The sequence below is a fragment of the Fundulus heteroclitus genome, chromosome 9 (assembly GCF_011125445.2).
Source record: "Fundulus heteroclitus isolate FHET01 chromosome 9, MU-UCD_Fhet_4.1, whole genome shotgun sequence".
Taxonomy (NCBI): domain Eukaryota; kingdom Metazoa; phylum Chordata; class Actinopteri; order Cyprinodontiformes; family Fundulidae; genus Fundulus; species Fundulus heteroclitus.
The window spans coordinates 2914114-3202471 of NC_046369.1; the positions used below are offsets into that span (position 1 = coordinate 2914114).

The 288358-nt window shown below is 39.7% G+C and overlaps 6 protein-coding genes and 1 long non-coding RNA gene across 15 annotated transcripts; 3 read left to right on the forward strand and 4 right to left on the reverse strand.

The window, feature by feature from the left end:
- The first annotated feature begins 102244 nt into the window (after positions 1 to 102244).
- atp11b (ATPase phospholipid transporting 11B (putative)) lies at positions 102245 to 170057 on the forward strand. Of its 6 annotated transcripts, XR_004931649.1 has the most exons (32): positions 102246 to 102646; positions 114698 to 114814; positions 115791 to 115880; positions 119935 to 120015; positions 120250 to 120357; positions 121335 to 121463; positions 122206 to 122309; positions 125265 to 125312; positions 125846 to 125910; positions 126224 to 126305; positions 126392 to 126542; positions 127639 to 127836; positions 128543 to 128701; positions 132760 to 132944; positions 136649 to 136717; positions 137304 to 137377; positions 137483 to 137586; positions 138495 to 138676; positions 143539 to 143742; positions 144765 to 144918; positions 145695 to 145797; positions 145890 to 146035; positions 146182 to 146241; positions 146904 to 147031; positions 148503 to 148641; positions 149056 to 149079; positions 152075 to 152140; positions 153142 to 153245; positions 154182 to 154347; positions 154746 to 154831; positions 163096 to 163262; positions 168824 to 170057. XR_004931649.1 is itself a non-coding variant. In XM_036140842.1 (31 exons), the coding sequence occupies exons 1-31, from the start codon at positions 102620 to 102622 to the stop codon at positions 163202 to 163204; spliced, it is 3462 nt and encodes a 1153-aa protein (XP_035996735.1). In that variant the 5' UTR covers positions 102245 to 102619; the 3' UTR covers positions 163205 to 163332. The 6 variants fall into 6 exon arrangements, 5 of the variants coding, with proteins under 5 accessions (XP_035996735.1, XP_035996736.1, XP_035996731.1 ...); XM_036140842.1 differs by lacking the exon at positions 168824 to 170057 and having other exon boundaries at positions 102245 to 102646; positions 163096 to 163332; XM_036140843.1 differs by lacking the exons at positions 163096 to 163262; positions 168824 to 170057 and adding an exon at positions 157759 to 157958 and having other exon boundaries at positions 102245 to 102646.
- LOC118564116 lies at positions 144997 to 155474 on the reverse strand. The gene is made up of 3 exons (XR_004931650.1): positions 155276 to 155474; positions 154720 to 154817; positions 144997 to 145108 (listed from the first exon to the last, which is right to left on the reverse strand). It is a non-coding gene; the product is annotated as an uncharacterized LOC118564116 (long non-coding RNA).
- Positions 170058 to 174379: 4322 nt separating the features above from the next.
- On the reverse strand, positions 174380 to 192414 carry mccc1 (methylcrotonoyl-CoA carboxylase 1 (alpha)). Of its 2 annotated transcripts, XM_036140844.1 has the most exons (19): positions 192120 to 192414; positions 191601 to 191644; positions 190046 to 190185; positions 189860 to 189955; positions 189671 to 189792; positions 189448 to 189595; positions 189249 to 189370; positions 189035 to 189146; positions 188517 to 188598; positions 188305 to 188432; positions 188043 to 188226; positions 186224 to 186333; positions 185047 to 185263; positions 184876 to 184962; positions 183605 to 183654; positions 181159 to 181296; positions 179564 to 179671; positions 177112 to 177183; positions 175748 to 175894 (listed from the first exon to the last, which is right to left on the reverse strand). In XM_036140844.1, the coding sequence occupies exons 1-19, from the start codon at positions 192173 to 192175 to the stop codon at positions 175748 to 175750; spliced, it is 2163 nt and encodes a 720-aa protein (XP_035996737.1). In that variant the 5' UTR covers positions 192176 to 192414. The 2 variants fall into 2 exon arrangements, with proteins under 2 accessions (XP_035996738.1, XP_035996737.1); XM_036140845.1 differs by lacking the exon at positions 192120 to 192414 and having other exon boundaries at positions 174380 to 175894.
- A 191-nt stretch (positions 192415 to 192605) lies between these two features.
- LOC105936910 (lysosome-associated membrane glycoprotein 3) lies at positions 192606 to 202208 on the reverse strand. Its single transcript, XM_021324313.2, has 7 exons — positions 201996 to 202208; positions 197198 to 197296; positions 196208 to 196290; positions 195618 to 195743; positions 195421 to 195493; positions 195170 to 195340; positions 192606 to 194079 (listed from the first exon to the last, which is right to left on the reverse strand). The coding sequence occupies exons 1-7, from the start codon at positions 202054 to 202056 to the stop codon at positions 193940 to 193942; spliced, it is 753 nt and encodes a 250-aa protein (XP_021179988.2). The 5' UTR covers positions 202057 to 202208; the 3' UTR covers positions 192606 to 193939.
- A 4336-nt stretch (positions 202209 to 206544) lies between these two features.
- Positions 206545 to 222725, forward strand: kng1 (kininogen 1). 2 transcript variants are annotated; one of them, XM_021324275.2, is made up of 10 exons: positions 206545 to 206966; positions 207065 to 207155; positions 211074 to 211220; positions 215413 to 215529; positions 215609 to 215684; positions 220012 to 220181; positions 220282 to 220392; positions 220493 to 220591; positions 221926 to 222292; positions 222385 to 222725. In XM_021324275.2, exons 1-9 carry the CDS (start codon positions 206809 to 206811, stop codon positions 222265 to 222267), a joined length of 1311 nt encoding a protein of 436 aa, XP_021179950.2. In that variant the 5' UTR covers positions 206545 to 206808; the 3' UTR covers positions 222268 to 222292; positions 222385 to 222725. The 2 variants fall into 2 exon arrangements, with proteins under 2 accessions (XP_021179950.2, XP_021179951.2); XM_021324276.2 differs by having other exon boundaries at positions 206810 to 206950.
- Positions 222726 to 228444: 5719 nt separating this feature from the next.
- Positions 228445 to 264433, reverse strand: LOC105936911 (phosphatidylinositol 4,5-bisphosphate 3-kinase catalytic subunit alpha isoform). 2 transcript variants are annotated; one of them, XM_036140847.1, is made up of 26 exons: positions 264004 to 264433; positions 263484 to 263575; positions 254838 to 254944; positions 254543 to 254711; positions 253698 to 253824; positions 253329 to 253538; positions 252132 to 252226; positions 251041 to 251196; positions 250712 to 250957; positions 250273 to 250358; positions 247767 to 247872; positions 243206 to 243358; positions 243011 to 243112; positions 237740 to 237864; positions 237582 to 237663; positions 236541 to 236705; positions 236195 to 236298; positions 235905 to 236076; positions 235254 to 235360; positions 234996 to 235117; positions 234252 to 234330; positions 234001 to 234171; positions 233677 to 233794; positions 233331 to 233482; positions 229000 to 229162; positions 228445 to 228900 (listed from the first exon to the last, which is right to left on the reverse strand). In XM_036140847.1, the coding sequence occupies exons 3-26, from the start codon at positions 254891 to 254893 to the stop codon at positions 228796 to 228798; spliced, it is 3171 nt and encodes a 1056-aa protein (XP_035996740.1). In that variant the 5' UTR covers positions 254894 to 254944; positions 263484 to 263575; positions 264004 to 264433; the 3' UTR covers positions 228445 to 228795. The 2 variants fall into 2 exon arrangements, with proteins under 2 accessions (XP_035996740.1, XP_035996739.1); XM_036140846.1 differs by having other exon boundaries at positions 242999 to 243112.
- A 4302-nt stretch (positions 264434 to 268735) lies between these two features.
- On the forward strand, positions 268736 to 286320 carry zmat3 (zinc finger, matrin-type 3). Its single transcript, XM_012877959.3, has 6 exons — positions 268736 to 269089; positions 276904 to 277646; positions 279253 to 279390; positions 279840 to 280006; positions 280107 to 280210; positions 285951 to 286320. The coding sequence occupies exons 1-6, from the start codon at positions 268966 to 268968 to the stop codon at positions 286157 to 286159; spliced, it is 1485 nt and encodes a 494-aa protein (XP_012733413.2). The 5' UTR covers positions 268736 to 268965; the 3' UTR covers positions 286160 to 286320.
- The last annotated feature ends 2038 nt before the right edge of the window (positions 286321 to 288358 follow it).

A 288358-nucleotide genomic window follows, 5' to 3' on the forward strand; every position in this document is an offset into this window, starting at 1 on the left:
ACATGCAAATATGACAAAGTGCTTCACAGTATAGTATAAAATACCTAAAGTAGAAGCGTACATAAAATGTTGAAAACGTTTTGAAAATGCAAATTGTTCAGTTTAAGTTTGATGAGCCTATATATTGTGATTTGCAAGCTTCTCACAATCAAAGATGATCTAAAAGCTAAAAGAAGAGTAGAGGTTATGTAAGCCTCAGGTTTTGGTTTTAGCACATCTCCATGCGGAGGAGAACGCAGCAGTCCGGGCCTGACCGGCCGATTTGAAAGATTTCAACCAGAGATGATCAAATGCACTCTAGAAAAAAAAAAAAATTGCGCTTTAATTTACTGTTGAAATGAGGCTGTTTGGGTTGCATACACGTATTTTCCTGCAGTGTTTAGACTCGACACCGGCAGAAGGATGGGAGGCCGCATCACCCAAATCAAGAGCGCCGCTGATTATGTATTACTTCCTTACGCTGAATAACCTCAGGATATTTAGGGAGTCCGTGTTCCTGCAGGTTACTGTTCCCGTTCCAAACCTAGATGTTCCCAGGCCAAGTGGCGCATCTAAAGAAGCTAAATTTAACATTCTGGTTTGTATTGCAAAGCTGACGCAAACTGCTGCTCAAATTGCCATTTTTTTTGTCATTTCATTTCTAAACGTTATTTTGGTCGCATTTGGGATTTTTTTTTTCGTTTCTCCCCCCTCTGTGATGTGTTTCTATTACAGCCTTTGACATCTTGGTAGGAAAAGATTACAGGCATGGCGCAAGAATAACAGATCGCCGCCGGTCGCCTCTGATAGGCTGATAAGTCCAGCTGCTACAAAAGCAAAACTTGATGGAGGAAAAAAAAAAAAAAAAAAGATGCTTCCAGCAAGCTAAAATAAATAATAAACCATGAACACACACACACACACACACACACACACATACACACCCTCACAAATGAAACCCACTTCCATTCATATTCAAATGAAAAAAAAAAAAATCTTATCTTTGAAATTGTGGCTCTTCCCTTCATTTGGGTTTTAATGCATGTCGGAAAGATTGAAAAGTAGGTGAGAGGAGGGAGGAAGAGGCAGAGAGGGAGAGCGATGCAGACGGGGAGAATTTGGGTGAGTCCGATGCATCTTCACACCCTCTTCCCCCGACAATTTATCAGCCTAAAATTTGACAAACAGACAGACGGTCTGATGGACAGACAAATTTCTTTAGCTGGCATTTTTTGCCACGCCCACAATAGCTGTCAAAACAGCAGTTAGGAGGAGAGAGAGGGGGGGAGAGAGAGATAAAGAGAACATTGAGAACCAAAATAAGAGACGGGGGAGATGTGTGCTCCTGCCTCTGACTGCCTTTCTTTTATGGGAGCAGTGCTGTGTGCCTTGGGAGACAGTTGAAGCTGACAGAAGCACTCAAGTTCTGGCTAAGAGGTCTCACACACACACCCTCACACACACTCGCGTGCGCACAAATCATTTTGGGAAGGATGTCATGTAGCGAACAAGTAAGGCTTCTCTTCGTCTGGGAGATACACTGGGTTCTTTGACATCTCCTCCTATGTGTGTGTGTGTGTGTGTGTGTGTGTGTGTGTGTGTGTGTGTGTGTGTGTGTGTGTGTGTGTGTGTGTGTGTGTGTGTGTGTGTGTGTGTGTGTGTGTGTGTGTGAACATGGCGGCCTAAGGCTAGACCATCAAGCCCTTCTCCAACTTGGCAAAGGTCACCAGAATTCCTGTCCGGCCTCTGCGTTCCAGTTTTAGCTCTGCCAATTATAAGTAAGTCTGGTTTAAAAAATGATTTCTGCCGTTTGCGAAATGCAACGAGATGGAAAGCAGCGCTTAATTCAGTTGGCGAGGCGCACCTCATGCTGACTGTTAGCTATGGAGGACTTGTGATGCTGTGGGCCTCTGTTGAAGGTCCTGAGAAAAATAAGGAAAACCATCAGCCCACTCCTCCCAGCAGGAGTGCTTATACTTCAGCTGAGAAATGTAATTTAATTTACTTTAATTTAACTTAAAACTTTAGTCACTGTTCTGTGTTTGTGAATTTCATTTGTTTTAAACATTGAATATAATTCATTATTTCCACAGGCTTTTATTCATCACTATTTTGTATGTCACAGTTTTGCAGATTTTTCTCTCTTATTTTGAAATTTCTTGCAGTATTTTAAATGGGGTTTCAATTTTAAAGGCTTGCAAGCGGTTTGAAGCAATTGCATTTGAAACGTGCTGAAAAATAATCCTCACGCCGTCTCATGAGAAGAAAGGTTCGAATCTGATCCGGCGCCGACGCCCCAGAGTCGCCCCGACACCTGGACCTCCTCCTCGTCCCTTGAATCCATTCGGGGTATCAGAGGCCGGATAACTTCTCCTTCGTCGGTGGGAGATTCTGTTCGTTGACCCCAAATGTGGTCGGAAAATCAAATATCCTAGACATTCATCATCCTGCACAGTAAATACACACGCATCGGCCTTAGCAATCAGCGGATAGCAGAGGTGATGTGCTGTTCTCGTGTCTCACATGTTTGAAGTGGCGTTAGGTCATAGTGACTTTAGGAGACAAGCCATAATAATCCAATAACAGTATCTTACTTAAAAAATCCACAGTTCTCTGGCAAAAATAAATAAATAATTGTCATCAAGCTACAGGATGTTCAGAGCTTGGCCTGTTGCTTTAACTCTCCTCAACTTTATCCCTAACCTGTCTGCTGTCAGGTTTTTCTTAGGTTCCTCTCTTTTGTATTTAGAGAAAGAAAACCAAAAAAAGGAATAGGAACACCTCTTTTATGCATTTTTTCTCCCTGAAACATATCTAGCGGAGGGTTGGATGTTCCTCTGTGGATGGTGATCTGCATCTTTTAGAAGGCTCCCTTGAACCAAACGAATGGTTCATCCCCGACTGGCTGTCTGCTGTCATCATGTCTTTCTTCACTAAAGTTTTCCAATAAATAAATAATGTCAAAATAAATAAATAAATATACACTTTTTAAATGCTTATCTGTAAAAAGAAAAAAAAAATACACAGAAATAGAATTTTTTGTTCACTTCATGCTTATGACATTGTGGAATCTGTTGAGAGGTTGTTGTTGTTGTTTTAAGGAATGTTTTAAATCTTTTTTGAACACAAATAACCAGAAAGACCTGTTCATGTTCCGACACATAAAACCCTAAACAGCCCAAACAGAACAAGCGACAAATCCTCTCGATTTGCACCAACTTAATGTCCAAAAAGTGAAAACTTGAGTCTTGCATTTGAAAATATTCACTTTCATTCATTTGCAAAGAGGGATTTCGGAGATGCAGGACAGATTAAGCATATTTTTGCAAACTTTAAACCTCGGTACAAACTAACTTGCTTCTGCTTTGCACATTTATCTCCAGCCATCTTTGTTTCTCTTGACCTATTTTTTCCCCTTTCCTTTCCTTTATTTCTCCTCCTGTTCTCAGTCACGGACCTTTTTATTGTTTCCCGACGCAAATTTGAATCCAAATCACAAATGTCTTCAACAATGCAATTGTGTTCATAAATGAATCGTTCACACTCAAAGTGAAAAAAATGTTTGATTTTATGGAAACACAATGGCTCTTTGGCAGCTTTTGTCCCCTCGCAGCTTCCCACCTTATACCAAGCATGAAAAAAAAAAAAAAAACTCTGAAAAAGTACATCCCAAAAATGTTCAAGAACTCTCATTATCATTAATCGTCATGCGGAGGCGACTCCTTCCATGTGCATCATGGGAAATGAGGGAGGTGTCATGAGAGGCAACCTCTGTCTTGTTCTGTGTGAGTGAGTGGATAAGTGCTACATGTCAGCTTCATGTTTAAAGACGCTCTGCATGATATCTTTGTCATCAGAGCCGACAGAAATCACGGCTGGAGACGAGCGGTGAGCTCGCCTGTCACAACAAACCACTGCAAGCAGGGCTTGCAGCGCGATGGAAAGCTGTAATTTAGAATCAAATGAATTATCTATGACTACAGTAAGTTTGTCAGAGAGAGACAGAAAATGTGACGGCTCGGGACAGAAAATGCCAATGCGCAGTAAATTAATGCATCTCCCAAAAATTATTTCCGTTGTTTGTGAAATGCAGCGAGATGGAAAGCGGGGCTTAATTAAATTTGTGAGGCACATGTGAAGATAAAAAGCTGGGAAGCAGCCGATAAGTTAATGAAGACGCTTTAATGCAAATTGCAATGATTAAGATACAAAAATGTTCTCAGATAATGAAGAGTTAGTATCATGTGGTGCTATAGGTTTTAGTGGAGGCATTGTTGGATTGATCAGGAGGATGAGGCAGGAGTCAGCGAGTTTTAACAAAACTTTCACCATAGTAATTATTATTTGTAAATACTCTATTAAAACGTCCAGAAACAGAAAACTCGTGTCAGCCGAGTGTGAAGCGGCCAGGATGAGGATCTGTGCCTCCAAATCCAAGGCCATGTTAGAGGCCATGTTCTCCGGGTTGGGGAGGATGTGCTGCCCCTAGTGGAGGAGTTCAAGTATCTTGGGGTCTTGTTCACAAATGAGGGGAAGATGGAGCGGGAGATCGACAGGCGGATTGGTGCAGTGTCTGCTGTGAAGCGGGCGCTGTACCGATCCGTTGTGGTGAAGAGAGAGCTGAGCCAAAAGGCGAAGCTCTCGATTTACCGGTCAATCTACGTTCCTACCCTCATCTATGGTCACGAGCTTTGGGTCGTGACCGAAAGAACGAGATCCCGGATACAAGCGGCTGAAATGAGTTTTCTCTGTAGTGTGTCTGGGCTCTCCCTTAGAGATAGGGTGAGGAGCTCAGTCATCCGGGGAGGACTCAGAGTAGAGCCACTGCTCCTCCACGTCGAGAGGAGCCAGTTGAGGTGGCTCGGGCATCTGGTCAGGATGCCTCCTGGACGCCTCCCTGGTGAGGTGTTCCGGGCACGTCTCACTGGGAGGAGACCCAGAGGGAGACCCAAGACCCAGAACAACAGTTCATATCACTGCACAAACTTCTTCAGTGTTCTTTACACCACTGCACATTCAAAATAACACTTTACATCTTTTTTCTTTCAAAATGTGTATATGCTTGAGTCTCATATTTCAGAACCATGTTGTCACAGATTCCATTTTAATAATTAAGCTAAGTCTTATTCAAGAAATATGGCAACTCTAAAACCCAGATACAAACTAAGGCCACTGTGATGGGGGAGGGGGTGGAAACTGCTCGTTGATGGAACTGTTGGAGGGACAGGCAGACGATGGCTGATACCCGAGGATGCCAGCGGAACAAGACGAGCGACGGAGGCCAGGAGGACCAGGAAGGCTCTTCGGACTTGGAACACCACACCAAACAGTCTGTGTACAGAACTACAAACCTGATAACAACTTCAACTCTTCTAGGATATAACTTAGAATATCTAATTATCCTTCCAGGAAAGCATTTGTGAGGTCAGACACTGATGCTGGACAAGACAGACTAGCTTGCAGTCTCAACTCTAATTCTCCAAGGATCTCTCTGAAAGTCAAGGCTCTGTGCAGACAAGTCAGGTTTTTCTGCACTAAACTCATCATACTGGAACTGAAGCCCCTTTTTCCAAAAGTTAAGGGGTGGTAAATGAACCAAAATGAAGCCCTAATTGTTCTTCTTACTGGAATCATGTGCTCTTGATAACAGCACAACACTATAAAATCCTCTGCAGCAAACTTTGCTATTTACCCAGTGAACCCTCAGACAAGTGCCGTTCTTCTGGTAACTGCCACAGCCTGGCTGATCCATTGCATGTCCGGGATATTCGGCTTGGATGCAGTTGCTCGGTCATAAGAACTCATGACACGAAGCAACATACACGCCGTTCTGGAGCAAATCGGAAAGGCCCTGTGAAGTTTGGAGGTCTGCCGATAATGACTTTGCAGAAAGCTGGTGCACCATTCTGGAGTTCTGCACACCATTTGCATCACAATGCGCCGTCCCCCTCCTGTAATTTTACCTGCCTGACTACTTTATGGTTGAGTTGCCATTGATCTCCGTCGCTTCCACGTTGCTTTAGCACCGCTGACTGTCCGCTGTGGAATATTTAGTAGCAAGGAAAGTTTCATGACTTGTGACACAGGTGGCATCCTGTCATGTCGCCACACTGGAAGTCATTTAGCTCCTGAGAGGGACCAGTTCTTTTTAGAAATGTTTGTAGATGCAGTCCTCATGTCCAGGAGTAAGATTGTCTGCCGCTGTGGCCAGGAAAGTGATCAGAACACCTGAACTCAGATGCTTGGATGGGTGAGTGAGAGTGTTTTGGCATTATGTGCATACTGAAGTTATCTAAAATAACCAAAGTACAATGACCTTTGCTTTAGAGATTCTAGAACCTAAACAAGTACGATAAATTTTGATACACATATGATCTATTTATGACGTTTAAAGAAATAACCAACCCTTGTCTCAACTTCCGAATCTGTTCTTCTGCAAATGCTGGGATGCCTGTGGGAACATGTTTTGTTTCTCTGCATTTTAGGGCATTTTCGTATTCACAAAAGATCTGTACATGCACAGATTTTGACAACTATTTTCTGAAAAAAGAGATAATTCATTGTCTGTGATGTTTAAAAAAAAAGGCAATTAAATGTTGCCATAATCTTCTGCTAAAACTTTTACAGTGACAGTTTTTCAAAATATTTACATTGCCAAAGTTTATCCTGCTAATGGTGGACGATTTGAGGACATTGTGGGCACATATGATTTATCTTGCAACAGAATAACAAGCTCTCAGCTGTAATTTAGTACTTATTCCTGAACATCCACGGGCAACTCGCTGAACAGAAGTTCATGCTGCTGCACCATGAATATTAAGAGAAAATCCCTCACATGCAGGTGGATTGCAACATGTGCCCACAAACTCTAGTGTTTAGCATAAAGCTCCCCCTGTTGTGTTGCCCCTATAAGGGACATCTCAGGTGGAAAAGTAGAATAAAAATTAAAAAAAAACTGGTTTTCAATTCAGAGAGAGGCTCAAGCTTGAGTGAAGATTGTCTGAAAGAGAGCGAGATGGAGAGGGTTAGATGGGGGGGGGGGGGATGAAGAGAAAAGGAGGGATAGAAGGACAAAAAAAAAGAAAGAACGAGAGGCAGAGCAAGAGAGATTTGGAGGAGGTTTTAATTGTTTTCCCATGATGCTTTGAGGAAGGCTCAGGGCTCAAAGCGTCGGAGCAGAAAGCTGTTGGAGTGCATATCGTCCTGGCAACCAAGGCTGACCCTGTCTCACACGCGAACACGCACACGCGTGTGCGTTGTGGTTCGTTTAGAGTCTGACATCAGCAGGGAGGAATGCAGAGTGCGGGGGGGGGGGGGGGGGGGGGTCAGATCAGGAGGCATTGAGTTTTGGGGAAGTGATGATGAGGACGGGACGAAAGAGGGGGAAAAAGGATGAAGAAGAGACGTGGGGGGAAATTTATGAGTGACGCGACGTGACAAAAGCAAGATAAGAATCTAAAATATAAAGTTTTATGAAGTTTGCTCCAATGTAGCTGTGGAGGTACAGCTGAATGACAATAAAGTTTTAAGTCTTAAAAAGTTTTACATTTTGGAGTTTGTTTCTTCGGAATGATTATTCTGTAATGATGCGCTTGTAGCATTGGTTCACAATGTTCCTGTGCCCTGAGATTTAAAAAAAAATGCATCGTGGAATTTAAGATTCTGGGTTATTTTTTTTTGTTATTCTCAGAAGCGTAATGAGTAAATCAAATCGACATTTTCCTCTCTTAGTGTAGTGTAGGAAGAAGATGACTAATCCTGTTAAAAAAAAAAAAAACAAGACAGACTGATGGACGTGGGAAGACATTTGTGGAAATTGAAACTTCAGTCACTCACATAGTGACAGTACAACAAAGATAACAACTTCCACTGTAATTTGAAATAGCTGTTATTAGTGCCACTGGAGTAATGATTTTTTTTTTTTTTTTTTTGGGGGGGGGGGGGGGGTTCTCATTGTTGGAAAAATTTGGTATTGTCAAAGAAAAAAAAAACGAGTTATTCACAGCAAACATTAAATATATAAATGTATTGGAGCAGTAAGTAAGTAAGAAAGAACCGTGGCAAACAAAGTGGCTTACAAATGTATTTATGCAGCTTGAACGTTATCACAAATTTAAAGGTAGTTTACAGGGATTTGAGGCGATAGACCAACACTAAGTGGACAAACCATTACCTTTTATTTAGTTAAATGTATTGTACAAATAAATCTGCGGAACAAAAGTATTCCCACATCATGATCCTGCCACAACAGGGAATGATATTTTCGGTCTGGTGTGTAGTGTTTGTTTTCAGCCACACATAACATTTTTACATGTAGGGCATAAAAATTCAAATTTTTAAAATCTCAATTTTCACCAATTCACCTTATTTTATATCTTTGACGTGTCCCCTACGCGGCGTGAGGCAAATTTTAAACATGACACGGATTTCTTTTTTTATATATATGCATAGTTTTCTTGCCTTGTTTTAATAAAGACCAGATTTGTGGAGTGCATTATCCTGTTAATAGATTTTATCACCTAAACAGTGAAGCTCTGCAGCTCCTCCAGAGTTACGATGAGTCTTCTCCACCTGTTTCTCTCAGTAATTCTCTTTTTACATTGCTTTTAAGTCTAAGACAGCAGTCATGACCCAGCATGACATGACGCTTTTACTGGTATGTTACATACAATTTCAATTAAATACATTGAGGTTTGGGTTTTTAATGTGGCAAAATGTAGAAAAGTTCGATTTTATGGGTATTTATGCCAATCACTGTTACCAAGCCTTCGAAAGGGGCATAAAGCATTATCCTGGTAATATTTTTACCACTATGGGCTTCAGCAAGTCAGCTAAAAACAAAATAATGCAACAGGTGGTCTTTTTCCAGTCAAATGTGAGTGTCTAAAGTAAATTTGTGGTGACTGTTTTTACAGCTTTTACCTTGCTTTGACATCCTGTATCATCTCCCATGCAGAAAGCTAGCAATGTCAAATAAACCACCTGACTTCTTTTGTCTGCAGATTCTTTAGAATAAAATTTCTGCATTACAGATTTTTATCTTCTTAATACTGCTTTGAAAGATATGCAACAAACTTTTTTTTTTTTACATGCAGTTTAATAAACCTTCTAAAAAAAAAAAAGGCCTTCATAAATAATTGGTTGCTTTTATGGAACGTAGAGTTTCAAACGCACAAATGTTTTGAGTTGATATAATTCCAGCGATGATTTCAGGAGAATTTAACTTTTTATCAGAAGCCTCCACTTTTATGTGGCTCAAGGTGTTGCACGACTTTTATTTAAAAGACCATCAAGAAAGGAAAAAGTGTGGAAACATTAGAGTATCATCCAGACTCTTAGAGTGAGTCTGTGCATTTCAATCTTATGTCTGTACGTATGCATCCTTTCAGCAGTTCAAAAAGGCAAACTCAATAAATTAATCGCTAAGTTTGTATATCAACTAAACGTTTTTGAATCAACAGATACTAAAGAAAGCCCTTAAGCTACTTTAAGCCAATAAAATTGAAAGTAGTTTAAAGTAAAGTTGATATTTTAAGTATGTTATACCTATGGAAACCAAGGCTATACCAATAACAACTTCTTTTTCCTTACCACCTCTGCCTTTTCAGATGCTCATTTAAAGTGATCAGCTAGAAGCTAACCTCTTTAAGGTTACTTCTTGGTAAAGGTCTGAATGTTGCTGGGTTGAATGGTGTCGTTTATCTTTTCAAGACACTTTTAATGGAATTGTCAGAAATTCAGGGTTTTCAACATCCTTTTCTTAAATAATATGAAGCCTTCCTCAAATTGTATGTACATGTATAGTTTTTTTTTAATTCTTCCTTTTTTCTTTATCATTGATCCACTATATATGAAGATTCACTGTATATAACCGATGCACCTTTCCTGCTTTGCACCTTCTCTTATGAGCCGATGTGGCAAGTGAGTTTCTCCAATGTGAGATCAATAAAGCCTATCTTATCTTATCTTATCTTATCTTATCTTATCTTATCTTATATCATTATATAATGTTTCCCACAAGAAGCTTCCCAGCATCAGGAACCAGACGTAAAACAGATGTAAACACTTCAGTGTTCTGACCCAAACCGGAGCTAATGTCACCTGAGGAAAACATTTAAACTGGGGGAAAAAAAGTTCCTCCTCCAGTTGGAGGAGAGTCCTATGTTTGTTGGGGATGGAGGGATGGCTGGAGGACAGAAAAAGAGAGAAAGTTTGGGCTTCTTTGTTTCCGGGCCTTGATGTGAGACCAACAGCCCTCCTTCCCTCCTGCTTCCCTCTTTTCCAGCCTCCATCGTTCATTCGACGTACGGCCCAACTTCTCTGCTCGTTCCCCCCCCCTCTCTCTTCCTTTCTCTCACTCTTTCAATCACCTGTTCTTTCACTTTCAAGATTTCCTGTCCGCTCCACATCGCTCCTCTTTTTCTTTCTCTTCTTTCCCTCCTCCACCGTTTTCCGTCTCTTCCTCCTCTTCACCTCCTCCACCTTCTCCTCCTTACTGCCCACCCATACTGTCTCCGCAGGGAGCCGCTTCACTCTGGGAACGAATCAAAAGGCAAAGGGGAGAAATATCCTTTCAACGTGCACGCACACGCACACACACATACGCACGCACACGCATGCACTCACACACGCACATGCGCGTACGCACGCACACGCATGCACTCACACACGCAAACACGCCAGTGGACTGTGTGGGAATGAACCAAGGGGCCTCGCTCAAATCCCTGTCTCCAGGCAACGAGTAGGGATATGCTGAGGGAATAGCATTAAAGTTGTAGAAAAACACACAAAGACAGACACAGACACACACTTTCAGGCTTACTCGCTTTCTCTCGGTATTTGTGAAACCAATCAGAAATGCTGAATGATACTGAGAGAGAGAGAGAGAGAGAGAGAGACAGAGAGAGAGAGAGAGAATAAAAAAAGGGGAGTGATGCACGTTCACCATGATGTGTTTAAAGGACTCGCTGAGCGTCAAACCAGTCCTGGATGTAGAGGTGAGCCACGGCGCTGAGGATGTGCATGCGTGCAAATTTCATCACAACAAATAGTCACTTGTGCTTATTTTAGGCGTGTGTGTGTGTGTGTGTGTGTGTGTGTGTGTGTGTGTGTGTGTGTGTGTGTGTGTGTGTGTGTGTGTGTGTGCGTCTGCCACCTCTGCAGCTGGCCCTCCATCAGCAGATTAATAAGCTTTGTTGCCACGCCGACCGGAACCCACTGACAACCATCCAGGCCCAAGGCACTCTGGGTAACGGTCTGACTGGCCGCAAGCTGGTCCTGTTTTTACAGCTCTGTTTTATCCCACACCATGCTCCTCTATGTGTGTGTGTGTGTGTGTGTGTGTGTGTATGTGAGATGGTTAATTGCTCTTCTTTTGCCAATGACATCACTGTAGGCACAGATGTTTTTCTTTTTTTTGTTTGTTGGTTTGTGTGTGTGTGTGTGTGTGTTTTTTTGTTGTAGGACCCCGGAACGGTCACACGACACAAACCTTCATTTAAAAGCTCAGGAAACACTATCCGGCTTTTGACTCGTGTCTCTGTTCCTTGTTCGGGCTCGTTTTACGTTCTCCCCCTCTTTCTTGAACTTCTTTATAAAAAAGCATGTGTGCTGTAAGAATATGGGACAATCTTGCCTTGTCAGTCATAGTTACCCCACAATCTCGTTTTATTTTATTTTATTTTATTGTTAACCTTCGTATCACAGCTCAGACCTTCCTAACCACTCTAATTTAGACTTTCTGTTACAGCAATCTTACTTGGACATCTTTCAAAAAAAATTTATAGTGCGACTGAAGAGTCATGTTGCTTTTTGGCAAAGTTAAGTTGGAAAATAAGTTCTGAACACAATGTTTTTGCAAGTAAATATGTTTTCCATGGGACTTATGAGGTGAAATACACACCAGATATTAGTAAAAAACAAATTTACTATTATAAATAAATCCAATACAATCAGTTCGTTGATATAGTGCCAATTCACAGCTAATGTCATCTCACTGCACTTTAAAAGATAAAAAACAACCAGTTTACTTAGAAAACATACACCTATGTAATTAGATTATTCCCATAATATGGACAGAAACAAATTCAGCTACATAAATGTAGCTGAAATGTAGCTTTCAATCCAGGATTGTATAGTATGTCGTTTGGGAGACAGGTTTTCTTTCCAGCTGACAGCAATCCTTCATACAGAGCAAGCATGGGGCGACAGTAGAAAGGACCGACTCCCTTTTAACGGGAAGAACTCTCTAGAAGGAACCTAACTCAGAGTTATCGGCCAATTTGCTCCAACCGACCGGGAGTGTGAGAAGACACAAGCAACACTTTCCATTCATTAAACATCTGACACAGGGAATAAGCACTGAACACAGAGAAGTCAAGAAATGTGATTACGTAAAATTCACCCCTGCTACATATTACAGCAAATAGACATCTGCTGATTTATACCAAATTGATGGCCTACTGAAAAGAAAAACGTTATCGTTAGGTATCGCGCAAGAATCATTTCCTTAGCACTCGTATTGACAGAGACAGACTTAAGACATCGACTGCAGAGGTCTGTTCACTCCATGTTCCGGTGTGAGGAACTGTCAGGGCACAAAGTCAGAAAGTGGGTAGAACATAACTTCGTCATGAATTACACATGACCAGATCAATAATCCACTGATGATTCAAAAGAATAATCTGAAGAGTTGTCCAACAACGAAGGACAACACACGTGAAGTTCCAGAAAGACCTGAACTAAGCAATCAATTTCACCTCAACAGCATCTATACTCAGCACACAACAACTGCTCAACAAAACAAAGGCCAAACTCATCTAGAGTTTACTGCAGAACCTTTTGGGTAAAGCAATGGAATAAAAAAACTGTCTGGTCAGACGGGACCAAAATAAAGCTCTTCAGATACCGGCGCACACACCATTTTTGGAGGATGAATAACTGTGATTGCAAATAAACCCCTAAAACTACAGACCAACAGTGAAGTTTGGTGGTGTGTGATTGGTTTTCAGCATTATGGTACAAGTTTATATAACTGAAGGAAGGATGAAGGGACAAATGGACCAAGGCATTCATGATTTGAGTCAGGAGATGAAATGACACAAAATGCACCCAAAGAAAGTCTCAGTCGGGTTAAGAGAAAGATATTAAAGCTGATAGAATGGCCACTGAATCATCCAACATCAATCACACTGAAAACCTACAGAAGGAACTGAGTCAGAGTAAATACAAAAAGGCCCTCAGACCTTCATGACTTGTAAACCGTTTGTTTGAAAGAAAGGGTCAAAATCCCCTCTGAGAAAGGCATGATTATTGTTTTTTAATGAGATCAATAGCCCCATTAGAATAGTATATATTTAGAAAACATTGCCATGTTTAGTATTTTACTATATATTTTCTACTGTGTAAAATGAAAATGAATAGGTCCTCCCTTAAATTGGGTAAAACAGTCTCATTAGGTTTAGAAAAGCCTTTAATTACCATATGATTACTAAGCAACTTTTTTCTATTTGCTATATTTTGTATTAAGTTCTCTTCCTAACTTTTCCTGAGCTCTTCTTCTTTTCTCTCATGTTTACTTTCAGACTTTTAAGGTCATTTCCACCTCATTTTGGACAGTTTTTAACTTTTTATTCATACATTTTAAATCCCACAGCAAACTGTTGACTTTTCTGTTTTTCCCCCCCCCCCCCCCTCCCCCCTTTGGGCTTTGTGTTTCTGACCTCTGACCTCCCGTGCTGTGGGCCACAAAGTTGATGTTCTCGCTTTTTCAGCTCATTGTGCAGTCTTACCCATTGTGAGTCATTGTTGCTGCAGCAGCGGGCTGTTTTTCGCTCCTACATGACCGCGGCGGTTACTCAGACGGCGCTGAGAAAGCAACTTACAGGTCAAGTCCAAGGTAAAAATCCAGAGAAACCCATCATTCATGTAAAAAAAAAAAAAAAATACATTATACATTAGATGAAAATAAAAGAAACTTTGTCTCATTGGAGACAACTTTTTTTGCACTTTAAACTGATATTTGGAAGAAATATGAAAATGTATTATTGCCATGCAGCTTGTTACCCCCCTGAAAAAATTGTGGATTAAAGGCAAAAATACAAGTATGTGTTCGGGGCAAACAGAGTCATATAAAAAACTGGTCTCCATGTTTAGTTTAGAGTTCTTTGGGCCAGTTGGCATGTTGTTTGCAGACCTTGCATCTGTTCTTTACAGCTCACTCTTTTCTTCTTCTCACACTTTTGTTTCCTGTCAATCATAGTTTTTGTTTTTAGATCAGAAACTGTCTCCATACTCGGTCCTTTTTTTTTTTTCGTTTTTTTTTTCTTTTGCAGTCTGCACTAAAGGCGCATGAAGTAGCAGTGCCCCCTGGTGGCGGACCAGCACTACAGCAGAGGTTTGAAAGCAGCAACTTGCAAATGCCTTTTTCATCTTTCAATGGCACCTTATTAGTTGTGTCAAAAAAAACAGAGAGGACTCCCAGTTTGTACAGAAAGCAGAGGAAATTTCCTCGTATCTGAATTGGAGTTTTGCTTCTGAAAATCACGGATAACTAAGAAATACGGAGGGGGGAAAAAATTATTGTTTTTACTTCTTAAACAAAGCTGATGGGCTTAAATAAATGTCTCATAAGGAAGGAAATTACTTTTGAGTGAACTAATATGATTAATCTTAGACAGAAATGACACTCATTTTAAAACCCCTTCAGTCTGCTTTAATGTCCTGCCAGACTGGGAAACCACATTAAAGCAGCCGCACCAACAGAAAATACCAATTTCTGTCAAGTCATGAGGCGTGTTTCTGTCAGATCATTTCCCTCGGCTCTAAGTTCTGACGTCCCTCGGAGCGGCTCTTGTCTTCAAGCCGCCTCTCCTCAGGTGTAATGGAGTCAAGAGAAACCGCTTGCGTAGCAGCGTTCAGGGCTCAGATGTTATTTCCACAAACAGACAAGATGACTGACGTTGGCAGCCAGATTGGAGAGCAAGTCCCTGTCAGCACGTTTGCTCTCTAACTGTGTCATATTTGTGTGATAATCGTTCGCTTTCTGGAAACGAGTGGAAACAGAATGATATGAGGCGGAGAAAGAATAGCCCAGAATCAAAGTTAAAGTTGAAAATGACTTGACATTTGGCCCGGGTTAAATTAAGCATGACCGAAGGCCGCAGACTGCAGACCTCAGTGAAAGCTACTTTGTCTGACCGAGCTCCGTCTGCCTTAATGAAGCAAAAAGAGTCTTAAACAGCTTAACGCGGCGTTCAGGTTTCTACCTGTGTAAGGCTATACAATGAGTGTAATGATGCACAGAGCAATGATGTGTGCGCAGGACAGAAAAAACTCTGTGCACAGAACCTTACTGTATGCATGTGTACGTGAGGGTGGGTGGGAGGGGGGGGTGTCGGTGGGGGAAAAAGAGACGACATCAGAGTCCGTATTAGAGGATAATTACAACTAAACAACGAGGGCCTGTTCCCATGAAGAATCCTGGAGGATTATCACCGCTTATTGCTCCTTTACGTTGTCCGTTGTGTTTTTTTTTCTGAGTATGGACCTGTGCCCAGTTGCTTAGCTCGCCTTAAATGGCCTCTGCGTAGTCTGGCTGGGCCTGTCTGTGTTTGTTTTTTTGCTAAAATTGGCTGATTTCTAGTTGTTTTTCTGTTTCTTTGACAAACATGTTGAATTTTTTATTTTTTTTAAACACGCTGAGACAGTGCAGAACCTGAACCCAAATCATCTTCATTCGTTCGTTGTAAAAGCTTTTCACTTTGAATCTTCAGCAAAACTCTCCCCAGCTTTAACCGGACTACCTACAGGTGAAACCAGATATTTACTTACGCTGGATTAAAACACCGCAAACCCCTTTTTTCTTCAGTCTGAACAATAAATCAGATAAAACCTTTAATGTTTTATGAAAGTAAGGAATTATTTCTAGAATAGCCCTTTGAGATGCATCATCACATTTTCAAAGGAGACGTAAGGGTTACCAGAATATTATATATGCATTATGATTGAAAAACAGACATTTTTTGGACTATTATAACTACACCTAAACAATTTGGGATTGTATTCAACAGAGGTACCCCTGTTGATGTAACACCATGGGAAAATGAAATTTCCAGATGTCTGAACGCACCATGTTCATCGGTTCAAACAACGCTGAGTGAGTTTAAACCCCATGGGCCATTCTGCCATCATCCTGCTTGGCAGGCATGCAGATTCTGTGTCATAGAAATGAAAACGCTGTTGTGCAACATGTGTGGAACAATTTCAGAACAAAAGCTGTTGTAAAAAAAGAGTGAGAGTGTCATTAATCACACTGAAACGGCTCCATGGGCTGAAAAGCCACTCAGAGAGGAAGAAGTCATTTATCCAAAAGCAAAATAAAAATGCTTTTGGATAAATGTTTGTAAATGCACTCGGGGACACAGACCTTAATATTTGAAGACGTGTCCTGTGGTGTGATGAAACTAAAATCAAGGGGATTTTCCATATTGACCGGGGGGGAAAAAACATTTAAGGAGAAAAGCTGGAAGCTTCAAAGCCAGAGAACACCATCCCACCTGTGAGGTAGATGGTGGCAGCATCACATTGTTTGTTTGTTTTTTCTTTCAGTGAAACGGTATTCATCACAAAATAGATGACATCATGAAAATTACACACTATGAGGAAGAATAACGTGTTGGCAGCAAATTATTGTTCCAAGTGTACAGCACAATACCGAATTAGTCACACATTGGTTTAAGACAAAGCAAGGTAAATTTATTTTTATAGCACATTTCAGTACAGAGACAATGCAAAGTGCATAAAAGCACGTTGGAATAAAATGTAGAAACAAAAAAGAACATTGGAGAATAGAAACTAAAAGCAAACATTAAAAACAGTCGGACTACAAAGTTGAACTAATGGTGTTGGTCTTGATTTAAAAGAACTCAGGCTTTCCGCACTTTTACAGTTTTCTGGAAGTTTGTTCCAGATCAGTGGAGCAAAAGGCGGGGGTGTTCGAACCTTTGGTCACGTGGACCGCAATTAGTACTCAAGAGTCCATAATAATAATAATAATAATAATAATAATAATAATAATAATAATAATAATAATGTAAAGCAACTAAAAGTACCAAAAATCTCTCTATATTTTTATTATTATATGAAGATTCTGATGGTTCTAGTCTGTTCCTGCCTTAAAAGCTGCCCTGTTCAGTGCCGTGACGTCACTCCCTGATCTCTGTGCTGCAATCAAGGTCTGAGCAGGTACACCTGTGGCGCCTCCAGTTACTGGGAGTTGCTGCGCCTGAGAGGAACACTATTTATTTCTGGCCCTCACAAGTTTCTCCTGCCAGATTCTGGAGTAGACCATCCAACGGTCCTTGTATTGACCGCCTGTGTGTCTCGTTCCTGTTAGCGTTCGACCCAACCTGGACCTCGGACCCGTCTCCTGTGTTTCAGCCCCGCTTGGAAACCTCTGGCCTGGTGTGTGTGTGTGCGCGCCTCTGCCCTGTGGACTCTCTCCCTGTGCAAGAACCCTGAACTGGCTATGACTTCCCTGCCAGCCTTCGCCCCCGTCTAGCCACGCTGTGATTCGGGTCAGTCAGTCAGTGATCCGGATCATCCAGACAGAGCGGCTGGGATCGAATTTCAGAGACAGTGCAACCTCCCGGCATCTGAGAAGGAAGGTTAGTGGCTTTCATTCAGTGCACAATCGCCATCAGTGCTCTTCTCCCTACAGTGATTCCAGTACGAGTTCAGGTCAGTTCCTGTTCCGGCAACACCAGTTCATCATCAATAAACTCTTTTAAACATTAATTACCTGTGTCGGCTGAATTATGGGGTCCCCTGATTCTGTATATACAGATTATATTGTATATACAGAATGTTATATAAACGTAATGTTCATAAAACAATGTAGTCATGTGTAAATATTGTAGATCCAAAACATTAAAAGGCGCTTTGCCTTTTTGAAAGATGGTCCTCCAGTTTGCAAATACTCTATTGGGGGGGCATTATTATGTTTTGCCTGTTTTAGGAATATGAATTGGATTTGGGTTGTTCTTTCTTTTTAAACACTTGCTCATCATGACAGTCATTCTGATTTGGGGCCTTTTTTTAATAACTTTTCTTTGTGGAGTGGAACAATAAAGGACATCTTTAATGATTCACTTTTCTGAAGCCATGGTTTCACAGGTAGCAAAACTAAACCTCAGTCTGCTTTGTTCCATTAATGTGTTTAAAATATGATTCAGTGTGAAAACATGAACTTAACTCTAATCATTATTCTCGAAATTAAGGTCAAATTCTAACTTTCCTCCAGAAGATATTTGGCTCCTCCATATGGGTAACTGCAAATTTCAGGTCAGATTAGAAGCAGGTTATTTATTGCTTGACAATCTCAGTCCACATTGATGAGGACAACAATTTGACCCATTTTTTAAAAAAAATCTGTGCAAAACCTTGCCGCAACAGGACACTGATCTTCAACACAGACTAACACTGCTTTGGAATATCTAATTAAAGATAACATTGGGCTGCAGGCCTCAGTCCTATTGTAAATGTATTAAGTATGTTTGTCCATGTTGGAAATCCAACCAATTCAAATTAAAGCAACCATTTTTTTTAATAAGAAAAGTGATGAGCTATGCAGTCTGAGAGATGCATAGACATTGTTAATGGGGCGACAGTGGTGCAGGAGTTGGGGAGTTCATCCTGAAATTGGTGGGTTGCTGGTTCCATCCCCTGCTCCTCAGTCATCCCCTCAGATTGGGTCAGATTATACAGATTGGTCAAAAAAATGTCTAAGGAAAAACCCAGCAGATTGCATCAAGTCTTGACAAGCAGCATTCACTCCTCCTGAAGAAGTGTAGAGCCACAGTAATATCTATACAGTAATTTGTTTATGAAATAAATCTGCTTTAACATCCTCCTGAACCCAGTTTATTTTTTATTTTTTTTTGTAAATTAAAGTTGCATATTGTATCACAATTCCACTTTGGGAAATAAATAGCTTAATTACATCATTTAAAGGCCAGAATCAACATGACATTCTAGCAGACGCTGCAGTAGTGATGCTACAAAGAACAAAGTACTGCAACAAGTACCGCTTTCATTTCCAGCCATCTCTGCACTTTCTCTACCCAGCAGAGGCAAAAAGACCAGAAGTTTCCCAGTGAGTGACAGCGCGTTATCTTATTATCTTCAGTGGTTCCCCTGCCTTGGGGGCGCAGTGTTAAAGGATTACTAAATGTCAGCAAACACACAGAAGTTAAAAAGTAAAGATGGAAAGAAAACATTTCACAGAATGTTTCATTTCAATGAAATTTTTCCCTCTCTCTGTATAGCACATCATATAAAAATAAAAATAGCTAAATTTAGAGGTTCTAGATGCAAAGTTGCTTTGGATGACTGTCTTAAAAAATGTTTAAACAGTTCAAATGACGATTAAATAGGTAACACCTCCAGGCTGTATTAAAGTACCTCTATAAAAATCACTCATTACTGCCTTTGATCACTGCCTCCATGTTAGGGGTGATTAATTTATCCTAAACAGATATGTACCACAGGCTCGGCTGTAATTAAACCTTTACTTAAAAACTCCTCTTGATCAAGTCACATGACTTAATAAATAGCAGACCAATGTCTAATCTTAGAAAAATTGTTTGAGAAAATAGCAACATTTACACAGTAATGACCTGCTAGAAGACTTTTAGTCAGGCTTCAGAGCTCATCATAGCACTGAAACCTCTCCAGTGGAGGTCACTAATGATATTCTCATGGCCTCAGATAATGGGCTTCTATCTGTACTTGTCCTGTTAGATCTTAATGCTGCATTTGATGCAGTTGATCACAACATTCACAAGACTTGAACGTGCTCTGGGGATTAAGTAAACACCAAACGGCTGGTTTAAATCGGATTAGTCTGACAGATTCCTGTTTGTTTATGTAAATTACAAATCATCTTCAAACTCCAGGGTTAACTGTGGAGTTCCACAGGGTCTGGTGCTTGGGCCAGTTCTCTTTACCATCTATAAGCTTCAAATTGATAAGCTTAGAAATAAGCATTTATGGAGGTCACTTTTCCCTTCTATCTTCATTCTTTGATAAACATGAAATAAATCATGACATTTAGAGTCACATATTGTAACAACATCTGTAACATATATATTAAATATGCACTATTTTTGACTTGAAAAACATGAATAAAGATTGGCTTCATCATTGCTGTTTAGAAGGAACATGTTTTCCTGTTTTTACACATGCTTTTTAAATGTCCTTGGGGGATTGTTCTTACAAAAGTATTGCAAAAAACAAGAGTCCCAATGAGCCATGCAGCGACCCAAAAGCCCAGCTCCGAGTCCAGTCACTTTCCACCTCATGTGGTGCCGGTTACAATACTAATTAACAGGATTAGAGTCACACAGCATCACATTGTTTACCAAAAAAAATCAGGATACTGGCCGGAGTCTGTTTTTTGAGCAATGGGAGCTGACCGAATCATATAACAAGTAAGGTAAAATGAAAACAGCACCGCTTTTTACAATGATTTTTTTTTATTTTTTTTGTGGAGCCATGACTCTTACTGCCATAAAGAAGTCTGTGTGGATGTGTATTGCTATTCAGGACAGTAATGTGGATGCATGTGCTGTTGTGAACCTTATTGTACTTTCAGTTATTGAAACCCAATAAAAATCGATAACAACCTGTCCGCAAACAATTTCTAATTTTAGCTTGAGTGATGATGTGATTTGTGAAAAATTTAGCCCTGCAATTATCTATTTATCTATACAGAAACACTACAAGTGCACATGCGCAGCTAGAAGCTAGCGAGGAACATGAACGCACATGGGCATTATGTGAGTGTGTCACAATGATTGGCATGTGGGACAACTAATAGATAAGATGACCCCCCCCCCCTCCAGAACTCCAAGCCAAAAAAGATTGTCCACTGTACCTTTTAATCTGGAAGGCATTGAACTGGCCTCTAGTTATAAAGTAAATACACCTTGGTGTTGTTTGTGACCAGAACATGTCATTTAAATCTCATATTAAACAGGTTTCCAGAGTTTCCTTTTTTCACCTCCGGAATATTGCCAAAGTCAGAAATATTCTGCCAAGGAATAACGCTGAAAAACTAGTCCATGCATTTGTTACTTCAAGGCTGGACTATTGTAATTCTTTACTATCAGGAAGTCCACAAAATTCAGTTCAAAGTCTTCAGCTGATCCAAAATGCTGCAGCAAGAGTTCTGATGAAAATCAACAAGAGGGATCATATTTCTCCAATTTTAGCTTCCCTTCATTGGCTTCCTGTTAAATCAAGAACAGAAATTAAAATTCTTATTCTAACGTATAAAGCCCTTAATAATCAAACTCCATCATATATCAGAGCTCTGATTACCCCGTATGTTCCTAACAGAGCACTTCGCTCTCAGACTGCAGGTCTGCTGGTGGTTCCTAGAGTCTCTAAAAGTAGAATGGGAGGCAGATCCTTTAGCTATCAGGCTCCTCTCCTGTGGAACCAGCTCCCAGTTAACTTAATTTTCTCATATAGATGATACATTATTTGTCAAGTGAAGTCTGCCTACAGCTTAAGTTATAGTCAAATTTCTCTATACTTGGTGTTAATTTGATGTCTTAACATAAACCCCCATTTTGGAAGTTAGCCTCTGTATACATGCAGACAGTTATTTTCTCCCAGTAAAAGAAGGCGCCGTAAAATCAGCTGACAAGGTTTGGTGTGTGCATTGAATTATTACAGTAATCTCTTAACCTACTCCATGACACTTTGCTTTGATTAATTTTTACACTTAGGGACATTGAACTGTTTTGGTTTCAATATCCTGCACTTATGCATCAACGGTACAGTTTTCCCATATGACCGGCTGAAATATGATATACATCAGGCGTATTTGTAAGAGGCCTAAACTCAGTCACCAAACTCGCGGCTGGACCACTGAAATCTCGAAAAGTTATCGATCCCTCAGAGTTGCCGCTCCTGGCCTGAGCCCTCCCTGCAAGACAAAAGAGGGCGTCCCAGCAGAAAATTAGCGCATTTAGCTGTCATCGCTCAGCTCACTTTACAGTTCTAACCAGCGTTCACACAGAGGGCCCTTGCCTCTTTTCTCTACTTCCATCCTCCCAACTTCCCACCCCTACCTTCGATTACGCGCTCGCTTTTCTTTTTCTTTTTTCTTTTTTTGACAGAAAGCTGATCCCTGTATACCTCAGAGATCAAGACAGGAAGGTGTAAACTGCAGATAAATGTGATCAAGTGTCTCTGCTATCACAAGCCCTCATGTTGGAGTGGCTGGCCAGCTGGGTTTACCTCCCACCCCCCCACCCTCCATTCTCACAGACATGGATTAGTTGCCCTCTCTTTGTGCCTTTCAGTGAAAACAGAGAGTAGAGATGAGATGTTGTCTCCATTTGAAGTTGTTTCATCGTCGTGATCACAAACAGAGCTGACTGCCCATGCATATGTGTGTCTTCAAGAGGATACACGGTGCAGACTGTTTATTTTACTGGATGATGGGAGTCCAAACTTGACTCAAATGGAAAAAAAATAGCGTAATCTGTATCTGTGTATGGAATAGAATTGGAGACAATAAATTGGAATTTTATGAGGTTCTCTTTGAAATCCGTAGGACAAATGTCTTTTTTTTTTCTGTGGTTACTGTTTTACTCTGACCACTGAAGACCAAGATGCAGAGGAAGGTCAAAAATATAGGCCATAGATTGTATAAAACAGCATTGTTTCCACATATATTAAACACACTGTTAGTCATTTGAAGCCAAGTGAGCGGAAAGTGTAAAACGAGATTTGAGCAGATTTAAATGGAGAATTATCTAGAGACTGTGTAGAATTATCAGACAAGTCATTTTTTGGAGGATTATTTTTATTTATCACCTATTACAGAGCTCTCAGTTAATTCAAAATGTTAATGAACCTAAATTCAGGAATGATTTGGGAAGTACATTTAATTCAGTTAGTTATAAACAAACAACTCTAAATTTTTAAATAAAAATTTCTGGCATTTAAATAAAATAAAAAAACAGTGACCAATACAACCACCCTTCTTTTCAATAACCTAAATAATAATTTTAATAACATTTCATGGAATCTGTCAGTTTTTTGATCTGTTGACAATCAACTTATTGTGCAGCAGCAACCACAGCCTCCTAGACAGTGTCTAGCAACACAGAGGAGTGCTTTAATTCAATTCAATAAAATTTTATTTATATGGCGCCAATTGATGACACACGTCATCTCAAGGTACTTTCCAAAGTCAAATTCAATCAGATCCTCCAGGTTGGTGAGAAAGTTTCCTCTCTAAGGAAACCCAGCAGGTTGCATCAAGTCTCTCCAAGCAGCATTCACTCCTCCTGAAAGAGCGTAGAGCCACAGTGGACAGTCGTCTGCATTGTTGATGGCTTTGCAGCAATCCCTCATACTGAGCATGCATGAAGCGACAGTGGAGAGGAAAACTCCCCTTTAACAGGGAGGAGAACCTCCAGCAGAACCAGAACCAGGCTCAGTGTGAACGCTCATCTGCCTCCACCCACTGGGGCTTAGAGAAGACAGAGCAGAGACACAGAAAGCTCAGAAGCTCACATTGACCCAGGAGTACTTTCTATGTTAGATGGTAATAGAGGATGATCTGCCTCCCATGATGATGTCACAGCTAACAGAACGCCAGACCAGGTGTACCTTCTATGGAGAGAAAAATGACAGAACAAAAAGTTAAAATCTGAAATTACAAGAAACAAATTGGAGAACAGTAGGAGAACTCAGCAGAGTGAGTAAAGCAAACCCTAATGTCCTCCAGTAGACTAAGCCTATAGCAGCATAACTATAGAGATAGCTCAGGGTAACCTAAGCCACTCTAACTAGAAGCTTTGTCCAAAAGGAAAGTTTTAACCCTACTTTAAGTCTTAAAAGTAGACGGGGTGTCTGCGTCACAGACCAAAACTGGGAGTTGGTTCCACAGGAGAGGAGCCTGATAGCTAAAGGATCTGCCTCCCATTGTATGTGATGGAGCATTGCCTTGCATAACAATCGTTGTCTTTTTGAAAGATGCAGATTTATTCCTGCACAAGTGCTTGAAAAAACATCTTCTAAAACTGGCAATAGGTTTAGGAGCCCATCTTCAACCCAAAAAGTTCCAGCCAGCTCCTCTTGAATAATACCGGCCCATTTTCTCAACATGTTTCTTGCGACCCTGTTGACTATTTAGATGGTTCTGTGATCACAACCCAATATCTTAGCAATTTCAAGAGTGCTGAATCTCTTTGAGAGACCTTTGGTATTTTTTTGACTTTTCAGAGTCAGTTATATCTCTTTCTTGGCCAAATTTATCACCTTAATATAATGTTTTGACCTCCTTATGCCACAACCTTCTTCATTATGCAAATACACATAAACCGCTATGTTTAAATCTATTAAGCATTCAAGTGTATCCAGACTGGAGTGCCTAAAAATTGTGACAGTGTAGTCTGACAAAAAAAATCAGTCAGTGTACCTAAATTTACTGTGATTTTTCAAGCTGTATGCAAACGAAATTTTGTTCTGTACGCACTTTGTGCATACAAAATGACAAATAAAGTTGTCTAAGTCGATGTGGTATCTCCCACAGGCTGGTGCTGAAGCATGATGGACAGCCCTCCTCCGTCGACAGTCAGAAAAACGCATCAAGCTGACATTTCAATGATGGAAACCAGATGAGCAAGACAGGAAGTCAGATGATGAGATGAGTGAAGCAGATCAGGAACATTTCAAAATAAGAGGGATTCACGGATGCATGAAAAGATCTTACACAAATTTAGTGTGGATTGCTGCAAGGTATATTTTGTATTGGACAATGGAGTCTCCTCTCCTCGCTCTGGCTGCTATTCACTCTGTTGATTGTACTCAGCTGGTTTCCAAATCACAACCACACCTCCACAGTATTTAAGCTCTCCGGTTTCTTTGGTTAACTACTGGATTCTATTGTTGTTCTCACGCTGCTCCCCACCTCCTGAGTTTCCCAAAATGTTCTTCTTTAATTTCCTAAATCTTTTCCCTCAATAAATCCTTTAACCGAAGCCACATCATGCGTCTAAATCTGTCCAGTTGCCAGCTGGATCCTCAACAACTCTTAGGTCAGGTCAGGTAAGTTATTAACTGCTCATAACCTAAGCAACCCTCACCAAAATACAGTCTCTCTTAACCATAGAGTCCAATTTTTTTTAAAACTTAATTACAGATGTTAATCTAAAAGCTTGAAGAAAATGTTTGCAGTTGTCTGAAGACACAATGCTTACATTGTCCAGAGTCATGCCACAAACATGTTTCTGATAGTAAATATATAGCTTAGAGATGTTAAGATGGAACAAGTAGATGAATGTATTCAGTAATTTTATATGTTGGTTATTTCTTCAGCTCAAGAGATTATATATTGGATTTAAGTTGTTTGAAAGCTTATCCAAATATTATAAAAAGAAAGAGTTTGCAGCAAGATACACACATTTGTTTGTTCTATGTATCTAGGGATCTACTCAATGCTTGAATGGGATCATAGTCTCCTGCTGATATTGTAATGTACAGCTGTGTGTCGTCTGCATAGTTATGGTAACTTATTTTGTTTTTATAATCTGAGCTAGTGTTAGCATGTAGCTACAGAATAGAAGGGAACCCAAGATGGAACCTTAAGGAACTCCAAAGGTGACTTTTGTAAACTCTGATGTAACTATTAACACAAATAAGGCCCTGTCCTTCAAGTAAGACTCAAACCATTCCAGCACTATACCAGAAACATGGACCCAGTTCCCCAGCAGCTCCGGTCATATACCATGATCAACAGTGTTGAATGTTGAGCTGAGGTCCAATAATACCAGCAATGAGGTTGTTCCACAGTTTGCATAATGAAAATCAGCCTAAATTAAGAACATTTTCAATAACTCAGGGGAAAAAAACATGATTCCAATATTATTTTTATTTGCTTATTGTGATGTCCAAGACAATCCAGACCTTACCTCCATTTAAGGTCTAGTAGAATCAGATTTGATGGAGAAAGTTTTAAATAAAATCACTCTAAGCATTGATTTGATTATGCCATTTTCCTCCATTATTTATGAATAACTCAAATAATTTAAAAATCTATTCTTTATGAATTACTCTAACAAGCATCCAACTTTTCTTTGATGTCCATAACTTTTGCACAGCACTGTACATCTGAGTAGAACGTGCTATATTTACACCTCTTTTCTTCTTCTTTTCTTCATGTTTTTTTTTCCTCCATTTCTCGAGCTCTCCTTTTCAGCAGTTCACACATGTGATAAACCATTTATCCCTCCAAGGACGTTTTTTTTTTTTCCTCCTCCCATCCACACGTCCATCCAGTCAAATTACACACTCATCGCATAATGGAGTCTGTTCCTATCGTCTCGGCACAGAGAGACCCAGAACTTACATCTGCTCTGGAATACCCCAGACAATAAACAATTCACCACTCATGCTCAAATCTAATTTTTCGGACAAAGTCTCGACAATAAGAGGAAATAAATTACAGTGCAGCAGAAGGGGGGGGCTGCCTTGGCCGTTCTGGAGATGCAGGAGAAAGTTTTTCTCAGAGTTTCTTCTTTTGGCAACGAGCAGATTCCTCTGAGCTAGCCATTATCTCAGGCAGGAAGTTAATTAAAGTGGCCCAGTCTGAATCAATGGAGAGAATTTGCAGCCACACAACGGACAGATCGGCGGACTGCCGGGAAGAGCGGAGTAACGGCCATGACACCACTTCAGAGGAGAAGATTAGCCCAAAGACAAAACTCTCGGCTCTGATCAGTCCCTACAGCGCGGCTCCCCTCCTGGATTATTCCTCCCCCCCGCTTTTATTTTCTATCTCTCCCTTTCTATCCATCCTTCCACGCCTTCCCCATTTTTCCAGCCCCACAAGAACTAGAGGGGGAGCTTGTCTTCAAAGCCCGATCCCTCCTTCCGTCCCTGTAATTCCTCACATCATTACCAAGTTTCCAAAACTTAATTTTAGCAATTACACATGCAATTAATTAATAAATGTGCTGTCATTACAGCCCCCTGTGTGATCTGAGCCCCACGAATGGGGAGGTTCGAATAAAGTGATCAAATGAACTGTGAGGGGCTTCAGAAAAAGACACAAGGAGGGAGGGATGGAGGGAGGGAGATTGTTAATAAGGGATTGCAGAGTTAATAGTTTGAGGGGCTGCTGCCCTATCAGAGGCAGAAGTCTGCAGGGAGCGAGAATGAGAAACAGACCGCGGAAAAGATAGGTGACAGGCTGAGACGGAGAGCAAGAAACGAGGAGCAGCGACAGAAAGACGGGATGATGATGAGGAGGAGGAGGAGGAGGAGGAGGATGGAGAGCTAAGAAATGGCTCACAAAAAAAGAACAAAAGAAAAGAAGAAACGGAAGAGACTGACAAGAAGACGATAAGAGAAAGGGAGATGAGGAGAGAGAAAGAGAGAAAGGAGCGCGCTCAGTTCAATCAGCCGGATTATTAATGAGATCAGAGACTTCTTGGGTCATGGAAGCAGAAAGGCAAAGACAAAACAGTTTATTCAGTTTACGCAAAAATAAAAAATGGGGGCTGCTGATGATAAGGTGTAATTGTTACAAAAAAAAGTTTGGGAGAGAGCTTGAATGATTTCCAACGATTAATCATTTTTAACCTGTTGTTTTTTTTTTTTTGTTTTTTTTTTTACAGTTTAAATATAGGATCAAACAGGCCTCAGATATGTTTTAGAAATGTATACATGAAGATGTAAAAAGAAATATCTTAATGTCCTTTCCATGTTTCCATGTCTCTGTTGTTGCATCGGGATCCAATCTTGGAGGTGGCACACAGTTAGAAAAACAGGCCCCTGACTCATTTATGTCAACGCAGGAAGAAGAACAAAGTAGTTCTCCAAAGTATTTTTTAAGAACATCTGAAAAGTTTTTCTTTGTGCATTTGTGCTCGACTCCTTAGGGGAATCAGACGTTTACTCTGATTCCCCTAAATTCAACCCAGTTTAACCATTTTCCTTCAGATCTGACCTAGATCGAGTCCACTTGTGGGAAAATTTAATTTTAATGTACATTTTTTTCAGAGAACATCAGCAGGAAAAGAAAAACGCATCATGAAGACCACAGAACACAGCAAGGAGCTGGGAGAAAGTTTGGGAGAAGTTTAAAGCAGAGTTAGGTTATGAAACAACGTTCAAGTCCTTGAATGGAGCATTGTTCAAAACATCAAACCTGAAATAGAAAATATAAGGCAAAACTGTTACCTTGGCAGTACATTGCAATCCATTTAAACCGACAGGCTGGGAAAGGAGCAGGAATCAGAGATGCAGTCAGGAAAACCTTGGTCTCTCTGGAGGAGCTGCAGAGATCCATTCTTCAACCAGCTTCAAAAGGTTCAAGTTTTCCAGGTATTTGTAGCATTTGAATGCAGTAAGTTTCAAACTATATTACAGTAGTATAAACTATGTTGTTGCTGCTGTGGGCTTGGTCCTGGTCTGGACAAAAGAAACAATTTAGTAATACAATCTGTGACTCGACTTCAGTCTCTACTTGTGCCAACCTGGCAGAAACATGGAAGAAAAGTCCTGCAACTGAAGCAAAAGGTGGTCCTTCACACTATTGATGCAGGGGGACATAATACAAATGCCAAGTACTCTGTCTAGGATTTTACTGGTTAAAAATATGTAATCTAAAAATCTAATAATTATGCTCTACTTCCTGTGATCTATCACCTGAAATCCTAACACACAATCCTGACAACTCTTTGAATCGTCTCGTTGCTGAAAAGTGCTTTTTAAATAACCGTGCCTTGCTTTGCCTGATAAAAATTAACAGAAGTTTGTGGTTGTGACGTAACAAAAGTTATAGAGATATGAAATCGTTTACTCAGCACTTTACAGGAAACAGCCAAAGGATTTCATTATTTACCTTATAAGTGAAAGGAAAGCTCTAGAGCACCATGTGCTTTAACAAGGTTAATACATTTACAATAACAATCAATAACATTTATATTTAATAGTCAATAACATATAAATCAAAGCGTAATCAATGGTAAATGGGTGAATGGTGATCTCTAAGGGAGGTAAACATGAGGTAAACACTCTTAAATATCTTATTTCTTCTTTTTATGGGTTGTTTGTTTCTCGAAAGACAGAGTCCACAATTAAAGTTGTGTTTTGGGTATTGTGAGTCGCCTATTAGGTTACCAGCTGAACATATTTGTTCTATTGTCATACGTGGGGGGGGCATGTCTTTGCAATGGGAAAGCGTGTTTTCATCTGTGAAAAATGTATGGTCACTGTCTACACCGTGAATTCCATCCAGAACACACTCGCCTGTCAAAACAACAACTCTCCCACTTTTTCTTTTTTCTTTAAGGGGGAAAAAAAAGAGAGAAAAAGGGTAATTCTGTGAATTAAAATGCTTAAAGAACAGTCAATCAGGCTTGTAATTCCGTCTCGTATAATTAGAGGCTGGGAAAACTAATTACAGCGGAGAAACCTAACTCTCCTCTCGCTACTACGGCAGCCCCTCATCACCGAGATCAGGTGACAGCCATCAAACTCGTTAGGCCGCCATGCATCGCCACACACACCCGTGTATATGCGGGCACGCACGCACGCGCACACGCACGCAAGCAACGTGTGGTTGAGCAAGCAGCCAGGCCGAGAAGAGATGGAGATGAAGTGCAGAAGGGAGGGAAAAAATAGCAGGTAATCAAGAAAGAGGTGCAACAACAACAGGTTGTGTTCTTAATCAGCAGCAGAGAGACGGAGAGAGAGAATGTGGAGGTATGAGGCGAAACAGGTGAAAAAGAGAGAAGCCCAACTGTACGCGACACAAAAAGATGAACGGGGTGAGGATATAGGCGGTAATGTAAATTACTTGAAATGCATCAGGTTGATCTCCGCTTGATTGCTGCCAGGAAAAGATGTTTGCGGAAGAGGGGGGAAAAAAAAAGTGCTCCTGATTTGCATGTTCGACTCACTTTGAGTTTATCCCGGTGCCGGTACTGCCAGTTGATAATTAGTTGTGAGTATGATTAATGCAGAAAAACTTAATTTCACTCAGAGTGCTGAAGGAGGAGGCCTTATGAGTGTCACAACACTGGGAAAGTGCTTCGGGGCGAGTCGCGTCAAGCAGCTGAGGAGAGGAAATGAGCGCTTGTGGTGTTGGCGCAGGAAACCTGGAGCCAAAAATGCACGGGAAAGCAGCAAACCGGGAGTTTATTAAACGCTCTGCAAAAATCTGATAAGATTTTGAGCCGCATTTATGGAAAATATATATTATTAAGATCCTTTTCATTGACGCTGACTCATTTCAAGTTAAATCTGTTTGCATGGAACAATAAAGATCAGCGGATGTTGGCAAAGGCAGACTTTAGTGCATTAAAATACAGTAAAAATGTTATGAATGTTAGGTTAATAACCTAATATTCATGTTAGACATCCTGTCTGTAAAAAGGAGCGCTACCGCAGGTCATTCATTCCTGCTGCTACCAGATTATACAATGCTACACTGTAACTGTAACCATAACTGTAACAACTAATGTGCAATAATCTATTTAATACACTGTACTACAACCCGTGCTATAATCCTGAAAGAAGTGACTTCTGCTGCTATCACCACCAGAACATATGTCAGTACACATGTATGTATGTATGTATGTATGTATGTACAAATGTATTCACGCATGTATATGCACATATATACGCGTAGGTATGTATGTATGAAGATATTCGTCTTATTTATATATATATATATATATATATATATATATATATATATATATATATATATATATATATATATGAATATATATGAATATATATGAATATGAATGTAAATAAGACATCATATGCCCATTCCCAACCCCTTTTGGAATTATTGGTATTCTTTTTGATCCATTGTATATATGAAGATTCACTGTATATAATTGAGTGCACCTTCCCTACTCTGCACCTTCTTGTATGAGCCGATGTGACGAGTGAATTTCTCCATTGTGAGATCAATAAAGACTATCTTATCTTATCTTCTATCTTATGTTTTTGGAGTGTGGGAGGAAGCAGGAGTACCCGGAGAGAACCCACGCATGCACGAGGAGAACGTGCAAACTCCATGCAGAAAGACCCCGGACCGGGATTCGAACCCAGGAACATCTTTTTGCTGCACGGCAGCAGTGATCCACCATGGTGCCCTGTTTCTCTTGTGATGGAGATAAAAAAAAAAAAGTTTGAAGGGCGTAAATATGAATAAATAAGTAAGTCTGGTGAAAAACGTGCAAAAGTAGAATAAGATTACCATAAAGAGGTTGTCAGTGGAGATAACATTACATAATAAATATTTAGGGTCCAAGAGGTCCAAAGGTCAAGCTGATGATTTCACATTATTCATGACGTGCGATGATAAGATCTGTGCATCTTAACCAGCTTACTTTGTAAGGAATACATATGTACCTGCAGGTTCCTGTGTTTGGTAACCGGATACCTGTCAGTTGGCAGAAACCCGCTACCCGTTAACGCATTTAGCTGCCTTTTAGGCCGGCGCCGAGACACGGTAATGGCCGCCGCTCACAGTGGAGACTAACCTATTACACCAAAACTAACTGCCCTTTGTGTGCCCTTGAAGAACTTTGTGGAAGTACTTATCGACACCCAGAGATGGGCCTAAATCCTGATTCTGCGACGCTCACGTTTAAATGAAAACGCTAAGAAAACCGAGAGCCACCGTGGAAAATAAACAAAAGGGAAGAGCATCGTTCTTGTACTTCATCAAAGCCAATCCTGAACCAGGTTTGTGTGCTAAGCTGCTCTTCTGCGCAGTTTGCTGTCAGTCTGCTCTCAAAAAACCGGCTAAATGTCACCGTGTGCTTCCTCCGAAGCGCGCCGTGAAAGTGGGTGGGTGGGTGGTGAGGGGTGGGGGACCCGTTTCCAAGGCAACAGGGGTCTCATTTTTCGCCAGCGGCCCATTCCCAACCTGTTACCAAATGAGCCGGAGCAGCACCGGCGAGGCTTCAAAGAGCGGCAGCCTCACAGCCGCCACAGGGTCTGCTAATGTCAGGAAACCAAATACCGCAGCCAGAGCTGGAAGATTTTAGCCCGAGCGATGCAGACAGATGGTGAGGCTGACAACTTGTTTTTAGTCCTGGATTTAGAAGAGAAGACAGTAAAATAAGTCGAAGTTGCTTTCTAATATCCCTCCTCAGCCCCAAACAACAACTCACTCCCGTCGACGTCCACTTTCACCGATGGAAGCGTGCCCAATTTCTGTTTCACTTCCTGAGACTTTTCTAAAGTTTGCGTAAAATTCACTTGATAAGTTGGAGGGAAAACCTCGAGTAACAAGTCTCCCTCTTCTTCATTCGCTCTTCATCTACCTGCATTTCTTGCTGTCCTTCCATGGCGCCTGGAGGTTGCAAGGCTTCAAAGTTGATTTCCCTTCATGTTAACTTCTGGACGGATGCTTGAAATAAGGAGAGGAGAAGAGAAGGTAAGAGAAGAGAGGGATTCAGAAGCTATGAGCAGATGAGAAAGAAAAAGGTCAGAATATATATATATATATATATATATATATATATATATATATATATATATATATATATAAAAACAAAGGTAGGGATCTGAATCCTGAGTTCAGCTGGTGAGGCCGGTTAAGTAGATGAAGATGGGGTTAAACAGGTTATACAAAGTGAATTTATTATAATTTTTCAGAAAAAAAGATTTGCCTCAGCATTAAAGATTGGAACATTTACCCAAATTGCCTTTTCTTTTTTTTTCTTTTTTATGTAGTTTTGTGCATGTGTGTGTATGTTCTTGTACTTGTAACTGGCCAAGAACACTTTTTGGTGATTTTACTAGTAAAGTGAGGACTTTGATGTAAAGTGAGGACCTTTTGTCGGTCCTCACTTTTATTCTGGGCTACAGGTTAGGTTTAGGACTACGGTGTCAATTACGACTAGCTATAAACCCATAAAAGTTAGGCATAGGGTTAGGGTTAGGCCACAGAAACACTTGAAAATGAATGGAAGTCTGTGGAAGACGAGGCACGGTCCTCACTACGCATTGTAAACAAGGATGGGTGTGTGTTTGTGTGCGTTCTTGTACTTGCAGCTGAGTGAGAACATTTGTGGCTCATTTTACTTGTAAAGTGAGGACCTTTTGTTGGTTCTCACTTTTATGCTGGGCTAGGTGTTGGGTTCGGCACTAAGGTGTCTGTTAGGTTTAGGTTAGGGTTATGGTTTGGTAAAGTTTAGGGTCAGGCCGTGGAAAGGCTTTGAAAATGAATCAAAGTCTATGGAAGTCAGGGCATGGTCCTCACTTTGTATTTTAAACAAGAATGTGTGTGTGTAGGTGTTCAATGAAACAACAGCTGGTAAACAGAAAGTCTCCTATTCCCCTCCTTTCTCCTCCCACAGCCTTGTTTTGTACCAGATTTCTGGTTTATGGTGAAAAAACAAACAAAAAAAACACCGGTTTTGATTAACTTTTGGGAATTTGCAAAACCAGCATCCCTCAGGAAACCTGACAAACTTCCCACTTCTATTCATGATGGTCTGTCCCCGTGGACGCCTCCTTGTTCTCTGTGCTTGGCCTGGATGCGTCCGCGGATCCACTCCTCACGTATCCACCCGACTGTCTGTGGATCCATCTATCTGTCTGGCCGTCCAGGTATGTGTTCTCTCACCAGGGTTTGATTTCAGGCTGAATCGACGCCCTGTAAGACGAGTCGAAGCCAGCAGCTCCTTGGAGGCTCCAGGGAGGGGAGAGGAGGCGTGCGGCCGGGTTTCATCCCATGGAGGGTGCAGTGTTCTGGGGTTAGGAGTGGCCCTGGGGGCCCCTGGCCGCGATGGGAGGATGGATGGGTGGATCCATTGACTGATGATTGTATTTCCCCTGAGGCAGAGTGACATAGATCACAGCAAGCAAGACAGACTTTAACTATTTCCTGCTTCCCAGAGACTGAATTTGATGCTCTGAATCATGTGTGCTCCTTTATTAATATCAACATTTAAACCAAGTGAAATGAAACAGCAAATATCTGTTCACATTGACTTTTAAGTATTTCCAGTTTTAAACTTTTCCAGTCTATTTTGCAAACACGTTGCCTTGCAAGATTATTCATACCCTTAAACCTTTTCACCTTATTATTACTAAAAACAAACAACTGTTTGTTTTACTGGGATATTACTGGCGCATCGCAATAAATCTAATTATTACTGAAAAGTTTATTTACATCGGTAACTCTGTTGTGAAGAAAGACCTGAGCCAGACTCAGCCTCAGAGATAGGATGAGGAGCAATCTGGAGGGAGCTCAAAGTAGCACCGCTGTTTTTTCGTATGGAAAGAAGTCAGTTTAAAAAATTTCCAAGCATGTTCCACTGGAAGGAGACCTCATAGAAGACTCAGAACTCGCTAGAGGGACTACACTGCAATAATGGATCTAAAAATAAGTAAAATGTTGTTAAAGTTAGTGTATTAATCCTTGATTTGAGCAGGTAAATATGATTATCTGTCAATGGAATAAGTATTTTGACCCCTAAAATAAGATAATTAGACATCCTGCATTTGAAATAAGATGACGGAGATGAATTGTTCCCATTTTAAGTGCAAAAATCTTATTCCATTGGCAAATAGTCTTATCTACCTGCTCAAATCAAGGACAAATACACTCGTTTTAAGAACATTTTACTTATTTCTAGTTCAGTTTTTGCAGTGCATATATCCCGTGTGGCCGGGAATGCCTCGGTATCCACCAAGGGAGAGGGATGTCTGGGGTTTCTTCCTGAACCTGATGACCTCACAGCCTGATCTCAGATGAGCAGAAGACAGTGGATGGATCAAACTTTGTAATTTAAGCTAAATTTTCTACTCATCGAGTTCCCTCCACTGTCTGCTCAACATTAAAGACTTTGTGATATACCTATAAATTCTGCTCTGTCTTCTCTAACCCCAGTGGGTCGAGGCAGATGACCGTTCATACTGAGCCCTGTTCTGGTTCTGCTGAAACTTTTCCTTCCAGTTAATGGGGAGTTTTTCTTTCCGCTGTCGCTTCATGCTTGCTCAGTATGAGGGATTGCTGCAAAGCCATCAACAATGCAGATGACTCTCCCTGTAGCGCTACACTTCTCCAGGAGTGAATGCTGCTTGTCGGGACTTTGAAGCAATCAACTGGTTCCCTAATATAGGAGATTTTTTACCAATCTGTATAATATGATTGAATTTGACTTTGTAAAGTGCCTTGAGATGACATGTTTCATGAATTGGCGCTATATAAATAAAATTTAATTGAATTGAAAAAATGAATCGGTACAAAACACTATTGCCAAGGTGCAAATGGAATCAAGTCAAGGGGTAAAAACATGGCAACACTCATTTGCAGAAATGCCCTAAGCCAGAGCTCAAAAATCTGTTTTAACCATTATTCTTTCAATTCTGTCATTTTAAGGTGCTTGAAAAAAATCTATATATGTATTGCATCCAATAAAAATGCATAAGGGGTATTGAAATAAAACAATCAGGTACATACTGGAAACTTTGGACCTCTTCTACTGCCCGCTACTAAAACAAATGGTGGGCAGAACCCTGCCCAGCACCACCCAAGGATGCAAAGTCAAAAGCCAGATTAATACAAGGAGTTCTAGACAATACAGATATCCTGATGGCTGCTTATCAACTGAATTTAACATGTTAGCCTCTCACAAAATACAAATACTGTTATAGATACATCTTCATCGTCCTACAAAGCACATATCAGTTCAAACTTATTTTATCTATTGCAGATACATGCAAATATTTGTTATATGTGTTATATATATAAAGACTATGTTTATATCATTACCATGCCATTACATTCTGTATATATGACTATAGTGCTTATGTGCCTTCATTAGGAATGACCCGGTCACAGGTTTAAAAGTTAACAACTTAAAAGACATTGTTAGCACTAATCTGACTGTTTTCCAAACTTCCCTGACTTCTAGGCGTTAGTAGAAAGTAGTCATAATGTGGATCAGACAACTGCCAAATATGGTGTTGGCTTCCGCTTTAACGAGGCTGTTGTTGCAATCCAACTTGTCAAAATACCATCAAAGATTTGGCTCCTCACACAGGAGGAAGGAAGAGCAGTTCCGACAGGAGGAAATATTCTCTGTTATTGTAAGAACGTCTGACAAAGAACTTGGGCAACAGTTTAAACCAATAATTAATGACTCTCTTAATTTTTCCTGAAACCTTTTGGCACAAACTCTGTGTCTATGTTCTACTGTACTTCAGAAATGTCTGTCAATAGTTGTCCGCTGAGTGCTTTCATGTTTGATACCCTTTTGATGTGCTTCCATCCTGCTTCGTTTCAAATGATCAGTAAAAACAAAGAATAGGACGTTACGTATTGCAACATTCGAACCCAACGGTGAGAAAAGCTTCTGTGAATCACAACATGTTTGAATCTTAACTGAGCTGCGGTGATCTAAAGGAACCACAAAGGAAGTCACCATGTTCATTCACTCACATTCTGTGAGGGGCAGATGGACATTTGACTTTTGAATTTCAAGAGTGGGAAGCATTGTTCTTTTACGTGGGCTTTGTTGTCTTAAGATAAACTTGTGTGACATTGTCTTCAAGACTCTTATCTGTGAGCTCTGAAACCGATTAAGCATACAGGTGCATTTTGTCACGATAGAATATAATTAAAAAACTGATTTATTTTATTAATTCAGCTTGAAAAGCAAAACATGAATTATATAGGTTCATTACACACAGTAATATTCTTAAACTGTTGATTTTGTTCACTTTGACGCAAATAAAAAAAAACAAGAGTTGGCTCCAAATGGGTTTTTAGCACGTTGTAGCATGTTACTCAACATGGGAAAGACTGTTGATTTGACAGTGACACCCAGTCCAAGCATATACTGGAAAAGTAATTGATAAAGAAGCCTGTTGCTACTAATGAAAGGTTAAGATAAGATAAGATGGTCTTTATTGATCTCACAATGGAGAAATTCACTCCAAGGTTGAGTGGAAGGAAAAAATGTGGCAAGAAAGATTAATAAATTCCAGGAATTACACCCTGCTCCCATGCTTATACATTGTGTTTTGAAAAAATCAAACATGCTGGCATTGTTAATGCATTGGATTTGAGTTAATGCCCGGTCCTATAGTCCAATACAAGTCCAAACAGTTTGTGTCCAGGATGTGTGGGGTCTGCAGAAATTCGACCAGCAGTTCCTGTGGAAGGTTTCACTACTTACGTTGCAGCAGGAATTGCAGTCTTAGCTGGGCTTTCGTCTGAACAGTGTCTGTGTTAGGACCACCACAGTTTCAGAGAAAGGGTGGTTCCTAGGAACCGGGAAGTGATCCACTGACAGATGGAGGCCGTCAATGTGAGCATGTGAAGCTTCTAGTGGAGGATGTCTGGGTTGGTGGCGTTGAAGGCTGATGTCTACAAACGTCCCTGGGTGGTTGAGGTTGTGCAACATGCAGTCAACATCTGCCGACCTCTTTGGTGGATAAGAGAACTGCAGGGGGTCCAACAGGGGGACTGTGATGCCCTTCAGATGCTTCACAACCAGGCTTTCAAAGGATTTCATGACGCCAGACATCAGAGTAACAGGCCTGTGGTCTTTTAACTCTATTGGTGTGATTCTTGAGGATCGGGATGAGTGTGGAGCATTTGAAGTACAAGAGAAATTCACCCAGAGACTCATTGAGGATATGAGTGGCAGCACACACTCTCATTAGGGAGAGATACATCTATTCCTGGAGCTTTCTTAGGTCTTCTGACAATGAAAGAGTCCATGTACATCTTTGTCAGAGAACTGAAATCCAGGTAGGCTGTTTGAGGAGAGGAGGGTGGATGGTGCAAGGGGAGCTATTGTGACAGAGTGAGATGGGGTTGAGTACAGTAGAAGTTGTTAAGGTCATCTGGCAGACCAGTATTTTGCTCAGGGTCCAGGTAGGAAGCCCTGTGGTTAGTGAGTTGTTTTTTTCCCAGATCATTCCAAACTGTTGCTAGGTTAGCTGAGAAACAGTTGTTTATCTTCTCATTTTAACTTCTCTTAGGTCCCCTAATCTCCTTGGTCAGTTTGTTCTTGGCTTGCTTATATAGGGCCCGGTCCCCACTATGGTAATCTTCTTTCTTGTTCCTACACAGCTTCCTCAAATCAATAGTGAACAATGGTTTATTGTTTTCATGTGCAAAAGGTCTTGGTCTGCTCTCACATCTTTACAAAAACTGATGCAAGAAATAAGAATTTAAAGTCAGAGTAACCCCACTGTTGTTCTAGCCTGTATGGGGCAGAGGTCCCACACCTCACCCTGGCATGTTAGCATTTAGCTCTGAGATTCTCTGCAACATTAGGATATAGGTTTGGCATTAATAAAACTGTGCAAATAGTGCTTAGCATTTCATAAGGTTTAAATGTTCAAGTCAAAAAGACATCCAGTAGTCCCTTTAAAGTACGATGGGGAATGATATAGGAATACAGAAGTCTCCTTTTACCCTAGCTGTTGGCTGTACTCTCCAGTAACAACTTTTCAGCCCGTTTATTCATGCTTAGACAACTCTGAGTCCCTCCTGCTGTGGGTAAGATATTGACTGCCGGGTACACATCCATGGAAGCCCACTTCCAAAAATCCAAATCATACACCAAAAGGTCCATATAATAAAAATGTGGGGAAATTGTAAGCCAGAATTCTGATTTCAAACAATTTTTCAATTCTTCTGACAATCAAAGACTGTCTGGCTTTGTCACTGAAGGGAGAACAGTTCGAGTCTAAGACCGATGTGCGTGTAGAGGGAGACAGAGGCCAGGGGGTGGTTTGCTTCAGCTTTGAAGCAGGTTCAGGTATCTTTAGACGTGGAGCCCTCAGCCTATAGCCAAGGATAACCTCCTCATATATAGAAATGTGTGTCTTTGTGTGTGTGTGTTTAATGGTAAGTCTCAGGGGAGGTCTGTGTTGGTCACAGAGCTCTGTCTGATACATGAAGGATGGACATATCTCCCTCCCTGGCAGCTCTATTTACCCTTCTCTACTTTCATTCACTTCATTTTGTAATATTTTCATTCTTTTTACTCAAAACACTCCCATTGATGAGTAAAATCATTTTTTACAGAAAACTAAGATTCAGCATGCACAATCTGTTCTTTTTGTATTTATTTTGCACTAATGTAAAGTCCTTTGCATAGATTTGGCATCATAAATTTCCCTGAATATGTATTCCTATCCCTTGAACCTTTTCACGTTGTGTCATATTACAACCATAAACATGGCCTATCACATACATTTTTTGTGATATGCCATCATATTGTGCAATATAATTGAGAAATGGAAAATGATGCATGTTTTTACACATTAAAAAAATCTGGAAAATGTAGCAAACATTAGGTCCCTTACTTTCTATGCAGTACATAGAAGTACAACTCAGTAAGTATATTAAAACTGAAGTCATGCACTCCACAAATTTGGCCTGTCTGGACTAAAGGCAAAAAGAACGCAACTGTTAGGGGAACGCTAGAAAAACTCCCTTTTACTTCTAGAATATCAAAATACTACATTTTTAAAAAACTGAATAATTTTTATTATCCCTTTTAAATACCTTGTTAAGTTTTGTTCATCTGACAATTTGTGTTTAGCTTCTTTAAATCTTTAAAAGAATAATTAGTAACACTGCAATGCAAAAAAATATATAATTACATCTTAATATTTGTCTTGAACAAGGAATATTTGCTCTATATAAACTAAAAAGGCCAGAGAGATAATATTACCAACAGTTTCGCTGCACAAATGGTGAGGTAGCCAAATGTTGACATTCTTAATGGCAGGAGAGACCGTTACGACTAAATTATGCAAAAGGGAATTTCTGGTTTAAGCCTGGCAACTGTCGTCTTTTACAGCTGTTTAGCCTGGCGGCTTTCCTAACTGATTGCATAGATAGAAACAATAAAAGCATCGTGTCTTAATATAAAAGGACTACATTTAAAAAATAGTGATAGAAAATAAAAGTTTTTATTTTCTTTCACAAACATTCGAGCTGATAGAAGCGAAGTGAAACAGCATGCAACTCATACCAAAAGGGGGAGACAGCCTGAAGCAAGTCATTCAGCTTAGCAGGAGTAGCAGTCAGTATTGCACCATATTGGGAATAACAATATCTGCCAAAAACATTTGTTTTCTACATTAAAGATTCCTTACACAGATTTCAATGACATCCAGTGGCAAAGCAGTAGATTGCAATCATATAAAAACACCGATTTATTTTGTCCTTCAAATGTTTAAATCTATAGCAGTTTTTATATATATATATATATATATATATATATATATATATATATATATATATATATATATATATATATATATCAGCTCCCTTCATATATCCCTCCCTTAGCGTGATGAGGACAGTTGAGACCCATACTTTCTTTTCCGGGTGCGCTTTGGTTAAACTTCGAAAAGTAGTGCTGTCCAACACATGGCCTCTTGTTCGATAAGTGCAATACTTTCTGCACTTACGCCTCAGTCAGTGACGTCAGTCTGTGGGTCTGTCGGGAAATGAGAGAGGTTTCGTCTCCTCTCTCCGTTTCTGTCGCTCTACGTTTTCTTGCTCATGGTTTTTCACGTGCTTCTATAAATTTGTGTTTCCACTGAATTTAACTGGCTTTTTACAAACCATGCAGCTTGTCGTTGTTTCATTGACAGTATTAAAACATAGCCGAACGGCGCTATATATGCAAATGTACATATATAAATGTCAGCTTTTGGGATGATATTGATTTTTTTGTCGTGGGGCCCATAATTCTTGCAGGCCATAATTCATGGGCTCCAAGTCTTTGAGGTTGGAAGGCCTCCATTGCCATCACCCTAATCTGTAGCTCCCTGCACAGATTCACTTTCAGATTAACTCAAAAATATCAATATTACTTCTGGATTGGAATCACTTTGATAAAGTTATGAGATTACTTTAAACCTAAATCTGTTAGGAGTCAAATCAATGTTGGGTTTACAGTTAATTGAGCAAGAGAAAAGACTATAGAACTTGATTAAGGAAAAAAAAAAACAAGACATAATTTTAGAAAATGAACACTGCGGCGATTGTCAGTCTTACATCGGTAGTTTTGGTATAGTTCATTGCAACTTGGTGCGATATTTAGTTTCCAGTTGGACAAGATCCCAACCCATATGTTTGCTGTTTGTGATATAAAGATGACAGCAAAGAGTGTGTGGCACTCTCCTCCCTTCATCCTCGCCTTCTACGCTGCGTCGGCGTGTAATAAACCTCCTCTCTGTACCTCCACCTCGGTCTCGCTGCCCTGTCAGTGTGTTTGTTGCCATGAATGGGACTTAGTGTCAGACGCAGAGAACCAAGGCTTCTTACAGCATGTTCTCACACACCCCTTTTCCCTCCCAAACCCAGCCGTACGTGTGTGTTTACGCCAGTGCGTGTCAGGTAAGTTAACGCGCCTCTGTCATCAAAAGCCTTATCACAGTTGGACAGGATTCAGCCCTCCACCTCAGTGTCAACTTAACACACAGGCGCGCGCACACTTAAAGTAACACGACTTGGCACCTCATTACTGTTTCCCCCCGAAGGTTGAGGTGGAGGCGAACATCAGCGAGCCTTATTTGGATGCTCGTCAAACACGTCTGCGTGATTTTCAGGCAAACTGCTTGGGCTGCGGATTAAACCGGCATGGAGTTCGGGAAAATGAACGGCTAAAATATTTTCCGGACAGAAACAAGAGACGTGATCCTGTTACTCCAGGAGCAGCTGGATTAAATCTGAGCAGCGAGTGCAGTTCGTGGTTTCCATACGTCAATAAAACAAGAAGAAAACCAAAAAAAAAGCCTTCTTGTGTTGTCATTATGTTACAATGATCACTTATAATGATTTAGGAGGATTTTCTAGACACCTCACTATTCTCAAGAACAACTCTGTGTTTATTGTGGATCACTTCCGGTTCCTAGGAACCACCCGCTCTCTGGACCTGGGATGGTCCTCAAACCTTTTTTATTTATTTATTTTTTTAACCAGTCTATGGCTTCAAGAACACAAGATATAAACTGAAAACAGTGTAGTTGGAACTGGAAGCTAAGCTTTTAATACTTTCACTTTTTGTGACAGTGAATGTCATATGCTGTCAGAAAGTCAAACGGAGAGACTCACATATGTGCTGACATAAAATGTGACATTTTATAGATATTTGAAATTTTTGGTATCTCTGCCAACTGAATTACAAAAATGTCCCCAATAAACCTTTTTATGGCCCTTTTTAACAGTTCTGTCAACAAGAGCTTGTAACCTTTCATATTAAATATATTCTGAGAGTTCTGATTTTTCTTTAACAATCTAAAAGCTTAATATCAATATTTTATTAAAAAGTCACAATTGTTTGTCCACTAGTAATATTTTTTTCTTACATTTACTTGTTTTGTTTAGTTTTTTTGCTGTGGATTGATTGTCGTGTTGCACCTAAAATGGCTTTACAGATCTAAACATTTAAATAATCAAGATCCAAGTCGATATTAATCTCTTGCATTTCTTCCTGACTAATTATTTTTTATTTATTTATTTTTATTTTTATTTTTTGGTCAGTCGAGTGTTGCAATCCGGAGTCAAATTCCTTGTTTGAGCCTTGTTCCTTGTTAGGTAAATAAACTTGATTATAATTCTGATAAATTTGTCCAAGCTTGCACTGCAAAAACGGATCTAAAAGTAAGTAAAATGTTCTTAAAGTTTGTGTATTTGTCCTTGATTTGAGCAGGTAAATAAGATTATTTGCCAATGGAATGAGTATTTTGACCCCTAATATCAGATAATTAGACATCCTGCACTTGAAATAAGATGATGGAGATGAGTTGTTCCTATTTTAAGTGCAAAAATCTTGTTCCAATGGCAAATCATTTTATTTACCTGCTCAAATCAAGGAGAAATACACACATTTTAAGAACATTTTACTTATTTTAAGTTCTGTTTTTGCAGTGTGAACATATAAATGTCACATTAAAGCTGGAAAAACGTCTCCGTTGTTAAAGTCACAGACCTTGCATGTGCACATCCGGGATGCCTACGCCGTTGCACATCATGTGAAGGCTACAATTTTACGCTCCATCCATCTTTTGTTTTGCTTTAACATGACAGTTGACATAAGCTAACTTATCTAGAACATGGGGATTACTGCAGCCTCTTATTTGACAAACAGAAAGCACTATCTGTTTTAGCCTTTTACTGGAGGGAGGGGGGGGAGAACACCCAACAGTATCCCACCTCGATCACAACTATAACGTGTACCAAAGCAAGCCATGCAGAGCAATTAGAGTCACGTCAATGTTTGGCGGCTTATCGCCGAGCCTCTCCAGTCAAAGACAATTGGCATTATCTGTAAAACAAGTTATTACAGGGACTTTTAACTTAAAGAGGAGGAGAGGCAGAGCACACAGTCATGTACAAACACTTTCATACACACCAGTTTATCTGTCAGGTCAAACCTATTATTAACCCCAAGGGCCTTGGTATTAAAGCCTTCCTCCTGCCGAACAAAACATCCTCCAGGAGAGAATAACTACTGAAGACGGAGGCTGATAGCTTCTTAAAAAGAAAAAGCCACATGAAAAAGATAAGTAAGCTATGATTGCCTCCTCCTACTCCTCCTCCTTCCCGACGAAGGCGCGCACACCCCGGGGCACATGAGCAAAGGTTTGGTATCAGGTAAAGCCTGATTTTGGGCCTCCGTTCCTATTGTCAGCCTTCTTTTATGCGTCATATTAGTTACAGCGAGACAAAAGGAAGGATCGGACCAGCGGAAACCACGCACAGCCAGGTGGAGAGGAAGGAAGGTGAAGAGCGAGTGGGACTAGGGGAAAGCGAGAACAGTCCTGTTAATATCATGTTATTTTCCTTTGGGGTCAGTGGGGCAGGAACCCCTGGTGGCAAAGACACAAAGAAAGATCGCGCATCACTCAGGGGGAAATGCTCATAAACGCTTGGGCTCCTGTCCTGTCCCAGAAAAATACAAACAATACTAGATACGTTTATGTGATAATCTATGCTTTCATAGCTTAATTCATTTGAATTGTACACATTTCTTAATTTTCAATTTCAATTCAATTTTATTTATATAGCGCCAGTTCATGAAACATGTCATTTCGAGGCACTTTACAAAGTCAAAATCAATCAGATTATACAGATTGGGTCAGATTATACAGATTGGTCAAAAAATTTCCTATATAAGGAAACCAGTTGATTGCATCAAAGTCCTGACAAGCAGCATTCACTCCTGAAGAAGCGTAAAGCCACAGTGGACAGTCGTCTGCATTGTTGATGGCTTTGCAGCAATCCCTCATACTGAGCATGCATGAAGCGACAGTGGAGAGGAAAACTCCCCTTTAACAGGGAGGAGAACCTCCAGCAGAACCAGAACCAGGCTCAGTGTGAACGCTCATCTGCCTCGACCCACTGGGAGTTAGAGAAGACAGAGCAGAGACACAGAAAGCACAGAAGCTCACATTGAACCAGGAGTACTTTCTATGTTAGATGGTAATAGAGGATGATCTGCCTCCCCTGGATGATGTCACAGCTAACAGAACACCAGACCAGGTGTACCTTCTATGAAGAAAAAAATGACAGAGAACAAAAAGTTAAAAGATAAAATAACAATCAAGCAATGCAAAATGGAGAACAGTAGGAGAACTCAGCAGAGTGAGAGAAATAGACCCTGATGTCCTCCAGCAGCCTAAGCCTATAGCAGCATAACTATAGAGGTAGCTCAGGGTAACATGAGCCACTCTGACTAGAAGCTTTGTCAAAAAGGTAAGTTTTGAGATTAGTCCTAAAAGTAGACGGGGTGTCTGCCTCACCGACCAAAACTGGGAGTTGGTTCCACAGGAGAGGAGCCTGATAGCTAAAGGATCTGCCTCCCATTCTACTTTTAGAGACTCTAGGAACCACCAGCAGACCTGCAGTCTGAGAGCGAAGTGCTCTGTTAGGAACATACGGGGTAATCAGAGCTCTGATATATGGAGTTTGATTATTAAGGGCTTTATACATGAGAAGGAGAATTTTAAATTCTATTGTTGATTTCTCTTTTATTCACCACCCTTCTAGATGTGGAGGGCAGGAAACAGTTCGTTTCTCTAAAATAAGTTCGTATTTCAAGCCTTTTCACAGGAAAAACTGATCAAATATCCAAAAGCAGGATCAAACAGGTCCCGATTCTGTTCAAATCTTCCATCTATCCATTATCTCCGCCTGTTTGGGGTCACGGGGGCTGCTGCCCATCTATAGCGGCCATTGTGTGAGTGGCTGGGTAAATACTGGACAGGTCGGCAGTCCCTCACTGGACAACACAGAGACACAGGACAAACAATGTAATCTAATCTAATTCACTCCAGATCAATAAGGTCACACAGTCAGATCCTCTTTCTGTCAATCTCTATTGATTATAGAAAGCTAATTCCTAAAAAAAGGCTTCAAGTTGTTGATTATTTTTAACAAGGCTCTCAGGATGCTTTGGACCCACAACATCACAGCTCCTTCTCCACACCTAACAGACGCCTTTTGGTGCTTTTTCACATTCTCTAATAACCCTCAATGTTTCATTCAATCAAAAACATGCAGTTCTAGTTAAGGTTTAACTGGCAAATATCCATGTTTGTGATCTGTATAATCTGACCCAATCTGTGTAATATGATTGAACTTCACTTTGCAAAGTGCCATGAGATGACATGTTTCATGATTTGGCGCAATATAAATAAAATTGAATTGAATTGAAATGATGGAACAGAAAAGCTTTGCTCGCGGTATCTCTTCAAATCAGCTGGTTTATAGCTGGTGTCTGTCAATCGGTTGTTGTGGAAATCTGGCGAACCCCGAGATGCAGCTCTTTGCAGACTTTAGTAATCGTTTGTCATCGTCTTTTTCACTGTGCTTCCTGGTCAGATAATATGGTTCCTCGTCCAGCCTGTTGGCCAGTGACTGAGAAAAATGGGTAGCTGTGTGGTGTTGTTTCTAAATCCCAGAACCAGATGTCATGGATTACTAATAAAAAGTTCTTAGACCCTCTATTTAACTTTGAAAAATACAAATATTACCATTACCATTGCAAAAAAAAACAAAAAAAAAACAGTGATGTGTACTGATCAATCATCACAAGTTAAGGGATTAATATAGTTCTATCAGATAAATCAGATAACTTATTTTTATTGCATTTTTTTCAGCCAGTGCAGTATGTTTAAGTTGGACTCGTATACTTCAGCATAACTTCGTGGCCCTGTGGCTCAACATGTAGTGCAGTGACGGGCTCATCTCTTGTCAGGAGGCTCTATATGAACATCTCCGGCCTCAGAGGCAAAGAGGGGCTTCTGGGGGGATGAAGGAACTGAAGAAAACCAAGCAGAACCTGGCAGCAACAGCAACCCACAGGCAGGAGGCCCTGCATGAAATGAGTCCAGCAGAGTGCGCTTACCTCCCAAATTCTTCACCGAGGAGTGATAATAAGTCTCCAAATGCAATGAACATTAACTTTGTGCATGTGGTAAACTTACTTTTTTTTTCCTCCTGCATTATATGTTTGCAAAATGAGCGTATAGTTGCTGCTTAGTGCATTGTATTGAATACAAAACTATACAAAAAAATTGGATATTAATTGGATGAAAGCTGATCTGGAACTGGAAAAGGAGAGGAGATGTCCGTCCACCTAACCTCAGGAGAATGAAACGGGAACAGAGATGGTTTGTGCCTCTGCTGCCCGTTTATGCTCGACGGGGGAACTCAAATATTTTTGACAGGAAGCGTCACACTGCAAAAACTGAACAAAAAAATAGTAAAATGTTCTTAAAATCAGTATACTTGTTCTTGATTTGAGCAGGTAAATAAGATGATCTGCCAATGGAATACGATTTTTGCACCTAAAATAGGAACAACTCATCTCCGTCGTCTTATTTCAAGTGCAGGATGTCTAATTATCTTATTTTAGGGGTCAAAATACTCATTCCATTGGCAAATAATATCATTTACCTGCTCAAATCAAGGATAACAAGCCAAATTTTAAGAACATTTTACTTATTTTAAGGTCTGATTTTGCAGTGCACCAACACTCTGACACTGTTCCTGCACTGCAAAAAGAGAACTAAAAATAAGTACAATTTTCTTGAAATGAATGTATTTGCCCTTGATTTGAGCAGGTAAATAAGACTATTTGCCAATGGAATGAGTTTTTTTAACCCTAAAATAAGATAAATAGATAAACTGCACTTGAAATAAGACAATGGAGATGAATTGTTCCTATTTTAAGAGCAAAAATCTTATTCCATTGGCAAATAATCCTATTTACCTGCTCAAATCAAGGAAAAATACCTTAATTTCAAGAAAAAAATGTCTTATTTTTAGGTATATTTTTGCAGTGTGTCTCACACTGCAAAAACGGATCTAAAAATAAGCAAATCTTCTTAAAATTTGTGTTTTTGTCCTAGATTTGAGCAGGTAAATGATATTATCTGCCAATGGAATGAGTATTTTGACCCCTAAAATAAAATAATTAGACATCCTGCGGTTGAAATAAGATGAAGGAGATGAATTGTTCCTATTTTAAGTGCAAAACTCTTAATCCATTGGCAGATTATCTCATTTACCTGCTCAAATCAGGGACAGATTCACTCATTTTAAGAAAACATCATTTATTTTTAGTTCCGTTTTTCCAGTGTGCACTTCCGGCTGTCTCAGCTCCACTTTTTCTATAGAGTTCAAGCCATAAAGACGCTCATTACAAACAGGTCATCAACATGTGTGCGTCCCTACGGCCGAGACGATCAATTTATTCAGCTAATAAACGGGATGAGGCCGGTGCACGCGTGAACCGCACTGAAAGCCGCGCGGTAGTTCCCCCACATGACATTGAAACGTGCATCACATAAAAAGAGCCTCCTCATCCGTCATTACCTGTGTGAGATTCAGGTTTTTTTTGTGAGAAATATGCGTGATTCATTCTTCTCTAATTAAAATGCAGATGCACTGCCCGACCCGACTGAGAGGCAGACATCCTTGTCGAACCGCCGGTCGCTCGCTCGCTCACGTACGTAAACAAGGCCGGATTGAGCAGCTTGGTCCTTGGTGACTCTGAGAGGCGAATCTTCCATCTCCCGCTGGCAGCCTCAGCGAGCGTCAAGGTTACTCGTACATTCAGAGCCACCCGGCATGTTTTGATAAACACCCAGGGTAAGCGACCTTGATTGGCCGTCATTTTTTCCTCCCTCTATCTCACGCACTGAGGCGAACACAAAAGTTGTATTTATCTATTTAATTAATTCTTTCAGCCCCCTGAGGAAGAAAAAAAAAATAAAAAATAGTGTGCGTCTGTTTGTTTCTGACTCTTCCTGGCGCCACCAATATCTGCATTTGAAGCTAGCACACAAAAAAAAAATTCAACAGAAAATTGCTCAAATTGCTCGGTGCAAAACGGACATTTTTCAAACGAGCGTTTTAATTTTTTGGTGGAGGGCGAGCTGTTTATGATGACCCAAGCTGACATCCAGGTGCTCCAGTAGAAAGCAGGAGGGCCTTTTTGTCAAGTTAAAATCATTTTATTTCCTTTTGTTCGGTTAGGAATTACAGCTAAACCAAATCTACCCGTTCTACTTGTTCTCTAAAGCACAGACTTGTCCCGAAAAAGCGATCTCACCTGCAGGGGATATTTGGTTATGGTCTCACAAGGTCAATCCTGGGCGATTGAAGGGACAATGTGAATTGTTGCTAAGGGGCTCCCAATTACCAGACCAACACATGAGCTGCATGGAATGTGAATAAGTTGGTAAAAAAAATATCTATTTTTCTAACACAAACCAGTTCTGATATGCAGTGTTACTGTGTGGCTGCTGATAGTGATGAGAGTTAAAAAGAAAAACAGCACTCCTGGTATCTGGATGTTTTATAGTAATACTAATTAACTGTGAAATACATCTAAGCCCCAAAAGATTCGTTGTTCAAGCTGACTGAGCTTGAGTCACCAGGAACGTCCCAAAGCAGATGTCTAGAGTAAAAAACGAAAGTAAACTGAGTGAAATCAGGAATGAGTGCCGGAGGCTACTTGTGCTGTATTCCATAACTCTGAAGTCAGATCAGGGATTGAGTTTAGACCCAACTTGCCCCAGCTCCAAATTCAAAAACTTTTAGAATGGGCCAGAAGTTTGTGAAATATGTCCTGCTTTTTCATTTGGAGCTATGACTTTCTGGGAAACTTTCCCAGCTTGAAACTTGTAAATGTCAACTTCGAAGTATCAATGAAAAGCAAAAATTAAATGGGAGCCTTCAAACATTCATGCCGTGCCATCTTATTTTCCTGTTTCCCTCCCTTTGGTTTTACATGATAAGACAAATTATAGAAACTCTGAGTCCTGTTGTATTACTGTTACATAATCTCTGGTTGTTTAGTGTTACATGGAAAACCTGCCAAAAGCTGCTGTGGTATAACTGCTGTATTGTCCTGCGACGGACTGGTGACCTGCACTGCAAAAAGGGAACTAAAAGTAAGTCAAATTTTCTTGAAATTAATGTATTTTTCCTTGATTTAAGCAGGTAAATAAGACTATTTGCCAATGGAATAAGATTTATGACCTTAAAACAGGAACATTTCGTCTCTATCATCTAATTTCAAGTGCAGGATATCTAATTATCTTATTTTAGGGGTAAAAATACTCACTCCATTGGCAAATAGTCTTGTTTACCTGCTTAAATCAAGGAAAAATAAATAAATTTAAACAATATTTGACTTACTTCTAGTTCCCTTTTTGCAGTGTGTCCAGGGTGCACACCCTGTGAGAACAAGCAGGTATAGGTGATAAATGGATGAATGGTTGGACAACTGGACTAGAAACTTGAGGTTTTGAATGTTTATTTTGGCAGAATCAATCTCAGATTGTGATATATGCTACACTACAGCTCAGCTCTTTCATGTAACCGTTTTCATTACACAATCAATGGAAAGGGTAGAGCGTATAGTCGGTTAATCACGTGTCCTTAATGACCCTGGAAGTGACGTTTGAAATGGGAGTGAAACATTTTCACCAAACAAGAGGAGTCTGGTTTGATTCCTCTGAATTGCTTTCATCCAGGCCCTTCAAAATGTTCTTGCATGATTGTTGGTTTGGAAACAATATATTCCTCCTAAACACTCCAAGTCAAATAAAATCCGGATTTCTGCCCATGAAACTCTTGTTTTGAACCCCTGAGAGGGAGGCAACTTTTTGATAAATATTAAACCTTTCATCAGTTCAAGTAATATTGTAAAAAAAAATGTTTTAGTAAAAAATAAAACACTTCTTAGCTGTAGTTGTAGTAGTGGAATTGTGTGTTGTTTGGGTTCTTTAATTAGTCAAATTATTAGGAAATAAACATTTGTAGGCAATATTCCAAATATATTGTACCATGATTTTCTTTAATGTAAAATCAGAATCACAATCTTAATTTGATTCCTCTACGAAAAAAGACTAAGGAGCATTTCTTAACCAATTTAGCCAGTTTTGCCTAATTGTGTCAAACACAACTTACATTAATTATGTTGGCATACTCAAGAAGTTCATCATGTCCCAGTTTATATTCCCTAATTGTGAAAAATGTATCTTAATAAAAAATAAAAAAAAACACTACTCAGGTAAAGTTATCACCATTTTATTAATTGGTAAATATGATTTTATTGTTTGCTAGAGCTGGCAAGGGTATTTGTGTCTTTTATTCGTTTTTATGCAGCACTTTCGTCAACGGTGTTGCTATTAAGGTGCCTTATAAATAAAGTTGTAATGTATTGCATTGTATGAAGTCTAAAACCGACTTGGCTTATGTAAACAGGAAGATGCTACATCATCATTACTGTTTGCACATTCATTAAAGTCATAATTCAAACTTCACCATAAACATGAATAGAATGATGAGGAAAAGTAGTTGTAACATTTCTCATGAATTCATAACTCTCACCAACACACTCATGGAGGCATCAGCCTAAACACACAACACGGATTTTTATGGATTATGAGACGATAATAACAGTTTAAAGCAGCTTTTCAACAGCAACGTGATAAAACTTCACTGGAGTCGGATGAAGGAGACCCTTTTCCAGCCACAGATCTCCCTTTAACTATATCTAAACTCTCACTTCAATGATGAACAGGAGAAAAAAAAAAAGAAAAGTTTAATTACGCCTGGATTTAAGCGTTTGATGCAGGCTCACTTCCTCTCCCCCACGGCGCTCTCTGGTTTCAGCGCAGGTTAAGGTGGCATGAGAATGACCCGGCAGGTGGAGTCAGAGGTCTCAGGGTCAGGGCCGCGCTCGGCTACTGGAGTCCTGTTACACATAAGGAGACAGGAGAGGAGTCTTGTCACTCACTGTCAGCGGATCACAGCGCTGATCCACAACCTTCACCTCTGTGACAAATCTCTCAGCGCTGCAGACTGCGCCTCCACCGACCAGGAAACCTGCAGCAGTATGGATCAATATTGGGTTACTGACCTTGAGATGATGACAGTAGAGATTCTGTGGCTTTAAGGGCGCATGGGGAGGAGAAGAACAGGCTAGGCCTTTAATTCGCAGGAAACATCTTCTTATACAGCAAGTCTAGACAGCTTTACCTGCTCATGAATGTCAGATGTTTATAACAAAACTATTTACAGAACATTCCTCTGCTGGAAACCAAGCTGGTTAAAGGTTCATTTACAGGCAAATGTTTCATTTTTCAGTAGTTTCTCCTCACCTCTGTGAGCTGACAAGCTATTAGCGTCCAACATGGCGGCCATGCTGGATGCGCCGAGCTCCCAAAAAGTAAATCGAGTTAGGCTGAACGTTCTGCTGCACTGCAAAAATAGACCTAAAAATAAGAATTTTTTTCTTTAAATTAAAGTATTTTTCCTTGATTTGAGTAGATAAATAGGACTATTTGCCAATGGAATAAGATTCTTGCACTTAAAACAGGAACAATTCATCTCCATCACCTTATTTCAAGTGCAGTATTTCTAATTATCTTATTTTAGGGGTAAAAATAGTCATTCCATTGGCAAATAATCTTATTTACCTGCTCAAATCAAGGGCAAATACATTAATTTCAAGAAAATTGTACTTATTTTTGGTTCTCTTTTTGCAGTGTGTCCTGGTGTATTATAGCCATTAACCCACAGAGAAACACACATAAACACGTTTGTACTTAATTTATTATAGCAGCAGTACACAAAAAAATCTCATTTCCTTTTTTTGATGAGGTTCTGCAATGAAAATTAGCGACATATAAAATCGTTGTATTTCTTTTTCTGGGGCATTATTATATCATGTTGGGGAAACGTAACACTTTCCACCGTGTTGGTGAGAAGCAGTGGCGCCTCCAGAAACCTTTCATAGGGAGGGGGCAGATGGAGCCACTTAAACTAAAAGCCGTAATTTCAGGATTTTATTCCACTGTTGTAGTAAAGCTGCCTGTAGAAAACTATCAGAAAGACTTAAGTAAACGCCTACTAATTAATTTTGGTTTTTAATGTTTTTTTGGATGATCTAATGTGCATAGACCAATAACGGTACAGTTAACATTTTGAGTTGAACAACTATTCCTTTTTATTGTTAATTATATTTAGAATAAGATGTACATTTATTAATTTATTGGAAAACAAAACAGTTACTAGGGGAAAGTAGATACTGGCAGATACAAATAAAAACTCGATAGAAGCTCAGGAAGAGCGGCAGCCTACAATTTACACTGGCCAGTGGGGGTGGCCAGGACATGGCACTGGGGTGGGGGGGCATGGCCACCCCACTGGTGTCCTGGCCTGTGGATCAGTTAACCGGCAGACGTCCACATGCAGGTCTGTACGTCAGGGTGACCGATCGGCGACGTCTGGACCGCTCCATCCCCTTTCTCTCTCTCCACATGTCAAAGTCAACGTAATTTATACAGCACTTATAAATAAACACTTATAAATAAAGCAAACAGGTGTAAGACTGTACCACAGCGCAGTACAAGAATGACAATAACACAAATTGATAAAAACAGAGTATCAAAACATTACTTCAAATAAATGCCAAAGAATAACAGTGAGTTTTGAGAAGCGATTTAAACTGATCCAGGCTGTGGGCAGATCTAATTTGGAAAGGTAAATTGTTCCATACAATAGGAGCAACAACAAAAAAAGCTCGATCTCCTTTCCTCTTTAGTCGGGTCCGAGGAACTGTCAATAATAGCTGATTATTTGATCGTAGGGTTCTGGACACAGACTGAAATTTTAAAAGGCCCCAAAGATAAGGAGGAGCTAACCCATTTAAAACTTTATAAGTTAATAAAAGAATCTTAAAATCTATTCAATAAAAGATGGCCAGTGTAAAGAGGCCAGTATAGGCCTTATATGGTCATGCTTCCTGGTTCCTGTAAGAAGCAGTGTCGCTGCATCTGTGATTTATCCATGCCTCTATATAATGAATTGCAGTAATCCAAGCGAGATGTAATGAAGGCATGGATAAGTCCTTCAAAGTCCTTAAAACAAAAATAAGATTTAACTTTTGCTAAAAATCCGCAGGTGATAAAAACTTGATTTAACGACAGAGCTAACTTGTTTTATCTAGCTTTAAACAGCTGTCAAAGGTAAAACCAAGATTCCTAGCAGAGGTCTGACAAAACCGAGCTAAAGAACCAAGAATCATGACTGATTTCAGCTCCAGCAGAGACCTGAGGCGACTAAAGTCTGTTGAATGATCTGCAGATGTTCTTTGAGTCTGTGGTGGCTAGCACCATCCAGTGTGGAGGAGTAGTTGGAGGGTGAAGGACACCAGAAGCCTTCACTACAAAAAGAGAACTAAAAATAAGTGATATTTTCTTGAAATGTATGTATTTGTCCTTGATTTGAGCAGGTAAATAAGATGATCTGCCAATGGAATGAGTATTTTGACCCCTAAAATAAGATAATTAGATAAATTACACTTGAAATAAGATAATCGAGATGAGTTGTTCCTATTTTAGGTGCAAAAATATTATTCCATTGGCAGATCATCTTATTAACCTGCTCAAATCAAGGAAAAGACACACTGATTTTAAGAAAATCTTGCTTATTTTTAGTTCAGTTTTTGCAGTGTTGTAGTAAGTGGGAAATGGACTGTCTGACAATAGTGTTGGAGAAGAGGACATTGTCCAAAATGAAGACAATCTTGGACAGTCCTTCCCTGTCTCTGCATCAGGAGCGTGCTCAGTACACGGCTCATACTTCCAAGATGCCCAACAGAGAGACGCAGGAAGTGAGTCAAGCTGTGCAATGCCACTGCACCACTAATTCACCATTAAGACCATTTATTTTGTGATTAAAGGCAAACTGGACGTATCTAACAGTCACATTAATGGCTTATTAGTGTTTATTGTTGACATATTTTACTCTATCTCTTCTTAATTTTATTCTGTTTCACTGCGTTTTTCTATTATACTTTCGGACACGTTATTTTCCTCTTGATTGTGGAGCATTGTGGCAAAGGCTGAGTTTTCCGGTGGGCGATAATAATGTAATTTCTGATTTTATTATGCGAATAAAATGACCCCAAACTGTTACCGTTGCAAAGCACATTATTTCTTGCAAGGTTTAAAGTGCTCCTTTTCCTGATCTCATCCTCTGTCTCCCTCTAGTGCTAACCGACCCCTGACTGATGGAAAACTTTTGATATGCTCATCATTTTTGTTATGCAATGATTCTCATTAGGACTTTCCTCTATACTTGACCTGATGTGGGCAAAATAAGCCAATTTCAATCTAGCATCCTAAAAATGCCAACAAACCAAAGACTGATGTGGAAACTGTAAACAGTCTTAATTAAACATTTACAAAAATATATAAATCTAAAATAGATCTGCTGCTGTCTGGTTTTCTGTTACCTGGGTCTCCTCGCCACAGTTCCTACAGCATTATAAACCAAATCAGAAGGCGTCGCTTTTCTGCCACTATTGCCATCCAATCATTAAATGGATCCACAGGAACTCGCTAACGAGCTGAAGGTTCGCGAAGAAGACGCAGACCCAGAAAAAGCGAAACTTAGCAAACTCTGTCCCCATGGAAAGAACCTTTATGCCTTTATTGAAGAATCTGTAGCCGTGCTCGGTCAGATAGTCCTCTGGAAATAAAAGACATAATAAAAGTCACAAATAAGTCAGTCAGATAGGACACAATTACACAAAATTAGACCTGCAATACAAATGAAATGTAGTAAATTCCAGGGTTATGTCTAAAAAAAAGTCTGTTTTAGGAAAACAGCGAAAATTGGTATACCAACTACTAGTGGACTCTTTTAATGCTCAATTAATACTTAAATGTATTACTTGAATACATTAAGTTTAATCACATAGAATTTGGTATTTTCTTTCTGCTGGAAAAGTTTTCATTTATGCATGATGTGAACAATTAAGCAACTTTTAAGTTTTAAAAAAATGCTCGTGTTGTTATAGATGTTCAATTCAGAAGAATAAAAATTTTAATAAGTAAATTTTGAAGCAAAACGAAATGGATGCATTTAGTTTTTTACCTGCAGTCATTGCAATATGCTTCCAAACCCATCCAGGGAAGAATTAAAAAAGGTCCTTAATTGACAATAATTGTAGAGGTGATATGTTTGTTGATGGAGGTCATTTCAATTTCCTATCAAAGATGTCAGTGTTCAGTTCAGGTAAAGAGATTGTTGCATTGTCACCTATCTGTCAAAAAGCCTTCTTATCATATTATTTGTCCATTAAATGTTGTGTATAAAATTGCTTAAAATGAACCAATATGATCACCGTTTGGAAACAAAACGTTGCCCATTCTGATCAGACGGCGTTGATTTGATTTTTTTCTGCACGCCAAGCTTTAATTTGTCCGTCTGAGATTAACGTTCAGTCTAAGAAAGTCCGAGACGAATACGGCACAAACTGTTGTTGTTGTTGGCTGTTTGCACATGTCAAAGTGTTTAACCCGAGAGCGGCAAACTCACACACACACTAACACACACACACACACAGAGGCGCGCTCACATATTCATCAGGCTTTGGGATCCAACAGCTTAGCATGAAAGCAAAGGTGAAACTGAATCTGTAAATTGCAGAGCAGGGGAAAGGAAAAGGAGGGCGAGAGGGATAGACAGAGAGTTGTTATCAGAGCAGGGCCGAGTGTAACCCCATCCCGCCGCTAGAGTTTCCTGATCGGGTCACCTGACTGAAGCCTGGCGCTCTGATTGGCTGATTGGCTCCTGCAGCCAGGTAATGATGTAAGGTGAGTTGGTGGGAACGAGTGAGGGTGATAACCCTGTGTGTGTGTGTGTGTGTGTGTGTGTGTATGTGTGTGTGTGTGTGTGTGTGTGTGTGGGAACCGGGGAGGCTGATAACAGCTTTTTCCCACTGCTGCCATATGACCCTCTCACCTGCCCACCTAACACTAGTTATCACCAAATCCTACACTGCAGGAGGTCTGTGTGCGCACCCGTGTGCTCACATACGTGTCTGTTTGCCAAAGGGGGCCGATACGTGTGTGTGTGTGTGTGTGTGTGTCCGACTGAGTGCGTGTGTGTCCGTATGTGCTTCTGAGTGTTTGAACAGCCCGAGCGACGCAGAAGATTCGACACAGTAAAAAGGAAACGTTTCACAACCGACAAAAGGGAAAAATGGGAATCAGACTTTCACAAGGACGGAAAAAAGGCCGAGCAAGGAGCGGGCGCGAGGTTGCTCCAGACCGTGATTGCTACACCGCGCGTTTAAACTACATGCTTCGCAACCGAGTGCAAGGCATGAACTGAGTCGCTTCAGAAGGCTTTAAACTGGAATGAGTCGACAGATTTTAAGTAGGGTGGACAAGCAGCAACAGGAAAATTATGTTTCTAAATAATTTAGATTTCATGCGCGTGACGTCATTGTGTGCAGCTCAAATTTGCGTTAGGTTTGCAGAAAACACCACTGAGTGGCATAAACATCCCTGGCACAGATCATGAAGGGTATAAATAGCTTAAAATACAACAAATCAAATCAACCAATCAGCTGTAGCTAGGCAGGCTGAACAAAGCAATCCCACAAATGGATCAATGTGTGCTTCTGTGCTTTCTGTGTCTCTGCTCTGTCTTCTCTAAGCCCCAGTGGGTGGAGGCAGATGAGCGTTCATACTGAGCCTGGTTCTGGTTCTGCTGGAGGTTCTCCTCCCTGTTAAAGGGGAGTTTTCCTCTCCACTGTCGCTTCATGCATGCTCAGTATGAGGGATTGCTGCAAAGCCATCAACAATGCAGACGACTGTCCACTGTGGCTCTACGCTCTTTCAGGAGGAGTGAATGCTGCTTGGAGAGGCTTGATGCAACCTGCTGGGTTTCCTTAGAGAGGAAACTTTCTCACCAACCTGGAGGATCTGATGGAGTCTGACTTTGGAAAGAGCCTTGAGATGACGTGCTGTGAATTGGTGCTATACAAATATATTTAACTGGATTGAATTGAACAAATGTTCAACGGAAGACAATAAAAATTATCTTCAGTCATAAATAAAACATTACAATTAATTTGTTTAGTGCATGCATTTGATTAAGATGGTGGGAGCGCTAAGTGAGATTGCGTAGCTTGCTAACTCCCTTTATTGGACTGTCAATAAATTTCCATTTAAAATCTGTCCAACTGTAATATTTTTGGCTCACATGTTGTTTTTTATTATTATTCTTTGTTTTTGATTTTTTTTTAAGTCATGGACAAACATGAAATCAAGAATCTTTATCGTCATTATGTAACCATGATGAAACTTTGGTCAGACGCCGGCTCAGAATTCACACGTACACAAACAAGAGACGATGTTCAAATCGCTGAATGCACCAACAAGACTTCCTGAGAAGCTAAAAACGTGAAAATAATCCTTAGGATCTGACAAATTTAAAAGTTTGAGTCAGAAAAGACAGCAGCCACTTTACAGAGACTGTAAATTACTGTGCAATTGCATGAATGTATCAGACAAGAAACTCCATGGGAGATTAAAAAGTGTGCAAAAAATTAATATTCGAGTTAATTGATGCTCAAGTTAAACAGACAGGTAGATGATGTAAAAACGCATCTCTGAGTAATGCTTGTATATTATGCATTTAAAGCATTTACAGGCAGTGACCCTTCTTTAGTACTGAGCTTATAGGTTACCTTAGGCTGCGCCATGAAAAAACATCTCTTCCATGCAATAAAATGTTTGTACAAACCTATTTGCTTAAAGACACATTGTCCACTCAAGTTCTCAGTACCTAGACTCTGCTTTTGATGGCAACCGGGGGTTTCCAATGCATTGATGTGATTTAATTTAATGTTGCCTGGTGCAGAAACAAGTGCCTCTGCAGTTGAAATGTCCTTTGGTAGGTTGCATCAAGGTTTGTTGAGAAAAACATAATTAAGTAATGATGAAATTCTCCTGTTATACAATAGATCCAACAATTAATGGGGAAAAGATTTGAAATCTTTATTTCATTTCAGACCAAGAAACTCACTAACGAGTTTTAGCTAAACAATTTTTAGCAGCAAACCCAATATTGGTGGTTCTTACAGCGTGTTACTTCCAGAAATACGGAGCAGCCGAGAAGATATTTTGACGAGTTCAAACACGTGCGATTATGGAGACAAAGTCAACAAATACAGTTCATTGTTTATACAACTGTCAGATTTAGTTTTAGCTTTTAAAATTTAATCACGGAGATAAGACAATGTGAGAAGGGTTTTTTTTTTTGGTAAAGAACAAAACAATTTCTCTGGTTTTATTGACATTTCTACTGAAAGTTGCATGTCAAAACTTACTTAAACTCTTCTCAGTTTTTACACTTGGCTTGCCCTAATAAAGCAGACTGGAGTAAAATAAAAATCAACAAAACATTTATAAGGTTACGGTCGCTGATTGCGCAGCATCTGGTTGTCTCTGCTGTCTAAACTCCTCCGTGGTTTACAAGCTGAAAGCTGCCTAACACCTGAGTATTCAGCCCTGTTTTAACAAACAAATCAACCCTGAAGGTTGATTTGTTTGATTCGTAAAAAGCCACTGATGCCTTTCCTTGTTTAAACTAAAGTCAACCTTGGCTGTCGCAGCAGATCACATGACAGCCACTGTATACACGGCAGAACTACAAAGGTAATACCGGGGCTCTAAAAATCAGTTGGGATTAATGGATAAACTAAACTCAGGCAGAGGAGACAAAAGTGAAATTTATATAAACTGAAGTGCCAATAGTCCCTCCCTGAACTTTACCTTTAAACTTTTAAAAAATATGATTATTATATGTGATGTGGACATCACAGCACTGCAAAAAAGAAACTAAAAGTGAGTAAAATGTTCTTAAAATTTGTATATTTTTCCTTGATTTGAGCATGTAAATAAGACTATTTGCCAGTGGGATGAGTATATTTTACCCCTAAAATAAGATAATTAGATACCCTGCACTTGAAATAAGATGATGGAGATGAATTGTTCTTATTTTAAGTGCATAAATCTTATTCCAATGGCAAATAGTCTTACATACCTGCTCAAATCAAGGAAAAATATACTCATTTCAAGAAATATTTACCTACTTTTAGTTTCCGTTTTGCAGTGAAGGGGAACCAGAGAGAGGGCTTTTGGGACAAAATCACAATTACACTAAATCTAGGGAAACATTTTTACTTTCAATTCCTGTTTTCTGTTTCTTGATGTCATTTTGGCTATTAGTCAAAGGTTTTATCACATTTAAAATTTGTTGATATGTTTAAGGATTAAAAAAATACTTGACACCTGTAGTTATGTACATGAGGGCCATAACTTTTACACCGAAAAAAGGAACTAAAAGTGAGTAAAGTTTTCTTGAAATTAGTTAATTTGACCTTGATTTAAGCAGGTAAACAAGATGATCTGCCAATAGAATAAGATTTTTGCTCTTAATATACACTGCAAAAACGGATCTAAATATAAGTAAAATGTTCTTAAAATTAGTGTTTTTGTCCTAGATTTGAGCAGGTAAATAAGATGATCTGCCAATGGAATGAGTATATTTACCCCTAAAATAAAATAGATATCCTGCGCTTGAAACAAGATGATGGAGATGAATTGTACCTATTTTAAGTGTAAAAATATTATTCCACTGGTGAATCAGCTTATCTACCTGCTCAAATCAAGGACAGATTCATTAATGTTAAGAAAACATCACTTATTTTTAGTTCTGTTTTTGCAGTGTAGGAAGAACTCATCTCCATCATCTTATTCCAAGTACAGTATATCTAATTATCTTATTTTAGGGGTCAAAATACTAATTCCATTGGCAGATAATCTTATTTACCTGCTCAAATCAAGGACAAATACACTAATTTCAGGAAAATGTTACTTAGTTTTTCTTCTCTTTTTGCAGTGCACCTTCACATGACCTCTGAAAGAGACAAAAATAAGTTAGACGAACAAAGAAACACTGAACGTCTTACAGGGGCACAAAAAAAAAATCCCAATTTGTAACCATCAGTAAATGTTTTTGCTCCCATTTCTTGTTGCGTTGTAAGATTCGGTCGACTAAAAACGTGCGAACCCCAGCTTCAACACCCGCATTCAGAGGCAAACATTATCGCCAACAACAGCTCGCCGCTCCCCTGCTACGAACCGGCGGCTCCTTCCAGCGCCGTTCCCATCCTGGTTGGCCAAAAACTTAATTGATTTTGGCCTTGGGTTCAGCTTGTGTGTATGTGTGGTTCCCTGACAGAGGGAGAGTCAGAGGGAGCGACAGCCAGTGGGAATAGATTTTCTGGGAACCGGGAGCCCCCCCCCGCCCCCGCCCCCCCCTCCCCTCTTGAACACACCATCACATTAACGCACCCTCCTTCCCCCCTTGGCCCCCTTTGCACTGGAAGGAGCTGGCTGCTTCTCAGGCACCTGGTCATTACCATTGCTAATTAGGTACCATTAATCAGGCCTGTACAAGTGTCTGAGTGCATGTGAAAGTGCACGTGTCTGTGTTTTTATGCAGGCGAGTTTGGGTGAGACAAAGCAGAGACGTGTAAGAGGAGCTTTTTTTAGTAGCGGCTATGAAAGTTGAAACCGTTACCGAAACATAAAAAGGCATCTGTCTGTGCCCCCTTAGGCTGTGTTTTTTTCTTAATTAAGTATAAAACAGCTGAGACCATTTTAAAAGTATCTATCTGTATTTACAGCATGAGGACGGAGATTTAAATTTCTGATTACCTCAGTTCATCGTTTTGTCGATTACGTAAATAAATAAATAAATAAATAAATAAAAAGTCTGGACAAACTTTGTAGACCTTGAACCAAAATCCACTTTCACGCTGCAATCAGGGTTGTAGAGGTGACGCTCCTAAAACTATGAGAGTCTGGCAAATCTCTGTGTGTGTTCTTGTACTTTTAGCTGGTTAAGAAGATTTTTTGCTCAGCTTACCAGTAAAGTGAGGACCTTTTTTGGGGCTACACTGCAAAAATGTACCTAAAAATTTGTAAAATGTTCTTAAAATTTGTGTTTTTGTCCTAGATTTGAGCTGGTAAATAAGATTATCTGCCAATGGAGTGAGTACTTTGACCCCTAAAATAAGATAATTAGACATACTGCACTTGAAATAAGACGATGGAGATGAGTTGTTCCTATTTTAAGTGCAAAACTCTTATTCCATTGGCAGATCATCTCATTTACCTGCTCAAATCTAGGACAGAACCATGAATTTTAAGAAAATTGTACTTATTTTTTGTTCCGTTTTTGCAGTGTAGGGGTTAGGTTTAGGACTAAATGAGAATATTTTTCCTTGATTTGAGCAGCTAAATAAGACTATTTGAGTATTTTTACCCCTAAAATAAGATAATTAGATATCCTGCACTTAAAATGAAATGATGGAGATGAATTATTCTTATTTTAAGTGCAAAAATCTTATTTAGCTGCTCAAATCAAGGGAAAATACACACATTTTAAGAAGATTTTACTTACTTTGAGTTCCCTTTTTGCAGTGTGTGTGTGTGTGTGTGTGTGTGTGTGTGTGTGTGTGTGTGTGTGTGTGTGTGTGTGTGTGTGTTAGGTTTAGGTTAGGGCAGGTTAGGGTCAGGCCATAGAAAAGCTGGAAAATGAATGGAAGTAAATGGAAATCAAGGCACGGTCCTCACTTTGTATTGTAAACAATGATGTGTGTGTGTGTGTGTGTGTGTGTGTGTGTGTGTGTGTGTGTGTGTGTGTGTGTGTGTGTGTGTGTGTGTGTGTGTGTGTGTGTGTGTGTGTGTGTGTGTGTGTGTGTTATGATGACGATAATGAGCGAGACGCATCAGTGAGCTGTGTGATGGGCGTTAAGGAGGGGCGTGCTTTAAAAGCCCCAAACACACAACTCCCACTTGTGTCCATCACATTCCTCCGGTGTTAGCCGAGGCTACGCTCCCTCGAGCCGCTCACTCACCCCAAAACAATTTAAAAAAGGGACCAAAACATCCTGAAGCTTGACATGGTCAGAATCATCTGACGGGAATCCTGTGAAGCAGGTTAAATTACTTGAAAACCAGCTCAACGGTGAAGACACTAAAACAAATGTTGGCTAATTTTAGTTGTTTGACAGATGTGGGTAGAGTACCCAAAATGTTGCTCTCAACAGGAGTAGCACTGCTTTAATATATTTTTATTATAAGTATTCAGCAACACTGTTTAATCTGGTTTAATTTGCAAAAGGTATACTGACAAAATATAAAACCATGTGCAAGTTCTTGTAGTCAGAAAAATTAAATAAAAATTTGTAAAAAAAAATAATTACATCCTTACAAAATAACAAATTCGTACAGATAAAACATGTTTCCAAATCTCGTTTCTTTCACACCATAAAACCTTTGATGCCACTTATACTACTATAAAGTACTTCTAGTGACAATATCTACTCTTTAGTGTACGTTCACTTGCTCTTCAAATGGCACAACAGGCTCAGCAGGGAGGAAATAACAGAACGATTAAAAAACGTCTCACCAGATGGACATCTGTGTCTGTGTCCGGTGCATTTTTGGTTAAAATGTATTTATTTGCTATTCAGTGACGTAACTAGAGGTGGGTAGAGCCAGAAATGGTACTCAAGTAAGAGTAGTTTCACTTCAAAAATAAGTAGAAGTCAAAAGTATGGTGCCGTAAAACTACTCACAGGAAAACTTTTTCTTTAGAAAGTTAGTTAAAGGAGCAATAAGCAAGATATTTACTGAAAAATCAACATAAATCATTGACATTTGCCACCTGGGATGGAAGTAACGTTCCCTTTAAGCAATCTGTCCTCTCCATCAACAATGTCTGAGTCACTTTTTTCTCCTTTTTAACCCAGAGCTACCTCCAACAACTAGAAAAAGAGAAGGTAATTAACCGTTCATCTTATTATAAATTATATCCAGGGAAAAACATTCCATTCTTAGACAGGCTCCCAAAAATTCACAAAGGAGGAATACCACTCAGACCCATTGTCAGCAGCATTAACTCAGTAACACATCCTCTGGATGGGATGCGAAACGTCTTCAAATGTCGAGAAAAAAAAAAAAAGTCCAGTTGTTTTGTTTTTTAACTTTTTTGGAAATAAATGCAAAATTACTGCACATTGCTGATGTATAATTCATGGTAAAACCAATCCATCCAACATAGACAGCATTGGTCTAAGAGGGCCATTACCTTCTCAACAGTAACAGCTGCTTTATTTATTGTTGCTCCAGGTTGAAAATAACAGATCCTACATACAGGTACATTAAAAGAAAATTACAATATTGTGAAAAGTTCAATCATTTTTGACACACATTGCAGAAAGTGAAACTCATGTTACATAGATTCATTTAAACTAGAGTGAAACATTTCAGGCTTTCTAAAATTTTGATGATTAGGGCTTACAGATAATGAAAACCTTCATTCAGTGTCTCAGAAAATTAGAGTATTGCACAAGAGCAACATAAAATTATATTTTAAACAGAATTTTCAGGCATAAAAAAGTCTGTTTACTTTTATTTCCTCATGAATCGGTCTGGGCTCCTTTTGCCTGAATTACTGCATCAGTGTGGCGTGGCATGGAGGCCATGAGCCTGCGGCTCAGCTGAGGTGGTCAAGAAGGTCAGGTATTCTTCATCGATGGTTCTGTTGTCTCTCATCTTCCTCCTGACAACAGCCAATAGATTTTCTACGGAGTTCAGGTCAGATCAGTTTGCTGGCCAACCAATCACAGCAACACCATGGTCACGAACCTGCGTACCTGCAGCAGTGAGGGTAGGTACCAAGACCTGCTGGAAAATAAAATCAGCATCCTGGTGAAGCTGCTGCAGATTTCTGAATGGATTTTACTGGACAGTCCTGGAGGCTGCAGTCATCCCTGTTGCTGCACTGCAAAAAGGGAACTGAAAGCAAGTAAAATTTTCTTGACATTTTTGTATTTTTCCTTGATTTGAGCAGCTAAATAAGACTATATGCCAATGGAATTAGTATTTTTACCCCTAAAATAAGATAATTAGGAATTCTGCTCTTGAAATAAGATGATGGAGATGAATTGTTCCTATTTTAAGTGCAAAAATCTTATTCCATTGGCAAATAGTGTTATTTACCTGCTCAAATCAAGGAAAAATACACTAATTTCAAGAAATTTTGACTTATTTTTAGTTCCCTTTTGCTTCCACTCAGCTTTCTATGGCTAGATTTGGTTACAGCTGGTCGTGAATAACCAGCTTCTTCAGCAATGACCTTTTTGTGGCTTGCCCTCCTTGTGGAGGGGGTCAATGACTGTCCTCTGGACGCCTGTCCAGTCTGCAGTCTTCCATGTCGCCTACCGACCCAGACTGAGACTCGGTTAGGGGCTCGGCAAACGTTTGCAGGTGTTTGGAGTTAATTAGCTGATTATAGTCTGACGCCATGAGTTTTTAGTACTCTAATCTTTGGAGAGTTTCTGAATGTCGGGTTTTCATTGTCTGTAAGCCGCATTCATCAAAATTAAAATTAAAACAATGCTTGAAATATTTCCCTCCATGTCCATTGAATCCATAAAATATGAGTTTTACTTTCTGGAATCAGGGAAAAATCTTAAAATCTTCTGTTTCTTTGTGTCACACTTAAATGTCTCAAATCTTTAAACTAATTTTCTCTATCAGACAAGGAAAATCAGACTAAAATAGACAATTTAACTACAATTAACCGCATAAGTGTGCTTCAGGTCATAAGCCATGCTAAGGCTCAAATTACTGCCTGAGAATCATTACCACACTAATGGAGAATGTGAGCAGTGGTGAACCCCTCCAGGAGTGGTCAGCCTGACAAAATTACTTCATAAAGGCATCAATGTCTCATCTAGGAGTTAATAAAATAACCCAGAAGAACATCTGAACCACTGCGGGCCTTACTTGCCACAGTTAAGGTCAGAGATAAATTCAATCATGAGAAAAAAGGGCCTATAAAGGCAAAACCAATGCTGACCCACAGAAAGAAAATCTTGATTATATATTATATAATCTGCACAGCCCTAATTTAGAGTAAATTTAAATAGATTTTTTATTTTAAAAAAAACAACAACTTTCAAAACATTTAATGATTTGTGTGTTATTGGTGCTTTACAGCTGGATCCACAGCAGCTAGTCGTAGGCAGCTGTAGTCTTTGAAAAAAAAAAGTTCTGAGTTTCCCACATAAATGAGTTTTTCATTTTCAGCTCAAGGTTCTTCATACGTTCAGGTCGATTAAGGTCATTTATCACACATACTGATTGAAGCTTTCAGGCCCCTTGGAATGCTTCGCACACATGTGGAAGAAAAAGCTGGAGGTGGCTGAAATGCCGGGTATTTCCTTTCACACACTCCGCTGCCCTTAATCTGCAAGAAATGTGGTCGTGCAAAAGTGAAATTTGCTGAATTCCACTTCGAAAAAGATTAAGTTAACTGTTAAGCGGTAATAGTCTCTTTTTCCTTTTATTAATTGCTCAGAAGCAGAAATCCTAAACACTTAAAACACGGTTATGTGACCTTATGTTCCTAATGTGGACAGAAAGAATAATAAGAGAGACGCTGCAGGAGTCGGAAACTTCGCGTTATTGTTGTTAAAGAGGTTTCACCTAATGTGCTCTGGCTATAAAGGTAGTTTTCTTCCTCTCATACGTTAAAACAATATTTTAACTGGAGAAAGTTTTGTCCATGGCTGTGGGGGAAGAAAAAAATATTCCTTAATTTTGATTTTTAGAGGATGTTCACTAAAAACACCGCTTCAGCACAGCGTTAAAATTAATTCAAGGTTTTTGACTTCCACTTGCTTTCAAAGTCTGTATGATAAGTTTTCTCACCTTGATGCCTAATAATGTTCCTCCGGTTCCACCGAAGCCAAACATCATGAGGTTATCAGCTAAATGCAAGTCTGGGTAAATTTTTTTTAATTTAAAAACAATTATCAGGAAACATAATCACAAAAAGTAATTCTCTGAAGATATAAACAGCAAAGAATGTAGTACTGGATTATGGAAAAATGTGTCATAAGTAGGTTTTCTGCTGGAACTGCAAAAGAATCGTGATTAAAAACCGAATCCGTCATCATTTCTGATCATTACATTTTGTTTTTTTCCACAAACACAAGAGGTTTGATATCCTTGTAATGCAGTGACAGCTTTCCTGGAGTAGCTACCAGATCTATAGACTAAAGATTTGTTTTTGAAACTCTTTAAATATAGGAAAGATTTTTTTTTCCCCCATTAAAGACAAGAGGCAGTTAATAAAATACACATTTTTCCCTGTTTATTAATGATTGTTTCAAAGTTAAGGCAAAGACCCAAAGCTTTAAGGAAAGGCCCAGACGGCCAATCAAACATAAGTGCTTTTCATTCAAACAGGAAGACGACGTCTCTCTTGATTTTAAGCAACATTTCATCCGAGCCAACAAACTACAGTGGATGACAGTAAACTTCCACTTTCTTATGTTGGGTTTTAGACACTTTTTCTGTTTCATACAACTCTTTTGTTTGTACAAAAATAAATAATTTTTAAATCTCAGGAAGAATAAAATGCCAGATTATTAAAGGAGCACTGGACCGGTCGTTTTTTGTTGCTTTTAAACACAACAGAGGTGGTTTGAGACCAACCCCAGCTTATTTAGAGCAGGGAATCCCTGATGGGTGTAAACTGTTTACCGCAGTCGCACATTCATCAGGAACATGCCTGTATAAACTAAAATCTACTATACTAGTCACCTGTCAGCTCTCTGAAGCTACAGAAACATCCCAAACAGGCGCTTTTTTTTTCTGTGACAGTGGGTTTAATATTGTTTTACAGATTGTGGACGCATTTTCATGAACTCTTGTCAAGTAATAAAGAACTAGAATTCACACCACACGTTATTTAATTCTTCACTAGATATGTCCAGTGTTTCATTAGCTCCACTAGTGGCATAAATACCCCACTTTGCTTAAAGGCATACTATGCAACATTTTTCAGTTAAATAATGTGTTCCATACCGTTTTGGATGATTAAATGAGTCATTTCAGGTCAAACTAAGGTTTTCTTGGCCGCCCTGGTGGTCTGTGGGGGAAATACCGCACTTGCAATTGCAGGAGCATTCGGCCCGCAGTCACAGGCTCAGAAGTCTCGTGCAAGACCGCGAGAGTCAGTGTTGCTTTACGGCGAGAACTGCTACACGCCCCCAGTGAAAGGCATGCTCGTTGGTAGCTCAGTGGCGATATTTGTGCAGTTATCATGGCGGAACCAGCGAGAAAACAGCGAAAGCCCATTTTGGAGCAGGCAAGAAAGAGGAAAAGGGCTCTGGACAGAGAGAGGAGTCGTACACGGGTGAACATCGGGCAAGCTTTTTCTGAATGGCAAGAACTAAAAGAAAAAGAAGGCTGCAAGGCTGACGCGGACCTCGCGTTTCTGCTGATGCGATTGTAAGTAACATTGGAATGGTTTCTCTCTCTCTGTGTGCATGTTCATACTTTCACTGTGTTAGTCATTGTTTGTACTGCTGTTTTTTCCACTTTTCGTTGCGTTCGCCTGTCTGCTAAGCTCAAAACAACCGCGCCTGGCTTGATGGAGAAACCAGAACAGCTGAGCATCTTTACGACAGTGCACTTTTACTTTCGCCCTCTGGGGGGAGCCTCACTGGAAAATCAACCCCGGTTGCATAGTATACCTTTAATGTAATGCACACACGAACTTTAATGGCATCGACGGGCTGGGCTGAGAGGCAGTATCAGGCATTTTTTACCTGGCCTGCAACAACTCCGCTATCATTCCTCATCACTTCCACTTTGCCAAAAAGCAGCTGCTGGTGGCACATTTAGTCCGACCCGAACCTGGCGCCATACCACCCGGAGACCCAAACCGGACCTCTGTGAGCTCCTGAGAATGACCCTTGCTTTTACAATTGATGTCGGAGCTTTGGGCACGCCTAGGCGCTGCATCTCATTCCCCCCCAGTGACCCAAGTTGTCAGGCCCCAGAGGGAAACTGAGACGGACGCCGTTCGCTTGCAGAACAACAGGAGACAACATCGCAAGCCAAGCAAAACCTCTGCCGCTACAAGATAACATTAAAACCGTGGGACGACACGAGGTTCTTTGTATTCGTTGGTTCATTAAAAGTAAATTTTTAGCAGCAGCCTCATAGCAATATTCATTATCGCTGACAGTGGCTCAACAAACTGGATATATCAGACGCGGGTTGTGCGAGGCCCGTAAAAAAGGCCACTTAGATCTCAAAGGCAGCGCGGCCCATTAAGTCATTTATGTGAAACTGTAACCTAGTTAGCGATCCATCTGTGTGTGACCAGAAAAGGGCTTATCCATCTTATCCTCTCAAAGGTTGCTTGTTTCATTTGAATGAATGAAAAAAAAAAAGGAGAAACCTGTTTTGAGCCATTTGCCTTTTGTGGAGTTAAATTTTTCGCAAATGAATGAACCTAAAGGGAAATAATAAACAGTTGAGACTACATGTATTTTCTAAAAGTAAACCTCAGAAGTCTGTTCATTTCCATCTGTGGACACGTATGCAACTTTATCTGTAAGGCTGCCTCACGCTGCTTGGTGCACGTCACCAGAAATACTCACATTCAAACATTTTGTACATAGTTTACGTCTGCAGTCTGTTTCCCTCCTAACTGGCTGCATGCAGCTCAGCATTAGAGCCAAATTGAAGCGTGATAAATAAAAAAAAAAAAAAACCTCAGCAGATCCAAGGCATGTGGGAGCCAGATTACCAAACGCTCCACACTGCATTAGTTCCATATTACAGCGAAATCACAGCACTTTGGGTGTCGTTTCAAAACACGCGCAGAAATTAAAACATTAATTACTGTAATGATGGTAATCGGAGAAAAATGTGACACCGCGTTAAAGCGTGACGGATTTAGAGTATTTCTGAACGGGGCTAATTTTAAAAATGCTTCATTTCTCGCGGAGGGTTTGAGTGTGCCGGGTATCTGGCTCCCCCGCCGCGAACGCCTGTCCCGTCCCGTCCACGCCGAGACGTTTCTCTCGCCGCTTCACGTCTGACCAGATGAAGCGATGTGAGACAAACTTTAATTGGAAAGGTGTGCTGCCGTCACAAACCTCCATCTATTCATTGGTCCTCTCCATCCAGCTGGCTGCTGATGTCTGTCTGCAGTAATAAGAGGCGATGCATCCTGGACAGGTTGCCGGTTTGGCAAACAATGGTGGAGAAAACAGGAGTTGCAAAGTGAAACTATTCTATTTCTTAACTCTAGTACATTTTCCTCTGGGTTGGGTTTGATACTGGTTTTTTCACCACTTCCACCCTTTTGTGCCTTTTGCAGTTTTGGTAATTTTGCTGCTGGCCACTTTTTTGGATGCAATAGCTCTTCAGTCAGTCTGCAACGCTAACTTCTTCTTCTTTGCTTTGTTTGGGCTTTTCTCTTTCAGGGGAGGCCACAGTCAGTCGTCTGCCCTCTGCCTCTTCTTCTCTCATACCAGCTACCTACATGTCCTCTTTCACTCCACCCATAAATCTCTTTATTGGTCTTCCTCTAGGCCTCCTGCCTGCTGGTTCCAGCATCAGCGTCGTTCTTTCGGTGTTCTCTCCATCCCTTCTCTGCCCATGTCAAAACCCTCTGAGTCTGTATCTCCTGATCCGATCCGTCCTCGTCTCTCTAAAAGAGAACCTCGTCATCGTTCCTCTCGTTCCTCTCTGACGCTTTTATCACACTCATTCCAGCCTTCTCGGACACGTTTCCTCACCTCTCCTCCACCCTCACCTCTGAACTGTCGACCCCAGGTACTTCAAATCCCCCACCTTCTTTATCTCTGCGCCCTGTGACCTCATGGCGCCTCCTGCGTAGCCTCTGCAGCGCTGCCAAACTTTAACAAATACAGTCGATCAGACTGAGAATACTGAGGCTCAACATCTGAACTCTGGCACCACTAACAATTGCTATAACGTAAATAACGCAAGACAATCATTTTGTTTTGTATTCATGCTTTATTTTTTATAGATTTTGTATTTTGTGTGTCCTGTCTGGCAATGTAGCATTAAGTATTGTTGTCTTAATGCCAAAAAGAGCCCAACAGATTTTACTTCCACAAGTGGAGCCTTACTGCTTTTGCCATAGTGCTCCGCTTGATTTATATATGCAACACTGCAAAATCTAAAAACAAGTAAAATGTTCTCAAAGTTAGTCTATTTGTCCTTGATTTGAGCCAGTAAATAAGATTATGTGCCAATGGAATAAGTATCTTTACCCCTAAAATAAGATAATTAGATGTCCTGCACTTGAATTAAAATGATGGAGATGAATTGTTCCTATTTTAAGTAGAAAAATCTTATTCCATTGGCAAATACTCTTATTTACCTGCTCAAATCAAGGACAAATGCACTCAGTTAACAAAATGTTTACTTATTTTTAGTTCCGTTTTTGCAGTGAAGAAGCTTTATTATAATTTATGCTGGGACTGTTTCATGTTCAATCGACACAGAAACAGGAAGGTAGAAGAGGAAAAAAGGAGAGAAAGATGAGACAAAATGCCTAAAATGGAGAAAAGGTGAAAGAGAAAGAGGAGAGAAAGAGGAGAGAGCAAGATAACATCCTCAGAGTCTGTTTCTACACCTGCAAAGAGAGAAAGAAAAAGAACAACAGAACTAGCTGATAAAGTATTACAGGTACAAACAACCAACGTCTCGATACCATCACTGAATAATATACGGTATTATTTAATACAAAATGTATACAGTTACAGCTGAAGATAATATTACGGGTTTTCTGTACCGAACTGAATCTGTCAGCACCTAAATCCAAGCACCTGTATTTGTGTATGAATTTATGTCTTTTTTTTAATTAGTGACTTCCTACTTTCTTTGGCTATTCCATAAAGACCTATTTCTCTGTAGCTTTTCTCTTGTAAGACATTTTTTGCGTTCTCATTGACCGACAAATTGCGCAAATTGTATTTACGAAAATAAGTTTGCTTAATGGAAACATGGTCATTTCGAGAGAAAAAAATTATATTTCTCGATAAAAAAGTTTCTGCGCTAGAATAAGGTGGTTTTTTTCAGCTATATCAAAATTGGTGTATTTCGTAAAACTGCAATGGAAACAGTTTTTTTCTTAACAGACGAGTCACGTGATCAACAACCGGACATTACTACTGGTGAAATGGACGAAGTAGAAGACAGGAAGTAGCAGCAGGACGATGGCGCGGCATGTCTGGATTCATGTCTGCATGTTTTTTTTACATTTAGTTCGTGATGGGGGTATTACCAACATACTAGATTGAAAACAGCAAAGAAATGTGAGCATTTACCAAAATCTAGAAGCGGCCATGAAGGAAGCGGGGCTCCACAAGCTGTGGAAAATCTAAGGTTTAAAATGGAAAACTGAAACAGAAACACCTGGTGGAGAAGAGAAAGTTTGTGGAAAAGATCAAATTTGTTTCAAATAATTCTCCCTTGTGGATGAGATACTCGTGTGAATAAACGTATTAACATGTGATTTTAATTACATTTCTTATTTAAGGGAAACAACGCAATCATGAAAATGTGTTTTATCGAAACTAGCAGAATGTCGACAGTGTTTTGCGCACATCTTATGACAAAAAGGTTCTTCGTTTATTTACCTAATGTTGGATGAGAGAAATCTTGCTGCTTATATGTAACGTCGATGTATAAAAGCAAAAAGATTAGTTTTGTTTCACTTTTCAGACGTTTCGCGTCTCTCAGCAAAGAGAATCGCTTGAAGATGAATCCCGAACTGGAATCAGACGCAGATGGGAATCAGCTAGCAGACGTCATGGCAGGTCATTCCTGCTGGAGAGGAAAAGCCCCCGGAGGGCATGATCTGACTGGACTTGGCGTGGATCCGCTCGGCTCCGGGGCCCCCCGTCAGCGCCGGCCAGGGATCACACATGTTGGTTAAAAGGATTAATTGGAAAGGCTTCTCGATTTCATTCAGAGCCTGTGAACAGTAACAGACTGTAAAGCACCAGAGTCAAGCTTTGGTTGGCCCCGTGCTTTGCGTGTCTCAGTCGGTGTGTGTTGGGGGATCAGAACCAGAGGTAGCACCAATTCGCTAAGTAGTCCAGTTGAAGTGGCAGAATGACTAAATGGTCCAAAACGGCCAAACAAAGATCCATATGCCCACGCTGCGTGCATGCCAGCTCGCCCTCTCCGCAGGCCAAGGCAAAGCTTGTTGCTAGGCTTTACACGCTGGCAGCCGTCCAAACCACTCATACATCGGAGTGAACTGTTGGACCCGCTTAGTCCCACAAACACACACACACAACCATCATATTCATCATGAGAGGCAAAGCGAACGCTGCCCCCCCCTGACTGAGACTGAGACGGCGGTGAGACAGGCGAAGAGCGAGCGGGAGACATTTCTCTCTGCTTAACAACCATTACCTTTAATCACCAGCTCTAATTTCTCCTCCTGTCGCCTGCTTCAGGCCCGCAGGTTCAGCTCTTCATCCGCGCCATCAGCGTTTTTGGAAAGTGAGACAAAGTTCGGTTTGGAGGAATGGTCCTGTGGATAATTAACGGACGAGAAGCCGTTCACGCGCTCTGGCAGAAAATACCTAGACTCTGCATGATTTATGTTAAATGAATCGTTTTTTTTATATGACGGAGCAACTTTTAAACAATCACTGTAGCTCCCAGTTTTCTAATTTAACTGGATATGAACGTCTATTTTATTCAACAAAACTGAGATTGGTGGAATGTCAGAAAACAGGATTAAAGGTGTCCAATAAACAACAGAATAACAGAATGAATGTAATTTCACCACTTCTGTTTAGAATCTGAAATGTGAGATATTTGTTACATCGAGCACATTTAATAAATATATTCCACATTTAACCATAATCAGCGTGACAAGTTGTGTATTTATTAGCTTATATTAATAAATATTATCAGTTGGGGAATGCATATTTCTATACTTATAACTAACAATAGCTAACTGACATGACCTAAATCTCAAATAGTTGAGATTGGTTGAGATTTTTTAGTTGAGAGTTCAGAGTAAAACATGTTTTTTGACTTAAAAGAGGAAAAAAGTTGCAGGTTTAACAAGTTGACAATGTTCACCGCATTATTTTTTTGTTATGAATGTTTAAGGGTGTCCTCTAATGAACAAATGTGTCACATATTTCTCCTTTTGTGAGGCAAAGGAGGGCTGCATTATATTGGAAAAACCTTTGATTGTAATATTACTATCAAATTTGATGATGTTGCAACAAAGGTTTTCCTCAGTCAACGGAAAACTCTTCATCACTCTGTGAGGTTTCCCATATCTGCTGTTATCATCTGAAAAAGGAATGCACGGCACTTCATATGTATGATCCTTCCAAATATTACAGCCGAACAATCACTTTTGATATTGATATAGTGAAACGTGATGCAATAAAACAACTTGTGTACAGTGCAGCCCGGATAAGCGGAGCTTCTAAAAGCCGATTAGCATCGTTGTTGGTTTGGACGACGCTGGACCAACGTCTTCAGGTGATAAAAGGGATTCTTACTTTAAAAAAAATATGTTTTTGTTCCGTCAATGTCTGCATTTTATTCCATTGATGACTCGTATTTCATCTAAATCACTGATTTAGATGTAATCGCTTTTTGTGACAGAACATTATTCCCAGCGATGACCTCCTGACTCCACATCTATAAATAAGCTCTATTTGGTTTTCAGACATTTAAGAAACAGCCAATGCAGATCCATTAATGTGGCTTAATTTATAAAGACACGGAGCAGACATTTTTTAGTAGTTACCACTCAAATGAGTTTAAGTACACTTATGTAATTAATCAGTTTATCATGAGTTGGATAACTTTGATGAACTTTGATCTGTTCTGTGTAAAATGTTCCACCATCATACCACGAAAAAAAAAATTGTAAACTAATACAAAAACACAATAAATGTGACAGTTTGTCATTTTTATGACAGAAAAACTTAAGTAAGTTAATTAAACTGAACAGCATTGAAGGTACGTAAGTCCATTGAGATTTGCTTGGACTGTTTCACAATTAAAGTTCTGATTTCTCACAGATGTAGAATATTTCCCTAACTAGTTGAATATAAAGATGTTAAGAACTTGCTCCAGTTATTAAATATATTTAAGGCCAAGTGTGAGTATGAAAGTAGTAAAATGTACCTTTTAGAGACAAAAACAAGCTTTAATGCAGGTACTCCTCCATTTTGGAAAAGGTTATAACTCTAATAATGTCAGGACTGCAGCGGAAGGACAAAAGGAGCTAACTTAAAATTATTGACAATAAAGCTGAATGAGAAATTTTCCAAACCATTTCTTATGGGTAAAGCTATCTAGCTCTACAATATAAGTGCAACTGCTTGCTTTTCCTTTTCTTGGTTTCTTCCTACTCTGCGTTCTCCTGTGAATAATCCTCTACCAGCACTTTTTGTTAAGTGTTTTATCTTCTTTTTTTTTGTTTTTGTTTCAAATCAGGTGACTCCTCAGTGATTACAGCACCTTGAAGAGCGGTGGATCCAACCACAAAGAAAGAAAACTTTTCACAAAGTTTCAAAGTCAGCCAAGGAGAAAAAAAACACGCTCGGATGGGATTTGGTGGCAGAACGGGTGTGAAATAAAAACCAGTTCCATCCATCAAAATGTCCAAAACAAGACTGCCCTTTAACCAGCCCTCTTTGCTTTTCTTCTGTCTTCTTTTTCCAACAGAGAGAGAGAAAAAAAATACTTCAAGCTGTTCTGTACAAACAGCTTAGAGCTGTAATAGTAAAAACTAAAAGCAGCAATGATCTTTAAAGCTTTTAAAAAGCAAATATTTGCTTGGTTTGATAGATCAAGGTGCTGCTGTATGCATCTAATGTGTGTGTGTGTGTGGGTTTTCACTTTCAGCCTGGGATTAACGTCCTCACAAAGAAACAGCAGCTGCTCCAGAATAACAACAAGAACATTTTTTTTTCCTACGCGCTGTGTACATTAGACGTAAAAGCAAAGAGAGCGGCTACGTACAGGTGCACACTGACAACCGCTGGAGATGGAGGCAGTTTAATGGCTGCACAGTCACACAGAAAAAAGCAGAAAGGCCTCAATGCAGGTAGAAACATCGGCAGAGGTTGTCGGTGTGAATCCTTTCTCTCTGTTTTACTAACACTAATAAACACTACAGGGGTTACGGGACGTTTCTTAGCCAGCTTTAAACATCTGCAGACTGAAACTTTCCTTTTTCTTCCAGGTTGCTGCGATAAAAATATTTTTAAAAAGCTCCAAGAGTCGCAATTTTTGTCTGTTTGAAATAAATCTCGAAAGTTTCTAGATTATTATTATTATTATTATTATTATTATTATTATTTATAGGAAGATTATACTTTCTATTATCTGCAGAGAAAACCCTGCTAGGAATGTTGCAATGACGGGAAAACCTTCAGAGTTTCTGATTAGACGCTGGCCCGCTTTTTCTGAACACTTGTCGCCATCTAGTGGTGGAGAAAATAACTGCTAAAACTCTGGAAAAAAAAACATAAAGTTTTAAGGACTTGAATCTTGAATTAACAGTATTTAAACAAAAACTGAACCTCGCCTAACCTTATTAAAATTAAATTAAATTAAACATATTTCACATTTCCTCCAAATGATTAATAGCAGATTTACATACTATTCCTGGTGTAAAGTTTTCCAAATGTCTTTGCTATTGTTTTACGTTTGTCTATATAGAAAAAAAATTCTATAAAATAAGAGGAAATATTGAGTGATCAAGTTTTTTTTTTACCTGTGTATTTGAATAAAAACACTCACTTAAAAGCAGTGAATATTTCACAAGCTCTCCAAGAGATGTATTTGACCAAAATAAAAAACCAATTAGGAGGAAGAAAGCCAGTGGTATTAACATGACATTTACACCCTTTTAGGTGGAGGCTGGTGTCATTTATCATGCTGCTATAAATCACCCTAAAACAAACACTTTTTACAATCTGATTCATGCAAACTGATGACAAGATGAAACGGGTAACAACAAATTTTCCTTTCCAGCACCGAGCTTTGGCCCTGAAGCCATTAGGAACTGGTTAAGTAACAGCTTCCTGTAGTATACGATTTATTTTCTTTTTTACAATAAAAAATAACTTCATCAATGTAAAAAAAAAAAACATACATGTAGAAATCCAGGGTTGTATCTTTTAGAGAAAGGGATTTAAGTTATTATTTTTCACCAATATTTCCCAGACCTAATTCAGATTAGGAATTCAAGTGTGTTTTGTCACAGTGACAGATCTGTAACTACCTTCAGGAGAAAATACTACAAGTTGAGGTTGTTCAAGCAACAGATACAACTGTAAAGAAGAAAAGGACACATTTATGCTATTCAGGGGAGAGCCTGGAGAATGCTCTGTAGCAAATTACAAAGGCAAAATCAAAACATTGTTGTTGTTTTTTGTGTGTTTTACTTTTTTCTGTCATGTTTATGAGTAAAATTGTAAATTTCGGTCCAATAGCATGAAAGTCCGGCTCCCCTAATATTTACCTGTACAGGTCACAAAGTTAGAATCTTTTATTGTCACTCATTTCAGAAAGTGAAAGTCATTTTACAGATTCAGGTCACAAAGAGTAAAACAGTTTAAGACTTCATTCGTTGAATGTCTGATGCTTGTGCAGAAAATTGAGTGGAAAGAAAAAGTGTGGCAAGAAAAGGTGCAACAATAACAGGCAGCCTTAAGAGGACTGTTGGGTAAAATCCATTCCAGAATACGGCGGCATTTCAAGGGGTAAAGTTAGCATTTCATTTGGAAATCAAGGTCCCAGAGTCAGGAGGAAGAGTGGAGAGACACAGAATCCATGTTGTACGACGTTCAGTCAGCGATGATTTAGGGCGTTTCTGGTGAAATGGGTTTTCTGAAGCCTTCCGTCAACGTAGTCGTCTACCAGGACACGTCATGCTCCGTTCTGCTGACAAGCTGTATAGATTCTATAGCCCCATTTACACTACCTTTGGTAAACCGATCCATGCCGAGCTCGGTCCGAGCTTGGATCCGTTAACCAAGCTGAGCTTAGTTCTGATGACCGTTTACACACCACGCTATCTCGGTTCCTTGGTTTCCTCGCCTCCTAGTGACGATCTGCGGTACTGCGGCTCTCTGGGATTGAAGGTGGGACCAAGAAAATCAAAATGGCGGCGCCCGTAACATTCAGGAAGTTATGCTTGGACAGAGTCGGCTTTTGGGACGTGGATAAGACAAACTAATGTCTGATCAGGATTTACAGACGCAGGAAACAACGACAGACACTGAGGTTCATCACCCTGCTAAGCAGAATCATGACTGGAAACCGTGTGTCACGGTAGGGAAGCTAATATTTTTATGAATGTCTGAAATGTCAGCTGACCGCACGGAGATGACGCGGTCTGCTCATGCGCTCTTTGTTATCTGAGAACCAGGCCAGAGAAAAACCGGGCCGAGCCCACCTCTGGAACTGGTCTTGATTTAGCACGGTCCGGTTGTGTCTGGCTCGGTTCAGTTCAGTTTGCGTTCCATTTATACTCGATAGTTATCTCAGTTACCGAGCTCGGACTGGTCTCAGCTCGGTTAAAAAAGGTTTAGTGTAAACGGGGTATCTGATTCCCTATTCCAGGAGGACCTGGCACCTCCCCAAAGGTGCCAACACCTGGCTCAGTGACCATGGTGTTACTGTGCTTCGTCGGCCATTAAACTGGCCTGATGGGTAACCCGCAGAGAATCTCTGCAGTATTGTTCAGAGGAAGATGAGAGACACCAGAACCATTAATGCAAATGACCTGAAGGCCACAATCTCAGCAGAACCACAAGCTGATCGCCTCCATGCAGCGCTGCATTGATGCAGGAATTCCTCCAAAAGGAGTTTCGACCAAGTACTGAGTAAATAGAAATTAACATGCTTTCCAGAAGCCTGACATTTCTGTTTAAAATATCACACTTTATTGATCTTGTGTAATATTCTAATTTTCTGAGACACTGAGTTTTGGGTTTTCATGATGTTTGAACCATGGGCATCAAAATTACAAGCAGTACAGTCATGACATGTTTTACTGTGTGTAATCAACTACAAAATATGTTTTTCTTTCTGAAACGAGTGACAAGAAGTATTTAATCTAGATATAAAGATAAATAAAGGTAAATAAAGATATTTAAAATTTTCACACAGTACTTTTAGGGTGCCTATGATTTTAAAAATGCTGCAATTCAAACTTTTTTTGTAAATATGTGATTCTGGACTAATTTGAGGACAGGTCCTGGAATGAGTGACAGGAAAAAACATTTTAAAAAAATGTCATAATGAATAAAATTCAGTTTTGCAGGAGTTAGGGGGGTTTGTTCTGTAACTGGTGGGTTGCCGGTTCAATCCCCTGCTCTGACTGTCACAGAAACTTAATGGTTCAACAGAATAAATAAAAACAGAGAAATCTCAACAACAAAAAAATCTGTGTTTATTGGCTGGGTATTTTTTTTAAAGTGTGTTTGGGGATTTTATCCGGCTTTGTGAAATGCAAATTTTTAACTTTGTCTGAGTTTATGAAGACTATTCAGTGTTAGGAAAATCCTTTAACTCTTGAACAAAGTTCAAGAGTTAAAGGATTTCAGGAGTTCAGGAGTTAAAGGATTTCACATATTCAACTCAGAGTTGAATATGTGAATGCAATTAAAATATCACTTAATTAAAAGCAGCACGCTGATAAGAGAGCTGGATGCATTTAGCTCAGACTGAGAGCTAATGGCTTCTATTTAATAATCACACCCAGAAGAATAGTGAAACAGCATGTTTGTTGTTTGGATTGGTTTGTTCCTGTTTAATTGATTTACCAGTTAAAAAACTCACCTCAGGGACTCCTTTAATCACTCCGAACCTTGTAAAGAAGACGAGGTGTGTAACTGAAAAAAAAAAGTTTTTTATTTTGAGGCTGCATGCACAGAAGATTGTCCACTTTTCATTAAGGCCTGTCCACCTCGCCTTCCTGCTTTGTCTTTGATGGCTGTGGGTGTTTAGCGGCACGCTGCCTCTTCACAAGGAAGTACATGAGGGTAGGAAGAGGGACAGGCTTGAAAGGGAAGAAAGAAGGAGAAGCAGGTAAGCCTGATGTTTGGTCTGCAGCTGATAGTGGCTTTGGATAAACATGCCTGGTCCGTCTGCTTCCAAGCACACACCTGACTCCACATGTAGCGCACAGAGAAGAGCAACGCCTCACAGCACCCGTGTTACTCTTCTTTATTTCATTAAAAACTGTAGATTCCGGTAAAGAGGGAATTTTAAAGGACTAATTCAACAAATTAAGTCTGTCCTTAGTGACATAAGATGAAATAAAAGTTTCAGGCTCCTGTTTTGCTCACGTAAGAAACAGAAGAAATGACTGAATACTACATGCATATAAGTTGTTACATGAATAAAGATAATCTTCTGGGCGTATTATGTTATCATAGACTAAACATGTGAGGTTGGCTTTTTTTTTTTTATTGAAAAGTAGACGAATGTCAACAAAATGTATTTATTGTTTGGAATCAATTCAAAACCATGCCTGCTGTGAACTGCTAAAGGACTATTTCACATGTTCTCATGTCATGACCACAATTATTATTATATTTATTGTGATTTTATGTGATAGACCAACACAAAGTAGTGCAAAACATTGATAAAGAATAATATTGTGTTTTTGTTTTTTTTGGGGGGGGGGTTTTTACAAATATATTTGGAAAGCTGTTGTATTTGCATTTTTTTAACATTCTAGTTCCTAATATAGCTCAAGCCCAGTCCGGTCGGTTGGATAGAGTCGGCCATTTTCAAGTTTTACCATAATTTCTCAAATACATTTAGGTCTGGACTTTGACTGGCACACCAGAGGTGTCGTTTGGCAGGGGAAAATATTGCCTGTGATGTGGATGAAGCTAAAGGATCTGCCTCCCATTCTACTTTTAGAGACTCTAGGAACCACCAGCAGACCTGCAGTCTGAGAGCAAAGTGCTCTGTTAGGAACATACGGGGTAATCAGAGCTCTGAAATATGATGGAGCTTACATATTGATTTTTGTCAGCAAAATGAATGAAAAATCTTGAGTTAAACAAAAATTATTCTCTATTGTTCAGAGGGTTAGGGTTAATAAAATAAATGTTATTTATTTTGTCTTTTTGTGCAGCACTTTGGAAACTTTGTGTTTGTTTAAATCGTGCTATATAAATAAAGTGGATGGGACTTGTTTTATTACAGATGTGAAGGTCAAAGGTTTACATAATTTTTTTGCCTTTAAAGGTATATGGCCATGTGATATGCATATTAAAAAAAAGACCAAAAACCACTTGATTTATGATAAAATAAGGTTATGTACACTAAGCCTCCATCTTTATAATGTTTTGATGGTCCTTTTTGAGCCATAAAATGATTCCTACTTGTGTGCGATTAACTAATATAAACAGATGTGGGGCCATCTAGTAACAGTATCACAAAACTATCATAATGCCAGTTTGCTTAATTTATAAATCCAAATTAACAGACCGAGCCTGACCCTCTGCAATGCCTTGCAGTAAAGCGGTAGCTCGGCGTGATCGAAGCGCAACCGTTATTAATTAAATAAAACGATGTACAGCAACTTTAAGAGCCTCATATCAGAACATTTACTCACATCAGTCAACCCTGTGGTCATGTCTGAGCCTCGGCAGGTTTAGCGTCCGCTTCAGTCAGCATCAACATTCATTCTGTATTCCCAGCAACATTCCAGGCTTTTCCCTCCAGGAATCATATATCTTTTGTGCACTTTTTTTTTAACTGGACTTTTGACCGTTCTTAATTGTTTCGCTGGGAGATGCTAATAGCTTCTTTCTTGTTTTAACCCCTGCTGCACATGCTCAGTACGTACTTCCCTTAAAATCGTAAATAAACGATAAAGGTTTTATTTACCAACAAACTGAGCAAAACACAAAGCATAAAACACCAAAATTATAACTAATACACCAGCAGGACGTGATAATCTTTCATAAAAACTTTGTATGCAACCAGAGGGAGCTACTGACGTATACATTTTTAAAAAGTCAAATAACATGGCTATGCATCTTTAAGCTGTATGACTTGGGTCAAACATTTTAGATATGATATCCTTCCACAAGCTTCTCACAAAATTTGGCAGGAACTTTAGTCCATTCCTCTTGACAGAACCAGTGTAAATAAGCCAAGTCTTAGTATTATTACTGTAGGCCGCCTTGCTCCCACACGCCTTTTCAGCTCTACCCATTAATGTTGAATTGGATTGAGACCAGGGCTTTGTGATGGTGACTCTAAAACACTGACTTTTTTATCCTTAAGCCACTTCGTAACCAGTTTGGCTTCGGGTCATTGTCCATTTGGAAGACCCATTTGCGGCCAAGCTTCAACATTCATGCTGGTGTCTTGAGATGTTCCTTCAGAATTTCAACATAATGCTCTTTTCTCATGATGCCATCTATTTTTGTGAAGTGCACCAGTCCCTCCTGCAGCAAAATGACCCCACAACATGATGCTGCCACCTCTGTGTTTCAAAGGTGTGATGGTGTTCTCAGACTTGAAAGCTTTCCACCTTCTTCCTCTAAACATAGCAATGGTCATTATGGACAAACAGTTCAATTTTAGTTTCGCCAGACCACGGGACATGTCTCCAAAAAATAATTTACATGTCCCTGTGGCCATTTGCAAACTGTAATCAGGTTTTTATGTGTTTCTTTTGGAGTACCGGCTTCTTCCTGGTAGAGTATGATGATGGTGCTGTACTCGTTTCACTGTGGATAACGACACACTCTTACCAGCTGCAGCGAGCATCTTCACATGGTCTTTTGCTTTTTTTTTTTTTTTTTTCTTGGGTTGGTTTGAACATTTAGGACCAAAACATATTCATCTCTGGAACACAAAACCCCTCTCCTTCCTGAGCGGTGTGATAGCTGGAAAATCCCACGGTGTTTATACTTGCATATAATTGTTTGAACTGATGAACGTTGCACCTTCAGGCATTTAGAAATTGCACCCAAGGATGAACCAAACTTGTGTCCACAGTTCTCTCGCTGATATCTTGACTTATGTCTTTTGATTTTCCCATTATGTTACACAAAGAAGCCAAGGGTTTTTTTTTTTAGGTGTGCCTTTAAAACATCCACAGGTGTGTCTCAAATAAACTCAAATTTTGTAAATAAACCTACAGGGAGCTTCTAAAGACTTAGCATCATCATCTGGGCATTCCCAAATTGTTTAAAGGTGATCTTTATGTAAACTGAATATGAAGAAATTAATAAATTGTCATGGAAAATAATCCTTCTCTCATTTTTTTTGAATTTAGCAAAAATAAATAATTTTGGTAATTCTTAGATTTCATGTCTGGCAATTCAGATATCTTCTTAACTTTAGTTTAATTTAACATTTCTGATTTTTCATTTATCAATTTAGATTTATCATTTATTGTGCATCCTAGTTTGAAATTTATGGGCAATGCACCTTAGGTTAGTGGGTTAGGGTGTCACATTTTGCCACTTTACAACCACGATTCTCAGTTTATCGCTTTGGATTTCAAAGTTATTCACCAATACAAAGCAGCACACCAAGATGAAAAAGCCAAAAACAATAACCATGTCTTCCTTTTCATAGAAACGTATATAGATATTTACAAGGTAATGTTTCTATTTTCCTTTTTTTTTTTGTATATTTGCACTTTATTACCTGTGTCTGCCAAGTCTAGCTATTAAAGTTGCTCATCACCAAGTGAGCGGGAATCTAAACCTTTACTTAGTTGCATTATCCTGCAGGTTTGGCGTTCACACCGTCAAATCAGCAATAGTGTCACCAACATTCAATAAAAAAGAAACAACAACTTACTGCTTGTCTTTTTTAGGTTTAACCTGATTTCAGTAAAACATTTTTACCTTTCCTTCTGACTCCATACCATTTCATGTGTTTCTGTCTATGACATAATAAGAGACTCTGGTCCCGCTCTGTTCATATGTGTTCGAAGAAAAAGGACATACATAGAACCAGCATTTTATGTCTCAGTCAGCCCAGACGTCACTCTGAACTAAATCTGAACCAACATCTAGATTAAAGTGTTTTTTCAGCCGTGTTAGCGTCACAAAAGGTTATCGCGCATACAGAGGCTGCAGGCGAACAAAGCCAGAACTAAAGGGTTTACTCCTTTAACAAATCTCCAATGTATTTCTGACATTAACAGAGGAAGAAGCAGTATTACTTTATGCCCTCAATAATTATTGTTTTTTGTGCACAATCACACCAAAGATTTCATGGTTCCCGCTCGCTTAAAGCCCTGCACACACACACACACACACACACACACACACAGGAGCAGGGGTAACGGTAGTATCAGGCCATACTTCAGTCAGCTGTAGATAAGAGAAGTTGTGAAACGAACTGTGCAAATCTTTCCACTTCAGCTCCACCTCAGTCTCAAATCAAAGGTGTGGAGCGATAACGGCGCTCTCTGGCTCATACTCAGGGTTTCAGATAGACCCGCTGCCTCCGTTGGTGGTCTCTCTCCCCTGCCTCCCGCTCAGATTAGCTCACTGACTGACTGGTATGTATGTCTCAATTCCCAGACATTAGAGTGAGTGAAGTTTGGCCAAACATGCTGCCGCGGCAGTTTCTGCACATATCCTGCTTTTAGTTTTTTTTTTACTAAGTACTTTTAATGACAAAACAAAAAAAAAAAGGTGTAGAAAAAACCTTTCAATATCATGTAGTCGCTTCAGACTCAGTAAAAACGTTTGATGCTTTTTGTGCAATATTCTTTATAACGAGCAAAACTAATGTCCTCGAGTTTAAATTTTGACACAAGAAACACGCCTACAGGAGAAAAACAAGCGTAGCGGTAACATTTGCGGTTTTCATACATTGCTCCTGGTCTGTTGCAGATTCTAATCGCCCCCCCTTTCCTACTGATAAAACAACTGCTCCTTCACAAAAAAAAGGATGCAATTACTTCTGCCTTTTTTATGCACCAGGAGTGCGGAGAGCTTGGTGCGTGCATCTGCAGGTGTGCCGTAACCCCGTCCATCCGTCCGTCCGTCCATCTGTGTGTGTGTGTGTGTGTGTGTGTGTGTGGAACATTCTCCCCTGGTGCCGGAGCAGAACAAACATGGATTAGAGCCACGCCACCATGCAGGTACCAACAACTCCCTGTTCGTCTGCACGCCCTCAAAACTGCAAACACTCCCGCTCCGAGCGCCCAGCTGCTGCGGCTTACATGATGTCAGGGCCATTAAAGTTGTGTAGCTGGAGAGAGCAGACAGATGAAAGGCCTGTCATTTAAACAGAGCTGACTATTAGAGGGCTCATAATCGCTCACGGACAGACAGGTTTACTCCCTCCAGCATGGAGGCATCAAAGGCCTGTTAAAAAAGGGAGCCAAATGCAATTGTGGTTGCCAAGGGTATTAGTATTTGTTTTACTCTTACAGTGATAATTAGCTTGCTGGTTAATGTTTTCCCCTGCTATCCATTGATAAAAAATGTACTACGTGATAAATACTGCGGCCATTGTTGCCAGGATTGTTTGCAGGAATAATTAATGAGTTTATTAAAAGCATAAGCGTCCCTATGCTCGTGGATGTAAGTCGTCCGTTTACACAGACGCAGTCCTGCACCAATCACAACTGGTCATTGCACCAGGCTATCACTTTTTGGTCTCTTTTCACTCGTGTAAGCCAGCTCAGGAGCAGGCCACGAACGTAGTGCCTCTATGGTTTACTGGCTCCCCTGGTAAAGCTGTTTGAAAAATGTAAAAAAAAAAATATACACTGCTCAAAAAAAAAAAACAAAGGCTTAAACGACATGATGTAACTCCAAGTCAATCACACTTCTGTGAAATCAAACTGTTCACTTAGGAAGCAACACGGACTGACCATTAGTTTCACCTGCTGTTCTGCAAATGGAATAGACAACAGGTGGAAACTAGAGGCAATTAGCAAGACTCCCCAATAAAGGAGAGGTTCTGCAGGTGGGGACCACAGACCACTTCTCAGTTCCTCTGCTTTCTGGCTGATGTTTTGGTCGCTTTTGAATGCTGTCGGCTCATTCACTCTAGTGGTAGCATGAGACGGAGTCTACAACCCACACAAGTGGCTCAGGTAGTGCTGCTCATCTAGGATGGAGCATCAATGCCAGCTGTGGCAAGAAGGTTTGCTGTGTCTGTCAGCGTAGTGTCCAGAGCATAGAGGTGCTACCAGGAGACAGGTCAGTACACCAGTAGACGTGGAGGAGGCCGTAGGAGGGCAACAACCCTGCAGCAGGACCGCTACCTCCGCCTGCAGGATGACCACCAGCAGGCCACAGACGTGCATGTTTCTGCTCAAATGATCAGAAACAGACTCCATGAGGGTGGTATGAGGGCCCGACGTCCACAGGTGGGGGTTATGCTTCCAGCCCAACACCTGCAGGACGTTTGGCATTTGCCAGAGAACACCAAGATTGGTAAATTCATCACTGGTCTTCACAGATGAAAGCAGGTTCACACTGAGCACAGCTGAGAGAGTCTGGAGACGCCGTGGAGAACGTTCTGCTGCTGCAACGTCCTCCAGCAGGACCGGTTTGGCAGTGGGTCAGTAATGGTGTGGGCTGGCATTTCTTTGGGGGTCCACACAGCCCTCCATGTGCTCGCCAGAGGTAGTCTGACTGCCATTAGGTACAGAGAGACCTCATGTGGCTGGACTGTGTCAGTAGTTCCTGTAATGCGTTAGTCCAGGTCTGGGAGGAGATCCCTCAGGAGACCATCCACCACCTCATCAGGAGCTGACCAGGAGTTGTAGGGAGGTCATACACGCTACTGAGCCTCATTTTGTGTTGTTTTAAGGACATTACATCAAAGCCTGTAGTGTTTTTCCACTTTAATTTAGAGTGTGGCTCCAAATCCAGACCTCCATGGGTTGATAAATGTGATTTCCATTGATAATGTTTGTGTGATTGCGTTGTCAGCACATCCAACTATGTACAGAACAAAGTATTTAATAAGAATATTTAATTAATTCAGATCCAGGATGTGTTATTTTAGTGTTCAACTTTTGTTGTAGTTGCACGATCCCAAACAAAAAGGAAATTAGAAAAATCAAACCTTAAATTAGAGGATATCTATTTAGTAAAGGAAAAGTCATCTTAATAATAATTGTTTTTTACAAAATCGCTGATGCAACAACTTTGGCACCCCAGCAATTAATTCAGAAAGAATGTTTTTATTTTTTTATTATTTGTAGTTGCGTTTTAAGTTCATCAAATTGAAAATGTGACAGATCTGTCTCTCTGAGCCATTCTTCAAAATGGGAAATACATGAGAACATGCCATTTGTGTGTGTCAAATGCATCCTGGTCTTTACAACTCTGGAAAAATACTTAAAGTTTGCATTTACTGTATGTTAATTTAAAAAAAAATGTCCGGGTTAATTTATGTTACGGTGAATAAAGTGTTGGGAGGAGACCTTTGAGAGATTTTGACAAAATTGATGTTGCAAAACTAAACAAAAAGAAACAGTTTATAAAGTTTAATATTTGGTTAAAAAAAAGTGACCAAAATTGTACAACCAAACATTTCAAAATGGCTCACAAATACATCATATTACCAACTTGAAAATGACCTTAATTTTTTTTTTATTTAATTTCAACATTTTAAACATTTTTGTAGCTGTCCTGTAAATGAAGGCTCTTAATGGCACAGATGGACCAGCAGCACAAACACAATTAGCTCAGCAGAATCAAAGCTAGACTACAGTTAAGTCCTACCTTATGCATACATTCAGCACATTTAGGTTTAACATAATCATTTAATCTTACAAACATGTTTTTTTTTCTGAGTGGAAGTTATGATAATGGTTTGAAGCGGCCCAGCCGGAGTCCTGACTTGAATACGATGGAGAATCTGTAGAGGGAGCTAAACATTAGGGTCATGGTAATGGGGCTTCTTAACCTCAGAGACAAAAAGCTCATCTTAACAAAAAAAAAAAGAAAACAATCATCAAAATACCAGTGGAAACATGAAAAAAGATGGCCAGCAGTTCAAATTGATATTTAATTGCTTTAATATCAAAGATTAAAATTTATTGGGCATTTTTTTCCTGGAATATAGTTTTAAAGAGAAGCCTTTTGCATTTTATTAAACATTAAGATACTCAATAGTCTATTGAATGAGTGGTAGAAAGTATCATACAGCTAGTTTACATGCTATTTAGTTTCTGGACTTTGCTATGGGGTAAATATGTGGGAATCTTTTATTTATATATATATATATATATATATATATATATTATTCAAGATTTAGAAAAAAATACATCAATTTAGATATAGATGTAAGATTTAGATATATAACAGTTGTTTATAGGAGGTAGAAATAGATTCAGTATATAAATATTGATATATTTAACATTTATATTTAGCATTTCCCACTAAGTTCAAGAAAAATCCACCAAATGGGAAGAAAGTGTGTGAAATAACAGCAGAAATGCGACAGTGAATATTCTTTTGCAAATTTTTACCTATTTATTTTTGCAGTTTCCACGTGTATGTAAAAAAAAAAAAAAATTAAAAAAAGAAAGAGCAACGCATCCTACAGCTCTGGCTGAATGCAACCTATCGCTGAGCTCGCCATCTGCTGAAAACAAACCCCAGAGCAGCGAGCATGTCTGAGCTCGCGCAGACACACCTGTCCAAACCAGGTGCCGCTCTGTCAACCTGAAGCCGTGACGCCTCGGCAGGGAGAGGCGAAGCTGATTGGAGCCCTGATATGCCGAGGTCAAATATTATTCTGGTAACGCCATACGCAATCAGACTCGTGTACACAGGAAGATGGAAGCTGTGGTCTGCAGTACTCACGCATCAGCAGTCTCACACTTCCACAGCAATATCTGGAATGCCTGACCGACCAGTACGGTTTTACTAAACTCATTTCAGGGACAAATCTGTCTAAATTCTCTCCAAAGACAACAGTGTCTCTCCATCGGGTTTGCTTTATTTGATAGTCTACTTTATTAACATTGTACTCATGAAAGTCAACATAATACATTTCAGCCTAGGACTTGATTAAATAAAACTTTTTCCACATTTATGCTACAACCACAAATTACACTATGTGTAATCAGGATTTAATGTGATAGAGCAGCAGAAAGAAAAAAAGAAAAAATGATTTGTTTGCCAATTTGTAGTCTAAAGAGTTTGGAGTGCAGTAGTACTCCTCAGTCAACACTGCGGATGTAGACCAACCTGTCACCGCAGTTCCAGCTGCATGTCTTTTAGGCTGCGTCTCTGCCAGTTTTGGACACTTAACCAAATTGTTTGCCCGTTCTTTGGCAAATAAGTCAAGCTCAGTAAGATTTGAGCAGCTTTCCAGTAATTCCTGTTAGGATTTAGCTCCGGGCGTTCACTAGAGCACGGGGAAAGTGTCGTGGTTTCAGAGAGCCTTTTGACCCACATGCAGAAATCAACCACGACACACAGTCTTTGTAAAGAGAAACCATTTATTAACAAACTAGGTGCGGATTGTTAGCATAATGAAGGCTTCTAGGAAAATGGGTTCGGCCGAATCTGGAGGGAGAGGAGGACCGGTTAGTGAAATGGAGAGAGTGATTATGGACTGTTTTGAAGAAGTGCTGGAGAAGGTGACTTAATGTGAGGATGATGAAGAGGTATGGTGTTCTTTCTGGTGGCCATGCCCTTCAGCGCAGGTCCTCAGCTCAGGAAAGACCTCACAATTCTCCACAACAAACTCACAAACCGGGATCACGGCAGAAAGATGAATATGCCTTGAGTGAAACCGTTTTGTTGCAGCTTTGGCTGTAAGTTTACAGTTCTTGTCGCGCTGGAATGTGATTTTTTTTTTTTTTTTGTTTGTTTACCCAAGTTCTGCAGCCTCCTGTGGGTTTTCTTCCAGGGTTGTCCTGTGTTCAGGCAACTCCATTTCCCCCTTAATTCATATAACCTTTGCTTCCCCTTCATGGTGCTCCCACCAACATGTGTCAACGCAGTGATTCTTGTGTTCAGGGTGATGTGTCAGTTTTCTGCCACCTGGAGAAGGGCTGCATGAGAACAGGTAACGCTGTGATGTGCACAACTTAGAATCAATAAAGAAACATTTAACTAGACTGTTAGATTATCTTTCTTAGTCCAAACAGAAAGAATATCCAGGTACTGGAAATGCAATGAAATGCAACATGCAGTACTTATTCCAACCACATGGTTTTACTGAGAAACAGCATCTAGCTACAGCCGCTGTAGGGGAAGTTAAACATCTTCTGTGGCGGTAACAATGTTTCTTGATGAAACTTCTTATAACATTTTCTGCTCCATTGAACAATAACAATCAATGCAAAGTACTTTTACTATTCATTAGTAATTATTATACATAGCAATTCAACCACGGCTTTCATCTTGCCACTCTTGCATAAAGGACAGTTAACACACGATTACTGGTTCGCTACTTGGTGGAGCAGCTGTTAGCTCTTTCATTTGTTTTCAATCAGTATATTTATTGAATTTTTATATAACAAAGCAAGCAAATGATAATGGGACTGTTAACATAAGATTTACATTCAACAACATAGTCCCAAAATAGAAAACTGCAGATAATAGAATAAAACAAATACACAGCACATATAAAAAAAACCTCAGTGCCAAGCATCCCTTTCTATATCTGTTCCCTTCACAATGTCTCAGAAACTCCGTCAACGGTGACTATATTTGTCCAAAGTTTACGCAAGGCAAATTTGTGTTGTCTTTGTACAAAAATGTGCTATACAAGTTAATTTGCCTTGCCTTGTGCGTTACATGATTAAAATATAGGAAAATAAAAACAGAATAAAAGCAAGTTGCAATAAAATGTAGAAACAGTGAAACAAACACTCGTTTTTTTCTTTGACAATTAGCGCTGTTACTTTACTTTGCCTTCTAGAGAGAAAATTGAGGGTCCGAATCCTGACCTGGGCATTTTCACCCGGAGCCGTTCTCCCTGTGCATGCGTGAGTTCCCTCTGGTTACTCCAGCTTCCTCTCCATTTACCAAAACATTAGATTGATTGGTCTAAATTACCGTTAGCTATGAATGCATGTGCACATGTTTGTTTTCTCTACCTGTCGCCCAATGATTATTGGAGACAGGCATCACAACCCTGCATGGACAAGCAGGTCTAGACAATGGATGGACGTATAACTAATGGGTGTCCTGTCAACTGATTCTACCATCTGGGCTGTGGATCTCTGCAGCTCCTCCAAAGATATAGTTGGTAATGTTCTCCTTTTTCCCAACCTAGACTTGTTAGGTTTGCTGTTTGCTGTTGCAATGAATGCACAGCAGAGATACATTAGCACTGTTAAGTCATTGCAAGTTATGTCATCATTGCCATATTCACCAATATTTTTGCATGGCCCATGCTTTCCTAACACCCAGCAGCCTCTAGTGCAGCCATTAGACATTTTCCACGTGCAATGTTTCATATACAGGAATGAATGAATGATTTTTTGTTTGCTATCCATAATGGTTAAGGTTCGCTCTCTGGCTTCATACAGAAAACTGGAAAACTAGAGAACAGTAAAATGTTAGAAATGCAGCAAAAAACAAAAGCATTGGACTGGTTCAGGTGTAACTTGATTTCATATGATATCTGAAATTGAACACAAACTGGTTTTGATGGTAACTTTTTATTGAAAAGTGTAAGTAATAGCCAGTCTTATTTGTCTTTTTAGTAACTTAAGTTTGCTAAGCCGACACTTCTTCCCACGTTATATCATTTAAAAAAGGGATGATTTCCAGACATTTTGTTAAATAATGGAAGTGTGTGTTTTTTTTTCCCAACATTTGCCTCTCTGTGACACTGTCCCATTGTTTAGGTTATCTCATAGCAGCACAAATTTAATCCACATGTTTCTCATCTCTGCACATCTCTTCCTCTTATTAAAACTTTAATTTGACAGAAAAAAAACCCACATAGTTTTCATTCTTCTGACATGACAACTATGTGGAAAATCTGCATCTCTGTATGTGAATAAAGGCTCATTCAAGAGTGATGTAAAAAAAAAAAAAAAAACTCATATAGATTAAATTTGTCATCCATGACCAGGTCCAGTGAAGTGGATGAAGAGCTGCCTTGGCTCTTCTCTCCGGGTCACGAACTAAGAAGGCCTGGGTGTTGGGTAATGAACCAGGACTCCGTATGAAACCCAACACCACACACACACACACACACACACACACAAACACACACACACACACACACACACACACACACATTATCAAACTGCAACCGCCTAAGATAAGTAAAGTTTATTAAAAACCTCTCTGTAACCAACTGCTTTCATAAATCTGGCTCACAAACACAAAACAAATACATTTGGCCAGAAAATGAAAGATTCCCAGATGCCACTGAATTATTTTAATTTGGACTCCTGACTAAATTTGGTTAATATCAGTTGTTGATAGGGGTGATATGGCTCTCTACCCGTGGCCACTCAAAGAAAATGGAGGCCCATTTTAAGCACTGGAAAAACTCATTGCTTTACATGGCTAGTGGAGCGCTGCACAGTGTGCCAGTGGATAGCACTGTTGCCTTGCAGGCAGCAAGGTTCAAATCCCAGCCTGGGGTATTTCTGAATTGAGTTTGCATGCTCTCCCAGTTTTCTCTCCAGGTGCTCCGGTTTGCTTCCACAGTGCAAAAAGGTAAAGTGGTTAATCTAAAAAGTCATTTTGTATGCACATGGTTATTTGTCCTGGGTGTCTTCATGTCCAAACTCCCCACTGCCCGACCCTGCATGGATTAACGGGTACAGACTGCGACTGGATGGACTGCTGGTGCCTTATGATGCTGCAGCTGGTATCTGATTTGAAGTGTGTAGGTCATTGATAAATTTAAAAAGTGCATTTATTTAGGAATCTAGACTCATTTGACCTCTTCTTGTTTTTGCATATTGAGACTCTTCAGCCGTAAAGCTAACTGTTCTACACAGGCACTGAAGTTCTTTAAAACATGATTTAAGAGTTATGATTCTTTATGCTATCAGCGAAAACAGAAAAACAGCTTTTTTTAAAAATCTTGTTTTAGCATTAGGCTAAAACGATTATGAAGAATACAGTGAGGACAGGGCTGGTCTGAGTTGTTCCACATTGATTACACGAGCTTTAAATAGCGAAAAGGATTCACCAAAATTATGCTAAACTCAGTCTGTCCCTCAATTAATATCAGATCAATATTATTTAAGCTCATACTGTCTTCTGAAAAGCTATAAAAATGCAAAATGGGCATTTTTTTGGGGAACTGGGTGTGTGTTTGGTTGGCAGAGGCCAATGCATTCAAGAAAATCCACTGGCAGTACCTCAGTTAGTCCTCCAGATGGAGACTCGTGACTTCTGGAAATGAGTCACTGCACAATCCACTCCTTTCTGGATATATTTTCTTTCTTCTGATTTAAGAGCACGGTTTTATTTATTTATTTTACTAATGGTCATTTGGTATTGATCCAGCCATCCAATAAAAGAACCCATCCATTATTTTTCTATTTCCTTAAGAGGCATCGCAGCTATTTCAGCCAAGGTCCCCGTCTTTTCCAGTTGAACAGATATTCAGCCTAATACAACATGACAGCAAGATAGGACCTGCACATTAAAAATTGGTAGCTGATGGCTGGGAAAGCAAGTGATTCATGTAGAGAGAAAGGTGGTGGGTGGCTTGATTGAGAGGCAAAACGTGTTGTCAGCCAATTACTGTTATTAGAGAGTCTTGGTGTTAATGAATGAAAGCCGCTCAGCACCAATGTATTTAATGAGAAGCTCAGTTTCTGCATAGTTAAACTAGTGGGATATATTAATGCAGTTCAGTACAGTAAAAAGGGAAAAGAAAAGGAGTAGAAAGTTATATCCATATGTATATGGAGGAAATAATTGACATCTGCAATGAAGTAGAAACTTGTATTATAAACATTTAATCATGCTTTCCTATGCACGTGCATTGGGATAGTTCAAATAACATTACAGCAAATATCAAGTGTTTTCTGTACTTAAACCCTAATTGGTAAAAAAAAAAAAAAGTTAAGATAATATAAAAAGCAATGTTATCAATTAACTCATGCAGAGTTACTGCCATGCACGTGCTATATTTTGAAAAAATTGTCTTCCTGGAATTGATTTATTTTTGCTTTTGCTTTATTTCAGGTTCAACAACATTTGTTTTATTTGGACACGTTTTATGTCTGGTGCATGTTTTTGTGAAGACATTCGAGGCATGTTTAAATTGTAAAATTATATCCCAAGCTTTGGCAATCTCAGTTTCATTATCATACCCATTTTAGATGTATCCTTAGTGAATGGATATGTACCATGAGCTTTTAAAGCTGCAGTAGGCAATTTTGAGAAAACTGCAGCTACACCTTTGGTAAAGAAACTATGTCTTGATCAAGATGACACAATAAATTACAAGCCTATATCTAATCTTCATTTTTTATAAAAACTTTTAATAATAGAATTTAAAATTCTTCTTCTAACGTATAAAGCCCTTAATAATCAAGCTCCATCATATATCAGAGCTCTGATTACCCCGTATGTTCCTAACAGAGCACTTCGCTCTCAGACTGCAGGTCTGCTGGTGGTTCCTAGAGTCTCTAAAAGTAGAATGGGAGGCAGATCCTTTAGCTATCAGGCTCCTCTCCTGTGGAACCAACTCCCAGTTTTTGTCTGTGAGGCAGACACCCCGTCTACTTTTAAGACTAAGCTTAAAACTTTCCTTTTTGGCAAAGCTTTTACTTCTTACCATCATGTGAGCTACCTCTGTAGTTATGCTGCTAAAGGCTTAGGCTGCTGGAGGACATAATGGCCACCTATAAGTAAGATATTTACTCTAAAATCAATCTAAATCATTCTCATTTCTCACCAGGGAGGGAAATAACATTCTCTATAAACAATCGGTCCTCTCCATCAACAATGTCTCAGTCACATTTTTCACCTTTCATACCTAGAGGTACGGTCCAGAACTGGAGAGTGTAGCTCCTGTTTACTTCCTGGTTCCTGAGCAAATCATATGAGATTCCCCAGGGTTCCCAACACAGAGCGCAGCATTTGGTATTTTATCTTGGTAAAGGAGCAGCAGCCTTCTAACATGGAAGCCAGTAAGAGAAGCGGACCAGGAATAGAACAGAATACAACATCATCGACCTGTCCTTTAAAAATTCACAACAGCAACACACAGATAAAAAACGGCATAATAGTTTGTTGTGATTGGCAAGCAGTTGTACCGACTTGAGCCACAAGTATTGTGGCATTACTTAGCGCTTCTCTGTTTTATTCTCCTACTACTCCCCATTTTGCAATATTTTCTGTTTTTTCAACCCTCAACTTTATGTTCTCCTTATGTTTTTTTTTAAGATAGCAGCGACATCTGGCCTGGCCTTCTGTTTGGCTGTGACACTGTCCTGGATGAGGGGCATTAGCTGTATTTCTCTCCGAGAAGAAACCTATAAAATGAATAGGGGGCGACAGTGGCGCAGGAGCCCATCCTTTAACCAGTGGGTTTGTTGGTTCAATCTCCAGCTCTGACTGTCTCAGTTGTGTCCTTGGGCAAGAAACTTAACCCGCTGTCTCTGCTGGAGAGGGTCGGAGGACCTGTATGACAGCTTTGCTTCTGTTAGTTTATTCCCATGGGCAGCTGTAGCTACAAATGTGGCTCATCATCATCAGCATGGCACGGTGGATGACTGAATGCAGTGTGAAGCGCTTTGTAGTCTTCTGGATTTGATAAAGCGCTATACAAGTACAGGCCATTTACTATAATAATGCCATTAACCTTTTATTTTTCCCTCATATTGAGAAAGTGCTCTTTTTGTGCATTTCTGTTCTGTCTTCTCTAACCCCCAGTCGTTCGTGACAGATGACTGTTCACCCTGAGCCTGGTTCTGCTGGAGGTTTTCCTCTCCACTGTCATTACATGCATGCTTGGAGGGATTGCTACAAAGTCAACAACCCAGTGCAGATGACTGTTCCCTTTGGCTATATGTTCATCCAGGAGGAGTGAATGTGGCAAATCAATGACTAGACGCAACCTGCTGGGTTTCCTTAGACAGAAAGCCTTTTAAACACTCAGTCTATATGATTTGACAGAATCAACTTACCTTGTCTACAGAGCTACAGAATATTATTTAGTTTAGTTCAATTAATATTCATGTGCCCACTGACCGCTGGAGATAGGCACCAGATCCATGCCTTATTTTACAATTGATTTGATTTATTGTTTTTATTTTGAGCTCCCTTTATTGATTGCACTTTCCACATATTGACTACTATTTGTCTATTCGATAAAATGTCAATAAACTACTCCTACAAGGCGATATTGTAGATATGGAAGAAGGACCTGATTCGGCAGGCTGATTTGAACATGAAGTCGGGCGGAAATCTAAATTTCCGCCATTTAATTTGCCTTCGGGCTGGTACTGTGACCTTACTGCTACATTACATGACGTAATTTCACAGCTTGAACTTGATTTCAGAAAAGAAATAATGCAAACACATGCTTTTTTGTCAGGCAATCTGTAAGTAAGCTTCCATAGTAATGTAATAGTGAAAAGGACTTTTATTTTTTGAGTCGTAGCTACTTTATGGTCCATTTCTAAAAAAAATAAAAAATAAAACACTTTTGCTGTTTGCTGTTGTTCTGTTATTTGTTAATTTTCCCCAAAGTAATGTGTTGATGTCCTTGTCTCACAATACAATTTCCTTTAAGTGTATGAGGCCACACCCGCAGGACAACTGTTGTCTTACTGTGAAGCACAGCCTCCAATTGTAAAACGTAAGCCAAAGCACTTACAAGACTGCAGCTTAAATTCAATTGTGCACAAAGCTGGGATGGCCGCCAGACATTATCTTGTGCCTCGCCATCCATTTCCATAAATGACATTGAGAGCGTTGTGGATCACTGGTCCCCATTCTCCTGTCTCGGTTAAAAAAAAAAAACATAAGCGATGTCTGAGACCGAAATACAAACTCTGACTTATGCTTACAAATCCCCTGAAATAATATGCATTATTTCATCAAAAAAGAGTTCAAATCTGAGAAAGCAAATCGAAATGAATAGCTGAGAGGGTATATTTCTCTCTAAAAAACAATATTCATTATTTTTCTATCATTCTAACATGGATAAATTGGAGATTTATCAGTGACTAAGGCTGCAAAGCATGTATTTATTTAATTATGTATTAGAGAATGTATAATTTTTTTTGTCATAACAGCAAGAATATGCATTTTCCCCGACAAAAACTCCCGAGCTGATTCCAGCCCAGCTGTGAGGAAGGAGGTCCCAGATGTTGGCGAGGCCGTGGCGTTATGTAAGTCCACGTAAACTAGAGATTTCACCGACTGTCACATGGGATGAACGTGGCTCTGGGCTCTCACACAGGCACAGTCAGGCTGCGGATTAAGCCCTGGATTTGCAGAGGAAATCTGCCTTTTAAAGATGAGATTGTAACATGTCTGCTTTTACTGAAGGCCCAGCAGCAATAAAAAATAAAACAAACCCATGAAATGTTATGTGCATGATACACATGCTTAGAAAAGTGTTGCAATGTTAAGTTGACAATAAATGAATGAATGCTGCACATTAATGCATGCTGGTGGTCATTGTCTTTTACTATTTATTTTATTTATGACCCCTAATTAGAGAATGAAGCAAGGAGGATTTGGATCAGTACAAAAAAAAACACGCAAACATGTCCGTCTTTCACTTCTACAGGAGGCATGCGGAGAAGAGAGATAGAGGGGGCCGGGCAGCTGCAGCTGTTCGCCTCCAAATATAGCTGCTGGCACACATCGATTACACTGGATCATTAGCATTCGCTCCTCTTGCAACTGATGACAGCATGTTCATGCGTTCAGTCATATGCAACATGAGCGAACGTGGGACATATGCACGCTGTACCCGGTACTGCTCCGGCCTTACAGACAGCGTGGTCGCTTGGACTCCCAGTCCCTGCGTGGTGTCATTTATTGTGTACGTATTATTATGTGACTGGAATATATTGCAGCCGAGTCTTTAAAAGAGGGAGGGTGGGGGGGGGGGGGGGGTTGCAGGAGGGGGGGAGGATTCATTATAGCGAAGGAGGCACTCTCACAGGGAGATGACCTCACTTTGTGTGAGATGCCTGAGAAGAAAAACCCCGGAGTAATGAGATGAGAGGAGATAAGTTCCCTGAGATTTAGAAAACACACACTTCTATTACGTCACCTTCTATTTTACTTTTTGCCACAGTCTGAAATTGTTTTATTCGAGCTTTATTCGACATCTACCACTGGAATGTTTTCGTCGTTTCTCACCTTACAACAACCAGCTTGAATGAATGAAAAGATGCATGTTTATGATTAAAGGCACACGTTTATTAAAGGTGCATGGTGCAGATTTTGAAGTTAAATGTTATAGATTTTCTCTCCCATACATGCCCTTACAATTGCTTGACGTTTAACATGAGTCATCCTCTATTTACCACAGTTGCCTCTGTGGGCTGAATATTTAGTTCATGAGAGAGTGATTCGGGCCGAATCCTCTGGGCGCGCACGTGGGTGTGATGCTCACTCTCGTTCACCTGGCCATATCGCTGAATCTCCGCCGCAATCCATGCGTTAGCGAGAAAACACCAGCTAACTTCAATAGTTATAGCGTTCTTACCTCAGAAGACATTACTGCTCTGAACAAAAGACCTGGACTGTCGCAACAGCAGACGCTTTTCCTCTTCCTCCATCCACGTGCACACTGGTGTCATTTCAACTTGTCGCCAGAGGGGGGCAGACGTCTGCAGAAATCCAGGAACTTATGCTATGCTCCTTTAAAGCGTACCTGTGAGTAGAACAGACACAGATCACAACATGTGCATCAGTGGGCCTGCTCTGTCTGTCTCTCTTTTATAGGGCCTAGTCAGTGGACATTTTGGTCCCACGTGTGTTCTATTCAATTAAATTTTATTTATATAACGGCAATTCATGAAACATGTCATCTCGAGGCACTTTACAAAGTCAAATTCAATCAGATTATACAGATTGGTCAAAACTTTCCTATATAAGGGAACCAGTTGATTGCTTCAAAGTCCCGACAAGCATCATTCACTCCTGGAGAAGCGTAGAGCCACAGTGGACAGACGTCTGCATTGTTGATGGCTTTGCAGCAATCCCTCATACTGAGCAAGCATGAAGCGCAGGTGGAAAGAAAAACTCTCCATTAACGGGAAGGAAAAACCTCCGGCAGAACCGGGCTCAGTATGAACGGTCATCTGCCTCGACCGACTGGGGTTAGAGAAGACAGAGCAGAGACACAACAAGACAGTTGTGGTTATAGTATAAAATTGAGTACAACACTTTTATCCAGCTGTGGATGTCTTAAAGTGAGGTATAAATCAAATTGTACCATATCTGGAGTACTATGTAGAAGTCTGGGGCGACATAAATAAAACGGCACCAGAACCATTTTGGAAACTAGAGATAAGAGCGATAAGCATGATTAATAATGCTAGCTATCGTGGACATACAAATATGCTATTTCACAAGTCAAATACTCTAAGGTTTGTTGATCTGGTTAAATACAAAACGGCACAAATGACGTACAAAGTAAGACTCAACCTCCTGCCTGTAGATTTACAGAGGCTTTCAGACAGAGACAGAGGTGGAGGCTATTATTTTAGAAGAAAGAAATAATTTTAAGATTGTCAGCTAAAGATCTTGTGTTTCTATCTGTAAAGTAAAACTGTGGAATAGTCTTAGTGTAGAAATACAGGAGATTCCAACCATCATCTAGTTTAAAATAAGATTTAAGATATTTCGCTGAAACAGTGTCTAGTTAAAGAGGTCTTGACTTATTCGTAGACCATTTAGTTGTATCTGTGGTACTCTGTGTACGAGTACAATGTTTTATTTTGCTGTGTATGCATTTGAGTACATGCATGTGTATGAAGTCGTCTGCTTGTAGCTATATGTGTGAAAAATTAAATAATGCAACTTGTAATTTCATAATGAATCAATTTTATCATACGTTAAAGATTCATACTGAATAAGATCAAGTATAATGCCTAATAGCTACTGATGGCTTCTTCAACGTGATAATAAGACAAGGACAGTTGTTATATTGAGAGGTAGGATTAAATAAGCTTATTTTTTCTTCCCACCCCATTCTGAACATAATTCTGGGCTTTTATGATGTGAAATCTTTGTGGATTATATAAACTGTTATTATGTTTTCTGTTTCTTCTACTCTTTTATTTTCCCATCATGCTGTATTTCTTGATATTCTTGTCGCTGGTTGTTCACTGACACCCTCCAACTCATCATAACTAGTTGTTTTTGTTTGAATATGTACATAGATATTCACATATTAGCATCTGTTCTCATGTATTAATTACATTTTAATAGCATTTTTAAAATTTCATTGTGTTTTTAAACCAGTTGTGATCATCAAAAAACAATGATCTTTACTTTGATTTGTTGTTATTGTTTAATTCAATTACATTTTTTATTTACATAGCACCAATTCATGATACATGTCATCTCAAGGCACGTTCCAAAGTCAAATCCAATCAGATCCTCCAGGTTGGTGAGAAAGTTTCCTCTCTAAGGAAACCCAGCAGGTTGCATCAAGTCTCTCCAAGCAGCATTCACTCCTCCTGAAAGAGCGTAGAGCCACAGTGGACAGTCGTCTGCATTGTTGATGGCTTTGCAGCAATCCCTCATACTGAGCATGCATGAAGCAACAGTGGAGAGGAAAACTCCCCTTTAACAGGGAGGAGAACCTCCAGCAGAACCAGAACCAGGCTCAGTGTGAACGCCCATCTGCCTCCACCCACTGGGGCTTAGAGAAGACAGAGCAGAGACACAGAAAGCTCAGAAGCTCACATTGACCCAGGAGTACTTTCTATGTTAGATGGTAATAGTGGATGATCTGCCCCAGTGGCGGTTCTAGACCAAATTTTTCGGGTTGGGGGGGGGGGGGGGGGGTTGCAGTGTTTTTTCACAAGGGCACAGAACAAAAAAAAAAAAAAAAAAAAAGAAACAACAAAATGGCAATATTTAACTGTTTAATAATATAAAGTGGAACTGCAGATTTCAGACCCCTGATCTAGCAGTTGGAAACTGTGATCCCAGCTAAATACGGCTGAAGCTAAACGTGAAACATCTTAATTTTTAAATCCTTCTCAGAGTAAAACTGTATATGTAAAAAATAAAATTGGTCAAAGTCACCAATCAGTTATGGTTTCTTCACCATTGCAAATAATTATAGGAAGTGTATTTAATGTTATGTCTTTAGAACAGGGGCCATAACAGGCCCTGATCTGCCCCTCCCTGGATGATGTCACAGGTAACAGAACGCCAGACCAGGTGTACCTACTATGGAGAAAAAAATGACAGACAACAAAAAATTAAAAGTTGAAATAACAACAATCTTGCTGAAACTGAGAGCTACTTTGTCGGTACTTCATCGACCAACAGACTAAAATAACATCTTAGATGCAGCTCACTGGAGGGTTGTGCTAGTTTTAGAAGGGGCTTGAGCACCACGTGTGGTCCTTGGGGGGGCTACATGGTGCCCGCCGCGGGCACCATGTTGGTGACCCCTGCAACATCCATCCATCCATTTTCTGACACGTCTATCCCTTGTGGGGTCGCCAGGGGTGCTGGTGCCAATCTCCACAGGACAAACAAACATTCTCGCACACACTCACACCTAAGGAGAATTTAGAGAGGCCAAATAACCAAACAGTCATGTTTTTTTGGACTGTGGGAGGAAGCCGGAGTACCCAGAGAGAACCCAGTGCGAAACCCGGAGAACCCCATGCTATCCAGGGCAAGGGTAGGAATTGAACCCAGGACCTATTTGCTGCATGGCAACACTGCGCCACTGTGCAGCCCAACACCAGGGCCGGATTATCCATAAGGGCCAGTGGGCCAGTGCCCAGGGGCACCAACCATGGGGGGTGCACCGCATGACACATGCTTTAAAAATATATTTTTCATAAATTGTTATATTATTTACTTGAAATTGTTGAAAGACCATGCATTATTCGTTTCTGTGAACACTGATGTCACAATAATAATAAATAATAAATAAATCAAGATTTTTTTTGATTTCAACATTTTAAAATGAGATATTTAAATATTGCTCACTGCTCATATGCCTACATGTAGTTGTGTAATTTAGTAAATAGTAAATTACATTACAGAAATTCCCTTGATTATGTCTGATGTTTTTGACCGGAGGACAGCACGGGTAAGGGGGGGGGGGGGCTTTGAGGTATAGTGTTATTTTTGTATATTTATTTTTTAATTATTTTGTTATTATATTATTGGGTAAAACCATTAATGTAAAAAATACAACTGATCCAAATGACCAGTCAGTCACGGTATCTTTGTCAGCATTTATCATCCTGAGAAATTTAATATCATGTCTTTAGTACAGGGGTCACAACAGGGCCCAGGAACAGTTCTACAGGGGCAAAGGCCCCTGTTGGCCCCTGTCTAGAACCGCCCCTGCACATATGCCTACATGTAGTTGTGTAAGTTAGTAAATAGTAAATTACATTACAGAAATCCCCTTGATTATGTCTGATGTTTTTGACATAATCAAAAACATCAGACATTGTCTTAATATACGGGCCTGCCCAACACTGCAACAAACAAGGCAAATTGGAGAGTAGTAGGAGAACTCAGCAGAGTTACCATTATCTTTGGATATGAGTGTCATTCATTTTAGTTTTTTTTTTATTGTTATTATTCTCAAGATTTAAACAAAGAGATGGGGCTTTAGCAAATAGGCAACTTCTAAGGGACATTGAATTGTGTGCACTGGAGTTTAAAGAGGTGTGAGATAATTTCTTATCTGCACCACTATGAGGTTTTTGTGTAATATGCCAGAGCAGAATGTGATTCATATCGCGACCATCAGACAGGGGGCGTCCAAAGGCTGCGGGGAGAGCGGCCGGTGTGTGCGCCTCGCCTCGCTGGAAGTCCGTGCGTGTGCGGGTGAACTAGTGATCGTGGCAAAGCAGAGAGAGAGAGAGATGTAGCAGCGCAGCTCACCGGGGACGCTCCGTGGCCACCGTCTCGTCTGTCCACTTCCACGTCTACTACCCCCATCTGTCCGGCATTACCGACGCGCAATGGGGACGCTCTGAGGCGGAGGAGGAGCCGCGTTTGTGTGAGACGGAGCCGCGCGATGCGACCGAGGAGAGCCGGCTGTCGGAGGATCTACTGCGGCTTCGGCGCTGGTTCGTTGGAGTAGCTTGTGCTAGCGCGCGGGGGGCTAGCGCCTGGCGCTGGCTTCTGCCGTCAAGATGCTGCGCTGGATACGACAGCAGCTGGTAAAACTGCCTTCTCTGCGTCGCGTCGACGCCACTTTCCAGCAACTTCCCGAGTTTTAACACACGCATAAGTTTCGCGAAAGGGATGTGTTGAACTTTTATTTTTGGCTCGAATCTAGCGAGCTAACCTAGCTGTGTGTTTTTTTTTTATTTATTATTATTTTTTCAGCTGTTGTCGATGTGTTGAAAACATTGTCGTCGTCTGTCAGGTAGACGTTAGGTCGGCTAGCTAACGTCTACCTACCAGCTAGCTGGCGGTTGGTAGCTCGGCTGTTTTTTAGAACCAAACGACCAGCTTTAAAATGGGTTAAAAATGGTAATTTGCTCCAATTTAAATCCACTTTTAGACAGGTTTATTTGGAAAATGTACCGGCTAGTTGGCTAACCAGGTAAAAAAAAAAAAAAAAAAATAAAGTAGGTGAAGTTAGGCAGTGTCAGTAACTCAAATCAAACTTTTAGAAACTTGTTCAACTAATTTATCAACAGGATAATTTAGTTTAGTACTAAGCTACATATTAGGTCCGGTTTGTTAAACTTTAAAAGGTAACGACCATTGTTGTTGTTAACTGTAAATACACACAGTGGCTAACATTATACATTCTAACTACAAATGTATCATTGCTGATTCAAATATTTTTGAGACCTCTACCTCTTCAAGAAATTCTGTATTTTTCTGAATATACAATTTATAACATACACACTGATAGCTATATATAATATATATATACGTTTGTGTGTGTATGTTGCTTTAAACAAGTAAAAAATAAAACGTCAGGCTTTCAAATTTTCTTTGTATCATAACTGTTAGACCGAAAAATTAATTTTCCTCATGTTTTCTTCATTTTTACATAGCGTGTATAAAATATATATTAAATGTGACGTTTCCTCACAATTACCCGTATCAGGCTCTAAAGTGGTAGCATTACTTTATCTCATATGGATTCAAACCAAAACAACGATTTTTTTTTTTAAACTTCCGGTTTAGCTACTTTATACCTCTGTTGGATGAAAGCCCATTTCCGTCACTGTGATGAAAAGAAATAAATAGAAACGTTTCATGTCAAAAGAAACTGAAACTTTCATTGTATTAACAGCATTAAAAGAAATGTCAACAATACAAAAATTATGTTTGTAAGTTTAAAAAAAAAAAAGAATAAGAAAAATTGCAAAGTTTTTCAATCTGAAGTTCTGGGGAATTTATATTTCTCACTTTTACATCAAACATATGAACAGCTGGGCTCCCTAACAGAAAATCCATCACAATATACATTTGTGGAGGCATAATTTTTATTTACAATTATAATAATGCTAATTATTATTATGCCATAACTCTAATGCCATGAAATTTTAGGGATTGTAAGGGACTTCTGATCAAAGTAAACTTTATTTAGAAAGCCAGAGGGTTCCAACAATACACAGGCAAGATTAAAAAGTGCATCATAGAGCAGTTGAGTTGTGATCTTAAGGGGGACAGCCATACTGAACCTTATGGATTAAATACTTTTGGCAGTATAGTGCAGTGTTTCCCCTACCAGTATCAAACGGGATACAATAGGATAAATAAATCATATTATGTTGTAGTATGTTACAACAAAAAGACACGTTTATTGATTTCACGCGGTGCCGCAGGTGATTATTAGAACGTATCGAGAACGTTTGCCTAACGCAAACATGAGGATGATCGTGTCTGTTTAAACTCTTATCGTATAAACATTAACGCTCAACATGGCACACATTCTCAACAAGTAACCGGCTCCATGGTTTCCAGATGTCCTACAAAAATACTTTTAGCTTCTGATTGTGCCACATCAGCAAAAGTTCTGTCTGATGGAAATAAAAATCCACTTTCCCCGAGTCCGTCACCAAAAACAGATGGCTGCTTTATACTTGGAAGACACATTTCTGTTGCTAGATAGTCTGCATGAATGGATCATTTAAAACAGATCCTAAATATAATAAAATCAACACGGAATCAGAATTATTCTAAACTCTGGCTGGCAGGTCTGGAGTTATCGAGAGTTTCAATTTTGTCAAGAAGTAGGAAGGAAGAGATGCGGGTGTCTGTCAAAATGTAACAACGTGTACAGCTACATGATAGTAAAGAGAGGCAGAAACATAAAGAGAGACAGAAAGATGGATAAATAAGTGAAAAATGGAGAGAGAGAGAGAGATGCTGGCTGCTCATTTAAAGGAGCACTCTGGGATATTAATGGGAAGTTAAGTGGAAGGAAAATCTTTGTAACCAAAGAGTCAGCCTACAGAGCATCTGCGCAGCCACTCCACAGGCAAAACTCCTAATACTGTGGCGTATTTGCAGTTTAAAGGAATAACTCTGTTTCTTAATTTATTCAGCAAGGTGTGTTTGGAGGGTCAAAATGTAACATGCAGGTTAATGAGCTGATTAAACAGTCAGATAAACTACCCAAGGTATTCTTGGTCCAGTGTTGTTTTATGCCCGGCGAAGTCAGTCGATAGATAACTAGTTGAATTCTTTGTGTGTTTGTATTATCTTTGTGAATTTTCTAAATTCCGATCTACAATAGCAAGAATGAAGCAGTTTGGAGGTGACCGCTCCGCCAGTAAAGTAATCTTACATCCAGCGACCGGGAAGCAAACAAATAAAAGAGGCCCAGACTGACCGATGGTAGACCCATTAACAATAATGTTACAGCTAGGTCATAATTATTATGTATTATATCAATATTATGAGAAAGCTAGATATAAATAGCCATGTCGTAATTATAGAAAAATCTTTTTATCATGCTGTCTGAAATGGGCTTCCATATGTTTGGCTTTGTGTCGCTACATTGTGTTTAGATTTACCACATTAAAAAGTGAGCGGCCAGTTTCAACGTGGTTCTTTTTATTTATTTATTTATTATTTTATTTTTTTTAGTTGACATTATGGGGGGAAAAAAGTGAAGTTTCCAGGTGATCTGACTCTTTTGATGTTGTGTACTGAGTCCATCTATGTTTAATGTTAGCAGCATCTCTTTGTCGCCCCTTGAGAGAAATTAGCCTGGGACAGAGGAGGCTCACACTGCACAGCCACGTTAGATTCTTCCAAAAATAACACAATAATAAAATCAAGAACTAATTCATTTTAAAAAATCACATAACTAAACAATGTTTCATTAGAAATTGTATGTTTAAAAACACACTTGGAGCAGTGTCATAGTCTCATGATTAGAAAAAGCCTGAAGGAGCCCAGGCAAAAAGGATCCTACGCTCCTCCGACGTCTAAATACACCATGGACGTACTAAAATAGTCAATGAGGGATTGCTTATCTAGATGCATTCTTTTGGACATGTTCATCCTGTGCTCTGTGTTCATCGATAACTTTAACTGATAACGGAAGGATCTGATGATCGTAGTGGTTGTGCTCACAGTGAAGAGCTCTGTGGCTTCGTCCAGAGTCCAGTGAGAACTGCTCAGTGCAGGCGAGAGGTTTGTTAAAATCTGAGGGTGATCAGGAGTCAGAGGAGCGGTCGTAATAATCCATAATCTTTCCTGCTGCCTTCATCAAACTTAAAATCTGAGCTTTTGATTTTGCAGTCAAGTTACCAAACCAGCATGCCGTAGCTTAAAGCTGACCCAGTTGTTGCTCTGTAAAAATAAATTGTAATGATCAGAATATCTGTATAGACCCCAAACAACTAGAGTCTGCAGAGAAAATGCGCAGCAATAGTCACTGCTAAAGAAATCCAGCGCTGATGTTGCCTGTCTATGTCGTGAATAGATCTCATATAAAAAAACCCTGGGAGGGGTTTTTATATGAGATTTACAGAATTTTGTTGATAAATATGCTGTTAATAAGTCAGTAGCTATTTTTACGTGCACAAAGTTTCAAAGTTATATATGATTAAATGTATTCGGATTAAAAACAAAAAAAAAATACCCGGATTGTGCCGTTTATATACGGGCACACAATCAATTAATCCAATCATAAAGTTTGTTTATATGCTCCTGGCTTTATTCAGAGTAAAAAAAAAAAAAAAAAAGCAGAAGAAGAAGAACTTCCGTCTTTGCTGAATAACAAAGAATAGCAAGTATTACGAGTTAATTTGTCCTCCGAGGGCACGAAGTGGTAATTACAGTTGAGTTGTTACTGAATAAATAATAATTTTGAGCTCTGGATGTTTTAAACAGAGAGGTTGTATCCACGAATTTCCGCCATTCGCCAACACAGAAATGCGTCACGTCGGGCGCACTCAGGTCAGTTTATTCCGACGAGCGTTTAGACGCTTTACTTTCCGGTTGATCTTAATCCGATCACAATATTCCGATTGGCGTGTTTACGCGACGCATTTTTAGTGCGATCTCCTCCAGCCTGTGTCAGCAGCAGCTTTATTCTGGTCTTCATTGGCGTCCGCCGTGCGGTGAATAATTGGTGAGACTGTCGCTGGGGGGGGTGTGAATGTGTGAGATAAGTTACTCATAGCTGAACCGTGACGTCACAGTAATGAATGAGTCCCCACAGCGCAGCCTGTTTAACTCCCTCGTGTTGAAGGCGTACCACTTCCTGCCGTTTAGGTTAAAATGGACAAACACCGACTCTTTAGCTCCTCTGACGTTAGCTGACCTCCTCAGCGGGTTCATCCTTTTGCCGTTACCTGAGCGGAGAGTTGGGGTCGATTCAGAAGTGAAAGCTTCCTCCCAATTTGAGATAGCCCAACTAATTTAACCCCTCTCTCATAAGTGACCTGCCTGGTTAATTAAAAGTGTATTTAAATTGCGTCCTAGCTCACCTGGCCTAATTAAAAGCCGTCTGAGGGCGTCTGGCGGGCCTCGATAACAGCCGCGGCTTATTCGCTCTGCTTTACTTTCTTCTGGAAACGCAGACAGGAGGAGAGAGACGCAGGAATCCGCCGGTGTTTTAGTGTCCCTCCTCCTGCAGAAGCAGAGATGACATCATGCTAGTGCTTCTGCATTTACACTATAAAGAAGCTTTAGTAACCGTGCCTTATGCAATGGGCGTCTGTGAAAACTTTTTCTGATAACTCATGTTGCAACAGTTGTTCAAATTGGATGTGGCCTGTAGACGTCTGCTGGCTTGGGTTTTGGCTGTTGCGTCTTCATGGTGGAAATGTACAGCTGTAAATAAAGGGTGAGGAAAAGTAGAGGGAGCGGGGGAAATATTACTGACTTGCACGTCTTCTGCAGTTGTTTCCTGCTGGATCTCTGCTGGACATTGTCGTATAAAAAACTCTTAATCTAAATAGTTGCGTTCAGTGAGTGCAGCTTTGCTCCTGGTCCTTCATTTCTTGCCACGTGTTGGATATCGGCACATCACTGCGGTGGGGATGTTATTGTAGCTGTTGTCATCAATCATAAGGTGTAAATCAGCAGCAGCATCTGTGGTTTTATAGATGCTCCGTTGTCCCGTTCATGTAACTCTGCCCTCGCTCTGACTTGTTGGGCAAAAACCCTTCCTGTCTTCCTTGTTTAGCGTTTCCCCGTTAGATGGGTGATTCTGATGGAAAGCCTTTTGGTCTTTAATACAACTCAGTGGGCGGCTTTGCTTGTATTTCTCGCTGTTCTTCATGACAGTGGCTCCACCAAGGCACTGTGGGACTTGTAGGCTTTAGGCAGGGAGTAATTACCTGTCTGCCTTTAAATTGATGTGGGCATTAGAGTCTGCAGAGCAGAAATGAAAGGTCTAATTTCAGTTACAGACAATGCAGCCACGTTGTGTCTGTGTGTCTTTTACTTTTTTTTTAAATCAACTACTGTGCAAAATTATCATTTATAAAGGTGGTTTTGAGCATCTAAGTTCATAAATTAACAAATATGTAAAAAGACCTTTAGTTTTATACATAATTCTATGTTGTACTTTACCATTATTACGTCTTTCTGTAAACTGTCTTCAATTTATCACTTCCAGCAAGATTGATAGAAGGTTTAAGAAGTAAAAACCATTAAAGTTAGCTGCTCCTGAAGGAGGAAATACACTGGCCGCGAAACAGGCGTGTTTTTAAAAGCGTAAATTTACACCAGACGCTGCAAAATACGTAATATATGGGTAAGGTACTAAATTACTAGTAATATATCCTATGTTTTGAGCACCTAAAAGTCCCCTTTTTTGACCAGATCTGATTAGAAATAGCAGATTTTAGTTTGCTAGCTTGTTAGCTTGTCACAACTACATCATCCATGGCGCTTTATTTTTGCCGACTCTTATTTTGGAATACTTCCGGAAGTGAACTTTGACACAGGATGTTGTTTTCCCATTTATTCCCTGCCAAACAGGAGCATATACGCATCTGAAATTTTAACTTCAATCCAATTTAAGCGTTGCGTTGTACGCGCTTAGTGTAAATTTATTGACTGATTAAAGTGAAAAGCTAACCTATGCTGCTTACACGCTGCAACGCATCTGGTGTGTTTCCTCCCTTAGATTTACCTTATAGCAGTGCTTCAAAAAGGATTTAAAGGCCATTTTATTGTTTATCAATACTCTAAACCTCTGTGATTTGTAAGGACTATTAAAGTTTAGGATTGTAAACTGGCAATAAACGTTAACATGAAGTAAATTGTATTTATTTAGCACTATTCACAGTTTTTCCCCCCTAAAAATATATAATAAAAACTGACTAATTAAAACATGATTTAAGCTAAAACATGGTTAAAAACACAAGCAAAAACAAATTCAGTTACATAGATGATTAAAAACAATAATGTTTGAAAAGATCCTAAGGAAAGCCACATTTTAAATGAGGCCAGATTCAACATGACAGGAAGATTTTTTTAACAGTGGAGGTGCAACGCTCTCGCTGCAGCGATCCTGTCGAGTTTTACATCTGGGTCTTGGGACTACAGGCAGAGTTTGGTTTATGGACCTGAGGGCTCGAGTTTGAGTACGTGGCTTTAATGATTCAGCAATATAAAAATAGGCCTGACCATGCAGGGCCCTGAAAGCTAAAGTCAGGAGTCTGAAATAAATAGTAAAATGATCAGGTAACCAATGCTAAGGTAGTAAAACATGACCGATGTGAGTTCCTCCATATTGTTTCCCTTGGACCTTCTGCCACAGAGTTCAGGACCAACGGGAGGCGTTACAGGGCTTTCCGCTTTGGCTGATGCATGTGAAAAGTGCATCACAGCAATCTAGATAAGAGGAAATAAAAGCATAAATAAGCATATCAAGTTCCTGTTTGGATGCCAATCTCCTGACGTTGTTGATATTTGGCAAATGATTAAAACCGTTTCGGACAGGCTAAGATCCGTATGTGTGATTTAATGGCCACATTCAAAAGTTAGATCTGTTGCCTGGTCAGAAGAACCATGTAGGGGCGGGCGATACGGACTTTAAATTATATGCTGATATAATGATAAAAATGATTTTAGAGACTTGGACAACTTTATTTGTCATTTTGTATGCACTCTGTGCATACAGAACGAAATTTCATTTGCATACAGCTTGAAAATTACAGTGAATTGCAGTAGCTTACAGGATAAAGTAAATTACAGGATAACATTTACAGGGTAGAATGTACAGGATAAAGTGCAGCAGTGATTTAACAGTACAACAATTGAAATGTAAACAATGCAGGAGAAAAAGACTGTGTGCAACTTTTAGGTAACTTTGTGGCTACGACGTCATGTCAGACAAATATTGTCCTTAAAAAACACATTTAATAATGAAACACATTAAAACAAAGATCTAAATATATTTTATCAGCACACAAGTTACAAAAAAAAAACACTTCTATTTCTTAACAGGAACAGCATTTAATTATATTTTTGTATTTATTGGCATTTCTGAAGGAACAGACAGTGGAGAAAACTGCCACAATAACGATCCTGGCAACACTGGCAGTTTTTGGGGTTTTCAGACGTTACTAATTGGAATTTATCATCTTCAAGAACCAAAATTCTTATCATGATAAACGTTTCCCGATGACGATAAAACAATGCAATAAAGGCCCAGTCGTAGAACCCTGCTGTGTTGAGGCCTGATGATCAGACACTATGTTTCAGAGTACAGTTTAAGACCGTCAGTCATCCGGGTCATGGTTACTACAACGTAAATCGAAGGCAACCGTACTTTCACTCTGCTCCTTTTAAAATAAATAATAATTCCAACACCTACCCAGGAGTCTTTGTCAATCCTGGAGGCTCACAGTGGAGCAACCTGGAGTTTGGGAGCGGCTGTTTTAAAGCACATGGAGGACAATCCCAGGAGCATTCCAAGTCAAATCAGCGCCACGCCCAACAGGCGTAGATTACGCAATCAGTGTCATTTGGTGGCGTTTGGCCCTCTGAAGGAATTGTGTATTAAATAGATTAGTTTGTGTGGTGCTCTGCTGTCAGGGCGTCGATTGTGATGGCTCGTTAGTTGCTGGATGTTAACGTGAAGGATTAACGGCTGTTATATGTTCTTTGTTTTCATCGTTTTTGGGTATTTTTCCGAGGCAGAAAGACGAACCAGAGCCTCCAAAGTCCTTACATAGATACGCTCATTGTGGGATTCTCCATTTGTAATTGATGCCTAGGGGTGCGTGCCATATGTTTTATTAAAAGGAGAATAAATGCATGAATATGCGACCAAACTGTGTAATCACATAATAGCTGTGTTAACCGATCTGGGTATTGCTGAATATTTTGTAGGTTTTGATTGTCTGTAATTGTGCTCTGGTGATTGAACTTCAGTTAATGGTGGTTTGTGCGCTTCCAGGACCAAGCTTGGAGTAGAAGCTGCCAGGCGATGGGTTCTGCAGTTTGAGCGTAAAGAAGCACAGCTTGTTAGCGCTACACAGACAGGGGCCTAGTGCTGCTGTTGTCGATTTGCTATGAATTTAGTTTGGTTATCTGACGAATTTTGGGTTTCTTTTCCCTCAGATTTGTTGTTTTTGTACATTTACAATGTGCCTTCGCTTGCTAGGAAGAAAAAATAAAATTAAGCACCAGCTGGAGTAGGATGTCTGTGAGTCCTCCTTCCAGTTCTTGGCCAAACCCTACACTTTGCATCTAATTGTGCCAAAAAAGATTCTGAGTCTACATCTAAGAATAGTGGTGGCAGGTGACCAACTAAGACCGTAGCAACGGGTCAAGAAGGTGAGCAAAGCGCTGGCACAAAACCACGTGAACAAGTAAAGTTCGGAAAAGACTTACCGTATTTTTCAAACTATAAGGCGCACTTAAGACCCATAAATCTCAAAAAATTGATGGAGCGCCTTATATATGATTAAAGTTGTGCTTACTGACTGATTTTATGCCGTACAATACGTTCAAAAATCTGTTAAAATGTGTAAGTACGACTTTGGTTAGCAACAAAGCCGCTCTGCTCAATGGATATTAGGGGCATTACGGTACACTGTGTCACTACCTGATAGGACCCCTGAGCTGTCTACAAGACTGCCTGACTGTAATGTCTAAACTAGAAGTGCATTCATGTAAGGCAGCCTGGAGTACGCGCTAGCAACAATAAACCTAGTAACTTAATTCTATATAAAAGTTACGTTTATTTTGGCCTTATGTTAGAAACAGGGTAGTGTAGTTCAACTACTCTGTCCTCCTGATAGAGACGGATAGAGAGCTGTGGATGTGGAGGAGTGATATTACACACTTGGGGAGAATATTTAATGCGCCTTATGGTCTGAAAAATACAGTAACTGGTGAGTTTAAATTTGCAGATGTGTTTTCTATACAACTGAATGATTGCATTATTACGTATTAAGAAGAACTGTTGACACTGCACCAGAAGTATGACTTAGTTCTTTATGAAAAGTGGTAGGAACAAATTTATTTTAATCAAAGCAGAAGTTAATATTCACACCCACCCTATTAATTAACACTTTAAAACCATTCCTTATTAAACCAGTGAAACTAAACGAATGACATGAAGCTTGTTTCTGTTTAAAAACAGAAAGTAGAGAAAAAAATGCACTTTTTATGTGGAAGAGAACAGAGTGTGGTGTTAATGACGTAACTAATAAATAGACAAATAACTGAAAAACATTAATATCACGTTGCCTTATTGAAAAAGTTGCTTCTGGCTGGCATGTATTTATTTATTTTTTGCAAGTGAATAAACTTTGTTGTAGTTTACTGTTTTATTAATGTACATTCACTCTATGTTCATGGTGTTCTTCGATAAATATTTAAAGAGGACAAATAGAAAAAAAGTAAGGATGTGTCTTTAAGTTCAACATAGAACTGGATTATGGATTCTTTTCCTGGAGTAACATGAGTTGTGGTTTTTGAGACGGTAAAACATCAGGGAAGTCTTACTTCCTTTCTGCAATCATTCTGTGAAATTTAAACATTGACAACAGGGACGGTGTTGAGTTTGAAGCTCGGCAAACTAAACAAGGTGGTTCCTGTAATAATGCAAAACCATGTCTTTGTCACGGTGAGACACTCCGACAACAGGCAAGCTGAGATGCTTGAGATGAAAGACGCAGATGATTTGGCAGTTTGCTCCTAGTTGGCCAACCTGGCTAATTGTTAAGCTGACATTAATAGAAAATCTTTTTTAAGCTCTGCATCCTGTAGGGTAACCATGTGAGTTTAAAGTTAAGCAAACAGAGTAAAACCTCAGACCCACCATGCCGTGGTACAGGCAGGTCTGGTGCAGATATATAATAGCTTGCTGATCTGTGTCAGCGGTTCTGCTGCTGTGTGTTGAGTTTCTGCCTCAGACTGTTTACCTCCCGGCCTTTCAGTATCCTCCATTTATACTCAACAGTTTCTAAGTATAGCTTTACTTGTGTTGCCTTTGCATGGTAACTGTTTAATGAAGTTCTTTCAGCAGAAAGTTTTAATCACTTCACAGCATTATGATTGTTTCTGTTATCATCTGGTCTTCCTTGACATTAAAGACTCCGTTCCTCAGCCATATCAGTCTTGTTGTAGCTCGTTCATAGTGGGGGTGTGACTTTAGAATTTTTTATTTATTTTTTTCGGAACAAGATTTCTTTACTTCAGTTTTCTGCCTTGAGAGACATGAGAGTTTTAACCGGGGTGGATCGATGCAGCTCAAAGGAGGAGCGCAGCCCATTAAGCGGGTACCGTGATGTGTATCAAGCTAATAACAGCTAGCGTTAATAACAAGCTAATAAAATTTAGCGTTAATAACAAGCTAATAACAGCTAGCGTTAATAACAAGCTAATAACGGCTAGTGTTAATGACGAGCTAATAACAGCGAGCATTAATGATGAGCTAATAACAGCGAGCGTTAATGACGAGCTAATAACAGCTGGTCTTAATGACGAGCTAATAACAGCTGGTGTTAATGACAAGCTAATAACAGCCGGCGTTAACGACGAGCTAATAACAGCCAGCGTTAATGACGAGCTAACAATACCCAGCGTTAATGACGAGCTAATAACAGCGAGCGTTAATGACGAGCTAATAACAGCTAGCGTTAATGACGAGCTAATAACAGCTAGCGTTAATGACGAGCTAATAACAGCTGGTGTTAATGACGAGCTAATAACAGCCGGCGTTATTGACGAGCTAATAACAGCCAGGGTTAACGACGAGCTAATAACAGCCAGCGTTAATGACGAGCTAACAATACCCAGCGTTAATGACGAGCTAATAACAGCGAGCGTTAATGACGAGCTAATAACAGCTGGTGTTAATGATGAGCTAATAACAGCTGATGTTAATGACGAGCTAATAACAGCTGAGCGTTAATAACGAGCTAATAACAGCTAGCGTTAATAACAAGCTAATAACAGCTAGCGTTAATGACGAGCTAATAACAGTGTTAATACCGAGCTAATAACAGCTAGCGTTAATGACGAGCTAATAACAGCTAGCGTAAATGACAAGCTAATAACTCTGCTAATAGAGAGCTAATAACAGCAAGCGTTAATGACGAGCTAATAACAGCTAGCGTTAATGACGAGCTAATAAAAGCTAGCGTTAATGACAAGCTAATAACAGCTAGCGTTAGTTTACATTGACCAGGAGGTTTTCTCCCAGACGGGAACTTCACTGACCGTTTTATTTTGCTCTCAAACATTGACGCATTTAACTTTTTTTCTCCTTCCCTTCTTTTCGGTCTCTTTCTTTACATTCTGCCATCTTTGTTTTCCAGGGCTTTGACCCCCCCCATCAGAGTGACACCAGGACCATTTATGTAGCAAACCGTTTCCCCCAGCATGGCCACTACATACCACAGCGCTTTGCAGACAACAGAATCATCTCGTCCAAGGTATTAAAATGTGTTTAAGCAATAATTATTCAATGTGATCACTACGCTTTGGGGTATTTATTGGCTTTAGTGGTGAACGTGAGCAATAAAATGTAATTGAAGATAAACAATTATGCTTAGCTGTAAAAGCCATGGAGGAAGACAACTTTGACAAAGCTATTTCATCTCTGTAAAGGTGATCTGTCAGATTCCTTTGGTCCTGTGCAAATCTAAGCCAGATGAGCTGTGTGTCCATGTTCACCAACGTAGTGAGAAGTGTTAGTGCAGATTAGTATAAAGCAGCCTCTTTGTTTGTTTTAGTCCAGCTTCCCTTTGTCACTGTTAGGAAAGCAGTAGTGGTTTATTGTAGTTTTTTTTTAAAGCCACAAACAGAATAAATGTATAAAAAAGAATTATTCCACTTTAAGTAGGTTTGAGGAAATCTGATAAGAACTATATTATTCTGCCTAGGGAGGGACAGCAGGTATTGCTGAAAAAATTAGTGACTTGGGGGGAAAAATGAAACTTCACAGCTGATTTCTGGCACAAACAAAAGCCTTTTGTGCCAGAAAGAGAATTATTAGGTCAATTTGAAAGAATGGTTTGGTCCAAACTGGCTTCTTGTTTCCAACACACAGGGATGACTGTGATTAAACAATCCTGAGTAGTGGTGAGGATTACGTATAAAATGTTGCATAGAAATAACACAGACCAGTTTCTGGTGTCTTTGTCCTGATTTATTGACATTTTCCATCTTAACAAAATCGGGGAAATGTTTTGAGACCAAAGTAATGGCAGCCAGTGAGCGGTGACTAAGACAGGCAATAGGTGCTGTGCTAAACTGGTTATACAGTATAATACTTTCATAATGCTCATATAGCTGTGTATTTGTGTTTATGTTCATTTTTCTGGTGTAGTTGATCATAATGAGCTTATTGGATCATACAAAGCAGCTGTTTTTCCAACATCTGTGAACCTTTTTATTCTTTCTCTCCAGTACACAGTTTGGAACTTCGTCCCTAAGAATCTGTTTGAGCAGTTTCGCAGGATAGCGAACTTCTATTTCCTCATCATCTTCCTGGTGCAGGTAATGTCACACTGGAGCACAGATAAAGAAGTCGGTTCTGCGAGTGCGTGTTTCTCAGCTGGTCATGAGTCGCGTGTGACCTCAGCTTCCCTGCTTCACATGCTAACGTGTCTCTGTGTTCTTAGTAATGTGTGTGTGTGTTGTCAAAGCGTCACGCCTTCAGGATTCATCAGTCAGCCTGCGCAGAAGATGGATTTGGCGTTCAGATTTTTCCGCCATGCCCAGATGTATTTGGCACCGTGTAGTGAAGCAAAAGCAGTCAACCTGACTTTGAATGGAGGTTGTCAGTGAGTCTGAAGACGGCTTTTTTGGGTTAGGCTTTTTTTTGTCTCCTGTTGAGATTTTTGAAGGAGATATTTTCTTAAACAGACAGTTTGATCCTTTTAGGTTAAGGTTATCTCCAATTAGGGCTGGACGATAGTTCAATAACAATATATATCGATCGATAGATGTATATTGATGATAGAAAAAAGGGTAGATAAAAAGTTCAACAGAATAAAAGTTTTCATTCCTTTTGCATTCTATGTTAATATTACAGTTATTACATCCTCCCAACCAATCACAACGCAGACCCAGGAACCAAGCTCCGCACCTTCAAAGAGTTCAGAGAGCACACTTTCTTTTTTAAAAACTTACAGTTTTAGTAAAAAGTTGGTTGAATAAAATGTTGAGTTTGAATTCAGTGTTTGTGTCTGTATCTAAAAATAGATCGCTAAGCAGCAGCATAAAATGCTCAATGCTGCACTTTAAATATATGTTTCTAATTCTCAATATCGATCAATATGATTTCTATTTTATCGATATGCTTTTTTTTTATATCGTCCAGCCTTATCTCCAATGGATTCCTTGATACTCAGCGTGTCAGAGTTGTGCTTTGCCTCTGGAACAAATTAAAACTCAGTCAGGGTGCATTTTATTCAAGCTCTACTTTAGATGTTTAGTTTGCTGTTCAAATTCTTGTGGAAGCTTATTTGCTGGTTCTTATTAGCGTTGTAAAGTTTCTGTGTACATGAAAAGTATGTAAACTGATATTTTAGAAATCTTCTTTCACACAAAACAAGCTGTTTAATCTACTGTCTATTTAGGGAGTCTTTGTTTTCCATGTTTTTCTGAATGAACGTCTATTTCTTCCTTAAAGTGCGTCTGTTGAGCAGTAGAACGTCGTGAAATAGTTAGAATAGGAATTAGCTGCATACTAAAAACGCAGGCCCCATCGGGATCTGTTTCGTATATATCAGTTTGTTTAAACTCCAAGTAAGCTTTAATTTCTGAAGCTTTCAGGAAATCAACATTTTCATTTGGATTTGAATACTTTTTAAGTCGTTATATTTCAAATTGTGCTATAGGCATGTAATTCTACTGGTGGGCAATAAGAGGATCTTGGATTATGAAAGATTAGAAAATGATGACATGGTGCCAAAACACAGACGTCCATATATTTAGGTTATGTGTAATGAAATAGAATGAAATGGATTAGTGATCCTATCCCTTAGTGTCAGTTGATAGGAGGTTTAGTCCCACCTGTCAATAAAAAGGGTCATTATCAAAGTAGAAGCTTGTGGTGGCCTAGAGTATATTTAGCAGGGAGTTCCCTGGTTTAAATCCCACAGACTGCCTCTCTGGGTCCCTGAGCCAGACCCTTAGCCCCAGAAAGCTCCCCGGGCGCCGCACAGTGGCAGCCCGCTGCTCCCTGAACGATGGGTTAAATGCAGAGGACGGCTGTCACTGGGGTGTACAAAGTTGCAGCGACCAAAAAAAAAGATGATCTTTGCAACCTCATTGTTACTAAACATACTGATGGTACTGGTTGCAGAAGGTTCCAGTCAGCACTGTTTGCACCATAATCCAGAAGTGGAAAGAACATCGTTACACCATAAACCGGCTGCGACGCGGTGCTCCCTGCAAGATTTCAGTAATAATAATAATTATCAGAAGAGTCGTCCAAGTACTGCATTAGCAGGTAGCATTGTTAAAAAAAAAAAAAAAAAAAACGTTAAGCAATTTATTCACAAGCTATGGTCTGATTGGACACTCATCGTTATAACACTTCCTTACTGAACACAAAGCATGTTTAAGTGTGTTCAAAGTCTGCAGAACCTGTGAAATACTGGAGGAACACTGTCTGGTCAGGCGAGACCAGAATTGAACTATTTGGATGCCACGGTGTGCATCATGTTTGGAGGTCAAAGGGCGCCGTCTATCGCCACAGAAACACCGGAGGGACCGAGTTTAAACTGCAGGCAGACTTGGTGTCACTGAAAGGATGAATGGACGAAAGTACCGAGACATTCTTGATAAATATCTGCTGCCATCTATCAGGGTGATGGACTTTTCTACAAGATGGGGACATACAGTACACTGCAAAATAGGAACTAAAAGTAAATTTTTTCTTGAAATGAGTGTATCTGTCCTTGATTCGAGCAGATAAATAAGATGATCTGCTAATGAAATAAGACTTGTGCACCTAAAATAGGAACAAGTGCATTATGTCTAATTTTAGGGGTAAAAATGCTCATTCCATTGGCAGATCATCTTATTTATCTGCTCAAGTTAAGGACAAATACACTAATTCAAAGAAAGTTTTACTTTACTTTCCAACCCTGCAGAAAATCTCTGGAACCAACTAAAGCCCAGGGTTTGTAGAAGGAGCCCTCAGAACCTTCAGGACCTAAAGACAGTTTGTGTGAAGGACCGACCAAACTAGCTCCTCCGTACAGGAGTCGTCTTAAAGTTGTCGTCACCAAAGAAAGCTTTTCAACATGGCATTAAATACATTTCAGCAAGTGTGCTCAGCACTTTTAGCCTGTGCCGTTTCATTTTTGTAACTCATAAGTTAATATGTGGACCTCTGTGGTTTGATTTCTTTAAGTGGATAATTGGAGGAGTAGTTCCTAAACATCTGGTGAGACTTATTTGTAAATTGCACCTTTATAAATGTATGTATAATCCGTTGAATACTTATTTTACACCTTGAATGTATTTTTAATGTCAAGTACAATAATGGACATGTGTGCAATATTTAAAAAAAAAATACATTGTATAGACCCATAAATGTTATTACCTTCTGTATAGACAGAAGGTAATAATTCAAGTGCCTGGTCTTTCTGGGGAAAAAAACAAAACTAATTTATTTACACTTGTGCATCCAGGAATTGCAAATTATGACAAAAAAAACCTAAAAAGAAAATACTATACAGTTCCTCAAAACTATCATAAGAACTCAGATCTGAGAAACCATTTATGTAGAACCACATGCTTTCAGTCTGGCTCAGGGCCTGCCGTATATTTCAGTAGCCCTCGCTGTTTGGGCTTCCTGTTTTTCATCACACCCTTATGCAGCAGTACGGACAAATTAATGCCAACCAGAGCTTCACAGCTCACAGCCAGAACACCACCATCACCTGGATGTTCAGGTGAAACTTTGCAAACCTTCCGCTCCAGATAAGGTTGAATGGTCACACTGCAAAAAGGGAACTACAAGTATGTAAAATGCATTTGTCCTTGATTTGAGCACATAAATAAGATTATCTGCCAATGGAATGACCCTAAAATAAGATAATTAGATATACTGTGTTTGAAATAAGACAATGGAGATGAATTGTTCCCGTTTTAAATGCAGAAATCTCATTCCATTGGCAGATAGTCTTATTTATCTGCTCAAATCAAGGACAAATGCACTAATTTCAAGAACATTTTACATTCTTTTAATCATGTAATCATGCTTTTCTTTCTGTTTTTTTTTTATTATTATTATTACAGCATAAGTCGTCGGGTCAGTTCTACAGTTTAGTGAATAGAAGCGTTGACTCAGCCGTGATCTATTAGGAGTTGGATGATTTTGTCAAAGCGTGTGTGTGTGTGTGTGTGTGTGTGTGTGTGTGTGTGTGTGTGTGACTGCTTCTGCTGTAGTGACGGTTGACACTGGAGGGAAGTTTGTAGAGATTTCCTGTTTGAAACCGCCTCTGAAAGGTTCCTCCCACCTATACGCAGATGTGAGCGTCTCACCGCTCTGTTGACACCTCTCCGCCTGTCGTCTGTACGTCTCTCTCTGCAGTTAATGATAGACACTCCAACTTCCCCAATCACCAGTGGGCTCCCTCTCTTCTTTGTGATCACGGTTACGGCTATTAAACAGGTGAGGACACGAGTAGACAATAGCTTCCTCTCACTTGTGCTGAAAATGTGGAACAATCACCACGCTGCTGTTTAGCCATATTTAAGTTCAAATCATCTCATGGAGATCAACTCCAAATTATATTTACATTGAGGCTAACCTAATAAAATTTGTTTTGCACTCGTTAATAAAACGTATTCAGCTATATGGCGTCTGTACGTTTTTAAAAGGTTTAAATTAAATGTTTCTTCCCAGGGCTACGAGGACTGGCTGAGGCACAAAGCGGACAATGAGGTCAACGGAGCGCCGGTGTATGTGGTCCGCAGTGGGAGTCTGGTGCAGACGAGATCTAAAAATATCAGGGTAAGACCGCAAAACTGCATTATGAGGAACCTTTGTTTTGCCATTTATTGCAGTTCAGAAATCTTCTCCTTCATCAAAAACCACTTTGTAAAGAGGAGATCATTATAATCCATCATCCTAACCTCCTAAAAGAACCCATTCGCACCATGAAGTAGTTTTGATGTTACCCTTACGCTGGCTCTGAGAACCGCATAGTGCATCCAAATCCTCTGAAGTCGCCGTTTGCAGAAACTAATTTGTGTGGCTGTTGCCCAACGATCCGTGTTTGATTTAGCTCAAAAAGGCGAACGAAGCTCACAGCTCAGAGGCTTCCTGCCCAAAACAATCAAATGGTTTATTATGTTCTCACATAGATATCCAAATCATCTCTTCCAGTAAAGCCTTCGTCATAATGCTGCAGCTTTTAACTTCTTACACACATAATTCACAACAAAGCATCAGCAACAGTTTGGGCTTTCCAGACGAAATGTATTCATTTGAAAATGAGCCGTTGTACTTTGACGGTTTGTCAGAAACGACTTTCACACTGCAAAAGGGGAACTAGAAGTAGGTAAAATTTTCTTGAAATTTGTGTATTTTTCCTTGATTAGAGCTGGTAAATCAGACTATTTGCCAATGGAATAAGATTTTTACACTTAAAATGAGGACAATTCATCTCCATCATCTTATTTCAAGTGCAGGATGTCTAATTATCTTATTTTAGGGGTAGAAATTCTCATTCCATTGGCAAATAGTCTTATTTAGCTGCTCAAATCAAGGACAAATATACATATTTTAAGAAAATTGTACTAATTTTCAGTTGCATTTTTGCAGTGCAGCAGCATTAAATCGTAGTAAGTTATTGATTTTTGTGATGCTTCATTTTGCTACTCCAATATGTTTTCTAACAGCACGGCGTAACATCTAAAACCTTTCTGAGCAGAAATCTGAGTATCGTCTTCGTCTGTTTCTTGTTTTCTTCACCTCCATCCGCTCAGGTCGGGGACATCGTCCGTGTCGCCAAGGATGAGACGTTCCCCGCCGACCTGGTCTTGCTGTCGTCGGACCGTGCAGATGGCACCTGTCACATCACCACCGCCAGCCTCGACGGAGAGACCAACCTTAAGGTTCGTCGGTAGCCTGTAATCAAATTAACGTCTTTGCATGCGTGCCCCTGCATTCTCAAGTGCAGGTAACATTCAAATGAATAGTTTCCATCTTTAAAAAAAAAAAAAAAACATGGTTCTGTTTTTTTCAAACCGGCTCCAGCTTCTGTTTTGTGTCTGCCGCTCTGACACCTTGTTCTTTGAACCCATCTTTCCTTTTCTTTTCTTAACTTTGATTAGATGCGTAATGATTGAGTTAACTTTGACCGCCACGTTTTATGTCGACACGTCTCAGATGATCGCGAGGCCTAAAGAACATTAGATAGTTTGAAAGAGGCCTATATTGCATTTTCGTTAGAATTTTTTTCAATATAATTCATTGTACATAGATGTGTCAGCATCTTTAGTTGTGCCTTTGTAGGATGAAGTCAAAGCTGCTGAACTTAAACCATGAGAAGAATACATGCCTGATTGACAATAAAGTGCACTGATGTTTAAGTCTTTGTTTGAACTGAGTTCAGCCTGTAAGAAATTGGAGTTTTATCACATTAAAAGGTTAATAAAATACCAGCAGTCTAACTGATAGCTTTTTATTATATAATTTGAACAAGTAGTGATTCTTTTTTTAGAGTATACTCACCTAAACAAATACAAAAATGACAGACATAATAGTTTTTACTTTACAAAAACAGTGACGTTTTTTCTGTCAACATACTTTTATAGTTATTTAAAAGCCCAGCATTAAACTCTGCTTTGCTTGCAGACCCATTTTTCGGTGCCAGAGACGTCAGTGTGCCAGTCGGTGTCCCAGCTGGAGGCCTTGAAGGCTGTGGTGGAGTGTCAGCAGCCGGAAGCTGACCTTTACAGGTATTCTCTTCTTTTATTAGGACAATCATAGCAAATACGAACTGTTTTACAAAGTTAACTGGATGGTTTTCACCAAAGCATGATCTTGAGTTTTAAAGAATAGAATAAAAGAAAACTGGAAAGAGTTACCGCCTGTCTAATGGATGCTGTGGTTAGAGGATTTCTTATTGTCAACAACAGCCGCCTTCCGTAATCTAACTTACCTGGGTGCTGTACCTTCACAATGGCTGTTTATACAGCACTTATTATATTAAGTGAAAATATTTGTGAAATTGTCCACCCATCATCTGCCGCTCACACGAGGTCGGGTCACGCAGGCAACAGGTCCAGGAGGCAACTCCAGACATCCTCCAGCTCATTCTGGGGGATCCCAAGTTGGTCCCAGGACAGACGGGACAGGGTTTCCTACATCTTATGTTTCCCGTTTTGTAATCCAGGGCGGGATCACCAGCATTTTTGTGCAAGGTGATTCATTTTGGGCGTGGGTCTCCGCTCTTGTCTCTGGCTGCCTGCAGGGCGAGGCAGAAGCCGTTAGGGTGTGCCTGTAAGACAGCGCTGAGGGAAGTTGGTTCAAGCTAGCTATCATTGCTGCCTCCGTATAGCGACTCCAGATTGATTGGGCTTTCACGTAAAGTTGCCATTAACGCAGGAAAAAGTCAATAAACATTCCTGCTAGTCACTTTTTGAAAGAAAGTCCCTAAATATAGCAACGAAGACGCTAAATGGGCATCACAGGACTGTCGTCTCTGCTTTTCCTTCCCTCCTGAGAGCAGCGCGCCGTGCGGTAGCTGCTAGCTAGCCGCTAGCTAGCTTCACAGCCAGACAGGAGTGAGCAGGCAGCGTTGTTGTTGTTTTTTTTTTAAATAAAGTATATTTTAATGTTTTATGATATTCAAATTCATTTCAAACTCTGATTATGCTTAGTATAAGTGCGCAAACATAGGCTATATATAATACAGGACGTATATATTTCATATGCTCTAGGTTGCTTTAATATATATTTTATTTTGCTGTGCGCCATGATCAATTACATGGAGCAGAAACCCTGCGGCATATACAGTGACTTCTGGGTTTTCCCCGGCGTCTCCTCCCAGTGGGATGTGGGATGACGTCATTATATGGCAAATCCACTCAAACAAACTACATTATGCCCGCGGCCTCCATTTGTTACAAATCGATTTTATTTTGTTAATTTATGGTTATTTTCCAGTAACTTAATCGAGGCATGAAAACTTTTAACATCTTTTTGGAATGCTTCTGTGGTAGTCAATTTAATCGGTAATTTTGCCGGACCAAAGTTACATCTTAAGAGAAATTTCCTTCCTCCAATTTTTTTTTTTCTAAGTTGTGAAGGAAAATAAACCATAAACTCTTTTAATTTTTAGTAAAAGTCTGCAGCTATTTTAATTTAATCACGGCATTTCTCACTTTAAAATCAATAACATTTATTTCTCCTTTTTACTATGTCGTTCTTTCTGATCACATGTTTTTTATTATTCCAGATGAAATTGTGATGAATTTGATTAATTTTTTATTGTAGCATTTGGTATATTTAAGATATATGCTGGATAAATTAATCTGGCTATCCCCTCCGTTTTTGTTAACAATATTCTTCCAAAAATTGAGCCAACTATCAAATATTTGTTGATTTTTTTTTTTTTTTTTTTTTTTTTTTTTTGTAAAATGGCTTGAATATTTGTTCTATCATTTCCAGTGTGGTCCTTTATACCTAAATATTTTACCTAATTTTTATCAATTAAAGTGGGTTGATTGTTTTGAATTGCTAAGATTTCACATTTTCTATGTTCATCTTTAAGCCTAAAGCTTTTGAGAAAAATGAAACCGCTAAATTAACTAAATAAAATTGATTTGTTACAAATGCAGACCGCGGACTCAATGTAGTTTGTTTGAGTGGTGTTGCCATAATGTGACGTCATCGGGAGGCGCAGGGACCATGGAGAATTTCTTCGTAAAATTTTCCGTTTACAAACCGCAGATGCCTGAACCACTTCAGCTTACTTCCTATTTGTAAAATTGTAAACATGCAAACTGTAATCAATGCGCTCAAATACAAGGAGCTAGTTCAGTTGCCTTTGGCAGAGAGCAAAATATTATTGGATAATTTTCTGTCCCTGCCTTTAGTGTTTTGGAGCCTTTTTAATGGTTTTGTACATGTATTTTAATTCTATATGTTGATCAAATAAATCCAGATGCTATATTTTTCCTCCGTCCTTTTTGCATTATTTCTGTCTGGTCATTTGTCAGAACAAAATTTAGTGATTGCATCCTGATGTCGATTACGTAATGCCAGGGACTAGAAAGATTTATTGTATGGAATTAAATGACCCAGCTTTGCTCAGCCATCAACTTCAATCTCATTTCTTCTGCCTCGCATTGACTTCTTTGGCTTTGTTTGAAATCAATGTGTTCATGGGAAAACGCAACAATTTTCCTGATTGTACATTTTTTATGGGATTTTCATGTAAGAATGTTTAGTATAAGTTCACTCTTGAAAAAGAGATTGTTAATCTCCATGAAGGCTTATTGAAAAATTACCAACTGATAGAAATATATTTGATTTTACTGTGGTAACAAAAACCTCTTTTAAAAAAGCCTTGTCTTTTTTTAAAATGTGTGGTTGGGCTTTGGCTTTTTAACCTGTTTTTAAATCTTGTTGTACTCTTGGGATTGCTTTTAACAATGAAAAGTGCTTTTAAAATACAGTTTATTTTATTTTTTATTTTTTTCTTGATTGGTTCAGGCAGCATATTGTTTGTTTAAAAAGCTTGAAGCTAGATCAGTTCAAATCATTTGAAAATAAACTTTGTCTTCCTATGTGAAATGGCTGTTTTTCAGGTTCTAAAAGTGCAAACAACAGCTTTGCTCAGACAAGCAGGGTTTACATCTTTTGCTTCAGTAGTTCCTGAGTGCTAAAATGTGTTTGGTATCTTCCAGATTTGTAGGACGCGTAACTATAACCCAGCATGAAGAGGAGATCGTCAGGTAAGTTTTATCTAGTTCCTCTCACTTAGTAGAGACGCAGGTTGTTATTGGCTCATTTTCTCCTTAAAAGGCTCTCAGATCAGCAGGTGAAAAGTCAGATTTTTTATTTTTCTCATCAGGTGCAGAAAACCAAGTTAAGCAATCTATACTGTTTTTTTTTTTTTTTTTTTTTTTTTTTTTTTTCAATAAAGTCACAGCAAACTGGTACATCCTGTTGTCAAAAAATTTTACTTTTGAAATGATGGAGAAACTAATCCAATCAATCTGTTTATTTACTTATTGTCATTTTATCGAACACAGTGAAAATGACTTGTTTTTAAGACATGCCTGAAGCAGGTTAAACACGTATTTACTAAAGAATAGCTGCGTTTAACAGTGGCGATGCAGCTTAGCACACCAAAGAATCAAGAAAGACGGACTAACGTGTTTTTTTATGTGGGTCTCATCTGGCTGGGCCCACGTTCAACATAAAGGTGAAAACATATTTAACTTGTGCTCATTTTAAACCAGTTTTATTTTTTTTTCATTGTTAGACCGCTGGGTCCAGAGAACCTGCTGCTGCGAGGAGCAAGGTTGAAAAATACCAAAGAGATTTTTGGTGAGTCAGAATAACAAATATGAAGAAAAAATACTCCTAAAAAAGACATTTACGCTAGAAGGAAAGATCTAGAAATGTATACTTTCTACATGAGGTTTCCCCTCTGTAAGAGCTAAAATGTATTTAAGCTCAGTTAACAAGTTTATTGGTCCCTTTTGGAATCTTTTGTCATCGGGGTTAATTTGTTTAACCAATTAAAAATCAATTATCTGTCAATGATGCATGAATTTTTTTTTCCATCATTAATTAATGAACTATATGTTGGAATAGCGCCAAAGATGATGTAACTCCTGGACTTACTGCGCTGTTGCAGGTGTGGCAGTTTACACTGGGATGGAGTCCAAGATGGCGCTCAACTATAAGTGCAAGTCCCAGAAACGCTCTGCGGTGGAGAAGTATGTAATTTATGGACGAGTGACACAAAAAAAAAAGCCTTTGTGTTGTTAATAAGTATCCGACTTCATGATGTTCTCCCTGCCAGGTCAATGAACACCTTCCTGATCATCTACCTGGTCATCCTGCTGTTTGAGGCCATCCTCAGCACCATTCTGAAGTACGCCTGGCAGGCTGAGGACAAATGGGACGAGCCGTTCTATAATCAGAAGACTGAACAGGAGAGAAACAGCAGTCCGGTTAGTCTGCTATGCTTCACTTACTGGAGGAGTTCCTTCATCGTGGCTTTCTGTTTTTTTGGTGTTAGCTTTGTGGAAACGCAGAAAAGAAATTTTTCAGTTTAGTTAATGTGATTCTTCTGTCTCTCTTTTTGCGTCTGAAATCTGTGCATTTTCCACTTGAATGTCATCAAAACACAACACACCTGTTTTCTTCATTACAGTTAAAACTCATTCTGATTAGATAATAATTGAACCTGCACACAGAGAAGCTGCCAGAGGGTCTCTGACGCTGTATTAGCGCTGGTCGATAATTTAATAACAATATATATCTGCCGATAGACGTATATCGATGATAGAAAAAGGGTCAATAAAAAGTTCAATAGAAAAACAGTTTAAAAGTTCCTTTTACATTCTAGCCATGTAGGTTAATATCACTTTCATTACATCCTCCCAACCAATCACAACGCAGACCCAGGAACCAAGCTCCGCCCCCTTCAAAGAGTTCAGAGAGCACGCGTTCTTTTTTCTTTTTTAAAAACGTGCAGATTTGGTAAAAATTTGTGTGTTCTGTACCTAAAAATAAGTCAGTAAACAAAAGCATAAAATGGCCAGGGCTGCACATAAAATATATATTTTGAATATGTTGATAATTATCGATATCGATCAATATGATTTCTATTTTATCAATGTTGTTTTTTTTTCTATATCATCCAGCCCTACACTGTATACAAAGAGAGCCTATCGCTGGCACTAATCCTTAATTAGGAGACCAGTATTGTTTGACAAATCTCCTGATCTAGTAAAACCGTCTTATTGATGCCCATTTTGGTCTTGTTTCCATAAATACTTGTGATTTATTTTACTTGTTTCGTAAGATTTGTTTCCCATTTGACCATTTCATAAAGCTGACTTTTGATGCCGTTGTCTCATAATGTGTAATTGAGTTGCTAATAGGAATGAATTACTCAGTGCTGAGGACTCATCGCTCTGTGTGGCTAAGATTTATAAAATCTAGACGTCCTTGCTGTTTTGATTTCTTTCTTTCACTGTGTTGTTTTTATTCGTGTTTTTTGTAATAAATGTCCTTTTTTTTTTTTTCCTCATCTTTCTTCAGATCCTTAAGTTCATTTCAGACTTCTTGGCATTCCTGGTGCTGTATAACTTTATCATCCCCATCTCACTCTACGTTACTGTGGAGATGCAGAAGTTTCTGGGCTCCTTTTTCATTGGCTGGGATTTAGACCTGTACCATGAGGAAAGTGACCAGAAAGCTCAGGTCAACACGTCTGATCTGAATGAAGAGTTGGGCCAGGTATGGAACAGGAGTGAAGAAACATCTGCAGCCGAATGGTTTTTATAAAGATTCAGGATGTTTCGGTCCCGGAATTTGAATATCTGCTGATGCGGATATTTTCCTCTTCAGAACTCTTTTACTTAAACATTTAGTGTTTTAATCCATGTTCTGTATAAGCGGATATGAATGAACCACGCAGACCCGTGCTATTACACTGCAAAAACAAAACAACAAATAAGTCAAATCTTCTTGAAATTAGTGTATTTGTCCTTAATTTGAGCAGGTAAATAAGGTGATTTGCCAATGGAATGAGATTTTTACACTTAAAATAGGGACAATTCATCCCCATTATCTCATTTAGAGTGCAACATACTTATTTTAGAGGTCAAAATACTCATTCCATTGGCAGATCATCTTATTTATGTGCTCAAATCAAGGACAAATGCACTAATTTCAAGATGATTTTACTTATTTTTAGTTTCCGTTTTTGCAGTGTATACTGCTGCACTTTGTCGATTTTATCAATTTAATTTCAGAATGTTTCTGGTTTAACAACGTGCCACATAGCTGCTAGAAAACAAAGAGCGTTACCTCTTTACGGCAAACGTCAACGTGCCGTTCTTCCATAAAAGGCCATTATGGTTCATGCTCTGTTTCTGCACTAATCGATCCTCCACTTTAATTTCTGCTCCGTGTGTGTTTTTTTTTTTTTTTTCATTGACAGGTCGAGTACGTGTTCACAGACAAGACAGGCACGCTAACCGAAAATGAGATGCAGTTCCGGGAGTGTTCGATAAATGGCGTCAAGTACCGGGAAATGAACGGCAAGCTGGTACCAGAGGGGATGACCGAAGACTCGCCAGATGGTTCATCACCTCGCCTGGTAATGCAGACGATTGCAGTTACTGTGACGTTGAACACAATGATTACGACCGTCTTTAAAGATTAAGTATGCAAAAAGATCACGGCCGAATTTTCCTCTGCTCTGTTACAGCTTTGAGTGTCCGAATCTCTCAGTGCCTCACTCAATTTTCAGTCAATTACAATATTAATGAAAAGTTTATTTAGTTTAGTAACTTCATTTAATAAGTAAATCACATTATGTAGATTAATTACACGCAGACTGATGTTTTAAAGCCTTTATTTCTCTTAATTGTGGTGATGTTCTGTTTACAGATAAGGAAAACACATTTTAAATTAGAGTATTATATCAGAGCAGTAAAAAAACATTTTAATACAGAAATGTGAGTTTGAACAGTGTGTTTAATACCTGCTTAAAGGTTATTCTCAAACGGTACTATTATAATCAGAACACAGTCAGATTTCTTCAGTGTGATCGCGTGATCCCCATACTGCAGGGAAAGAGTGTAAAAGTACTGATACACTGCAAAAAGGGAGCTACAAGTAAGTAAAATTATCTTGAAAAGAGTATATTTTTCATTGATTTGAGCAGCTAAACAAGACTATTTGCCAATGGAATGAGTATTTTTACCCCTAAAATAAGATTAATGGATATCCTGAACTTGAAATAAGATAGTGGAAATGAATTGTTCTTATTTGGCAGCTAGTCTTATTTACTTGCTCAAATCAAGGAAGAATACACTAATTTCGATAAAATTTTACTTTTGGCTCCCTTTTTGCAGTGTAAATGAATGAATGAATTTATTTCAGACAATTTAACAAATTTAACACATTTAACAAATATTAAATAAATCAATTTCAGAAAGTACCACATAATAATAAAAAATAATCAATTTAGGAAATTCTTCAACCAAGCACTACATAAAAAAGTAATTGATAAACATTAAATTAAATTTTCTGTTCCAGTTCAATTAAATCATTTGAACATAAATAGAGATGAGATAAACAAAATTTTCCTATAAATAAAATATATCAGGTATATTTACCCTGATTTCTGACATTGATTAGTGATTAAAGAAAGTTGTCTGAAAAGGGGTATGAAGAAGTAAAACTTATTTTTCATACCCCTACTCCCTCTAATTTCACTTAAAGTAACTTCCTATTAACCAACAATGTATTGATCCAAAATTCACAAAAAATATAAACAATTATATTTATACACATATACATATATGAATATATGCATATACACATATGAATATATGCATCTACATACATACACATAAATGCACACGTGCATATCAACATACATACACATACACAGTGCTCAGATATATCATTCATCTCTCCTCATTACAATACCTGTTGAAAAACATCAGTTTAAGCCTTTTTTTAAACAGGCTCATGGATGGACATTGCTTCAGCTCTTTCTGGAGTTTATTCCAGACCTTTACACCACAGACTGAAAGGCACTTTCTCTTCATGGTGGTTCGAACCCTCAAAATTCTGAAGTTAAGATTTTCCCTGAAGTCATATCCCCCTAACCTGACAACAGCCAGCTGCATGTATCGCTCCGCCTAGCTCCACTCACATACATCTGGGACATGGCTCATTGAAAGTGATTTCCCCAACCAAATTTTTGGTCTGGCCAATCAGGACGCAGGGCGGGTGTTTCCTGGATGTGACGTAGTGGAGAAGTGACCAACAACAACAACAATGGCGGCTCGCATCGAGGAAGCAAGTGTTAGCATTGATGCTGCTATTTCTTCTGTGTTGTCCAATCTATCTGATATTGTTTCATTAAAAGAACATCAGAGAACGGCTCTGAAGGCTTTTGTTGGTGGAAACCATGTTTTCGCCCTTCTCCCGACCGGATTTGGCAAGTTTTGTTTTCCGGGGCGCGGACGCGCAACGCCGACGCGCCCCGGAGCGGTTAGCGGTTAGCGCGAACCATATTGGGAGGCCTTTAGTCCTCGACGCGGTCCGCCCGGGATCGACTCCGACCCGCGGCGCTTTGCCGCCTGTCTTCCCCCCTCTTCCTGTCAGCTCACTGTCAATAAAAGGTGTGCCACTACAGTGTTTCCCGCCGGAATTTGCTTATGCGAGGCGGACTGACTCGCGGAGTGGGGGGTGGACGACACGTTTTCCGCGGACCGGCTCGCGGGGGGGGACACGTTTTCCGCGGCCGCCTCGCCAAGATAGCGCTGCGGGAAACCCTGCACTACAGCCGCAAACACATATAAAAAAAAAAAAAAGGGTTTTTTTTCCTGCGTCGGTCTCATCAGCGTCACGGGTTAGCTTCGGTGTGAGTGGTTGAAATAGCACGTCCATAAAGATGACAGACAAGTGGCTTATCCAATCATATGCAAGGAGTTTTGATAAGGCCCAGCCTTCAGTAAAGGCAATTGCTATGGAGAGGTCCCAGATGGATGTGAGTGAAGCTAGGCGGAGCGAGACATACAGCTGGCTGTTGTCAGGTTAATATCCCCCCTCTCTATCAGTGAACAGCTTTTGAATATTATCCGGTAGTTGTTTATTTCTAGCTTTGTACATCAGCTGAGCTGTTTGAAATTCTACCAGATCGGGGAGTTTGAGGAGGCAGGACTTTATAAATAGTGTGTTAGTATGGTCATGGAATCCTGCCTTGTGAATCATTCTAATGGCCCTTTTTTGTAACGTGCATAATGGCCGCAGTGAGGTTTTATAGGTGTTACCCCATATGTCCACACAGTAACTCAAGTAAGGTAAGATAAGTGAGCAATACAGAATATAAAGAGCAGCATAATTTAGAAAATGTTTTGCTTTGCTGAGAACAGCAATACTTCTAGATATTTTTGTTTGAATGTATTTTATATGAGGTTTCCAGCAAATCCTATCGTCTATCATTACTCCCAAAAATTTAATTTCCTTAACTCTCTCTACTGTCTTATTGTCTATTAGGATATGTACATTTGTTTTGCTTTTGCAGTTTCCAAACAATATAAACTTGGTTTTAACCAAATTTAATGATAATTTGTTAATATCAAACCATACCTTAAGGTGACGTAACTCTAAGTTGATATCAACTACAAGCTGATCCAAATTATCACCTGTACAAAAAATATTAGTATCATCTGCAAACAAAACAAACTTAAGTATTTTCGAAACTTTGCAGATGTCATTTATATATAGAATAAACAATTTTGGCCCCAATACTGACCCCTGGTCAGTATTGGGGTCAGTATAAATATTTTGAGGTCAGTATAAATATTTGAGATGGGCAGTTTAGAAACAAAGACTGCAAGGAGACGCATAAAGTTCCTTCTATGAAAGTAAAACAGCCTAAAATAATAGCAGTGCTGCAGCAGTGCTTTAGTTATGTTCAGATCAAATCAGTGTTAAGGAGCCGACTTCAGGTTAAACGTTGACAAACTAATGAACTAGTGTCGGCTCTGTGAGCTTCTCTTGTTTTGTTTCCTCTTTTAAAGGGAGTGATTCCCGCTGTTGCAAATGGCTCAACTTTCTTTTTAACATAAGTTTAATGTACTGACGTTTCACCTAAAAACTTTCCTCATACCGACTAATTAGCCGTTTCCTGCCTTTTGATGCCGCTGCTGTTTGATTCAGTGTAGGCGCTGCTGGGAGCCTTAAGTTCGTCTGAGATGTTGCTCTATAACTTTACGCCTAGGAAAAAAGCTGAAGCCGTATAAATAACTAAAGTTCAACATAACATGCTAATCAATATCAAACCGCTGTAGCTGTGGAGTCACAAGAAGCTGTAAATGTGGATGTCAGAATGCTTATTTCTTTGGAAAAGTTTGTTTAAGCTCCATCTTCCTGGCCTATACTTTTGGTACAGGTTAGCAATGTCATTTTTTTAAATGTATGGAGAAAACCAGGCAGTGCATCAGTTGAAGCCGAACCGGGGGGGGGGAATTGGTGCATTTGCATACAATACATTTGCTTATGCAGAGTCTGGCTCCCCGTCCTTATGGATGTATTCGTACTGCAACAGAAAAGATTTGCTTGTTCTACACAGAGGTTTCAGAAGAAGACGTGAAATTGCTTCATCTCTCCTTCCTCCCTGTTGTTTCTACCCAGATGGGGGAGGAGATATTGTTCCTCAAGGCCGTGTCGCTGTGTCACACAGTTCAGATCAGCTACGACCAGCCCGACTCGCTGCTGGGAGGGGATCCCTTCTCCCACGCCAACGGCTTCTCCTCCAACCACATGGAGTACTACGCCTCCTCGCCTGACGAAAAGGCTTTGGTCGAGGCAACAAAGAGGTAAAGCGTTACGTCTTAATGCATCTCCATGTCATCTGTTGCTTAAAATGTGTTGTGAAAATATCAAAACATAACCTGTCCACGGGTTTATTACTGTGATGCATGTGAAAACTGTGTAGTTTAATTGGATTAATGAGCAGTACGTCAATTTCTTTGGGGCGGTGCCAAAAATGCAGGAAAAAACAACTCTTAATGAGGCAATAATGCTTTTTAGGTTGTTCTTATTCTTTGAGCTAAACAGAAGAGCTTCAGCTGTCCTTTTGATGAACAAAAATCAAACATACACTGCAAAAACAGAACTAGAAATAAGTAAAATGTTCTTAAAATAAGTGCATTTGTCCTTGATTTGTTCAGGTAAATAAGACTATTTGCCAATAGAATAAGATTTTTGCACTTAAAATAAGAACAATTCATCTCCATCATCTTATTTCAAGTGCAGGATGTCTAATTATCTTATTTTAGGGGTCAAAATACTCATTCCATTGGCAGATAATCAATCTTACCTACTCAAATCAAGGATAAATACACTAACTTTGAGAACATTTTACTTATATTTAGATCCGTTTTTGCAGTGTATAATGTCTGCAAAGCTACCTGAAACGTTGTATATGAAGCCCAATTTGTGACATGATGCTGGACTTTGTTTTACCTGCCGCAGAGTTCTTTTTATTTATTTTTTTTATCTGCCGGCTGCAAGCAGAGGCTGCGGGTTTATAGCCGTCTGGTGCCCAGTCACCGGTTCATGCCGGTGTCAGAAAGTTAATACAGGCAATAATTTAGTGTTTCTGGAGTGTCTGGAGGCCTCAGGGTCAGAGACATAAATAAGGTTTTTAAATGGCGCCCCACTAACTCAGTACCTAAAATAAAAAAGAACAGCTGGTAGTTTGACAACAACAGAGTGGAAATATTCCTGGAAAGAAATCAGAGTTTTACTTGGCTAGATTTAATCTTTGTGGAAACTACGAATCAGGTCAGCGATACAGTTCTGCAAATGTCATTTACACTTGAGCATAAAATTATTCATAAACCTGTTGGATTAAATTTAAAGTCAACCAAGAAGTTTGTTTCTGATATGGAATGAGGCAACAATATTAGAGTATAATATTTAAATAAATACTTTCTGTTTTCTATTTACGTTGTACATTAGACATGTTACATGAAATATTTTACTCTTCTTAAATCATCAATTATTAATCCTTATTAGTATTACAGTCATCAAACCCGTGTTATAATTGACCAGACGCCGCCTGTCAATCAGTCTCTGAGGCTGGGCAGTAACCGACCAATCAGCCGTCGCCATTTGTCCCAAATCGAAGCGCTCCTTACCTGCAGCAGCTTCTCCCTCTTAACCTCCGACAAGAAGATCCCAGGATGTTTTATTATGAAGGCAACGCGGTCAGAGTGATCTAGTTAAAAAAACATTGGTAAAATGATTAAATGTTTAATTTAGTCAGAGGGCGTTTATTCCTCTCCTGAAAGCTTAAAGGAGTCACAGCAGCGATGGACAGGGAGCTAACGCATGTTGGTCGGTATGAAGGTAACTCCGTTCTACTTCATAAACGTTGTTTGTTTAATGGTTAAATTAAAGGCTGATGATTCATTCTGGCTCTGCGGTGTTTTGGATATCTGAACGTTTTCTGTCGTCAGCTACGATCAGTCACCAGGACTCGGGTTTTGCACGAAGCGTTTAATGGGAAAAGTAAAATTAACACTCCTGATACAGAATTTAACCGTAAATTCTTTACCTTGGAAGCTCGACGGCAGCATGAAAACATCTCAATCAAGTTATATGGTTTATCTTTGGTATAAATTTGCTATTTTAACTTGGGCTTTAACATCCATTTGCCCGTGGTTACCTTGAAATAACTTCACTGACATGATTCACAACTTTCTTTTGTCTTTTTTGCCTTGATGTTAGTAGATAAGGTAAAAATGCCTCTTTTCATGCTGCAAGCTTCACCATCATTACAGCGTCTATTTGTCGGGGCTTAGAGCCGCCTTGGGTACATTTCAGCGCAGCCGGAGCGATCTTACAGTCGGCCTCACGACTATTGCTGACCGGGTTTTTACATGTTTTTATTGCTATTTAAAAAACAATAAATCTTCCCGGGTGGGCGCCAACCCATTCCCGGGGGCGGCTTCGCGGGGCCTGGCCCCCCGGGAGGCGCCCAGGACCCCTGCCGCGGGGGCGGGACGCACCTGGGGCCTCTGGCCAGGACCACTTCAGCGGGGCTGGCTGCCGGCGGAGCCCACGGGCTCGTCCCCGTGGCCCTCTTTCCTTGGGGGGGGGGGGGGGGGGGGTTGCAGATTTCCTGTGAATGGCCCCTCTCGGGCGCACTGCTTTGGGGGCCCCTTTGGGAGTCCGGGGTTATGGGTCCCCTGACTCCTGCCTCTGTGCTCGGGGAAGGCGGGTCTTTGGTTCTCCACAACCACTATCAAGCCATTTCCTTCTGGATAATTTTCACCTAAACTAGTGCACTCTCACAATCTCCCACAGGTGCTGGGTCCCAGGTATTAAATGTTCACTTATATACAGAAAGCCTATAATTTATTTATTTATTTTCTTTCACTTTCTTTTTTAAGGTATCACATTACACATGTCAGCTTAAATAATAGTACATTTAGCAATGGTATCAAGGTGTTACACGATTGTATCTGTTGCTTTATGTCTGTTGGTTGTGCTGTTCTTTTTGCGTCTCTTTCCAGGTGATGGAGCAGACAGAGGACGTTTTATCATTCTCTTCCTTATCTCTTCTTTCTTTCACCTCTTCTCTTTCTTTTTTTTTTTCTCTCTTCTTGTTCTTCCTTTACTCTCCTACTTTCCCATTGTAGTGTCCATATAATTTGAAATTCTCCCTGCAGGAATCACAATAAAGCTACTTACATGCACAAATCAAGCGGAGCATTATGGCGAAAGCTGTTTGCTCTACTTGTGAAAGTAAAATCTGTCGAGCTCTATTTGGCATTAAGACATCAATTCTTATTGCCACATTGCTAGACAGGACACTGGGAAAAAAATAAAAACAATAAATCTTTGGTAATGTGCTCCATATTGGCCTCTTTGCCATCACCCTCATTTGTAGATCCAGCCACAGACGGATATCAGAACTTTGACTGGGCCCCTCCAACACCTCCATAGTGTTTTCAGTCAGATGGCAGCAGACTTGGCCCATTTACTGCTGTAACTTTTACCAAGATTTTGAAAGGTTACAGTTTTACAACGGCAAAGGTTTTACCTAATATCGTCCATGTGGTTTAAAGCCTTTTTATTATGAGAAATCCCCAACCCCCTTCAACTCCCTATGAGTATAAGGAGAGTAATCTCTTAAATCAGTCCAGACGTGTACTGACTTCTTTTCATGTTCCTCTATAGTCCAGTCTCTTTGCATTGAGAAAGTACAATAGTTTCATCATTATTTTTATTCATATTTCAATTTGTTGGCTTGCCATTTGTTTTTACAATTTGCAATGCAACCTTTTTCTTAAAGTCTAAAGGTCGTAAACTTTAGCATCGTTCCTCCTGACTCTGAATAGGAGCCACTAAAACTGCACGGCTGACTGAAAAACAGATTGCTATCAAACAAACGGTTGAACATGAAAAAATGTTATGGGAAGGTTGCCGCTAAGTTGAATGGTTACGCAACATCTGAAGGGCAAACATTTATCTCTGCTAATAATTCTACGTTTCATTCCCTCGTCTCCAGAATCGGAGTGGCTTTCACGGGCTGCAGCGGAGACACCATGGAGATCAAAACATTTGGGAAATCTGAAAAGTAAGTCGAGTTCGCAAAAACATGCCGCTAATTTAAACGGGTCCCCGACCATAACAGGTGAGCATGAAGTAGCGCCAATGTTTACTGTCGCCAGTATTAAGTGACAACACTGCAAAAACAAAACTTCTTGAAATTAGTGTATTTGTCCTTAATTTGAGCAGGTAAATAAGGTGATTTGCCAATGGAATGAGATTTTTACACCTAAAATAGGAACAATTCATTCCCATTATCTCATTTAGAGTGCAACATATCTAATTATCTTATTTTAGAGGTCAAAATACTCATTCCATTGGCAGATCATCTTATTTATGTGCTCAAATCAAGGACAAATGCACTAATTTCAAGATGATTTTACTTATTTTTAGTTTCCGTTTTTGCAGTGAAAAGTGATCCTCTTGTTTACAGTGTTTAGCATTTTCATCAAACAAATTTCGTTACGTGCTCCATGTTGTAGATTGTAAATTTAAACACCAAGCAAATGACGCACGCAGTGCACACGTCACACCAGAAAGCCAAACTAAACCTGAATATTTGCTGTTTTCTTTGTCTAAATGTTATCAGCCAGATTGGTCTTCTTTGCCCTCAGGTATAAACTGCTCCACGTGTTGGAGTTCGATCCAAATCGAAGGAGGATGAGCGTCATCCTGCAGGCTCCCTCAGGTACCATTATCTGCTGTTTTCATCACGAGGTCAAAAAATAAAAACTCTACAATTAAGTTTTTTTTTTTTTTTTTTTTCCCATGTTTCTTTTCTTCTCCTTCCAAGGAGGGACAGTGCTTTTCACAAAGGGTGCTGAGTCTGCCATCCTGCCTTTCTCCACTAATGGAGAGATCGAAAAAACAAGGCTGCATGTGGACGAGTTCGCCTTGGTGAGAAATTCTAATGCCGAGGACTGCATCGTGTTTGTTGCTGAAACTGACGCATATCTATGAATATTCATACCATTGCCCTGTAGAAAAGTGAAAAATACTAAAATTATCCCGGTGCTTTACACTGCAAAAACAAAACTAAAAATGAGTCAAATCCTTCTTGAAATTAGTGCATTTGTCCTTGATTTCAGCAGGTGAATAAAATGATTTGCCAATGCAATGAGATTTTTACACTTAAAATAGGAACAACTCATCTCTATCATCTTATTTCAAGTGCAGTATATCTAATTATCCTATTTTAGGGGTGAAAATACTCACTCCATTGGCAGATCATCTTGTTTACCTGCTAAAATCAAGGATACATGCACTCATTTCAAGAAAATTTGACTTATTGTTAGTTCTGTTTTTGCAGTGTACCATATTTTGGGGAAGTGGATTGTTTGAGACATTTAAAAAAAAAAAAAAACACACAAATTCAAGCCCCGGAAGATTGAATGTTGATCTATCTGCCTCTTGATCCATGCGTCTGCTGTTTCTGTGTCTAAGCCTGGCATTTAGACACGATACGGTGATCAGTTTCTGCTCTGTTGCTCTCTGAGCCCACACACGTCCATCTTCCACATCATAGCGTCAGATTTCAGCCCCTAGAGTTGGTGCTCTGGTTCGCTGTTGATTTGTGGTCATCGCGCCTTAAGGCTGCTTTGGTGAATTAAACCCAAGCTGCGATAATATTTATACATCTCGTCTTCTCTCATCCCAGATCTCTAGACTTGATATTTGCCCTTTGACGTGGAGCTAACTTGTCTTATTTTATGTTTCACAAGCATAAACCTTTCCTCTGCGGTTCCTGTTTTTATACAACCTTCCTTTTTTTTTTTTTTTTGTTATCTCTTTGTTCCACTTTTTAGAAAGGTTTGCGTACCCTTGTTGTAGCGTGTCGCCACTTCAGTCCAGAGGAGTACATCGATGTGGACAAGCGCCTGACTTCTGCTCGCACGGCTCTGCAGCAGAGGGAGGAGAAACTACAGGAAGCCTTCGCCTACATCGAAAGAGATCTGCAGCTCCTGGGAGCAACCGGGGTGGAAGACAAGTACGGAGATTTTGAACTTAAATCAGAAAAATGTTGTTTCCCTGCCTACAAAGAGCTCCTACGATTAATAACCCGTTGAAAGAAATGATGAGGAACGGGCTCTTTTTTATTATGGCCGATCATTGAAGTCTTACTTGCCTTTAATAGTAGAGATTCACCAATTACTGTATTTGTCGCACTTTTCTTTCATAGTTTGGCCGATCTTGTGACTTATAATTACGTACAACGTATTTATTATTTTTAAATGGTGATTCATATTGACCAACGTGAACCAAGTAGTAAGCATTACCGTCTATAGCCACAAGAGGGCTCTCTAGGCTTGTGAAAACTATATGCTGCTCCTGTACCACTTAAAAATTTATTCAAACATTAACTTATAAACAAAAAAGACCGAACACATGTACATACGTTGTTTTGCAGTTTCAGTCCGCATTCACTCAGCAGAGAGACACCTTGAAGGCACCAGACCGCGACAGAACCCTGTTACTGGGCTGTACGTGAAGCTAATAGCAGCTAGCGCTAGCTTACAGCTCTGTTGTCCGCGCGGTTTACAGCTTCCCTGATGCATGTTAGCTTTATGTTGCTGTGAAACATCCGTGTAGCATGTAGCTGAGCTAACAACTTTCAGCATAACGACCCCTTACGCTGAAATGCGCTAACGAGAACTTTGCCGGTCGGAGTTGGTGGCTTTTTATGCTAATTTACCCGATTCAACCTCCCAGATATGTTCCATTTTATTTAGCTTGTTGTGGATGCAGCTGTGTAATTGAATACGTTGCCTTACCAGATTAAATGTCAGTTTTTAGTCTGGGATTTTATTTTGTTTCTAAATAATTGCGACCTATAGTCCGGTTCAACTTATATATGTGTTTTTCCTCTTTATAACACATTTTTTGACTGATGCGACTTTTATTCTGCTGCGACTTATAGTCTGGACTTACCAGTTGTTTCCTTGAGCAACTCTGATCGGTGTTCAGAAAGTCAAAGAAGTAAAGAAAATTATTAAAGATTATTGAAATAACTTATTTATTAATTGCATTAGAACTACAAACTCCCACCATTTTCTTTCTATAAATAATTTAATACCTAAAGGTTTTCCAATTAAATGATCATGCCCTATTGGCCAACTATGTTTTATTTCTGTGTTTTACACTTGGTTTTTGCTCTATTTGTTAGTAAACAAAGCTTTTACGTATATTTACCATAATGACAACACGTGACCAGAGGTACAATGCTGGACATGCACACAATGAGTAAACAAGGAGTGAGCAACGTCCAGCAGAGGTGCAAAAAGAAAAAAGGAAAGTCCAAAATCAAGTGTGAAAAAGCACAATCAAATAATTTGGTGGAGAGATACATCATGAGTGATTTTATAGGGTTGACAAAGGTACAGTCAAATATACTGAATAACGGGTAATTAACCTGGTTGAAATGGAATGACCAAATGCATTTAATAATTATCTTCATGCTATTATCAATTCACCGCTTGAAAAACCACACGTCACCAGCAGGTTATTATTACCATGTGAATCAGAAATGGCCGAATATTCAGCCATAGTCAAAGAATATTTTGGACGTTGTTGTGCTCTTGCTGTTTTTGGCTCTTTCTTCCTTTATCTGCTGTCGCTTCCTCTGCTCTCTACTTCATCTCCTCTCGGTCTCAGTTCGCTCACACAGTCGTTGGCAATGCTCGGCCACTTTCCCCCCCCCCAACATCACACGGCAGACTGTCACGAGATTAAACTGAAGTAATGAGGTGAACAAACTGAGCTCTGATTGCAGATTTAATGTGTTTCAGTCCACGGAGAAGTGGAAGGAAATCAAATGTGAGACGCATCTCTGGTTTTAAGGAGCTTCTTACTGGAGGTCAGTTGTTCGTGCTTTATAGACACAGCTGCCCTGCTCCTCAGATCCAGATCCAAAAAATCTTTGGTTCATATCCAGAACCAGAAATTGGTATAAAAAAAATAAAATTGGTATCAGTTTGGAAAGGCCTGATTAATGTATCTTTAGGTAATATAATTGTACATTTTAAGGTATAGTGGATGATCATCTTATCTATTGGTTGTCCCACATGCCAATCATTGTGATGTGTTCACGTAACGCCAGTGTGCGCTCGCTCCTTGCTAGTTTCCTCTTGCTGTGCACTTCTGGTGTTTATGTATCCAGTTAGCTTAAGTGTTACCATATTTTTCAGACCATAAGGCGCATTAAATAATCTTCCCAACTGTGTAATATCACTCCTCCACGTCCACAGCTCTCTACACACCCCTGTTTCTTGCATAAGGCCAAAATAAATGTAACTTTTATATAGAATTAACTTACTAGGTTTATTGTTGCTAGCGCGTACTCCAGGCTGCCTTACATTTAGACATTACAGTCAGGCAGTCTTGTAGACAGCTCAGGGGTCCTATCAGGTAGTGACACAGGGTACCGTAATGCTCAGAATATCCACTGAGCAGGGCAGCTTTGTTGCTAACCAAAGTCGTATTTACAAATTTTAACAGATTTTTGAGCGCATTGTACCGCATAAAATCAGTCAGTAAGCACAACGGTGATCATATATAAGGGACATCATACATTTTTGAGAAAATGTAAGGATTTTAAGTGCGCATTATAGTCTGAAAACTATGGTAGTTGTTCATTGTAGCTTTGCTGCTTTTACTGTTTACTTTGAAAATTGCTGAGAGTCACAAGCAGCAAACATTCTGACAAGTTTATGAGGAAAAGAGGAGGACAGAAATAAGACCAGAGTGGATTTGGGAGATTCCTTCCCCCAGACAATCCAAAGAGGGTTTTGCACATCCCCAGTTATTCAAAAACAGACTTGGGTGTTTCTTACCGACATTTCCAGCACAGTCACCCACTCTTTCTTTAACTAATGCAATGATTTTTTTTGTGTGCATAATTGATTGTTACTTAGTCTATGTAGTGTTTTGAAACACAGCATAGAGCATTAGCGCTAGCTGTTAACTACAGGGTTTCTCCAGGAGCTTCACATTTCATCATCTCAGTTTATAAAGCCTTTAAAACATCCAGATTTTCTATAAAATGTTGTTGCTTCTGTTCATTTCCTGCAGTAACCTTTTTAATTTTTTTTTTAAAAAGGTTACTGCAGGAATACAATAATAAAAAATACAATGGAAAAAAAGTTATTCCCACTTAACCTGCTAGTAGCTCATAATAAATCATATTTATTTAGACTTGGTTTAAAAACACGGTTTAAAAAGTTGGCTTATACTTGTTCTAGATAATTATCAAAGCATGCTGTGGTGAGGTAACGCTGGTGTAAAAACACTGCTTGGCGTACAGGGGAGCTGAAAAACATAACGTTTTATTTAACTTTAGTTGGATATACCTCAGTTCTCTGGTTATTCTTAATAATCCATATACTGTGTTGTTGAAGGGGGTGCTCGGGATTTCACTGCATCATCAGGAACGTTACTCTGATCGTGGTCAGTCCACCATACTGGCACCGAACCATCATCCATAATCTAGAATTAACTGCATAATGAGGCCAATTATGGCCTCCTTTCTTAATAACTTTGCTCTTAAGTTTTGTTTCCTGTTATCAGTCGGTTTTCACCTTTTCGTCTGACTGATGAGCAAACCTAGAAAGCCGTGTTCCCAGCAGGCTTGGCTGCACTTTTACCCCGCTTCTAATTAAGTTAGGACACTGTTATGATTATGTAAGGCATTATATAGACAGCTGCTTAAAGCTAACATATTAACACATATTATATACTGTTTTCAGCCAGAGAGGCTGCCTGGATGTAGCTGCTGCTGCTGCTGCTGCTGCTGTGTTTGTTTCCACTCACCATCTGCTCCTAGGCCTCAGCTTCTCACACTTTATTTATCTCCCTCCCTCTCTGTCTCTCTCTGCTTTGCTCCGTTTGTGAGTCTGAAATGAGCTGCTGGAAATGAGCTGCTCCCGGGGCCACACATGGTCACGATCAAAGGCTCTTCTCTGTTACGAAAGTCATGACTAACGCTGCCGTCAGTTTTCAGCCCAATGAAAACATGAAAAACACCGACGCTGATGCAGATTCACAGGAGCTGTCCCTGTTCTCTCTGGGGCCGTGTGCAGTGGCTGGAAGCACAGCGTGGCAGTTTTTTTTTTTTTTTTTTGGGGAGGATTGTGTGCTATCCAGACAACGAGGCATTCTTATTCCGAACTATGATTTTATACAGTTTACACTGCAAAAACAGAACTAAAAATATGTAAAATCTTCTTGAAATGTGTGTATTTGTCCTTGATTTGAGCAGGTAAATAAGATGATCTGCCAATGCAATGAGTAATTTTACCCCTACAATAAGATGATTAGATATAATGCACTTGAAATAAGTTGATGGAGATGAGTTCTTCCTATTTTAAGTGCAAAAATCTTATTCCATTGGCAGATCATCTTGTTTACCGACTTAAATAAAGTACAAATACACTAATTTCAAGAAAATTTTAACTTATTTTTAGTTTAGTTTAGTCTGTTTTTGCAGAGTATACACTGCAAAAACTAAACTAAAAATAACTCAAATTTTCTTGAAATTAGCGTATTTGTCCTTGATTTGAGCAGGTAAATAAGATGGTTTGCCAATGGAATGAGATTTTTTGCACTTAAAATAGGAACAACTCATCTTTATCGTCTTATTTCATGTGCAGTATATCTAATTATCTTAGTTTAGGGGTCAAAATACTCATTCCATTGGCAGATAATCTTATTTAGCTGCTTAAATCAAGGACAAATACACACATTTCAAGAAAATTTGACTTATTTTTAGCTCCGTTTTTGCAGTGTATGTGTCACGCAGCTTCTTGCACGTTCTAGATGTACCCTGAACTCAGTCCTCCCGCTTGTTCCGCACAGACTTCAAGAAAAGGTTCAGGAGACAATCGAAGCGCTGCGGCTGGCGGGAATCAAAGTGTGGGTGCTGACCGGGGACAAACACGAGACGGCGGTCAGCGTCAGCTTGTCATGTGGCCACTTCCACAGAACCATGAACATCTTGGAGCTTCTGCAGCAGCGCTCCGACAACGAGTGTGCAGAGCAGCTCCGCAGACTGGCCCGCAGGTGTGTGCCGTTATCTTTTTTCATTTAGACACTGCCGGGGGCCTGTTGCTGCACATTATTGTGTTTTAATAAATAATACAGGACCTTATTTTGTGTTTTGTGAGTATGAAAAGATATCATGGAACAGTTTCACGATGAAAATCTGCATCCTAAGCGTCCCGTTGGTGATTTTATTAAAGCCAGCGGCAAAGAAGAGCGAGGACAATGATTACTAACTGAATATACTTTATTTTAAATGATTTCAACAGATGAAACATTTGTATGCCCTGCAAGCTTTGCCACCAAAGTGATAGTCTAGCATTCACTGATGAAAGGGATTTTGATTCTGTTAAATAATAAAGTCAAATGTGGTACACTGCAAAAACAGAACTAAAAATAAGTAAACTTTCCTTGAAATTACTGTATTTGTCCTTGATTTGAGCAGGTAAATAAGGTCATCTGCCAATGGAAAGAGTAATTTTACCCCTAGAATAAGATAATTAGATATAATGCACTTGAAATAAGTTGATGGAGATGAGTTCTTCCCGTTTTAAGTCCAAAAATCTTATGCCATTGGCAGATTATCTTTCTTACCCGCTCAAATAAAGTAAAAATACATTAATTTCAAGAAAAGTTTAACTTATTTTATTTCTGTTTTTGCAGTGTACTATTAGCGAATTGTGAAATCCAATATATCAGTATTTCTTTGCACACAGCAAACACGGATCTAAAAATAAGTAAAATGTTCTTAAAGTCAGTGTATTTGTCCTTGATGTGAGCAGGTAAATAAGATTATTAGCCAATGGAATGAGTATGTTGACCCCTAAAATAAGGTAATTAGACATCCTGCTCTTGAAATAAGCTGATGGAGATGAGTTGTTCCTATTTTAAGTGCAAAAATCTTATTCCACTGGCAAATAGTCTGATTTACCTGGTCAAATCAAGGAAAAAAACCCTCATTTAAAGGAAGATTTTCTTATTTAAGTTCCGTCTTTGCAGTGCACATCCCTCCCCTGTGTGATTTTCTTCATTTGTGTCCCCAGGATAAAAGAAGACCACGTTATTCAGCACGGCTTGGTCGTAGATGGGGCCAGTCTGTCTTTAGCGTTGAGGGAACATGACAAACTATTCATGGAAGTGTGTAAAAACTGCTCGGCGGTGCTCTGCTGCCGTATGGCCCCGCTGCAAAAAGCAAAGGTAAACACGCAAAACGGAGATCTGCTTTATGAAGCAAGTCAGTCAAACATTTGAATTAGAAGATAGTCTCACCTTCCCCGCCTCTACCAAAGGTTTGAGTCGCCTGTTCAGATGCTCTGCAGGTTGGATCTGTGATTTGTGTCTGCGTTCCATTTTGCTGAGAAGACAACCATGCACTGCAAAAGCGGATCTAAAAATAAGTAAAATGTTCTTAAAGTTAGTGTATTTATCCTTAATTTGAGCATGTAAATAAGATTATCTGACAATGTAATGAGTATTCTGACCCCTAAAATAAGATAATTAGACATCCTGCACTTGAAATAGAATAATTGAGATCAATTGTTCCTATTTTAAGTGCAAAAATCTTATTCCATTGTCAAATCATCTTATTTACCTGCTCAGATCAAGGACAAATGCACAAATTTTATGAACATTTTACCTATTTCTAGTTCTGTTTTTGCATTGTGTTCCAGTTAGGAAGTTGCTGATTGGAGCAATTAGCAATGCTGAAGCTCCTATTTCAAAGGAGTTGGAGATATTTTTTTGTGTGTGTGTGTTGTGTTAATGGTAGAGCAGCTGTGTTAACTTAATATCTGTGTAAAGTGCAACTAAAGCAGAAAAGTAAATGACGCATTCAGTTCCTTAACTCGTCAAGCTCCAGAACAGAAACACAATCACCAGTTCAGCTTAACCAATTCAGACGTGACAAATTGTACAGAATCAAAACATTTTTAGACACCTCTTTTTTTCTCTTTTTAATGTGTTCATTTTTTCAGGTCGTCCGTCTGCTCAAGACTTCTCCAGAAAAGCCGATAACATTGGCTATCGGCGACGGAGCCAACGATGTCAGCATGATACAGGAAGCTCATGTGGGCATAGGTAAACGCCAACGCACACTTAAAACCACCGATCCAACTTGAAAGTGTTCTGTAGTTGTTTTCTGAACGCTTGTTCTCGCTTTTAACGTGCAGGTATCATGGGAAAGGAGGGTCGTCAGGCCGTGAGAAACAGCGACTATGCAATAGCTAGGTTTAAGTTCCTGGCCAAACTACTGCTGGTCCACGGTCACTTCTACTACATTCGAATAGCTACTCTTGTACAGTACTTTTTCTACAAGGTATGATCCATCTGCCAACACTGTTTATCGCCTAACTAGCTTTTCTATCAGTGATGATTTTTACATGAGTTTATATGCTAATGTCCGTTTTCACTCCAGTATGTCTAAATATATCTTTTCACTCTGTTTTTTTTTTTTCTCTCTAGAATGTGTGTTTTATTACGCCACAGTTTTTATACCAGTTCTTCTGCTTGTTTTCACAACAAGTAAGTCTCATTTAAATATCTATTCTCCTGTTTTGCATATGTTAGGTTTTTTTTTGCTGCAGGGTTTTAACGTTTCTCTATTTTCCTTCAAAGAGGGTTCTTTTTGTTTAGAAAACTAGTATGTCTAGGTTATTTTTTTTAACTTTTCATAAGGTCATAGGGTCAAATAAGCACTATATTGCCCTATTAAGATGTCTTACGTTTCTTTAAAAGATGTGTTTAGCTTTTATAACAGTTCTTGATAGTGTATATGAGTACACTGCAAAAAAGGGAACTAAAATTAAGTAAATTTTTCTTGAAATTAGTGCATTTTGTCTTGATTTGAGCAGGTAAATATGTTTATTTGCCAATGGAATAAGATTTTTGCACTTGAAGTAGGAAAAATTCATCTCCATCATCATCTTTCAAGTGCAGAATATCTAACTATCTTATTTTAGGGGTAGAACTACTAATCCCATTGGCAAATAGTCTTATTTACCTACTCAAATCAAATAAAAAATACACAAATTTCTAGAAAATTTGACTTACTTTTAGTTCCCTTTTTGCCGTGTACCTGTGTGTCGTTTCCCGTTCCCACAGACAGTGTTAGTTGCTCGGTGTGGGTCCGACGCCCAAACTGTCCGCTACTAATTTCCTGTTGAAATAATCTCTGCCCAATCCAGACTCTGTACGACAGCGTTTACCTGACGCTGTACAACATCTGCTTCACCTCGCTGCCCATCCTCGTCTACAGTCTGTTTGAGCAGCTGGTCCATCCCGACGCGCTGCAGAGTAAGCCGGGCCTGTACAGGTGAGCCCCCCCGTGGAAAAGTCTGCACCATGTGTTACTGACAGCTAGCAAAGCATCCGCTGTTTTTATTCGCTCTGCAAAGACACATAACAGAGGCAGAAGTAAAATAGGAGGTACTTGACGTAGGGCTGGACGATAATTCAATAACAATATATATCGATCGATAGACGTGTGGCGCGATAGGGAAAAAAGTAGGGTTCATAAAAGTTCGATAGAAACGGTTTTCCTTCCTTCCTTTCGGCCTATCATATTAGTTCACTACTTCCTCTCGACCAATCGTAATTGCGGACCCAGGCACGTCGTCACATGCTGCCGACATGCTGCTGTTGTCTGCAGCTGAAAAACCTGGCTTCAAACAATTACTCGCCACTCTTGATATAAAGTTCCGGGTTGCAAGTTTTTCTCTAACAGCGCTCCCTAAATTGTGCAACGAGTGCCGGGAATTGGTGCAAAATGAGCTGCAATCTGCGTCCTTACACGCCAACCTCGGACCTGCACTGCAAAAACAGAACTAGAAATAAGTAAAATGTTCTTAAAGTTAGTGTATTTGTCCTTAATTTGAGCAGGTAAATAGGATGATTTGCCAATGGAACAAGATTTTTGCACTTCAAATAAGAACAATTCATCTCAATCATCTTATTTCAAGTGCAGGATGTCTAATTATCTTATTTTAGGGGTCAAAATACTCATTCCATTGGCAAAAAAAATGTATTTATCTGCTAAAATCAAGGAAAATACACAAATTTCAAGAAAATTTTACTTACTTTTAGTTCCCTTTTTGCAGTGCAGCCTACTTTTAGATACAGACACAAACACTAAATCAAAACTCAACCCTTTATTCAACCAACTTTTTACCAAAACTGCTAGTTTTTTTTTAAAAAAAAAAGAAAAAAAAACATGTGCTCTCTGAACTCTTGGCGATGGAGCTTGGTTCCTGATCTTATTTACCTGCTCAAATCAAGGATAGATACACTAACTTTAAGAACATTTTACTTATTTTTAGATCCCTTTTTGCGGTGTGCGTCAGCCTCTCAATTATGAAACCTGAGAAGTAACTAGTGTACTATTCCCACCTAATTAGGCTATTTTATTTATTTATTTGGTATTTTGGTCATTTTACTGGTCACTTTAGTTAACTATTTGTCATTATTTAATAATATAACTCAGGTCTCTTTAGCTATTTTTCTTAAAAAAAAATCTGTTATGGTTAAATAAAGATTTAATTAGAATTCTGTGTTTGAGTTCTTTATTAAAATTAAATCATTTAGCAATATCATAAAATGTCCAGGCAGAGCTGCACATAAAATATGGTTTTAAATATTTTCAATAATTATCGATATCGATCAATATGCATTTTTTTTTTTTTATCGATAAGCTTTTTTTTTAGATCGTCCAGCCCTAACTTGACGCTCGTTTAGGGCATCAAAGTGTTCTAGTCTGGAAATGAAACGCGGTGTGTTTTCCCCCGCAGAGATATCAGCAAGAACTCCATGCTGTCTTTCCGGACGTTCCTGTACTGGACCTTGTTGGGCTTCGGTCACGCCTTCATCTTTTTCTTTGGGTCCTACATACTGATGGGCGAGGACACGACACTCATGGGCAACGGACAGGTCTGTTTGTAAAGGCGTGTAGGGGGGGGAAAAATGTCTTTACCCAGCAGGAGCTTCCTAGGAACCATCAATGTTAGGCTGGAAAACCTAAAAAAGCCGTAAATCCTAGACGTTTGTGTTTGTGTGCTTTCAGTGGTATTATTATTATTGGAGGTAGAGATTACCTGCTTCTATTTTAGGACTGTTCCCTTGGTGTTGCTATTTTCTATCTCCCTTCTTCTTCTTCTTCTTTATTATGAGACTGTTCTTTCATTCTCTCTTTATTCCTGCGTCATCTCTCTCCATCTCTCTTTCAGTTGGTAGTTTGCTCTTTCTGAATGCACTCACTTTGATTGCTCTCTGTTGGTTGTCTTTCCGTCCATCTTTTGTTGATTACGCCTTCTCCCTCTGCCTTCACGCTGTGCATGTCTTCAGATGTTGCGAGCTAACAGGCAGCTGGTAAGAGTCTGCTCTACAGTTCAATGCATGTCCTTGGGAGGTTAATAGGAGGACTCGTGAGGATTCATCAGCATCATGTCTGTTCTTTCAAATGTTAACAACTCTCTTATATGGATTCGGTTGTATTTCTATGCCAAAAGGGCTACATTTCTTATTTGTCGTTATTCCGTTGTATGAAGCATTTTGTTTTTACATTACAACCACAAACCTCAGTTTATTCAGATTTTTATGATCGACCAACACAAAGTGGTGCATAATTGTAAAGTGGAAGAAAACTGAGACATGTTTTTTTTTTTTTAGAATGCCGTAACAATAAAGAGCAGCACCTGCAAATCTTTTGGGATGTGTCTTTACCGGCTTTGTACACCAGGAGACTGACATTTCTGTCCTCTCGAGCTCGGTCCGACTGGATGGGGAGAATCTCATCACTTTAAAAAGTCTGAATTGAGTTCAAAACTAGATGTTGGGCCATTTTAACACCACCAAAGCGTGACGTGTTGTTTAATAATCTTAACCCTGCACTAACCTATCTACTGTGGATGGGTACCTTTCACATTTGAACCGACACCCGGTACGTGGGAATCGGTTCTGGTGCTCAACGGGACCCATTTTCTGTGCTTTTTTGTCTGTTTATGTGGTAGGCAAGGCAAATTTATTTATATAGCACAATTCAGTACAGAGACAATGCAAAGTGCTTTACATTGTTAAAATATAGGATTAAAAGCAAGTAGGGATAGAATGTAGAAACAAAAAAGAACATTAAAAACAGTGAAACAGTTTAACTAGAACATTCAAAGGCAATTTTAAACAAATGTGTTTTAATCTCAATTTAAAGGAACTCAGGCTTTCCGCACTTTCACAGTTTTCTGGAAGTTTGTTCCAAATAACTAAACTAAATGCTGCTTCTCCTTGTTTAGTTCTGGTTCTGGTTCTAGGTATGCAGAGTAGGCTGGAGCCAGAAGACCTTAGTGGTCTGGAGGGTTGATTCACTGATAACAAGTCTGCGATGTATTTAGGTGTAAAGCCATTTAGGGATTTATAGACTAACAGAAGTATTTTAAAGTCTATTCTCTGAGATACAGGGAGCCAGTGTAAGGACTTTAGAACTGGGGTTATGTTCTCTACTTTCTTAGTCTTGGTGAGGACGCGAGCAGCAGTGTTCAGGATCAGTGGTGACAAATGTTACTTTAAAATGAAAACCTCTAAATTTTTCTATTTAACATATTTATTTCTCAGTATATAAGCTTGTTTGGAGCTACAAATGAACTTTATGAAATATTTTTTTTATTTTAATACATTGCCTGAATCCACAGCAAATAAAACAGATTTTTACCAAAACAATTATCAGAGGCACAGAACGAACGAGGTGAATATGGGATTGAAGCTGCGTGTGAATAAAATTCAGGGATTTGGTTTAGTGTAGCGGTTTCCGAGAAGAAAAAAATAACTAAATAAAAAAAACATAATATTTTATCCTGCTTTGTTAATCAGGGCGAGATACATTTGCAGCGTGGAAACAGAGCGGCTCTCCTCTCTGCTCTCTTTGCTCTGACTGCAGGCGAGTTTCAGGACGAGGCAGCAGCTGCCTGTGAGAGGCAGCGCTTGGAGAAGTGTGAAGGTGCTCTCAGCAGCACTCACCGCTTCCCCAAGACAATAACTACAGAAAGATTAGTGCTTACACAGGAAGTCACCAATAACAGAAATTAGTCTCTTTTTGAAAAAAGTTCACTGGATGGGTCTGAAAAGTCGCTAAATATAGCAAGAATTCTCTAACGTGGCAGCAGTGACAAGGTCTTTCCTCAGACTAGAAGTAATTCCCACTGCTGTCCTTGTTCTTCGCCTCACAAATATTGCAGCGAGCGTAATCTGCAGCGCGTATTTAAAAAGTGGAGCCAGCGCTTTCTATCAGCCATGCTTTGTTGACCGGACCAGCAATTGCTGATGTCATCACGCTGTTATGATGCTGTGTTCATGTCCAACATGGAAAATCGGCCACTCCTCCACTTCCTCACTGTCAGTGATGCGTTCAGGTACCAAATCATGGTACAGTTTGACTTGGGGTGGATCGGTCCTCGGTAGTGCTGACGGGATTCAGTACGTACTAAAAGTACAGAATTCGGTACCCATCCCTACTCTGCACTGCTTTATCTGCTGTGTTCTTTGGTCTCCATGATGATTTTTGTTCACTAATGTTCTCTAAGGAACCTCTGAGGCCTTCATAGACGGATTTATGTCGAGATTAAATCACAAACTGGAGGAAAACCAAGGATCCTTTCTTTATGTGCTACCTTGTGTTGGTCTTTTATTAAAAGTTTTTTATAACAGACTTTGAAGTTTGTGTTTGTAAAGTGACAACTTGCTAATGGTTGGAGGGTATTGAATAGTTGAACGTATTGATGAGCTACATGAAATAGTTAAACTTTGTGCAGAATTTATCAGAACCTGCTTTTTGATTATGGTACTTTAAAAAGAAATTAACCATAATCTCTACAAAATAAATGTGGTAATTGGAAAAAAAAAAACACCTTTTGAGGTTGACTGTCGTTGGATATTTTACGACACTTTCTATTCAGTGTTCAGGCTCCAGCAGTTTGTTTAATTGGCTGTCAGCAAATTAGAAGATGTAGACTGAAGCTATAATCTCAAAAACAAAAAAATTTGGCTGCTGCTTTTAAGAAGATTCCTCTTTTCTCCAAATGTGCAAATCTAAGCATGGATCCACTCACATTTTCCTCCCTGTCACTACACCAGACTTTTTTATTTTTATTTTTTTCCAATAATACTTTAAGTTAAAGTAACAGCACTTGACATTTTTTTCCCATCCATGATTTAGTTGAATAAGCAGTTTAAATAAACCGGCTGTTAAGCTTATTTGCTGTTTTACCACAAACCAATATGTGCATGTAAACTTTATTTCTGATCATAACGTCTGGTCAGCTAATGACGCGCTGCAGTTTGAGCTGACTGTTAATGTTGCAGAGTGTTGTTCTTCCAGATGTTTGGGAACTGGACGTTTGGGACACTCGTTTTTACGGTTATGGTCATCACTGTCACTTTAAAGGTAAGCAACGCTAAACTAAGCAGTTTCCAAGGCAGATCATTTTATGACCGCAAAAACGGAACTAAAATAAGTCAAATCTTCTTGTAATCAGTGTATTTGTCCTTGATTTGAGCAGCTAAATATGATTATCTGCCAATGGAATGAGTATTTTTACCCCTAAAATAAGATAATTAGATATCCTGTACTTGAAATAAGTGGATAGAGATGAGTTTTTCATATTCTAAGTGCAAAAATCTTATTCCATTGGCAGATTCTTATTTACATGCTCAAATCAAGTACAAATCCACTCAATTCAAGAATATTTTACTAATTGTGATGTAAGATGTTTTGCATAAAGTAGTAGTCAGTTAAAGGACATTTTGCTCTGAATCAGTTTGTGAACCTGTAACTTTCTCTGGAGGTGTGGTTCCTTTTCACACTGGGAAATTCCCAAGCAAACATAAACCTGTGGCTGTGACAACACACAACAGCGTTCTGTTCATTGGTCAGATGTGAGCGGGGCGGAGAACCAGAAGTAAATACAGGAAGCAGACGCTGTGTTTAAAAAATGTGAAGAATTTCAACTTCTCGTTTTTCTGAGAACTTTATGAGCCAAATTTCTCTGAGAAGTAAAATGAAGTTATTTTAAAAGTTGCATAGGGCTGTTTGAAAACGACGCCCCACAATGCAACGCATACCTGGCAATGCGAAGGCGTTTTGGCTCAATCCGTTCGACATGAACCGCACCAAGGCAGGAAACGGACCAGGATTTGTTTTAAAAGGACAAACTGGTAGAACGGCGCGCATTCAAGTCTGTCGCGACAGACTGGTCATTTGAAATAAATTATGTTGAGGAGACGATGATGTCAGCGGCCATTAACCGCAGCAGATCATTTATAATAGGTTGTTTTGGGAGGCAAGGTCTCTTTCACAGCACTGAAACAGATGGCCGGAGTTTATTGGTGCCCCGGCTCTTCCTATATCCATCTTTTAACTTGACTTTTATCTTTCTCTCATTGCAGCTTGCGTTAGAGACTCAGTTTTGGACCTGGATGAATCATTTCGTGACATGGGGCTCAATCGCTTTCTATTTCATCTTCTCTCTGTTTTACGGAGGCATTATCTGGTGAGAACATCTTTATAAGGCTCTTATTTATAATTACATTTTTGCAATTTCTGTTTTAAAAAAAAAACAAAAAAAACTGTGTTATCCTGATCGAGCACCTTAGTGCAATCAGGGAAAAGAATGGTAAAAAAATGTTTTAATAACATTTCTAAAGTAGTTCAAAGCCAGGACTCTTTGTTGTAGTAACCTGATTCACAGTTGATACTGTGAATCAGTATCTTGGGCTTTGGTGAAGAAGAGTTTTTTTGTTTTTTTTTCATACCAACATCCCTAAAGCGTAGTTATAATCCTGGTTAATTATTTTACCACCTTGTTCACTGCAAAAAACGATCTAAAAGCGATCTATTTGTCCTTGATCTGAGCAGATAAATAATATTGTCTGCCAATGGAATGAGTATTTTGATCCCTAAAATAAGATAATTAGACATCCTGCTCTTGAAATAAGATGATGGAGATGAATTGTTCCTATCTTAAGTGCAAAAATCTTATTCCATTGGCAAATCATCTTATTTACCTGCTCAAATCAAGGACATATACACTAACTTTAAGAACATTTTGCTTATTTTTAGCTCTGTTTTTGCAGTGTTGAACCAATCAGATCAGTTTGAACCACTTGAGCCCGTTTGGCCAAATCGCAGACGTCTGGGAGCCATCCTGACGACATTGGGCCATTATTGACATCATCCCTCTGACATCTGTACTGGTCATTAAGCCCTGCTGTTAGGGAGTAATAACATTATCTAAGTGCACGACTCATAGCTGATGGAGGGACCTGAAATGACACTGAACAGGCCAAAGCTTTCCTGGTCCGACAGCCGGACTTCTCTATATGCTTTAAAAGCAAATGAAGTAGTATTTTTTATGTTTTTTTTAGTTATGAAAGGCATTAAAAAGCTTTTTTTCCCTCCACTTAACTGTTATTTGAACCCCCTGCAGGCCGTTCCTGCACACCCAGGACATGTACTTCGTATTTGTCCAGCTGCTGTCCAGCGGTTCAGCCTGGTTCGCCATCATAATCATCGTCATCACCTGCCTGTTTCCTGACGTGGTGAAGAAGGTCTTCTACAGACATCTGTGTCCCACCAGCACACAGAAGAGTCAGGTAATTCAGGGAAGGCTTAAAGCACCGACGACCACAGGAAACAACAAGTTCAACATTGAAAGAAAAAAAAAACTGTTTCACGTACAGGTTTATTAAATCTTTAGTGCATTTTACTGGGTGTTACATGTGCAAATCAGCAGCACTAATCAGATATTTAAGGTTTGCAGGAAGACGTTCATGTTTGCACAGCCCTTTTGGCTCTAACAGCTTGTTTCTCAGAAAGAAGATGAGCCGATTTTTCCAACCTCATGTTCTGTCTGTCGTCTCTGCCGTCTCTTCCTGTTTTGTCGTGTGTGTGTGAGTTGCGTGTTTAAGAGGATCTCTGTGTGTGAGATTTGTAACCTGTCTGTGTCCGTGTGCTCTCCATCTTACCCTTTGTTTGTGCTCTCCTGGTGTAGATGTATTCCAACCGAGTGGTCATAGGTGACGACTTCATCGCTCTGCAGCCTTTGTCCAGAGCCAAGAGCCAGCTGGGCAAAATTAGGTAGAAGATATGAGCTCCGTTAAGCCGTGGACTTCATACAACTTCAATAAATCCATACGTGACAAAAACTAACCAACATGAGCGCTTCATGCAAATGCAATATTTCTGTCATTAGAGGCGTTTAAGTGTCTAGCTGGTGTATTTAAATACGATCTTTTTCTCCTTACCGCTAATTTAATTTAAGCCAACCTAACTTTTCACTCCTTACGAAAAACAAGGAAATACTGAGTCAGATTATTGGAGTTTTAATTAGTTCCTTTAAAATTACAAAAAAAATGTTTATTTTGATATTTTGAAACATTTTTATATCGTCAAAATAAACGTGCCAACTCTGCTTTTGGTAATTAGTTTACTTCAGAAAATGATAATGATCCAGAAGACGTCCCATCTCAGAGAGAAACATTGCTTTGCAGAATAAGCGCTCCCCTACATGTTCATCCATACGTCTCTCCATCAGTTTTCCTCAAGCGTTTTCTACACCAGCCGTGCTGTGGAGTGTTGTGTGCCGTGTTGGCAGAGTTGTCGTGTCTGTGGCGGCATGCTCCAAACGAGCCAATCAGCATTCTCTGTAGCCGGGGGGGGTCAGGGAAATGTCAAGGAGTTGGAGGCCTTGCAGAAGAATGACAATTTTATAGCTTCTGCATGCTGTGCATCCTGGGAAAAAACAAAAAAAAAAGACCCAAATGTGTGTTGAGACTTCCTCTGCAGAGCATGGTCATTACACAACCCAGCCACTGCATGAGCAAACGCACGAGTGAATGACTTACTTTGTGTTATATTGATTCTTTTCTCCTGCACCTATCAAAGTGTTGACCTCACGTTAAACTCAACCCCTAAACTACAACGATGGCGGCCGGCATTAGGATGACCTCCCGCCTGGCATGCCTGTCACTTTTAAAAGCCAGACATGAAGCACAGACGGCGATGTTTATGTGTTGGTGCATCCTCTTCCTCTTTTTTTTTTCTTTTTTTTTTGTCTTTACCAGCCATTAGTCTTTGGACCCATTTAGAAGACGGCCTCGTCACCTCAGAGCATTGCGCCTGCACGGTTTGGGCAGATCCACACGTCTGGACCCATTCTCGCTCACTTAAGCTGCATGAGCAACTTTGTTTGGGTTGACCTAGAAAGCAGCATGATACTGCACTATCACAAGCATGGCAGGTTTCTGTCATCGTGCCTCTCTTTAGAACAATGGCCTAAAGTCGGCAACGTCATGCAGCCTGCAAGAGAAATGCTCAGAGTAGCATGAGAAAATGTCTTTTTTTTAAACTAGATGTTTTTTGCATACTTAAAAATGGCTTAGCCCCTGTATTTTACCATTTCTATGTGGGGGGGGGAGTATTTTTACTGATTTAGAGGGTAATAAGCATGTGCTGCTTGGCACTAGGATTCCATGTTGTTTTCTCTTATTTTATAAAATAAAACTCAAACAACAATACAACCCAGAAGGCCCTCATGGGGCGTCTGCCTTCTCTGTAGCCCTGATAGATTCGGCAGCAGGTTAATTGGCTCAGATGCTAATAGATTTTCCTGTGTCTCCTCTTCCCATGAGTAATCTTTCATATGCCTTAAGCTTCCTTCGACTCAGTTTTATTGCTAGCCATAAGTCTACGTAAGCTGCAGCCAGTCTGCGCAGTTGTCTTTTTTTTTTTCTTCCTCTGTTATGGGAAATGAAAGGTCTCAGGGATGTGTCATAAACTGTTTAGGACCTGTTCTAGAGAAGAAGTTGCACCGCAAAAAGGGAACTAAAAGTATGTAAAAATTTCTTGAAATTAGCGCCTTTTTCCTTGATTTGAGGAGCTAAATAAGATTATTTGCCAATGGAATGAGTATTTTTATCCCTAAAATAAGATAATTAGATATCCTGCACTTGAAATAAGATGATGGAGATGAAGTGTTCCTATTTTAAGTGCAAGAATCTTATTCCATTGGCAAATAGTCTTATTTACCTGCTTTAATCAAGGAAAAATTCACTGATTTCAAGAAACTTTCACTTACTTTTGGTTCCCTTTTTGCAGTGTGTTAATATGACCTAATCAGAGTTAAACAGGAAGGCCACTTAACAGTCTTGGCGACACGATTTTACGGAAACCGGTGAGTTGCTGTGTGGGCAGGGGTCCGTCGCAAAGACCTTCAAGACCAAAAATGTCTTCCACCTAATCTGCTGCCCATGCCGGCTCACCGATTAACTGATCTCATTCTTTTTTTATATAATTTGCTAGATGCTTAATAAGAGGCATTGAAGACGTATCCACTGTTCTCAGTTATTTAGTCTTTTGATTGATCTTAAAACCAGAGTTTAGGACATAGAAAGATGCCTTCTGTTCCAAAACGCTGAACAGATCCTAAAAAGACTCATGGTGGCTCTCACTGAATTGGTGAATTTTATTTGAGTCAGTAAAGATTGCATAGAGGACTAAATGACACACTGCAAAAACAGAACTAAAATAAGTTAAAAAAAAATTCTTGAAATAAGTGTATTTGTACTTTTTTTGAGCAGGTAAATAAGATAATCTGCCAATGGAATAAGATTTTTGCACTTAAAATAGTAACAACTCATCTCCATCAACTTATTTCAAGTGGATTATATCTAATTATCATATTTTAGGGGTAAAAATGACTCTCTCCATTGGCAAATAGTCTTATTTACCTGCTCAAATCAAGGACAAATACACTAATTTCAAGAAAATTTTACTCATTTTTAGTTCTGTTTTTGCAGTGCAAACATGGATATTTATTATTATTATTATTTTTTTTATTTTTTTTGCAGTTTGGTTTTGTTGCATTGTGCCTCTGGCATGCCGGCGGTCTATGGCGTAACGATGGTGCCACTGACTCGAGGCGCGGCCGTTACGCCGTAGCAGTCTACCTGGCGGACTGACGGCTAAGCCAGCAGGGCTGACTGTGAGCATCTTGTGTCCTTCAGATGGAGCAGGGTTCGGGTTCAGTCGGCCCAGAATATGACCCTGTTAAAGCCCAGCGGAGCCCAGGGGAGGACAATTGGCACCTGCTAGCTGCTTATCCTCCCCCTGCTGCCCCCGGCCCAGACCCACACCCATGCTCCCCTAGGTAGTACCCAAGTTCGTGTTGCTCTTCACTCCCATCGTCCCCATCGCACCGTCACCGCCCTCGTTTGACCTGAGGTCTTAGCCCACCCTGTGCTCTCCCTCCCAGCTGCAGTAACCTGCACAGACCCCAGTGTCTGCTTACAGCCTGCACCCCCCCCCCCCCCATACTGCTCTTTTATGTCATTTGTTGTGTGCCAATGCTGTTCGTCTGATGGTCCGCGTCACTTTGTGTGTGAATAATTACACACACGGTTCTACTTACGAGTGATTAACGCCATCCTTCCCTTCCCCTCTGTGAATGATCTCCTGCTCCCAAGCCCGGGTGTGACTGACACTGTCTGCACATGCACCACCATGATAGCGGCTGACTTTCCCTAACCTGCACTGCAAAAAGGGAACTAAAAGTAAGTAAAAAATTTCTTGAAATGAATGTATTTTTCCTTGATTTGAGCAGGTAAATAAGACTATTTGCCAATGGAATAAGATTTTTGCACTTAAAATAGGAACAATTGATCTCCACCATCTTATTTCAAGGGCGGTTTATCTAATGATCTTATTTTAGGCATCAAAATACTCATTCCATTGGCAAATAATCTTATTTACCTGCCCAAATCAAGGAAAAATACACTAATTTCAAGAAACTTTACCCACTTTTAGTTCCCTTTTTGCAGTGTGGTCTCACCCCTCACTGTTAGTGGCCAGGTACGGGTTTAAGACACAGAGAGAATGCTGTTGGCATGCCGGCCTCATTGTCTCGGTTGCGTTCCTCATGCAGTCGCCTGAAAATGCCACCATCATTGAAATGTCATCCTTCTCTTGTTATTTGTTTGTTCCTTAGAAAACTCCTTTGAAATTTTAAGTTAAGGGTTATCTTTTTTTCGTAGTTCAAAATAGGGCTAGGTGATGCAACCAAAAGAACAACCAGAGTGGGATTTATAGCAATGCATGATAATATATTGTAAATAATAAGGAAAATTCTTAATTAGTATGCTAATGTTCAGCCGTATAACGCAGAGGTGCACTGTGGCTCAGACCCTGACCCACCTGATAAAAATAAACTTTACAGCTATCTCCTCACATAATCCAACAGTAGAATTGACTTTTAACAAGTTCAATCATAAAACAAGCGTCTGAATGGAGTTTGCCTCCTTATTTTCATTAGTTATACCGCAAAAAGTTGTAAAATATTCTTTAAATTAGTGCATTTTTTCTTGATTTGAGCAGCTAAATAAGACTATATGCCAATGGGCTGAATGTTTTACCCCTAAAAAAAGATAATTAGTTATCCTGCACTTGAAATAAGATGATGAAAATATAATGCTTATTATTTTAAGTGCAACAATCTTATTCCATTGGTAAATAGTCTTACTTACCTGCTCAAATCAAGGAAAAATACCCTTATTTCACGAAATCTTTACTTTTACTTCCCTTTTTGCAGTGTAGCAAATGCATTTGCAAAAGTTGCGCAACAGTCAGTAGTCAACCCGCAGTCTGTGAAATCATTAACTAAAATCATTAACTACCAAACAGGAAACAACGCTTTTAAATGACGTCATTTGACACGGTTTGAGAATGCTCATACATTTCAGTCAGCGTTTCAGGAAGATCAGCAAAACACGAGGAAGCAGTCTGTTGTGTCAGCTTTAAGATAAATATAATACAACGGGCTCCCTCTGGGGCAGAGTTTGGTCTCCTCAAACAGAGGAGATTAAGTATTTTGGTGATAGTTGGACTGAGCGAGACCTAATAGATGGATCGGATGGTACCTTTTTTTAACCTTGACCCCAGAATTTACATATAGGTGGAAGGAAACTGTTTCTAGGAGCTAAATTGAACGATCAAGAATGACCACCCACCGAGTCAGCTGCAGACGGGTAAAGGTTACTCTGGAAATAAAAAATTTGTGGTGATGTCATTTTACATAACTCCTAGAACTAGGCTCAATATTATATATATTCAATATTTTGACCAACCCTGGCGCAAAACATTTTCTTATCACCTCTGGACTAATGTAGCTCCCCTTAAGACACTTTACTGCGGCCAGAATGTAACTTCTTTTAAAACAACAACAAAACGTGTTTTTATAAGGTTTGCTTAGCTTTGGGAATCTGATATGTCTGTTTTTAAAAAAACCTGCAACGACTGATTTTTACTTAACCAATAGAGCTTATCAGGCATTTGTTTATTAGCCGTAGGAACTTGGACATTGTCACTAAAATTACTAGAGCTTCACACGTACTGCTGCTGCTGCGGCTTTGCTTTACCTCCATAGTTTGTGAGGAATGTAAATCAAATGAGCGAACCTTGTTCTAATCTTGTTATGTGCATAACAAGAGGAACCTGCTACCATAGAGGCTAGCCTTGCACTTCCTCCTCAGAGCACTTGATTTTGAGTATGATAAACGTGGAGTTTGATCAGTTTGCGTTTAGCTCGCTGCAGCCAAGAAGCAAAAGTTTGGTTCGTCGCCAACAGCGTCTCAGATTTCTGGTGCAGTAAAACATCGGAGCACGGTGGGCTGCACCTTTTTTTTAGCAAATGCAGCACTGTGCTCTCTTCCCACAGGTAAAATGGAAGTCTTTCAGAATAAAAATAATTGCAAATCCCTCATGATCTTAAACGCTAGTAAAACTAAAAAATATTCAAGTTGAATGGAGACCTTTTAATCCCCCATTTAAAAGAATGTCAGATAATTGAGACGATTTATGCCTCTCTCTCTCCGACAGTAATTAATTTGAACAAATGCTCCCTGCGTCCCACTGCTGTCTCCAGTTTAACTCTGTTGTTAATGTGTCATTGATGGTGCCCACCACACACACTGTGAGTGTAACCTCACTCCACTCCTTTCTCTTTGTCGCTCTAATCCCGGCTTTGCCTCCTCTACATCCCACACCGTCTCTAGGGTGCTGACTCAGGTCAGAGGAACCATCTGATCCCGGATGTTTCTGAGCAGCAGCTCTTTTCAGCTATATTTACCCCGTGCATCACTAGCTCCCAGATAAATCTGATTAGTTGCCAAATCTATTTCCTACAAAACGTAAGAGTTATGTCCAATATGGGCCGAGGACTGCGGGTCGTGTTGCTGGCTGTTGATCTGATCAGCTGGCCTTGCTTCATGCTAAGTTAATTCTGAAGGATGAGGGTTAGATGCCGAGTGATCCATCACAACTATAACATAAAAAAAAAGACTTTTACAGCTTTAGAGCATCTCCACTAAATCCAGTACTTACAGATGCATCAACATAAACAGGAATATCATTGAAAACTTTCTTTATTTCAACAGTTCAGTTCAAAAAGACCAAAACAAAAACAGGATTTCTACAGAAATATACTCCTTCTAAAAGCTGTGTCCATGTAATCTGCCTTTTATGCACCAAACACTTGGTCGGGTCTCCTTTTACATGCATTTCTGCATCTATGCAGCTTTCCTTGCTGTTTGGTGCTGCTGAGGTGTTAAGGCAGATTTAATACTGCTTGTCTGCATTGTTGGCTCAGATGTTTCTCATCTTCCTCTTGACTATTACCTCATTGATTCCTTGTTGGGTCTTGTTAAGACCAGCTTCCTGGCCAGTAAAGGACAGTGAAACCATTATCGTTTAACCCGGTAGTGGTACTTCTGGCCGTGCCTGGCTCAAATGAAATACAACAAAGACTTGTTGCTGTTTCTCGTAAACCCACCTAAGATGCTTCAGGCGGGGCTGAACATCAGGCTTTGAGCAGCTTCAGGCCATGTTCTAGATACTTGGGAATGGGTTTGGCTTCACAACCACTCTGAGGTTGCTGTTATTCTCGCTGCTTGTGCAACTTTTCTTCCGCACTTCTTCCCTTCACTCAAAATCCCAACAGTATACTTGGATACAGCACACGCAGACACCCAGCTTCTTTAGCGATGACCTTCTGTGACTCGCCCTACATGTAGAGACAACGGTCAAGTTAGCAGGCTTCCCCATGATTGTGTTGGCCATTTCTAGACACCATGGGATAGAAATAATGTTTCTTTGGCTTATGGAATATTCACATTTTGTTTTCATTAAAGGTAGAGTCAGTGATTTTTCCAGAAGTTTCCCCAAGTCCCTTTTTGAATAACTGCGCATGCGCAACACCGTCTTACCTGCTCTTCCACACCTCAGGGTGATCAAGTGGAAAAAAATCTCCCAAATCCGCTCTGGTCTTATTTCTTTCTACTGAGGCCTTCCTCTTCTTCTCATAAACATGAACGTGATTTGCTTCTTGTGACTCTCACCCATGTTCAAAGCAGCGGAGAGCAGTGGAGCTACAATGGACGGCTAAGTGCTAAGCTAACGGCTATGCTAACCGGATACATAAACACTAGAAGTGTGCATGCTCAGCCAGCAAGCGGAAAATGACTTAGCATTTGACTTAGAATGAGTCTAGGAGGATGGGCCTCCATGTTCTTTAAAAACAGCAGAGCTACAACAGCAGGTTGATCAAGGCCAAACCACCAGAACCGACAAAGACTCCTGGCTAAATGTTGAAACATGAAAAAAAAAAAAACTGAACGAAAGTCTGGTCGCCCCCGATTTAAGCCTGTTTGCTGTAACAAAAAGTGTTTGTGAGTCCTGGATCATCAGACAAGTAGAAATAATTTCTATAATACGTCAATAAATACGTCGCTCTGTGTGTAATTTATATATAATCTTCCCCTTTTGAATTTATTCCCTAAAATAAATCCACTGTTGAAGGGTTGCATCTGTTTAGGATAAGAAACGGTAAAAATCAGTCAATCCTCCAACACTGTAGAAATCATAAAGGCCAATATTACACTGTAGAAAAGTTTTTGTTCTTCTGACACTCTAAGAAATCCTACGGAATAATCTCCTGATGCTTTTTGATGCTACACTTAGAGCTTTAGGTTTTTTTTTTTATTTAGCATTAATCTATTTTTGGTCCCCGTAGTGGCATGTTCTGTGTGTACTCCCTGTGATTCATCTTCACCGAGACTGCATGCAGGTCATCATCCTCCATCTTCTTATTGTCCAGTCGGTGGTTGATAAGACGGATGAAAAAGACAGTCCAACTGTGTCTGCTTGTTTTAATTTTCTCTTCTTCTTTCCACCCACCAACCCCGTTTCCCCTCTTTTTTTCCCTCTTTTCACCCATGATATCTTCACTAACCCACGCTTCCATCTCTACTCTGATCGCCGCCTCTGATCGGCTCTTTCTGCTCCTCCTCCAGTCTCTATCAGCCCCCCAGGCGCAGGCCCTCAGCTGTGTGGAGTCCCTGTGCTGCTACCAGCATGGCCAAAGCGGCTGTTCCCGTCTGGCCCGCCTCCTGGAGCAAATGAGCGGACGATGCAAGACCGGCGTCAACGATTGCCACGCGTCCGGCCACCGCAGCAACAGGTGGGGGGGACCGCAGCCTCGACGAGAAGCCATGATTACCAATCCCAACGAATCCATACCGTATTTTGATCTGGGCCGCAGTTCTGAATGTTTTAGCCCCTGAATTTGGACGGAGGGTGTTTTTTTTTTTTTTTCCTGCACAGACCCTGTAGCAGGTGAAAAGCAGAGCTGTGCGGAAGCAGAGTTTCAGATGGTTCTGGAGGCTGAAGATGAGTGGGTTCAAGCACTTTTAGACTTCTCCTGTTATGAACTTTTTTTATTTTATTTCTGTGACGTTACGGCATGATTAACCGCATTCAGATCTGCTTCGCCTCATCCGGGTGGAGCGGTCCGCAGTCAGAAAGCCGCCGAAACCAAAAATCTTGAGAGTATCGCTTAGGAAACGATGGTTGTGCTGTCAACGCGGAGCGGGACGGTCGGGTTTTTTTTTTTTTTGTCAGCTCAACCTGGGAGAATCCGGGTTGCGGTACTTTTGTGAAGTACGGTCCGCTGTTTCTCTGATGTTACATCCTCAGCCATGCACTGTCTCTGTCTGTAAAAAACCCATACCTGCAGCCGATGTTTGCCACATGTCTGTCCTGATGTGCTTGTTGGAGCTGCTGTGTCGTCTGTCCTGATTGTCTCCTGTTCTCCTGTAAATCCTTCCTGAAAATGAACGTTTGATGTCCAGGCGGAGAGACGCTTTTTTTTTTTTAGGGAAACCTCTTTAGTTTGTTACGCACTTTAACAAACAACATTACTACTTCACGACGGTGAGCGGTTGGCTTCTCTGTAGCTAAACCTCATTCCATAAGGAGCCCGGATGGTCGGCTGGTATAATCATAAGTTATCCAAATATGAATGCTTACTGACACTATACATTAAATATTTAGCTACAAAAAGCACTAAAAGACTCTTTTTATTACCGTTTTACAAAGCTTTACTGGGCAGCGTTGCATTTCGGAGCCCCAAATGATATTTAGGAATGACCTTAATTATCCGACTATAACCATTGATAATCCATTCACTGCTGTAGGGGAGCTTCCCGCACTGCAAAAACAGAACTAAAAATAAGTTAAATTTTCTTAAAATAAGTGTATTTGTCCTTGATTTGAGCAGGTAAATAAGACTATTTGCCAATGGAATAAGATTTTTCCTCTTAAAATAGGAACAATTCATCTCCATCTTATTTCAAGTGCAGGATGTCTAATTATCTTATTTTAGGGGTAAAGATACTCATTCCATTGGCAGATAATCTTATTTACTGGCTCAAATCGAGGACAAATAGACTAACTTTTAAGAACATTTTACTTGTTTTTGCATCCGTTTTTGCAGTGCGTTGAGCCAAATCCACCCGATTTATATAAGGGATTATAAAATGTGGCAGTTTTGCTGGGAGAGACGCTTTCAGCGCTAACTTTAAAGATCGTCCGCTGAGTTCACAGTTTGCAGGTCTGCCCGCCTTTGCACTTTCTGTTATTGTGTCTTCGCCTGAATCCCAGGGACTCTGTGGGGACATCGATTAGACGACACGATCGGCCCTTTCTGCTGAGCCGTCGATACTTCTCAAAACGTCTCAGGACACCAGATATTGATTAGATCAGAGATGAAGATGTTACATTCTTGTCCTTTGTTGGCAAATTTGTTGTCCTGTGAACGGATGTGTACATTTGGACAGTGAAAATAAGGTTTGCAGTCCCCTCCGTCACGGCCTCCTCACTCGAGATGCACGGAGAAAAAGTTCAATTTTATAGCTTAATTATTATCAGTGACCGGCCGGGTCAGAAACTCCAGGTAAGAAAAACACTCTTTAGTGTGGCCACAGTTACTGAGGAAGAATGGTCAAAGTTTAGTGAGCTTAGCACGTTTTCCTCGTTACTGAGGCCTCCTCTCCATTCAGGCTGTGAGAGAGAGCAAAAACTGTGCAGATAACAGGAAGGCTAAGCGGAGTTCAGGCCAGAAACTCTACCCTCAGGAAGGTAGGCTGTGGTTCCTGTCGTTTTAAGCCAAATTAATGTTTTTAATGTGAACCAGATGAAAACCCCATTGAGATTAAAAGCTCCTTTGCCAACGGGACATGGAGAAAAAAAGTCTGCAGCACATTTTAAAGACTTACACATTTCAAAAGATAATTAGATCAAAACAGTCACACACTATTCAAAAGTACTGATTAAGATTTTTGAGAATGGCTCAGAAACGATTTTAAAGAAATAAGATCCACTATCTTGAGTTCAGACTGGAGATGACTCCGAATGCTTGGTTCCCGTTTTCCGTTGGAACGCGTGGAACAAGCGTCTGCTCCGCTGTAGCTGTGGACGGCTCACAGCAGGAGGGTAAAAAAAAAAGAAAAAAAAAAAAGAGTATTTTAAATCCTTTTATAAGATTTTAAAGAGCAATAGTTCTGGAGAGCAGAAATGGGCCCCTATATTCCGATCGGTGCATCTCTACCCTCAGCTGCAGACTCTGTTACATCAGGTGGATATGGATCATTTTAGGGGAACACGTTTCGCATATTGTTAGAGGTCATGAATTCAAAATTGACTCAAGGTTTCCCTTTTTAAAAAAAAAAAACTTTTCATTATTCCTCCCATGCAACTGTGAGATATTGCCCAGAAATCTGGCCGTCGGGGTCAGCAGGAACAACCACAGACCTTCAGGGGTAGATTTCCCCCATTAAGTGATGATTCAATTTAGATGAATTGGCTCCTGTGCGGATGATTGATTTGTTTTCTGACCTTGGCACGGAGCATCCCATCGGCTTCCTCCAAATGACAAATCACAACCAATTTGTACCCTCCCACAGGATTTAAGAAAAAGCAGCAGATGCAACAGAAACTGCAGCGGTGGGCCTTTTTTTAAATTTATTTATTTATTTTACTATAAATGGGAACAAATGTAGTCAATAAGTAGAGGAACCTGCAGCTCTTTTATCCCTCTGCGTCTTTTTTTTTGTGTTGCTCCTCGCTCCAGTTCAGACACCATCTGCAAACCAGACGGCTTCTTTCCGAACGAGTAGCGCGAATCCACCCACATTTGGCCTTAATGCTGGGATACTGCCATAGGAGATGAGGGGGTGCGCACCCAGCTCCTGTATTCTAAGCGTCACCGAACCATGCAGCTAGAATATTCACCACTCAGATTATTTTATGACGTATTTATTCAGCATCTATTGGAAGGCCACGTGTAGTCGGCCTGCCGCAGCGTCCCACGGCTCTGAATCCTGGCCGGAGCCGGGTCTCTGTCCACGCGCCCAACTTTATCCAGATGTTTCAGCGCATCTGACACCAGTGGGGCTGCTGGGAAGTGTAGTTCCGGTGAGCCTTTTTTTTTTCATTTTGTTTTGCTTGTTTTCTGCTTCTTCCTCTATCTACTAATCTTCTTTCTGTTGGATCCTGAAGCCTTATACGTGCTTCTGAGAAGAGGCCGACACCGAGGGGTGCGCTTGTTTTGTAACTCCTGGTGTTTACTGTCTGTGAAAGATGGGAAATCTACCCCCTATAGGGCTGAATGATTTTGGAAAATAATGTAATTGCGATTTATTTTCTTAATATTGCGAATTTATGCGATTTTTTTTTTTTTTTTTTTTTTTTTTTTTTTTTTTTTTTTTTTTTTTTTTTTTCCCCCCCAGTTTAATTTATCATGTGCTTTTAAATATATACAAACAACGAATCAATTTGTTTCCTTGCTGTGCGGATTATTTGGTAAAAGACCCACAGCATCTAAACTTGGAGCAGAAATGATTGCGTTCTGCCTACAATATATTTCAATCAAAATTGCAATTTTGACTTTTCTCTGCATTAACCACAAGCAACAAAAATGCCCTCTAAATAAAGATGTTTATAAACAAGGACTATTTAAAAAAAAGAATTTTTAATGTTTCTATTGATCAGAATATTATTCAAGATAACAGCTTTTAATTTAATTGGTCATCAATCCTTGTTGAACATAAAGTGCAAATTCCAACCAACAAGCAAGTCTATGTAATAAACTGATTGACCTGTACTGCTATGTATGATTATATAAACTCTAAAACAAGTAATAAAATTAGATTATCTCACTGCTGCAACTGTCTTCCCTTCCATGTGGAGGCAAACCCACTTCAAACATTTTACTGACACCTAATGGACGTGTCTAATTCCCTAATTGTTACATAGCCAAAAATTGCAGACTCTGCGATTTGGAAATTGCGGGTTTTTTTTTAAATCGCGATTATATTGAAAATGCGATTAATTGTTCAGCCCTACCGCCCTATTCGAAAGGAACTACAAAACAAGAACACTCAGCCATCTTGTTGCATGGGGGCTGTGACTGCCTTTGGTATTTTGTATACAGTGTACCTGTATGTATGTATGTATGTATATAGGTATGTATATATATTCTTGTCTCTGTCACGCTCTTCTCCTCCTGTGTGTTTTTGTCCTCCTGTGTCCAAAGTCTGCATTAATCTCCCAGATTAATTATTCATGTGCTCTTTATGTCCCCCTGTGAGTTTGACCTTGTCAGAAATGCGCCTGTTCTGTTCCGTTCTGTTCTTGCTTCATGTTCCCGAAGCTCTCCGAGTGTCGTCTTAACCTGGAGATGGTCGTTTCTTCTTCTTCTTCTTCTTTTTTCTTCCGTCCGTTAGACGAGCCTCCAGCTAATTCACCGTTTGAGTCATTGGCCCGTTTAGAGTCCGCCTTCTTCTGTTTACCACGTCTTAAAACGGTTGTCTGCGTTTCTAGAGGTTTGAAACGAAAGTTAACGAGAACCTTTGAAGTTAGAGACGCCGTCAGGCTGCTGTGACCCAGTGTTCAGCGAGCTGCGACCGTCATGGCGTTTCTGGCCTTGTCGTCTGAAAACTGTGGTTAGGTTCTAGATCGGCCCGTTTGCTAAGCTGTTACAGGAAATGAACTGTGCCTTTTTATCAATGTGTTCAGTGCGCGTAACGGTTTGATGTGGAGGTTTGAGGACCAGTGTCCTCTACATTCCTGTAGTAAGGATGCAAATGTCGGGTAGCTCAGCGACGCTTTAGCTGTTTCTGTGTCTTAGTGTGTCAGACCTGATAGCAGGAGGCTAGTAGCTGGTGTTTCTTTGTTATTCATGTGTGGAAGGACCTCAGAGCCGTTTAAAGGCCGATCCTCTTATTACCGCTGGTGTCTCAGACACAGAATGTTAACGGTCGACTTTTAGGCTGAACCCCGTTTCCTTCCTGTCGTGTTTTGAAATATTTCAATGAAAAAATGGGACATGCCACAAAGAAGTCGATGTGTCATCATCAATTTCCTACAAATAAAACATATGAGACCCCCAACAGGCTCAGAAATGGGGTCCAGCCTCGGCCGTCCACACGCTGGCAGCGCTAGATGTGTTAGAGGCTCTCAGAGCTGCTCAGGGTGCGAGTTAATGAGGAGAGACTTCTGGTACTCATCACTAACTCATCCACTCATCACTAACTCCTCACTCATCCATCTTCTCTGCTTCCTCCAGCCTGGTTAATTGGGGTCACTTTTATTTATTTTTTTATAGCTCCGCTCTCCTGTTCCCCAACACAGACTCTGAAACGCTGCGTCTGTCTCCTAACCTTCACTCACTGCTGTTTTCAGGTCTTGGAGCGACACAGAGAACTTCTACTCCAACGATCGCAGCATCCTGACTCTGTCGCCCATCGAGGCCAGCCGCTGTTGACTCCCGCCGCCGCCGCCGCCCTTAAAACACGCCTCCGGTGGGGGAGCGCGCCACCAATCAGCCGCCAGTCCTAATTACTCCCCCCTGGTACCGTTTTTTTATGAGCCCACTCCAGTTTAAAGTCAGGGACTCGGCTCTGTTGCACAGCCTGAACCTCTTCTGTGTCCCCGGGTCGGTCGTTTCTTAGAAAGACGAGCGTCAGAGGAACTGAAACGAGTCCGCCCGGTTGGCCGTAGCCCTTCGTGTCGGCAGATACAATCAGGACACGAGCAGGAAATATCAGATTCCAAGACTGCGAGTCCTGGAAGGTGAACCGAAGACACATTTTTTTTTTAAAAAGTCTCGGTTGTTCCCCGCGGAGATTTAGCTTGTTTGGTTTCTCTGAGCAGCTGCCAGACTCCTGAATCTTGGTGACACCTCCCACGTTCCGGTCTGTATTTTGTTTTTTTTCTACTAACGTCGACGACAATTGCTAAAGCACAGCTCAAAATGTTCAGGCAGGGAAAGTTTTAGACGATTCTTCCAGGAGTCCCTGAGCTGTCCGATCCACTGCTGCACCTTAAAATCCCCGTTCAGATCAGATCCTGTAGCGTCCGGAGGTTTCTGCTGAACCTGCAACTTAAACTCACCTGGTACCAAAGACCAAAGGCTCAAGACTGGAGTTTAAGGGTTTATTTTTGTGCCTGATTGTACAGAAGCCCGTATTGTTTAGTAGTTTTGTGTTCGTGTCTCTCCCCGGCGCGGAGCTCTGGAACGGGCCGGGTGTTTCTAAAAGCCATACACGTAGAAGAGGAGAATATATTTCTGATAATTCAGCTGCAGATAAAAGCTGCTAGAGCCTCTAGTTTCCTTGTACCTGTTCCCCCCCCAGAAAAAATGCCTTTTACTCCAGCAGCCTGGTGACCAAAAGCCTCTCAGCGTTACAGAAGCGCCCCGAGTAGCGCTTCAGTCGAGTTTAGGCCGGACAGAATCGAGCGTAGCGGCGAGAAGCTTCTGGAAAGCGGCGGCTGGAGTTCATCGAAGTAGACGGAAGAATGTTTGGTGTCCAGAGAAAATCCCTTCGGAAGGAGGGAAGAGCTGAGCGTTTGCACAAATCTCATGTCAGCGTCACATTTTCTGGGCTGTCGTTGCTTTTAAAAAAAAAAAAAAAAAGAAAAAGCCATTATGACCCGTCACCTTTTCAAGACCTCATTCACCTTCACCGCATGTGTTTCTGCTGTCCGTGTGTGAGTGAGTGTGTTGAAGTAGCTTTAGTGGCCCGCCGGGTCTCACGCTTCCTTCAGGTCGCTAAGCGAAGCATAGCGCTGCAAACCGGACGCCGGTGACCACGCAGCATGTCGGCGCGTCCAGGGAGAACGTGAAGTTAGAGCAAATCGCCCGTCGCATGGTTTAAAAAAAATGCTCCTCTGCAGCTCAGGACTGAATATATTAAGCTCCCATCTGTCAGTCTGTTGAATATTCTTGTTTATTATCTGTAAGGTGCACACAAAGGTGCAACTGAGGGTGGAAGTGTGTATTTATTGTAGCTGTAATTTTTTTTGTTGTTGTTGTTTTTCTTGCATATAAATGTTTCCATGATCACATTATGGCGTCGTGGAGTTTAAAGGTACATGTCCAGTTAATTATCCCCCACTGTTCCTCCACAGAGCTGTTTTCACTCAGATGATCTTTTAACCAGACGACCTCATACTTGCTTTTCTACCAGGACGGACCTTCATTCTTATGTTTGGGGGGGGGAGACGAGTTGATGCTGTTAAAATAAACTTCTCTGTTGTTTCATCGATCTTTTTCTGGGATGCCGTTGTATGAAGTCACCTGATTCTGTCATGTCTTTTTAACTCTGAAATTAAAACGGGGGGGAAAGTAGACTCGAAGTGAATCTTTACCTAACAGAGCCAGCTAAGACTGAGTTGCATCATGGGTATTGTAGTTGATATGAGCCACAGATTAAGCCTCTTGATCGTTTAGCTGCTTTGTTCGTCTTTGTTTTGACATTTTAGACTCAAATTTTAAACTCATTCACGGTGTTTAAACTTAATCTGATCTGCTTGGAGCTGTAGATATCACATGTAAATACTGTGGTCGAAAATATGGTATTCAAACGCATCCCAGTAAACAAAATTATCATCAAAAAGTGTAAAACATATTAAAAAAAGGGTACATTTGTTTAGATTCATTACAGAGTGATGCTTGAGAAAACCATTTCTGTTTCTTAGAAAGCTAAAATATTACCCAAGACCTGTGAATATAATTTTACTACAGAAAAGTTTGGGTTTAATTCAAACAATCATGAGAACGCTTCTGTTCAGTCGTCCAGCATACAGTCGATGACACCCTCCATCCATTTGCCAACTAGTTGTGCTAAAAGCTCCATCCAAGCATATGTGGCTAAAGTTAAAAAGGTAAAACGTGCTTTGGGGATTACTGCAGCCTTGAGAAGACTGTGACTGAAAAGTGCCATATAAATAAACTTGCCTTACTGGAGACTTTTTCCTTCCAACCAACTTTCCCTTCACAGTGCTTGTACTAGACATTTTCTTTTGTTTTTGTTTTTTTGCAGCTACCTTTTATGTCTTATCGGTTTTGTCGATGGTGGCTGCAGCTCCCTGCTGGACAACTCGCACTAAAAAAAATCCTTTTCTTGGTCCGATGAGATGTTCTTCTGTGAAACGAACCAAACGAAACACCGTCTCTGCATCGGTAGCATTTCTGTTTCTAAGCTCCCGGCTCATTGAGGCTTTCTCTGCATTGCTTTGACATCTGTCGACAGTTTCGTGGACCTCGGGTGCATTTTAAACTCTTAAAAACATTTGCTGGCTCAGTTGTAGATTTAATTAGCCTATAGGTCTAAAATCTCCAGCCGGCCTTTTGCTGTTCCTCGGTTCCCTGTTGGTGACGGCTCTGTTTAAACTGTGGGTTCCCCTTTTATCGCAGCGTTTGCATACGGATGATGAAAAACTTGTATTGTTCCTCCTTTAATGAGGTAAACAGAAGTCCACCCAGATGTCTCACTGTTACAGTTTTATCTGTGTGTGGGGGGGACCTGCAGGTTAACGTGTTGCTCATGGGCCCGGGGGCAGTTCTCAGTATGTAGAACCGACACCGGGTTTGGACTGGTTCTGATCTCGGCATCTGGCAGCCATCTGGGTCACCGCTGATGTTCTGCATGATGATGGTCGCAGGAGATGGAGGAAGAGGGCCCGGAACCAGACCTCTCTGCCTGCAGACCTGACGCCCCCTTGTGGTCAGTGTGCGCAGAACTGAAAGTGCATCCTCATGATTAAATTGGATCGTTTTTGGGCTTCTCAGATTAATGCAGCAAAAAGCTTTTCCATTAGTGCCAAGTCGCATAGACACCAGGGATCTTTTTCACGCCTCCGGTCCAAACGGACGTGAAAACCAGACTCCGACTTGATTTCAGCAGCAGCTGAGTCCAGATCAGAACCCCCCCCCCCTCTCTGGGGTTTTATTGTTTTAATAGAAGCAGGAGATTGGGTCCAATAAATATTTAATCGTCTCGACATGCATCAGAAGCTTAATTAGATGCCCTAATCAAGCTGTTTGAAACATTAATTTTCAAATAAAGGTTTCCTTAATGAGATCAGAATAAATAAGAGTCAGCGTGAAAGTGTCAAAGCCATCAGTTCTGTGCAGCACGATGCATTCATGCTGCAGCAAACCTCCGCCGTCGCTCTCCTGCTCGATGTCTGTAAATCTCAGAGGTAAAAATTGTGTTCACGTTTTTATGAGAATGATCTTTGGGGTTTTTCATTTAAGGAAGGCGCGAGTCGCCAGGGGAGTGACATAAGAGGTGGGCTAATAAACTTCAGTCCTCTATTTTTGCCACTATTTTCTTTATATAAAAAACTCAGAAAATTTAAGCATGTTGAGTGGCTTCCAAAAGCATTGCTCCTTGAACTTTAATTGCACTCACGACCCCCCACCCCCCCGTGTATTTTATTGTAAAAGACTATAATTGTGAAGTGCATCGAAGATTATGTAAATAAATGAGGAAATTAGCTTCTCGGCAGGAGGAGGTCCTGACCCAGATAAACGTGCAGGCCGCTGGCCATCGATGGATCCACAGACCTACGCCGGTAAGTCAGGCAGGAGAGCAGCAGCCAAGAGGTGCGCCGGATCTCTGGAGGAGTTGTAGAGCTCCAGGTGGGAGAATCTGTTGACAGGACAACTTCCAGACATCCGCTCCACTAATCTGTTTTCTACGTGGCAAGAAGAAAGCTATAATGTATATAGTTTGCTACAAGCCCCACAGAAGACACTACAAACATGGAGGATGACTCTCTGGTCAGACTAGACTATGATCAAACTTTCTGATTTACATTCAGAACCGTGTGTGTGCAGTAAAACCAACACTGCACACCATGAACAAACCATACCCTCAGCTGTGGTGACAGCATCATGCTGTGGGATTAGAGTAGATGGGATAATTAATGGTGCTAAAAACAAGAGAATCTGCAGAAGCTGCAAAAAAAAAGTTTGACATCAGAGCAGCTCAATGTCGCCCTGAAGATCCAGCAAGACCAGGGGTCTGCAACCTGTGGCTCTTTACACCTTCAGCTTCGGCTCTTAAAAACTGCGGGGGCAAAAACTTGGTCAATGTTTCTAAATATAAAGGTAATATAAAATTGCTCGCTTTAGGATGCATTTAGTTCTGCAATATATGCAGAACATTTCCAGAAAGAAAGAAACTAATGCTGTGTAGAATATTTTACTATAGATAAATGAAGTATGTTTTTTCTCATTAGGTTGCAAACAACTTGCTTTTTCATCATTTTGATGCCATTTGCTATAAAAATCAAATGTCCAATTGAAGAAAATGTATTAAACATAAACATACTGTTGGTTAAATAAAAACTGTTAATCTTTAATTAAAAAAAAAATTTAAACAAATTTCCTATAGTATACTATAAAAAACAAGCTCTTAAGTAACTTTTGTGGCTCTAAACAAAATTTGTTTAGCGGGTTTAAGGGCATAAATGGCTCTGCGGGTTGTAAAGGTTGCTGACCCCTGGGCTAGACCTACAATGATTGGCCTAGTCAAAGTCCAGACTTAAACTTTCATAATATGTGACAATAAAAAAAAGCAATTTTACAAGAAAATGTATCAAAAACTTCAGCCTCTAAATGTGCAAAGCTGCTAGACAACACTTACCGCTGTAATATTAAAAAAAATAAATAAATAATATGGATTCAGGGGAGCTGAGAAATCTCATTTACCACTTAGTGCCTAACTATTACAAGATTTAAACAAAAGTGTCTCAAGTTTTGTGCAATGAAACAAAATCTAAGAAAAGTTAAAAGGGATACGAATCATTTTTCCAGACCCAGAAATCAATAATCAATTTATTCTAAATGACCAGAAGGCCGGGTGAAGAGTTCCCTCCACTATAAAAAAAAGAAAAAAAAAAGAAATACATTCTTACAATTTTACATAAACACCACAGAAGGCCGGGTATATTTAGAAAAAAAAAAAAAAAGATTTATTACAATATTTGACAAGTCTAACATTTTTAATCAGCTACAAACAATCCAGGGAATAGGAGTTACAGTTTTAGTCTAAAAGGCCTCGTAGCACACCGTTAGTTAGATCCGCTGCAGCTCAGACGTCTGCGTGAAACTCTTCTGTGGGCGGATTTAAACAGAAACAAACATCTGTCTGCTGAAAGCCGTCTGTGACCGACTTCTCCTGCTTTAGGGGTTATTTGGGGTCAGATCCGGCACAAGAAATGAGATATATGGGGAGAAAACATGTTGAACTAAATGAATCTGGAGTGTTCCCGCTACCATCCAAACAGCTTCGACGTACGCTGCAGGGTTGTGACATCTAGGTTACTAAATATCTGAGCTTAAAGTCTGCAGAGAGACTGGAAAAAAAACTTTTATTTCCAGAAAAATGACACAAGTTGTTGAGCCGCTTTAAACTTAGCAACAAACCACCTCTAAGAATGAAGATTTTAGGGTCGTTACATCTGGAGTTTGTCCCGCATGTTAAGGGAAAAAGATGAAGACTGGACAAATTACGCACAATTTCTCTGCTGCACGTCAGGTTTTGTGCTGCCAGTTTAAGAAAAAAAACAAAGAAATTGAACATGAATAGCAGAAAAAACAACTTTACATGTCATGATTTATGGACCTGATAAGTTTGGGTTTACCCTAACAAACTTTTCCATCCCTTAAAGGCCGTTCATGGTGACAGGGAGACATTATTGGCTCCTGCTCCGTCCGTCCCGCTGGTGTCCCTAAGTTTGTCCTCGGGGGTCCTGCTTGTTTTAGGTCTCTCCAGTTTTGGGTGTTTTACAGCAGGGACACGTCTAAAACCGGCAGGACCCCCGTCGTTAAGGCCTGGAGTTGCTCTAGGTGATGTGAGCTTGAGCTCAAACAGCCCTCATCTGACTTAAAGATATAAAAGCTAACAGCAAAACCCACAGCAGGCTTAAATCGAAGGGAAACTGGACTTTTCAACCCCGGTTTCTCATTACTGGACCGGAGCCGATCGTTCTGATCAGTAACTGATGACTTGGTGCACATTTAATCCATTCTATTAATGGACGTTTCAGTGTAGTTTAGCATTTCCAGTGACCCACGTCTCCTTGGATTCAGGGAAATACCAAGACTGAAGCAAGGAGAGCTGTTCCAGTGGAGGTTCTGCACGACGTGACGCTGTAATGTGTGTAAAAAAAAAAGAAAAGAAAAAAAAAGGCAATAAAACAGAAACTTTAGGTTTATCCGCCTGAATCAAACACTGCTCTACATCAGATGACTTAAATCTCTGGGTCTCTTCTGCCGCGTCACTGTATTTGTGGGTTTAACTGGGCGACTCTTTACTTGCTGCTGCTCCCCTCCCTCTCCCCCTCCCCCGCCTCCTCCTCCTCCTCCAGTTCGACCAGAGCGGCGTGCCGACTGGCCTGCGAGCCCTCGCTGAAGAAAACCTTCTTAATCACGCCCGACTTGGGCGCCCGGATCGTGTGCTGCGGAGAAAAGAAAAGCGCCGTTACGCACGTTGGAACGGCCGCTGTAGGTACCAGATCGACTCGGGGGTCTGCGCCTTCTGATGACATCACTATACATGATTGGTTTAACGTTTGCACAATTACGCAAAACATTGTGATTGGTCTGGACAGCTTACTAAAGTAATTATAGCGGGGTGTAGGTTTTATTCGAGAGCGGGACTGCGGTTTGTAAACGGACGATTTTACGAAGAAATTCTCCGTGGTCCCTGCGCCTCCCGATGACGTCACATTATGGCAACACCACTCAAACAAACTACATAGAGCCTGCGGTCTGCATTTGTACACTGCAAAAAGGGAACTAAAATTAAGTACATTATTCTTGAAATGAGTGCATTTTTTCTTGATTTGAGCAGGCAAATAAGAGAATTTGCCAATGGAATGAGTATTTTTGCACTTAAAGTAGGAACAATTCATCTCCATCATCATTTTTCAAGTGCAGAATATCTAATTATCTTATTTTAGGGGTAGAACTACTAATCCCATTGGCAAATAGTCTTATTTACCTCCTCAAATCAATAAAATATAGACTTATTTCTAGAAAATTTTACTTACTTTTAGTTCCCTTTTTGCAGTGTAATGAATCCATTTTATTTAGTTACTTTAGAGGTTTCTTTTTTCTCAAAAGCTTCAGGCTTAAAGATGAACATAGAAAATGTATAATAATCAACCCACTTTAATTGATAAAAATTAGGTAAAATATTTAGGTATAATGATTAGCAAGGACCAGACTGGAAATTGTAAAACAAATATTCAAGCCATTTTACAAAAAAAAAAAAAAAAAAAAAAAAAAAAAAAAAAAAAAAAAAAAAAAAATCAACAAATATTTGACAGTTGGCTCAATTTTTGGAAGAATATTGTTAACAAAATTAATTTTTCCAGCATATATCTTAAATATACCAAATACTACAATAACAAATTCATCACAATTTCATCTGGAATAATAAAAAACATGTGATCAGAAAGAATGACATAGTAATATCAGTAGAAAAAGGAGGAATAAAGTTACTGGAAAATAACCGTAAATTAACTAAATAAAATTGATTTGTGACAAATGGAAACCGCAGGCATAATGTAGTTTGTTTGAGTGGATTTGCCATATAATGACCACCCGAGCCGATCTGGTACCTACACCGGCGTGACACGGAGGGTTAGGGTGTCTGTGCGAAGTCGCTCACCTCCATCTTCATGGCTATCATGACCATCAGAGGGTCGCCAGCAGCCACTTTATCTCCAGCCTTCACCAGCACCTGAACACAAACAGGAAGGAGGTCAACGTGTAGAAATGTGACCTCAGGACGTTTCTCCTGCCTTTACTGCTGAGGACGTTTCACGTGATCTTACACCCGACTGTTGAGAGCCAAGCTACGCTTCTTGTTTAATCACGCTTGTATTTATATAGATTTAAAAATGACAATACCAAAGCATGCAAAATCTGTTTAATTTACATAAAGTTAAGGTGATCTGACTCTTTTTGATCAAAGGGTCAGTACCGGTAGCTAGGTCTGGGCGATATGGATTAAAAAAATAAATCTCCGATTTTATCATACCAAATCCGATTAATCGATTTTTTTCCTCCTTTTTGTTTCATAAAAAGAAATCAAAGAAATTATTTTAAAACCTTGCTTTTATGTCAAGTATGTCGTCAGGGAGTTGACCTGAATTCAAAGTGCAACTAAAAACAAGCTGTGAAACATGCTTGTAAAACAAGATGGCAGCCGTGCCATTATAAACAATGAAAATATAACAAAACATTTGCTGCTAGTGGTATTACACATTGAGCTAAGAACAGGCTTCACTGCATTTGTGAACTTCAAACTAAGTTAAAAAAATAAATAAATAAGTAAATGAAGTACCTCATATTATGGTAAAAAAAAAAGTTTCCACTTAACAATATTTTGACAATATTTTTATATTATATATTTGCCTAAACATATATTCAGCATCACATGCTGTTCTCTTCATGGAAACCCAATGAGTGTATTGGCAAAATAAAATCCAGATTTTCCAAAAATGAAATCTTAAAGAATTGTAAATTCGAATTAATCAATTAAATCGATTTATCGCCCAGCCCTACCAGTAGCCCCCTTCGTATGACACAGAACCAGTAGCTCTCTGTTTCTAAAAGGCTGGTGACTGCTGATGTAGAGTAAAACACGGAAGTGAGATTTTTACCTGCTTCCATTCACTACTGGTACGTTTTGCACGGCTCACAAACAAAATGCATTCTACCTGTACTGACCTTTGAGCAAGAAGAGTCAGAATCATTTTTCGTGATTTTGTAATTTTTTTCTTAAATCTACTGTATTTTTTAGCCGCACTTAAAATCCTTAAATTTTCTCAAAAATCAATGATGCGCCTTATATTTGATCAAAGTTGTGCATACTGGCTGATTTTATTTGGTACAATGCGCTCAGAAATCTGTTAAAATGTGTAAATACGACTTGGGTTAGCAACCAAGCCGCTCTGCTCAATGGATATTAGGAGAATTACGGTAAATTGTCATTACTTGATAGGACCCCTGAGCTGTCTACCAGACTGCCTGACTGTAATGTCTAAACTAAAAGTGCGTTCATGTAAGACAGCCTGGAGTACGCACTAGCAATAATAAGCCTAGTAAGTTAATTCAATATAAAAGTTGCGATTATTTTGGCCTTAAGTTAGAAACAGCAGTGTAGTCCAGCTACGGATGGATAACTCTCCCTTTTAGTAGAGAGTTGTGTACGTGAGGGGTGGAGTGATATTACACACTTGGGAAGAATATTTAATGCACCTTGTGGTCAGAAGAATACGGTATATAAATGCAAGTGTGATTAAAAAGGAAAAGCAACCGGATAAAATACAATTTTAGATGCAGCTCAGAGGTGGGTGGCGCTTTGTTTTTTTGTTTTAAACAGGCCAACGGGGGCCACATGTGTTCCTTAGGGGCTACCTGGTCTACCATGGAGCGCTTTTAAATCTTTGGGTAAGAAGCCGGTCTGTTAGGTCTTCAAGTTGCAGCTTTCCAAACAGACTTCTTTGTAGCTACGCCCCTATTCTGCACATTTTGGTCACCTTCTCTGCCGCCCAGTGCTCTTTTTCTTTTTATGCTTCTCTATTTTCATTTGTTTTTTTAAATACGTTTCTTGATATGAGAAAAAAAAAAAATTTTACTATTGGAAGCCAAAAGCTACAATTGCAACCATTTTAATTAAAATGCCATTTAATGCTCGTTGTTGAGAAGCTTTTAGAGACGTCTCATCAGTACATTAGTTAGAAATCGTGTTGCATAATAACTCGTAAATGTTTCAGGATGTGAGAAATGTGATATTTTCTGGATAAGTGGGCTTGAGATAGCAAGGCTTCAAGCAGAATATTTGGCTAAAAGGCTTTCCTGTGCCCAGAGAGATGATGTGCAGCCTGGCTCTGCCCTGAGGCTTCCTTCAGGTGAGAAAATAGATGATTTACTTCACAGGGTAAAAAAAAAAACTTAATATAAGCACATAATCCTAAAATCCACCTGAATTGCTGTTTCCAGCTGATAAAGTGTGAAATAAATACACTTATATGGTCAGGCTGGCTGTGTCTTTTAGCTCCCAGAATCAATATGCATGAAAAATTAACATTAGCAGCATGTTCAATCAAATTCACCTTCTCTATGGTCCCGGTCATGGGGGCGACCGCTCCGCCCTGGGCCCCAGACCCGCTCACTGCAGCCAGAAACTTTGGCACAGGAACAGAAACCTGGGCGCTCCCTTCCTGCACAACAGACGGAGAGCACGTTAATACAAGTCGCTGTATGTTAATCTGTATTTAAAGTTTTTAGATTCAGGTGTTTGCTTCACAATTTGAACTGAATTTCTGGTCTCAGGATCAAACGTATCGACAACAAACCAGTTTAAAAAAATGTCACCCTCAGAAAGTCGTGGTTAAAACCAGCCAATGTGCTGTTAGGGCTGGACGACATAGGGAAAAAAAACAACTTATAGATAAAACAGAAATCATATTAATCGTTGATTATCAACAAATTCAAAACATATATTTTAAGTGCAGCCCTGCACTGCGAAAAGGGAGCTAAAAGTAAGAAAAATCTTCTTAAAATTAGTATATTTTTACTTGATTTGAGCAGCTAAATAAGAATATTTGCCAATGGAATGAGAATTTCTACCCCTAAAATAAGATAATTAGACATCCAGCATCTTGAAATAAGATGATGGAGATGAATTGTTCTTATTTTAAGAGCAAAAATCTTAGTCAATTGGCAAATAGTCTGATTTACCAGCTCAAATCAATGAAAAGACACTAATTTCAAGAGGATTTTACCTACTTTTAGTTCCCTTTTTGTCCTTGATTTGAGCAGGTAAATAAGACTATTTGCCAATGGAATAAGATTTTTGCACTTAAAATAGGAACAACTCATCTCAATCATCTTATTTCAAGTGCAGGATGTCTAATTATCTTATTTTAGGGGTCAAAATACTCATTCCATTGGCAAATAATTTGTATTTATCTGCTAAAATTAAGGAAAATACACAAATTTCAAGACAATTTTACTTACTTTTAGTTCCCTTTTTGCAGTGCAACCACCTTTTAGATACAGACACAAACACTAAATCAAAACTCAACCCTTTATTCAACCAACTTTTTACCAAAACTGCTAGTTTTTAAAAAAAAAAAAAAAAAAAAAAAAAAAGAATAAAAACATGTGCTCTCTGAACTCTTGGCGATGGAGCTTGGTTCCTGAGTTTGTGATTTGTTGGGAGGATGTAATGACTGTAATATTAACCTACATGATAGGCTAGAATGCAAAAGGAAGGAAAATTGTTATTCTATTGAACTTTTTACAGACTTTTTTCCCCCTAACATTGATATACACTGCAAAAACGGAACTAGAAATAAGTAAAATCTTCTTTAAAATTAATGTATTTGTTCTTGATTTGAGCAGGTAAATAAGATGATCTGCCAATGGAATGAGATTTTTGCACTTAAAATAGGAACAACTCATCTCCATCATCTTATTTTAAGTGCAGGATGTCTAATTATCTTATTTTAGGGCTCAAAATACTCATTCCATTGGCAGATAATCTTATTTACATGCTCAAATCAAGGATTAAAACACTAACTTTAAGAACATTTTACTTATTTTTAGATCCGTTTTTGCAGTGTATACATCATAATTGGACTATCGTCCAGCCCTATGTGCTGTAATTATTCAGTCATTTAGAAGTGGAGCGGTTGGACGGTACCATGGAGAAGAGGTGAACGGTGTCGTCCAGGATCACCAGCTTGGGACGAGACTTCACTCCGTTCACCGAGCAGCGCAGAAACGAAGCTCCGCCTTCCACCTCCACGGCCCCGCTCACATGGTACGCCTCCTCGCCGATCTGAAACGACACGGTTCTTCAATACCAGCACGAGTTCTAGAGGAGCGGCACGCCTAACAGCTCCTGTCGGTTTAGTTCTTCTAAAAAAAAAAAAAGGACAGGAAAAGAAAAGAGTTCCTTTTTCTACACATTTCCTACTCCGGGTTCCAAGTTTACAGTTTTTTTTTTTCCAATGTTTGATGATAAAGTACAAACATTTACTATAAATAGCCAGAATACAGACTGTCCGGTCATGAAATGAGTAAAACCGAGCTGAAGCCGCTTCAGGTCTGAAAACACGGCGGCAGGTCACCAGCGTCTGTCAGCCTCGTTTGATAATTGGTTTAAAATGTTGCATAAAACAATAACTCTGCCCATCATTTAGAACTAATTAATGCACCAACCCCGTCTGATCAATTTTTATTATACCCAAAAAGACAAAGCTCTAGTTTATTTCAACTACTCTGTTCTCTTCCAATCTGTTTTAATACGGCAGCTGATTTATTAAAAACCATCAATGTGAGAAAAGGGATATCATCTATTTTTTTATTTATTTAACCAGGTAAAAACCTCCTTGAGAATGTTTTTCTCAAATGGAGTCGTTTTCTTTGTTATCAGACAACAGAATGAGCATAAAGGGGGAAAAAAAAGGTGTTTAACTAACTGCTACACATTTAACAACTATCACTCCACCAAATACGGTTATAAATAAAATCCATGCGTTTCATACCGTTCCTCTTAAAAAAAAAAAGAGAAACTCAGAATAATGAAAAGCATGTGTTAATTTTACAAGTAAATAAAAAAAGGCAGGATTAATTCCCTCCCAAAAACTGAAGCACAAAAAAAGTAGAGATGCTGATTTCCAGTTTGTCTTTAAAAGTTTGAGCCACCGATTCAAATTTTTATGTTTAAAAAAGACCAAAAACAAATACATTTTGCTGTAATTTCTCTGTTAAATGTAACAAACAAATACATTTTGCTGTAATTTCTCTGTTAAATGTAACAAAATGCAGCAGGTTACTTGCTAGCAGCAGTCGTTTAAAATCCGACACAAAATGAAGAGACGACAAGAAACACCCCATTTACACAACAAAGCATCTAAAGTTTGATAAAGTTTAACAAAGCCAAAACAAGCACCTGCCATTTTATCATGTGTGTACAAATGAAATAAAATAATATCATATTGGCCCATAATGAAAGTGCTGATGACCAGGCAGGCCTGATCAATGGAAAATTAAGTGTTAAAATGGTGCTTATTATTTATTTTCTTATATTTTATTTTCCATAAATTAAATATAAATAACTCATAATAATAATAATAATAAAAATGTTATTCAATAAAATGTTCCTTACAATTCTAAATATATACAACATAAATGGCCACTTACAGGCAACCTCTGGTAAAGATGTTGAAGCACAACGTTGCACTTAAATCTTTTAATTTCATTGTTTATTCTATGTCAAAAAATAAAAAAATAAAAAATTAGGGCTGTGCATAAAAATCGATATAAAGATTAATATCGATATTTTTAAAAACGATTTAATATCGATATTCTGGCTTTCAATATCGATATACCTCCCAACCTCTAGGGGGCGTTATTACAGCGCAACCATTACAGTTCACAGCGAAGGAGAGCGAGTGAGACGAATTTGTGGAACGGCCGACAGGATTTTAGAAGCTCCTTTCTCCCTAAAATCAGATGTTTGGGCACATTTTTGGTTTCTCTGACACGTTAAATGCATTGAAGCAAATGCACTGTATTTTCCTGTTAATATGTCTGTGATCAATAAATAGAACATAAACATAATATTTGGTGATTGAATCACTGAGCATTAATTCAAAGTAATAAATATCGATATTGGAATCAAATCAAGCTGAGCTATGTATCGAGAATCGTATCGTATCGTGAGCTGTGTATCGAGAATCGTATCGAATCGGCTCATCCTAGATGATACCCAGCCCTATAAAAAATCTTTCATTTAGGTTGATCAGCCTGTCGAGATTTTTTTTATTAGCCCAATTTCTCTGAGCCACACCTCAAAATAGGAAAGACAAGAGAACATGCCCTTTAGGTAAGGCAGGTTTTTTCAAAATTCAGGAAAAGTTGACGACAAATAAAAGAATTGCTTAAAAGTTTAAGGCATCTGTGAGAAACAGGGCAGGTTTGTGCTGCCGCCACATGCAGCGAGGCAGGAGAAAAGAAAAAAACAACAAACATTTTGTGCTGTTATGATAAAAGTTTCATTTATTTTGAGGGTTTCTGCGCATCAACGGAGGCGTTAGGAAACGTAAATGAAAATGAATAATTTCTTTAGCGATCCAGCTCACCTGCATTCTGTAGCTTCCATCCGAGTTATACGTGACGACAACGTCAACCTCTGGAAATAAAGGAGGAAAACGTTGGTAACCATCACACAGGCGATCTGGACACACTTTTAGGAAGAAGGCTGAATAATGGAGGAGCTCGTTAACGCAGATTCCTCCCGGAGGTCGTTAAGAACCCAGCAGCACCAGACCATAAATGATTCAGCTGATTTTAACGAAAACTTCAATTTGCTTCCTGCAACGTCCTCAAAGCGCTCATAACTCGGTGCTTTTGAGGAGGAACACTGCAAAAACAGAACTAAAAATAACTTGAAATTAGTGCATTTATCCTTGATTGGAGCAGATTATCTGCCAATGGAGTTTTTGACCCCTAAAATAAGATAATTAGATACACTGCACTTGAAATAAGATGATGGAGATGAATTCTTCCTATTTTAAGTGCATAAATCTTATTCCACTGGTAAATTTTCCTGCTCAAGTCAAGGATAAATGCACTCATTTCATGAAAGTTTCAGTTATTTTAAGAACTGCTTTTGCAGTGAAGAAGATATGATTTCTTCTTTCACTGCAAAAAATAACTAAAAGTAAGTAACATTTTCTTGAAATTGGTGCATTTTAGCTTGATATGAGCAGTTAAATAACTCAATTTGCCAATGGAATGAGTATATTTACCCCTAAAATAAGATTATTACATACACTGCACTTGAAATAAGGTGATGGAGATGAGTTCTTCCTATTCTAAGTGCAAAAATCTTATTTCATTGCAGATTATTTTATTTACCTGCATAAATCAAGGATAAATGCACTCATTTCAAGAAAGTTTCAGTTATTTTTAGTAACGTTTTTGCAGTGAAGAAAATATGATTTCTTCCTTAATGCTGAGTTTTAAATGTGCACTGCAAAAACAGAACTAAAAATAAGTAAAATTTTCTTAAAATTAGTGTATCTGTCCTTGATTTGAGCAGGTAAATAAAGTAATCTGCAATGTAATAAGATCTTTGCACTTAGAATAGGAACAATTCATCTCCATCATCTTATTTCAAGTGCAGGATGTCTAATTATCTTAATTTAGGGGTGAAAATACTCATTCCATTGGCAAATGATCATATTTACCTGCTCAGATCAAGGACAAAAACACTATGTTTAAAAACATTTTGCTTATTTTTAGATCTGTTTTTGCAGCGTGTGTTCTGGTTGCTTGTCTAGATTTAGTTTTATTCTAATCAAATGTTTTTTTTTTTAAACGTGACCTTTAGCAGAAGAAAACCACCTACTGCCGTCTCCCAGCTGTAACGCCATGTTCCTGGTGAACTCCACGTTGTTTCTCCAACCGCTGCTGGAGCCGAATGGGGAGAACGGATCTGAAAGCAAAAGAAGACGACACAGGTGATCTTTTCTTATTTTTTTTCCCCCACGCCGTTCCTCCCTTCCTCCCCGCCGCCCACCTGCGGACCCCCGCGTGAACTCCTCCGTGTGCCGGCGCTCCCGCAGCAGCAGGCCCAGCGCCGCCTGGCAGACCGCCTCCCCGGAGGGCGGCGACTGCGGGGCGAAGAGGTCGGCGTAGTACCGGGGGATGAAGCTGGTGGTCACGCGTCCCGCCTCGAACTCAGGATGGCCGGAGAGGCTGAGCAGGAAGTCTATGTTGGTGTTCAGTCCTACGATCTGCGGGCGAGGCGAAAAGTTGGAGAGGGGCTGAAAAGCAGCGGCTAGAAGGCGGTGGCGCCACTGAGCTATATAATACACTGAGTGCTAATCACCGTCTGTTTGAACGAGTCGCTTTGAAGCCACCAGCCGCCATATTGGTACACCCTATTTTCCCCCAGTAACTAGGGAATATGTGCGCTACAGCATCGAATAACGAGGATTTTCTCATGTTCAGGGGGGCTTAAGACTTTTAAAATGTCAAATGCCATATACTTTTATGTTATGTTCTAAAAATATCAAGTACTGAGAAAGTCATGTGCTGAAATATTTTGCATTTTATTAATTTAAATATATATGTTTAACATTTATAAATATATAAATAACAATATACAAAAACATATATTTACATATGTGTATACATATATACATATACACATACTTATATATACATATATATATACATACATATATATACATATATACATATATACTTTGCTGCAATCCCTCATACTGAGCAAGCATGAAGCGACAGTGGGAAGAAAAACCACCCATTAACGGGAAGGAAAAACCTCCGGCAGATCCGGGCTCAGTATGAACGGTCATCTGCCTCGACCGACTGGGGTTACAGAAGACAGAGCAGAGACACAACAAGAGAAACAAAAAAGCACAGAAGCACACATTGATCCAGTAATCTGTTCTACATTAGATGGTAGTAGCGGGTGAGCCGTCTTCTCTGGATGATGTCACAGTTAACAGAACGCCGTTAATGTTACAGAATGTTACATGAATGTTACCTGTGAAACGTTTTCACACAGCCAGAAAACTGCTTCTTGTTGCAACCAAATCCTATGGGATTCTGTGAGAGTAGGGAGTAGCAAGATGGCGGCCAGTGACTTCAGTTTTTCGGCAAAATCAGCACTCCAGTGTATTATATAGCTCAGTGGGTGCCGCACAGAGGCGTAAGCGCGGCGTTCTTACGTTATATTGCCGTAAACAGTAACGTAGTTTCTTTAAGGCGGCGGCTCGGTCTTCTCCCCAAACCACCAGCTTGGCGATCATCGGGTCGTAGTGAGCAGAAACCTCGTCCCCTGAAACCAAAGCAGCAACAGAGCTTCTGCTTTTCTGCGATGTATTTGTAAAGCACGTTTCAGGACAAGGACAACGCAAAGTGCTTTAGTTAAAATATAGAAAAAAATAAAAACAGAAGGAAAGCAAGCTGGAATAAAACGTAGAAACATAATAAAAACATGAGAAAAAGAAAATATTAAAAACAGTTAGACTACAAAAGTTAAACTAATGATGTTTTCAGTAAAACAGTTTAACAGTCGAAGGCAATCCTAAACAAATCTGAACTTTATAGCTATTTCGTCATTATGTTGCACTACCGACTTTGCTGAACTTTTATAAACCATTTAAATTTAAAAGTACACAACTGAACTTTCACTGAAAAGTGAATTATTTTGCACTGCCAACATTGGACTTTTCAAATTAATGCCTTTTTTTGCACCATTAACTTTGCACTACAAACATGGTGGAACATTCTTCTGCACACTTTTTAAAAAACAGTTTTTCTCCTCCACTGTTACGTTCTTATCACTGCTTCACTCTATATTGTAATGTTATTTTATTTCAATTGCTGTATGCATACAAAATTACAATAAAGTTTGTCTAAGTGTTTTTAATCTTGATTTAAAGGAACTCAGACTTTCAGCACTTTTACAGTTTTCTGGAGGTTTGTTCCAGATCAGTGGAGCATAGGAACTAAATGCTGCTTCTCCATGTCTGGTTCTGGTTCTGGTTCTGCAGAGCAGGCTGGAGCCAGAAGACCTGAGTGGTCTGGAGGGATAATGCCCTGATAACAAGTCTGTGATGTATTTAGGTGCTAAGCCATTTAAGGATTTATAGACTAACAGAAGTATTTTAAAGTCTATTCTCTGAGATACAGGGAGCCAGTGGAAGGACTTCAGAACTGGGGTGATGTGCTCTACTTTCTTAGTCTTAGTGAGGACGCGGGCAGCAGCGTTCTGGATCAGCTGTAGCTGTCTGATCCACTTTTTAGGCAGACCTGTGAAAACACCGTTGCAGTAATCAATTCTACTAAAAATAAACGCATGGATTAGTTTTTCCAGATCCTGCTGAGACATCAGTCCTTTAATCCTAGAAATGTTCCTCAGGTGATAGAAAGCCGACCTTGTAATTGTCTTTAGATGCTTTTGGAGGTTCAGGTCTGAGTCCATCACTACTCCCAGATTTCGGGCCTGATTAGTGGTTTTCAGCTGAAGCAGCTGAAGCTGTGTGCTAACTTTTGATCTCTCCTCTATTGGTCCAAATATTATTACTTCAGTTTTGTTTTTATTCAGCTGAAGAAAGTTTTGGCACATCCATCCTCTGATTTCTTCTAAGAATCAATGCATGGAGTGATTCATAAAGTCATTTTGAGTCAAACCCAGCATTCCTCCGTAGGGATGCTGGGAAACCGGCTCACTGCAAAAACGGATCTAAAAATAAGCAAAATGTTCTTAAACATAATGTTTTTGCCGTTGATTTGAGCAGGTAAATAAGATCATCTGCCAATGGAGTATTTTGACCCCTAAATTAAGATAATTACACATCCTGCACTTGAAATAAGATGATGGAGATGAATTGCGCCTATTTTAAGTGCAAAAATCTTATTCTATTGGCAGATCGTCTTATTTACCTGCTCAAATCAAGGACAGATAATTTTAAGACATTTTTTTACTTATTTTTAGTTCGGTTTTTGCAGTGCTGAGCCCCAGTCAGAGCGTCCGCTCCCTACCTTCTCTGACCCCCGTCTCGATGCGGGTGTGCTGGTCGGCTGCGGGCGTGGACAGGTGCAGCAGGGGCCCGGCTCCCGGCAGGAAGTCGTTGTTTGGGTCCTCGGCGTAGATGCGAGCTTCGAACGAGTGGCCCTTTAAGGCGATGTCCTCCTGCAGGAGAGGCAGCCGCTCGCCTGCTGCCACCTGGGGGAGAACGATTGGACGATGGTAACCAGAACCTTTGGGGGGGTTTCCCAACACATTCCTGCAATCTCAGCTCACCCTGAGCTGCCACTCCACCAGGTCGACCCCGGTGATCATCTCACTGACAGGATGCTCCACCTGCAGCCTGGTGTTCATCTCCATGAAGTAGAAGTTGTGCTGGGCGTCCATTATGAACTCCACCGTACCTGCAAGGCGAGAAGGAACGAAAGTTACGAAACGCGCGTCGTGTTCGGCGTCTGAGCGAGCCGCGGCGAGGCGGCGAGCTTCACCTGCGCCGACGTAGTTCACCGCCTTGGCGGCTCTGACAGCCGCCTCGCCCAGCTTCCTCCGGACCTCAGGGCTGATTCCAGGCTGGGGGCAGATTCAGAAAGAAACAAAATCGTTCAGAAGGTCCAGGAATCCACACTCAGACTCAGGCGTCCAGAGTTTAACCTTTTTTTAGTCGATTTCTGAGTTTAAACACAAAAAGTAATTCATGCAGTTTTCTGCAAATATGATTCTTTACGTCTGGGACCTGACAGACGGATAGAAAGTTCTAGATTATTGCAGGAGAGCTGCTTCAGCTTCCTGTTTTGAATGAACAAATATTTTTTTCTTTTGGATTTTTTGCGGCTCTAGTGGCTCGCTTTTATTCACAGTAGACTGACCGGAAAGGGGTGGAAGAAGGGGGTTCTTCAAACCCGGGTCGACCGCGTCGAGGACTAAAGGCCTCCAAACACGAGTCGTGCTACCCGCTACGCCACGAGCGCGCTCCAAATGAACAAATATGTCGCCACCCCTCATTTACCCCTGGTGCCTCCTCGATTATCTTCTGGTGTCTCCTCTGGACGCTGCAGTCCCTCTCAAAGAGATACACGGCGTTTCCGTGCATGTCCCCGAACACCTGGACTTCCACGTGTCTGTGGAACGTTACGACAGTAAAAACGGGGATTTAAAGAACCTGTAAGAACTGCAATGTTAAAAAAAATGATAATAATAATAATATAGCAAGCGTTCGCCACCTGGGATCCTCCACGAACTTCTCCACCAGCATCACGTCGTCGTTGAAGGACTTGCGGGCTTCTCGTCGCGCCGACTCCAGCTGCTCCAAGAAGTCGGCGTCTGACCGAGCGATGCGCATTCCCTGAAACGGGCACCGTCGCTTTAAGCCGGCAGGAAACGAGCAGCGAAACCCCCCGGAGTCGACCGTTCCCCTCTCACCTTCCCTCCTCCTCCACGGACCGCCTTGATCATGACGGGATAGCCGATCCGCGCCGCCTCCGCCTGCAGCCTCTCGTTGGATTGGTCCTCTCCGTGGTAGCCGCCTATGATCGGCACGCCGGCGGCGGACATGATGTGCTTGGACGTGCTGCGAATGAAGACAAGTTCACGTGACGGGTAAAAAAAATCACCTTCAAATGCGGCCAAACCGGACGGGATTCACCTCTTGATGCCCATGTCTCGGATGGCGGAGGAAGGAGGCCCGATGAAGACGATCCCTTCCTGTTTGCACGCCTCGGCAAACTCCGTGTTTTCAGACAGGAAGCCGTAGCCCGGGTGGACCGCCTGCGCGCACAGACGTGTTTCAGCTACAGTAAACGCGCCACAACCTCTATAAAGCGGCGTTACCCACGTGTGATCCGGATCTTTTGGCCACTTCCAGAACTTTCTCCATAGAGAGGTAGCTCTGCTGGGAAGCAGCCGGCCCGATGTTGTAGGCCTCATCCGCCTGCAATGAGCAAAGTTAGGAGCAGACGTGGAAAAAAACACAAACACAACACAGGAGCTTTCTGAGCATGCAGCTGATGTAGCGTCTCACCATGGCCACATGCATGGAGTCCCTGTCTGCATCGCTGTACACCGCCACCGAGCGGACGCCCATCTTCTTAGCCGTTCGCATCACGCGGCACGCGATCTCTCCTCGGTTGGCGATCAGCACCTTTTCGATCCTTCCCACCTCTGCAGGGTTTGAGAAACAGACCTCGGTATTCTTACCCGGATAAAAGCCTTTCCTGACGTTACGTTAGGGCTGTGGACTTTAGATTTGATCACGATATATTGTGGTAATGTCACCATAACGATAAAAGCGATGATAAAAGACTATTTACATTTTCTTGCAGTCTGTTTCAGGAAACTGTGTCTGTGACTGCAGGTCTATTGTAGTCCAATAAGCACAAATACTGTCTTAAAAAATGTAAAACAAGCAACTTTTGTTTACATAAAGAAGTGTGATTTTTATTACTAAACTGCACAAAGTAAGTATATTTAATTGTGGTTTTTAATTTATTGATATTTTTATAAGAAAATAACAATCCTGACAACACTGGTAGTTGTTGGGAGTTTTCAGACACCACTAGTTGGAATTAATAATTGTCTAGATAAATCCAAATTCTTCTCATGATAAGACATTTTTAATGATAACGATAAAACAATACAATAAAGGCCCTAAGAATCGTTATAATCTAAACAAATTAATTTTGCTAAGCTATTGATCAAAAACGTACTCTATCCAGTGTCAGTCTGTCCCATTTCAAATGTGTTTGGGGAAAAAAGCAAACATGGGGAGAATCAGGACCCAAAGTCTCTTTAATTAAATAATTTAAATAAATTTCATACTAATTGCTGAATAAAATCTTAATTAGGGCATAACATGCAAATCCTGAGAGAAAGCCTGCCAGGTCGTGGTGGGGCTTTACCTTCACACAAGACAGCAAAAATAAACAGTCAGAGCTACAACGGAAGGGTTTAGATCAACTCCTATTCCTCTTTTAGAATGGCCTAGTCAAAGCACAATCCCTAAACCCAGCTAAGAATCTGTAGCAAGGCCTAAAAATGATATCCAATCTGAGAGAGCTACAGCTATTTAACAAAGAAGAATAAGCAAAAATTATAGTCTCAGGATGTGCAAAGCAGGCAGAGGCATACTCCAGAAGGTGGGCAATTGCTGCCAAAGTATCGACTCTGGGAGACTGAATTTAAAAAATGCATCACACACTTAAGCAATAATTATATAAACATATACGTCTGTTTTAATCTCACAAAAATCCTGATGAAATACACTGAAGTGTGTGGTTGTCACATGTCATATAAAGTAAAAAAATAAATAAATACAAATAAATCAGCGTTATAAGTGGTCAGCCAATGAGATTGTTGTAATGTGGTTTATAACATCATTTAATTTTGCTTTGAAGAGGGAAATTGTAAAAGATCAATTTGCAGTATTGGAATGTTTCCCCCCATTTTTTTGCTTTAAATAAGGAAGTTTTATCATAGAAGCCTTAAACTGAACTGGGATCTAAACTCAGTCAACTTCGTAGTGATTGTACGTCACTCTCATGGTACAGGGATTAAATTAAGTGATCTTTCTTTCTCACCTCCAGAAACAAGCCTCACTCCTCTTTTGGTCCATGCCAGCTTCCTGGGGAAAGGAAACAACATCCTGGCTTTAGTTGTTTTACTGTCAACATTATAAAAGGGCGTTAAATGATCAGATTCTTGTGGCTGAGGAGTCAAAGCAGAGACTTGAAGAGAGAAAACCTTCAGGTCTCAGAAGTAAACAAACTAGCAGCTTCATTAGCATTCGGCTAACTTAGTTTAACCTTGCTCGGTTCGTTTCTGTTCTACTGGCTGGCCCGGTCTGAATTGTTTCAATTACCGTCCGGATTCAAGATGGGGAAACACAACAATGTCATGGAGATAACAATTATTGAACATCATCGAGTAAATGAGGATCTTTAGTGCGGATCAGGGTCCTTACTTCGGGATGGAGGGTAAACTCAAGACAGGCTACAAACAGGAAAGCTAACCCTGAACAGTGGTGCGAGCTAAGGATTAAACAGAGGGACGCAGAGCATTTATAGCGCATAAATTAACCAGGTATGTGGTTTACTCACTGTGTGAATATCCTCAGACCCTGCAGTGTTGGAAAACTCAGAATAACTGCAGCCATGGCTGTCAGCTGCTAGCCCTGCTAGCTAGCTGCCTGCCAGACAGATGAGCGAAACGCGAAGCTGGAGTGAACCAAACAAATTATGTATATTCTGGTCCTTTGGTGATAACTTAAATACGTACGGTAATAAACTATATAAAAAACTGTAATAAACTATATAAAAAACGAGTGACGTTACATTTGGTTTTTTTTCTGTTATTGAAACTATTTCGGACCCTACTGAGCACCCGTAGCGTTAAATGACCAATCAGAAAGCGCGCTGCGGAGGCGGGGAGGAAGATGCAGTGACAGAGTATGGCCACAGGAGGGCGGGGTTTCTCTGTTCGACTGATGGCGACCATCACGTTCCCCTCTATTTCTACCCATCTTCACAGATATGTTGATTTTATGGTTGAAATCCCAGCAATGGACAAATAGAATGTTTGTAGAATATATTTATTTATTTATTGTTGAAAGTTAAAAATACTACTGGACCTGTTCGACACACAATCATGTACAGAAAATTTTAACATCTTAAATAAATATAATAACATAAATCGCCCAGAATCCGCCAGAGGTGTTTCTCCATGACCTTGTACTCAGTCATGGATAACCAGAAGACAATTGATGATGCAGAAAATAAATAAACAAATATACTTATAAATTGTGGATTAAATCTAGTCTTGGTTGGGCAGCTGCCTGAAAGCTGGAGCATAAATGCCGTGTTTCCTCTGTTCTGTGCTTTCAAAATGATTGTATTATAAATCCCTTTAAATTTAGAAAAGAAATCCTGATTTCAGGAGTATTTTTGTTCAGAGTGACCAGCACTACATCTAGCCCCCCTGCTTAATACTAATTCAACCTCTTTATAGTTTTATTGTAAAAATAGGAAAATAATTATGGCGTAAATGCTCAAAAATCATTCATACATTATGCCACTGCCGTTATTTTTAGCTTTCCAGAATTGGCAAAAGCCTTTCGTTAACCTGAATGATGTGATAGTGTAATTATTATAATGTTACAGAAGTTTGAGGGTGTGGAGTCAATCAAACACCACGGTGTTACGTAGCGGTGGCGACCTCATGGCCTGTTGGGACCTCATGGTCTGAGTTGATGGGAAGATGGACGAAACTACATACTGGGCAATCCAGAAAGAAAACATGTTAGAAGATCGGACCCCGCCCCTCCTGGAGAGCATGACCTTAATTAAAAACCTAACCCAGATCCAGCTGTACTGTCGTTTCTTTCACAAATACTGCAGAAAAGCTCCCAAATGCAGTTGACGTACTTTTAAATGTCCCTGAAGGTCTTTCATTCCGGTTTTAAATCACTTCACAGTGCACAATGTGTACTCCTTAGGGTTTTATGGGAATTATTTCAACTACAGACTCCAGTGCAGCCTACCGTCGTCTGATCTAGTTCCCAACAGGGAGAGTAAACATTGATTTCTCTTTGCATTGTTTTGCTTAATATTCTTATTTCTATACAATAGTTTCCAGAAGTGAATTTGGTTTTAATTTTAACGATCCTAAATATGTTCTTCTCTCATCAGAGAGAATATGCTTTATATGAGGCAATATCTTAATGCTCAACACTTAAATTTATCACAATATTCACAATGATAACTATAAGGCTTCACGCAAGGAGAGAAACATAAAAGCAAATAAAAAGATATAAACCGTACACCTTCAGTTTAAAAGTCACACATTTAGAGAGGTAAAAAAAGTACAACATTATTATACATTCAGGCTTTTCTGAGGGTGAACCAACAAAGTACGGTAATTATCAGAGTCTTTCATATCCTGGTCTTTGGCGATCTCTGATGAACAGGAAGCTGAGCACAAAGCTCAGCATGAGTCCCACAGCGACGGACCCAATGATGATGGGAACTGCTCTCCGGTTGAAATCCGCCCAGCACTCATTCTCTGAAACAGAACAAAATCAACACCTTGATTTGTGTAATACACAAAGCATTAGGACTGGGTATCATCTATTCTAGGACAAGCCGATACGATACATAGCTCAGCTTGATTTGATTTGATTCCAATATCGATATTTATTACTTTCAAATTAATGCTCAAAGTCATTCAATCAACAAAACCAGCCAAATATTATATTTATGTTCAATTTATTGACCACTGATTTATTAACGAGAATATAAAGTGCATTTGTTTCGATGCATTTAATGTATCACAGAAACCAAAAATGTGTCCAAACGTCTGATTTTAGGGACGAAGGCGCTTCTAAAATCCTGTCGGCCGTTCCACAAATTCGTCTCACTTCCTCTTCCTCGCTGTGAACAGTAATGGCGCGCTGTAATAACGCCCCCTAGGGGTTGGGAGGTATATCGATGTTGAAAGTCAGAATATCGATATTTAATCGATTAAAAACATCAATATTAATCTTTGTATCGATTTTTATGCACGGTCCTACAAAGCATGTTGCTGCCACCATCATGATCCTTGGCCGCTACGGGGTTCCTTTGGGGGGATTCTTAGCCAAACAGTCTGACATGTATTAAGGTCCTCGTGCCTTGTGAGACTTCAAATGTGTTTTTGTAAAGTTTAGCTGGGACCGGATATTTTATTTTGTGAGTACAACAAGGCTTACATCGTTGTAAAGAACTCGAGAATTTGCTCTCAGATGCACTCCACTATCAGGAATTCATGGAAATCCCTGCAGCTCCTTTATTATGCCTAGTTTGTCTGTTTAGCAATTTTGGAGAAGCAGCCATTTCTGGGTGCTGCTACTGTTGCACCACAGTATCCCCACCTTATGATAACTGTCTTCATTGTGTTTCATGGTAATCCATTAGAGATTATTTTGCAGACTACTCCTCACTGATACCTTCTGACAAGGAGACCCCCCATCCCTCCAATGTTTTATAAGCTCTAAGTGGACCATGGCTTTAGTTTTTTGGTCGACTTATACAGATGAAAGGTCACATTAATGGGTGGAAATATTAAAATATTACTCATCTTGCTCTCATTTTCTTAATTTTATAATTTTTCCCACCTTTGCCAAACTGCCCATTGGGAACACCAAAGGCCTGCATCTGCAGAGGAACCAACTTGATCCGCAGCTCAGGTGAAACTTGAAGGAGCGACTCCGAGGTGCACCTGAAGCTCTGATCATTCGCTGTCCTGAAGAGCGTCTCGTTGGATAGAAACCCAGAATACGTCTTATCTGTCCGGACAATAAAGCAGGAAGACCAAATCAATCAAATGGCTTTAATTTTTATTATAAAATGTTTCCTGTAATCTTACTGGGACATCCTTCGCAAACAGGCAGAGGGAACAACCGGGCAGCCAGTTTGGTGACATAGAAATAATCTTTGTCCTGCAGGGAGGAAAAAAATAACATATGACATTGTACAGGGGAAAAAACGCTGCACATATTAGACAAATGAAACTAAACGTCCATTTGGATTGTTTTTGTGGTTGTTTTCTTTTTCTTTTTTTACCTTTTTGAAGGTGAAATCCAGACTTGCAGAATTATCTGGCAGCATGAGAGAGAGAAGGGCTTCGTCTTTGTTGCATTTACCTCTCAGCTCAACCCTGGACGGATCAAGGTTGAAATACCAGTTTGTCTGAACACACAAGGAGGGAAACAGTTTAAATCGCAGTTTAAATCTCGTGAAAACCAGTGTTTTAATCGTGTTTAATATGTTTTACTGCCGCGTTTGAGTCCCTCTGCTGTACTTGTCTGTATCTGAATATGTTGTTTCACTGTCAACTCTTTTATCACTATTATATTTGCTCTATTATTTAAAGTACGCTGTTTTTAAAAGCCCACCTAAGGGCACGTTCTGCGAATTAGCTCATAGCACCATGCTGCAACACATGGGACAGCAGCTTTCTCACTTTATCTAAGTTACTGTGCGTCTGTCCCTAACAAAATAAATAAAGCGTAGCCTTTACTGCATATTGCAGGTAAGCGTTCACGCCTAGCATCACAAAATGTGTTCTGCACGGACACATTTTGTGCAAAGACACCCCGAGAACAATAACAAACACACTCCCACGCTGTTGATCATCAGTCAAAGCTTCTGACCTTATTTTCGATCACAATGTACTCTGCTCCCATGACGGCCTTGATGCACGGCCTCCCGGCCAAGTCCCGCAGCGTGTAGCTTCCTGAGGACACAACAGATGCAAGCTGTGCACAGGGTCTGCTGCTGGGTACATCGCATTAGGCAAGCCAACGCTGACATACTGTCTGGATATTTTCTTTGTTTTTAAAAGCTGTTTTTGGTTTTGTTTGTAAATGAGTGAACTTACTGACGAGAATAAAACCACAGGAACAGTAGATTGGGGACAAAAGACCAAAATACACTGTTTATCTGTACACTGATGATATCATCCACTGTGAATGTGTCTTTTTTTCCCATTTTAGGTGTATTTAGTACAGGGGTTCCCAAAGTGGGGGTCGCGAGATGATATTAAAAAGATTAGTATTTCCTTATTTGTGAAACTGATACAAAAGCATAACTTTACAAGCTGCTCAACATTCCTTATGTTACGGGGTCACGAGCTGAAAAGCTTGGGAACCCCTAATTTAGTACATTGTGAGGAATAGAGTTCATGTTAATTGGTTATATCTGTTAATTGGTTATATCTGCCTTTAATGTGGCTCTTAAAATAATAATAAAACTTCATATGCAAACTTCCCACATTTTTAGAACCTAATAACGCTTTAATTACAGGTCCGATTGATGGGCCTGGGGCTTTATCTGTTCATTACTTATTCCCACACAATTCTAGTTTCTCGTTAAAAAAAACAACACACTCATCTAAATAGTAAAATTATCCCATTTGGGGATCCTAATTTGTTATTTAAAACATCCAGGAGAAAGGATCCAACAAATATAGATTTATCTACTCTTTAAGTTTTTTTTGAGATAGATAGATAGATAGATAGATAGATAGATAGATAGATAGATAGATAGATAGATAGATAGATAGATAGATAGATAGATAGATAGATAGATAGATAGATAGATAGATAGATAGATAGATAGATTTGTCCCTGTGCCGTACTCACCAGCCGTGGGAACGGTCTCTCGCTGTTGAAGAACGGGTCTGTAGAACTGAGCCTCAGAGTCCAACACAGTGGAGCCGCCGATCCTCTGGAGGTGGAGACCTGATGAAAAAGGACCCTGATCAATTTAAAGGTCAGTTCATCATTATTATAATCCGATGCTGCAGCAGAAACAGGGGGGAGAAATGTGAAGGTTTCACACTGCAAAAAGGGAACTAAAAGTAACATTTTCTTGAAATGAGTGTATATGTTTGTGATTTGAGCAGATAAATAACATAATCTGCCAATGGAATGAGTATTTTTACCCCTAAAATAAGATAATTAGATGTACTGCACTTGCAATAAGATGATGGAGACGAATTGCTTCTATTTTGAGTGAAAAAATCTTATTCTATTGGCAGATAAGTTTATTTATCTGCTCAAATCAAGGACAAATACACTCACTCCAAGTAAATTGTACATACTTTTAGTTCCCTTTTTGCAGTGCAGTATTGAATTGGCTGGCGGGTCCAGAATGACAATCCTGCAAAAACCTCTGCATCTTACTAAGTCGGTTCAATTGAATCCTCCACACAGATCAGTTCAAATCTTTCTATCAGGAAACCTAGCAGGTTGCATCAAGTCTCTCCAAGCAGCATTCACTCCTCCTGAAAGAGCGTAGAGCCACAGGGACTGTCATCTGCATTGTTGATGGCTTTGCAGCAATCCCTCATACTGAGCATGCATGAAGCGACAGTGGAGAGGAAAACTCCCCTTTAACAGGGAGGAGAACCTCCAGCAGAACCAGAACCAGGCTCAGTGTGAACGTTCATCTGCCTCGACCCACTGGGGCTTAGAGAAGAATTACTGTGCAGCTCATGGCCCCAGTTCAAGTATTATACAAGTATTATACAAGGATTATAATACTTGTATAATATTACAAAATTTACAAAATTTCCACTGATGTGAGGCCTTTAACAAGAATCTAGACAAATCATGGAAAATGTTGCGCACAACTTTAAATATTTTTCTGTTGTCAAACTTATTTTTTTGCCTTAATATTCATGTAATAACAAATAGGATCACAAATGGACAGACAGCAAGTTGTTTATGAAGACAGAGTGAACGGTTTCACATTCTTGTTGAGACCAAAAAAAAAACTTTTGTACCAAGAAAATCAAAAACGACAAACCAAAAAAAAAATAAAAAATTAAATTCTAATAATTTGATTGAGTAATTGTGGCTCCATGGGTACAGCGGTCATCCTGCAGTATGAATCGTGTAGATTATATTCCAGCTTCCTCATGCCACATGTCAATGTGCCTATGTGCAAGGCACTGAACCCAAGGTGCCCCTGATCTGCGTAGCTTATGAACCTACGCCTGCTGATGAGTGAATGAGGGAACGTGGTTGTGGTGTAAAGCGCTATGAGTGGTCGGCATGACTAGAAAAGTGCTGAATTCAGTTAATTTAATTAGCCTGACATGCAGAGCAGTTGCTTCAGATCTTTTGGTTCACAGAGCCGACTGCGTTGTTTCATCAAAGGAACCTTTTCACGTACTGTGACTTTACGGATTCATACGCCAGTAGCTTACATTACCTCACCCTGTTGGCTTATTCTGTTTTATTTCTGTGTTTTGCACATTGTGATTTCTTTCTTTGGTCAAATTACATGTCTTTAAAATATTTTGTGTTGTTGTTTTTATTGTCAAACACGGGTAAAAAAAAAAAAAAAAGAGTTCTTTGTTTTATTTCAGTAATACGTGAATTGTTGCCCACAAATATTTTCAGGTTGACCATTTCCAGCCAGTGTGGCAAAAATACTTCAAAAACAAAGTCCTGCACGGATCTTGGGGCGACTGTGGCTCAACGGGTTGAGTAGTCATCTAGAATGTGGGTTCGATTCCAGCTTCCAACCGTCACATGTCGATGTGCCCCTGGGCAAGGCACTTAACCCCAAGCCTACCGATCTGCGTATCGTGTGTATGAATGTGTGCGCGGTAGAGAGTGCGCTTTGGGTGAATGTGGCTATAGTGTGAAGAGCTTTGTGTGGTCAGTATGACTGGAAAAGCGATTTATTATTATTTTTATTTATTTATACAAGTTCAGTCCATTTATCTTCTTCTTCACCAGTAACGTATGTAGGGAGGCCTGCAACGCCGCCGTCCCGGCATTGACTCCATCGTCCTCCTCTTTCTTAACCCCCCTTCCAGTCAGCCTACTTTAAAAAAGGAAAAACTAGTACCACAGTTAAAATAAAAATAATAAAACACAAAGACATACCAAAAATATGTATATAATTTTTTTTTAAACCAAAAATATTTGTTTTTACTTATATATTGTATTTTTTTCCCTGCTCTATAAAATATAATCATTTTACATAAATAAATTTGTCAGATTTTTTATGTAACAAATTAATGTGTAAATCGCCGAACAATTTAGTCCGGCCTGATGGCTAAATGCATTATAATAAAAAAAAAAAAAAAATCTTTTTTTTTTTTTTTTTTTTTTTTTTGCAATGTCCTGTCTGGCAATGTGGCAATAAGAATTGTTGTCTTAATGCCAAAAAGAGCTCATTAGATTTTACTTTCACAAGTGGAGCAGTACTGCTTTTGCCATAGTGCTCTGCTTGATTTATGAATGTGAATAGTTTTATTATGATTCATGCTGGGAATATCTCAAATGATATGGACACTACAATGAGAAAGTAGGAGAGGAAAGGAAGAACAAGAAGAAAAAAAGAAAAGGTGAAAGAAAGAGGAGATAAAAGGAAGAAAATGATAAAACAATTATTGAAAAACAACATTACCCTGCCTCTTGCCCAGTGAACGCTGGAGATAGGCACCAGCAACCCCCGCGACCCCATGAGGGATAAGCGGTTTGGAAAATGGATGGATGGATGGATGAAAAACAACATGTATTTCGTTTAATTGAAAATATGCAGCTCCCATATTGTCCACGGGGGGCGCTGTGTTTAATCAGCAGATGGTAGCACTGAGTTTCAGATGCGGAAAATTGATTTTAAACCATTTCTTAATTTTTATCTGTTTGATTTATTTTGTCATGCAGGACAGTGTTTTTAAGTTCCAAAAAATTTGAATAAATGTTTTTCAACGTTGTACAATCACTGTGATCAGTTCTTATGCATAATGCACAAGTAAATGTTTAACTGAGTAAAAGTATTGTTGAAATTGCACATACTTTTCTTAAAAACGCTGGGGTTATTCATAATTTATTGTGTAAAAGTGAAATTCATTTAATATAAAAATCAACAACAAGTCCACATTTATAAATTCTATTTAATCTTTCAATGAGTTTACTCGTGTGGCCCTCTTGAGATCAGATTAAGCTGAATGCGGCCCCTAAACCAAAATGAGTGTGACACCCCTGGTGTAAATTAATGTTTTTAATTTACACCAGGGGTGTCATAATAAAAGATGGTCATCCAGTTTGCAAATTATTTTGAACAATTTTATTTGACTCTAACAACGATAAAATTATATCGGTTTAGCCATATAACAACAGTATTTGGGTCAGTTTAAAAACATTTGCTGTAATTAGCCAATTTTAATAATTGAATTCAAAGCAGATTTTAATGCACCAAAGTAATGAGTAAATAAATGTCATGGATAGATGTCACTATGAATTTAAAGAGAATGTCAAAAGTGTGTTTATTAAAAGAATAAAGAATACTTTATGTTGTACTTAGCATTTTTAATTGTAGGATTTTACCTTTCCTGTAATAATTTTGCCCTAATTAAAAACTAAGATCTTCCATCTGCATCAGCCACCTGTGCTGGAGGACCAAATCTTTCTTGCACCCAAAATCCGTTGCAGGGGCCACAAATGGCCCCCAGGCCACACTTTGGACATGCCTGCCTTACATGCATGAGAAGAACATGAAGCCCCCGGCCAGACTTCAGTCCCAGGAACTTCTTGCTATGAGGCAAAAGTACAAACGGTTGCAAGATATGCGCAGCCCTCATCAGTCATATGCAACATTGGATAAATTCTTTAATTAGAAACTAAAAGCTGCAACTTCTAGACTTCTGCAACTTTTTGTCTGAGAGATAGATATAAAGTAGCGTGCATATATGCCAGTGTTCCTCTGTGTACAATCACACTTAGGGTATTTTCCCTTCATAAAGCCAGAGTTTCAGAGTGACTGCTGCAGTCCTGTAAAGGTAACCAGCGCTATAAATGGATCGCAGCTCGACACCTCTGCTGCTGCAGCAAGAAAAGGGGAAACACTGTGAAAGTGCGAACTTGGATCGGATTGTTTAAAATCTAACTCATCATCGATATCACAAAAGAAACCTAAAAAAAAAAATAAAAAAAATGAAAGCTTACAACTGAGCAAACGTTTAATTTAACTTATGCTCACCTAAAACCTAGCATCACCCAAACATCTCCCACTTTGTGAGAGGATTAATCTTTCTTTGGCTGCTTTTTTTTTTTTTCGTGACACTTAAGCAGATATTAATTTACAGTTGTGGTGGCAAAACAAGATAATAAAACCTTGCAGTCATGTTCACAATTCTTGTGGCTTAAACCGACAGAGAGAAAGAGAAAGAAGAAAACTGCAGGACCACTGAAGCTGCGGGAGAGAGGAAACGGCCCACGCGTGACATTTATCATATAAAAGCAAATTTACAAGCAAATGTTTGCTTGCTGAAAGTGTATATTCCATTATACATGAGTTTAATTAACTCACGTATAATTTAATTAACAGAAAGTCTGACATTTGGGTCAGAAAATCAACAGAGAAACCCCCAAAGACTGACCTGTTCACTCCTTTTAAATCCACAAATCAACATCTTACCTGGAAGGAAAGCAACGAAAAAGCAAAGAATCCATCTGCGTTTATGTGTCTTTGGCAGCATGCTTTTAGCAGAGCGGTGTCGGTAAATGACAGCAGATAGGAAGTGCAGCTGTGGTTTGATTCTTTTAAATGTGAGAGCAGCTCTGCGTCTGAACGGAGGTCCTGAGACCACAGCAGCAACAAGTCAGCTGAAAGGTTAGCCTCTCTGCGGCACCTGGGGGGCTTTAGCTTTCCACCCAATGAGCAAACAATGCCAGGAAAGAAATCAAACTGCACGATGGAAACTTTAACTCAACAAAACGGCACAAAAACAAAAACCCATATCACCACAAACACTGCATGCTGAGCTGAGTCAGGTTTATTTGCTGCAACTTTCAGCGCGCAAGGCGGTTCAAAGCGCGCTTTACATCATGATGGTATAAAAACACATGGAAACGGTGACCGGATGTGAGACCAGTAACAAACATTAAACCGTATCAGGTGAAAAACATCGACACGCGTCCAATAAGTTGGTCAGTGTTCCTGTTATTATGGGCAGAAAGCAGCTCTAAACAGGTGGCATTGCGCTCTGGATTTAAAGGAACTCGGTGTTTAATCCATTTTCCGGTGGCAAACACGTCCAGCCGTGACATCATCAGCCTGTAGTGCATCGAGATGGACGGTCCTTGTCCTCCTTTGGTTCCTTGGATCACAAATAACATGGGAACGCCCATATAATGGTGTTGTGATGAAGCTTCTGATTGGTTAATTCACCAATAATGTAACTGTTTGCATCAAAAGGTGCCTCTCCTTCGGTCATCCGCCATGACAACTTTTTGGCCACAAGGAGAAGAAGAATGGCTTTGAGGAGCAAAGTTGAGATGTTAAATCTTTGGAATTGTGTACCAGTGGTGAAGCACGGCGGTGGAGCTATCATGCTGTGGGGCTGTTTCAGTAAACGTCGTATTGATGCTGTGTCTTTGATCTGGAGACAGGGAGGTCATCACGGACTCTGTCGACTCAACAACAGCAAAACTAACGACGTTGTACCTGAACGACAGGGGCTTGCACACTGAGACTGTGTACATCGCATTAGGATATGTTCTTTTTTTTTAAGTTTTTTTGATTTTCTTTGTAAATGAGTGAAATTACTGACGACAATGCTGGTGAAGATTCTCAGTCATCATGGTCATTCCAAAAAAGGTAAAAAACAAAGCAAATGGACTTGTTTTCCGTAGTTGAAGACGTTTCACTTCCTCTCCAGGAAGCTTTCTCAATTCAAAAAGTCTGGAGTAATGTGCAGTACCAAGCTTTATACTACTGCCAACAAAGGCCTTGTAATGGCTTAGATAACATGCAAATTCAATCGAAACAGGTCCACCTCTTAGTAATGGACGCCAGCAGATTGTCATTAAGCCAGCAGATTGAACCCGAAACTGGTCCACTCCTCTGTAACGAGGAGTCGTTAGGGTCGTTATTGGCTTGGCTTAAAGGAACGATGTTTTGATCACTCGTATGAGGGTGAGAATTGAGGTGATGATTGGCCGGAATTAATCCTATAGCTGGATTGTAAGTTTTTAGGTTCCAACTCTTTTTAGGTTCCTGTTTCTGAATTTGCATGTTATCTAAGCCATTACAAGGCCTTTGTTGGCAGGAATATAAAGCTTGGTACTCATCATTACTCCAGACTTTTTGAATTGAGAAAGCTTCCTGGAGAGGAAGCGAAACGTCTTCAACTACGGAAAACAAGTCCAGTTGCTTTGTTTTTTTACCTTTTTTTGTACTGACGACAATAAAACTACAGGAACAGTAGATTGGGGACAAAAGACCAAAATATACTGTTTATCTGTACACTGATGATGAAATCCACTGTGAATGTGTCTTTTTTTGTCCAATTTTAGGTGTATTTAGTACAGGGATTCCCAAAGTGAGGGTCGCGAGATGATTTTTTTTCGCTTATGTGCTAAAAAGATTTAGTATTTCCTTATTTGTGAAACTGATACGAAAGCATAACTTTACAAGCTGCTCAACATTCCTTATTTTACGGGGTCACGGGCTGAAAAGCTTGGTGACCCCTAATTTAGTAAATCGTGAGGATTAGAGTTCATTTTAATTGGTTATACCTGCCTTTAATGTGGCTCTTTGAAAAAAATAAAACCTCACATGCAAACCTTCCACATTTTTAGAACCTGACAACGCTGCAGGATTCGTCTGTTCCTGATAAGCTGGACTGGTCCTAACGCACCAAGTCCTTGAACAAGAAGACCAGAGTACCTTTAAAGGCATACTATGCAACATTTTTCAGTTAATTAATGTGTTCCATACCGTTTTGGATGATTAAATGAGTCATTTCAGGTCGAACAAAGGTTTTCTCGGCTGCCCTGGTGGTCTGTGGGGGAAATACCGCACTTGCAATCGCAAGAGCTCTCGGCCCGCACACACAGAAGTCTCGCTTTACGGCGAGAACTCCATGTGTTTTTGCCCTGCCATTCACTATATGCACGCGCGAAAGCAACAACAAAGAACCACGTGTTAACGTCAAATAAACATGCAAGCATATCGAGTTTTATTATTATTATTATTATTATTATTATTATTATTTTATGTTGGCGAGACGCTACCGCGGCGGCCACGGCGAGGCGGCGAGGCGGCGGCGGCGGCGGTAGCGTCTCGCCAACATAAAAAAATAAATAAAAATAATAATAATAATCTTTATGACAGTGCACTTTTACTTTCGCCCTCTGGGGGGAGCCTCGCTGGAAAATCAACCCCGGTTGCATAGTATACCTTTAAAGGGAAAACGTCGTGTAAAATTCCACTTTAAAGTTCAGGTGCTGCGTAGATAACTTTAGATTCTGTTTTATATGCTGTTGTCTTTTTAAAAGTAACGTGGCAGTATTTTGCTACGGAACAGCTAACATAGATCATGGACTTCGTGCTTACCGATTTCCCACATATTTTCCTTTTTTTTTTCTGCTGCAGATTTATAGTCCAAGCTCGAAACATGTTGGAGCTGCAAGCAGATTAGTGAAAATGTTCGGTTGTTGGGAGTATTAACCTGCACAACGCTGTAAAATTGGCTGAACGGGCTGGAGGGGGATGCCCTGCGAGCTGCAGGTGGTTGGGAGGTGAAGTGCCTCCTTCGCATTTAAAGAGACAGCACCGAAAAAAAAAAAAAAACTTTTCTCTCAGATGAATCTCAGAACGGGAGCTGCAGATAGGCTGCGGGGGAGTAGCAACAAGTAATTCAGACCAAAGCATTGCATTTCCACTGTATACAGACCACACCTAAATGACTTCAGTGTGCAAAGGAAGGCGTTAAAAAGCATGGCATGTCCCCTTTAATGTGTGCAGGGTTCTGCTCAGGACATTAGTGGTTGGCACAGAGCGGGACAAGCGGGTCTGAAAGGCCAAATCAGTTGTGGCCCGTCCCCTGGAGGAGGATGTTGGCCAAAACCACATCTATGGTGAACATTGCCTCTCACCGCCTCTGCCAGCTCCTCCCATCAGATAAAAGACCCCACATTAAACCAATAAACGCACAATACTGTTAAAAACACACAGTATATGTTTCCTCTCATTTATATCTCTTCTTCTTATGTTGTATAGTGTTAATTTCTTTGTGCAACTTTTTCAGAAATAGCATTTTTATTTAATTATCCTCCCAGACAGGCACCTTTTACTCACTTTTCCCCTGGGGGGTATAAATAAAGTCTCGTTGCACTGCAAAAACGGAACTAGAAATAAGTAAAATGTTCTTAAAATGTGTGTATTTGTCCTTGATTTGAGCAGGTAAATAAGATGATTTGCCAATGGAATAAGATTTTTGCACTTAAAATAGGAACAATTCATCCCCATCATCTCATTTAAAGTGCAGGATGTCTAATTATCTTATTTTAGGGGTAAAATCATCTTATTTACCTGCTCAAATAAAGAATAAATACACTAACTTTAAGAACATTTTACTTATTTTTAGATCCGTTTTTGCAGTGTGTGCTGCACTGTGCAAGACGGATGAGGTTATGAAGGAGGAGTAGCTCCAAATTTCCCAACTTTATCTCAAATAAAAAACTATGTAATAAAAACATGAATGACCGTTGATTAATTAATTCAAATTAACTCAATTCTGCCAAGAAATGCGTTCAAATGTCCAGCCAGAAACACGGCAGAAGCTTTTTGTGGGACACAACAAAATGCGAGGCTTGTGCACGCGGCCTCGTGGCTTTTAGGAATATTTATTTATCCAAACCTGGGAAACTAATAATTCAAAGAAACAATCAAAGTTTTAAACACCCGAAACAAAAGCAGAGGATATAAACAAACCTTCTCTACACGGCATCAGCAGAAAAGTGACTTATTAACTGTGAACAAGCAAACACCCAGGCGCAGATCCACAGAAGAGGTTTCATAATCTGTTGATCTTGGTGCATCCGAGCACCCCCCCCCCCCCCACTCAGTTTTACTGACGGCTTGTGGGGAAATCAGGGCAGCTGAGGCTAAAGGTCATCCGGGACAAAGTACCACGTAGAAAGCGCGGTCCCAAAAACACAGCTGTCATGCTGAAGGTGGTCTGCAAACACATCTGTCACAGGCAGACCGACTGAACCCTTCGTCTTTCCCCTCTTTGTGTCCTAATTCTCCGGATAACGAGGAAAAGTTTGAGCTCATTTTGGGTCCTCTCTGCCTCTGAAACGGACTGACGTATTGACTCGACGTGGGAGGGCAAACAGAAGAGCAAACATTTGCTCCTGTTTTACCAACTGAGCCCTGTCCTGTGTGTGTGTGTGTGTGTGTGTGTGTGTGTGTGTCCTTTGTGCCCTCCTGTCCACCGTGCATGTGTCCTCGTCTTTCTCAGGAGTCCCAGCTGCAGCCAGAGGACAGCTTCGCTCAGTCATCTGTACGAGAGGACAGAGGAAGCAGGGTTTCCGTCTTCCAGGCCATCAGGATCGACAGCGGGCCTCCGCCTTCACCAGACAGTAAGCCTGCTTCGGGGTAACTGGACTGGAAAGCCTCGTTTTGGGTTGCGCAAAAGAAATTTTGGGGGGTGAAACTGATTGATTGATTTTATTTGTTTTACTTTTTTTTTTTAGCAAAAGAAAAGAAACAAAAATCACGATGAGGAGCGAAGTGGGTCCGTTCGTGTTGAGTCTGCTGTGCTTCTGCAGCTCTGTGTTCGGGCAGGTAAGAACCAGACTGGGGGAGGGAAACTAATAAAACAACAAAAAAAACTTCAGTGGTTTGGCTTTAAAAAAAAAACAGCAGAAATGTTTGAAGGCGAGTTCAACTCCTTTAACTTAAGTACATTTTGAGGAAATCTTTTTCTGACTTTCCAACAAATACCTGTGAGCAAACGTCTGGATGGTTGTTGGAATGCAGTTTTAATTGTTTTTTTGCTCAGGCTTATCTGATAAGCTCATCGATGGCCGGCTCTCTCTGCTCAGATGGGCGGCGCACGCTCATCCGGACCGCCTCTAGGTCCAGATCAGAGATCAGTGACCTGAAACAGCAGCTCCCCACGCTGCTGTCCTGTGTATTAGCTGTGGTTGTTGCCATGATCCTCCGAAGGAAGTTAATTTGTATCCAAGATGCAACTGACAATTAATCCATGGTCCGGTTCTGATAAAGCGTACCGCATTAAAAAGCACAAACGACGCGAAAACTGAAGCACGGTGTAAATAAACTTCGATAAATGACAATTATGATCCACAGAACAAAGGAGAAAGGTTAAAAATCTGGCGTTCCTCATTGTGCTTTAGGGTTTAGAAGAGGGGTCTGCAACCTGTGGCTCTTTACACTGCAAAAATGGACCTAAAAATAAGTAAAATGTTTTTAAAATGTGTGTTTTTGTCCTTGATTTGAGCAGATAAATTATATTATCTGCCAATGGAATGAGTAATCTGACCCATAAAACAAGATAATTAAACATCCTGCACTTTAAATAAGACGAGATGAATTGTTCCTATTTTAAGTGCAGAAATCTTATTCCATTGGCAGATCATCTTATTTACCTGCTCAAATCAAGGACAGATACACTCACTTTAAGAAAATGTTACTTATTTTTAGTTCCATTTTTGCAGTGTACACCTTCAGCTCTGGCTCTTAAAAACTGTGGGGGGAAAAAAATTGGTCGATGTTTCTAAATGTTAAGGTAATTTAAAATTGCTCGCTTTAGGATGAATTTATTTTAGCGATATATACAAAACATTTCCAGAAAGAAAGAAACTAATGGTGTGTAGAATATTTTACTGTAGATAAATGAAGCATCTTTTTTGTCAATAAGTTGCAAACGACTTGTTTTTTCATCATTTTGATGCCATTTGCTATAAAAATCAAATGTCCAATTGAGGAAAATGTATTCAACCTAAACATAAAAATACTGTTGGTTACATAATAAAAACTGTTGATCTTTAATTAAAAACAATGTAAACAAATTTCCTATAGTATACTATAAAAACAAGCTGTTGTCTCAAATAGTTGTGTAACTCTTGTGGCTCTAAACAAAATTAGTTTAGCTGGTTCAAGGGTAAAAGTGGCTCTGCGGGCTGTAAAGGTCGCTGACCGCTGGTTTAGAAGGACCTAAGAAGGAGGATCACTTCAGAAGGGCTTTAAATTAACGTGAAAGCAAACTTACTAAAAATATCAGGAACAATACCAAAGGTAAATAAAAGCACAGGAGGGGGAAAAAAAAACCTGGGGAGAGACATTGGGGACAAATGGAGGAGGTTTTGGTAGAGTTTACCAGGAGGTGATTAACCCCACCAGGCCCACTCACCAGCTTTATTTCATGTAAAAAAAAGAAGACAAGAGATTTCTGGATGCTTCTCAAGATCTGGGACTTATTTATAAACCGCTCAGATAAAAACCAACGATTCAACCAAAACGGGAAGCTTCAGATTATGGATCAAACTAATCAGTAATCCTCTGACGGTAAAACCCTGCTTAATAACTTAAAGGGCCACGACAGCGCTGTATAAACTACTTCATGTTGTTCTAATTGCTGCATAAGTAAATTCTCCAAAGAATTTTTGCAGTATCCAGTATTTTAAAGTTTATAATGTTTGCTGATGATACAAATCTCTTTTTTTTCTGGAAGAAACTTGAATGAAATAATAAAAACGATAGAAAAAGAGTTAGCTGAGTTGAAAACTTGGTTTGATTACAATAAGTTGTCGTTAAATGAAGGGGAAACTAAATTTATGGCATTCCATAACGATCTAAAGTTATATATAAATGGAGTTGAAATTGAAAGGGTTTATGAGACAAAATTTTTAGGGATTATTATAGACAATAAACTTAGTTGGGAGCCTCACACAGAATATATTCGAAACAAAGTTGCAAAAACTATTGGAATATTGTTTAAAATAAAAGATTTAATAAATATCAAAGGCCTGCATATTATATATTCCTCTTTGATCATGCCTTATTTGTCTCATTGTTCAGAAGTATGGGGAAATGCAAATAAAACAATTATTGATAAGTTAGTTAAGTCGCAAAAAAAAGCTATAAGGCTTATTAATAAGGTGAGATACCGTGAACCAACTGATAAACTCTTCATTCAAAGCAACACATTAAAATTCAAAGACATTGTTTATAAAAAATGCTGGAAATTCAGAAATGATTAAAGTTAAGAGAGAATAAATATAATTTCCGAGGTTTGTTTATATTTGAATGTGCAAAAGAGAAGAGGCAGATAAAGTCTAGATGTGTTTCAGTTGTTGGTGTGAAAATGTGGAATGAACTGAATGACGATTTAAAGTTATCTCCTTTCTTGGTGAATTTTAAAAGGGCTTTAAAATGTAAAATGATAAAATCCTATGTTATGTACATTTGAATATTTATATATGTACTGTAAACAACCTGGTAGGTTGTAAAGGTTGTAAGTATAAAACAGGGTAGGCAATAATAAGCTTTGCTTTAGCCTATTCCTTTTTTTAGTAAATTGTGGGTTTGTTTATTTGTCGTTGTTTTTGTTTGTTTTACTATTTCCTGTGTTTAATGTTGGATAATTTACTAAAAATAAAGTGAAAGAAAAAATTTCACTAAAAGAAATAACGTCACCTTTAGTAGGGGCTTGTTTGGGCAGCCAGATTTCCCTCCTCGGGGAAAAGCTACGACGCTTGTACGTTTAGCAGACGAGGCAGTTTAGAAATCAAATAAACTTAAGGGTAATGACAGCGGTCAGTGTTGGTAGAGAGTTTTCTTTCTAAATCAGTTTGAAAACGCTCCGGAAACACGAACCCATCTCATATCGGGCCGGGGTGAAGTTAGTTTTAGGTTGGAAAATCGGCCACAGATCAGCCGCTGAAGCCGCGGAGCCCGACATCCACTTCCCAGCCTAAAGCTAACATGTTTGCCTGATGCTGTGCTCTGATTGGAGGATATGAACTGCGTAGAAAGATAAGCCGTTTCTCTGACCGCCCCTGAGCAGGTCCTTTGGTTGACATTCACATGGCCTCGTCAGTGCACGACAGATCCTGTTTATTTTAATAAACTTCTTGTCATGATGCCTTTAGTAAAACACACAAACACAGAAGGGAAGTCTACCGGGTCTGAGAGGAATGACCAGCACACTTTCTCCAGCTGATTAAAGATCTGAGATTAATCAGGACCATGTGGGAATCTACGAAGCCCGGATCAAAGTCCTCGCAGCTTGACTCTGGATCTAATGCCTGGTTCTGACCCATGAGTGAAGGCAGGGAAATATAACATTTGAGTCTTCAGAACCATGTGAAATCATCCACCTTCCAGCACTTAGACAACATGGTTATCAGGCAGAACGGAGCGCCTCACTTCATCCTGGTCGCTTCTCCTCTCATGGAACCAGCAGGATAACTGCAGGCTTGGAAGCGGAACTCGGCCCACAGACGGGCATCTAAAATGTCAAAACGGTTCAAATGTGTATGTTTTGCAAATATTGTCTTCCATAAATGTCACAGGTGGTAAAGATAATCCTAGTTTTCCTGTTCTGTGTGGTCCAGTGCTGATAAACTTACATCACCTCTTACGTTCGTGCAGCAAACCCACCGGGGAAACCTGGTGTCTCCTCTGGGAGTTTGCCGTCAGCTCTTTGGGATTTTATGTATTTTTTGTTTTCTCCAGGGAGCCGTGGAGCCTCAGCAGGGTGTCCTGATCTTCTGTGACGACCCCTCTGTGCAGTCAGCCGTCACCAGCGCCTTGCACAAGTTCAACGAGAGGCTGAGCACCGGATACAAGCTGGCCCTCTTTCAGATCCTAAAAGCCAGCAAGGTACCGCAGCTTTTATTAAGAACCTGCTGTAACAAATGCATTTATCGTTCATAAGCAGTCAGACATAGGGCTGGACCATATAGATAAAAAGCATATTGACAAAATAGAAATCATATTGATTGATATCGATAATTATCAACAAATTCAAAACATATATTTTCAGTGCAGCCCTGGTCATTTTACGCTGCTGCTTAGCGACTTATTTTTAGATCCAGACACAAACACTGAATTCAAACTCAACCTTTTATTCAACCAACCTTTTACCAAAACTGCAAGTTTTTAAAAAAGGACCCATGCTCTTTGAATTCTTTAAAGGGGGCGGAGCTTGGTTCCTGGTTCTGCGTTGTGATTGGTTGGGAGGATGTAATGACTGTAATATTAACCTACATGGCTAGAATGCAAAAGGAAGGAAAACTGTTATTCTATTGAACTTTTTACTGACCCTTTTTTTCTATCATCGATATACGTCTATCAATTGGTATATATGGTTGTTAAATTATCGTCCAGCCCTACATAATATATAGTAACGGTTTATCGATAAGATTAAAAAATGTAAAATGAAAGTAGATTATAGGGGGGGGGGAAATAATAGTAAAGATCTGCTCACAAAACTCCCAACCATTCTAAATTAGTTTAAGTAAATTTTTGTCTTTAACTTTCACGCAGTTTAGCTAAATAAACAACTCATGAGACTAAAACTGACAAATTGAATACAAAAGAAAGGAAAACTCTTATTCTATTGAACTTAATATTGACCCTTTTGTTCCATCATTGATATACGTCTATCGATTGATATATATCGTTAAATTATCGTCCGGCCCTAGTCAGACATATAGCACATCATGTTATTAACTGACATGCATAATAGTATTTTATTCGAAACTGATAAGGCAATGTTATTGCCTTATCAGAAACTTGGCTCAATAGTGATAAGGGCATAGACTTTGAAATCAATGGTTATGAAATGGTTTGTAAGAACAGAGAAAACAAAAATGGAGGAGGAGTAGCTTTATATGTTGATAAGAAGATTAATTATAAGTTGATTGAAACAATGTCAACTGTGATGGACAACATGTTTGAATGTGTGACTATAGAAATACTCATGGAAAAAAGGAAAAATGTCTTAGTGAGTTGCATTTATAGAGCCCCTGGATCAAACATTGAAGTATTCAACAACTGGATAGAAGAAAAATTTATAACAATTAATCAAAAAATAATATTTTTCTGTGGGGATTTCAATATTGACCTTCTCAATCCAAATAGACATAGAATGACTGAAGAATTTATTAACACCATGTTCAGTTTAAGCTTGTATCCTAAAATCACCAGGCCCAGTCGCATTACATCGCACTGCGCTACCTTAATTGATAATATTTTTACAAATGTGCTGGAAAATAATTTAACTAGTGGAATATTAATGAATGACATAACCGATCACTTACCAGTGTTCATAGTCTACGACTGTAAGTGCAAAACAGACAATCAAAAAATAGAGACGCATTACAAACGGGTTACGTCTGAAGAGACACTAAGAGCTCTAGAAGCCGAGTTGTTGGCCTATGATTGGAGATTAATATATAAAATGAATGATGTGAATTCAGCATATGATGAATTTTTAAAAATATTTAAAATATTATATAACAAGCACTGCCCAATCAAACAATATAACAGGAAAAGCAATCAAAAAAATGAACAGTGGATCACAAAAGGAATACAAAAGGCATGTAAAAAGAAAAACAAACTTTATAGAGAATTTCTAAAACATAGAACGTCTGAATCAGAAAACAAATATAAGAAATATAAAAATAAGTTAACTAATATTATAAAAACATGTAAAAAGGACTATTATTATAAATTACTGGATAGGAATAAAAACAACATTAAGGAAACATGGAATATTTTAAATAGAGTCATTAGAAAAGTTAACAATAACAAATATCCAGACTATTTTATAGATAATGAACAGAATATAACTGATTTGAAAAGTGTCGTCAATAAATGTAATAGATTTTTTGTTAATATAGGACCTCAACTAGCAGAAAAAATACCGACTACAAAAACTGCAACTCAGCAATATCTAATTGAGAATAATCCCAGCTCCTTATATCTCAACCCTGTACTAGAAGAAGAAATCATAAACATTGTGAATAACTGTACAAATAAGACTTCCACTGACTGTGATGATCTGGACATGAAAACTATTAAAATAGTAATTAAAGGAATCTCTAAACCACTAACTTATATTTGCAATTTATCATTTCAAACAGGATCATTTCCCAACAAAATGAAAATAGCGAAGGTCAAACCAATGTATAAAACTGGCAACAAACACCTCTTCACTAACTACAGGCCTGTTTCTCTTCTCCCACAATTTTCTAAAATCCTGGAAAAACTCTTTAAGAAAAGACTGGAACAATTCATAGAAAAACATTCGCTACTTATCAGCAGTCAATATGGATTCAGAGCAAACCGGTCAACATCGCTGGCCGTAACTGACTTAATAGAAGAAATAACCAACGCAATAGATAGTAAGAAACTGGCAGTAGGGATATTTATAGATTTAAAGAAAGCTTTTGATACAATAAATCATGAAATCCTACTTAAAAAATTAGAACGCTATGGAATTAGGGGAGTAGTTTCTGACTGGATGAGGAGTTATTTAAAGAGCCGGAAACAATTTGTGAAATTGGGAGATGTGGAATCTGATTGGCAGGAGACTGTCTGTGGAGTACCACAAGGATCAGTATTGGGACCAATTTTATTTAATCTTTATATAAATGATATCAGTAAAGTGTCCAATGCATTAAAATTTATCTTATTCGCTGATGACACAAATATTCTAGCCTCAGGAGATAATTTAGAGCATCTTCTCTCAACAGTCACTTCAGAGATTAGTAAGTTAAAGATATGGTTTGACCATAACAAATTATCCCTAAATTTGGACAAGACGAAATTCATGGTCTTTGGGAACAGTTATAAAAATATTGAAATTCAAGTTCAAATAGAGGACGTAACTCTAGAAAGGGTTTTTGCTAATAAGTTCCTCGGTTTAATAATAGATGACAAAATCAGTTGGAAACCTCATATTCAACATTTACAGAGTAAACTCAGTAGAAGTATATCCATATTGGCCAGAGCTAGACATGTATTGAATGCTAAATCACTTCATACTCTATATAACTCTCTGATTTTACCATATTTATCATATTGCTGTGAAGTGTGGGGAGTTAATTACAAGAGCTCTTTACATCCGGTAACCGTCCTACAGAAACGAGCCATTAGAATCATCCATAATGTCGGTTATTATGAGCACACAAACCCGCTCTTCATAATATCCAGAATTCTCAAATTTGACGACCTTGTAGAATTTAAAATGGCTCAATTTATGTTCAAGGTATCAAAGAAGTTGTTACCTGAGCACATACAGAGCACGTTTTCTGAAAGAGAAGGGGGGTATAACTTAAGGGGTCACTCAATCTTCAAGATCCGCAATTTTAGAACAACAAGGAAAAGCTTCTGTATTTCAATTAAAGGTGTAAAGTTATGGAATAAGTTACATGAAGATTTAAAACAAAGCAATAGTTTAACACAATTCAAAAGAAGGTACAAAGAGGTAATTTTCAATAGATATACACATGGGGACAGAAAGCAATAAGGTGTGTATTGAAGATAATAACTTGGTGTAAGGGTTTAGAAAGATAAACCAGCATAAAATGGGAAAATGTATAGGTAAATATTAGTAACTGTTACTTCAAACTGCCACTTTGATTTTGATTTTTTTTTTCTAATGACAGTAGAACTCTAAAGTCTCAAGTGTTTAGGGGTAGGAGTTTATAAGTTCTCACTTCTTCCTACCCCGTTTTGAGCATGATATGTTAACTGAAACAAAAATCTGTATTTTCTCTTCTTTCTTATGCACTTCTTGTTACTGTGCACTATTTTATTTTTATATTTGTATCATGTTCGAATAAATAAATAAATAAATAAAATATTTGTCAGTGTTGAAGGAGGAAAACAAAGATCCGGGGGTGATGACTGACTAGTTCTTGGAAAAGACGTTTTGACCTATTGATCTTTGTTACATGCTGAGTTTATCTATGTATGTGTGTGTGTGTGTGTGTGTGTGTGTGTGTGTGTGTGTGTGTGTGTGTGTGTGTGTGTGTGTGTGTGTGTGTGTGTGTGTGTCCTGCAGGCAGAGAGCGGCTCAGACTCCGTCTATTCGCTGGAGTTCACCAGCAGGAGGAGTGACTGTCCAGCAGGGGACAGCAAACCCTGGACAGACTGTGACTATCTGCCAACTGGACACAGGGTACCAGCATTTAAGTCCATTTATTTAAAGCTGACGTTTAAAAAAAATTAACCTACCTTTTTTTTCTGTCCTCCTCCAGGCACCGATTTCATGCAATGCTACAGTCCACATGACAGAGAAAGAGACCGACACCAAACAGGTGGATTGTATGATTGGTGAGTGAACGTAGGAGAGGGATAATCACACCAGAACCTGAAAATCACCGACCAATTACACCACAGATAGTTACTCTATGATTTATCAACGCCTGCAAAATATATTGCTTTATTGTGGCCTTTTTATATTTAGATGTATGTAAACTGATCACATCTTTAAAAAATACATTTCTTTTTCATCTCTGAAATTATAAAATTACAAATTTAAATGTAAGGTGAAATTAATGCAAGTGAAGCATACAGTGCATTGCAAATACAGAAGTATTAATATTAGGCATTAATGATTTTTAACTCAAACATCAGAAACTTTTGACATTTAATTGTGATAAACCTGTTGCTGCAGGCAGAGCATAAAGTGATATACCTCTAGCAGCTTTAAACATCCAGAAAATGGCACTTTTCCTCATGCTTCTTGACGAAAAAGCTCAAATTCAGGCTGATTGGATGAAGACGTTTCCCAATTTTCAAATCTTTCTGGAGATTCTCAATTGGATTGAGGTCTGGACTTTGACTGGGCCGTTCCAGCACATGAATAATGTATTGATCTAAACTCTTCTTTGTATTGCAGCTATATGTCCTAAATGCTTTGCCACCTGTAACAGTCTCTGTTGCCTTTAGCACCACGCATCTTCCCATTTACTGCACAGTGGCCAGCGTACCCGTCTATGGAGAAGAAAAACATCCCAATAACGTGGTTCTCCACATATAGCGTTTTGCCTGTTGGCCAAAAGGCTTAATTTAGGGTCACATCTGACCTTGTTCACTGTATCCCCACCATCACTTTTTGCTACGTGCAAATTTCACTTCTTATGGATTTCTTTCACCAATGACTTGCATGACTGCATCGTTTTTGCAGTTTAATTCTTCTTTTTTAAGGCGAGTGAAATCTTTGCTGGCAACTTTAACGTAAATCAAAATCACATTCATAATTGCACTGGATAAAAATCATTTCTCAGAAATGTAATGTCCAGAAAAAAAACGTGAGAATATTTCTTCCACGTCTTTGCTTCTCTGATTAATGCTCTTCTTTCCCTCGCCGCCACATTTGGTAGAAGTTGTGCCATATTATTCACATCTTCTCTTTACAGACTGAACAGGGCTTTGTCAGATGCTCAAAGCTTGGACTATTATTTTTGTTTAGCCGAACCCTGTTTTAATCGTCTCCAGAACTTTCTCCCAGAGCTTCCTGCTGTGTTCCTCGCCATGATGCTCTTTGTTCAACAATGTTCTTTAACAAACCTCTGAGCCCTTCAGCTGCATATATACTGAGGATAAATTACACACAGATAGATCCTATACGTTCCTCTGGGGTTTATTTAGTTAATGATAGAAAAGCAATGCTAAACTTCACTCAGTTTTACACATATGCAGTAATTTTAGTTTGTCTATCACAATAAATGCGCTGAAATGTGCGGCTGTGCCAGTGAAAAATGTGAAAAAGGAGAAGTGAAATAAAGCATGAGATTGAGAGAAATAATTGCCGGTTAAAATCAAAGAGGTAACCGTCCAACTTAACATCAAATATATTGTTGTTTTTTTTCTAATCAGTCTCAAATGTCTCTGAAGGATGAATATTTCACCTTACACTGAGCCATCTCATAGCTAAATGCTAAGCTAAAGATTATTAGATTGGATGCGGTTGCTAATGGAACGAAGGATTGAATAACTAGAATCTCACTCATATATTTTGATGATTAATTACTGAAACAAAAACAAAACATGATGTAAACAAACAAACTGTCTGAATTAAGGGGATATTGAAAATATTAGCTGATTAATGTCTACCTTTTTCAAAAGTCTAAACGCATCTTTGTCTCTTCCTCTCTAAAATGTAGATTAAAGGGTTTGTGTTGCGTTTGTTTTGGAGCCATTTCCCCTGACTTACAGCAAAGCCTGAGGGAATAGTTTCAAGGTTAAAGGAGGAGGAATGAAATTAAAACAAGGAAGGCCTTTCCTGTCCTGTGGGCCCAGCTAGCCTTAAACGACCTGAATCTTAAGTGCCGTTCTTTGGTTCTGGTCTCTTGACCAGCAGTTCTCACCGCCTCGTTTCTCAACTCAGCTGACAGGGAAATCTCTGCAAAGCCTCCATTCAACCTGGCCTCTACGCCGACGGAGTCACGTGAACAGTCACCCGTAACTGGAGATGATACATAATAGGAGAGTAGTAGGAGAGCGCAGCAGAGTGAGAAAAATAGACCCTGATGTCCTCCAGCAGCCTAAGCCTATAGCAGCATAACTATAGAGGTTGCTCAGGGTAACATGAGCCACTCTAAGCTTTGTCAAAAAGAAAAGTTTTAAGATTAGTCTTAAAAGTAGACAGGGTGTCTGCCTCACGGACCAAAACTGGGAGTTGGTTCCACAGGAGAGGAGCCTGATAGCTAAAGGATCTGCCTCCCATTCTACTTTTAGAGACTCTAGGAACCACCAGCAGACCTGCAGTCTGAGAGCGAAGTGCTCTGTTAGGAACATACAGGGTAATCAGAGCTCTGATATATGATGGAGCTTGATTATTAAGGCATTTATACGTGAGAAGAAGAATTTTAAATTCTATTCTTGATTTAACAGGAAGCCAATGAAGGGAAGCTAAAATTGGAGAAATATGATCCCTCCCTTTAATTCTCATTAGAATTCCTGCTACAGTGTTTGAATCAGTTGGAAGCTTTTTAATGAGTTGTTGGGTTTCCTGGTAATTTTGAGTTGCAATAGTCGAGGCTTGAAGAAACAAAGGGGTGAACCAGTGTTTCTGTATTAAAATAAGTAGTTTCGTGATCATGACACAAAAAGTAGAAGCCTTAAAAAGCCTTTAAAATATCAACTGTGGGCAAAGAGATTATTTTAAGGCCTTCAGCAAAGACCTGAGCATGAGAAGTGAGCTGTGTGCATAAATCCAGATTCCTTGGGGCCTTGTCTCCATATATATATCTTTAGAACACCATGAGAACAAATATTAATTTCCTGTTCTGTTATTGTCATCTCGCTCTGCTGCAGAGATCCAATTTAATATGAAAACTATCAGTGAGGGAAAACATGCGCTAAGGGGGTTCAGAGAAACTAAGATTGTGAAATATGTTGAAACTATCTGCAAATAATAAAAAAAAGCCCAACATTAACTTATCAGTCCATGGAAAGCGGTGGCATGTAGACTTTAATCTGTTTGCTTTAAAAGCTCCGGTCAGAGGCTCAGGCAAACAGACTCAACGTTCAAAGAGTGAGGCAACACTTTTCAGGATCAAAATGGAAAATTCCTTTATTGCTAAAATAGCCTTTTCCGACTTTAATGAGGTCTGGCCCTGACAAATTTAAAGTATATGTATTTTTCTTTTCATGCATATTTGTCGTTTATAACCTCTACTGCTGGTATGCTTATTTTTGGTGCATCAATGCACTTTTTTTTAAAGCTGATCTGACCTATTAGGAGAAAGATGTTTAACTAAACTTTAAACATTCGATGGTTGAATGGGCCCTAGTGGTGTCGCCTCGTTTCTTCCCTCAACCGAGCGATTAGCCGTCATCTTGTAAAGCTTTTTAACAAAAACATCACACAGGTTTGCAACAAGCCCTGGAATAACATTTGCTGTCTTTTTGGGAGTATTGTGGCGTCCTTTTTATGCTCACGACAATGTTATAATTACGGAGCCCTAGAGGGGTCATCGCAAAATGTTTTGCATGTTGAGAGAATGTGCGCTCAATTTACTAAATTGTGCACTCGTTTTACTAAATCGTGTGCACAATTTACTATATCGTGCTCCCGTTTTACTATAGTGTGAGCTCATTTTACTAAATCGAGCTCTCATTTTAAGCATAGTAAAACGAGGGCACTATTTACTAAAACGAGAGCATAATTTAATGAACATGGTTATAGAACATTGTGTGCACGATCTACTTAAACGTGGCCACAATATGTAAAACATGCACTCAATATTGTCTTGACACATGTAAACATGAGCACGTTATAGTATATTCGAGATCTCGATCTACCAAGGGCTCAATTAAAGGAAACATGCTCACCTTTTATTAATTCAAGGGCTCAATTAAAGGAAACGTGCTCACCTTTTATTAATTCGAGGGCTCAATTTAAGGAAATGTGCTCATCTGTTATTAATTCGAGGGCTCAATTAAAGGAAACGTGCTCACCTTTTATTAATTCGAGGGCTCAATTTAAGGAAAACGTGCTCACAAATTATCACGACCTGAAAAATATATCACTGAAAGTGAGCTCTCACCCGGGCTCCGTATATAATAAATTTTTTTGCTTCAATAACAAAAGCAAAACATTTTTTGCGTTGTGTTCTGATCATCACTACGTTGAATCCCTTCCTTTCTGCAGACAGCTTCCTCGTCCCAGACAGAGCGCCATGTTTGGGCTGCCCTGAGGTGATTGATGAGACCTCAGAGGACCTTAAGGTTCCTCTTTCGGCGTCCGTCTCCAAGTTCAACTCCGTGTCCAACTCCACTCACCTGTTCTCCCTGCACAGAATCGGCCCTGCCACCAGACAGGTAGACCGAGACGGGAGTGGAACTAGGGGGGGGGGGACACGTGGTAAGACCGTCAGCACCGTTTCTGTTCTGTAAATCCTGTGTGTGCGCGTCTACGCAGGTCGTGGCCGGGTTCAGGTACCAGCTGATGTTCGAGATGAAGAAAACCACGTGTGCAAAGGCCGAGCACAAAGATCTCAACGAGCTGTGTGTCCCAGATGAGGAGAATCTGGTAAAAGAAACACAATGAGATAACTGGACTAACGTCGGGAGTGTTTTTAGAGAGTGGATCCTGACTGTGTTTTCTTTTTTTTTTTAAACGTGTAATGTAGGAGTTTGCAAACTGTAACGCCACCGTGGATTTGGCACCATGGAGGCTGGAGCTCCCACAGGTCCAGACCCAGTGTGAAGAGGGTCCCCTGCCCCCCATGGTGAGACACGGATCTAGTCCTGGAAGTTATCGAAAGAGCAAAATAAAATAAAAAAACAGGCAAATAGAGAAATTTTTTTTTTTTTTTTAACTCTAGGACGATTGTAAAAAGTGATTTTTAGTGTTGTAGGCTTTATAGATTATTACTTTTTGGGTAGTTTTGTTCAAACAGTTAAAAGGAGACACAGACACTGCAAAAACGGACCTAAAAATAAGTAAAATGTTTTTAAAATTTGTGTTTTTGTCCTAGATTTGAGCAGGTCAATAAGATTATCCGCCAATGGAATGAGTATTTTGACCCCTAAAATAAGATAATTAGACATCCTGCACTTGAAATAAGATAATGGAGATGAGTTGTTCCTATTTTAAGTACAAAAATCGTATTCCATTGGGAGATCATTTTATTTACCTGCTCAAATCAAGGACAGATACACCCATTGTAAGAAAATATTACTTATTTTTAGTTACGTTTTTGCAGTGATAGCAGCAATTAGTGCGTCTCCGTAAATTATCAGATCAAATTCATAGATTTCATGCAAATTCTATTGATTTTTTTTTCTAAGAGAATTTGACTATTATATATAGACAATTTCAGATCAATTAACAAAAAAGGGATATCCAGAACAGAAAAGTAATGTAATGACTTATGCAACCACAGGGAAGACTGCTGACACCACAGTTAACCAGCAGACAATCACAATAAGGGTGAACCTAAAAAAGTGGTTAAATGAGCTGTCCTTTCACAGCGGGCTGCATCCCAGCTGTTAACGGAAAGTTGAGTGGAAGAAAAAAAAACGTGGTGGAAAAAGAAGCCCAATAAATAGTAGAAAAAAAACAACAACCTTGCAGTAGTTCAAGCAAAAATAGCCTTATGCACATTCTGGAATTTATTTATGTATTTCAGACACAAGTATACAATAAATGACAATATATGTCCTTGTAACATGAATAAAAAAAGGGTGTATTGGCAGAAGCAATAAGCTTATAATGCCCACCCTCCAAAACTACTTTACACTGGACTAGAAAATAATAATAAAAAAAGAGATTCTGTAAAGTACATGGACTTATTTTTCAGTAGGTTACAACATTTTTGTATTAAAAGTTCATTTCCTTAAAATTGATCTTACGTAATTATCAGATTTACTGAGAAGCCGAGTTAGCTTGTAAGCCCAAATCATCAGAATTGATGGAAATATACACAACACAAATGAAACAAATCACTCTGTGTCCTTCCTAGTTTCATTTTGGATCCGTATTATTAAAATAATTCCATTCCAGACGATATGTGAGCGGTGAAGTGATGAGCTCGTCTCCCTGTAACGCTTTTGTCTTCAGACCAGGCGCCGTCCTCCCGGCTGGTCCCCACTCAGGAACATGGACTCGCCTCCCCCCCCAGGTTCCCCTTCTGCCGCGCCGTCGCTCTCCCCCCAAACAACCCAAGCGCCGTCCAAGGCTCCAGCCAAAGAAGAGTCATCTGAGGAGGACGCCACAGCTTCCAAACCATCCGGCTCCCCCAGCGAGAACACCCACCCCTTCCACTGCCCCTCCAACCCCTGGAAGCGCTTCAGGCGGGTCCATTCCAAGAAGCTGGCAGCGCCGACAGCCTCCGGCGCCGCAGGGGCCTCCTCCAAGCCATCGGTGGAGGGAGCCCTCAGGGATACAGACCTGCTGTCTTAGATCTTCTAAACAAGCCACATTTACTGTATGTTTAGATGATAGAAACCGCATTGTGTCTTTCATGAGTGATGTTTTTTTTTTTTTTGTTTTTTTTTTTGTTTTTTCCTGGTACACAAGGCTTCAGTGAGAACATGCAGCTCTCCAGAAGCCAGCTTCAGGGAGGCTTCCCAGGCGAAATGGAGAGAAAAAGGCTGGAAGATAAATGTCAGCATACATGATTTTATGGTCTTGTTTCTGTATTCTGTGCTTCAAAGTAAACCGTTTTCCTTGTGATTTTAAAAAAGTGATTCAGGCTGTCTTCCGAAGCTTTTCTTTTCACTTTAGCTGCTGTTTTTAAACTCGTTTTCTGTTTAGTCCTTTTTTCCTCCAATCACTTTCATAGGAATATTTCCCTTTAAAAGCCATTTAACCCAAAAACATGTGAATCTTTCATCCATAAATGAGGCAAGATAAACCAATGTTGAACTTTTTTTTTTTATTATATGCGATTCCTAAAGATGAAATTTGATGTCATGTTCAGGTTGGGAAAAAAGGAAAGAAAATGGAGGAAAACAGCCAGAAAGCTAAGCAACCCCCCCCCCTCCTGCAGCTCCAACAACTGCAAGAATATACCAGAAACAATATAAAACAATCAATTTCAATGGGTTGTTTTATATTAGCTCCCTTTAAATAAAAGATGAGAAATTATGCTCCATTTTAAACGGAAAACCTTACATTACCAATAAATCTGTGTTTTTTTTGTGAAAGTTTAATCAGCTGCGTCTCATGACATCAGATCCAACGATTAATTTAAGAAAAAAATAAAACATCCATAGCATAAGAAATATCTTTTATATCCCACAATGGGGAAATTGAGGTGTGACAGTAGCAAAAACACAGGTCTGCACATTTAGTAATGTGAATAAACTAATGTAAAGTTAAATTCTAAAGCCAAAGAGAATTAACTCATCAGAAACGGAAAAATAAAATATCGATAAGGCATTATAAGATAAAAATGCAGAGTTCAAGTTAAATAGAGGAAAGACAACAACCAATTTCTTTCCTCTAACTTGAATATTGCAATTTTATATGAATATGACGTATTCTCAGTAATTGCACAACATAACCTGAATAAAGCATCAAACTCATGAAGAGTTAAGAGTCCAAATATGCACTAAATTTGGGAAATATAATTTTTTTTTTTTTTTAAAGTCAACACTTATTATCTAAACCTGTTTTTAAAAAAAAAATCTCCAACAGCAAAACAAACTCCAGAGTTAGCAGCTGGAACGTTAAAATACAGCAGATGAAACATTTAGCTGAAAGAAGAGGAGCAATCGTGGAGTTGAAAGTTTAACAAATTTATTTACACATCTTCACAGGACGCCCACACGATACCGGTCAGGCAGCGTGTGCAACCTTTACCTCTCTGAACGTTGAGCAAAAAACAGAACAAATGGACATTTATAAATTAAAAACAACAACAGCGACGCAGCTTAGTGGAAGCAAATGTGTCCCAAAACCGACAGGGAGCAAACTTAAGGCATCAGCTTGTCCAAAATACAAGGCGGGAAAGGAATACTGATCTCATGTTGGGAGAAACACCACATTGGCACATTTTACATTCATTCATGGTTTACACATTAGAGTCTGGCAGCACAGTACGTTACTACGTTACTAAAGTGTAGTTCACAGAGCTGCGTACGGAGAAACTTTATTTATTTTTTTTGGTCGATATTCCAAAGAATTTACCATGTAAATTTTAAAACAGATTCTTAATCCATTTCATGATATATATATATATTTTTTTCTCCGTTTACAGCTCGTTCGGAGGCTCAGTAGAAACAGTGCATTTAAAAAGATTAGGCGAGGATTGTACTTGGAGAAACCGTCCGACCAGACGGGAGACGGAGAGCACTAATGGAAAATTAAAAAGTTTCTGTTAAACTAAGTTTAAAATTAGACTTAGTTTAACAGAAAGCCAATACAAAGGCAGGACTATGCCGCCGTTATTGCACTTATTGGCGTTGGACTTCCTGTGTGTTTCAGATGCTGATTGATGTGACCGTTCGGTGGAGATTTCAATTAATACATGAAGGTGATGCCTTCCAGGAAAAAAAAACAACAAAAACTTGCATTTGAGTTTAACCAACCATGCTCTGAAGAATCTTATAATAAATGTTTAGAGTCTCCAAGATATTTAGAGGTCACGTCACCGCCCTTGAAGTTTTGGCTCAAGCACAACTTTAGTCCTTCAGTAGATCAAGATGTGTTTGAGTCTTTCCCACTGAGAGCATGAAAAACATTCACGACTAGTATTAAAAACAATGCGCCAGCCATCGGTGCTTACATACAGTACAATACAGACTCACCCTCATAATTAGTACTAAAACAGACAAAGAATCTCTGCTGCAAACCAACAACGTTTTCCAATTCATTCAAATTTCAAGTAATACACGTTTAGATTTATATAAAAAAAAAGTTTGTTTCCCTTATTACTCTTTTCTTATACAAAAAAACCCCCCCAACAAAATAAAATAAAAACTTTCCTGCCAGTGGAGGTTTTCTCTTTTCTTTTTAGACATTTAAAAGACACCACTGTTACAGGTGTCCCTGCACACAGACCCATGCACACGTGGAGACACTTAAAGAAGTGTTTTTTTCCCCCATTGGAACCAGCCAATGACGCTCTGCAGCCTGCACAGATCGACGGTTAATGCATCTGAGCAAACAGGGAGGATACATGGCAACAGATATATGGGATAACAACAGATTTACCAAAATCGATAACAAAAAAACAACTGGTAATACAAATTACTTAATGCTGCTCAAGATGTTTTACACCTTACACACCAGCTTTGCTCTGGGAGAAACATGCATATCAGACTAACTCCCAAGCAAGAAAGGCAAGAATATTTCAAATGCGTTTTTTCAACATTTTTCTTCTTTTCTTCCATTTTGCGGTGCTATTCTAACGTAGTTTACAGTACGAGCTTTCACAGGATTCACTCATACCAAAAGAAAAACATAAACATAAGGTCCACTTAGGCTGTAAAATACATTCAGGCTAATAGTGCTGCCCAAATATGATAGTTGTGCCAAATTAAAACAGACCCCCCCCCCCCCCCCCCTCCCCCTCCCCCTTTGGCCTTTTCATTCAACTGCTGGTCTGTATTCATTTACTTGTATATGCTTACCTACATAATTTACCTTTAATTTCCCCAATCATGTAAAACACTCTTCTATCTGGAGCGTAATGCATCATAATGTTCATAGTAGTCAAGTAAAATGTTTAATAATACATATTGCAGGTTTTTTTAAGTATCCAAAACAATGAGGTATTTTTCAAGCTTTTTATCCTATCAGACATATTGAGATTAAAAACATTTACTTTTTAACTAAATCCCTTTTATGGCATCCCTTAATAACATTCAAATGTAATATGACATGTGATTGTTAAATTTTTTAACATATGAAGCAAAGTTCTTTAAATCTATGTAGCAGTTGATAGTTGTATCTTTGCTTGGATCAATATTAGTCTTGCATAGCTAATCATAGCTGTTTTTTAATACCAAAAAAGGAACTTTAAAGGCCAAATAGCATCATATTCTAGAGCCAGAAAACCTCCAATTCTCGGAAGTATGAAACAGATCCTAAGGCAGCTTTCTAAGTTTTTTTTTCAAAGTGAATAAGTGATATTGAACAACATTTTTTCTGACACCTCTTCAGTCACAGCCCCAAAAAGGGACATGCACATCAATTTATGATAGTATAACCCCTGTTACTGCATTGTTTGATAGTCTGTTCTCTATTAGTGTAAAAAGAAAACCGATTGTTTTACTGACTAAATGGATCTGATGGGAATATGACGAACGAATGTGCGGTCCATTATTGGTGACACAAGAAGAGGGCGCAGTAAACACCAGTCCATGCAGGGTTTCTCCTCACCCACCACACGTTTTGGCCTAAGATTATTAAACAACTGGGATATTGGGTTTAAGTGAAAGAGCTGCTCAAAGCTGATCGGGGAGGACACAAAACTGCTAATGACTCGGTTTCACCAGATGGACCGAGCAGGGAGTCAACAGCCAGACCAGAGAGACTGCAGCTGTCCTTTGTGAGCATTAAATAAAAAATAAAAAAAACCTGTGTCCTTTTTGTAAGCATAAAATATTTTCAGATCTTCACTAATCATGTTAAATGAGTAAACATTCATTCCTAACATTACCCACAACAATTAGCATTTGAAAGAGACAAGTTTTTGACTACAGCTGCCATCTGATTGTACATCAGTATTTTAACTTCCCCTCTTTTCACATTAGCCTAAAAAAGGGACTTTTTTCTGTTTTCAGGACAAAACAATGTGGTTGTGGAAGAACTAAATCTAGACAGCGGTGGAGACTGAGTGATGTGATGGACAGTGTCCTTAGAGTAATGTTCTGACGGCATTAGTCTAGTGAAACCCTCACGAGAGATAAAAGACTGCTTATGTGGAGAAAAGTGAGACTAACACAATCACAGCACAACTGCCTATCATAGCCTTTGCCAGTGATAGTTGCTTGAGGAAATGGAATGCTGTGCACAGCAGGACAACAACGCAGACTGGATGCTGCAAAATAGTTTTTTAATCATAAGCAGTCTTTGCTGTGAATTACAGGCAGAATGGTCTCGGTATAGAGGGCCTTATAAATCCCTCCATAGGGTGCCAGTGGTTTAACTCTCCAAACTAATGCCCTAACATAACGCTTCTCCTGGCTTTCCCCATCATGACTGAATGAATCGGTATGTAAAGCTTAACTTGACAAATTCAGATTGGAGCTGGAAACGTTTCTGGCCGCTGTGTTGTGCATCGAGTCCTGAGTCAGGTATTCCCAACAAGACTTCATCACTCTTCATCTGCCTCGTGCCCCTATTTAGTTTTCTGTTTGTTTGTTTTTTTTTCAATTTTGTTCGATTTCAGACATGAAAATAAACTGAACTAGTCAGAAGACACTTGTAAACGAGAAGTTATCAGAAAGACGTTGTTCAACGCTCAACAAATGGCGGATCAGTGGGTTCACTACGACGAAAGGTAAACGCTTCCTTTTTTTTCCAGGATGGAAAAACAGATTGTGTAGTTTGTAAAGAGAAATATGTAGTAAGGGTTTATTTTAATAATACTTGGCAAAAGAAACGGTGTTTGCATTGCTTTTACGAGTAAGGCCTCAAACTTTTACATGAGTCAACGTCCCTCTAATCGACGTCAAGCTGCATCAGAGTTACAGATAATATACAGCTATCGACTATTTCCTCTAAATAGCCTTATTTTCTGGCTTTATCACTCATGTTAGTTCAAACCAGTTTACTTAGATCATGTATTTTGGGACTTAGCAGTGTGGGGGAAGTGGATGAGGTAACAACCCCCATCCCTGCTTGTGCACAAAGAGCCAGTGGCTTTTTTTTTTTCCTCTTCCTATTGAACGTATAACGAAAGACTGAAACCTTCCCTCCAGCAGGTTTGTTCCTATAAATAAATGGCTCCAAACTCAGCTGCAAACAAGGCAAAACCAACTGGGTGCATGCAAAGGCCGAATTAGAAGGGTAACTTTAAAGTGACAAGGTATAAATATATATATATATAAAAAAAAAGGCATCAGCAGTATGTCTAAATCAAGAAAAACGCCTGCAGATCAACTTGTGCTAAAAAGAGGCTGCAAGTGACACAAACACAAAACCTCCAAAAAATGTCCCAAACATATTTAGAAAAAAACGTGTCTTCAGTTAGGTTTTTGACTTTCGAACGACAAAAATAAAACAGAATACATCAATTAATTTAAAAAGTCAAACCTGTACACATGTTTTTACAGATCCAAGTGCTTCCTTTTTCTTTCAAAGGAGAAGAAGAGGCATCTTTGCCCTGAACAGCACGACATGAAGACGTGGGAGAAAGAGCAGATTAAAAAAAAAAAACAAAAAAAAAAAAAAAAAAAAAAAAAAAAAAAAAACAAAAAAAAAAAAAACAATCTCTGCTGTTGTTCAACCGGAAAAAAAAAAAAAAAAAAACAGCAGGCCGTGTCGTCTGTGAACACGAGGAAGGTGGAAGACGTCATGGGAGCGCTTTTAATGCACACATCTTTTCATGTGCCCTTCAGCTGTGATCGCAAAGTGCAGCTTTCTTTAAAGAGCAGCAAAACGAGGGAGGAGATTTCCTTTTTTTTGTTTTTTTTTCTAAACTTGAAACTCTGGGGAAGACAAAAATAAAGCCTCATCAAGGTTACCATCGTCAGAGGGTCCTGAGGAAAATCAGACACGCTGACAAAAGCAGCAGACCCAAGAAAAAGGTAAACAAAGAGAATAGTCCAATGAAAATGGTAAAAACCCAGAGCCCCGTTTACAAAATAAGGAAGAAAAAAAAAAGTGCTTCAAATATAAATAAAAATGGAAACTTACACAAAGTTTTATCAATTTTGCTCGAAGGGAAAATCAAATTCCTTCCGAAGAGTTTTGCTTCTGGTAAATAATAATAAATAGTCCTTGTTGAGACTGATGCATCTCTTCTGGGTGGTGGGATTAGTTTAGTTGGTGTCTGATTGTGTGGAAAATCCAATCCATCTTGGTGGTCCAACCTCCATGGTGAGCATCGTTCATCTGTTTCATAAAGTAGTCCAAGGCCTCCTGTTTTCACACAGGAAACAAACAACAACAACAAAAAAAAAAAAGCGTAAAGAAAGCTGCACTGCAGTATAAACGGAAAGGACAGAGGTTCGGACTCACCTGCTCGGTTTTCTCCAGCGCCAGCGTCTTCCGTATGTAAGCGATGTCGTCAAACGACTGCAGCTCAGGCATTCCCGAGCCCAGCATCATGGAGAAGAGGTTGATGAAGAGGTTGGCGTGTTGTCGGATGGCGAGGTACGCTTTGTAGCACATTTCCTGGAACCTGGAGTACGAACGACAACAATGGCTGTTTTAAGGGGATTATACGCACAAATGCTCCGCAAGCAAGTTTCAAACAAATAAGATCCTAAATGGGGGCAACGGCGGTTCTTTTAAACCCAGGTCCGATTTGAAGGTTATGTTCTGTGATGCACACATGCCTTCAAATTAGATTGATGACGCTGCCAAATAAAGAAATAAGGACCAAACAAAGGATCTATGGTTGTCACAATCACACAAACCCCCAGCATATTTTCCCATTTAACAGACCAACACGAAGTAAACCAGCAGGAGGAAAATTATAGATTTAGATCCATCATCACAGGGCAACACAGCTTTAGAATGGCCTAGTCAAAGTTCTGACCTAAATTCAGTAAAGACGCACCGATCCGATACCCGGATTGGATATCGGCTCTGATACTGACTAATTAGCCGGTTTGGATATCGGAAGGTTGACGCCGATCCAGTCATTTCGTTTTTCATTAATATCAGACAGCAATATAGTATGGCAATCTAGTCACTTCTATTCTGTTTGCAATGCCGTCACGCAGAGCACACGCACAACAGCAAACACAGACCAACATGGAGCAAGCACCGCGCTGACCAAATTCTGCCATTCGGAAACATTTAAAACTTGATGCGCCAACACGTCCGACTGCAACACGCAGCATCTGCAATGTTTACGTTGTGAGGGGGGTGATATGGTTGGTAAATTCAACACCACAAACATGGCAAAGTATACAGAATATATTCCATTGTCTCAACAGTGGTATCGCGTATCGGCCGATATGCTCAGACCAGGTATCGGTATTGGACTGGATCGGAAAAAACTGGATCGGTGCATCTCTGGTAGAGATGCTGTGGAAATAGTTACAAATAATAGGATTGTACCAAGTAACGGCCCTTTATGCTGCCAGTTGTCAAACGCAATAATTGGGCCGTTACTCTGACTTTTAACCACTGTAACGGCTCTGCTGACATCTGGGCTGCCTTTCTGCAGGGTTTCCCCCTCCAACCCGTTCACATCTGCTTAAATTGTTGCAATACTTGTGGCAGCGGCGTACAGACACTCCCCTCTCCTGCCTGCAGCTGCACATCTGACCCAGATAATTAGCTGCTAATGGGTGTTTTAAAGTCTGCCCACATGTGGAGAAAACCAAAGAAAACATGCAATCCTCTTAAGTTCCTCTTAACGACGTTAAGAGGAACTTTCCCAGGCAGACAGACAAGACAAACGAAATGCTGAAATGCTAAGCTAACAGCACGACGTGGATGTTTGAGCGCAACATCTTAAAAGGCGAGTAAAGCTCCTGTATCTGCTACAGTGAAGTAGGAAACCTCCTGGACAACATAAGCTAACGTTAGCTGCTATTAGCTTGACAGACAGCCAGATGACGGGGCTCTGTTGGTCTGAGGTCACCCAATGCTCTGCCGCCTGGTCGAATTAATAAATACTGAAGCATTTTCCCCTGTATTTACTGCTACGTTGTTAAACTCCTGGTGAGAACCCTGTTTCCCTCGACCCACTGCAGGTGGTAGGAGACAGAAGGAGTCTAGTCTCACTTTTGGTGAAAACATGTTGAAAACCCATCATTTCATTTTTCTCCTTCACAGGTTCCTGCTACCACATCATTTTACCACATGATTTTGGGAATAAAAACATATAATCATCTTCATATAAAATATACACCAGTGTTCTCCCTGATACCTTTTACTTTTTCCTTTTTGAGCATTAAAAAAAAAAAAAAAAAAAAAAAAAAAAACTTTGCACCAGGCAAGATAACTATACATAAACAAATAAACACCCGACAATGCCGCTGTACTATCAGAAGGCAAAGACATAGTTGTGCACAGTTTATGGTAGGGAAGCAACAAGCTAATCTAATGTAAAGTTAGTTCTAAAGCAACAGCGGATGAACTTTATCAGAAATGCCAAAAATAAAAGTAAAAAATAAACGCTAGAGTAAATATTGCACAATTATTGCCAATATGGTGTACTCTGGTAAAAAAAAAGATGAAATATTCAAGTTAACTATGGACAGTGGAAGAAAAAGATCACTACCTATTTACAGAATATATGAGATAATATACCATACGCATGATAGTACAGCAGCATCTTAAAGTAGACTGGGTGTGTGTAAGTTTGCCTTAGTATCTGGGAGACGGTGTAAACAACTCATGATCAGATCAGAACCTGTGCAACCATTAGCATGTTATAAACGGTTATTGAGTCTGTTGTGATCAACAGAGACTATAAAGTCTAAAAACAGCAGGGAGGAACAGTCACACATCAGCGTCTCTGGTTGCATGGATTTGTACCGACCAATTCACATTACAACCCAGATCTAAATCCCATATTAAACAGGTTTCCAGGGTTTCCTTTTTTTCACCTCAGGAATATCGCCAAAATCAGAAATATTCTGTCCAGGGGTGACGCTGGAAAACTAGTCCATGCATTTGTTACTTCACGGCTGGACTATTGTAATTCTTTACTATCAGGAAGTCCACAAAATGCAGTTCAAAGTCTTCAGCTGATCCAAAATGCTGCAGAAAAAGTTCTGATGAAAATCAACAAGAGAGATCATATTTCTCCAATTTTAGCTTCCCTTCATTGGCTTCCTGTTAAATCAAGAACAGAATTTAAAATTCTCCTTCTAACGTATAAAGCCCTTAATAATCAAGCTCCATCATATATCAGAGCTCTGATTACCCCGTATGTTCCTAACAGAGCACTTCGCTCTCAGACTGCAGGTCTGCTGGTGGTTCCTAGAGTCTCTAAAAGTAGAATGGGAGGCAGATCCTTTAGCTATCAGGCTCCTCTCCTGTGGAACCAACTCCCAGTTTTGGTCCGCGAGGCAGACACCCTGTCTACTTTTGAGACTAATCTTAAAACTTTCCTTTTTGACAAAGCTTCTAGTCAGAGTGGCTCATGTTACTCTGATCTACCTCTATAGTTATGCTGCTATAGGCTTAGGCTGCTGGAGGACATCAGGGTCTATTTCTCTCACTCTGCTGAGTTCTCCTACTGCTCTCCAATTTGCATTATTTGTTGTTATTTCATATTTTAACTTTTTGTTCTCTCTCTTTTTCTCTTCATAGAAGGTACACCTGGTCTGGCGTTCTGTTAGCTGTGACATCATCAGGGGAGGCAGATCATCCACTATTACCATCTAACATAAAAAGTACTCCTGGGTCAATGTGAGCTTCTGTGCTTTCTGTGTCTCTGCTCTGTCTTCTCTAAGCCCCAGTGGGTCGAGGCAGATGAGCGTTCACACTGAGCCTGGTTTTGGTTCTGCTGGAGGTTCTCCTCCCTGTTAAAGGGGAGTTTTCCTCTCCACTGTCGCTTCATGCATGCTCAGTATGAGGGATTGCTGCAATGCCATCAACAATGCAGACGACTGTCCACTGTGGCTCTACGCTCTTTCAGGAGGAGTGAATGCTGCTTGGAGAGACTTGATGCAACCTGCTGGGTTTCCTTAGAGAGGAAACTTTCTCACCAACCTGGAGGATCTGATTGGATTTGACTTTGTAAAAACCTTGAGATGATGTGTTGCGAATTGGCGCTATATACATAAAACTGAATTAAATTGATTGTAATCTACTGCCATTACCTTTCACAGGTAAGAATGAACATATACTATTTATTACAAGGTTATAAATATGTCTGTAGGCTCCATTGCACGTATGCGCTATATCGTTCCTCCGTTTATGTGGTAATGTTATGGTAACTATACACAAAATCTGTATAATCTGACCCAATCTGTATAATATGATTGAACTTGACTTTGTAAAGTGCCTTGAGATGACATGTTTCATGATTTGGCGCTATATAAATAAAATTGAAAAGTACTTTGGTTACAAACAAACAGAGCAAAAGCAAAGTGTTAAACGGTAAAAAAAAAAAAAGAAATAAGAAGAAATATAATACGTCAACAGGGTGCAACAATTTAATCGGTAAACCTTTGTATGCAATGATAGTAAGCTACTGGAGTAGAAATTCAGAAAGTTATAGTACGTGACCAGGCCCCTTTAAAAGTTTCAACAGGAATGGATACTTTAAAGGCACCGCAACCATTACGTTTTTCCAATTGCTAATCTTTAAGATCCAAATCTCAAACAAAATAGGATGCAGGATTAAAAATGGTGAAAAAACAACAACAACTGTGTAGTACCTCTCGAACTCTTTGGTCTTTGTGCACTCCTGGGATCCCTTACTGATAACGATGAGGAAGTCTTGTGTCAGCACGAACGGGACTCTCTCCCTCTTGTAGCCAAATTTCTTCTTCTTGTGATCCAGGAAATGGCCAAAATCTATATGAAACAACTGAAGGAAAGCACAACAGGGCAACGCGTCAGCTCACCTACTGACATTTTACTGAAAATACACTAAAGCTTAATCTGTACATCCGATTTACAGAGAACAACAAGCTGCAGGTCATCTGCAACGTCCACGGTGTTTAGCAAAACATGCTAAAACACCTAAAACATGTGTTGCCTGTGTTTGCACATCAGAGCTACCTGTCCGTTTTCTTTGACCATAATGTTGCTGTTGTGCCTGTCTCCTATCCCCAGAATAAAGGTAGCTACACAGTAGCCAGCGCACGACCTTGTAAACAGATCCACGGCGTTGTCATACCTGCAAAAACACAAAAGAAAAAATTCAAACGCCCACTAGAAGAGATGCTAATCATTCTGGGTTGCTTGACACAGACCTTAAATAAAGAAGAATGTGACAAATAAATCTAAGCAAAACAAGAGTCAATGACGCGAAACAATCATTCCCACTCTGTAGGAAAAGTGGCCGACGGTTGATTATTTCTTCATTGCTGGGGGAGAACTCACATCTCTCCTTTGTTCTTGTCCTTGAGCCACTGATGCAGCGTGTTGGAGTTGAACTGCAAGGCTCCCTTCAGGCCTCCTTTACACTGAATCTGCATGATGGTGTGCGAGTTTCGAACCACCTCTATTAGGCCCACGCAGTCCCCCAACGACAGACAGCCATAGGGCAACATCCTGGAGAGACGCACAGAGCAAACCTGATGAGACCAAAGTGCTGAAACAATAGGCAATTAAATCACGAGGAGTTACTCTACCGTAGGTCCAGACCCTGATTCTGCCAAATGTTCTCCATGATTTTGATTATCTGCAACGTCAGCATATCCTGCCGCAAATCTACGGCAAACGCACACAATTACAACGAGGACAAAACGTGACAGAACAGTGACTTACAGCCATTTGTCATCATGCAATAGCGCAGAATGAGCTGCTTCAGCTAGCAGGACAAATCCTTTCAACATAAACACAACACCAACACGGGTCCAATTAAACGTTCTTTCTACAATTTCTCAAGCTCTATGTTTGTCTGCAAAATCTTGATTTCAAAATAACTACTTCCTGTACAAACACCCTTACGATTAGGGTTCCTTAAACCTGTACAAATACAAACTTTCTGACTTTCCTGGAGTTGAACTTTCAAATTTTTTTGGTAATTTTTGTCCCATTTTTAATAGTTACTGACATTTTTTATAGTAGTAGGGCTTCATTATTATTATTATTATTATAGACCAAACACTACTGGGAAAAACTAGGTTATAACGAAAATAAGAAGTGGTAAAAGCTACAATAACGCCTTAAATAGGCTGTGTGTGGCAGGTGCTCTTTGTAATACGAAAACTATTTTGTTGAACAAACTTATTTGTAGAAACCTATACTAGCCTTCTTTAGAAATAAGTCATGGAATTACTTGCATCATAAGAATATTGTAGAGTAGTACACCACAATTCGAGCCATTTGTGTTCTTGTTCGTTTAAAAATGTTTCATGCGTGTAATTTATTACCATCTCCGTTTTTGAAGATGATCTCGTTATTCTGGAACAGGGTCTCGGACATGATGTCAGGATTCTCCCAGTTGAGCCACAGTGGCCTCTTTGCTGATGACATGATCCTGCACTCGTTCAACCTGGGAAAACAACAAAAATACATTTGCAGATATTTAGCAATGTGGACGATCTTTTCCCCTCACCAACTTTTTTTTGTTGTAATTTTTGAGAGAATTAAGAGACCCCATAAACTTCATTATGCCCAACGTTTCACACCTCAGATTTCCCAGCTGATGTGCAGGGTTGAGAGGGGAGGTGAAGTTCTGCAGAGCATCCATGTAGTCTGGTCTCTTCATCTGCTCGACGAGAAACTTCATCTGGACCTTCACAAAACACACAAAAACAAGAAAACGCACTTAGACGTGTCACGTTTTTTTTTTAGATATTAAAAATCCATACTTCTCCAAACTGCTTTTTTTAAGGTTCTTAATAAATAAATAAATAAATAAAAAGTTCAGGCAGTCATAAATCTGCACTTTAAATAATTATCAACCTTATGATCTGTATTTTATGCTCCAGACTCTTGATGTATAAAAGACTCACTGCAAAAACAGACAAAACTAAACTAAAAATAAGTTAAAATTTTCTTGAAATGAGTTTATTTGTACTTTATTTGAGCAGGTAAATAAGATAATCTGCCAATGGAATAAGATTTTTGCACTTAAAATAGGAAGAACTCATCTCCATCAACTTATTTCAAGTGCATTATATCCAATTATCTTATTTTAAGGGTAACAGTACTCCTTCTGTTGGCAGACAATCTTATTTACCTGCTCAAATCAAGGACAAATACACTCATTTCAAGAAAATTTTTACTTATTTTTGGTTCTGTTTTTGCAGTGCTCCTACGTGCCACTAGTATCTTACCTTTTGCGTCTCGTCTTTTTTTTCCTGTTTGAGGATGTCAGTGAGGTTGATGAGCTTCTCCATGGCTTCCACCTGCCTGCTCAGGTGTTTCAGGTACATGCCACAGGCCCGGCAGTAAGCTTCCAGGAGGAGCCCAAACCTCTGACTCACAGTTTTATTGTGCATTTCTGACCTGAGATCACAAACACACACATACACACACACACACAGGGATGTCAGACCGAGACGAAGAAAGAAGCAGTACCTGTTTTTAATCACTCTGTAAAATGCAGGAAGTAAAGGTGACTCACTTGAGATGCCAGAAGAAAAAATGCCCTATCCTTTGATTGGTCAGGGCCTTTTTGAGCAGGAAGCGAGCCAGTGGACTATCAAGATACTGCTCATATTTTAATACCTAAAAGAAAGATTAGCATGGTTGTCAGTCATTTGTTCTCAGTACTCTGGAGCTTTTAGCACATTTAATTTGAGAACAAAACACAGTCTATGCACACTGTCATGTGTTTACAACTATTTTACAGACACAAAGATGGGGAGAAGGCAAATTTCACGAAAAACAGTTGTAAAATATTCAAACAAATAAACCAATAGTCGACTTTAATGGGCTTTACGCATGCAATACTTGACCGAGAGGCCGACCTGAACAAGCTGGATAAGATACTGGGAGAGTTTATCGTCGGTGAGGTTTTCGTCAAGGCAGCGTACAGCAAAGTGTCTGACCAAAGGGTCTGGATAGTTAAAGTCCAGCAGCTCCATGGCCTCTTCTGGAAGGAGAGACGGCAACTCCTTCAACAGGCAATACGTCTGGCAGGAATACAAAACATAAAAAAATTTGTTTTACAACTAGGGCTGGACGATATAGGGAAAAAAAAGCACATCGATATAATATAAATCATATTGATCGATATTGATAATTATCAACAGATTCAAAACATATATTTTAAGTGCAGCCCTGAGCATTTTATGCTGTTGCTTAACGACCAATTTTTAGATCCAGACACAAACACTGAATTCAACCTCAACCCTTTATTCAACCAACTTTTTACCAAAACTGCAATTGTTTTAAAAATTAAAAAGAACATATGCTCTCTGAGCTCTGAAGGAGGCGGAGCTAGATTCCTGAGTCTGCATTGTGATTGGTTGGGAGGATGTAATGACTGTAATATTAACCTACATGGCTAGAATGCAAAAAGGAAAACTGTTATTCTATTGAACTGTTTATTGACCCTTTTTTCTGTCATCAATATACATCTATCGATTGATAGAAAATTGATTGTTATTGAATTATCGTCCAGCCCTATTTACAACCAATAAAAAGGAAGTTATTTTAGCACAATTAAGTCATATTTATATCAACTAATGAAAAGGTGTAAAAATACATCCATAAATTAAAATGCACCAATAACTGTTTGTGTTTTTTAAAGGTTTTTAAGACTTGCACATGTAGACAAACACAAAGAAAAAAAAAAAAAAAAGATAAAACACAGCAGTAAACAAATCGTCATCTTAGCTTCTGTTTTTTAATGGGGTTTAAGGAATTGAAAACAAATTAGCTGCTAACATAGAAGGGCTTTAAAACTTTGTTTTGCATTTGAAATGAAATAACATTTTCTGGAAATAAAGGTAACTGGCTTCAATCTTCACTTTCCAAATCAAAAATCCACATAAACAGAGCATTACCTGTGCTACTTCATCTCTGGAGTTCCACTTAACAGCCAGCAGGATTTTAGGAAGGATCTCTGGCATTTTCATGCAATACTGCCTGGCAGAGAAAGAACAAGCAGCTCATGGGGATGCTCCGACACGCCGAGCGGTCGCTGTGTACACCGTTTGCTGACCTGTTTCTCCAGAGAAAGTCTTTCTCCTGCTCGGTGATTTCTGACAGAGGGTCCCGGTTACTCAGCTGTCTCATCTGTTCGCTGTCGCTCTCCGTCAGGGCGTGATCTCTGGCCACGCGACCGCTCTGGAACCGAACAGAAGCCACACACGGAAACGCTTCGTTATTACCCTCAATAAACCTCCACACCGGAGAAAAACAGCTTTTACAATCGCAACATGAAGAAGAAAGGATGAAGGAAAACGCAACTTAACATTAACTTCATTCATTAAAAGAGTTAAGTTCCAGGATTTTTGTAGACGTCTGCCCCCCTGTGGCGACAAGTTGAAATGACACCAATGTTGTACACGACTATGAGGAAAAGCATCTGCAACTGCACAGGGGTTTAGTTTAGCACTGTGATGTCTTTTCGGGTAAAAAGTTATAAATATTAAAGTTAGGCCGTGTTCTCTGGCGGAGACTCAAGAAAGTAGCAAGGTGAACGAGAGAGTAACACCCGCGCACATGCCCTGAAAATTCACACCAAATCAAGTCTCTCATGAACTGACTGATGGAGCCTATAAAGGCAAATTTAAGGGCATGCATGAGAAAGAATAAATAATAACTTGTACAATGCATTGTCAAAAACAGAGACGATCATTTATAAATCAAAATGAACCGGTTTGGCTTTTATATGAAAATAGCAGCCTTTAAAGCTTTAGACTATATTTTACTAAGTAATTTATTGGCACAGTTCAGTCACAAGTTAATTTAAAGTGCTTTACAGGATAATAAAGTCACAGGGGTAGAATATGTAGATATTTATAATGAAAATGTAAATGTATAGCCAATTAAATGATGGCCTAAGGCAGGCACGTCCAAAGTGCTGCCTGGGGGCCATTTGTGGCCCCTGTAATGATTTCGGGTGCTCTCCCCCCCCCCCCCAAAAAAAACTGCATTTCAAGAAAGATTTGGTCCACCAGCACAGGTGGTTGATGCAGATGGAAGATTTTAGTTTTTAATTAGAGCAAAATGATTACAGGAAAGTTTAAATCCTACAATTGAAAATGCTAAGTACAATATAAAGTATTCATCTTTTAATAAACACGCTTTTGACATTCTCTTTAATTTCATAGTGACATCAATCCAATGATATTTAATTACTCATTACTTTGGTGTATTACAATCTGCTTTGAATTCAATTATTAAAATTGGCTAATTACTGTGTTTTAAATTATTAAAAATAATTTGCATCTTTTAATATGACAAATTAGTAAAATCCTTTTTAGTTTTATTTTGGATCTACAATGGCTACACATTCATTGGCTACAAAAAAATCTGACTAACTTATTTATTTTAAATGATCAGATTTTGTACAGCAGGTAAAACAAAAAAATATATTTGGTTTAATAAAAATCTTATTACTTTTATGGCCCTTGATTTCCTTTGACTTGACAATTTCGGCCCATGTACCGAAAAGTTTGGACACCCCTGGCCTAAGGGGTCTGCATGGTTCACACCATACAAAAAACTCAGATGTATTCAACCATCAAACCAGTTAGTACCTTGTTTATTTAGGAAATGTTTTTATGAAGGCAGCAGAGCTGATTTAGTACGTTAACTGTGTGGGCATAAAATTTTGTTCTGAATCTTCCCCGTTTTGCATTAAAGTGGAGAAAGTTCTGACACACCTGCTCATCGATATTACTAATTCAATGACCATGGTGATGTGGCCACAAGGACATATAAAGTTGATTCTCAATCAAATACGTATGATTAAAAGATGTACAAATTCATAACCTGAACCAGGGAAGACTATAGATGCAGAATAAAAATAAACCCGAGAACAGAGCCTTGAGGAACACCATGTTTGATTTTTGCATACGCGGACGTACAACCGCCAAATGGCAAAGTAATCCCAGTCTGTCTTGTAAGATCTGAACCAACCTCGCTCAGCTTTGTCCAAAGCTACACTGAAATCCAGCACAACAGAGACAGACAGATGTGTTGCTGTTAAGATGCATGTTAATTGAAACAGTTACAAATGGCATCTCGGTGCGGTGGTGTGTTTGAAAACCCGACTGGAAAAAAAAAGCACTGAAGAGATATTGGGTCTTATTTTACTCATCAAAAATGTGAAAATCTGTTGAACCAAAAGAATGTCACCTTAATAAAAAGAAAAACAGCTAGTTTTAAAAGTTGATTAACATTGCGTATTGGTAGAGATATATGTTGATAAACAGGATTATGAACGATGGAAAGTGTAAATCCTGTTCCAAAATATTTCAAACCACATTAAATTATCCTGCTACCAGAGTTAGAGACTCTCCTTGAGATCGACCATGTCACCTAACATCATTCACGTCCTCTCCCATGGCAAAGGATCTTCAATGTGTCACATCAACACAGCACAAGTCACGCTTCTCAAGGCCCACGTCACGTAGAAATCTGATAAGACTGAGCATCATCTACACCGTCATGAATAACTGACGAGAGAAACCCAAACTGGCACCTCTGAGCCATGATTCAAGTGTTGGAAGCAACAAACTGAAGGTTTTAAAGTTCATTCATCCATCCACACTGCAAAAAGGGAACTAAAAGTAAGTAAAATTTTCTTGAAATCAGTGTATTTTTCCTTGATTAGAGCCGGTAACTAAGACTATTTGCCAATGGAAGATAAGATTTTTGCACTTAAAATGGGAACAATTCATCTTCATCATCTTATTTCAAGTGCAGGATGTCTAATTATCGTATTTTAGGGGTAAAATCACTCAAAACATTAGCAAATAGTTTTATTTAGCTCCTCAAATCAAGGAAAAATACACTAATTTCAAGAAATTTTTACATACTTTTAGTTCCCTTTTTTTCAGTGCATCTGCGTCACCCTATTGTAGATATTCTAAATAAAGATACAAGGTCATGAAATAAAAAAAAATATATTTCAGTGTTAATTAGATTATTGGTAGGAGCAACCTGAATATCTGTAGTTTGGTTTACAAATTAAATACACTGCAAAAAAGTGAACTAAAAGTAAAAAAAAAAAAAAAAATGTAAATAGTGTATTTGCCCCTAAAATAAGATAATTAGTTATACTGCACTGGAAATAAGACGGTGGAGATGAGTTGTTCCTATTTTAAGTGCAATAATTTTATTCCATTGTATGATCATTTAGAGCTGCTGTTTAAATCAAGGACAAATACACTGATTTCAAGAAAACTTTTAGTTTCCTTTTTGCAGTGCTATGAGGAAGTGGTTAATGGCGTTTGGCTCATCTAAGCCAACATTAAATCAGTTCAGACTTCTGTTGTGGCAGTAATACTGAACAGTAAAACAACACCAGCTCAACACTGCACAGACGGAGAAACGCTTCACTCTAATTATTTAAAAGTGGTGCGATAAACAAACCAACATGTGAACAATTTGATGAGATGAGGTGTTTTCAATGCACGTGTCAAAAATGAGCGGGGCCCTCCTCGCGCTACAATGTGTGAAAAAAAAAATCTTCAGTCTTGAATCACAACTCTTTCAGCAGATTTTCCCTTTACGCATCGCGCCTTTAAACGCTTTAACAGCATGCAAAATATGCTAATTCCAGTATTTCACACAGGGCTCTAATGGAACGAGCGATTCAAACACATTCATGACGGTGCCCTTCTTCTGGTAGGTAGAGCAAATTACATTTATATTGCTTGTCTTTATTGGATGGTTGAACAACGTCAGTCTAATGCTAAAGGTTCTTCAACAAAAGCCTTATATTTTTAGTCTTTAAAGGTATATTTTCACTGTTCCACACAAAAAGATGCAGGCTGTGCACCCACAGACTGATTCGCTCCCACTAATGATCTGATCAGGATGTCGCTCAGTTTACTACGTTTCCAACACTTCAAGATGCTGTTAGAGATGCTGAAAAAAAAAAGTCTATGCATAATTCGGTTTACCTAATTAATACTATAAAGCTGCTTTTATTCGTCTGGAAGCACAATAAAAACCGACTGGGTTTGAATGTCCAACTGTCAAATGAATAATATCAAATTGCTTGTTCTGTATTAGATTAATAGGAAATATGAAATTTGAAGCAGTTTAAACTTCTTAATCACTTAATATGGATGACATTATAATGACTTCTGGTAATAAATAATAACGTCTTGGTATTATTTTTGACCAAGACATTTAAATCCCATATTAAACAGGTTTCCAGTGTTTCCTTTTTTCACCTCAGGAATATCGCCAAAATTAGAAACATTCTGTCCAGGGGTGAGACACTGAAAATCTAGTCCATGCATTTGTTACTTCAATGCTGGACTATTGTAATTATTTACTATCAGGAAGTCCACAAAATGCAGTTCAAAGTCTTCAGCTGATTCAAAATGCTGCAGCAAGAGTTCTGATGAAAATCAACAAGAAAAATGATATTTCTCCCATTTTAGCTTCCCTTCATTGGCTTCCTGTTAACTCAAGAATAGAATTTAAAATTCTTCTTCTAACGTATAAAGCCCTTAATAATCAAGCTCCATCATATATCAGAGCTCTGATTACCCCGTATGTTCCTAACAGAGCACTTCGCTCTCAGACTGCAGGTCTGCTGGTGGTTCCTAGAGTCTCTAAAAGTAGAATGGGAGGCAGATCCTTTAGCTATCAGGCTCCTCTCCTGTGGAACCAACTCCCAGTTTTGGTCCGTGAGACAGACACCCCGTCTACTTTTAAGACTAAGCTTAAAACTTTCCTTTTTGACAAAGCTTCTAGTCAGAGTGGCTCATGTTACCCTGAGCTACCTCTATAGTTATGCTGCTATAGGCTGAGGCTGCTGGAGGACATCAGGGTCTATTTTTTTCACTCAGCTGAGTTCTCCTACTGTTCTCCAATTTCCATTGTTGTTATTTTAACTTTTAATTCTCTGTAATTTTTCTCTTCATAGAAGGTACACCTGGTCAGGTGTTCTATTAGCTGTGACATCATCAGGGGAGGCAGATCAGAGGAAACTTTCTGACCAACCTGTCTGGAGAATCTGACTTTGTAAAGAGCCTTGAGATGACACGTGTTGTGAATTGGCGCTATATATATAAATAACATTTTATTGAATTAAACTGGGAGATCAGCTAAAGTAGCTGAAAATGCTGGGAATATTCAAAGAGTAACATCTTTAGCACCCTAAATTTCAACCCCAATCCAATACGGTTGGCTGTGGTTCTTGCAGTGTAAACACACGTTAAAATGGTATTTTAGACAGAAACAGGCAGGTAATATCTATTTTAAACAAAAGTAAAGGTCTATTTTAACTGACTTGTTGAGGTACCCTGGAGGTGATCCAGTTTGCGTGATCTTCCACCGCCTTCATATCCGGGTATTTGATAGGACCACTGAAGTGTTCGAACTCCAGCTCCAGACATGGTGTTTCCTAAACATACACAAGGGGAAAAAACAATGTTACGTACCAAACTGTGGGATGCCAGTTGTGGTTTATTATTTCAGATGAAAACCTGTTAAATACCTTATTGGGATTAGATCCAGTGACTCCTATTGGGTTGAGGAGGTCTTCGAGGCCGTGCGGGACAGGCCAGAGGTTCAGAGCCATCTTGTTGGCCACCAGAGTGTGGGTGTAGTCAAACAGGTTAATGTTGCCAAAACTTAGTGGACAGTGTTCCTGGAAAACACAACATAGAAAAGCACATTGGGTGAATATTTAACTAATTAAACTCAATTAAAAATAACACATTCACTTTCATTAACTGTATAGATTGTACATCCAGCATGTCTTTCAAAGAAATGACCAGAATTGTTATAGTTTAGCCAAAATGTTATGTTATGTTTCCTGACTTCAAAGTAACTAATGATTTTTAAACGTAGATTATGATGCAAAATCTACATTTTGTTGTCTACATTTGAGTCTTTAGGAACGCAGAAAATTTTAATATAGTCTGTCCAGGAGCTGCGTAGATATCTTTATATTCTTTTTGGATGTTTTTTTTTTTTTTTTTCCTCAAGCCGTTTAGATTTATATATCTGTTTTCTATTACGTTTTCTGGACAATTACGCCACCGTATTTGCTGCAGCGCTGCTTAACAAGGTCATGGACTTCTTGCTTACCAGTTTCGGCAATCTGCGATTTTTATTTCTTGGACTCGATTTTGTAGTCCAAGCGGATAAATCAAACCGTTCGGTTGTTCAAGTGTGAAGTATCTACCTTAGATTTAAAAAGACAGCACCAAAACGAGTTGCTGTCAGGCACACCTCAGAATGGGGGCAAAAAATGGGGAACTTGGAGGTATATTAACGAGGAATTCATACCTAATCCTTTCAGTTCCGCTTAATATAGCACAAGTTATTTAAATGCAAAAGGAAATCAATTAAATTGCCCCCTTTATCCAAATTAATCACTAGAAGTCCAGCACAAACATGCTTTCATTTGGCTGCAAAGTTGAAATCAAAAGTTATTTCGTTCTTGCAAATTCATGACTGCTCCAATCCTTTCAAAGCCACAGCCAAAACGGTCGCGGGAGCTTACGCCTTAATTTTGGAGTAAATTTTAATTAAGAGGCAGCGGCAGATGAAGGTAACAAAAGAGAAGAGGCAAAGTTACCTGCAGCCAGCCAGTCAAAACGCAGCTGTTTACAGTAAGCGCTGGAACAAAAGGCTGCTGAAGAAAAGCGTTTATCTTTAATTTAGACGGGCCGTGAAAGGGCATCCGCTGCCCTGACATCAACCCAGCACGGCGGGTCAGGAGACGGGACTCACCTTAGGTGTCTGTTACAATATCCATGTCTGGCCTTCGCAGAGCCACTCCAATCAGACAAACCCACGGAAACGTCAGCTTACAATTGTGTCCGCATACGACGCCCTAACCCGCATCCACGTTTTCAAAGTGAATTACACCAATGGGGGGGGGTTCAAGAAGGAATCTAAATTATTCATCTGCGTTTTTCCACACAAGAAAACCTCCCTTTGAACTGATGCCCGCCCAGCCGATCATGTCCCCGGCTGACGTTCTCTGCCACCATGACTGATTAGTAATTAAACAGAGCCAAAGATGACGCCACGGCTTCCATTCACCAGACACTCGCACTGACGAGTGGAGACCTCCTAAACAGCGCACAGCCATAAACACACTGCAAAAAGGGAACTAAAAATAAGTAAAAAATGTCTTGAAATGAGTGTATTTTTCCTTGATTTGAGCAGGTAGTAATAGAATGAGATTTTTGCACTTAAAACAGGAACAATTCATCTCTAAAATAACATAATTAGACACCCTGCACTTGAAATAAGACGATAGAGATGAATTGTTCCTATTTTAGGTGCAAAAATCTTATTCCATTGGCAAATAGTCTTATTTACCTGCTCTAATCAAGGAAAAATACAACGATTTCGAGAAAATTTCACTAACTTTTAGTTCTGCTTTTGCAGTGCAAAAGGCATACACACTCACTGGCCACTTTATTAGGTTGCTAGTACCAGGTTGAACCCCTTTTGCGTTCAGAACTGCCTCAATCCTTTGTGGCGTAAATTCAACAAGGTACTGGAAACATTCCTCAGAGAGTTTGGTCCATATTGACATGCGGAGGATTCTCCTGTTCCTCCGCATCCCAAAGGTACTCCATTAGATTGAGATCTGCACTACAAAAAGGGAACTACAATAAGTGAAATTTTCTTGAAATGAGTGTATTTGTGCTTGATTTGAGCAGGTAAATAAGATTATCTGCCAATGGAGTGAGTATTTTGACCCCTAAAATAAGATAATTAGATAAATTACACTTGAAATAAGACGACAGAGATCAGTTGTTCCTATTTTAAGTGCAAAAATCTTATTCCAATGGCAGATCATCTTATTTACCTGCTCAAATAAAGGAAAAAACACACTGATTTTAAAGAAAATCTTGCTTATTTTTAGTTCAGTTTTTGCAGTGTGGTGACTGTGGAGGACAGGTGAGTACAGTGAACTCATGGTGAAGTTCAAGGAACCAGTCTGAGAGGATTTGCTGATATTCTGCTGGAAGTAGCCATCAGAAGATGGGCACACTGTGGTCATAAAACAATACTCAGGTAGGCTGTGGCGTTGACACGATGCTCAGTTGGTACTAAGGGGCCCAAAGTGTGCCAATAAAACCATTATACCACCAGCAGCCTGAACCGTTGATACAAGGCAGGATGGATCCACGCTTTCATGTTGTTGACGCCAAATTCTGACCCTAACTTCCGAATGTCACAGCAGAGATCGAGACTCATCAGACCAGGCAACGTTTTTCTTCAATCTGCTATTGTCCGATTTTGGTGAGCCTGTGTGAATTCTAGCCTCAGTTTCCTGTTCTTACACTGCAAATACATAACTAAAAATAAGTAATATTTTCTTAAAATGAGTGTATCTGTCCTTGATTTGAGCAGGTAAATAAAATTATCTGCCAATGGAATAAGATTTTTGCACTTAAAATAGGAACAACTCATCTCCATTATCTTATTTCAAGTGCAGGATGTCTAATTATCTTATTTTAGGGGTCAAAATACTCATTCCATTGGTGGATAATCTTATTTACCTGCTCAAATCTAGGAAAAAAACACAAATTTTAAAAACATTTTACTTGTTTTTAGGTCCGTTTTTGCAGTGTAGTAGACAGGAGTGGCGCCCGGCGTGGTCTTCTGCTGCTGTAGCCCATGTGCCTCAAGGTTTGACGTGTTGTACGTTGAGAGACTCTCTTCTGCAGACCTTGGTTGTAACGAGTGTTTATTAAAGTTACTGTTGCCTTCCTATCAGCTCGAACCAGTCTGGCCATTCTCCTCTGACCTCTGGCATCAACAAGGCATTTGATCCCACAGAAGTGCCGCTCACTAGATATTCTCTCTTTTTCGTACCATTCTCTGTAAACCCTAGAGAAGGTTGTCGGTGAAAATCCCAGTAGATCAGCAGTTCGCCACCAACAACCATGCTACGTTCAAAGTCGCTTAAATCACCCTTCTTTCCCCGTTCTGATGCTCGGTTTGAACGGCAGCAGATCGTCTTGACCACGTCTACATGTTTAAATGCATTGAGTTGCTGCCATTTGATTGGCTAATTAGGATTTTGCGTTAACGAGCACTTGGACAGGGGTATCTAATAAAGTGGCCATTTTTTTTTTACCTAGTTTTTCTATCTATACTCTCCAACTACATTCTGCCCCCGGTCCTAAAAATGACTTTAAACGTTTGAAAATATGCCCTGACTTCAGCTAATGGTTCTTGATATATTAAAGAGTTATTTTTGTTCTTTGACTATGTATTTTGGGAAAAACTGGTTAGTTTTAAACTAAGAGCAACATACATGCTCGTGCCTGTTATGTTGCTCACATAAAACTAAGAACCACATGTGTTATTGTGCTATAACTTGTTTTAACTTGTGGTGGGAACCTATGACAATGTGTTGTGGGAAAGACTGATTCTGTATTCTTATTTTGTTTGATTTGTTGTATGCAATATTATACAGCAGCTTCGCACACTGCTGAGGTGCTGGGAACGGTTGATGTTTTGGGAAACATGCTTAGGGAGGCAGGGCAGCTGTGGAGTGAGAGATGGCCACTCTCGCTCCACATCTGACTCTTTGTTTACAAGTATATAAAGAGGAGACTGCCCTCAGCCCGGTGAGTCTGCCGTGTGTTCGTGTGTGGATACCGGCATCGTGAACGCTGATCTTAACCTAGGACTGAGGGCTCCCAGTTCGTGTCAATGGTAAGAGCTGATTCTGAGAATCTGTTGAGCGTCACGCCTGTTTGAAAGCTTGTTGCTTTATTGCTTGCTACTTTGCATGTGTGAAGAGCTAGTTGTTTTGATGTGCTGTATTCTTTGGGGAATAATAATAAATGTGTGCCTTATATTCTAACAGAAACAGTGTTTGAGTCCTTATTTGTGTTTGCCGATCTCTCCCGATCCTGAAATAAACATTTCATAAAACAGTTCTGCAGAACTGGTTTAAGCTGGAGCTCTGAAACAAACTATGAGCAAAGTCTTCCTCGGTCTTGCCAAGCCTATTTCTAGTAAACGTAGTAAAAAAACGCAGGGGTGTAACTTTGCTGCCTTGCATTCTGACTTACTTCCTTGGCTCCCTTCCTGCCTTTGACAGCGCAGATGGAGAGGCAGAGTCTGGCAGCTCGGGGGATGTCCGGGATGTACATGTCGTAGGTGAGCCACTCATTCCACCTGCACAAAACAGCAATCAAGGTGCAAGGACGACGCATTAGACAAGGAATGGAACTTATCTGATTTGCAAAATCTTTAAAACAAAACAATTTTTTAAGTGTTATAAAGACAACAACTATTCAGCAGCTGATGAATACTTGGTAATCGTGGACTATAAAATGTTCCTCTTGCTAGGCATCTTCATACAACAGTGGTGATAAAGGGTTAGCAAGCTCAAAATTCTTATAAAATGATTTACATACGTGTAAATTACTTAAAAATAATGCACATTCTTATCAAAGATGAAGAAAAGGGTTAGTAGGAAATTAGGAAACGGGAATAATATGCTAACAAAACCACAGGTTTCCCCTCACTCTCCCATAGGCCTGGAAGGCCACCAGTCTTTACTTGCCCCGCTAAAAGGCTAAAGCAGGAAATGCACTGGCTGCATAGCTTACGGACGTGTTTTTAAAACCGTAAATTTGCACCAGACGCTGAACTGTGCGCCCCACATCTGCGTGTTTCTGCGCAGAAAAGATGTTTCGCCACATGGAAAGAGCACCAAGCAGAAGGTGCACCTCGGCCTGCCGCCTTCCTTCTCCTAGTTGACGAAGTGTTGCGAGAGGAAAGGCAGAGTCCTCAGCAAAAATGGATGCACCCCATCAATCTGTAGCGCGAACAACAAGGTGACTTCTACCACCTTGTGACCGAACTAAGATACTGGGAGTTGAACTTTGACACAAGATCTTTTTTTTCCCGTTTATTCCGTGCCAAACAAGAGCATATAAGAGTCTGAAATTATTACTTGAATCTAATTTCGGCGTCACGTAGCATAAATACGCACTCATAATGTGTGCATTTACGGCTTCTAGTGTAAATTTATTGACTGATTAAAATGAAAAGCTAACCTAATTGAGTACGCACGTAGGACGCACTGTAAATGACCCAGACTATTTGTTATAACTGATATTTGTTAGATATATTTTCACTCATATAATGTCTTTTGTTTTTATTCCTAATGTTCCCGATTCTCTCGTTTTAAGTAATACATTTTAGATTAATAGTGGATTACGGCAAAAGGGTTCACAGGGCTTTTATTTTGAAGGCATGTTTTTCTACCTCCAGTTCCGGTAAAACAAATAGAAGCGCTACGTTCCTACGTCCGCATCAGCACTTTTGCTGCTTTGCGCGCCACAACGCATCCCGTGTCTTTCCTCCTTTAGCAGTGTTTATTTTAAAAGTAAGTCATACCAAACATGGCATATAGTAGGAATGTCAAAACAAGTAACTCCTTGATGTTTCAGAGCAACATAAAAAAGGTCAGTAAAGCTCCTGCATCTGCGACAGTGTAGTGATAAACCTCCCGGACAACATAAGCTAACGCTAGCTGTTATTAAAAACACGTTAAAAGATTAAAAACACATTTGTTTAAAATTGCCTTTGACTGTTCTAGTTAAACTGTTCTACTGCTTTTAATGTTCTTCTTTGTTTCTACATTCTATCCCTACTTGCTTTTATTCTATTTTCTATCTACATTTTATTCCTACTTGCTTTTTTTGCTATATTTTAATCATGTAAAGCACTTTGCATTGTCTTTGTACTGAATTGTGCTATATAAATAAATTTGCCTTGCCTTGCCTATTAGCTGGACGGGTACGGACAGCCTAATCACCGGGTACTGTTGGTCTGCGACCTGTACAGTGCTCCTCGCAACGCCCCGTTCTGTTGCGGTATGGATTACTGCATGGGAAATGTTCATCAGCTGACGGCTTAGTTGAACGATAAACAGCGAAGCAACGAAACAACCAAAGCAAATGACCTTAAAACCAAACTACTGCCAGACTTAGCAAGTAAGCAGTTTCTCTGATGACTCTGTGACATTTTGCTTAATCAAAAGGTGAGGATTGTTTGAGAGTACGGACAGTGGACACGGGACGTTGACTGGTGGGGTGGAACGCTGTGCGACCTGGAGGGAGGCGGGGCATGACATCACTCCTTTAGATTTAAAGAGACAGCGCCAAAACGAGTTGCTCTCAGACGAACTTCAGAACTGGGGTAAAAAGGCGTGACGTCTGGGTAAATTAACGATGAATTTGGACCAAAGCGTTGCAGTTCCACTATATAAAGACCACAACTGAATGATTTAAACGTGAAAAAGAAGAATCGAAAAGCATGATTTGTCCCCTTTAACAAGTTAATCCAGAGAATTTGTGCCTATTTGTAAGATTTGTACCCACCGCTTGTTTAAGATGTAATATAACACAACTGTGTGGAGTTTCCTTCCTGCTCTAAGCTGTTAAGCTAGCCTCCATCCTCTAACTACTTAATGTAATATTGTATTGTAATACTGAAACAGACCATTTTATCTTTAAAACCAAACACTGTCTATGTTTTTTTTTTTTTTTAACAGTTATCCGTTACCTGGGATTAGAGCAAGGCACTCTCTGCGTGTTGACGTTGTCACACATTTGTTCACCTCCATGGTAAATTCCAGTCCTCACATAAATCTACAAGTAAAGCAGAAATTCAGAGTTGATAAATTAGAAATAAAAAAAACTTTCAAAGTAACATTTTTATGTCTATAAAGTATTGATCTTTTGTAAAACTGTCCAGAAATTTCTTAGTTTGTTTTCATATTTCAATATCTTTCAAGAGAGAAAACCGTTCATTTGTTTAAACAGAAACAAGCAAGTAGAATTTAGGATGATGTGCAAAACTGAAAAAAAAAAAAGTTGGATAATCCCAAAATTTAAAGTGTTGTAGAAAAAAAAACAACAACAAGCTAAATTAAATATTTTCCCCTATTTGCTATTCAAGTCAAAGCACTGATGAAAATTTTCCAAGAGCTGGACGTCCGCACCTTGTCTATGTCCCTTATATTCACGTTGACGTAGGTGGCACAAAGGATTCGTATCCGCAGAGTCTCTTTGATGCTCCACAGTGACTTGAAGGACGCCTCTCCGTTCATATACGAAGCTGCCGTGGAGATGCGCCGAGAATACGACGGCATGACGAAGTTATCCGTCGGCAGCTGGGTGTACAGGCCGTCTTTGGACATCAGCATCAGGTTAGGCATCCTGCCCAGCATCATGCAACTACGGACGTACTGGAAGAACGGAAGGCAAAAAGGTTCGTAAGACGCCGCCCAGCTCTACCAAACGGCGCCAGGCTCGGCCAGCTGGATCGTACCTTGTACTGGCTTATAGGGTACTTTTCCAGCAGGTATTCATCGCAGCCACATACTTTGAGGATGTATTTGCCCTGGTACTCTAAAACACACTGCTTCAGCTGCTCTGTGGACAGCAGCATACTGCGCGTCTTCTTGCGAATGGCCTCTGCGATCACCTTTGAGATAAAGATGGAGATTGTTATGTAAGGATTAATACGTTTAATTTCAGTAGTTAGACTTAGACAACTTTATTTGTCATTTTCTATGAATGTATTTGTATTTTGTACAGAATGAAAATTCGTTGCATACAGCTTGTAAATTGCAGTAAAATTGTGTTACAGTATAGGGTGCAGCAGTGATTCAAAAGTAAAACAATTTAAATGTAGACAATGCAGGAGAAGTCATAGTGTACAGGTGAGTAATTTTAAAACCCATTTGTATGTGCAGAATTAGTTACATAAAAAAAAAAATGTAGGTCTAATTATGTAGATTTCTTACCCACAGACTGATACATTTATTATTTTTATTTCTGATATTATTGATTATAAACAACCAATTTTCAACAAGGAAGCAGCCTAGTGAACAGGTGCTGTACAGTATATGCCTTTGGGGCTCCTTTTGTGTGAGCAACCATCTAAAAAAAAAAAAAGGTGCAGTTCACACTTTTTAATTCTCCCAAGCTGTTTAACAGGCTTTTCTTCACATTCCTTGCAAGGCAGCCAATATCCTTGTTTCTGCCCCTTTTTCAATGACAGTTTTTCCTTCCATTCAACTTTCCATTACTAGTTAACAGTCTGAAAAAACTAGCTCCTTTGGTAATGAGGTGGTAGCTGACCCTCCTCCTCCTGAAAGGTGTCAATAACTCGGTGCTAGGCGACTGTCAAGTCTGCAGCCTTCGCCATGAACGTTTAGGCCATAACAACATTCCTGCTCTTACAATGCAACTTTTTAATAATATTCATCAAAATTATCAGAAATAAATGTTTGAAATATATATTTGACAATGCTTTAATTTGATGAAATGCACCCTCACCCTAAGGGATGCTTCAAAGCAGTTAGCTTTAAAAAATAAATAAATAATATTTATAGGGAGTGGGATAATGCAACCCACCTGTTCAGGCACACAGTCATGGTTGATCTTTAGTGTATACTTTTGTTTGTCATTGTTTGGCGAGACGATGACCCATATTACCACAATAATCTGACCTGTAACAGAAACAGAAATATTCACATCAATCAGGGTTTCTGCTGCACATAATTGATCGTGGCACTCCGCCACTGCAAAATAAAAGTTTTTTTTTTAAAATATACGAAAGAGCAATGTAAAGTATGAGATATGTTTACCTTATATTATGTATAGCCTATATTTGCTCACTTATACTAAACATAATCTGAGTTTGAAACAAATTTGAATATCAGGAAATGTTAAAGTGTATTTTATTTTGAAAAACCACCACTGCCTGCTCCTTCCTGTCTGGTTGCCTAGCAGCTACTGTCCTCTCAGGAGGGAAGGAAAACTACTTAAATATTTGCTTTTAGTTTCTATTCTTCCATGTTTTATTTTGTTTCTACATTTTATTCCAACTTGCTTTTACTCTGTTTTATTTTCCTATATTTTAATCATGTAAAGCACTTTGCATTGTCTTTGTAATGAAATGTGCTATACAAATAAATGTGCCTTGTCTAGAGATGACAGTCCTGTGTATCACATTTAGCGTCTTTGTTGCTATATTTAGCAGCTTTCTTTCAAAAAGTGACTAGCAACGACTTTTAGCGACTTTTTTTTGTCACAGGCACACCACAGCTGCTGCTGCCTCGTCACGTAAATATCATTTTTAAATTAGCTGGGGGTTTTTTTTTTTGGTCTCCGAAACTGTTGTACTAAAATAATTCCCTGAATTTGATTCACACACAGCTTCAATGACTCATTCACTGTGTGTCTCTGTCTTCTAAGTACATTTTTATGTAGCTTTATGTACTGTGGATTCTGTCGATGTATTAAAATGTATACATAATTTTTTGCAAAAAGGTAATTTTTAGCCCCAAACACACTTAATAGATATTTTATAATAACTTGGTAAAAGCTCTCCTACAGCCTGGGCCACTAATGTATGAACGGATATGCAAATTAGACAATGTGGAATATGCAAAAAGTAAGATTTATTGTTCTATAATGTAGGGCAATAAAATAGAAAATTGTGCTTCTTTTCTACTGACTTTATACAACAGCTGCTCTGATCCCATTTGTGCATCGCTCATCAGATTTCTATGTCGGGTTACAAATATATTTAAAGAAAATATAGAATACCTTTGTCAAGTTTGCTGTAGATGTGTCTGGGAAGCTCCTCTGTCGACTCAATATTGGGAGGGTAAACATACAGCGCTCTGCTGTGAGGACCACTGGCATTTCTCAGCTCCACAGAGTCTTTACAAACATTAAGGATGTTTCTCCTGAAGTCCTGAACCTCGGGGTCCTTCACAAGATCGAACTCACACACGGGCATACCGATGGCAAAACCTTAGACAACACACAACAAAAGGTACATTGTGCCAATTGCAGCAACCCAACATGTTAAAAAAAAACCCCACTATGCTGCCTCAACTTGGAGATAAATCCACCATTAATTCAATTTACTTTGACTTTTTTTTCCCCTCTAACAAAACCATGTGTACAAACCAATCTCTCTGTTCAGGATCTTCTCTTCTCTGTTGCCGACCGGCTCGATGACTTTGAGAAAAGGCTGGAAGAGTCGCAGGTCACACAACCTTCGGGTCTCATCAAAGAACTCCTCCCGCTCCGCCTCCTGCCATTTGTGGGAAGAGAATCGGATGATTTGGTCAACAATTAAACGCAGCTGGAATCCCTACGAGCAGCGCTTTTATGTTTGCCTTGTCGGCTAAAGGGTGTAGCACACTGCAAAAACGGATCTAAAAATAAGTAAAATGTTCTTAAAATTTGTGTTTTTGTCCTAGATTTGAGCAGGTAAATAAGATTATCTGCCAATGAAATGGCAGAGTATTTTGACCCCTAAAATAACATTTTTAGACATTCTGCACTTGAAATAACATGATGGAGATGAGTTGTTCCTATTTTAAGTGCAAAAGTCTTATTCCATTGGCATCTTATTTACCTGCTCAAATCAAGGACACTCATTTTAAGAAAAGATTACTTATTTTTAGTTCCGTTTTTGCAGTGCATGTGTTTTCTTTTGGATGTGCTCGACATGCTAGCTCATTGTTTTGTATTTTGTATTGTGCTGGGAGCAGAGGAGCTTCGATATTGTCGCTCTGCTGCTGGAAGAAATGTGACAATTTGGGACAAATGAGAATAAGAAGTAAGTTTATATCGATTCTAATGCATTTTTTTAGTATCAATTATATCCCAATACCAATTATTTTGACAAAGCCACTGGTTATGTGCTAATCTCCAATGATTCGTGTCATAAAAAGCAATGTTCTTGTTACAGTGTTTGATCAGGACCCATTCTGGCTCCCTTTTAAAATCATCCTTCAAGTTCTCACCTGTGTAACACTGACAAAGATGTAAGAGGTTTCCTCTTGCAGTAGGTGATGGAGAGGATATTTTCTGGCCTCCTTGAACAGCTCATGCTTGATGGTAATTAGGGTGGCCTCTCGGAGACACTCCAAGGTCAGGATCATCCCGTTGGGTAGCAGGCAGTCCACATGGATCCTGCAGACACGCAAAGCCACATTTTTAGGGCTTGGGCGAAGAAAACAGAAACAAACCTTATGGGTGTTTTTATTTGGAATGACAAAATGAACAAAAACAAATTAGCTTCAAAGCAGGAAGTCATACCTTGGAGGCATCAAGTGGAGGCCCCACAGCTCCCCCGAGGATGGCCGCGGAGGCATCTTCCGCTCGGTCTCTCAGCGCCGTTGCACAGGTAAGCTGAAGAGCGCGACCTGAAAGCGACAACAGTTTTAGAGCCCGATTTGATTTGAACGCCCGTGGCAAAACGATAAAAGAAACGTACAAAAATGATCATGTTCATTTTACTTAATGGAGACCACTAAATAAGTTAAAAATGTAGGTCAAAGGAATAGTCCAGGTCAATCTGCCACTTTGCTGATTACTTCCCTAGAGCCAGAACGAAACACGGAGAAGCAGCATTTAGTTCCTATGCTCCACTTATCTGGAACAAACTTCCAGAAAACTGTAAAAAGTGCTGAAAGCCTGAGTTCCTTTAACTCAAGATTTAAAAAAAAATATATTTTCCCATGTTCTATTTTGTTTCTGCATTTTATTCTGTTTTATTTTCCTATATTTTAATCCTGTAAAGCACTTTGCATTGTCTCTGTACTGAAATGTGCTACATAAATAAATTTGCCTTGCCTTCCCTGTTTCATACCCACATTTTGTCTCCATCCATTTACACTGCTGCTTTTATTTTTAACTGTAGAAAGTCATAAAAATGCCAACATTTCATGCATTGTTTGACTGTATTTTATAGTTGAATACTTTGTATTACATCCCATTTTCTATTCATTTTGTCTGGGCCATATGACAGAATATGGCTGCAGATCAAGCTAGAGTAACTATGGCGTTTTCTGCTGCTTGATATTTATTATTCATTTCAATAAGTTAGACTAGGGGTCAGCAACCTACGGCACAGGAGCCGCAAGTGGAGGAGGAGCAGTATGACGAGAAGGTGTGTTATTGAAATTTTCTCTTTAAGATTAAAAATTCTGAGATCCTGGGCGCACCCAAAGCTGCGTTGTCCATAGTCCCTTAACGACTTAATATTTCTGAATTATTGGCTGGTATGACAACTAACTATCAATGAGACAAGCTCAGCTTCTGAGAATGGCGTTGGCAGCAGGTCATGTAAATCTTTTGTCCAGTTATCATGCTCAAATGGATCAATCGCACGAATCCCAGAGATTTATTTGAGATAACGAACCTTCAGAACAGGGTCTAGCTTGTCTCGTTACAGTCCATCTCCTATCTTTTTAGCGCGGTCCATTTTTCAAGCACTTTGCGTCTCCATCTCTCACAGGTTAGCATCTGAATCAGTAACATAAGCAAAACCTGTTGCCCCTGGTAAATGGCGACCATATCCCACAATGCATTGCAAAATCACGTGCCCTTAGAGTACTGGAGATGGGTTTGCTTGTCATTTTTGCCGCTTCCCCATTTGGTACCCGATGGAGCAGTGTTCTGTTGGACACAGTGTAATGGGGCCATCAGTAAGTTGTGCATAAATAGATCATGTTGCTAACTAGCATGTCCACGGTTTCAGATACAGGAGCAGTAATGACCTTTTTAAATCTCTCTAAAACATCACTGTCGGTTTATGCCAGTGTAGCCCAGCTGCCACGAGGGCTAGGGATGGGAATTGAAAACCGGTTCCTGTTCAGAACCGGTTCCGTGTTTTTCAATTCCGTGGCACCGTTTGGCAGCTCGCTAAACGATTCTCTTTTCGATTCCGTCATGCCACGGCTCTTAGCAGCACGTTAGTACGACGTTTTTTTTTTTTTATGCAAGTTACACACACGGTGTTCAGTAAGCACGTGTTTTAATGAATGCCGTGTTTTTGATTCTTACCGGACAGAAGCTAAAGTTACGACCAGCATGGAAGGCAGCTCTGGTGGTAAGTAGCTAGTTTTACATCACTGGCTGGTTCCTAGTAAATCATATGCCATTTCTGGAAATAAACCAATTTCCTACCTCTCTATGGGGTTATTAAGGGAGTGTGCCTTTATCGTTAATCCAGCCCTTCCTTGGTAGCATGTTTAATTAGAACTACTGGTAGCTGGAATTCTTACATGATTCTAGGCATTGCAATGGATGTAACGAAACATGATACGAAGTTGCTCCACAGTTCAGGGACCGAGAGAAAAATTATTTTTATTTAAATCAGGGGGAGATGAGTTTATTTCCCAAAATTGTACAGTAATGCTTTTTCATTAAACGGATGCCTTCTCTGTTAGATTTAGATGACTGAGGTTATTTAAAGGGAGATTAATAAGCAACTGTCACAACAAACTTACATTTTCTTGTATTCTAAACAACTCATCTACTGTATTTAAGTTCGTTCTTATATTCCTTTTTTTATTTAAACAAATATAAATGTTACTCCAGTTGCACATTTGCTATGGACATCTTGACCTTGTTAGTTTGTAAGGTCGTGTGATAGTTGAGTAAACAAAGTTGATGCTCATCATCAAACTGTTTGTTCTCCTTTTTTCCCCAAATTGGAATCGGAAAGAGAATCGAATCGTTTCACAGAATCAATAAGGGAATCGGAATCGTGAAAATCTTTTCAATTCCCAACCCTAACGAGGGCTTATAGGAAAGTTTTGGCTTTCCTATTCGCCAGCCTCAGAGCTAAAATGCATTCAAACACGACGTTTGTCTTTTCCACTAAACAGGGTTGGGGGAGTTTTAGATTTCCAGCAGCAGCTCATTGTTGTGATTATCGGCCGTGATTGTTCTCTACTCTCCAGGAAAGGGAGGGGTGGTTTAGTATCTAGATGCCTGCAGCCAGCTCTACTTTGTGTTAATCTTCACAGTAATAACTCTCTTTAAAAGAACATTTTTTAGACATCAGTTACACTGAAATTCTAATTGGACAGCCATACTTTTCGAAGTAAAACCTGGGTGTAAACCTTAAAGAATAGTTCAACATTTCGTCCACTCTATTAATGCTGATCAGTGCTTATACACAATGCTTTATAACAGTATTTTTGTGACACAGTTGACAAATACGGTAGAGCTGGGAAATTACACCACTATTCTAGACAGTCTGCTAAGGCCCAATGCTCATGACCAAAACAGGACACCGAGGCAGCTGCAGGAGAGAAGTGGTGAGGCTAAAATATGTGCTGAAGAATGTTGTCATTTTACTTCCTTTTCTTCTTTTGGCTTTCCTCATTCAAGGGTTGCAACATTGAGTCATCTGTCTCCATCTAACCTCGTCTTCTCTTCCCTCAGGTCCTCTTCCATAAATCTCCTCTTTGGTCTTCCTCTAGACCTTCAGCCTCACCAACCCTCCTCTGTACATGTCCAAACATCTCAGCCTGACCTCTCTGGCTTTACCCCCTAAACATTCAGAGTAAAGGCCCATTCATACCCTACGTTTGGCCTAAACGTCCGTATTTCTGTCCGTACGTTCTATCCGTTCTACTCCTTCATACCTTCGTCCGTTGAGGTGCGCAATAACCAATATTTCCTCTTGGTGGCAGTGCTGGGTGCCAATAATTCGTCAAACATGGCGACGGTCCAAGACGTGATTTTGTTGTATTTGCTCCGTAAGTAAACTTTTTGTTTGTCCCTGATCCCCGGACACGACATCATATATGAGTGGGTAGTTGCGGACAAGCTCCGCAAGTCGTTCCACGAATCCCGCCATTGTTTAAAGCCCAGAATTATAACCTTCTTCGTGATTTTGTTGACATTTTGTACTACAAACTCAATACCGCCCCCACCGTTTCCGGTAGTATTGCTCCGTATTGATCTGTTTCGTCCGTAATCGTAAGCTCCCAATTTTCATGTCAAAATACGGACGAAATCGACAGAACGTATGAAACACTCCACACGTATCCGTATCCGTCTTTTACGTGAGGTATGAATGGGCCTTAAGCCGTCATTCCCGATCCGAATCGTAATCGTCACTCCCAAAGAGAACGTCGACATTTTTCATTCTCCCGTCTCTTCCTCAGTGCCACATTGTCTCCAGACCAAAAATCTCTAGCCTCACCACCGTCTTGTACGCCTTTCCTTCACTCTCTCCGATACCATTAACCCACAACAAACTTGTTTACCTGTTCCAACCTGCTTGGAGCCGTTTCTTCACCTCTTTTCCACACTCGCCGTTGCTCTGGACTGTTGACCCTTCCTTAGTGTCGATCCTATATGCAGTCCCCATCCACGGACTAACTGGTACAATACCACAGCTCCTCTCTCGACACCGTTATATGCTTCTCTAGATCCACAAAACCACAATGCAGCTCCCTCTGACACTCCCTGTTGTTCTCTATTAACGTCCTCACCGCAAATACTGCATCTGTAGTACTTTTTCTTTGCATAAAAACCACACTGCTGCTCACTTCTGACCACAGTTTAGCTTTCCCATAACGTCATTGTATGACTCAACCTTATTCCTCTGTAGTTGATACAACTGTGAACACACCCCTTCTTAAAAATTGGTACCAGCACACTTCTCCATTGCTCAGGCTTCTTCTTACTGTCTAAGATCTCACTGAACAACATAGTAAAAAAAAAAAAAATGGACACAATTTAAAAAATGTCAGAGAGGCAGGAATCCCGCTACACTATTCTGAGTTTTTTTTTACTGTTTCTTTCTTAGACAACTTTATTTGTCATTCTGTATGCACAGAGTGCGTACAGAACGAAATTTCGTTGCATACAGCTTTGTAAATTGCAGTATAAGTTAGATTACAGTTTTAGGTGCAGCAGAGATTTAAAAGTAAACACAGATTTACATAAAAGTTAAAATTGTTTTTTTTACATTTAATATGCAAATATACCACAATGAAAAAGAAAAAGTCAGTTTTGATTAATAAATAGAATAACACTGGCATTAAACACATGTTCCTGCCAGACAACTGGTAACAGATTTATGGGGACATCCGGGAACCATAAATATGTTTGTATGACATTTACTGTAGTTTCTCCAAGATGGTACTAGGAGAAAAAAAATGCATTACTTATGGTGGATAAGTACTTACATTTTATTTCACCCAGCAAAAGACTCAAATATCTAAATGTATTTTTAGATTTAAATCAGAATTAATCTGATTCCACAATTTCCCAATTTGAGTCTGTGTCTACACATTTAAGCTTGTGATGTTTTGTTTTCTCTGGGATTGCCCCACAACAAAACCTCAAATTAATAAAAAAAAAAAAAAATACAAATGTCAAAGTTGTTTCCTGGCTACATGCTGGAAGACAACGTTTTTGGAGCACTTTAGCCTCGAAAGTCTATAACCGCATGTTCCTATTGTATAAAATCCATATTTATTTGCTTTACACAGAGCAGCGCGCAGCATCCTGCTGAACAACTCTACAGCATCTCATTTCGGGTGGAAAGCCGGTTCAGCGCAACTGTACGGAAAGAGAGAAGCAAGATGCTTTAAAATTCTGTGAAATTTTAACTCATTCATTTTCATTTAGCTATATTTTAATCTTTATCTGCTTTACAGCATACTTGACGACACACTCGAGGATAAAAATCACTTGGATAAGAAACTAGTACTGATGTAATATAGTTATGTGACTAAAAAGTAGCAACAGATGTCCCTTTTAGAGCTCTCCTAAGTTCACTAGACAATATGGTACTGTTTAACATGAAAATGCAGAGTAAACTGACAGTTTCTACGTTAAATATAATTTTATTCCTATGGAAGTCATTACTAAAATGTATAGAGGCCGCCCTGACTTACTGACTGTTGCCGTCAATATTTTTTATTTCAATTCAGTTCATTCATAGGCCGGCAAGTCACAACACATGTCATCTTAAGGCACGTTACGGTAAGAAAAGAAAAAGTTGACGATTCATTGACAAAGAATTTTTTTACGATCCTTTTCAGCAAATGTTTTCCTTCACGCCGCAGGGTGTGAAGAGAAGCGCCTGGCTGCAGTTTGGGGCGGTGTGTGCGCCGCATTCGGTGCGTCCTGTGGGGTAGAGTCTAACCTACCATCGCTTTTGAAACAAACCAGGATGCTGGTGAAGATTCTCAGTCATCCAGGTCATGGTCATTCCAAAAAAAAAAAAAAAAAAAAAAAAAAAAAAAAAAAAAAAAAAAAAAAAAACAAGAGACAACTGCTGAAATTTTTTTTTTTTTCGAAGTTTGAAGACGTTTCGCTTCCCATACAGAAAGTTTTCTCAATTCAAATGTTTGGAGTAGTGTGGCGTTCCAAAAAGGCGTTGCTATAGCTTAGATAACATGCAAATTAAACTGTTTAATTTGCATGTTATCTAAGCTATAGCAATGCCTTTTTGGGCAATAATATAAAGCTTGGAATTCCACACTAATCCAGACATTTGAATTGAGAAAAGTTTCTGGATGGGAAGTGAAACGTCTTCAAACTTCGAGAAAAAAAAAAAAAAAGTCCAGTTGTTTTGTTTTTTTTTACTTTTTTTTAAAAAACAAACAGGGATGATAAAGCATCTGCTTCACTGCTACTGATAAGCCACGATATAAATGTTTGTAACAGTTTAAAATGGCATAAGTGAGCTTTCAGGAGTACAGGAGTATCTCAAGTTAGGCAATGATAAGATAACAAGCGGCTTGGATGCCTTGCTACGAAAAATTGCAACAGAGACACCACAAAAGATGAGCATCTGCAGATATAACACGGAGCCGTGGGTAAAGAACACAACCATAAATTGTTTTTTAAGCTGACAAATATGCTATATAAAAAGTTAGATGTGTGTGTGATAGGTTTCCCCTTGAAAAAGTGGTTGTAGAAGGTTTCAGACCCGAGCTTGACTCCCTAATATTGTACCTGTGTGTTAATATACAAACTTTATGCAGTTGAACAACTTAATTTACCTTTTTTTTTTTATTTAACCAGGAAAAAAATCCCATTGAGATTAAATATCTCTCTTTTAACAGAGTCCGGGCCATAAGGCAGCAAAGTTACATATATTACCTTAATCCATATTCAATTACATTTATTGTGTTAACATGTAAATTAACTGAATTTAAACCAAACTCTAATAGTAGGTGCAGTTAGTAATATGCAAGTTACAAAAGTGCTCTTTATGCTTCACATTTGCACACATAACTGAACTCTGGCCAATATTGCTTATCTCTGAATCAGTCTCATCAAATTATCAGCACTCAAAGCCTTTTTATTGGTGAATATATAAATAAAAAATGGCTTTGATCGAAATATTTTTATATAGAGCCCAAAGTTATGCTTATATTTTTATTTAGTAATATGCAATAAATGTTAAATGAGCTACGAGTAATACTGACACCTTATGGCTCAAATTGGTACAACAGTTTGTCAATCACAACAATCTAATATGCCGTTTCTAAACGGTGTGTTGCTGTTGTGAATTTTTACTTTTTTTTTTTATTTTTACACGGGTTGTTTTCTGTTTCTATTTCTAGTTCTCTTCTCTTAATGGCTTCCATGTTAGCAGGCTGCTGCTCTTTCGCCAAGATAAAATACCAAATGCCAAACCCTGGGAACTCTCATATGATTGGCTCAGGAACCAGGAAGTAAACTTGGGTAAACATCTTACTTATAACTCCTTTAAACTGATTGAAGAGGGGGGAAAAAAAAGAATTTTTAGGCCATTGAGATGGCAGATCATTTGGGGGAAGAACTGCTATTGTGGCATCGCTAACTGTATCATTTTGTAGCTTATATTGGCTTAAAAAGCCAATAAATGCACCTTACGTTAAAGCTTCATAAACAAAAATGTTCCGCTTGTTGAAAAGTTTTAATCCTTTCAACCAGTTTTAGTAGCAAGCAAATTCACATATGTTCAGGACAAAGCGTAGAAACAGCATTAAAATAAAAAAAACAGAAACAGAAAGGAGATAAACCCAAGTATAGTATTTGTATCTCTTAAAAATCAGCTTGTTTTACCCTATCAAACACAAAAACAGAACAAAAGCAATAATAGTTTTTTTATACGTTATATCTAATCCTAAGATTTAAAACCCACAATCAACCAACTTCTGGTGCTCAGACTTAGCTAGTTGTTTAATATCTGACTCAATCACTTTCTAGTTGCGATAAACATAAAGCGGACTAAAAGAAGCACCTAAGGGAGTGAGATTGTATATTTAAACTCAATATAACTGCACGGCTTAACCGGTAAGGTGACATTTCAACATTCTCATTATATACATTAGTAAACGAGTCATTGCATATTTGCAAAAATGGGGGCCACTCCCGAGCATAACAGCAGCCTCTTAATCTGGAACGTAACCGACAAGGTATGCTGCAGGTACAGTAAAAACAGAGGGGCGGGGGGGGAGATGACTGCTATGTAAACAAAGTCCAGCAGTTAGTTTTCAGACGCACAAATAAGATCTAGTCGTGAAAAAAAAATAAAAAATCCAAAGCCGGAAGAGGTCACCCACTGAGTGGTTCTGTGACCTGTGACTCTGATCAGGATGCAGCGAAGTGCTTCAGGAGAAAAAAAAAAAGAGGATGCTTCCTTAAAACACAGGATGTGGGGAAACATCGGCCGGGTAGTGACACACACCTACTCGACCGTTCTGCAGTTCTGACCAACTTCAGACATCTGCAACACACACGGGGCTCAATATGTCTGTGGACAACAGACAAGAGGGTTGGGCCGCTCAGCAACAAGCCGGCTGAATGGAAACGCTCGTGACCCGGCGGATCGGGTTTCGTTTGGCTCGTAAAATTAGCCCTGGAATTCAATTGAAGGATCAAAACAACAGAAGTGACAGGAAGGGGACCAGCAGTGTTTGGGAAGGTGGAGCATACCTTTGAGAGAGACACAGAGAGAGAGGGGCCCTCCTATTTGGCTGACTGGACGGTGCAGCCCTTCATGGCTCAAACCATCTTCAGGCTGCCGGCTGAAATGTTTGTTGAGAGAGAGAGAAAAATAAAAAAATAAAAAAAATCAAATCAGATCAGATCCCAAAGCAAAAGTAAAAAAACAAAAACAACAGCAATGGTGATTCATGTCGGCTACCGGAAGCAAGCCAAGCTAAAGATGAGGGTTTGGGAATGACAGCTCAGAGATATGGCAACACCATGACACACAAAATGCGGCTCCTTAATTCAACTAACCACAATAAGAAGTTAATAGCCCAATGTGTTCACATTTCTGCGACGCCATCATTGTATCTTGCACTAATAATGACATTCCAGCTGTTTGGACATGTATGCTAAAGGCTAATGCTATGTCTATCCTCGTCCTATGGAAAACGATTTGGAAAAATTAAACATGAATTAAAAGTAAGGCATGCACATTTGGATTGTAATTAAAAAAATAACCTACCCACTGATTTCTGGCCAAAGCTGTCAGACGAGCCTGAACCCGAACTGAGAGGATATCATCGGTTTGTGGCTGCTAGCTTCCCGCTAACCAACCGCTGCGGTTGGGTCCGTCCGGCCGATACGGGGTTGGTGGCTCCCCGGCGCCGGGGGAGCGAAGCGTTTCTCGGTCTTTTTCCTCCCCTTCGCTTCGGCGCCAGCTTCCAGTGACAGGGAGGGGGGTGTGAGGGGGGGCAAGCCGAGCACGAACCCTGCGGGTGTTGTTGGCAAAGGCTCGGTTCGGTTCGCCGGTCACAGGTAGTGCAGACTGACCGGCGGCATGCCGTTTCCACCTGAGGATGTTTGGAGCAGCTGCTCGACAAGTTGTGTTACTGCGACAAAGCAGCCACGCTGTCTACGCTGCTGTGTCTGTCTGTGGAGTGGCCCTCCTCCCTTCCTTAAAGAAACACACACAAACAAACACGGCGAGAGGGAAAGCCATCTATGGGGGCCCGTTTAGACCACAATTTATTACTCATGTATCCGTGTGCATTTATATATATATATATATATATATATATATATATATATATATATATATATATATATATATATATATATATATATATATATATATATATATATATATATATTAGGGGTTTAAATCACCAGGTTCTTCATGACCTCATGTTGTTCGTTCGTACTTTGTGATATTTGGCGATATCACAAAGCTGTGTTATGATTTCCGATCCATGTGCCCATCTAACACTATTATTTACATTGATATTAAACTTGCATAAATACATAATTAAAAAAATATATAATTTGTCAGTTTTATTTCTAAGCTCTTGCAAGTATCAGGCAAAAACAGAATTGTGTAATTTAGAATAATGACATTAATTAATTTAAAAATAAGAATAAGAATAAAAAAACTACATGGTTGCAAGGGGTGCTGCTGCCTATCTCCAGCATTTCAATGGGCGAGAGGCAGGGTACACCCTGGATAGGTCGCCAGTCTGTCACAGGGCAACACAGACACAGACAGGACACACATATGGGCGTACCCCACCTTTTGCCCAGTGACAGGAATAGACATGTTAGAAAATGTATATCTATCTATCTATCTATATATATATATATATATATATATATATATATATATATATATATATATATATATATATATATATATATATATATATATATATATATATATATATATATATATTTAGATAGATAGATAGATAGATAGATAGATAGATAGATAGATAGATAGATAGATAGATAGATAGATAGATAGATAGATAGATAGATAGATAGATAGATAGATAGATAGATAGATAGATAATTGTCTGCCCCTGGACTGATTTTGTGGATATGTTTTTTAGCATGGATTACTGAGAAGTCTAAAAATACATTTCAACATGACATTCCAATTTCTCCAACTCATTTATTGCTGGATGAATGAGAAATTCCCATTAACTTACAATTAGGTCATTCTGAGTCAGCATTCAGGTTTTACCACCAACTTCAACCTGGTTTATCCCGCTTTCACAAGCTCTCTGTTGCCAAATACATCAGGTTTCAACTCTGCACTTGGCTCTGCTGCTGCTGCAGTGAATGAAGGAAGCCTTTGAGTTGACAGTTTTGGCCCACATTACACAAAGTTTAGACATCCCTGACTACAGGGCTCCATTTACATTTTGATGGCAGCAGAAAGGGGAGATCTCACAGTCTTGGTTTTATTAAACACATCTTTAAACCTTTGATATTGCTGATAACAATATCCATATTCTAATATTTATTTAGGATTGCTGGTTGTGTTGGGGCCCTGCGACAGACTGGAGACCTGTCCAGGTGTACCCCGCCTCTCGCCCAGTGAACGCTGGAGATAGGCACCAGCAACCCCCGCGACCCCATGAGGGATAAAGCGGTTTGGAAAATGGATGGATGGATGGATGGATGGTTGTGTTGGGGTTTTCTTAAATCCTGTTTTTATGACTAATTTGTAACTGTATGCCTGAAATAAAATAAACAATGGCAGCTATGTCTTGTGGAGTTCCTCAAGGTTCTATTCTGGGTCCTGTTCCTTTTTCTAATTCATATACGTAAGTCCACTGGAATAGATCGATTAGTGCTATGATAATGCATGTTATTAACTCTATACTCTATCAACAAATCAATTGTTGATCAACTTCATATTGTGCAAATTGCAGCTGGTAAGATTTTAACTGGTACAAAAGATCGCACATCATTTTAGTTTTGGCTGTGTTACACTGATTAATTTCACTATTTTAGTTCAAACTTTTAGGACATTGCATGTTCAAACTCTTAGGTATATCTTTGATTTGCTGACACTCTTCTCTCCCTCACTCTTAGATTGACAAGTTAAAGGTTGCTAATAGTCAGTCACACCATTTGTTAAACTCATAGAGATGTATCCTTACAGTCTATAGCACCAACATTTTGAAATGCACTTCCTCTGTTTTTGAACAGCACAACTGTGTTGTTTGAAAAGCAGCAGAAGCCACTTTTATTCATGCAAGAATTCCATTAAAGTTTTCTGCCTATTTTATTTAACTTCGGTTTCTCTGATCTGTCGTTTGTATCCCTCTCTATAGTGATCTTACTCATTTATATATTTTAACCTTTCCTTTTTTTTCTGATGGCATCCAGACCTCTCTGCCAGTAAAACTAAGTGGCATTAATGAGGTGATTGAGTATTTTCTATGGCTGCCCCAAGACTCTGAAATAACTGACCTCTACATATGTGCCCCCTTAGGAGCATTGAGTCATTTAAATATCATTTTAAAAGCAATTTATTTCTCCTGGCCTTTGATCGATTGAGTCTGAAAATCCAAATTGTTCTTAGAAATCATTACTACTGTGTTTCTGTTTATTTTTATTACAGTTTTATTCTGTTTGCTATTTTATAATTGTTGCCGTAACTGTGAAGTATATAGATCAACTGTTTCTAAAAGGTGCCATATAAATACATTTGACACTGAAATTTGACATGCTTTGTTATATATAATATATATGGAAATTGCCTCATAGCCCTATGACACATAGCTTTGACAGATTACTGAGTAAATTGACAGTTGCCACACACACAAAAAGGGCCACCCAAGAGGAGGGTTTGGGTCTTATCCATCAAACTCCGATCAGTGATAACATTTTGACTGTATTCATAATTCAATTCACTTCAGTTTCTTTGAAGTATATATTCCTAGCAAATGTTGTCTCAAGGCTTTTCAAAAAATATATTTAAAAAAACAATTTTATATACCACTAATTTCAAACCACTCATATGGACAGAGGCAGTGTGAGTAACAAAGACCACAGAAGTCCTGGTCAACCCTGGTTACAAAACATCAGGGTCAAGCTCAGTTTATTATTCCAATTGGTAAAAAGTTGTCACTCCAAGAAAACTCAACCGATTGCGTTAAGTCACTGATTTTCATGCAATTGTTTCTCCTGAAAAAACAGCAGCAGTTTGTTGCTTCAAGTCATTATATTAGCAGCAATCCCTCATACTTAGCATGCATAAAGCGACAGTGGAGAGGAAAACACCCCTTTCACAGGAAGAAACCCACAGCAGAACCTGGCTCAGTGTGAGCTGCCGTCTGCTGTGTGACCAACTGGAGGTTTGAGAAGACGGAGTAGACACAAAAAAGACAGAAGCACCACCGCAGGTTTACATTATAGAAAATACTAAAGTTAATTACAGCTATTGCTCCTTTACTGCGTTGGGTATGAGCCCTGGCTCCCCATAATCATGCCGCCTGTTCACCAAGACAGAGACCTTAAGCTTGAGGTGTCTGTTTTCTTTTTGTTTGTTTTTTATATCCTTATTTTCCAAAATTCCAGTCCAAATGAAAATTTGGACTGGTTTGAGCCATTTGATTTTTTTTTTTTATTTTCAAATGGCTCAAACCAAATGGTAATATTTTAACTAATTCAGATATTCTTTTCTGTATGACATTTCCCAATCAATGAATAATCCAAATGAAAATGTACTAGGCACAAAGAAGCAATCAATTGCACTGGCCCCACCAAAACTAAATAAATAAACTCATACCCCTTGAACTATTTCCACATTAAAACCCAAATCTTTTGATGTGTTTTATTTGTAAGTGTGCAACCGTGAAGTGGAAGAAAAAAGGTTATTACTGTGAAAAGTGCAGAATAATATGCAGTTTTCAAAGCTTTTTGCAAATAAAAAATTAAACAATGTGGCATGCATTGCAATTCGCAAATGATATAGAATTGCGGCTGTAAAATGTGGAAAAAAGGGCATTAAGATATTTATGTTTCAGCAGAAACATTATCAAAGCAAACGTTATTCTATCTATCTATCTATCTATCTATCTATCTATCTATCTATCTATCTATCTATCTATCTATCTATCTATCTATCTATCTATCTATCTATCTATCTATCTATCTACCTTGTAGAACTCTACTTCAGCAAAATTCACAAGTTGTATTTGATTTGTTCTATTATTAATTCATTATGATGATTATTATTGTTGTTATTATTGCGCCACGCCATCTGTTTACGCGCAGCTCTGAGGATGATTTGCCAGCTCGGGTGATCGGAGTTCACCACAGAGGTGTAGCATATTTATCCAACGTGTCATTATTGCCACCCATGCAAAGAAACAGCAGTGGCATCGGAAATGGACTGTACCAAGATGGAAAGGGGTGCTGGAAAAGCTCTGGACGCATTTATGCAACCAAATATCGCCTTCGCAAATGAACTGATATTTATGGAATTCATGTGGAGGGGAAAATGAGATGAAACGCACGCACAGGAGGGTAACCGGCCTACGTGCGCGCTTCCTATCGCCGCTCGAATGGGACTCGCGTTGCGCGCCCTCCCCTCCGGTGAACGCCGCGGTGTTTGCGCCCTGGTCGGGACTGTCATCCTCTCTGACCGCCCGGTTTTTCGGAGAGCAGAAGTTGGCAGAGGGATGTTCCGGTGATGATGGCGCTGCAGCTGAGGAGCGGGGATGCTGCATACTACCAGAGCGCAGAATACTGCAGAAACTACACTTCGCAGCCCGTCAGCTACGGTGACAGCAGCCATTATCTTGCGCGATTGCCAGGTAAGGTGAAGCTTGTCATAAGGGGAGCTCCTCGTTGACCGATGTGGGGAAGGCGGGGGGGAAAAAAGTCTCCTGCGTTATTGTGCAAATAAAAATTCAAATAAAATGGGCAAATGAAGCATGAGGTGATTGCAGATGCTTCAGCGGTGGGTGGGTGTTCGGATGGGGTTGCCCTGGCGCCGCTGTCAGTGTTTCATGTGATGTTGCTGGGGTGCACCAGCCACCATTCTGTTCAGCACTGAGCAAGATGCTGCGGTGCGAAATCTGTGACTGCCTTGCAATGCCGGATAGCTGTGGGGGGGGAAATGCATGTACCAGAGAGACTTCACAGCTGAAGCTGAAGGAGTAACAGCAAAAAAAAGCCTCCTGGCGTGTCATCCGGAGCAAGTGAGGACCCTCGCCTCTTGCTTTTGCACTGCTTGATCTGCACAGCTGACCGGTGACATTTGCAGATAAAGTGTTTCCTTAATGCACCTGCGTAGTCGCAGTCAATACGCCTTCCTGTGAGCTTCCAGGGACGTCAGGCCAAATGTGTCATTCTGCAGCAGTGACCATTCACTGCATGAGGCTGATCAATCTACTTTATTCATGTTATTTAATTGCAGGTCGTTCATTGCCAACCCGCAGATGACCTTTTGCTTCTGGTTATGCACGTCTTGCATCGTCTTACAAGGGGCAATACACAAAGGCAGCAACAAACATTGTTGTTTTTTCCTGCAGGACCTTTTGCTCTTCAAAACGACAGTGTCTAGAGCTAGTTTCTATATATAGTATGGTGGGAAATAATCAATGTACAGTGTAAAGGTAATGCTCATTCCATGCAGGTAGAGCTCAGAACACTTTAAGCCTCTGAGTTTATGTCAAAGTTAGTCCCGTAAAAAACTTCTAAGGGATGCATGAGAAACAATGTCAAATGAGCAATTTACGAACAACGGATTCTATACGGACTTAGTACTTTAGAGTACTGTGACACATATTTGGAGATTGCGGTGAAATGTGCTTGTCCGGTGCCCAGCGACGCAGATGGAATTAGTGCAGGAGGCATGTGCTTCCCATTGCTCCATAATTGATGTGACACAACGCAGTACCTACAAAAGAAACTCAAGAGAAAACGAACACATGGCCTATTTAAAGGCTCTCAGAGGAGACGGTGAAATTAAAAAAAGGCTTGAAGACATCGTTTTAGTGTTTTGTTTCTGGGCACTCAACCAGCAAGCTGTGAAAAAAGAAAAAAAAATCTGACAAGTGATGGAACCTCTGAAATAACATCAAGGTTTGTCTTCCCGTCAGTCTTTCGTTTTTATCTTTGGCCTCTTTGAGGGTATAAGAATAATAAAAAAGAAAAAAGCTCTGGAGGAGCAGAAACGGAAAGGGTGGATAATACAACGTTTGATATCGGGCTTTATGTAATCCTGATTTTGGAATTGCCGAGCTGATTGTGTTCTCACTCAATTTGCGCTGTCAAAATTGTAAATATTTGCATGATTCTGGAGCCAGAATCAGTTGTTTCACCACGGTTATGCTGGACTAGTAGAGTGGATGCACATCCTACAGTCTGCTTGAAGAAAAAGCCAACCTTGACCTTTCTAGCTAATATGAAGCCTATGGGAGCTCAAAGGCAAGGCAAATTTATTTATATAGCACAATTCAGTACAAAGACAATGCAAAGTGCTTTACATGATTAAGATATAGCAAAATAAAACAGAATAAAAGCAAGTAGGAATAAAATGTAGATAGAAAAAAAGAACAAAAAAGTGGTGATTCAGTTAACTAGAACAGTTGAAGGCAATTCTAAACAAATGTGTTTTTAATCTTGATTTAAAGGAACTCAGGCTTTCCACACCTTTACAAAGGGTCTAGGCAGCTGAGGATTTTACTAGAGTATACATTTTTCCCCCAAAAAGGTTAAAAAACTACATATAAGCCATAATATTTCTCATCTCTTTTCAGCTTTTCATGTTACACCCATAACGTTTAGTATATTTTATGCGATAGACAAACACAAAGTAGTGCATAACTAGATTTTTTTATTTTTAAAATAATAAAAATGCGAAGTCTGATACTCAGTTTCTTTGATAAAAAAAATAAAAATCCAGTTCAATCAACTGCTTTTAGAAGTCACCTAAAAAGGAAATAAAGTCTGCGTGTTTTTAATTTATTTTAAATATAAATACAACATTTATGTGAACACCTTAGAGGCTTGATAAGCATAAACATGGCGGCGGTAGGGCGTCATGTTGGACAGTTGGGCAGAGAGCATTTATGGGGAAATGGGTGGAGAAACTTACAGCAACTTCTTGGAAGAAAACATGTTAGAGGCTCCAAAAAACTAAAAACTGAGGCAAGGGGAACCTGTGAGACATGGAGCCTGAACATATAGCCTCTTAATAAAGCTGTCACCCCCCTTGGATTATACATGTTCCATTGTCTCACAACCTGGACTCATGCATTTAATTTACAGAACAGGGCGACAACTTAGAAGATTTGTGGTTTTGTTGTGAAGCAAACAACAAGTAGGATAAGATAACGGAAAATTTCAGTGTGCTCACCCTAAAAACATTTGCAACACGCAGTACAGCCAGAGGTCCAATGCCAAGGTTTAGAGCCATACTCTAAACTAACTTGTTATTAGTTTCGGCCTAGTCAAAGTTCAGACCTAAATCCAACTGAGAATCCAGTGTAAGACTTGAAAATGGCTGTTACCAGACGCTCCATCAAGTTTCACTGAGCTCTCACCTGGGCAAAGATTTTAGTCTTTACACCATGTCCCAGGCAGATATTATCAGAAAGACTTGGAGCTGTAATCGCAGCGAAAGGCGGTTGTACAAATGCCGAATCTGGAGGGCTAAATGCAAATACAAGGCTAATTTCTCAGATGCGTGGTATTGTTTGTGTTATTTCCATCCACTTCCAGATTATGCACCACTTTGTTTTAGTCTGTCAGATAAAATGCCAATAAAACACACATAATTAATGGTTGTAGCGCGACAACATTAGGAGAAGTTCAGGTCATATGAGTACTGACGCAGGACCCTTTGAGGAACTACTGCGTCTATGTCTGCGCTGCAGCTTTCCTGAATGTCATCTCCAAGCAGTGAATGCAGGACTTCCTGTGCTGAGGCAAATGTGCCCAAAAACAGAATTAAAAAAAGAGTAACGTTTTCTCAAGGCGAGTAATTTTGAGTGATTCTGAAATTGCTCATCAAAATCCAAAGATAAAGGGAAATGAAAATGAAGCTGCAGGCTTATTGTGCATCAGGAGAGTACAAACTATTGATTTTCAACCTGAGTCAAGAGTACAATAATAAGCTGCATGGTATCTACTGTCCGTGTTTGTTCTCCCATATATTTGTTCTTCTATATATATAGATATATGTAGGGTTTTCAGCAAGATAAGGGTTAATTTTATTGGGGGGAAAAACAGCCAAGAACAGTGTGGTTTAGACAAAATACATTTGCCTGAGGCCTTTGTATTCTTCATTCCAGCAGATTGACTCAATAAGGCTGCAGTTTGTAATCTTTTTTTAAAGACTACAACAATCCAGCCTGGGATATAAGGCGCTTCATGTTACATATCTAGAGTTTACTCCAGCCGGAGGCTCGGACTGCTGAGATCCTTCAGCTGATATTGAGACATAACGACAATCGTGGTGTGTACGTTCTTGCTTAACTGAAGCTGACAGGTAGGGAATTTGTTTCTTATATTTTATTACTGACGATAGGCAGCCAGTGCTCAGTTCATCTAGCTCTCAGTGCCACTGCCGCTGAGGTCATATATATTGCAATTTCACATATTCGTTACAACTTCGGCTCCACGTCTCTTATTTTCTCTGTCTTTGATCTTAAATCTGCCGTTTGTTTAATCCCTTTGTCTACTCTCAGGTAATAAACATTGACTTACTGCTTCAATTCCTCTCCTCAACTTTCCGTCATGCTTTTAAAAACTGTTCAGGTGAAAATAGTTGGGTTGTTTAATTAATCCGGTCACGGGTCAAATATGGATGCATCTAGCTCTGCCGGGGTTGTCTAATACAACACCGTTGTGTTATGGCTTCTTTTTGGTCAAGAAAAAAATGTATTAAAGTTACTAATGTCTGACTTTAAGGCTGCCAAAAGATGGCCTAAAAGGACAAACCAAGTAATATGTTGGTTAAAATAAATCCAATATTTTATTTTTTGTATTGCTGTGACTGTTGAAAATGGTAAGAACCAAAATGTATACTCAATATACAAGGAATCTTAAAAGTCTACATGTCCCTGTTAAAATGGCAGGTTTTTATGATTTAAAAAAATAGTTATTTTATTAAAAAAAGAAGAAAAAATAATCACCAACATGAGGTTGACCCCAAGGGCTACATGTATACACAACCCACCAGTGAGCTGCATACATTTTTTTACCTTATCTTGTTGTTTTTCCTTTTTTAATCACACTTGCATTTATATAGATTTAAAAATAACAAAAGTGTGAAAAATGTAAATTTTTATGTAACATTAAGGTGAGCTCTGACTCTTCTAGTTCAATAGTCAGTACAGATGGCCCTTCGTATGGCACGGTACCATCTCATTTTCAAAAAGGTTTTCTAAACCAATAAACTGGATCAAAAATCTTTGACCCAATGTTTCTTTAAAACCTAGCTGGGTTAAAGAAATAACATGTTTTGGTGTCGACCCTGATGAAAGCCACGATGTGAAACTCGCTGCTCAGTCTTCATTTCCCCAGATAGTCGAACCGCTCCATGCACCTTGGGAGTCAATTAATTTATGGCAGAAAGTTTTTTTTTTTATCTGATTCACATTTTGTCTCTGCTTAAAAAAATAACCCACCATCACTTGTGTGTACCGACCACTATGTGGCGACATAACGGATTGGGGTGAACCGATTGATCGGCCGGCTGATCGATCGGCCACGATTTCCTTAATTTTTGGGGATCGCCAATACTTTAATGTGGATCTGATCTTATCTACCTCTGCAATGGTTTGAAAACCCCCCAATGTCAATGCTCTAAACTTTGATTTATATGCGAGAGCAGTTATTTGCGAAGTTTTTTTTATTGTTTCACGGGTACTGATTCATGTTTTTCAAGATAAGTTTGAAACACTGAAGGTGTCTTGTGATCTTATAACAACTGAAAGTGTCAGTTCTGTTTCAGTCAAAACAGGAATCGCTACGTCGGGCTTTTTAAAGATCGATAATCGGCAATCGGCCAGAAACCTGCAATCAGTGCACCCCTTGTGGCGGGCCTGAGTCTGTGCCTACATGCGCATGGACCCGGTGTAAAAACTCTGCTGTTGTAGCAGTGGCAGTTAATAACCCTCCTCTTTAGACTTTATTGCAAATCAATCTGTGTTGATATCTTGAACGGACAGTCAAAAACGTCTAAAAAATAAGGTTTAAAAAAACAGCAGTAAAACAGGACACAGAATCCCAATAAAAAAAAACTGAGATGGGTTTAAGAGCCCCCTTCTCCTTGCACTTGCATCATGCCTGGGGTCCTGGCTCTCTCATCCTGCAGTTTGATATGACTAATAGTAAGGTCAGCGCCTCGTCCGGCATGCCGTTCTCCTGATGTCAGCGGGACGACGGCGGCAGAGGGACAGCTGGACAGCTTGGACGGAGAGACGGACAGGGAGCAGCACTTGGAAACACAAACACTCCAGGATGTTATTTTGGGTCCGGGATCCACTGCCAACGGGCGTGCAGTCGGATTTCCAGATGAAAGTGTCCAGTAAAGAGGGTTTTGACACAGCTGTTTGCCTCGCACTGACCTGAGAATCTAGCTTTATAGACACAGTCCCCCCCCCACCTCAAACACACACTGGAAACTCTGATTTAAGATGTATTTTCACTTCTGTTTTGAAGATTGAGCTGTCGCTGTGTGTGTATGTGTGTATGTGTGTGTGTCTGATGTTCCTGTATGCTTGACTGCAGGCGCTGCACGCTCAGCTTGATCTTTCTGATGCCCACTGGAGTGTGAAGCTCCAAGCTCTGTCCAAGAATGTGTTTCTGTTCACTCATCTCGCTTCATCCTCTCCGCCTCTGGGCTTTTTATATGAATCTGTGCCGTCCGCAGTCGTCGTACGCCTGTCAAGGTCTACTTGGCAAATGAGTGCGACGCGCTTTTAGTCGTCGTAATCAAGTGAAAGTTGTTTTTGCTATTCAAAACAAGTAATTTTTCTTTTTGCTAATATCGATACAGTTCCCGCGTTTATGTTCGGGATTAGATTTAAAGCTACTGGACATGGCTGAAATGTGTTTTTTTGAATTAAAAGCAGAATTATATATATATATTTTTTGTTCTTGAGTGTATTTGCAAACTATCATCTGATATTTTACGTTGCTTGTAGTGTAATGGTTTCTTCCCGTCTGAGTATTGGATTCATTTCACTGTGGATGATGACATTTACCTCACCAGCTTCAGCCAACATCTTCTCAAGGGCTTTAGCTTTTATTTTGGGGTTGATTCGCACATTTCATGCGTGAGCCGCCATCTTTCCAACCGGTACGATGGCTGGACACCTCCAGGCCGTTTATGCCTGCAAATAATTGTTTGTATAGATGAAGATGAAGGAATCTTGTCTGATTTATATACTTTTTCTTAAGGATGTCACACTTGGCAGCAGACATTTTTTTTTAAGGCATTGCCTTGAAATACATCAGGTGGGCCAAAATTTAACTCAAACATTGTGAATTATGTTGCTAATTATCCAAACTTTGCAATTAATCTACCCTAACCCTAACCCTAAACTGTTAAATTAGTAATCTTGGTACGCATTAACTTCTGAATTAGAAGGAAAACGATTAACACTCCAAAAAAATCTCTCATCTTTCCAACATTTGAGAAATAGAAATCATTTTGGTGATCTGAACTGACCTAAAACAGAAACGTTTTATCTTTTATCTATTTTTTATAGTCTATGTAAATACTCGGCTTCAAATGGAAGTTTATATTATTTTCTCTGTACATTTCTTGAATTCATAGGATCTTCTTTTTTTTTATCCCTCCTTGTAGTTTTAGATGCCAAACTGACATAGATCACAGGCAGTACAGCCTCACTTTGGCCCAGCAGTGCTCAGAGCCGAATGGTAACATCAGCATCCCAACGTGCTCACGGTGGACGTATTAAAGTGCTGAGGAAGCTCAGTGTTCACAGTGTTCATCATCTCAGTTTACAGCTGCAGCTCTCCAACTTCAGCACAACTACATAACGCTGCATTAAGACGACGTAGACAATCACCAAAGCCGTTATGACACATTATTGGGGGAAATTTAAATGCCTGCTTGGTATTTTATTACAATACAGCCAAAGGTTTCTCAAACATTTCAGAATAAATAAAAATGGTCTCCCCCGGCTGAGCTTAAGGGAACTAGAAATATTTTCAGCTTGCTCTTTGTTCCCCGAATATAGTAAACTAACTGTATACACTGCAAAAAGGGAACTCAAAGTAAATAAAATTTTCTTGAAATTTGTGTATTTTTCCTTGATTTGAGCAGGTAAATAAGACTATTTGCCAATGGAATAAGATTTTCGCACTTAAAACAAGAACAATTCATTTCCACCGTCTTATTTCAAGTGCAGGATATCAATTATCTTATTTTAGGGGTAAATATACTCATCCCATTGGCAAATAGTCTTATTTAGCTGCTCAAATCAAAGAAAAATACACTAATTTCAAGAAAATTGTAGTTCCTTTTTGCAGTGTACAGTGTTACTGTCAAACCTTTAAGCCCACATAGGCTTCACAGATTAAAAAAAAACATGATTTTGAACAGATTTTGAAATGCACATTATTATTTTGCCTCTGACGTCCGCAGGTCCAGACACCATGCTGAAGCCGCCTCTGAGTCTCTTCAGTCATCCCCAGCAGCCCTTCCATTTCATGGACTCTCTGCACCATTTAGTACCTCCACCCATGGCACCTACGCAACCCCTAGGCCCCCCACCCATTGCCCCCACCCAACCCATTGGACCCCCAACCCTGGCTCCTACTCGGAGTCTAGGGCCCCCTCAAATACCTTCTGCTCACACACTAAGGCCTCCATCCATTGCTCCGCCTCACACCTTAGCCCCACCTCCAATGCCCCCAGCGCAGCCACTGGGCCCTCCGCCAATGGCGCACACTCTAGTTCCGCCACCTGTAGATCCAACACAAGCCATTGTACCTCCAACCATAGACCTCACCCAATCCTTAGGGCCTCCGCATCTCACCCCAGCTCAAGCCCTGATCCCCCCGCCATTAGTGGCGGCTTCGCCCAGCCGTTTTCCGCTGCCTCCCGGCCCCTTGTCCTCGCCCCACGCTTCGGACCCCGACCCATCACAGATGACCCCAAGGCCCCCAGGACCAGCTCCCAATCCACCGCCAGTACCCAGCTACCTGTGTGGTCCTCTGGCAGGCCAAGCAGCTCCTGCCAGCGAGCAGCCCCAGGATGAGGGCTCCTCGCTGGGGGTGGAGGAGCAGGAGGACTCTCTAGGCCTGGAAGAACTGTGTAAACCACTTTACTGTAAACTCTGCAATGTTACACTCAACTCTGCTCAGCAGGCACAAGCCCACTACCAGGTGAGTTGAAAAACACAATCCCACACACGACCAACACATGCCGCCAGCCACCACTTTATTAGGTACTCCATGCTAGCGCAGAGCAGGAGCACATTTCCCCGTCAGGAAGGCCTTTATTCCTGCACAGTCTGCAGGGATCTGGTCCACAGCGCCAAGAAAGCATCAAACACACAGTAGGAGGCCGTGGAATCTCCTGTTCCACTGCATCCTAGAGGGGCTTTGTTGGATCAAGATCTGGTGACTGGAGAGTTTATTATACTACAGGAAACTCATTGTCCTGTTCAAGAAACCATTTATGAGATTATTTGAGCTTTGTGACATGATGGTGAACCCGCCTCTCGTCCATTGACTCCTGGAGATAGGCACCAGCACCCCTTGCGACCCCACAACGGATAAGCGTGTTGGAAAATGGATGAATGGACATGGTGGTGCATCATCCTTCTTTAGGTAGTTGTCATAACACTAGTCAAAAAAGGTCATGGCCGATATTAAGGTAGGCCCTGGGGTTAAAGCAATGCTAAAATTGTTTGAACGGGCAAAAAGAATGCCAATAAAAGCGAAGATCCCCAAACATCAGCAGTTTCTGGTGTACTCAGAACAGTCCTTCTGGCACCAAAAATCACATGACGTTTAAAGGCACTTAGGCTACGTTCACACTGCAGGCCTTAATGCTCAATTCCGATTTTTTTGTGAAATCGGATTTTTTTGCGTGTCCGTTCACACTTCCAAATATATGCAACTTGTATGTGATCTCCTGTGTGAACTGCATTCATTCGCCTAAGTGTCCCGCATGCGCAGTAGAGGACGCGATGACGTCATACGTAGCAAGCGTGCTCAATGTTTGCGGAAGTAAACAGGGATCGTAATGCTGTAGCGTATCTTGCGTTCTTTACGTTATTCTCCAACCGGAGCCAGCACATTAGCAACGCAATCTTTTTAAGAAGATTGAAAAGGAAGAGAGTCAAATTTTAGCAACGTGAGCAGCTTTACTGATACGGACTTCATTCGTAATTTTCGAATGAAAAAGGCAACCTTTATGTGCGTCTGAACGGATTTCTTTAGCGCTCTCACGTAAAGACACACCTCTTCGGCCAAAGCGGTGTTTGTTACCGCACAATAATCAACCTCTTTGGCATAGCCAGGTCCACCGTTAGTGACGTTTGTCGAGTATCAGTGATGTGTAGGTCGAATAAATGCGACCTGCCCGTACAGACACAGGTCGCATTTGAAAAGATCAGATACGTATCGGATTCAGGACCAGATATCCAAGCGACCTGGGTCGCATTTGAAAAAAATCCGATCTGTGTCGTTCAGACTGTCATAAAAAAGATCAGATACAGGTCGCATATGGGCAAAAAAATCGGAATTGGGTCACTTCAGGCTGCAGTGTGAACGTAGCCTTATATTCTTCGCCAGTTCATCTTCACCAAGTCTAGATGCCTAAACCTGTCGAGTGGCTTTGGAAGTGATAGGCTGACTCGCTGCTGCCGTTAACAAGCAATTAAACAGGCGTACCCAATGAAGTGGTTGGCAAGTGAGCAAAAAAACAGGGAAACAGAAATACTAACCTCTGCATCTTTTTTTTTTTTTTTTTTTTTTTATCAAGGGAAAGAACCACAGCAAAAAGTTACGAAACTTCTACGCCGGCAGTCAGCAGCCACCTGCCATCAGGATACCAGAAGCCCTGGAGGGAGCCGGTCAGAGCGCCGGCTCAGGAGCGAGTGATGGTGATGGAGGCAGACAGGTTAAGCCGAGCTACATCATTTCTGCACTAACTTACCTGTTTAAGCTGAGGAGGTGGGCGTACCGCTGCGGAGGTCGCCACTCTGCTGACTGAGCCTGTTTCCTCTGAGGAGGTGGGAGGCAGCTGCAGTCACTTAATGGTGGACGCACATTTTTCTCGTAGCACTGCACAGTTTCTATTCTCACCATTTGGCCTTCCTTCAGATCAGGTCTGATTTGTCTATCCCGTTTAAAGCATCTGTTTTACATCAGTCATTCCTTTCATTAAATATAAATGGGCATTGGTGTATATGTTGCAGATAAAAAAAAACAAACAGACGAATCGATTCAGAGCCGCTTTTCCTCTGGCCTCTCGGCGGGCCTGAATGTTTCTTTCTTGTCGTCGCTTCGTGTTTACTCCCTAACGCCTCTCGCCACAAACAATGCAACGCTTTGTCCCGTGTTTTGCAGGCGCTGTATAAAGGGGCGCCCCGGGTCATCCTGGCCACAGAGAACGACTATTGTAAACTGTGCGACGCCTCCTTCAGCTCGCTGGCAGTCGCACAGGCCCACTACCAGGGCAAAAACCACGCCAAGAAGCTGCGGCTGGCTGAGGCCCAGCAGAACTCAAACAACACGTGGGTCTGGGTGGAGAGGCCGCAGCTTTGTGAATACCTGTTTGAGTTTTTGTCCGAAAGATGTTTTTTTATTTTTTATTATTATTTCCGCCTGTTACAGGGAAGGTAGCAACGACGGAGCCCCGAGGAGAAATCGTAAAGATGGAAGCGAGTACCGACTGGTGAAAAACCGCCGCAGCCCACAGTTGCCCGTCGCCATGCCAGGTGAGAAGTTACGATTAAAGCGTTTTATATCTGAATAAAGTACTTTTATGACAAAACTTTTTTTTTTTTTTTTTAGTCAACGCAAAAATTGCATCTGTGTAAAATGAAAATGAATAACCTGACCTGATGACACATGGTCGGCTCATGTTCCATCGATGAACGTGAGTGGCTGTGGGTGACTGTGGTTCCGCTGTGGGTAGAGTAGTTGGATTCGTACGTTTGTGGGTTCAATTCCTGTTTCCTACTGTCACATGTTGATGTGGCCTGAGTTACCTACCAATCCGCGTACCGGTGTGTGTCAGCGAGTGCGACTGGATGAATGTGGCTGTAGTTAAAAGCGCTGTGAGGGGTCAGTATGACTGGAAAAGCTCCATATAAATCCATTTATCATTGTTCAAAAACACAAAATGTTTCGATTTCATAGCAGTGTGTCACCAAACAGAGTCAGGAACATAAACACATTCACTCACTGTATAATATAGCAACCAACACAATATTTATCTCACCCTGGAAAATACAGTAAGTGTAAAGCAGACACATCTTTTACTGCAGTTACAGAATCTTACCTTGATTTTCTTTTTAAATTTCAACGTTTATTACTGGATGACATCCAAATCTTTGTTTTTGAAATAGTTTTTAACAGAATATTTGCTGAAGCACTTAACGCTTTCTGTAAAACAAACATTATTGAAGCATTTTTAAAATTGTTTTTTAAAATAATCCTTAAAGTCGTTTTTCCCATGGGTATAAATATGATGTGGCACAGAGACCCGTTTTCTCCAACAGTCCCCTTATTTATCTTGCCCCCATGCACAACCACAAATGCGACTGCATTGTTGATGGCTCTGCAGCAATCCCTCATACTGAGCATGCATGAAGCGACAGTGGAGAGGAAAACTCCCCTTTAACAGGGAGGAGAACCTCCAGCAGAACCAGAACCAGGCTCAGTGTGAACGCTCATCTGCCTCCACCCACTGGGGCTTAGAGAAGACAGAGCAGAGACACAGAAAGCACAGAAGCTCACATTGACCCAGGGGTACTTTCTATATTAGATGGTAATAGAGGATGATCTGCCTCCCCTGATGATGTCACAGCTAACAGAACGCCAGACCAGGTGTACCTTCTATCAAGAGAAAAAGAGAGAGAACAAAAAGTTAAAAGCTGAAATAACAACAAACAATGCAAATTGGAGAACAGTAGGAGGACTCAGCCGATTGTGAAGAATAGACCCTGATGTCCTCCAGCAGCCTAAGCCTATAGCAGCATAACTACAGAGGTAGCTCAGGGTAACATGAGCCACTCTAACTAGAAGCTTTGTCAAAAAGGAAAGTTTTAAGATTAGTCTTAAAAGTAGACGGGGTGTCTGCCTCACGGACCAAAATTGGGAGTTGGTTCCACAGGAGAGGAGCCTGATAGCTAAAGGATCTGCCTCCCATTCTACTTTTAGAGACTCTAGGAACCACCAGCAGACCTGCAGTCTGAGAGCGAAGTGCTCTGTTAGGAACATACGGGGTAATCAGAGCTCTGATATATAATGGAGCTTGATTATTAAGGGCTTTATATGTGAGAAGAAGAATTTTAAATTCTATTCTTGATTTAACAGGAAGCCAATGAAGGGAAGCTAAAAATGGAGAAATATGATCCATCTTGTTGATTTTTATCAGAACTCTTTCTGCAGCGTTTTGGATCAGCTGAAGACTTTGAACTGCATTTTGTGGACTTCCTAATAGTAAAGAATTACAATAGTATAGCCTTGAAGTAACAAATGCATGGACTGGTTTTTCAGCATCACCCCTGGACAGAATGTTTCTAATTTCAAAGGTCATTGCTTTGTAAATGTTCACATACTTGATTAGCAACTACTCTCTCAAGAACATAGGAAAAGAAGATTAGATACAGGTCTGTAATTTATGAAGCTGTCTTGATCAAGAGATGGTTTCTTAAGTAAAGGTTTAATAACAGCTACTTTAAATGTAAATAACTTAACTTGGTTGGGATTGGGTCTAACATACAAGTAGAAGGTTTAGATGAAGCTAACATTTTAGATAACTCAGAAAGCTCTACAGCGTCTAAACAGTTTAAACACCGATCAGGTTCTAAAGGTTCCTCCAGTGCTGCCTCACTACTGAGGAGGAGGTAATCATGTTTGGGAGGGTGCCAGTTATTCTTCTTTCATTGAATCAATTTAATAGAACCAATAAAAAATGTTTGAGGTAAAAGAAGAGTGTGCAAGAGAGGATTGCCAAAGATCTCCAATCCGTTCCAACCTGGGAAATGAATACAGGAGGAGACTAAGTGTTATCCTACTTGTTGTGTAAAGTATTAAAAGCAAAGCTAGCCAATACCTTCTGCAGTGCTGATCATTTATTCCTTAATATTGATTTTCTTTCCTTCCCCGCTGAAATATGTGCCCAAATGTCTCATATTAAGAGTTAGATCTCTCTATGTTATTGAGATAAAAAAGTTGTGGAGGGTTGCTCTAACATCAGAAGGGATGTACTTGTCCATTAGATTTTACTGTGGTCCCCGGGGCAAATGTTGCCGTTCCAAACTACATTTGTCGGCTTTTGGCCTTTGCTTTTGGACTTTAGCAACTTAGGCCCCTCTTCCTTGCAGCTAATGTGATGCATCCATAGTATATAACGTCCTGTCTCTGTGTTTATGTATACTGACAGGTATTTGTTTTTTTGTCTAGAAAGGCACTGTAAAGAGAGAGAGAGAAAAAAGAGACTTTTTAAATCTGCTGATTTCAGTCAACACCAGAAAGTGCCTCATAATTAGAAACAAAAAAAAAAAACTCGTAACACTTGACAAGTCTGTCGCACGTGTAGGGCTGTGTTCAAACGGTGTCTCCAGCAGCCTTCAATGGTCGTGTTTGTTTTCCATAAAGTCAGCCGGTAACCTATAGGGTGACAGCTTGCTGCGAAAAAGCTTCACAGTGTCTGTTTTCACCTTTTTGTGTGTGTGTGTGTGTGTGTGTGTGTGTGTGTAAACGGATACAGCATAAGTAACGTCAGACTTTCTGCTGACGTCAGTATCACCATCTTGCTGTGTTTGACTCCTACTCTGCCTTTTTCACAGACAAACTCGTTGCAAATCAGCAAAGGATTAAAAAGAATAAACAACATAAAAACAAATTGCTCCTCCGATCTGATCTCTCTCGGCTGTGATGCTTTGCCACAAATATCTGTGCATGTCAGCAGTTTTTTTTTTTTTTGATGGACACATCCGGATATAGCTGCTCCCTTGAGTTTGGTAGCTTTATAGCTTTGCTTCTTTTCTCTTTCTCTCTTTTTGAGTTTGTATTTTTATTTTTTTTGTAATTTTTGTGTTACTTTTACATAAAACAAATGAACAAACAGCTTTGCCCCCTGTGCTACTTTGATTTAATGCCAGATGTCTTTGAGCTTTCCTGTGTCATTTTATCAGAATAAATGACTCATTCTGCCTTTTTTCTTAGACTATTTTTAAACCTGGCTCTGGGTGTTTTGAACTTCAGGAAAAAGCAGAATTAGGGGAGTTTACAGAACCCAGAACTGGACTTTTTAACATGTAGTTAAAGTGACTTGCAGAAGTATTCATCCCCTTGGCATTTTTCGTGCTTTGTTGCCTATAACCTGGAATTAAATTGATTGAGAGTTTGCACATAATAACAACTTTGAATATGCATTATTTTTTATTGTGAAGCAAACAATAATAGGACGAAATAACACTCCCTTAAAGTCATTACTTTGTAGAGCCAACACTTTTCAGCAATTATAGCTGCAAGTGTCTTTAGATCAGTGTCTATGAGTTCGCCACATCTGGCCCATCGATCCATCCATCCATCCATCCATGCATGCATCCATCCATCCATCCATCCATCCATCCATGCATCCATGCATCCATCCATCCATCCATCCATCCATCCATCCATCCATCCATCCATCCATCCATCCATCCATCCATCCATCCTCTTCCGCTTATCCGGGGTCGGGTCGCGGGGGTAGCAGCTTCAGTAGGGAGGCCCAGACCTCCCTCTCCCCAGCCACTTGGGCCAGCTCCTCAGGAGGAATCTCAAGGCGTTCCCAGGCCAGCCGGGAGACATAGTCCCTCCAGCGTGTCCTGGGTCTTCCCCTGGGCCTCCTCCCGGTGGGACGTGCCCGGAACACCTCACCAGGGAGGCGTCCAGGAGGCATCCTGACCAGATGCCCGAGCCACCTCAACTGGCTCCTCTCGACGTGGAGGAGCAGCGGCTCTACTCTGAGTCCTCCCCGGATGACTGAGCTCCTCACCCTATCTCTAAGGGAGAGCCCAGACACACTACGGAGAAAACTCATTTCAGCCGCTTGTATCCCGGATCTCGTTCTTTCGGTCACGACCCAAAGCTCGTGACCATAGATGAGGGTAGGAACGTAGATCGACCGGTAAATCGAGAGCTTCGCCTTTTGGCTCAGCTCTCTGTTCACCACAACGGATCGGTACAGCGCCTGCTTCACAGCAGACGCTGCACCAATCCGCCTGTCGATCTCCCGCTCCATCTTCCCCTCATTCGTGAACAAGACCCCAAGATACTTGAACTCCTCCACTAGGGGCAGCACATCCTCCCCAACCCGGAGAAGGCACTCTACCCTTTTCCGGTTCAAGACCATGGTCTCGGATTTGGAGGCACTGATTTTCATCCCGGCCGCTTCGCACTCGGCTGCGAACCGCTCTAGTGAGAGCTGTAGATCACGCCCTGATGAAGCCAATAGGACCACGTCATCCGCGAATAGCAGAGACGCAATCCCAAGGCCACCAAAACGGATCCCCTCAACACTGGGGATTCAAAGATTACGTGACCTTTGAAGGTAATTGGTTGGACCAGAATTTATTTAGAGGTGTCGTAGCAAAGGGGGTGTATCAAATTTCTCATTTCACTTCAACAACTATTTTGTGCAGATTCATCACCTAAAGTAAGATAAAGTAAAACACTTAAAAATTACATCTTGGGAAGTAATCCAGTAGGTTAAACACTGTAAGATTGATCATGGTGTGATTTACAGTTTAAAATGTGTTGACCCTGCTCAATGTGTAGGCTCCTTTTTAAATCGGAGTAGCAGTCCAAGGACTGAATTTACAAGGAAAGTGCAGATTTTTCTAATAATGCTTTAGTCTGACTTCTGGTAAAAAAAAAGAATGTAAAAAAACAGAGAAACTGCAATATGGGTCGACACTTTGCAGGATGCGTGGTGATGCTCGTTCCTTACAGCCATGTTTCCTTGCTTCGGTGGGCTTAGGTCCCTGAACAACCCTGGAGGCTGTGCAGTGAAAATGCTGCATTTTACTCTTTTTTCTTCAGCAGTTTTATGTGCTGTTTGCTTCTACTATTGTCTCCTCTGCTTTCAATCAAATAAATCATTGGTAAATCACATATTCAAAGGCTAAGGAGCATTTTTGATTGAATTGATTGAATTATTATATTTTTTTATGCATAAAGCTTTATCAGATTTTATCCTGGGACTATATGATGTTCAGTGGACACAAAAACAGAAAGGTGGAAGAGAAAAAGAGAGAATGATGAGATGAATAATTTACTTTCTAAAAAGCAAGACAGAGATCTACCAGCAAAAATGTACTGTTAAAAATATTCGGGTTGAATAGGTTGTACACATCTGCATATTGTTTCTCCCTCCAGTCTGGATGATAATGTCCTGGTGAATCATCCTCTCAATGTGCTCACTTCTCTCCTGAATGTTGCTCATTCTAACCCCCCCCCCAGGGCCGTATTACAACCCCAGACCGAGGCAGCGCATCCCCAGGGACTTGGCCATGTGCGTGACTCCCAGCGGGCAGTTCTACTGCTCCATGTGCAACTGTGGCGCCGAGCAGGAGACGGACTTCAGGCAGCATCTGGAGAGCAAGCAGCACAAGGCCAAAGTCTCCGAGCTGAGATACCGCCACGAGATGGAGAACCTCGGGTACAGCTAAGAGGGCCGAGGAAAAAAAACGTGGAAGGTGGCTCGCGGTGGATTCAAACAGTGACCTGCGCGAGAACGTTTTACGCCCAAACTGGAGGCCGGGGCTTAATGCCGATCAGCTAACATATAATTTAAACGTCAAATCTAGACAGGAGCATTTAAAAAAAAAAATATTACTGCAGCTCAACTAGTAGATCAAGTTGTTTATGACTTGCAGGGCTGACAGTAAATAGTCACATCTGTGTTATCTTGATGAGGTATTTGAGATGTTTCGTTCCACCCGACCCGTCTCATCTAGGAAGCCACGGAGCATCTCAGTACTTTAGAATATCATCAAAAAGTGAAGCAGTAATTCAATTTAAAAAAGTACAGGTAGATCAGTTAGCCCATGGTGCTTTAATAGCAACCCTCTGCTCGTTGGCACGGGTCTGGTGTCTCTCATCTTCCTTCTGACAATCCTCTGTAGGCTCTCCATGGGGTTCAGGTCTGGCCGGTTCGCTGGTCAGTCGAGCACAGTGGTACCGTCGTCACTAAGATAGCGTTGGTGCTTTTGACAGAGTGGGAAGGTATCGAGTCCTGCTGCAAGAGGAAATTAGCATCATCTCTGTGAAGCTCTTCAGCAGAAGGAAGCATGTAGCATGTAACACAACGAAGGAGACAGCTAAGGGCCATGTCTGACTTCAGCCACAGTTTTTCCTTCCACTAAACTTCCCATTAATATGCTTAAATCCTGTGAAGCCCCAGCATCTGCACTGACCCGTTGTGGCTTGACCTCTTTGTGGAGGTTCTGTCAAGACTGCGTTCCTCCTCGTGATAGTTGTAGGCCATAATTTCCATTATAAATCCTATGCATATAGGACTTCTAAGCCATAATTATCAAAATGAACAAATGAGATAAATTCCTGAAGTATCTCACTATGTGAACGTTGAATTAATGCAGGTTGAACTTCTTTAATTCAATCACAGAAATAAATAAACTTTTCTGAGGATATTCTGATTTACTGAGATGCAGCTGTATAATATTTTGTTTTAAACTGGTGATTAGCGCTAGAAATGCCTCTGCATATTTAATCAGAAGGAAACACACTGGGAAAAAAATGGGAGTTTTCTTAACATACAGTTTAGAGAAAGAGAACTATATATATATATATATATATATATATATATATATATATATATATATATATATATATAGACACTGCAAAAAACAACTAAAAGTAAGTTACATTTTCTTGAAATTAGTGCATTTTACCTTGATATGAGCAGTTAAATAACTCCATTTGCCAATGGAATGAGCATATTTACCCCTAAAATAAAATAATTAGATACCTTGCACATGAAATAAGAAAATGGAGAGTAATTATTCCAATTTTTAGTGCAAACGATCTTATTCCATTGGCAAATAGTCCTATTTACTTGCTTAAATCAAGGAGAAATACACTAATTTCAAGAAACGTTTACTTACTTTTGGTTCTCTTTTTGCAGTGTATATATATATATATATATATATATATATATATATATATATATATATATATATATATATATATATATATATATATATACATATACATATATACATATACATATATATATATATATATATATAAAGTCTACATATGGATTAGGAAAAAAAGAATCTCCCTTTCTTTTTATACTTTCACTGATCTGCTCTCCTTCTAAACTTTGAGCAGGATTCATTCAGACTCAGGTTATAAGTGAATGCAAATGAGATGCAAATGAATCTCGGGCGTGTTCGGGGCAGCGAGAAGGGGACTTATCAAGAACCGGAGTTCTGGAAATTTGTAGAGGAACGTTTAGAAAAAGTCAGAGGAAGCCAAGGAGTTAAAGCATTCAAAGAATGTGGTTAAAAAAAAAAAACAACTTAATGGGAATCAGTCAGGACAGAAGACAGCGGGAGGTCAGGTTAAAAACAAAAAAAACAACTTTGTGTACAAACAGCCACTCCAGGTATTTTTACAGTTTATGGTGCCAGTTCATCTGTGAAAGCATCTTAACAACCTACCAGAGGAATCAGATCCAAAGCACCACCTGCTGATTTCACAATCGACAAAAAGCACAATGAACTTTCCACGTCGCAGCAGTGTTAAATGAAACTGTGAGCTTTGGTTCACCTCTGAGCGGTCGTTGGACGTGATTCAGGCTAAAAAAGGCTGAACGCTGGCCGGCCTTTGCTCCGGCTTTTCAT

Excerpts from the sequence above, each read along its gene's own strand:
- atp11b (XM_036140838.1), top strand. The coding sequence starts at position 102,620 with ATGCTGCGCTGGATACGACAGCAGCTG. Across the intron at positions 136,718-137,303 it reads ACATTTGGGAAATCTGAAAA|GTATAAACTGCTCCACGTGT; the intron begins GTAAGTCGAGTT and ends CTTTGCCCTCAG. Across the intron at positions 144,919-145,694 it reads CCCCGCTGCAAAAAGCAAAG|GTCGTCCGTCTGCTCAAGAC; the intron begins GTAAACACGCAA and ends TCATTTTTTCAG.
- mccc1 (XM_036140844.1), bottom strand. The coding sequence starts at position 192,175 with ATGGCTGCAGTTATTCTGAGTTTTCCAACACTGCAGGGTCTGAGGATA. Across the intron at positions 191,645-192,119 it reads GGTCTGAGGATATTCACACA|GAAGCTGGCATGGACCAAAA; the intron begins GTGAGTAAACCA and ends TCCTTTCCCCAG. Across the intron at positions 183,655-184,875 it reads GTTACAGCTGGGAGACGGCA|AGGTTGACGTTGTCGTCACG; the intron begins GTAGGTGGTTTT and ends CTTTATTTCCAG.
- LOC105936910 (XM_021324313.2), bottom strand. The coding sequence starts at position 202,056 with ATGCTGCCAAAGACACATAAACGCAGATGGATTCTTTGCTTTTTCGTT. Across the intron at positions 196,291-197,197 it reads AGAGACCGTTCCCACGGCTG|GAAGCTACACGCTGCGGGAC; the intron begins GTGAGTACGGCA and ends TTGTGTCCTCAG. Across the intron at positions 195,744-196,207 it reads ACATTGTGATCGAAAATAAG|ACAAACTGGTATTTCAACCT; the intron begins GTCAGAAGCTTT and ends TTGTGTGTTCAG.
- kng1 (XM_021324275.2), top strand. The coding sequence starts at position 206,809 with ATGTGTCCTCGTCTTTCTCAGGAGTCCCAGCTGCAGCCAGAGGACAGC. Across the intron at positions 206,967-207,064 it reads GACAGTAAGCCTGCTTCGGG|CAAAAGAAAAGAAACAAAAA; the intron begins GTAACTGGACTG and ends TTTTTTTTTTAG. Across the intron at positions 215,685-220,011 it reads ACAGGTGGATTGTATGATTG|ACAGCTTCCTCGTCCCAGAC; the intron begins GTGAGTGAACGT and ends TCCTTTCTGCAG.
- LOC105936911 (XM_036140846.1), bottom strand. The coding sequence starts at position 254,893 with ATGCCTCCGCGGCCATCCTCGGGGGAGCTGTGGGGCCTCCACTTGATG. Across the intron at positions 236,299-236,540 it reads ATCTTATCCAGCTTGTTCAG|GTATTAAAATATGAGCAGTA; the intron begins GTCGGCCTCTCG and ends TCTTTCTTTTAG. Across the intron at positions 233,795-234,000 it reads GACAAGAACAAAGGAGAGAT|GTATGACAACGCCGTGGATC; the intron begins GTGAGTTCTCCC and ends GTGTTTTTGCAG.
- zmat3 (XM_012877959.3), top strand. The coding sequence starts at position 268,966 with ATGATGGCGCTGCAGCTGAGGAGCGGGGATGCTGCATACTACCAGAGC. Across the intron at positions 279,391-279,839 it reads ATGGTGATGGAGGCAGACAG|GCGCTGTATAAAGGGGCGCC; the intron begins GTTAAGCCGAGC and ends CGTGTTTTGCAG. Across the intron at positions 280,211-285,950 it reads GTTGCCCGTCGCCATGCCAG|GGCCGTATTACAACCCCAGA; the intron begins GTGAGAAGTTAC and ends CCCCCCCCCCAG.